This window comes from Gopherus flavomarginatus, chromosome 1 (genome assembly GCF_025201925.1).
Source record: "Gopherus flavomarginatus isolate rGopFla2 chromosome 1, rGopFla2.mat.asm, whole genome shotgun sequence".
Lineage (NCBI taxonomy): Eukaryota > Metazoa > Chordata > Testudines > Testudinidae > Gopherus > Gopherus flavomarginatus.
Window position 1 is genome coordinate 77,090,147 of NC_066617.1, and position 288,358 is coordinate 77,378,504.

At 41.8% G+C, this 288,358-nt stretch overlaps 1 protein-coding gene and 1 long non-coding RNA gene across 5 annotated transcripts; both read right to left on the bottom strand.

Annotated features, from left to right (window-relative positions):
• Positions 1 to 4,046: 4,046 nt before the first annotated feature.
• Positions 4,047 to 236,799, bottom strand: PPP1R12A (protein phosphatase 1 regulatory subunit 12A). 4 transcript variants are annotated; one of them, XM_050934665.1, is made up of 26 exons: positions 236,439 to 236,799; positions 161,627 to 161,757; positions 119,711 to 119,829; positions 104,462 to 104,621; positions 101,015 to 101,159; positions 93,244 to 93,318; positions 92,731 to 92,819; positions 92,435 to 92,592; positions 87,570 to 87,697; positions 82,217 to 82,432; positions 81,152 to 81,246; positions 64,201 to 64,323; positions 60,506 to 60,673; positions 59,890 to 60,066; positions 52,394 to 52,484; positions 50,011 to 50,202; positions 49,643 to 49,814; positions 48,322 to 48,440; positions 45,473 to 45,538; positions 27,666 to 27,682; positions 25,875 to 26,016; positions 24,537 to 24,641; positions 23,243 to 23,290; positions 13,738 to 13,768; positions 12,942 to 12,992; positions 6,398 to 6,496 (listed from the first exon to the last, which is right to left on the bottom strand). In XM_050934665.1, the coding sequence occupies exons 1-25, from the start codon at positions 236,673 to 236,675 to the stop codon at positions 12,961 to 12,963; spliced, it is 3,036 nt and encodes a 1,011-aa protein (XP_050790622.1). In that variant the 5' UTR covers positions 236,676 to 236,799; the 3' UTR covers positions 6,398 to 6,496; positions 12,942 to 12,960. The 4 variants fall into 4 exon arrangements, with proteins under 4 accessions (XP_050790613.1, XP_050790637.1, XP_050790631.1 ...); XM_050934656.1 differs by lacking the exon at positions 13,738 to 13,768 and having other exon boundaries at positions 4,047 to 6,496; XM_050934680.1 differs by lacking the exons at positions 13,738 to 13,768; positions 236,439 to 236,799 and adding an exon at positions 235,913 to 236,221 and having other exon boundaries at positions 4,047 to 6,496.
• On the bottom strand, positions 218,736 to 222,777 carry LOC127042741 (uncharacterized). Its single transcript, XR_007772042.1, has 2 exons — positions 220,277 to 222,777; positions 218,736 to 219,331 (listed from the first exon to the last, which is right to left on the bottom strand). It is a non-coding gene; the product is annotated as an uncharacterized LOC127042741 (long non-coding RNA).
• Positions 236,800 to 288,358: the final 51,559 nt, after the last annotated feature.

Genomic DNA, 288,358 nt, shown 5'->3' on the forward strand with positions numbered 1-288,358 from the left:
TGAGGCTCTGGCCCTGCTATAATTATCCATAGATAGAAACTTTAGACATCCAACAGGTGACTGCACTTAAAAAAGAAACAACCCTCAAATCATAGTTCTCTTTTTTTCTGAAGATTAGATACGGCAAGTATGTAATCCGTAATAGCAGCAAAAAGGGGAGGTGCTGACATAAGCAAGAATAGCAGATAATTTAATCAGCATGGCAGCAGTTTTGTGTGTGTGTGTGTGTGTGTAAGTGATTCATTAGGAATGTTTTTAAATCCTATCGTGTATGCACCTTTGGGGCTGCTGTACATGACTACTCTAAACTAAAACAGAAATCAGTCTAATTTTGAGCAGGATACAGCTGCAGCTGTTTGCTACCAAATACCAGCTACTGCTCAGGCAAGCAAGACAAATGCGAAAGACACCTGCTTAATAAAGCTGACTGGAAATTTTCCAGCAAAAACATTTTTGCATTAGAAAATGCCCATTTGTCAAAACCAAGATGTTTTGTGGAAACATGTAGATTTTGATGACTCTTTCAACAGAACATTAGAAGATTTTGAAACTCAGCTGGTTTCCTATCAATTTGACTACCCGGCTCTTCAGCTGCCCAGCTGAAGGACTGCCTTGGAGTTGGGGACTCCAGGCCTTCCAGACTCTTATGCTGGTTGGCTCCATGGGCTGCCTGACCTCCACAGCCTGGGAGCTAGCTCCCCTGAGACTTTGGCAGTTGCAGGGGTCAGGTAGCCCTAGAGTCCCTGACTCTAATGCAGGCAGCATGGTGGGGCTGCCCAGAAACCAGCAACACTGAAAGGCCAAGAAGCTGCTGACTGAAATTGACACAATGCTGATCAGTTTCAGGACTGCTCACTACTGAATTACAGCTATGAAACTGATCAGACTGGCCATTAGCAAATACAAAAGAACCACAGGAGCGAGTTTTGGTGTTTTAAAATGAAATATTGCAGGATTTAAGTTCCATGGAAAATTGAGTTTTTGGCCTTGTTCAGATATGGAAAAAATTTTCTTCCAAAAACACTATTATCAAACAAAAAAAAAAAAATCTGTTCCCTGGCCAATTCTAGTACTTAACAATAATACTTTCCCCTGCTATCTGTGGTTTTTGGCTTAAGATGAACAGAATCGCTCTCAAACTAGATGTTAAAATTCAGTATATGTGAGCACCCCCCCTTAAAAAACAAAGAACTACATAAAATAGGTGAATGTCACCCATCCCCCCAAAAGTAGTCTAGGTATTCTCATATGAAAATGTCCAATAAATGTCAGATGTAACTAAGAGTTCTACAGAAGTTCACTTTATTTAGTTTTTTTTTTTAAACAAGATAATTCTTGGGATTTTTTAAAAAATAGCAGGAGTATTCTACTAACTTCAAATTATAAAAATTATAGAAAAGTTTTATAGAATTTCAGTATAATTTAACTTAGAACTGAAAAATGTCTTTTTCTTAAGCCACACACAAAAGAAGCATTGCTAGATGTTCTGGAAGTAACATTCATGTCTCTCAAGAGATATTATGTACTGATGAGAAGAAACCCCAAAAAGGCAGTTGCAGACCTTGTGTTCTTAGAGTATTTTCCCCACTCTATTTAGTGGAGTCCCAGCCTTATACAACATTCCATAATACACACACTGAGTTTTGTATTGGCTGGGTACTTACATCTAGTCCAACAGTGAATTGCATCTTTATAGTTTGGTGCAACAGAAAAGCTGCCTTTCCTACGTATATAAGCTTAACTTCAAAGAGATGCAATTGGAAATTAAAATTGTTGAACAACTTCCAGTTTTGCAAGTGGATAAACAGGTAATAAAAGAACCAAGTTTACTATCTTCATGCTGCATCATGAAGTCAAGTATGTGGAAGCCCCAACTGAAAGAGAGGGAAATTATTCAATCCAGTAAAACTGTAAGTACCTTTTAACGTGCCCCCACCTTTTCATTCAGAAGTGAATAACCTCATCCTTCCTCAGAGCAAAGTGTCAGCTAAGTATGACAAAAACAACAAGATAAAATGTATGCCATTACTAATTTTAGGCCAGGGACACACAATACAGGGCAAGGAACTCCACGTTTGAGCTGGTTCTAGTTCTGATGGATGGGTTTGCTGCCTCTCCCTATACAGAGCAGGCATAGAGGTTTAGCATACTGGCCTGACAGATCTGAGGACACTGGCAGAAGCATCTCTATCAAGATTCTCAACTTCTAAGATGGTGTGACAGCTGCTCCCTGCCATTTCATTCCTCTCACAAAACTATGGAGATTTCCTATGTATGATTATGCTGATCGTGTTGGAAATTAAGTAGCGTCCACTCTATTGAATGAAAGCCTCTTGATCAAGGCTATGATAGAGACAGCAGCTCTCCCATTTGGTGGAGCCAGATTTCTGTAGTAGACATGCAGAAGACTTCTGTAGGAGCAAAGTGAAAAGGAAGATCCCACGCAGTTGGCACTCTCCTTCCTTACACCCAAAGGGAGATGTGGGATCAGTGGATCTACATTTGGAATTCCTGCTTGAGCGGAGACACCCTTGCTAGCCCTGATGGAGCTAGCATGCTAAAAGCAGAGTAGCTGGGGTGGATCAAGGGCTTCCCACCAAGTACATATCTGTGGGTCTCAGACAGGATCAGATGCAGGGCAACTAGCCCCTCCTCCACCTCCACTCTTTTTAGCACACTATCTCAACCAGAGGGAGCACAGCACAGTATGTCTCAAGCTTGAATGTACATCTCCAGCTTGAAAGGTAGACATACCCGAAGGTCAGTATCCTCTGTTCACAGACATGTGAATGGAGGGGTCAATTGATCTCCCTCCCCATGTTTAAAGTGGTGATTTGACCAAATACTTTTCCAATTTATAAACTGAAAACAAATAAACGCTTACCCCTTGTCTCCAAATAAGAGTACATTTGTTTTGCTTTAATCCAAAACACATTAGTGTCCCTTTTCTTTAAAAAGCAGCTGCTGCACAATGAGGCAGAATAGGTAATATGAAGACCCAGTAGGTCTGCAATGTGGATAGAATAGATCTGGCTTTACACTCTGGAGCACAAAGCAGAGTTTTGCAGGGAAGTATGCCAGCTCAGACCATGTCAATGTAGAGAAGCTCTCAGTGAGATAGGAATGGATGATTTTTTGATTTGATGTAGGTGAAAGAACTGGAAACAGAAGAGAAGGGTGCGCAAAGACAGAAGGGAAAACTAATGGTGGTTTAACTGAAAACTAACCTCAGTCTTTTCTGGATACGAGGAGGAAGTGGCAGAAGGCTGCATGGTGTGTGTGCAGTGGATATTGGGGAAAAGAACAAAGGATTGTTTGGGGAGGGGAACTAGAATCCAAGAGTTCCAACTTGCAGTCCTCTAGTTCTCTAGCCAAAAGCCAGAGTCAGGGATTGAACCAAGAAACTGACAGTCTCTTACATGCACAAACCTCCCTCCTGGCCCCTCAATTCCTATTGAGTGTTATTTATCTAATCTGTATCCTCATACATGGTCACTCCTTTTGAGACTCTGGTTCCGTCCTTGCTGGGTGTTATGGACACATGAATTGGTGCTGTGGATTGTATGTGCTATCCTACTCCTGCGCTGCTTTAAATCTCAAGCACCAGCTGTTTCCATGCATGTTCACTATTAACTCTGGCACAACTCTCCTCCGACCCTGGAACACGTCCATTGAAAATACAAGTTACTGTTTTGAATTCCTTTCTCCTCCATGTCACCCACTGCACCATCAAAATCTATAGGTAAGTTTAGTCAGTCAGGCACAAGCAGCAATGAAGTGCTCTTCCCATTCCAGTATCGCCAAATGAGCAAGCAGACCTCCAAAGCAGAATTATGTTTTAAGTTCTGTCATTTGCAGGTTGACATGTGCTGTTTGGTTTAAAGTTCAGCTTTGGGGGTTTGTCTATCTACAGTAAAGTTTAGTTAACAAAATGTTTATGGAGAAATGAATTGGTGCTACAGAATAATCAATTACATTCATGAGCTGCTCTAATAGATTCAGGATTGTATTTTACTGTGGTAATAGCACAAAAAACTGGTTCTCAATTAAGTTCTGCATACAGACAGGTTTATGTAAAATATATAAACATTTGTCCAAGTTGTTACATAATGCATAAATATGGCATTTTTACTGGTGCATTTACATATGTGCATGTACAATGATGTGCAAATAATCACAATTTGATTACAATCTTTGAAAAGCACTTGAACTTTGCATCCACGTAAAGCAATGAATGAAAAAAAATGCCCACTGAATAATTTAAATACCAAACTCATAACATGGTTTAAAATATTCTCAGTAAAACTTTCACACATTTAAAATAGTTTTTATTCATTTTATTTGTATATGTCAAAATACATTTTTTCCAAAAGAGTGGGTTTTGCAACTAGTTTCATGCAGATACAAGGTCTGCTCAGTACTACCAATAAAATCAATATAGCACAGTAGCCGTTCGGTTCTTAGATAAAGAATAAATAACCTAAATATAAAACACTAAAATATTAGAAACATGTATTTACTCATTCACTGGCACTCAAACTTTACCAAATATAATCCAGAATATGCCTAAGTGTCTCATAACAGAACTGAACATGTTGCATCCATTCAAACTGATCAATTCTCTGCCTTTTATGTTAGCATAAGACAACGATGGTTCCCTATATTCAGACCCATCTCTCATACAGATCAATTATAACAAACTATCTCAAAAACTATCCTTGTACCTTTAAAATCAAGAATCCTGAGCTTGGTAGTAAGAGCATAACCTTACATCTTCAAAAAACCAATCAACAGAAAGAACATGTTCCCCTTACCAAAAAACCAAAACCAAAACAAAAAACAAAAACAAAAAAACACACACAAAAAAGCCTCCCCACCCCAATAAAACAAAACCCCTCCCCAAGAAGTAGGCAGTAGAACACAATGACCTTTTTAAATGAAGGGGTACAAATTCACATTTAATATAGTATACAATAACCGAGAATACAATAGCTACTACAAGCTTTACAATGTACAATTGATTTTAATGGCTGAACTGTTCAGTGGTATCAGGCAATAGTCTATGTGCCAATAAGATGTCATCTTGTATAGTTTAGTGAAAATATAAAAGCTGTTTGTTTCTAACAAAAGCAATCTTCACTTAAGTACTTTTTTTTTTTTTTTAAAAAGGCCACTGAAATGTATAAAATGGTCTGAACATGATGGTGGTATCAACTCAGATGCCTTTTCACATGGCAATAACAGTGCATATAAACATTGTGAGTGTAATGGGTTAGGTTTTGCAAATGATTTAGTAACTTTACTTTGGTTAGCACAACAGTTTTGGACAGCACTCAGATAAATACAGGTATGTGAAATGTAGTGAAGCAGTTATATTTATGCAACTTTTATTATGGTGAACACTATCAAATGAAAAAATGGGAGTAACAAGGTAATAAAAGTATTTTATAGTTCAAACCTTTTGTCAAGACAGGGCTCTGTAGAATGTACAATGTGTAAATTCATTATACCATAAAAATTAATGAACTTTGTTAAATACACCATTCTGGAGTAGCCTAATTTGCATTAACAGACATTTGCAATAGGGAAGATATTCAAGCATGCCACGTGGTGGTCTGAAAATCAAAACAGTACACATTTATATATACAGCATCACTCAGTACCTGCTAAAATGAATGTGAAGATTACAGGATCTAACATGTTTCACTACAAACTTTTTTTTTAAAGTGACCAATAAAGGCAGAAAACAGGACTTGTAAAATAATTCTAGTTTCAATTGACTTTAAAGCATCTTGTATAGGAGATAAATGCATATTGCACAAACAGTGAAAGCAGATGTTCCACCAAACATCTCTGTTCCAGGTGGCTGGACAATACAACTCTAGTTAGCAACACAAAGATGTATTTTAAAGGGTTGTGTGGTCTCTGCAAATGATAAAGCTGTGAAAACACTGTACAAGAAAAAAAAACTGGTACAAGAATAATTAAAAGGGAAAACACAAATCCAAACTTAGATGTAAAGAAAAAACTGAGTATAGAAAAACTATGAACTGTGGCACAACATGAGTAATTGTCTTCTGTGAGAGCTGAAAGCTTTTGTTGATGCAAAAGTGTTTATGTACAACTAAGGCTTACTGGTTAAATATCTGAGGCATATCTGGCCTTGAACACTTTCCTTATATGCTGTAGCTGTAAACAAGATTTCTCAGTCATTTTATCTTCTCAGCAGCTGCACTTTAACATGAAACAATGATCCTGATAAAAAGAACACAGGTAAGAGGGCATTTGGCAGGATATCTGAAAATGACAGTCTCCAAAAAATCTTCCCAAGCTTCCAGTGACTGCCACATCATGGTCCACTGGAGTTGCTAGATATGTGCAATACCATTTTGCTGCTGTAGTAAACTTTTTATTTGGAAAGTTTGCTTATAACTCTGATCAAGGCCCCATTTTCATCTTTTAGCCTCTGGTTGTCTGCCTTCAAGTCTGGTAGCATCTATCAAAAATGGAAGCACAATGGTTATTTTGCTGTTATAACCTAAAACAAAGGCAACAAAACTAGACAAGGCAGTCATCAGAAATAGAACTCTCATTCACAGAAGTTGTTTTAGTTCTTTCAGTAATAAAGTGGTTTAGCGCACTTGGCCTTCTGGTATGAAACAATTAGGCTGGAATATAAATTGTCCTTTGCTAGCACCGGATGCAGTAAAATTCAGTAGCCGGAAAAAAAATGGCCTCATCCTGCTCTAGGTGCTTTTGTGCAAAGTAAATGTTGTTGAATTGTTTTAAAGGTTTTAATTACTTACAAGTGCACAACCAAAGTTTGTAAATTGATTGATTCTTACTATTCAAGAGGCCCATCTACACTAGCAGTCTGCATTATTTCATCAAGATTTAATATTAAAGCTAAGCATTTCTAGTACTGTTTGTTCCTGCACTGGTTCCAGCTTTCCGTAATACCCAGCCTGATCAACATAACATGCTTCAGCATGTCTACCTGTAGCACTACCTTCAACCTATGCTTCAGATCACCCATCCCAAATAGCAGACACCCAAGAAAACTACATTAAAAGAACATTAAGGTTGCAAAGTCAAACATTCAGAAGTTAGAAAATTCCAGAATTAAGGTTCCCTGGAAGGCTGGGAAATGCACAGGCACAGAGTTAGGAACCAACAATGGGGGAGGGAGTGTGGACAGGCACGGGGGGCAGGAGCTGGGAAGACAGTTGGACAGGATCAGAGGGGGAGCATGGGCTAGGATCACAAAGATCTATAACCACTACAGAGAACACTCCCCTACAGAAATTACTCTCCACATTCATCTGCTGTCAGAAAATATCTGTGAAGACTCTTGGGAAACTCTCCCCTCACCCGACACGAAAGATAACAGCCTATTTCTGCTAACAGCTACCTCAGCATCAGAGCTCTGTGCTTTGGATCTAAATGTCCAAACCCTGCTTATGACCCATTCAACACAATTCCAACATGATTTTTGTTTGTTTGTTTGTTTAAAAAAGGTTAGCAAATTGCACACACAACAACAACCCCATATGTTAAAAGAACACTAAGGCTGCAAAATCAAGCATTCAAAAGTTAGGCTGCCCACACAATGTAATTCTCTCCTGCCCCCAGTGTGTCTGTATTATGATACAGACTGACTACATTATCACATCCCCCCGAACCCCCCGCATAATACCTGCCTCTTCAGTGCACAGGACAGGCCTGCCCAGGGAATGAATCACGGTTGTGTAGTGAGTTACGGTGTCTCATTTGCACAAAAGTGAAGGTGCATGATGAGTGCAGCAGGACATTGCAGGAAGAGGAAAGATGGTCTCATCATGATTAAGGAACCTGAATGCCACCTGGAGAATTAGAGTTTCTCCTTGCCTCTGCCACAGCGTTCCTGTGTGAAGCTAAGCACTTTAAATCCAGACTTTTCACAGATGGCCACTAATTCTGTGTTCCTCATTTTATGGGTGTCCTAATTTTTGACCCTGGGGAGTGATGTGCACAAGTGCTCAGCACTCACAGCTGCAACTGAAGTCAATGGGAGCTGAGCTTCGATCATATAAACAGCTATAAAATGCTATGGACTTTGAAAAAAATCAAGCCCCGTGTGTCTCCACTCGGGCACTCAAAATTAGCAGGCACCTTACTATTTTGCCCTTAATCTCTCTGAGCTTCAGTTCCCCAGCTGTAAAACGGGAACAATACCTCTCATCTCAGGGGTGTGATTAATGTTTGTGAAGCACTCTCATGCTATGGTCAGAGAACCATAGAAACACTCATGAGGATATTAATAATTCTACCTTCAGATCAGGGTTTGAATGGTATGTGTTAAATCAGGCATAGGGCTGAACACTGAACAAAGGAGAAGATAAAACTTCATGGAATGAGGCAGGGGCTTTTGAGCACTTGACTTTGCAACGTTAACTCTTAATGTCTCTTTTTTTTAGTGCAATATTATCTCTAGTTTACTGTGGTGTATGTATTACGTGTATGGACGTATCTCTGCACCACGTAATATGGTTTGTTCTAATGTTTCTGTCCTATCGGGGGAAACAGTGTATAGTGAAATACAGATGAAATGGCCAAAGGCTACCATGCTCCTACCTTTTCTGAAACCTCAGTGCCTTCTGAGTGTCTGTGCTCGCGGAGGTAAGACACTTGGTTTTATTCTTCGTATATTTGTAAAAAGAAAATTATTTTGTTTTACATGGTATTGTGTTTGCCTGCTTCTTGTTTTGAAGCTAAACAGTTTTCTCTTTAGGATCTAGACAGCAGAAAAATGCAAGTTCAGGTGTGGACTGAGAACGTCTCTCTGACCTATCCATGAGGCTTAGTCAATTCCGCCTTGTCCCCAAATGTACTAGTCAGTCCTCAAGGCAAATTTTGGAGAGAGTGTGGTATGGCAGGCTGACCAGAAGTGCACCTGAAGGAGATAAGTACCATAGAGAGCTGAGAGTTACTAATGTGTATATGGGGCGGGGGGAGCTTAGTCTCTTTTCATAAATGTTTTTTTATTTTCTGTACAAATCTCTGGTGTGTGGGAGATGTGCCTCCAGCTCCAGAGTCCTGTGCCAACTCACTCCTTAATGAGGGAGCTACAGTTATGTATGTGAGTACACACGAGCTTTAGCTCTCCCCTCAACCCCCCTACCCCGCCCCCAGTGAATTTCCATCCAGATAAAAAAAAACACACTGCTCAAACATAGACTGTATTTAGATAAAGCCCTATTTAGTATGCAGTTACATAGTTGCCAAAAACTGTCCTTAATAGTTTTTATTCTGATGAAGCTATTTGTGCATTACTACTCAAGGCAGGAAGGAGTAATGGGCAGAGAATATATCAGCCAAATACTGAACGGGAGAGGCGACAACACCAGTGTTCTGTATCACTGCACTAGTAGATATAGGTATTATGGGATCGATCTGGGAGGACAAGCTGAAATAGATTAGCTGCAACTTTGTGCTGCTTATGTATATGAATGCTAAAATGGTTCAACGTGAACCAGCCGAAGCAGAACAACTGACAACATTTGCTTGCAGCTAGTGCAATCTTACTGGATTTAGACGTTCTGGCGACATGTCCACATACCACTTTCAATACAAAGGGGGTAGATCCTCAGCTGGTATAAGTAATGAAGCTCTGACAAGTTACACCAGCTGAGGATCTGCCCCCAAACAGTTGACTACCATTTCAGGTGCTTGAATAGGTGGTGTAAATGCCAAAATTCTCTAGTGTAGCTGAGCCTTTGGTTAACCCTTCACTATATATGCAAAGCTTCAATTCCAGTTTACTTCTCCCTGAAAATCAAGAGCATCTTTTTATGGTCTCTTAAATAAGCAAGACTATAACGTGCACTATTTATGTCTTGTTATATTATTGTGGGTAATTTTGAATAGGTCTAGTTGATGCAAAATGTCATTCAATAGTCACTAAGCACGTCTTTTAGTAGCCAAACCCAGATTTTTACAAAACCAAACTCACAAATGATAAACAGTTTTGCATAAACAAAGGTTTAAACAGACTGTGCTCATGAGTATGTGTGGCCTCCTACCCCAACCCCTCAATGGAAAATTCTGAGGCTTGAGGCATGTAGGCAGACCCCAAAGAAATGCATACGTCTCTCCTCTGGGAGGGATAGACAGAATGTGTGCGTGCAAAAATGAGGATGGTGTGAGAGCTATTAGCCATAAAAAAAATTCTATTTTTAAATATATTTTCATCTGGCCCAGATCCATAGGGCTCAGAGCTTCAGCCGTGCACAATTTTTCTATCAAGGACAAAGGGCTAGGGGGCTGAAAGATTTGGCATGTGGAGAAGGGGCAGGGGAATGGGTCAAATTTTGTTTTCTCAAAGGTGGCCACCAAATGGATTTTTCACAGATGTCCCCTGTAATTTAATTTCACACAGGTATAACGTGTAATCTTCAAAACCAGCACTCAGATTTCCTTTGGTTTACGGTTACAGATTTTTAAAACTATTCTAAATCTAGTTTGATAAAAAGAATATTAGCACAACTGAGCCAGATCTGAACTAAACAAAAGTATTTGAACAAATACATAATAAGCCTTGAAATTCAAATACATTCTTGAAGAAACAATGACTTTTTTGCATACCAAAACTCTACATACTGGAATGTAAAAACTAGAATAGCTGATGCAAACTATCAAGTCCATAATCCTGAAATCATTACTCAGATATTCACTAGTACAATTCTGATTTGAGTCAGTCTTATAAAAGTTAACTACAGTGGAGAGAGGAAGATCTCTACTGTCAATTTTAATATATTGGAAATCTTGAGGTCAATTTTCCAACTCTGCATCTTGTACAAAAGTCAAAACAAAGGAAACCTAATGCTAGTTCAAGTCCTGTATGAATAGCCATGACTTCTGGGGCACCACACCTATAAATAAACTACAATCAAAAATCTTGTACAAGTCAAGACAGACCTATTTCTTGAACTATCCTCTGATTTGTCTTTGAATGGAAAATGAGAAGATATGATGCTAGTAAGGATAATATCAAATCCTACCAATGTGTCTGTAAGAAGGAACAGTAGCTGGGACAACTGGACATCATGCATAAGCCACACTTCTGTAACCAAGCAATAAGTAAATCTTTGGACACACAAGCATTAATTGTAAAGTGCTGCCAAAGCACTAGCTAAAATTCAACACCTGCCAAGCTACTCAAAGGAGGAAAAATGAAGAAAGAAGAAATTACAAGTCCACAGAACGTAGTTGCCTACAGGACCCTGAGAGCTTTGCAACCACTCTGGTCAAGGCCCTATTCTCAGCCAGCAGTCGCTCATTTAAATGTCTCAAAGATTGAATCTGCAGGAATCATAAAGAAATAGGAGTGAAAACAAGAGAAAAGCAAGTATAGTATGTTTAAAAAAAACAGACGAGGAGAATTGAAAGAAAACTTAAATCAAAAGAGACAGTCATGTTAAAAGCAGATAACTAGCTGTGAAAGGAAAGGATCAAAAAGTGGCACATTCTTGAAATGTAATCTAAGAACAGCCAGTGATTAGTCACAGCTTTCCAGAACAATTCAGGATGCATTAACAATGAGAGTTATTCCAGGAATTCTTTACTTAAAATTCTAATTACATGGACTAAATTTCCTATTCAGCAATCTGCAAATAATCATGTGCTTAACACTACATGACACTTAAGTGGCACTACAGCAAACAATAGGATGAGAGTTAATCTTATAATTAAAAACATTAATGTGTGGCTGCAAATAAAGAACTTTATAAAACTGATAATATATTTGTAGTCTCTATTTCTCTTATCACTCCAGCCATCCTTAAGGATATACTTGTAGGTTAACACAATGTGAAAGTCTCTATCCTGCAATTCTCCATCATTAGAAGAATGATAATTTTTTCCCATGCTGTAGTTTGCTTTCTGTCCCAAATATTATTTTGTCCTCCATTACGGCACGCGTACTTGGCTCTAAATCTAATGGAGATAAAACAACATGGTTGTCTTTTGTATACTTCTCTGCTTCTCATCATCCATTATGTCAGCAAGAACTCATGTATGCCTTTAAAAGAACAGTATCTGGAAGTAAGAGCTGTTGCAGAGCAGCAGGGAGAGCTCAAAAATGTGTTTTAGAAGAAACCCTTTAGCAACAGAATAGTGAATACTGGCTGTCAATAGACTGGTGGTCTCTCTAAAATTATGGCATCCAAAGATGTTTTCTAGTTCACTGCATTCCAACTGCTTCCTTGGTATGATTCAATTTTATCATTGGTTTGGTTGGCTCACTTCTGGAGTTTTGTCCATGGATATAATGAAAAATGTATATATGGGCAGCTCCCTGGATTAACCTTGTTTAGCTCAAATCATATCACTCAGGACCTAAACTGGGTAAATGTTGGAGGGAGAAGAACTGTGCATTGAACCATATCATGACTTAAGAAAAGAAAACAAATCACAGAAATTAACTCTAAAACTACAAGGTTAAAGTCAAGGTTAAAGTCATATTTGTTAAAATATCTCATAGGCCAATCTTCTGTTTTGCACTACTGTAAGAAGTTAGTGAAAACCATAAAATACCATCTCAGCCTCTAAAAGTGATAAATTAAACCAAGGGGAAAAGTGTAAAAAAAAATTACTACCCTAGAAACCTTTGCCTTTTCTCCCTGGTTACCACCCTAAACTTGCAAATCCCAGCCACTTTCTTAAAAAAAATATATATATTTTAAAAATCACCCTTTGCTGTTATATCCTTTGCAAACAGAAAAGCAATGGAATTGGAGATTACTGCACAAGAGATTCTGTTGTGTTGGAAACTCAGGGAAATGATGTACTTGCCTATTTGCCAATGAGATTGCCAACAGCTGGAAAACTTCCACCTTACAAATAATGTTAACAACCAACGCACACTTTTACAGAATTAGTCACAAATGGTGTGAAACACTTACTTTGAGTTCCTCTTCCATTTCAGATATCCGTCTTTCCAGAGCTCTTCGTTCCTAGATCAAATGAGTGGCGTTAATGGTAAGCAATGCAAATTGCATTTTTAATAGTTCTTATAAATATGGTGAACATTGTGATACATGTCAAGTTTCAAAGACCAAACAACTAGAAGCACAGAGCATACAGGAGACTTGTGATGCCAGTGATGTGTAGAAAATTCGTTCACATTAAAATTTAAAAACTTAGATGGAAGAGAGATTAAGATATTCATTACTATTTTCAAAATACACCCCATCTCTTCCTGTACATTAATTTGGACAGGGTATAAGTTTATAAGTATGCCTTTGTTCAGATTTATTCCCTCAGGTAGACTTTTGAGATAATTTAACACACAAGAAAATGCAGAAAATAATCAGAAACAAACAAGTATATTAAAAGAAACAAAGCACAAAAAGCATAAGCTTTCATAGACAAGCAAATATAGCTGAAACATTTGTCTCCTCTCAGAATCTTCCCAAGACACTATTTTTTTTTTAAAAGTTCATTCCCATAATATATTTTAGATTAACAACGCAGGCAACAGACTTGATATCATGATTGCTTTCCTTGTGTAAGACAATGCAGTGGGTCTTATTTAAAAGCAGTTGCTGTATTCAGTATTTTACATTCCAATTTTTCAAAGAGTGAAAGGCAAAAGCTACAGATTACTGCAAAGTGTACATTTATATCTGCATACAATGGTGTTATGCAAAACAGCAAGCAGCATTAACTGAAGTGTGTAAAACTTTGGTTAGATCATACCGCCCAGTAGATACTGACTCTTGCCGGTCACCTTTCAGATACAAACCATTTGAATTTAGTTTAATCATAGTGAAGTTATTCCCCAGACATATTTCCCCATTTTAGCAAAATAACTTTAAAGGTTTAGCAAAGTAATCATTCACTGCAGTTGTTAGTATCCTTAGTTTATTCTACTTAATGATTTTGAGTTGAGAATTGTATTTTGACAAGATGATATTGACAGATAATAATAGGCATAGTTATCAGTACCAGTGAATTAACTGCAGTAAGCAAGTGAGTAACAAAAGCAAAATAACAAAGCCAAATAAAATAAATTCCAAGAAAGCAGTAAACTCAAGTCACCAAGAGTTACATCAGTTACTTATTATTAGTTTTTAAGGGTAGCATTTATTACCAGAGCTCTTAGAAACTAGCGGTCAATTAAATATAGTTCAGACTTCATTAAGTTTTTACAGTTCAAGCGAGGGTGGATTGATTCAAATCAAAAGCAATTTAAATAACCAATTTCAATCATGATTTAAATCAGCAAGCAGGAAACACTGATTTAAAATAATTTTAATTGTGTTTCCCAGTTGTACTTCATAATTTTTTTCTAAAGAAAGGTTGATTTTCATTGGTTGGTAACCAATTAAAATGTTGATTTACAACTAAATGTAGCCTTTACATTAGATTTGGTGCTTAATTTTGCTAACCAGGAGGCTATGCTATATCTTATACATTTAAGATTTACTTAAAACAGCTTATTTACGCTTATTCGCATTCTTAACATGTTTATGTTAGAAAATGGTTATTATCTAAAAGTTTATAAAAACATGTTTTGCATTTAAAACTGATTTATTAAACAAAGGAAGCGTTATACCTAATTAATTAACTGAACTGATTGTTTCTAGTCCTAATCAGAGTTTAATGTCAAAAGGGACTACCAGATCATGTAGTTCAGGGGTCCCCAACGCAGTACCCGTGGGTGCCATGGTGCGCCTGCGTCCTGCCCCCCGGGAGAGCACCTGCTGAAATGCTGCAGCAGCATTTTGGCGGGGATGCCTCTTGATGACGACGCTTGTCGCCGACAAGTGATGTCATCGAGAGGCATCACTCCCGAATTTCGGCAGAGACGTCTCTCGATGTCGCTTGTCGACGGCAAGCAACGTCGTCATCGAGAGGCGTCGCCGCCGAAAAGCCGCCGAAATTCGGTGGCATTTCGGTCGGTGCTCCACCACCGCAGTGGTGCTTTGGCTGGCACCTGCCAGCCACAAAGGTTGGGGACCACTGATGTAGTCTGACCTCCTGAATATCTGCTGCCACTGAGCACCCACATACTAAACTCAACCAAAATATTGCAGCCCACAGGAGACTAGACTATTGTGTGTCACAGGCAGAGAATAGAAGGGAGCGAGCTGCACCAGCGCCCGAGGTCCCGGAATTGCGGGGAAATAATTAAATAGTGTATAACCAGATAATCCTGGCAAATGACTCACACCAACATGTAGTGGAAGGCGAACCCCACAAGGACACAGCCACCTGACCTGGGGGAAAAAATCCTGCCTGATCCCACATATGGTGATCAGTTAGACCCTGAGCATGTGAACAAGAACGAGCCAACCAAACACCTGCATGAAAGAATGCTTGGGGCCACCTCAACACTAGCCCTCCTCATCCGGTGTCCATGGTCACCATGTCCTTCAAAATTTTAGAACTAGCAGATCTCATGCTCTCTCACCTAATTTGTATTCATAGTTTATAAGAGGAAATCAAGGTTTCCTGCTTTTTTAGCTCCCTATTGGTGTCTCAACTTGGAATGAACTAGTCATTGAACTGAACAAGTTGAATAAACTGAAATGAAAATATTCTCTCTGCACCTACAGAAGAGGCTACTGCTGTTATAGCTAGTTCAGCACTTCAACAAATTCTGGTTCCAGGTGTTTTGCCAGTGACTTCCGAGAGTTCAGTGGTATATTGGGGGGAGGGATAGTTTAGTGATTTGAACATCGGCCTACTAAACCCAGGGTTATGAGTTCAATCCTTGAGGGGGCCACTTAGGGATCTGGTGCAAAAAATCAGTACTTGGTCCTGCTAGTGAAGGCAGGGAGCTGGACTCGATGACCTTTCAAGGTCCCTTCCAGTTCTAGGAGATAGGTATATCTCCAATTATATAAAATGTAAATAACTTTCTTTAAAATTTGGCAAATATACTATTTAATACTATTCGGTATTTAAATGATTTTAATAGATTATAGTAAGTTTAGGCCTTCAAATAGATTGTTTATTTCAAATTTTAATTTTAAATAGGTTGATTTTTTAAAAAACCAGTTTTTAATTTGAATGAAACAATCCAATTTAAATAAAAAAGTATTTTTTAAAAAATATAATTGCTTTTTATCTACACTGGTCCAAGCTACACAAGAGGGGCTCTTAATTGGGCTGACCTAGTAAATTGTTTGTTATGCAAATAACAAAATTCTGATTAACAGAATCATAGAATATCAGGATTGGAAGGGGTCATCTAGTCCAACCCCACACAGACTTTTTGCTCCAGATCCCTAAATGGTCCCCCCAAGGATTGAACTCGTAACCTTGGGTTCAGCAGGCCGATGTTCAAACCACTGAGCTATCCAGAAAATGAAAGTTGTTTCTATGATACAGAAGCATCCCTAACAACAAGCTTCTTACTGTAGTGGGAGCGTATTTTAAAAAACAAAAACACAGTTACAGCTACATGTCACTATTTTCTCAAGGAGGAAAAAACAAACAAACAAACAAAAAAAACCCTGGATTCCCTGTACCAAAAAACTTACTGAAGTAACATTTAAACAGCAATTTCAGCAGCTTTTAGTAGTTAAAAGAAATACTGACAATTTATTAGTAGGACTGTCAAGTGATTAAAAAAAATTATTGCAATTAATCGCACTGTTAAATAATAGAATACCATTTATTTAAATATTTTTGGATGTCTTCTACATTTTCAAATATATTGATTTCAGTTACAACACAGAATACAAAGTTTACAGTGATCACTTTGTATTTATTTTTTATTACAAATATTTGCACTGTAAAAAAATATAGTATTTTTCAATTCACCTAATATAAGTACTGTAGTGCAACCTCTTTTTAATGAAAGTTGAATTTACAAATGTAGAATTATGTACAAAAAATAACTGCATTCAAAAATAAAAATTTAAAACTTTAGAACCTACAAGTCCAATCAGTCGTACTTCAGCCAATCGCTCACACAAACAAGTTTGGTTACAATTTGCAGGAGATAATGTTGCCCATGTCTTGTTTACAGTGTCACCTGAAAGTGAGAACAGGCGTTTGCATGGCACTGTTGTAGCCGGTATTGCAAGATATTTATGTGCCAGATGCACAAAAGATTCATATATCCCTTCATGTCAACTACCATTCCAGAAGACACGCATCCATGACGGGTTCTACTCTATAATGGTCCAAAGCAGAGTGGACCGACATATGTTCATTTCCATCATCTGAGTCAGATGTCACCAGCAGAAGGGTAAATTTTCTTTTTTGGTGGTTCAGGTTCCGTAGTTTCCACATCGGAATGTTGCTCTTTTAAGACATCTGAAAGCATTCTCCACATCTCGTCTCTCTGATTTTGGAAGGCACTTAAGATTCTTAAACCCTGGTCAAGTGCTGTATCTATCCTTAGAAATCTCACATTGGTATCTTCTTTGTTTTGTCAAATCTGCTGTGAAAGTGTTCTTAAAACAAATGTGCTGGATCATCATCTGAGACTGCTATGACATAAAATATATGCAGATAAAATAGAACAGGAGACATACAATTCTCCCCCAAGGAGATCAGTCACAAATTTAATGAACATATTTTTCTTTAATGAGCATGATCAGCATGAAGCATGTCCTCTGGAATGGTGGCTGAAGCATGAAGGGGCATATGAATGTTTAGCACATCTGGCACGTAAATACCTTGCAATGCTGGCTACAAAAGTGCCATGCAAATGCCTGTTCTCACTTTCAGGTAACATTATAAATAAGAAGCAGATGGCATTATCTCCCGTAAATGTAAACAAACTTGTTTGTCTTAGCAATTGGCTGAACAAGAAGTAGGACTGAGCGGACTTGTAGGTTCTAAAGTTTGTTTTGTTTTTGAGTGCAGTTATGTGACAAAAAAAACCACACGTGTAAGTTACACTTTCATGATAAAGAGATTGTACTACAATACTTGTATGAGGTGAACTGAAAAGTACTATTTCTTTTATTATTTTTACAGTGCAAATATTTGTAATAAAAACTAATATAAAGTGAGCCCTGTATACTTTGTATTCTGTGTTGTGATAGAAATCAATATATTTGATAATGTACAAAAACATCCAAAATATTTAATAAATTTCTATTGGAATTTTATTGTTTAACAGTGTGATTAATCACGATTAATTTTTTAAATCGCGCTTTTTTTTTGAGTTAATCATGTGAGTTAACTGCGATTAATCAACAGCCCTAGTTATTAGTCATCTTTTTCAGGAAGTTGTTCTTTTAAAAATTTCCTTGTCTGTTGGACTAATTTTAAGTTACAGGATTAAAGTCAAATCACGATTTGTGCATTCCATAAAAACAACAAAAACCTTTCCTCACTTCTCCATGAAGATTTAGTCCAGAGATGTATTGAAGTCTCTTAATGCTAAGACTACATTCTCTGTTTTATACCTGATCTTTAACCCTGGGTTTGTTTGCTTTCCAACTGCAATAATCTTCTGTTAATTACAGTGCATTAGTGCTGTTCAACTCTATTTAATCTAATAGTTTTATCTATGAAGTGTCCTCCCCGGGTGCCACTGAAAAAGTAAGTTTCCCTAAGAAACAAAAGGTCTGACTTAAAAAATAAGAAAATAGTGGTTATAATAAAACAAAACCATACTATTGTTCAGAAAAAGCCAGAACCATCAATCAAGGTCAACGCTGCATGCATTTTCCCCTTCCCCAAAGTGAATGACATATCTATTTACATAGTAATGTTTGGATCATGCAACGTATCAGTGCTCACACATTTCAATTAGAGTTTTGCTTTTATCTAATTCTCTAATCCTACCTAAAAGAAATCTCAGTCAGAGCACAAAAATTAGCTTTACTAATCCCTCACTATATGCTTGATTATCAATTATGAAGTTTCTGATTCAGCTAACTGCAATATGCAAATCCTGTATTCTGAATAAGGGCCATGGATACTTCTCCTGTCTACTCTCTATCCACATGCTAACACACACAGGCACCACAACTTCTGACACTCTCCCCAACCAGCTTCAAAGATTAAATACCATTAAATTTAAAAAAGAATTACTTTTAGCAGGAGAGGGCCAACGGGGATTGCCAAAATAATGAGATGTCTGGGGTTTTGTAAGGTGACAGACTATAGCCAAGCACTATCGAGGAATTAACAATAATCAGAATGCAGGTGTGAGAAGATGTACTTCAGTATAAAAATGAACAACCTGAGGATATTCTCTATTACATCAGCAGCAACCATATTCTGGGCTTATAAACACCTCAACCTTTCACCTCAAAGAGTTGGTTTACCCCAGTATACAGTTATTGCCTCCATACAAGAAGCATCTTTGGGTTATATGAATTACGTTCAATAACTAAGATAGAGATGTCCCCAATCCAAATCCACAGATCTGAGCAGCCCCACACTTTGGGGAGACTTCAGGATGATGTCTGAAGTCCTGATCAAGATCCAAATTTTGCCATTTTGGCTCCTCTATTCTGTGATGGTAAACTCCTCTCACTGTACTACTTGGAATGTCCAAAAGCATGCCTAAACCTACATTTCCAAGTTAAGGGCTATAAATGGAACCCTTAATCCTGTTCTGCCTAAATATTGCCGGGATCTCCTAGCAATGGTGAGACATGTGCCACCCATCCCAATCTTCATAGGACAGGCCCAGTTCGTACAACATTGTAACTAATCTCAAATAACTATGTTGACAATCAATCATCAGTTTATGGCACAGAAACCTATTCTTTTTAGGGCTGGCAGGGGTATCAGTCAGAATCAACTTCTAGAATATTTGTTAGGCTAGTACTATAAAACAGTTTTAATAAGTTTATTTATCATTAGTGAAGAAAGGTACATCTCATCTTGAAAATGGGTCATAGCCCAACCGATTCTATTAGCATTTCCTTATGGTCACACCTACCTTCTCTCAACCTTGCATCTTTTCCAGCCTCTCCCACTATTTCATTTTTTTCCGGTTCTGTTTTTATATGTATATATCCCCAAGTTTCAATTTTACGTAAAACGTGTCTTATACTTGGCAAAGTAGAACATGAGTTTTAGCTTACTGCTTCATTTATGTATAGGCTTGTGCTGCATGTGAAAAATTGTACCTTTAAAAATTCTCAAAATGATACACAAAAAATTCTACTAAGTAAAGGTGTCTAGTATATTTCTGGATAGCCGAACTTTATTTACTGCTAACAGTTAAAAAGTAATTGAAGTGGGATTTTTATTAATAAACTGAATTTTAGAGTATAACAATGTTATTTTGAAAGGGAAGCTAATTAGAGATAATTCTATCCTCACACCACTTTCTTCTTATTAAGAATATTTGAATGAAAAAAATAATCTTTGGTATTTCATTGGCTATTGCTGTTGATTCAGCTCTGAACTCATTCCTCTGTGACACTGCTGTTAGGAAAGAACTGATGTCACACACAATTACTACTTCAGCTCAGGAATAAATAATAAAGGTGGATTTTTCTTTAAACTGCTCTCAAAATGGTATCTGAGCACCAGATGAAATAACTAATATTTAAAGTACAGATGCTCCCGGGGTTATGCAAACCTGACTTATGCAAATCCGCACTTACAGAAAAAGTTCCTTCCGTAAGCTAGAAAGGTGGTGCGGTTTTGTTTTGTTTTGGTTTTGGTTTTTTGGAGGGGGAGGAGAGATGGTTGGGTATATGTTTCTGATTTACGCAAAATTTGAGTTACGCAAGGCATTTTGCAACGGAACGCTTGCCTAAGTTGGGGAGCGTCTGTAAAAGAAAGCAGTGAAATGGAAAAGGAGAAAATGTATAATCAAAGAAATTCTTTTTTAAAAAAATGTTCCTCATATATCAGAGTTAAGTTTGAGTTGGTAAAATAAAAAGAACATGACTCCACTCCTCGAGCCAACTAGGTTTCAACTACTCAGTAATGCTATTACAACCTTTATTCCTCCCTTGACCCGCTATGTGTTTTATGTAATAAATTTGGTACAAGAATAACACTTCTACAGTGAAACTGATTGGATAAAAAGTCTCCTCTGTGGAAAATAAACAGTTTCATAGGGTATGTCTACACTACCTGCCGGACTGGTGGGCAGTGATCGATCCAGCAGGGGTTGATTTATCGCGTCTAGATGTGATAAATCGACCCCTGAGTGCTCTCCCATCAACTTCTGTACTCCACCGCCGCAAGAGGGGCAGGCGGAGTTGATGGGGGAGCGGCAGCAGTCGACTCACCGCAGTGAAGACACCGCGGTGAGTAGGTCTAAATATGTCGACTTCAGCTACGTTATTCATGTAACTGAAGTTGCATAACTTAGATCCATCCCCCAGTGTAGACCAGGCCATAGTGTCACTAAGTCTCTTGATACAATGGCCTATTTTAGGAACTGAGAGCAAAGCAGGAATTTTGCTACGGAGACACAAGAGCATCATGCACTACACCTTTAAATAAATTGCAACGCATATTAAAAACAGGAACCATTATACCTATGATATACATAATTAAAAGTAATAAATTTCACTTGTGTGAGCACAGTGGCAAAGGAAATGCCCATTAAAGCAGGTGATTATCACTGCCCAGAGAAAAAAATGCGAGCTACCTTAGGGGGTCAAAAGAATTGAGGGACAGAAGGTGCAGAGAAACTGTTAGAGCTATCTGGAGAGGATGCAGGAATGAATGAATGCAACAGTAAGGAAAGCCGTGTTCATCTCTGCATATCAGGAGCCTTATTTTCCTTATGCATTGTTCATTCACTAAACTACCATAGTGGAATTTCAGTCAGTTAGTGCAGCTGAGCATTTCTGCACCTCCTTGGTTCCCTACCGTAACTAACGAGTTTTTATTTTATCATTGGTAAGATCTGTAGAACTAAAAGTGGCTTCTTAATCTGCAATAATTCCTGTTAAACTTCTAAATCCAGTACTCCTGTATACTATTAAAACAATCTATAGCTGCAGAGTTGGATTGGAGGTTTTTTGGTCTGGCTTTTGTTTAGGTGGCAGAGAGCAAAAGGCAAGTTTAAGGGATTCATATAATGTTTCAATATAAATAATTTACTTTAAGAATAACGAAACTAACACTACAAAAAATCCTCCTCTCACTACTCTTCTTTTTATACCTTAAAAACAAGCTTAAACAATTTAAATGAATTTGGCTTAAAAAAAAAAAAAAAGTGGCTCTTGAGAAGAGCCAAACTTTTGTTGAAAGGAAATTTTTACAGCTAAGTTACTAGCTTTGAAAAAACGAGTCTCTAATGGAAATGCAGACATAAAATTAAATGTTTGTGTCATATATAAACTTCAGTATGACCATAATTTTAAACCCCGTGTCTTACTGCTTACATATACATTTGTGTACAAATATACATATTATCTCTCACAGAATGTGAGTGATCTGTATTTTCAACAACCTCATCTTCAATCTGCCTTTAGGAGTACTAAAATTCCCAGTCTTTGCACAACTTCAAACAGATCCTCTCACCCAGTTTTAAAAAAAAAATCCCCCCATCAATTTTCCTCTTTTCCCCTCCCCCAAAGTGGTATCATCATTATTACTGATGATAAAAGGAGATTCCCATGAGACATCTCGTACTTGCTTTTCACCATGGAAAGTTCCAAGACATCAAATCCTAAGTAAATGAGGAGAAAGTTTTGAGGTTTTTTTTTTGTTTTTTTTTAAAATGAAGCTGTTGGAAGCTGCTTAGAAATATGGAATGTTAGACATAATTCCAGGGAAAACTGTTTAACAAGCAGAGTACAGAAGTGGAAGTCAATGGTGCAACTTACTACACCACCACCACATGTGTGGTTATATTACATATAATTAACTTATAGTACGGTATGCAGTGTTACTGAAGCCATGTTGGTTCCAGAATATTAGAGACACAAGGTGGGTGGGGTATTATCTTTTAATGAACCAACTTCTGTTGGTGAGAGACAGACTTTTGAGCCACACAGAGCCATTCTTCAGGTCTGGGAGAGATACTTTGAGCATCACAGTTGAATACAAGGTAGAACAGAGCTGTGACACACACACAGAGCTCACCCATCTTCTCTCTCTAATATAACTGACAATTTGAGGACAACTAATTAAAAGAAGTATTACTGCCTATAATGCCACCTTACATTTATTGCCACTTTGCATCCTACAAACCCAACATCTAAATCGTAAGAATCAGTTCAATAAAATATATCCACCCTAGGGTTGGAAAACACAACAAAACAAACTAAATAAAGAATCCACTAGATCTTTTGCAGAAACTTACCCTTTTTTCCATTTCCAAGAGTGACCTGTCAGCAAATCTCTCTTGTCTCTGAAATATAATGTTAATAATTACATTTGGGATTTAGAGTAGAAAAATATAAAATATAGGAGGCAAACAAAAAACCCACAATGTTTTGACTCTTTATGGTCTCAACATAGAAAAGTCAAAACATACAATTTTACATAGTATTTCATCTCATGCCCAAGAAACTCTTTAATACTTATATTCTGAGAGACAGTGTTGTAGTTAAGGTTCTAGAATGGTATAAAAGTGAACAGAGTTTGTTCCTGGCTCAGTCACAGATGTCCTCTATGACCTTGGACAAGTAATTTAATCTTTTTGCACCTTTTGGCAAAGTAAGTTAATACATCCTTACCATTAAGGGTGTTACATCAATGATTTCATTGATGTTTTTGAGATGCTTAGGGCTAGTCTATGCTGTTGCACTACATTGGCACAGCTGCTGTAGTGCTGAAGACACGCTATGCTACGGGAGAGCACCCTCCCGTTGGCTTATTTACTGCATCTCAATCAGAGGCGGAAGCTATGTTGCTAGGAGAGCGTCTCCTGCCAACATAATGCTGGTATGGACACCGCTTTAAGTCGATGCAACTTACATCGCTCGGGGAAGTAGGGGGGCACTTTTTCACACTCCTGTGTGATGTAAGTTGCATCGACTTAAGCAGTAGTGTAGACAAGCCCTTAGATACTACAGTGATGTATACTGGGTACAGTTATTTATTTATAAATTCTTTCTACAATAGTTTTTAAGAAGAAACCTACTATTAATCTACAGATGTGATATCACCATATGCCACACTGTTATTTGAGAGCTGTCATCTGCACCTATTTAGAGGTTGCCCTATCTGCTCTAACTGCAAGACAGGATATCTAATCAGCCAGTGACAGCATGGCAGTCTGTAACAACCTGCCATCAGGTTTATAAAACAATCAGTTCATAAGTTAATCATTGATACTTTGAACAAATGTAATTCAACAATGTAGAATCATTTTCTCTGTTTTTATGCCTTCCTCCCTGCAGAGAAATTACTTAGATATATGCCGGCAAGAATCATTGATTCCTTAACAATTAACACTTGCATTAGGCAACCAGACTCATATGGCCTTCCCTCATCTCCAGCAACAATGGCAGTTGCAGTACTTAGCCCCATTCTTTTAGAAAAAGAGAAGGTAAAGTCGACACCTGAGAAAAATGTCAATTCCATTTCCAGGATTTGCTGGTTTGTTACCCATTTTACCAGCTAGAGACTTTGCTTTGTGAGTGAATACAAACCTGAGTGGCCTTTTCCAACTGTAGTTTAAGATCCGTCAGCTCCATGTTGGTATCATGTAACTGCGCTTTCAGCTTTTCATTTTCAGTTAGAATCTGTTCATAAAGCTAAGAGAAAATTTAGACAGGTTTAAGAAATGTGCATCTCTTTTAGTTGCATTACTTAATGTACAAGGGGCTAAATTCTTCTAAAACTTGATTTAATTGTACAAAAAGAAATTTATATTCAGAGGTTCTATAGAACAGAACAGTACTTTTCTCTGTGTGTTCTGAACCAACTTAACAGAGAACTATATTCCCACTACTGAATGGCTCAAAAACACCTGCAGAAACAATATCATTTCAACTGATTTTTAGGGCATTTTCTTAAGAACATTACTAGCTTATCCCTTATTAAATTATACAGTACAATTTCACAAGGGTGACAAAAGCATTGTAAGTAGTATTACAAGAAAATTCTAGCTTCCACACGTAAAATGCTTAAATTCCCTGAAAGGAGAAACTTCTGTCTTTTATATTACAGACAAGAAGAAATGTATGATAATTTTACCTTATATTTCCATAATAAAGACAACAATTTGAAACATTTTCCTTCTGAAAAAAATCTCTCATTGACAATAAGTTGAACAGTTTCTCATTTCTTCACAAGTTTCTTCTAGTTTTCAACAAGACTTGATTTTATATTGTACTAGCAAGTGCACCAAATAAAAGTCTCCATTATAGATATCAAGCAATTCTAACAACACAAGGACCAAGGTAGTGGGTATGTGGTGTCATTAAAACAGCATTTGGCTCCTCTGGACTTTCCCCTTCTCTTGCAGAGGTGAATGCAAGGGCCAGAAGCTACTATATAGCCAGGGAGGTGGATACAATTCTTCCCCTTTGCCTCTGTGGAGTTCCGAGTTGAGTTACTTAAGGTATGCCCACACTTACTGGGGATCAGCACTGTGGCGACTGACACACCGGAGGTCGATTTAGTGGGTCTACTGAAGACCCACTAAATCACCTACTGATCACTCTCCCTCGACTCTGGTACTCCACTGGAACGAGAAGTGTAAGAGTCGATGGGAGAGTTTCTCCTGTCAACCCAGCATGATGTAGACACTACAGTAAATCGACCTAAGCTATGTCAACCTCAGCTATGTTATCCACATAGCTGGAGTTGCGTAACTTAGGTTGACTTACCCCAGTAGGCCTTAGGCTAAGGCAAGATTTGGGACTTAATGTGAGTAATATGATTACTTCAGGATAGAATTTATTGGGGGCGGGAGGGTGAGTGGGGGGGGAAAAAAGACTGCACATAATGGTTTATTTTAATATCAGAACTACTGGCCCAGATACCTTTTTAAAGTCAGTTGCATCTTCTTTTTCTAGCCTACTACAATATGGTTTTCGTTCTTCAAAGTAACTCTGTGACCCAGACCGCCCCAGCAGCGAATCATAACGGTCGCCTGATGATGTGCTGATTGATCCCGCATCATATCTTTAAAAGAAGAAAAGTTCATTATTTTCATAACATTGCTAACCTGGTGCAGTGTATCAAGCCTACATAGTTTATTCATATCATTATCTCCTATCCTCTCTCTAAGTGGTGGAAACAGTTTTTAAAGTTTTCTTTCTTCCACTCAACACTAAGATTTATTTCAAATGAAAAGAGGTTTTCTGACTGTCAAGTATGGCTTAGGGAATGCAAACATCAGCCTTCTATGTCAAAATTTCTTTTGAATTAAAATACATTCCTTCAAGACATTGTTGCATGATTCTGAAGACAACCTAGTCAAGATTTTTTAAAAGAAAAGAACTTTTCTTTGCCTATTCATCTTTTATAAGCATTGAATTATTTTTGGGGTTTTATTTTTAACCTCAAAGAGATCTGCCAAGTCGAGTCTGGTCTTCCCAGTTTTACTGGAGGACTTCAGGGAATTCTCAAGGATATTAATTGTGAGCTCAATTACCTTACCAGAAGCAGCACAGCTCCTTTAACAAAGGCTTCTTTTAGTCAATATTAGTTATTGAAGTAAAACAGATATTAATACACACAAAAAATCCTAACAGCTTTAAACAATCTGACCAAAAATCTGTTCCCCTTCCCATTGCGTATGGTTCAGCTGTTGTAACATCCTCATTTAACACAGAGGTTTCTAGCACAGACAAGACTCGACTTCTTAATTTTTTTTTTTAAAGTACATTGTTTTTATCTATTTATTTTTAAGAATTTTTTCAGGCCATTTATCATAAAGCTGTTACAATGAGTACACGCCCATTTTTTCCTTTACAGGTTTCTTTTAAGAGAGTCAACTGTAAATAAATACAAAAATCCTGAACTATGAAGTAATATTACTTCCTTAAGATTAAATCCTCCAAATGAATGAGTTAAGTGGCATTTTCAGCCTATTTGTAATGATCACTAACATTGCATTTCACGTCTACTGAATGCAGCCTACTTTGGTTCCCATTGAGCGTGAATGCTCCATATTCAGTATTAACTCACTGATCAAGAGCAATGGCACTAGCTTGCCAAAAGCCAAGTCATATTCGCATACATTCATTGTTAGTTAAGAAATGTTTTTGAACCTAAGTAACATCTAGAAATGCACATTATTGGGGGTGAGGAGTGCAGGATTTGTTTCTCTCTGACAGGTAAACATCTTGAGAAAACTTCAAGAAGCCTGATTTTCAGAGGAGGCAGCACTTTCTGAAAGTGAAGCCCCTTATAGTGTCTCAAACTGGGTATCCAAAAATTGAGACAGTTTATGAAAATCTTAGCTTTGTATTGTAAACTGCATGGGACACAGTCTGGATCAACTATGTTTTGCGAAGTACCTAGCATATTTTAGGTACAGTATAAATAAATACTTCAGCACAGAACCGAAACAACATTTTGGACATATCGTCAGGTCCCCTCTAATCTCCCACTTGCCTGAATGTGTAAAAAGTCAATCCTATGGCTTTATTGCTATATTCTATATAAAACATACTAAATCTTTACAGCATTAACATTTTTTCAGAGTTTAACCTAACCAACTATTGAGAGCAAAGTAGGATTTGAAAATTAAGAACTTAAAAAATAGAATACAAGTCAAAAAGGTTTCTGTTTTATAAATAAATGATTTGTTTAAATCAAACACATACCTTGAAAGACTATCACTCTGGAAAAGAGAAGAAAAAAACATTAGGACAAACTGGTATTTGTACATTCATTAAATGTAATATTCAACGTATCTGTGAACAAATGTAGCCTGGCAGAGTTGAGTTAAAGTGCAGGAGAAAGCTGAATGCTATTCAACCATTCATTATCTGAACACCATCTACAGCTTCATTTTGTTATGGCTATCAAAAAAGAGGAAACATGCTGGAATGTATTTGCCAGAAAAATGTTTTGCAAACAAGTTAGTACAAGCTCATAAGAAGGCTTAGGATTTTAGTATTATCTGAAACATTAGAATAGTTTTAGAAGTATGTAAATTCCTCAGTTTCTCTGCCATTTGGCAAAGTTGTTGAATAAGACACAAGGATTTTGTCCCCTCCAATCCTCTTCCTCCTACCCTTTTTTATTTTTTAACTGGAAAACAGCATTTTAAGAGCTCAATTGTCTGAGTTACTACATACCATCCTGAACAACATTCAGTGGCAAGCTAGAAAAATACTGGCATTACTGCTATTTAAACAGGATTAAACCGGGTGGGGAATCTGAACTTCTGCCCAACAATATGTAGCAAAATGAAACCTTTTGTACACAGCTACTCAATTTAAGATCATATACAAAAGAGTAATTTAACAGGTTTCCAAATTACAGAGGAGTTTGCAGACACAGGAAAGTCTCACATAACCAATAAACCAGGACAGACCCTGAAGCCTAGTTCCAGGACTCAGGGAGCTATAAAGGGTACCAAGGGTGGTGGGGGGTAGGGAGGAGAGGAGAGAAAAGCTTGGACTGCCAAGAATTCTGGGCTTCCCTTCTCCTTACAAGCACACGGCCTGGGAGCTGGTCCTTCTAGCTTTTATCTGCATTGGCCCCATTTGCAACAAACTACTCATACCCATATTATCTCTTAATATTAGAGTTCCAAATTCTATTTGTTATCCCAGCTGCATCTCCACAGTGCTGCGAGGAAAGCAAATAACTCATCTGACCCATATCTAATTTGGCCCAATAAGAAAAAATTCCTTGCTGATCCCAAAACCCAGGTGACCCACTGCATCCTGGAAACAGTCCCCTATCTAGAACTACAGGGCAGGAGCGGGGCAGCTGGAGATACAAGGGAGTCTTGAAGCCTAAGGGAAAAGTTTCAATTGTTTGGGGAGGAAAAGTCTTCTCCTACTCTTTCTCCCCAGTCTACCAACAGGATGCAAGAACCAAGGAAAAAGGAGTGGCATCTGGCATCTTTGGGAATGCACATTCTACCATCACCCCCGCAGGGCAGAGCATCCTTTTTTCTGATCCAGCTAATATCCCACCCGCTCACCCACAGTGGAGGGAGCATTTCTCAGGCATGCCCTCTTCTGCCTCCTCCTCACTTCTGGGGCAGTGCGTTCCGACCAAACATTGCCCTCCACCCCCCAACCAGGAAAGGATTGTTGTTGTTGCCGCCTTTATATTGTTTATGTTGTTTCCTTATTATTTTCTCCTCTTGCTCCCTTTCAGAGTTTTTCTGTCTCAACCAAAAATATTCTGCATATAATAAATACTTCTAGAAGATTGTATTAACCCTTTGGACACTGGCATTTTAGGACTAACAGGGAAATGGGAGCTCAGAAAGACGTATCTGCAGCATTCAGAAGGTTTTCAACGAGTTCTGCATAAAGTGAGTTTTGGTACATCCGACGAAGTGGGTATTCACCCATGAAAGCTCATGCGTTTTAGTCTAAAAGATGCCACAGGACTCTTTGCTGCTTTTACAGATCCAGACTAACATGGCTATTCCCTGATACTTTTGGTGAGAAGTTTCCAACACAGATATCTGTGAACATTGACATCACACATGAGACTGCTTGAATGCTGTAGCAAATTTTCAGTTGTCAGTCTGTGTTCCTAATGCATTCACAAAACTGAACAGTCTGGTGCCTAATTTTACCCATAAATTTTCCATTATTGTTTGTGCATTGTTAGTTACACTGCTTCATTTTTTCCTATCTATGCAAGTAACAATAATGCTTATCTCTAAACACCACTCACACTACTGGGGTCATATAAACAACAACACTAAAAGAAAAAAACAAACGCAGAATCCTATGAAAACATATATTGTGTTCACCACAGAACCCTTAGGACAACTATCAGTAAAGAAAATAAAATGAGAACATATGTGCACTAATCGTACCCTCGGTCACTGTTGTTACTGAGCAGTTTTTATAAAACTGCCACGCGCAGATGATTTGAAAGCTGAAAAACAAGACTGGAGTGCAGTATTAAATCACAGTCACTTGTGTCAATCTTTGGTGGCTGCCTAGGTGGAATTTAAACATCCAGTGACATTTGTTATCCTAATATTGGAAATGTCAAGCTTCCAAAAGTTACGACTCAGTACTCAAAAAATGACATTCTATTCTATTTTAATTCTTATACTTTACCTATTACTATAGTGTTGGCATAACCATCACTAGACTTCAGAAATAAATTACACTTGCATTTTGCCTGCCTGGAGATTTTTGAGCCTACGATGGCATGTGGCCCATCACCAACTGCCAGCAGCAAAAATCCCCAACTGCTGAAGACGGGACACTAGATGGAGAGGGCTCTGAGTTACTACAGATAATTCTTTCCCAGGTGTCTAGCTGGTAGGTCTTGCCCACATGCTCAGGGTCTAACTCAATGGTCTCCAAACTTTTTTGATCACGCAGCCCTATCAGTAAAAAATTTTGTAGCATGCACCCCCTGCCTCACTGAATGAAAACAAACAAACAAAAAAAAAAAAAGCCGCTCGGACTCCTGGTCTAACTGATCATCATACTTGGGGTTGGAAAGGAATTTCCCCCCAAGTCGGATTGGCTGACACCCTGGGGAGTTTTCAGTTTCCTCTGCAGCATGGGGCATGGGTCACTTGCAGGTTTAAACTAGTATAAATGGTGGATTCTCTGTAACTTGGAGTCTTTAAATCATGATTTGAGGACTTCAGTAACTCAGCCAGAGGTTAGGGGTCTATTTGAGGAGTTGGTAAGGTTCTGTGGCCTCAAGGAGATCAAAAGATGATCATGATGGTCCCCTTCTGACCTTAAAGTCTATGAATACACTTATATACAATTTGCATGTGAAAATACAAAAATAGAAAGGCAAGCCTCCCTCTAACTGCTGGGTGGTGATAGATCTGTCATTCCATCATAATTAAGGCTAAGATTTTGTCACTGTTATTTTTATGAAATATCACAGACAGGTCACAGGCAATAACCAAACATTCACAGAAGCCCCTGATCTGTCCCTGACTTTTATTAAAAATAACTGACAAAATGGGGAGGGAGGAGGGTCCAGCGTCCACATCCACAGTAGCTGAGAACACGGCGTCCCCACTGCTGCCAGCAGCATCTTAGAGCTGTGGGGGTGTCCCTGCCATCCAGGAGCTCTGGGCTACTCCTTCCCCACCCCTCGCTGGCTGACAGCTCCTGCCCCACAGCCCTGAAGCTGAAGCAGGATTCCATGACAAAATTTTAGCCTCTCATATAACCTTGGAGGTGGGAGATCTACATTTCCTTCCTTCTCTATGTGTCTTCCATATCTCCCTCTCATCAAAGCTTTTAGCACTCATAGAATATCAGGGTTGGAAGGGACCTCAGAAGGTCATCTAGTCCAACCCCCTGCTCAAAGCAGGACCAATCCCCAGACAGATTTTTACCCCAGTTCCCTAGATGGCCCCCACAAGGATTGAACTCACAACCCTGGGTTTAGCAGGCCAATGCTCAAACCACTGAGCTATCCCATTCTCCATGCCTGCTCTTGCCATCTTCTGTCCTCCACATTGACCCCTGCCCCTCACATAATCCATGCCCTCCAATATCACCTTGTTCCTGTTACCCTTTCTCACAGTCTGTCCTCCAGCATTCCCTTGAGCCCTCTTAATTATTTCCATCACAACCATCCTTGCATCTCCTGTTCCCTCACTGTCTCCTTCCTGTGCCATGCATAATGAGAATGAGAGCTGGTCAACTGAGATAACAGTAACCTCATTTCTATCTGCAAAAGCTTAGGGAAACACTGGTCATCTTAATGATGGCAACCTGGCTTCCACTGAAAGTAATGAAAGAGTGGCAACAGTTTGTGAAATGAAAACTTTTAAAATAACACCTAACATCAGACTTGCAATATTATCATGAGAGTTGGCAGTTCTGTGAGGCCTTTAATCTTTGTCAAGTGTCCTGGCCAACATTCCAGTTCTAGCAAATCAGGTTCTAACATTCCAATTTTTGAGCATTATTTTTGCTAAAAGGACAGCTATCCCAAAATAATAAGATGATGACATGGATTGCAATTCACAAGACCAAATTAAATTCTGAAGTATAATCTAATTAGTAAAAAGATACAGAACTAATTGCTGAAGACTACCTGAGCACAATGAAATAACACATCACTAAAGTAAATACCTCCCCTACAGCAAACAAGCAACAAACCATGTCATTCAGGCATGTCTGGAGGCAACAGTGTGAGCTATTTGGTGGTATTGCTCTGGAATGCACATTTGAAAATCAGTGATTATGGCAACTTAACTACTGAAGTAACTTCTAATAGTTAAATTATTTTGTCACTTTCCTGCTTGAAATCCATCCTAGTTGTGAAAAGATTTCATTGCAAGTGATATGATAAATGATCAATTTGGACAAAATTTTGCAATCTTTCCTTGGTTTGTATTCATGCAAACCAGATCTGATTCATCAGTGCAGAAAATGAATGTGCCTATTTTCAGTGAGCCCTGGCTTACAAGCAGCACTGCTTGGCTACCCCTCTCTCTCTTCCTACTCAGCATTCAAACCAACTTAAGATAAGGGTTCCTAGAACCTCACGCTATTGGTAATCAACCTATAGCATTTCTCTAGCACAATGCTACATCGATGGAATGCATTGATCTGGAAGACAATTCATCTTGAAATTGAGACTACAAAGGGATACCAATTCAGGACATGAGTATAGAGAGCAGTGAACAGTACTGGTATACTGTAATTAAATATAGGGCTTCAGTGAAAGACCTTTAGTTTTTCAGAACCATTTGCAGACAATTTTTTTCCAGTTTACTCAGCAATTTATCTTTATTTCTTGTGTGGGTCTAAGTTCATCTTCCTTATGAAAGCACAGATTTCCTATAAGTAGCAAGGTATTTTGAATTTATGTGCTGCACTGGGAAATCTTGGCTCTTGGCACAGAGCAGCTGAAGTAAAATTATATTACAATGACCTTCAAGTTATAAACTGTTACTGCTGTTTGACTTTTATTCTTTATAAAAAACATAGGGATGAATGATCAGCTAACTAGTGAAAATGCAGTTCTGTACAGGGAACATCAAAGCGTAGACTGAGGACTTATAAACAACTTTTCAAAGACCTCTGATGTTGAAAAATATTTAACTCGTTTGTCAGGTTCCTTACAGATTTCATGCCAGAAACCATTCTGTCTATTTCAACTTTCTTTGTGGCATCTGCAAGGCTTGTTCTTGACCTCTTCCCTTCAGTTTAAATTCTTGAGTTACCGCCAAGGCTGTCAGAGCTTTATAGCTCCATCTTCTATCTCTGGTCTGTAACTTCACTAGGCAATGAAAGCAACAGCAGCACCACTTAAGGGAGTAACAGAGAACTTCATTAGCTAAAATTATTTTTATTTCTGACCAACATGTAAAATAAGCAGCAAAATCAATAGATTATTCCAAAGTGTATTTAAATATTTTCAAAAACATGTTATGAATTTTTATTTGCCCCACAAACTGTATGGGTTATTGGGGCTGGTGGTCTGGGTATGCAGAAGTGAGAAAAAAAACAGTTTTTCCCATTTTAATCATCACAGTTAAGGGTGGGCAAGTAAATTTTGTGCTTGGGACAGTAAGTATTCCCAACAATTGTGCACAGGTGTCTTGGAGGCAGGAGTTTTTCAGTTTCTCTCTAAGAACCACACACAGCAGAGAGTTTACGATTATTCCATAGAATGCAGTATTTAGAACCATTTGAAAGGAAGCAGAGATTTCACTTCTTGTCATGTAATTTAAGAATAGACTGCATATTAATCAAAAGTCAGTATTCAAAATATTTTCTAAACTAAGTTCTTTAGAGATGGCCAAAAATTGTCACAAAATATTAAGTTACCAGTTTAAAATTTCAGATTCAAATGTGAGAAATTAATAAAACGGTTGTTATTTAACTGGAGGAACAAGAGACTTGAAGTCTGCTTAGCCTTACAATAGGACCGAATTGTAAAAGACTGTCAGAACTATAGGCCCACACCAGCACTGCAAATGCTGGGAACTGAGGTAAGAAAGAAGCAGCAGAATTTGCACAATATTTTGAAACACAAATATAAGATGTGAGGTTAATGTTTTGAACAAGATGCAAACTAAAAGAACTTTCACGAGTTCAAACCAATTACACCCCAAACCCAATGTATTCTCTGGTAAAATGGACCTGAATTCTGCAGAACTCTGGCTGCATCAGACACATCAGCTTCAATTATACTTGAAAATATAGGTTTTTAATAGCACTGTTATTTATTTTGATATTAAACCCATTTTCATGCTGTCCCCATATTTTCTGATGATATATCAGATGTTTGTAAAAACAAAGCATAACTGTAAACTGGACGTACAGCTGTTGAGAACTCACATTTTCAGAGCTATCATTTTAAGTGGTCCACAAACTCAGTAATACACAAAAATTTATAACTGGTTAATATTTTCAAGGTACAACCATAAAAGATAGGAACAGTTTTTAAAAAAATGAAAGACTGGACACTGGAGCCCATTTCTGTGACAGGCCATGGAATATGCAGCAAATTCTGTGGTTGCAGAATTACAGAATACATGAATGGCGCCCTATTTACTCCTTTGGCTTCTAGTCTAGCCATACAAAAAATGTTTGTTAATGGTAAGGTTGAGAAATCAAGCAAACATATGCCAGGAAATGAGAAGTAAGCTTCAAAATCAATCTGAACTCTGCCTCCAACTCTCATGCGTGTGACTTAAAATATCACCTTTGTCATATATAAATTATGAAAAATACAGTTTGTAGTAATACCAGCTAGAATTTCTTATACAACTCTACCTACAACTCAGTGCACAGCCACACAATTTATGTTTGAAGAAAATAGTTTAAATAACTTTAAAGTTATGAACATTCAAAGTTAAATGACACAGACCTAGAGACAGTTTTAAGACGCTCTAATGGCAAATGATGTCTCAGTGTGATAGCTTCATATGTTTAAAGCTTTACAACTACTGAAGTGATTTCTCAAATTTCACCTCTGTCTCAAATCTCAGTGTTATGTACAGAACAAATATGAACAAAATACATTCATTCATTTTTTCCCCCAAAGGTGTAAATGTAAGCTTTCTGAATAGAACGCAAAAAGCTTTTTCCATTCACCCACACCAGTTGTGCTTAAGATTTGGAAAACAATTCAGTTCCCAGGTAAGAAGCTACAGGGAAATTCCCAGCCTACAAGGCATTAAAGTGATCAAGCTATCAACAAATCTAAAAGAGAGTAATGAAGCGTGTTGCCGTTCTATACTGTAGTTTATGCTATGGTAAACATTTTCCTCCCTTCAGCAATGCAGTTCAATTTCCAACTAGTTCTCCTGCAACTCTGATGCTGGAATCTGTTTTTCTGGAGGAAGCACCTCATGCCTGCATCTGACAAGTAATATAGTTTCTAGACCGATTAGTTTTTTTTCCCCTTTCTTCTGGCTTGTTGTATCAAATACTCCTTATGCTTTCTTAAAAATTATTATTCCCACCCCTTGTCGGGATTCTCGTTACGCAGGTATCTGTTTCTCAACTTGCATACACTACCTGGCTACTGTATTGTGCACAATGCTGAAGTGGTTCAGCTGGAGGCAGACTCATCTGGAAAAGCAAGAACTTAGCCCACCACTTCTTTAACGGATAAGGAGCATGGTATTTAGCTAGTCCAATCCCATGTAAAACTTAGGTTCTGGAAAACATTTAGTACTGGTAGAGTGTGTAGCTTTATTTGAGAAGTTCATTCATGAAATCCCTCAAGTTAGCATCCATACAGCTTTGCATGCATCACTCTGTCCCCACCTCTCTAACCTATACGCTTTCATCAAGAGATTTAAAAAATATATTGGGTTGCCCCCACACAAAAGTTTATTAAAAAAGCACTTACATAATTTGGGGCTTGATTTACTATTGTATTGCTTTGGCTTTACATTCACATAAATCCTTCGAAATTACCATAATCATATATCAGACAACAATTCCACATAAAGAAATAAGGAAGAAGTGAGTAATGCCCAATATAGCAACATGAAAGAATAATTACAGATCTGGGGGCAACAAAGAATCTGCACTGGAGACTGATGAAGGAGAAACGAAATATGAACACACAATCCATTAGGCTTATAGAAAAGACACAAAAGCAGCAAAAGAGGACAGAATGAATCATTTAACCAAAGCGGTTGAGGAATGCGTAAAGACAGTTATACAAACACAACAGGAGGGAAAATATTAGAAAATTGGGAGACTAAACTAAGACAGTCTGATACACCAGTGTGTTACTTCAATGTTTTGGTCAACAGAAATGTATTCTCTTATGCCATATTATGGTATAGTTTAAGATGTAATAGTTTTTTTCACCCACACTCAAGTCAAGACTTTAATTTCAGAGACCTGTCTTGCCAATGTCACCACCACCAGGAACGCGACCTTCCATGACAAGTGGGAAAGGGAGCAGGAACCCAGCAGCTCAAAGGGCGGGCCGGTGAGCCTAGAGAGGACCAAGTTAAGATCCCATTGTGGGACAGGAGTCCGTACCTGCGGGAAGAGTCTCTCGAGCCCTCTCAAGAATCTGACCATGTCATGAGAAAACACTGTCTGTTCTTGGATCGGCGGGTGAAAAGTGGAGATGTCCACTAGATGTACTGTAATAGAAGAGTGTGCCAGGCCCTGGTTCCTCAAATGGAGCAGGTAGTCCAGGACAGCTTGTATGGAAGAATGCAAGGGAGAGAAGCCAAGCTCGGACACCCAGTGGGAAAACCTCCTCCACTTGGCCAGGTAAGTCAGCCTGGTTGAGGGCTTCCTACTCCCCAGGAGGACCTGTTGGACTCCTTCTATACAGGTCTGTTCCTCCGGGTTCAGACACACAGTATCCATGCCAAGAGGTGGAGGGACTTGAGGCTGGGGTTCTAGGAGCCAGCCGTGGTCCTGTGGCAGCAAGTCCAGGTGGTTGGGCAGGGGCCAGGGAGGGGCTGCTGACAAGCTCATAAGCATGCCGAACCAACGCTGGGTAGGCCATGCTGGGGCGATCACGACAACCTGCACTTTGTCTCTTCTTCTTTGCCAGCACCCTGCCAAAGAGTGGAATTGGAGGGAACGCGTACATCAGGCTCCCAGACCATGACAGGAGGAAGATATCTGAGAGGGAGCTCTTGCTCAGACCTTGCTGAGAGCAAAACCGGTGGCATTTCCTGTTCTGTCTGGTAGCGAAAAAGTCCACGGAGTTCCCCACCTTTGGAAGATCATGCAGGCTACCTCTGGATGAAGCGATCACTCATGGTGAGAAGTGGTAGTCACTGCTGAGCTGGTCTGCCAGGGTATTCTTGACACTGGAAAGTTGACAAGCTTCCAGGTGGATTTCGTGGCTGATGCAGAAGTCCATAGATGGAGTGCCTTCTGACAGAGCTGACGAGCACACTCCGCCTTGCCTGTTGATGTAGAATATCGAGGCTGTGTGGTCCATCAGGACTCATACCCTCTTGCCTGACAGGTAGGGCAGGAAAACTCTGCTCTGAGCAGTCCAATTGGCGTGCGTTTTGACGTTTGGTTGTAACCGCACCTCCTCCGGGGACCACGTTCCCCCATGTCTGGAGGTCGCCGATATGTGCACCCCAGCCAATGTCTGAGGCATCTAACACCAACTCAATGGAGTGAGGGGTTTGTCGAATGGAATCCGCTCCAGAACTGTCCTGCGGCTGGTCCACCATTGCAGCAAGGGAATGGTAATGATCTTTTCCAGAGGGTCTCTGGACTGGGACTAGATCGTTCCCACCCATTGTTGCAGGGGATTTGCATCTGATATCCGGCCATCCATGCCTCATGCTAATCGACTGGTAGTGGGACGTCGAACGGGACCAGCAGCTACTACGAGCCAGTTGCTGGGAGGATCATTCTGAGTAGGGTGACCTTCCTTTTGGACACCGGTGATGATGGCCCGGAGATCCGCGGTCTCTGGTGCCTGATCCATCCCAGGCCCCTGAAGATGGTTGGGGCTGATCCCAGAGTTCTTGCCAGGTGGTGAGTGCCTCAAAGGGTCTGCACCAATCTACCAGCAAGGTAAGCCTGGAGTCTGTCGATCAGTGCCTCCGATGAGGGAACTGAAGAAGGCTCTGCTGAGCCTGCCTCTCCTGTCCTGAGGCGTCGGCTGCGGGCGAGTGAATGTTAGCAGGATGTCCCTCTTATGGGGAATGGTACTGCTGAGGCAGGGAGGGGACACATGCATAGGTTTCAATGCAGGTTTTCCCCAATATCAGGGTACCACAGAAGCTGGTGAGGGCAGCACTGGGAGTGTCAGGACCTCCTGAGCTGCTTGAACAGCTTAGTGCTTCGACGGCACCTGAAGCTGGCTGGGGCCTACACCACTATCCGGAGTCGCAGGCAAGGCATGGGATGGGCTGTACCGCTCGACTTTAGATTTCCCAAGGGGGATGTTGAGCTGCCCAACATGAGTCTTGGCTTTCTCCTTGCCCTCTCCTTTCCCTTGCGGGAGGTAGGAGATCTTTCCCTCACAGTCTCTTTCAGCTTCTTAACCGGAGCCATGGAGGGAGACCGGTGCCAGCTCATGGATGGTGCCAGGGGAGCACTGCGCACGGAAGCCACGATGCGGAGTCAGACCACTGCTTCGGTGCTTGAGACAGTGTCGACTCCATTAAGAGTGCTTTCAAATGAATACCATGCTCCTTCCTCATCCTGGGTTTGAAGGATTTGCAGATGTGGCACATGTCACTGATGTGCCCCTTGCTTAAGCGCCTTAGGGGGCTGGTATGTGGGTTGCTGACAGGCATAGACCATTTGCAGCAATCTAAGGGCTTAAAGCCTGGGAACGGGGCATGCCCCGACCCCTGGCTGAATCCCGCTTGGGACTAAGGAAGAGTTTGAGAACTACTACTAAGGATAACTAAGAAAACTACTACGTACAACTATTTTACAGGATTTCTAAGTTTGCAAGAACAGAGAATGAATCAGTGCTAGCTGAAGCAGCAGATGTTCCAGCACCGTCACTGTGGCAAGAAGGAACTGAGGGTGGGGGTAGCTGGCGGCGCCCCTTATACCACGCCATGCGGGCACCATTCCAGAGGGCGCCAGAGCCAGTTCAGTCCAGATAATGCTGAGGAAAAAACTTCAGGCACCAGTTCATGTGGCGAGCACATACATCTAATATGGAACGGACATGAGCAAGCACTCAAGGAAAAAACGGTTACCCACCTTTTAGTAACTGTTGTTCTTCGAGATGTGTTGTTCATGTCCATTCAAAGTAGGTGTGCACGCGCCGCGTGCACGCCAGCCAGAAGATTTTCCCTTAGCAGCGTCTATAGGGTCAGCCCGGGTGCCCCCTGGAGTGGCGCCACCATGGTGCCCTATAAAGGGGCCCGCCGACCCTCTACCCCTCAGTTCCTTCTTGCCAGCACTCCGACAGAGAGGCAGGAGGGTGGGTGCTGGAATGGACATGAACAACACATCTCAAAGAACAAGTTACTAAAAGGTGGGTAACCATTTTTTCTTCTTCGAGTGGTTGTTCATGTCCATTTAAAGTAGGTGACTCACAAGCCTAACCTTAGGAGGTGGGGTCGGAGATCACTGTTAACTGGAGTACTACACGCTCGAAGGCTGTGTCATCCCTCGCCCGGTGCGTGATGGCATAGTGAGACGAGAACATGTAGATGGAGGACCACGTGGCCGCTCTACAAATTTCCTGAGTTGGAACCTGAGCCAGGAAAGCCACAGAGGAGGCCTGTGGCCTAGTGGAGTGGGCTGTGACCGGAGGGACAGGAGTCTTAGCTATACGGTAGCATTCCCGGATGCAGGTTGCGATCCACGAAGAGATTCGCCGAGAGGAGACCTTTCTGCCACTGCGACGAAGAGCTGGGTCGAGCGTCTGAACAGCTTGGTACGCTCTATGTAAAAAGCCAAGGCCCTGCGGACATCCAGAGAGTGTAACTTCTGCTCTTCGCTGGAGGAGTGTGGTTTCGGATGAAACACCGGGAGAAAGATACCTTGGCCCATGTGGAACTGCGAAATGACCTTCGGTAGGAAATCCGGATGAGGTCTAAGTTGGACCTTGTCTTTGTAGAAGACTGTGCACGGGGGCTCTGATGTTAACGCTCGAAGCTCTGACACCCGTCAGGCCGAGGTGATCGCCACCAGGAAGGATGTCTTATACGATAGGTACAGCAGGGAGCAAGAAGCCAGAGGCTCAAAGGGAGGCGCCTAGAGGACGGAGAGGACCAGATTCAGGTCCCAAGCAGGGGTCGGCTGACACACATGTGGGAAGAGCCTGTCCATACCCTTGAGGAAATGCCCAACTAGCAGATTCGCAAACACCGAGACACCCTCCTCTCCCGGATGAAAAACGGATATGGCCGCCAAGTGAACGCAAATGGAGGAAAGGGAGCGGTCCAGTTGTCTTAGGTGAAGCAAATAGTCAAGGACAGCGGGAATTGGTACACCCCGCTGACCCAACCATATGGAGAAGCGCTTCTATTTAGCCAGATAGGTGGCCCTGGTGGATGGTTTCCTGCTACCTAGCAGCACCTGCCTTACCTGCTGGGAGCACTGCAACTCCACCAGGTTCAGCCATGGAGCATACAGGCTGTGAGGTGAAGGGACTTGAGGTTCGGATGGTGGAGGGAGCCCCGGTCCTGCGTGATGAGGTCCGGGAGTACAGGGGAGCGTCAGGGGCACCTGAACTGACGTGCAGAAGTGACGTGTACCAATGCTGGCACGGCCACGCCGGAGCTATCAGGATTACCCTGGCGTGATCCCTGTGAATCGTTAAAAGCACCCTGTGTATCAGGGGGATCGGAAGGGAAGGCATAGAGCAGACCGTCCTCCCACGTATGTAGGAAGGCGTCCGACAGAGACCCCCGACTGTGGCCCAGGAGGGAGCAAAACCATCGGCACTTCCTGTTTTCCCTTGAAGCAAACAGGTCTAACTGGGGAAAGCCCCAGAGCTGGAAGATTGAGCGCACCACATCCCATCGGAGGGACCACTCGTGACCCTGGAACGAGCGGCTGAGGGTGTCCGCCAAACCGTTCTGCTCCCCTGGAAGACAGAACTCCGTCAGGTGAGTGGCATTGTGAACGCAGAAATCCCACAGCGCGATGGCTTCCCTGCAGAGGGGAGAGGAGCGTGCACTCCCGTTTGTTGATAGAAAAAACTTCCGCCGTGTTGTCCGAAAGGACTGAAACGTACCTGCCGGCCAGGTGAGACAGGTCAAAACACGTCAGGCGGACCGCTCTCAGCTCCCTGACATTGATATGCAACTCAAGGTCCTCCGGCGACCACAAGCCCTGCGTCTTGAGGCGTCCCAGGTGCGCTCCCCAACCTCGATTCGAGGCGTCCGTCACCAGGGAGAGGGAAGGTTGCGGGGTAGCAAAGGGGACACCCATGCAGACTTCCCGCAGGTCGAGCCACCACCATAGCGAGCTCAGCACCAAGCGGGGAACGGACACCACTGAGTCCAGGGGGTCCCTGACCAGGCAATAAACTGTAGCCAACCAGGACTGCAGCGGGCGAAGCCGGAGTCTAGCATGGCTGAAGCCCCGAGCACCTAGCGCTCTGGACAGCTCCAGCTGAATTTAAGCACTTTGCCAACAGCCTGAGGCAAACTCACGCTGGTAACCAGGGTGCGGTGTAGTCCGAGGATGAGCTCAGAAATTGCACGGAACCTCGACTCCGGCAGGTACGCTTTGGTGTGGGTGGAGTCCAGAACCGCTCCTATGAACTCTATTCATTGCGTTGGAGACAGGGTGGATTTGGCTTTGTTCAAGAGGAGGCCAAGATCGAGAAAGGTCTGCCTGATGAACACCACCTGGGTCTCTATCTGCTCCTTGGAGCGGCCCTTTATGAGCCAGTCATCCAGGTAGGGGAATACCTAGATGCCCCGACTGCGCAGGAAGGCGGCCACTACCGCCATGCACTTCATGAAGACCCTGGGAGCAGCCGACAGGCTGAACGGGAGCACCGTGAACTGCAGATGGATGTCGGCCACGATGAATCTGAGATACCGACGGTGCCGTGGAATTATGGCAATGTGGAAATAGGCGTCCTTTAAGTCAAGGGCGGCATACCAATCTCCTGGATCCAGGGAGGGGATGATCGAGGACAGGGAGACCATGCGGAACTTGAGTTTTCACACAAACTTGTTCAGCCGCCGCAAGTCTAGGATGGGTCTCAGGCCCCCTTTTGCCTTCGGTATTAGGAAATACCAGGAGTAGAAGCCTTTGCCCCTGAGCTCCTGCAGGACTTCCTCCACGCCCCTTCTTCCGTGAGGGACTTCACTTCTTGAATTAGAAGTTGCTCATAAGAAGGGTCCCTGAAGAGGGACAGGGAGGGGGGGGTTGGTGGGGCGGAAGGGAGGAGAACTGGATAGAATATCCCTTCTCTACCGTGCGGAGCACCCATTTGTTCGATGTAATTCGGGACCAGGCATGGTGGAAGTGGGACAAAAGTGACCCAAAGGTAAGGGTGGAAAGATCCAGAGTTTCTATCGGTAGGTCGTCCTTGACTGTACCATCAAATAGGGAGTCTAGGCCCAGATGGTGGTCTGGATTGGCTAGACGCCTGGCCGGAGGGGTGGCGCTCGTGACACCTCCTGACATTTCTGTCCCGCCTGCGCCCCAGCTCCTGGCAAGTCTGTGGCTGGTATGGGTGAAGGGCCACCTGCAGCCTAAATTGTCTGCGCTGGGTCGTGGGGTATGCAAGCCCAGCGAGCAAAGCGTGGCCCTCGAGTCCTTTAAGCTATGGAGATGTTTGTCCGTTTTCTCCGAAAACGGCAACTGCCCTTCGAAGGGGAGGTCTTGAATCGTCTGCCGGACCTCAGAGGGCAGGCCCAAGACCTGGAGCCAGGCTCCCCGCCGCATGACTAGGCCCGTGGCCAGGGTGCGCGAAGCTGAGTCCACCGCATCTAAGGCAGCCTGGAGGGAGGCTCGAGAGATCAGTTTGCCCTCCTCCACTAGGGCTGAAAACTCTGATCTCGAGTCCTGGGGAAGGAGCTCCGTGAACTTCGAGATGGCCGAACAGGTGTTGTGGCCATATTGGCTTACTATTGCCTGTTGATTGGCAATGCAGAGTTGGAGAACCCCCGTGGAGTACACCTTTCTACCAAAGAGCTCAAGGTCTTTTTGCGTCTCTGCTCTTCGGTGTTGAGCCTTGAAACCCCTGACCCTCCCGCTGGTTAGCCGCGTCTACCACCAGGGGGTCAGGTGGAGGGTGGGTGTACAGGTGTTTGTGCCCTTTAGAAGGGACGAAGTAGCGCTACTCCGTCCTCTTGGCAGTAGGGGTCAATGAGGCTGGTGTACGCCATAGGGTGCGGGACGTATCCACTATAGTCTTTAACAGCGGGAGGGCCACTCTGGATGGCCCTGAGGGGGCCAGAATGTCCACTACAGGGTCTGCGTCCACCTCGATCTCCTCCGCTTGGATTGCGAGGCTTTGAGCTGCTCGCCGAAGCAATTGTTGGAGAACTCGAGTGTCCTCTAGGGCCGGTGCTGCAGCCGTGCCCGAGATCGCCTCGTCTGGAGAGGAGAACAAGGAGATTACATGGAACAGCCCTTCCTACGGTGCATGCGGCACACAGCATTGAGGTTGCGGTGCCGGTTCCGAGTCTAAATGCGGCACCGCGGCCGGTACCAGGGTCGCCGGTGAGCGACTTGGTGTATCATGAGGTGCCGACGGAGCCCGAACTGGAGCCGCTGCCGGTGTCGCTGCCCGGTTAGGGGGTGCTGAACTTGACAATGGCACACCCCTGCCCGGCGACGGTGCCGGTGGCAGCTGCGCCAGGGCCACCGACGTCAAGGACACCGAAGCCAACCGTGACTGAGGGCCAAACGCCTGGCCTACCGACTGATGGTAGGTCCAGGGAGTCCAAAACAGCCACTGTGAGGGCGGCTGCCATTGTTGCTGCCACTGTGGGTAATGCTGGTGGCTCACCCCAGAAACCAATCTCCTGCTCCGCAACCGGCTGAAGTGATAGGAGTCTGCCTGAGTCTGAGGACCTGGGGGGAGCAGCGCCCGGTGCCAAAGGAAAGCGGTGCAAAGGCAGCAGGGAGCCTCTCCTCTGGTCTGGTGCCGTCTGCACAGCACGGTGCGGGGAGGGAGGCGACAGCATGGCCGGCTTGCCTCTAGAGTGTACTGGTGGACGGACCACAGTAGGCAACTCCCTACGATGTGGGGAGGCCAGTGCCGGGAGGCCTATTAGGTCTGAGGCCGCCTCGAATGCTTCCGGCGTCGACGGGGGGTGTATGTCCCCACTGAGATCCCGGGAGTTAGGCTGGTCCAGACTTGACTGCCCTCTCTGTGGTGCGGGAGTCGACAGAACCGCGGAGGGCTGTAGCCCAGCCTGTCCGCTTACACCCGCGGACGGCGTCGGCCTTGGATCCTGGTGGGGTGACCAATCCCTCATTGGCTTCTTTCTCTTGGAGGGCACTGGCGAAGGTGAGCAGTGTCACACTGAGGCCGACTTCCTATGACCCGACTTTGTCCGGTGCCGAGTTTTCGACGACTTGGGCTGGGCCCTAAGTCCTGATGTCGGTGGCGGGGCACTCCGCACCGAGGACGACATGCTGGGCCCCACCTCGGCCGGTTCTGGGTCCGCGGGTGGTCGCAGGGCCGCCTCCATCAGGAGGACTAAGTCTTTGAGCCCTGTCCTTCAGAGTGTGTGGGCGGAAGCCCCTACAGATAGAGCACCGGTCCTTTTGGTGACTCTCTCCGAGACACCTCAAACACGCAGAGCGTGGGTCACTCTTGGGCATGAATTTCCCGCAGTCCTTGCAGAGTCTGAACCCGGGGCACCTGGACATGCCCCAGCGAGTGATGAAGACTCTGGGGGGGGACCCCCCAACTACAAAAAACTATATACAAAGATCTATCTAACTAACTATAATATGACTGAATATATGGACTAAATAGTAAGGATAGGACACTGCCAACTTGCTGTGCAAGAGAAGTTCCAGCTAGCCATCACCGGTGGTAAGAAGGAACTGAGGGGTTGGAGGGTCGGCGGGGCCCCTTTATAGGACGTCGTGGTGGAGCCACTCCAGGGGGAGCCCGGGCCGACCCTACGGACGCTGCTAAGGGAAAATCTTCCGGCTGGCGTGCACGCAGCGCGCGCACATCTACTTTGAATGGACATGAACAACCACTCGAAGAAGAACTACTAAGAATTCCCTCAACTACCGGCCTAAGCATCAGTTAGAAACAATATCAACATTTACAACAAATTCTACTTATCTATACCTAGAATGCAAGAAAGGGGGAGGTAATACTCAGCAAACAACCACTATTAAAATATATTAAAAACTATCATTAAAGACTGTAGTTAATTTATAAGCTAGAAGACTTCATCTTTCACACAAAAAACGGCAAAGGAACTGGTACTGAAACATACCAACAAGCTATGATTCAAAAGATACCCCACCAGATGTGTTCTTATAACCGAATCTAACTGCAATGAAAGAAAATTAAAACATAAAATCTGTCTCAAGAGATCACAACTGAATTAAAAATACTCAACAATTACCTGAGTTTCTTTCTTATTTGTTCCTTCTTCTGAATCAGACTGGTGTTCCTGTTCATTTTCATCACTCTGGAGAAAATAATAGTAATAAAAATAGTAAACTTTTGAAATGCTATTGAGTTTTTAAAAATTTTATATTTCTATGGTCAAAATTCAAGACAGAGGGCTGGTCTACATTACTGCTTAAGTCAATGTAACTTACATTGCTTAGGGGTGTGAAAAAGACACCACTTTGAGTGACAAAAGTTACAGCAGCCTAAGCGCTGTCCATACCAGTGCTATGTTGGCGGGAAATGCTTTCCCGCCAAAACAGCTCCTGCCTCTTGCAGAGGTGGAGTAATTATGCCGATGGGAGAGTGCTCCCCTGTCGGCATACGTCTTCCCTAAATGTGCTACAATGATGCAGCTGCATCGGTACAGCTGTGCCAATATACTCTGTAGTGTAGATTTGTCGAGAGTTTATTTGAATTAAATCTATTTTGTATAAAAGCAACAGAAGCAAACACAAGGACAAAAATTTCTCCAAAAGTATCCCATAATATTCCTGGATGGCTTTGTTCTGTTTAACAAAACAAAATGGCAGTAACATTGAACAGGTAGATATTTTTAGTACTAGACTGCTATATAATGGAAGAAAGTTGGACTATACAGTTGGCATAAGGAAACGCTTTTACAATAGTGACATTTAAACACGTATTTTTAGAAGCAAAAAGGAAAAGGCAACCATCCTACCATTGGGAGTATAGGCCTTCTTGTTAATTTGCTCAGAATTCATTTATCTTAATTACTTTCAATTATAAATACACAGTAATTTGCAGAGTACGGGATAATGGATCTACTTCTCAAAAATTATGTATGTACATTAAGAGGAGGGAGGGAATTTTGTTCTAAATTGATCATCATTGCTTATGATTCTCAACTGTGAAACTAACCCTGTTAACATTATCTTGCATCAAAACACCTGGATATAAAAGATATCTATTCTTGCCCATTAGATATTTGTTGAACTACACTTGAAGGATCATGAATTTTTTTTTTTTATGGTGTAAGTATCTACTTTAAGTCAGAAGAGTTTTAAAAACATCACAAACAACTCTGGGACAATGGCTAAGGTCAGGGTTCTCTTCTCTGGACTATCTTAATAGGTTGGACAGAGAACTATTTGTTTTATATACCAGTTCTACAAGCTTCTTCAAAAGGAGTGAGGGGCCTTGTTTTAAAATCAAGGCAGGAAATCCAGGAGAGAATGGGCTTATCAGGCTCTTCTGAATTTTATCCTCAGTTTCTCCTCTCTCTTATTCTCATGCCATGTATGCAATTCAGAAGGCATATTATTATTATTATTTGTATTACAGTAACACTTGGTACCTCAACTCATTGTGCTAGACACTGTACAAATAGAGTAAGTGAAAGCAATTATTTGTTTTTTACCTACTGAGCCTACCCAGATTCCTAAGAGCACTTTATGTTAACCGTTTGACATGTTGAATATTGACCATTTATTCCAACGCTGTTTCTGAGCCAGTTTCTAAACTATGTCAATACTTTACCTCTTATACCATGACTTAGTTTTCTTAAATGCCTCTTGTGACAGACAGACTTTGTCAAGGCTTTTAAAAAGTACAAATGTGTTGTCGGCTGGTTTTCTTTAATCTATTATTTGCTCAGAGAATTCTAGTAGATTAAAGATAAATGATTTTGGTTAAAAAAAGCTGTTCTGGTTTGTCCCTATCATATCATGATCACCTATGTGTTTTAGAATTTTTCATTATAATAATTTGATATGCGTACTGCGTGGAAATGTTGTTATCCCTTCAAAATAAGGTGTTTTCTAAAGGAATGATCAATACACCCAATTTAGATGCGTTTAAATCTGAACCCAAGTTACTGCTGTTCTCATTGTTTACTTGCACTGTACAAGTGGACTCCATTATCTTGTAGACCTATACAGAACAACTATATCTGAGCACATCAGCAAAAGTCACTTCAGGTATGATAGGCTTATGGGTTTAGCAACTTGTGTGGCCACACTCATGCAAAAGGAATGACGACCTATACAGCGGTCATCTCATTCTATAAGGAATAACGTCCTATGTATCGGTCATCTCATTCTATGTATTACTAATCTAAACAGCCTGGGAAGAAATCCCAGATAATATAGACCTCAACAATCCATGCTACTTGAACATGCTAACATATTTTATATAGAGAAAAACATGTTACGAGCAAGAGTGCAATGATTTTTGGAAAAACCCACTAGTATGGGCACAGCTGAATCCATCTCATGATGATGTATTTCCTCTGTTTTCCAGAAAGAATCATATTAAATCATATAACTCAGTGGTTCTCAAACTTAGGCTACCCAAGGACCCCCATTTTTATTTAAAATTTTTCACAGACCCCAAGTTCCATGATCAGCCCCAAGGTCCTGCCCCCACTCCACTCTGCCCCCCCGAAACCCTCCCATCACCCCACCTCTTCCTGTTGCCGGTCAACCCCTACCCCTCCTCTTCCCCACCCCCTCCTCCAAGCATGTCCCATCCCTGCTCCTCCCCCTCCCTCCCAGCACCTACTTCACGCTGCTGAACAGCTGTTCCCCGCTGCTGAACAGCTGTTCCCCGGTGTGAAGGAGCTGCTGGGAGGGAAAGGACGAGGAGTTGAGAGAGGGAAGAGGAAAAGTTGATCAGCGGGGCCCGCGGACCCCCTGGAGTAACTGGGGGTCTGCGAACCCCAGTTTGAGAAGCACTGATAAAACTCTAAACTATTCCCTGTTATTTTAATGTGATAATTTTATATACATTCTGAATATATGTGAAATAGACATATGTTTGTTGTTTTAAGCGGTTTCTCACATCTTGAGTCCAAAAGGAAACTCCTGTAGATCTTCGTTTTTCTCTTGGTCGCCGCCTGTCTCTTATTGATTTTGACTGTGATTTATCTTCTTCCTTTTCTTCTTCTTTTTTCCGGCCTTCTGTTAATAACAACACTTTTTAAATATGACACAGAAATCGTGTGATCTTCTGTAATATATAACTTACATGTTAATCTGAGAGGTGCTGGAGCAAGAAGTTCAGTAGCCAGTTTTATAAATTATGTGGTAACACACATCTGCTCAGAACACAGTTGTGAAATATTATTGTAAATACAATTAAAGTGGTCTGGCAAGTATTTTGTATTTCCCAATCACACTCTGTAACATTCTACTTTAGCCACCTAACTAAAATATTTCAATATAATACTAAGACTTCTGACAACAATCTAAAGGGTAGTTCTAATATTCAAGCTTTAAAACTTCTGCCTACTTTATTATGGAGGCATCTGACTGAAGAGAAACGAGCATAAAAGAATACCAGGTCACACTTCCTCACAAATATTTTCTTCGTTATTGCATCAAGAATTCAGTGCAATTGACATATGTTCATTCATTTAAGCTTTCTTTGAAAAAAAAAAAAAACTCTCTGTTTTTGGACAATGTACTGAAATTTTCTGGATTTCATTAAGATTGTGGTATGGATTTCCTTCTTCCTTTAATTTAGTTTCAGTTCAGCATTGGCCTTACTGATAAACTTTCTCACTTTTGAGTTCTGATTTTCCACCTCTCACATGATTCCAGCAAAATAAGCATTATTCACTGTTGCACAAAAAAAATTTACTTCCTTTAATGTATTTTTATCTATTTATTTACTCTTCTATTAATACAACAAATCATTCAGCGCCAACAGGCACTGTAGTAAGCACTACACTATCTTATTGATTTCAGTGCTTCCAGTCCTCACGGTTTTAAAATGAATCTGTTAAAAGATGAACCAAGGATGAGATAGAAACAAAAGAAATAAAACATTCAAGGTGAAAACACCCCTCTGCTTTGATTTTGGTTTCCTTGAACAGCATTCTTTTTCCTCTTACCAAATAACAGAATTGCAACATAGTATTACGGAAATCTGACCCAAATTCAGGACCACTTCACAACAGAAGGAAATAAAGTATTATATATTGGGAGGCACCACTTGAAGACAGTTGCTTCAGAAGATAATGATCCTAGGGAGGAAGCAATGCTTAAAGTGGCGTTAAGAAATCCCTTACCTCATAACACATGCAGTTTAAGACCCTCAGTAGAGACAAAAGATCCTCTAATAAATAAGCAAAGAAAAAAGTCAAAACATATAGTCTTACCTCTCTCATTTTCTTTTGTTCCACTCCTGGGATAAACAGAAGTTATACCTATAAGGCTGTTTGGTCTGTTTACTTGACTTGAAGTAGAAAGAGAACTAGTGGAGGTGGAAAGCGAAGAGGATGATGAAGTAGTTGGAGTTGGAGTTGAAACTGGCCTATAGCGATGATAGGGCTGTTCAGCACAAAAAAGTTAATATTAATTTCCAAAGATTAAAAGAACACAGATAAAAATACCCATCATACAGGATATTAACATAAGATGTTTAAATAAGTAAAGAAAAATTATGCCTACTATAAATTTCAGTACCACCAAACAAAAATTAAGATTTATACCAATTACACCACTTAAAAGGAAAAGTCTGAGATACCTCCTCAAGAGTTCTGGAATATCTTTGTCTAAAGTCATCTTCTTTTGTTTCTGATTCCTTCTTGTCCTCCTGTTTTTCTTTGTCTTGTTTTTCCTTCTCCTCCTTTTCTTCATTCTCTTGTTCTCTGGTTCGTGTAGGACGACTTCTTCCTATAGTTTTTTCAGCTTCCTGAAGATCAGTCAGTGTCACACCCTGTGGAAAAAAACAGAAGCAAAAAGCAACATTTCAACAGGTGTCACTTACAGTTTTTACTATTACTGATGGCCAGTCTATAAACTCCTAAAATAGATTTAACATTTTTAACTCTGGAGTGTTTTTCTTTCATTTTGCAATTAACAAAACTTACTCTTCATTCTGTACCCTCAATACGTGCCTGCTAAACTGTAGATCAACAATGGTTGCTTCTGTGATATGATTTTCAATGGGACATTACACTTCTAAATCATGGTGGCACTTCTGAACATTCCACCCTAGATCTTTTCCACTGTATTATAGTATTTTAGGGAGAAAGTTTATGAAAATACAGCAGTATTCATGTGTTAGACTGCTGAATTTAAGAGGCCTTGAGCCTTCAGACATTCCACTGACTACAGCTAGAGTTGTGGGTACTCAGCACATGTGAAAAAATCATGCCTGCAGCACTTAATGCCCTTACATTTCCTCACAGTGGTTTCTGCTTACCAGAATAGGCTGACATTTATCCTTAAGAATTTTCACGTTACTTTGAAGATCAAATTATCTGAACTGTCTACTGCTATGGAAACAGAACATCTCAAGGAAATACTAGGTATTCTCTTCTTGAGTTTCAGCCAGTGTGATTTACTGAAATTCTGATGATGCCACCTGCGAGGTGGGACTAGGACTAGCATATGTGAGCTAGACCTATTGTGTCCAGCATTGATAGAGACTGTTAACATTTCCCTACAGAAGACATTGTGTCAGCTGTTCTTAAAGAAACTATTGTGTGGCCTCTTTTCTTGAAGCCAGTTCTTGAAAAAGATCATCTTGCTGTCAACTCACTCTCTCTCTTTTCCAGGGAAGGGCATGGACAGGCTTGTGGTAGGGTAGCTCTGATAGTTTCTTCAATTTACAGATTCTCTTGACTTTAGTCAATCTGATTATATGTTTTTAGATTAGAAAGTGCAATGATTATATTATTTGATTATTTCTTCCTAGCCCTGGATTAAGTTAAAGCAACCTTGCTGAATCATTTCAATCTGTCAGCAGACTCTTAACAGGTGGATGAAATCACTTTTTGGTGTTTCTGCCGCTATCTTTTTGAGTGGACTCAAATGGTAATTGTGGACAATTGCTCCTCTGCCTTTAGGGCATTCATGTGGGGGTACCAGAGATGTCTATTTTGTCTTCCTCTTTGTTTTTTGTGTATTTGAGGATACTGGAACAGTTAGTGAGAGGATGTGGGTTGCAACATATTCAATATACTGAGGACTCCCAGATCTCTCTCTTTCACATTTGGTATGGGCTAGTGCATTGGAACACGTGTACTAGGGGCTATATGATTTTTAGGGATTAGAGGAGTTGTAACTGGCTACCACTCAATCCAGATAAGATGATGATATGGTTTGCTGTTGGCTTGGGAGAAATAGCTGAAAGACTGTTTCAGTGCCCGAAATCAGAGTGCGCAACTATTACTTGTAAAAGACACACAAAACTACGGAGTGTTCTTAGATCTTGGGTTAGTCCTAGATGTTCAAAGAGCACTTCTCTCCCTCCCCCCTCTAATCTATATCTAGGCATACTAGCTTGAACCGTTTCTCTTTGATGTGGAACACATCACAGATCCAGGTCTGTCACTTCAATCAAGGGACCATTCAGAAAATGAAGCAAATATAATATGCCAGGCCTGCTTCTTAAATAGAGTTTCAAGCCTGGAGCACCTCACACTGTGTTTCAGACAATGTAATGGCTACCAGTAAGTTTCCTTGTGGAATTCAAAGTGTTGGTTTTAAAGGTCTAAATAGCTTGGGACCCAATTATCCAGGCATGTCATATTGTCATAGCTAAAAACAATAAAGATGTTCAACTGGAGCCATTTTGCTATATAACAGGAAAAGGCTTTCAGGAAGACACTCGTGGAGAAACCTCTGCTTGCTTCCCTCCAGTCTGCAGTCAGGATCTGTTAACCTTAAGGGCACACTGGAAGGCCCATCTTTTCTCCCAAACATTTTGAGAGGAAGAGGTTTAAATTTGGAGAGCTGGTGTTGTTTGCAGTGTGGAATATTTTATCTGCTCGTATGTACTGAGTTTACACTGGGGAGAACAGTCACTGTATTTGAAGTTTTACTGTGAAAATTATGAGGTTATTGCAGTGTTTGGCACCAATTTATTTGATCATAAATGAAAAAAGAACAAAAAACTGTACCTGTGTGGATCTTCTGGACTGTCTTGCTTGCCTGGATCTAGCTTTTCTTTGGGACTCAGACTCTTCATCCCGAACAGGAGTGAGGTATGATCTAAAGAATAAAATTAAAATAATATTCAATAACCACTAATTTTTGCACAATGCATTAAATGATAAATGGACATTTGCAATGTGACATGATTGAAAATCAATGCAATTATTAAAAAAACCAAAACTAAATTCTACATAATGTAACTCGATACATAAATCTGTCTTTGAAAATGCAAGAAATACAGAACTGTATTTTGAATAAATTTTAGCATAATTATAGCCAGTTAAGTGTTATATCAGAATTATGTCACCAAAATGCACTACTGATGTAGACAAATATCTTAACCAGTCAATTTTCTTATTTACAATAAACTCATTTTGCCATTTTCTCTCAACACCACTTTCTTACACTATTTTGGTATTCTACCAGTCTGCTAAAACAAGGGTGGAGTATCTCAGATATATATTCTGTGGGTATGAGTGACTATGAAGCTTTAACGTACATTTTATATGCCTAATGTAAAGAATATGGCTATTACAGGAAAGCCCTACTATGCCATCTATTGTCTCAGAGTATTAAAAAATCCCAGAGTACGTGACTGCTCAGTAAATGAATTTGGAAAACTTTTCAGAAACAAACCATATTTAGCACTGATTAGGTAGCATTGTTACCAAGCAAATTTATTTCATATACAAGTTAGCTATTCCCCTAACTTTAGTCTACTCTGAATATAGCTATAGGTTAGTGAAATATTGTCACTTTTTCAGTATTACAGGTTTGTAGTCATTTTATAAAAGCAAAGATCATACAAACATCTAGAACAACAGCCTCTAAATAACAGATTTTTAGCCATGTTGCCAAGCAAAACAAAACATTAAAATATAACACTTAGCCTCATGACTAATCAACCTCCCCAAAAGTCCATGGCAGTTAAAACTCCAAGTAGTCTTACAAAACATAAGATCTAAAACTAGCACTCCTCTCTAACTCTGGGGGAAAGAGAACAAAGTTTTCTGAATTATTTTCATGAGAGATTGTTTCATATATAAATTTGAGTGCTCTAGCCTAAAGCCATTAAATGAACGTCTGCTTTTGAGGCTTCAACTTTCTCAGATTTGAAGGGCAATCTTGAGCCCAGTGTAAAATGTGTCTATGTGACCAGGGTCTTGTGTGACTTTCACACCCTGCAAAGGAGGACAGGACAATTTGTACAGAAGCAGATCCTCAAATCCCACCCCTTCCTTCCCCTTAGCCTGTACATCTACAGCCCACTGTGTATTACCATACAGGGACCCCTGCACATAGAGGGGACCCAATTTATGGATGCTCCACAGCTACTTTACACTAGCTCTGATTGCATAAAAGAGTTCTAAAGCCATCACAAGTGCCCCAAAAGAATATCTCCTATGTACAGGGAGACTTCTCTGCAGGTATACACTACGCCAACCCCTGACCACATCCATCAGAAGCCCGCGGGGCAGGTGGCTTACTTGGGTGCTCTCACAACCCTGCTATTCCAGCTGCCTTAATAGCCCACAGAATCGGTTGGCTGTTCACCTCAAATTTGTCCAGGCAGCTCAGTACAAATTAATCCGGCCATCAAAGCTGCTCTCACTTGTGGTAGAGGCTGGGCAAAGCCTCCACAATCACAGCACAGGGGAGGTGACAAAATGTGAGAAGCCATTTTCTCCCTGAACTTTTTGAGTCCTCATGCTGAGCTACGTTCTGACACATGGATCAGCTGTGCTCAGGGTTTATGCTCCCTGCATCCCCCTCTCCCACAGGCATCTTCATACCTCCTTTGTGCAGCAGAACAGCATCGGTTCAACTACAAGTGAGGCCTCCTCAGCTGTGGACACAAGATTTGCCCCTTACTGAAATATCTATAAAACTATGATGATCCCATTAAAAATCTTAATGGAACTGCTGATTTTCTATTACAGGATAATAAATCAGTGCTAGACCTATTAATAATCAGTTCTTTGCTGCGTAACACATAGTTATTTAAAAGTATCAAGTATATTTTAGCATCTTTAGAGTAACAAAATTGGAAAAAAAGCTGATAAGCAGCCAAAAATGAAGGCCTTGAAACAAAGTTCTATTCACAAATTATATCTCCTGCATTCCAAGTTTGAGGACAACAAATTGTGCAGCCTTGAACCATTCTGAGTCCCAAAACTGGTCAGTTTATCTATCTTTCACAATGACGACTTACCTACTATCACATTTTCTGATGCTGTATACAAACCGGTTTGTTATGTTTTATTAGCTTTTTTGTAAAGAACATATTTGTTAATGTTGGAAACATTCCTTTACTTTTGGGAGACCGCTCGCTAGAAACATCAAGAACAGCTCTTTAAATTAATAAGATGATGGCCAATTTGAAAATACTAAAATTATTTAACAACGTTTTTGAGAAGATGTTCTATCTTTAAAAAAAAATAATTGCACAAACCAATATTGGATTATCACCCATGTTCTACCTCTACTTTACCAACAGACAGATTAAAAATGAAAAGACAAAATTGCCTTAATATATACAAACATAGCTATTTCTACAAGTGCCCTCCATCCCGCTATGTAACATCTATAAAATACTATCCATAAGAAAGTTCATTTCCCACCCTCCTCTCACCATCCATGTAGTATTTTTGGTAGCTCTTCTCTTTTGCTAGATAGCGAGGCCTAGTCTAGATTAGGAAAAAAGGTTTTTGTTTTTTAAAAGCTGGGCTAGCTAACATGTTTGAAAATATCACTTACCACCTAAACTTTGCCTTCATCAGGAAAACCACATATTTTTAGCTTATTAGGTAATAAACATGTTAAAATGCTAATGTAGAAGGGACCAACCTCTGCTGGCAGCCCTGGGGGTGGGGCCACTACTTTGCCACCTCTTCCCCACCCCCATCAGCACCCAGGAGGCTGTGGCCGCATGAAAATTCCCCGGGGTTTACCTTGGCTCGCTAACGCATGCTGAAACACAAACTGCCATGTCTACCCTAGGATTTTAAGATGTTAATTATCATTTTTAAACACACCCACACACGCATGCGTATGTTTTTTATATCACCTTAAAAATTGTCTTAGCTGGCCAGGCTCTACTCTGGGCTTCCTCTGATTAGATCAATGAGCTAACAAGATTTTAAAGGTGTTAAACTGCTTCTCCACCAGATGCTAAGTAGTGTTTCAAATTGTGGACTGGTTTACACTAGAAAATTTGATCAACCCAGCTACATTGCTCTGGTGTGTGAAAACTCCACAACCTTGAGCAATGTAATTAAGCCAACTTAAGTCTCTGCGTAGACAGTGCTAGGTCAATAGAAGAATTCTTTCGTTGACCTAGATACGATCTCTCGGAAAGGTGGACTACCTATGCCAACAGAAGAACCCTTCCCATAAGCATAGGTAGTGTCTATGCTGAAGTGCTACAGTGGCACAGCTACAGTTGTGCCTCTGTAGCATTTCAAGTGCAGTCAAGCCTCATGTTAGCAACCCTGAATTAGCGATGCACGAGTGCTAATGTTCATCGAATTATGCACCAGGACCCTCAAAGTCTTTTGCAGTCACTACTTCCCAAGACAGAGTACTCCATCCTGTAAGTATGGCCTACACTCTTTATTCTTAGATTTATGACTTTACTGAAATGCACAGTTTGCCTATGACCAGCTTACCAAGCAATCCAGATATCTCTGTACAAGTGACCTGTCCTTTTCATTATTTACCACTTCTCCAATCTGTCTCATCTGCAAACTTTATCAGTTATGATACTACGTTTTCTTTATTGATGAAAATGTTAAATAGTGTTGGGCTATGAATGGATCCTTGTGGAATCTCTCTAGAAAAACACCATTTGATTCCCCTTGTACAATTATATTTTGAGATTTAACAGTTAGCCTATTTTTAATTCATTTAATATGTGCCATGTTGATTTTGCATCTTTCTAATTTCTTAATCAAAACATCATGCGGTTCCAAGTAAAATGCCCTACAGAAGGCTAAGTGTACTATATCAACCAAATTTGTATTCTCATAAAAAGAGTGATATGGAGTTTGACTTCCATAAACCCACGTGGACAGGCATTAATTACATTACCATCCTCTAACTCTTTAAGTTCCATATCAGCCGTCCATTATTTAGCCTAGAAGAGATGTCAGACTGGCAGGCTTATAATTACTCAGGTTATCCTGTTTACTCTGTTATAATATCGGTAAAAGATTAGCTTTCTTCTGGTCCTCTGGAACTTCCCCAGTATTGCAAAAGTTACTGAAAGTCAACATTAACAGTCCAGAGAGCTCGCTGAACTACTCTTTTAGAACGCTTGGAAGCAAGTCATCCTATGTGCTGATTTAAAAATATCTAACTTTGCTAGCTTCTGTTTAACATCTTCCTAAGTTACTGTTGGAATGGAAAGTATTTCATCATGATATAAATACCGATCAAAAATATCTATTGAACATTTCTGACTTTTATTACTGACAATTCTACCATTTCCATCTAGTAAAGTATTACTTTAGGATTGTTTTTTTCCTAATATAACTGAATAACTCCTTACTGTCCTGAACTCTGCTAGCCATAAATTAATTTGTGTCCTTTTTGCTTTCCTTATCTATTTTCGAAAATTCCTTGTTTCCTGTTCACATTAATTGCTCCCAGCTTTTCCTTCCTTCCACTCTACTCACTCTCTCACACACATAAGATATCTTCTTTCAGATCTCATTTCCAAATTAGGTTAGTGTTATGTTGTGACTGTTTTTGTTTTGAAACAAGGGTAGCCTTCTTTCACAATTGTGGATTTTTGGTCATCTAGTAAAATGTTCTCAAACAACTGCCAGTTATCATTGACTTTTTCTGTTTAAATTATCTCTCAGCTGTTCTGACTCAACTGTTTTTAGATTTGTGAAATTGCTCTTTTAAGGCACCATGTACATATATATTACTGGTTTGGACCTGAATCTCTTTGCACATCACAAACAATCGAACTATCATCATTTTGCACCTTCGTTTAGTCACTTTGAATGTGGTTTAAACTAAACCAGAAAAAAGATACTCTTACACTTGATCAGGAGTGTTCAGATAGGGAGTTACACTGGTATAATTATACTGGTGTAACTTTCCAGGTAGATAAACCTCTAGTCTAGACAAAGCCTAGAGCCTACAATTACTATACTAGTATTTGTTACTGCTAATATACCTATAATGCGGAAAAGCTCCCATACCACTAGAATCCTTTTTATAGGCTTATAATTCTTTTTGCAAAAATGTGTGACAGATTAAAATTGCATACAGTTTTATCTGATAGAGTATTTTTGTCCCACTCTTCCCTACTTTGTTCCCAATTTTTTTTTTAAATTAGTTACAGATGAACACTTTCAGTACTTCAACTTGCCCCAAAATGCACGGTTTGTTTAGACACTAGAATGGCTTTGAATGGGTTTACTTTTCAAGTAAGATTTTGAAGACATTTTGTGTATTAATATGGACTAAGTCACTATATTTTTTTTAATATTTAGCAAGCTATGCACTACACATACAATCAACGCTTTTCATTTAAAAAAGTTTTACATTGCACCAAAATCTTTTGGCCAGTATATAATTAAAAATCAAGGAAATTCAGTCCACTTGCAGAAATCTAACAGTGGATATTGTGATCTTATGTAATATATGTGCAATACCTAGACACACTAGTAAGTAGTGAATGACAGAGTGACAACCTTAACTCTGAATTTCCTTGTTTTTTTCAGTCCGTAACAGACTTTCAGTGGTTACAGTAACAGTTTAAAATTCAAATGTTTCTAATAGGTTTTCTTCACTGGGAGTGATATTTCCACTAATTTTACATTGCTTGCATTTATTTATATCAATTTTATGTGACAGAGACTTTGCCTGCAGCAACCATGCTACTTTATGAAAAATACATATGCGAAGTAGTATTTACTACCAAAATGGCTCCTGAGCCACATCATTCCCCAGATGCCTCCAATGTCGAAGTGGGGAAAACAGATTAAAAAATGTCCCAAGTAAGTTTAAATCACAAAATTAGCATGTCTGTCATGTGGAATCTTTTGGTGTAGTAAACCAGAAGATTCTAGGTTTCTCCTACCAGTTTCCCACCTGTTGTGAATGTTAAACATCAATTACATTACATTTGCAACTAGAGAGCTTGATTTCTGAATTTCCCTAGACCTTTTATTTTCCAAAGAGAAAGTAGTATGTGATTACATATTGAAGATAAAGACTTAGGGCTTGTCTACACTACAGGTTAGACCAGTACACTTTATGTTGCTCACGGGTGTGAATAAACCATCCCCCGAGCAACATACGTTACACTAACCTAAGCACCAGTGTAGACAGTGCTATGTCAGTAGGAGAGCTTCTCCTGCCAAAATAGCTATTGTTTCTTGAAGAGGTGGTTTTATTATGCCAACAGGAGAACCCTCTCCTGTCAACAGCCAGCATCTTCACCAGATGTGCTACAGCAGTGCAACTACATGAGTGCGGCTGTAGTGCTTCTAGTGTAGACTAGCCCTCAAGGTATTTCTATGCAGCCTACAGCAACAAGCCTCCCAGCCCAGGTCAACAAACTTGGGCTCGCAAGCTCATGCTACCATGCTAAAAATACAAATGTAGACAGTGAAGCTTAGGATACAGCTTGGATTCTGAAACCTAGAGACGGGTGTGGACTTCAGAGCCCAAGCTGCAATTTTAAAGCACTGTCTAACACAGCTATTTTTAGCACAGTACTGCAAGCCCAACTTTGTTGATCTGGGCTGGTAGGCTCGATTCTGCGTGAGCTATTGAACCAAACATTCTTTGTGATGTCTATGTTCTGTATCTCTATGCGATCAGACATACACACTAACAACTGAAATAAATACTACACAATGCCGCCTTATTTCATTGTATGATTATTGAGACACTTCTATATTTATATTAGTAAGGGTAATTACTTACTACAAAGTTCATTGTGCTACTTTAACCACTTCAGTTGTCAACCAGTTTCTTCCCTCCCTACTCTCCCTTTAGAAATCTTTCCACAGTGTTAGTATAGGTATTTTTTGTTGTTTTTTTTTTTAGGTGAACCGTTTGAACAGAAATATAAACCTGCAAATAACCTATGTAGTAGTATCTGTGCTACCAAAAATCTACATTATAATTCAAGGGTAAAACAAAATAGAAGCAACATGAAAGAGCATAACTCACAATGTTATCTTTAGTTTAAGATATTTTGTGAAATTCTTTGGATGTTTCTCTCAAAACAGTTTTTGGAAGGTTAATGAAATCTATCATGTTGGTAGCTGTTTCAGTACAGTTAGTAAACAGACAAGTATTGCTTCAGTTAGTAAACAGACAAGTATTGCTTCACTCGCTGTACTAGCTGATTTACAATTAACTACTGCACTTTTTTAAAAATAAGAAAACGATCATTTTGTGTAACAGCACCATTACTCGCAGGACCTTTACACACCTCCGTCTCTCCCTGACCTCTGACGTTGAGGACACAGTGCCAGAAGTAGTTGTAGTCATGGTTGTGGTAGTAGCTGTAGCATTTACAACAGATGGCGCAACAGGAACGGTCACTGCTGTAGGAACATTGTCCTTTTCTTTCTCAGTACTATCCTCAGCCCACAAACGATTTGAGGTACTATCGCATCACAAGCAGCAACACAAAAAAAGAGAAAAGGAAATGCTAAACAATGAAAGCACTTTACTAAACAGCTGATAACATGTAAGTTGAGGGATGGATTTTTTTAAAAGAACAAATGGAGAAATGTCTCTGCTATGAAATATGAAGCTCACCTGGAGCCATTAAATTAGATAAATTCAAAGTTAAACAGTTGACACTTCTTGAACTTTATTATTCTTTACTCTTCTAGCACTCAATTTATTCTTTTACAGACATGCATAGCTGCCACTTAATAGCGAAAGCCATCCACAATTATTTTTGAGCCAAATTGTATATGCTTAAACAAATTTAACAGGAAAATGAAAAAATCCAGAGCCCCATGACCTACTAAACAAAAAAAGCATGCACATACATAAGCACACAGTCGATCTGACACAAACTGTGTTGATGCCCTTACCTGCTTTGTACACCTGCTGAAGTAGAACCCGTTGTAATCTTTGTAGTAGTGTTTGTGCTGGAAAGCAGGCTTTTCTGAAGACCAGCTGAAGAGGTAACTGTTGGTGCTGACGTAGTACTTGGAACATGAGAACTAATCAAGTCATCTTGTCTTCTACCAAAGGAGCCACTGAGGGGGAGAGGCATTTATATAGGATGTGTTTGTATCATTTATATTTGCATATAAAGACATCATAAAGCTACAAAGTGACTAATTAAAACATAAGACCTCATCTCACACACATTTCTGGGGCAAAAGAAACATTTTCAAATTGGATTTGCATTCCTATTTCCCTTGACTCAGCCCCTCTTTCAGTCTCCAATGCTGTAATCTGAGAGTCACCCTTAATCCTGGACTTTTCTTCTGCTACTCAGGCAGATTTGGAGACAGAATATCACCATCCTGTAGGCTCACATATATGTAGTTGTGTTTCAACTGCCTCTGCCAAAGTCCCCATCATTATCTTCATTGCCTCATTCTTCGACTATTGCGTCACTCATCTCAATGGATTCTCCAATATCCATACACACAGATGCCAGCAATATTCTCAGTTATTCATATCTGCTGCCTCTCTTTTCAAGCTCTCTGTGGATCTGCTCCATCGTAGCTCAGAAATATTATGCCACTTTATTTCTAACACTCCCCCTTTCATCTCGATATTTCAAGGTGTAGAGAGGAAAAGGAGGTTGGAGGAAAGAAAAGAACACAAAGGTTCCCACACAATGTCCCTGAACCTCTCATTCTGCATAGCAGAGTTGAAAGCACTGTGATCAGATATGCTTTTTCTGTGCCTGAACTTAGTAGCTCGATAGCCTCTCAGGCTCTATAGACTGTCACACTACTGCAAAACAGTAGTATGAGTACTGTCAGTTTGCCATCACTACTCTGGATTTTTTATTCTTCTACGGCTGTTAAATTTCCATACAAAGAAACCTATGATAAAAGAACATAAAAGTTGTACATTAAGAATGCAGGAATTACCAACTTAAAGTTGCATGCAGAATCTGAACTCTACCCCTTGTGCAGATGGAATACAATACAGCCTTCAGCTGCATGATCTCATGCCATTTCTCAAGCAATAGCAATATAGGTGTCACATTCTGATTTGTTTACTGGCCCCTTTGGGCTGCCTGAATTACACAAAAGGGGCCAGAAAGCAGCTGGAGCTGCCCATCTTAGAATGCTGCAAGTGTGGGGAGCTCTCAAATGGTACCAAGCTGGCACACTAAGCCCCCATTCAGTCCTGGTGTGGGAACCCTGTGGGATCACAGCAGGAAGGCAGAAGCTGGAGCAGCAACCAGGCTGTTTTAAATTATGTTGAGCCTCAAAGCAAGCAGACCCTCCCTGAGATTCAGTGAGCTGTAACCATAACCAGCTCCTTCAGAGAGCCCACTGCAGCTCTGAAACATGTCACTGCAGCTCTGTGCTGCAGAGAATCTAAGCCACATTACAGAAGCTTTTTCAACAACTTAAAATATACATGTGCAGCATCATGCTGTATTCTATGTTTGCCAGAGAATCAGTCTATTATTTCTATCCTTTCCCTTCAGCCCTTCTTCCACTGGAACATTTGCTCCATCTTTTATTTTTTTTTAAGCCAGTAACAGTATCAAAATATGCATACAATGAATTTAAGCAAGCACATAATATTATTGTAACCCTTATTCACCATCCCTACCCCCCAACTGTTTGCTACTCCAACTAGTTGTACTATGTTTAAAATTAAATTAACAGGAGTACTTGTACCTTAGAGTCTAACAAATTTGTTAGGCTCTAAGGTGCCACAAGTACTGCTGTTCTTTTCGTGGATACAGACTAACACGGCTGCTACTCTGAAACCTAAAATTAAATTGTAAGTGTTCTTGGGTGAGAAACTGTCTTTTTTACTCTCTAATGAGTTTACTATACTTTAGGCACTGGACAGATTAATGAATACTAGTACTAGTAATATATAGTTAGCCACTTTTAAATATACTACAGTTAACTGTAGTAGTGAACAAACTGAAAATTTGCTGGTGTAGCTGTAATAGGACACTTAAGTCTGAAGTTAAATAAGATTCACAGTTACCTGTCTTACCACTGAATTGCACCGAAGGAAGGCTGAGCTGCTACATTAATAAAGTATGCCTAAAAGAGATGGCAACTAAACATTTAAGTATTCAATGATGTACCAGACTGGGTAAAATTTTCAAGAGGAGGTCAAGTTTGGTTTTCAAAAGTGAATTAGGCTCCTTGGAGCCTAAGCCTCGCTGAAAGTCAATGACGCTTAAACGATTGTTGAAAACAGGACTTGGGATAACATTTTCAAAAGCATCTGTGATAATAAAAACAGTGCAAGTAAAAAAAGAATGAAAAGATATTAGAAAGTGCTACATGAATAGGTTAGATACAGAAAAAATTGATTGCATATGAGAAATAGCATTAAAACTATATAATAATGCATATACACAAAGGTTTCTCCTACAACCCTAACTTTGACATTTTCCAACTGCTAAGATTATGCAGCCTTTGTCTTAAATTCCATTTAAGAAAATTAAAGGTTTTTCTTTTCTTTTAAAGAAAAACCATGGAAGATATACTCTATAATATAGAACAATTCAGCAACAATACTGGAACCACTGATCTGCATCTTAGTGACAAAGAAAAAGGCTCTGAAGGAGTACACCTCACCATCTTTTGCACTATTAGCATGCTCCAACGTGCAGTAAGTTATCCATACATCCATAGGCAGCACAGCCTTTTTTAATTTATAAACTTCATAAGCTTATGGCCCAATCATACAAACACTTACCGACGTGAGTAACTTTACTCACATGAGTAGTCCCATCAGTGGAATTACTCAACTGAATAAAGTTATTCACGTGTATGTTTGCAGGACTTGGCCCTTTGCGAGAAAACTCTCTTCAATGTATACTGTAAATGCACAGAGAGTTGTTTCAATAGAGTCAAATTTCATTCCAGAGTAGGCGTATGTCTATATTCTATGAAGACTGCAGCCATGCCTAATTTTAAAATAGTTCCATCCCTAGGAATACTGGCACAAGAACTTTGTCCAAAAAATAAAATAAAATAAAATAAAATCACAATTTTTCTACCCCACTATCCTCAAACTTACAAGAAGAGGCTGAACCATTTTATTCAAATATTTAAAAAATAGTGACCTACTATTTGGAAAATTAGTTACCAAATCTGGGAAATTTCAAACCTAATTCCAGGTACCTAGGAAAGACTGAAAAAAAGGATGGCAGAATGGAAATAATGCAACTTTAAATATAGTGGTTACTGTTATTCCTACTTCACAAGCAGAACTCTAAGCTGGTTTGTAAAATCATATTTAGAAAAAATCATGGTTTGTGAAACAAGTCATTGTTTTTTTCTGGGGGGAGAAGGGTGTGTGTTTTAAAGAATCAATGTATACCACAAGGATTTTAACTTCTCTTCCTTTGGGAGTCTCTCTTGGCATTACTTTGGAATTAATTTTTGTTTTATGATTTAAAAAAAAAAAAGAGTGACATCTTTACGGTGGCAATGTTTAATTGAAAACTGTCCTTGTAGGGTAAAAAATGCATTAATCATTTAATAATTTTTCTTAAACACAAGCTAACAATTTGTTCACTTATTTTGCTGAAAGCAATACACATGGTCACAGCCCTTACCTTTTCTGATAACTTGTATTTAGTGATGTAGGTCCTTCATTCAAGGTGTTTTTCTTGACATCTTCCTCCCATTTTCTTCTTGTGTAAGAACCACTACTACGTATTGAGCTAGCAGATGAATCCCTGTAAAAAGATTGTATTTGTGCAAGGCTTGTATTAGTGATAGTTTTGTTTGTTTGTTTAAAGAGGATTGCAGAAGAGGAAAAATACAGGATTGGGACTTGAGAAAGTAAGAATACCTGTGCAGACAGCAATAAAATTACCCTTTAGTTAGCAAATTTCAAAGCTCCTATAGATAAACCATTATATCTAGACATGTTAATACTGATAGACATATAAAAGAAAACACGTGGATGAAAAGAGGCTATGGTAGAGAAGGGAAACCAGAAATATCAAATTAACAGTCATACTTTACATGTTGACATCATTGGTTTTTTCTTCTTATGACAGGGCCGAGAGTGTCCCACAATGCTACTGGGACACCATAATGCAGTCAAGGGAAAACTACTTACCTGTAATTTTGCTTCTTCAAAGCCAGTCTCCCAGGATTTCTCATTTTTTGGAGTATCTCTCCTAAGTTCAAAAGCTGTTTTGCCTTTTAGTCATTGGTAATGTGGGCAAGCGGGCGATATGGCCTACGATGTCCACCATCCAGTGAACTGCCATGTGACATTACCTATCACTACCTAAGTCCCTAGGAATTTCCAGCCAAATCTTGCAGTACATAGGAAGCACAAGCTCCCCCAAAACAAGTCAATTAGAAACCTGACCATGAAAATTAACAAATCAGTTTGTTTTTATGTTTAAAAACTTAAGAATTGAATAAAAGTCCAGGGAAAAGAAAAGAACTGACTGGTAAAAGGGCATCAGTAAGGTCTCATGTACTAGCTAGCCTTCACTTCCTCAGAGTCGAAAGCTCTTGAATTAAAGGAATTCCGCCCTGTCTTCTACTGGAAGCCTGAGACCTAAGAGTGAAAATCCTGTGCAAGAAGTTTCTTTACATTTTTTTTTTCCATTTTGATGGAGAGAAGGCAGTGATGCAAGTGTGGGCTATGATATCATGAACACAGTAAAAGGAATTGGCTGGAGGATAGGGGGTTTGAAAACTATGATTTATCACTTTGTACAGTGTAATTTTGGCATTCTCTCCAAAAAGAAAAGATACCCAATCAGAGATCCTTCTAAGCTGCTATATTCTCAAAACTGTTAAGACTTTTGCAGGGCAGTTTACAAGGATCTCTGGTTAATCTACTGATCTGTAAGGGTACCTCTACACTACCCGCCGGACCGGCGGGTAGCGATCGATCTATCTGGGATCAATTTATCATGTGTAGTGTAGACGTGATAAATCGATCCCCAATCGCTCTTCCGTCGACTACCGAACTCCTGTAGTGCGAGATGCAGAAGCAAAGTTGATCCAGTGCTGTGAGGACGCGAAGTAAGTAATTTTAATTCGATCTAAGATATGTCGACTTCAGCTACGCTAGTCTCGTAGCTGAAGTTGCATATCTTAGATCGATCCTCACTCAGTGTAGACCAGGCCTAAGAGACTAGATGAGCAACCAGTCTTCTCACTTCAATCCTCCACTCCAACAGGTCTACACCAGAACTTTTACTTTTCTCACTTCATGTATGATTTTCTAGACAAGAGCAAAGCTCACAGAGAGAGAGAGAAGTGAAAAAAGAGTCTAAGGCTTTAAACAGCTATTGTGTAAGATCTATTGGCTCCCATGGGTCTAACTGCAGGCAAGGAAATCCAACAAGTGTAAGTGTAAGTTCCTTCTTGCTGGCTACTCCGACAGAGGGGAGGGTGGGAATGGAATAGACATGAGCAACACATCTCGAAGAACAACAACAGTTACAGAAAGGTGAGTAACCGTTTTTTCTTCTTTGAGTGATTGCTCTTATCAATTCCAGTTAGATGACTCCCAAGCCTTACCTCGGAGGTGGGGTCAGAGTCAAGGAACCGCAGATTGGAGGATAGCTCTGCCAAAGGCTGCATCATCCCGAGAGTGCTGGACGATGGCATAGTGGAACATGAAGGTGTGAGCCGAGGCCCACATGGCAGCCCTGCATATTTCCTGGAGAAGAATGTGTGCCAGGAAGGCAGCTGATGATGCCTGAGCTCTCGCTGAGTGAGCCATAACAGCAGGCGGAGGGACATTTGCCAGATGATAGCAAGCATGAATGCACCCAGTGATCCACAAAGATATTCGTTGAGAGGAAACCGAGGCACCTTTCATCCACTCCACAAAGGCGACAAACAACTGGATTGTTTTACAAAAAGGCTTTGTTGGGTCTATATAGAAGGCGAGTGCCCTTCTAACGTCAAGAGAATGGAGACGTTGTTCATGAAGGTCAGCATGCGGTTTTGGGTAGAAAACCGGTAGGAAGATATCCTGGCTCACATAGAAGAGGGACACCATTTTTGGTAAGAAGGCTGGGGGAGGTCTTAGTTGAACTTTATCTTTATGAAAGGTGTTATAGGGTGGCTCACACATGAGAGCCCGTAGTTTGGACATTCGACGTGCAGAAGTGATGGCCACTAGGAAGGCAACCTTCCAGAAGAGATAGAGAAGCGAGCAGGACGCCAGAGACTTAAAAGGAGGGCCCAGAAGGCAAGAGAGGACCAAGTTAAAGGTTCCATGCAGGCACAGGTGGCTTCATTGGAGGACGGATTTTCTCCAGGCCTTTGAGGAAACGCCGCACGATTGGGTGTGCAAACATGAAGCGCCCGGCCGCGCCTGAGTGAAACATAGAGATGGAAGTGAGGTGGACCTTAAGGGATTCAAAGGCTATGTGCTGGTCCTTTAGGAACATCAAGTAGTCCAAGATGCATGGAATTGGAGCCTGAAGCGGGGGCACCTGCCGCTGAGCGCACCAGCTAGAAAATCTTTTCCACTTGGCTTCAGAGGTAAGCCTGGTTGACGGCTTGCAACTTTCGAGAAGCACCCGCCTTAACAAGTCTGAACAGGTGCGTTTAGCCTGGTTTAGCCACGGATCCTCAAGGCCGTGAAGTGCAGCGACTGAAGGATGGGGTGCAGAAGACGACTGTGGTTCTGAGAGATGAGGTCGGTGTTGAGAGGGAGACTCAGGGAAGCCTGGATTGACAGGTCCAGCAGGATCGGGTACCAACACTGACATGGCCAGGCAGGGACTACCAGAATGACATCTGCCTTGTCCCGGTGGACCTTGAGGAGCACCCTGTGTACCAATGGGAACGGAGGGAAGGCATAAAGCAACTGACTCGACCATGTGATCTGGAAGGCGTCTGCTATCGAGCCCGGACTGTAGCCCCGGAAGGAACAGAAGGCTGGGCACTTCCTGTTGGATCGCAAAGCGAACAAGTCAACTCGGGGAAACCCCCAGGTGTTGAAAATGGAATGAATGATATCCAGACTTATCAATCACCCATGAGTAAGAAAACGCCTGCTCCAGCTGTCCGCCAGAACGTTCTGGACACCTGGCAGGTACATGTGGGCTAAGCAGAAGTCCCACAGAAGGAGGGCTTCTTGGCAGAGTGGCAATGACCAGGCTCTGCCTTGCTTGTTCAGGTAGGACAGGGGTCTCAAACTCAAATGACCATGAGGGCCACATGAGGACTAGTGCATTGGCCCAAGGGCCGCATCACTGACACCCCCACTTGCTGCCCCTGGCCCTGCCCCCACTCCATCCCTTCCATGAGGCCCCACCCCTGCCCCTTCTCTTCTCCACCTCCTCCCCTGAGAGCATAGCTCCCTGCTCCTCCCCACTTCCTGCTGGAAAGTGCTAAAGCATGACCAACAGCTGTTTGGAGGCTTGGCGGTGAGAAGCGCCTGGAAGTAGGCAGAAAAAAAAAGAAGAGTAATCTAGTAGTATAGTATTAAAATATACTATGCTATTAAAAGTCAATTTATTAACTTTTTTATTAACTTCTTTAGCTGTAATGTGAAAAGTCAGCGCTAATTTTGACAGTCATTTCATTTTTGGCCACTTAGTTGGCAGCGTTTTGCATCAACCAGAGCATCAATATTAGGTTTGATATCCTGAGACAAAAGCAATTTCAGTGTTGCTTTCAAATGTTGATCAGTGAGCCTTGACCTTAACACAGATTTGTTAATCTTCATGGAAGAGAAAAACTGTTCACATATATATGTACTTCCAAACATTGCCATTATCCTTGCAGAAGCAGAGAACAACATGGGAAATCTTTTCGTGGAAGATACCTGCAGAATTCTGGAATTCCAACATCTGTATACTTCTGCTTCAAAACGGTGTGACACTGAAGCTCCACTAACTCCATCTGCATTTTCTCTGCAACATAGTCAGTTTCAACAGCAAATGGTGTGAAAAAAAGTTGAAAATGTGGTTCAAGTGCCTTGAAATCTTTAAACCACACATCGAACTGTTTGTGTAAGTTAGAAATGATCTCTACATATTCTTTCAAGGATTTGGGTTCAACTTTTCCTAAGGAATTCAGAGTCGAGAAATGAACCAAATTGCCAGCAGTCAGCTGTTTCCCTCATAAAGTAAGCTTGACTTTGAATAACTTAACACTGTCATACATCTGTGTTATCACCTGTTTTCTACCCTGAAGTTTCAAGTTCAGGGCATTCAGGTGATCAGTTACATCTGTTAGAAAAGCAAGGTTGCAGATAAAAGTGGAATCAGCAAGCTGTGAAACCTCCTTGTTTTTTGTTTTCATGAAGGAGTCAATCTCCTCTCTAAGTGCAAAAAAAAACCTTCAAAACATTTCACGACTCAGCCATCTAACCTGAGTGTGATACAGAAGTTCCCCATATTCGCTGTCCATACTTGCTAGAAAAGAAGTGAACTGTCTGTGATTCAGCCCTCGTGCATGTATAAAATTAAGGGTTTTAACTACTACATCTATAACTTCCTTCATTTGTAGACTTTTGCTACACAGAGCTTCTTGGTGCAAAATATGTATACCGGTGAAGCTAATTTCTGGTATATGGAGGCTGTTGAGTTTGGTCTTCAATAATCCAACACACCAATGTTTTCAAGGCACATTGATGGCGTACCGTCCATAGCCAAAGATACGAGTTTGTTCCATGTCAGCGCAGCTTTTTCAATGCACTCTTCCAGTCCTTGAAATATGTCATGTCCCGTTGTGGTACCCTTCAGTGGCATTAAGTCTAGCAATTCTTCAGTTATATTCAAATTGCAATCCACACCTCTAATGAACACAGCACACTGTGCAGTATCTGATACATCTGTACTCTCATCAACAGCAATTGAAAATGCTTCAAAGTCTTTTGCCATTTGAATCAATTGTTTTTGCACATTATCAGCTAAATCCGTTATCCTGCAGGCAACTGTACTGTCAGACAAGCTTATGCCTTCAAAAACTTTCTTCCTATCAGGACATAAAATTTCACTGGCCTTCAGAAGACATTCTTTCACGAATAAGCCTTCTGCAAAAGGTCACTATGTTTTAGCTATCATTTCACAAAACTTGCTCTTACCGAATCTTTGCTAGAATTGTTAATCCCCAAAAAGAAATTCCTTTGCTTGGCAAATGCTGCTTTAAGTTGCTGAACTTTTTCCTCTCGGATTTTTCCAGTGAATGCATCATATTTTTCACGGTGCATCGTGTGGTAGTGCCAAGACATGTTATACTCCTTGGGAACAGCAATCATTTGCTGAGAAATAAGGCGTTGAATTTTATCTTTTACCTTGGTGAAAAAATATAAATTCTCCCATTTGTCTTGAAAAACTCTTTTCTTCCATGAGTGTACTTTTTTTCGACAAAGTAATTTCCAAGCCGTTTTAATAAAATATATACACTCAATAAAGCCACCCCCCCCCCACTGCACTGGGCTGCATCACCACTCCACTCCTGCTCTGCCTCTTCCAGGGGTAGCAGGTTTGTAGAAATTTTGGTGGTGCTCAGAACCTGCCCTCTCACAAACTCTGCCCCCTACCTGCCTACGGCTCTGGGAGGAAGTTTGGGTGGGGGAGGGGGGTCTGGGGTGCAGACCCTGGGATGGAGATGGGGGGCTGGGTGCAGGCTCCGGGATGGAGTTTGGGGACAGGAGGGGTGCAGGGATGAGTGTTGTGGGGCTGGGGATGAGGGGTTTGGGGCATTGGAGAGGTTCGGGGTATTGGAGAGGCTCGGGGTATTGGAGGGGCTCAAGACTAGGATAGGGTAAAGGCAACCTGCCCTGGCCCTAGTGGAGGGGAGGGGGGCGGGGGCGGCACTAGGACTCTGCAGCAGCAGGTGATGCCGGAAGCCAGCAGAGCTGAGCAGAGTCAGCATGAGCTGCAAGCTCCTACCGGGGCAGTGAGGGGGCAAGCAAGCAGGGGCCAGAGGAGAGACCCGGCCCCAAACATTGAGGAGCAGTGTGCAGGGAGCTTAGCTGCCATATAAAATAACTCGGGGGGGGGGGGGGAAGGAGGGCAGCAGAGGGGCATTTGGCAGCGACAGGAAATAAGGGAGGGTGGGTGCCGGGAGCTTGGCAGGCTGCAGGGAAGAGCTCTGCGGGCGTATTTGAGACCCCTGAGGTAGAACATGGCCGTGGTATTGTCCGTTAGGACTGCTACGCAGTGGCCCCGCAAGTGGAGGAGAAAGGCTTGGCATGCAAGGCGAATCACCCTGAGCTCTTTGATGTTGATGTGCAATGACAGCTCGCTCTCGTGCCATAAGCCCTGCACTGTCAGGTTCCCGAGGTGGACCCCTCATCCCAGGGATGCATCTGTGACCCGGGTAAGGGTGGGTTGGGGAGATGTAACGGGACCCCGGCACCCACCATCCGAGGATCCAGCCACCATTGTAGGGAGTCGAGTGTGCACTTCGGAACCATGAGGACCATTTCTAGACTGTCGCGTCCAGGTTGGTAGGCTGAAGCCAACCATGTCTGCAGCGGCTTGAATCTTAGTCTGGCGTGCTGCACCACGTAGATACAGGACGCCATGTGACCCAGCAACCTGAGGCATTGCCATGCTGTGGTGGTGGGAAACTTGCAGAGGCTGGTAATTGTGCCTCCTATAGCCAGGCACCGTGCTTCCAGAAGAAAGGCCCTCACTTGGTTTGCATCCAGGACTATGTTTGAGTAGGTGCAAGGATGGAATTGCTGATATTTACCTATGATACCCAAGAGAGTGAAAAAGTCCGTGATTAGATGTACCCGAGACTGGACATGATGATGAGACTGGCCCTGCATAAGCCAGTTGTCAAGGTACGGGAAGATGTGCACGTGACGTAGGCGAAGAAAGGCTGCCACAACCACCATGCACTTGGTAAAGATGCGAGGGGCTGTGCACGAGCCAAACGGGAGGGCTGTGAACTGATAGTGCATCCTGCTCACCATCAAGCGGAGGAAATGTCTGTGAGGTGGAGTAATTGAAATGTGAAAGTATGCATCTTTCATATTGAGGGCAGCATACCAGTCTCCCGGATCCAGTGAGGAAAGGATAGTGGCTAAGGAACTTCAGGTTGATGATGTACTTGTTGAGCTCCCTGAGGACCAGAATAGGTCATAAGCCTCCCTTTGCCTTGGGGACAAGGAAATAGCGGGAATAGAAACTCTTGCCCCGAGCACCTGAGGAACTTCCTCCACTGCCCCTAGGACAAGGAGGGATTGAACCTCCTGGATGAGGAGTTGCTCGTGAGAAGGGTCCTTGAAGAGGGACGAGGAAGGAGGGTGAGAGGGCAGGATGGCATGGAAATGGATAGAATATCCCATCTGTACTGTGCGGAGGACCCAACGGTCCGACGTGATACGAGACCAGGCATGGTAGAAATGGGATAGGCAGTTCAGAAAGGGATAACTGTTCGGTGTAAGAGCTGGTATTCAGTCCTCTGGTGCACCTTCAAAATGGGCACTTAGGGCCCGGGGGTGGCTTGTACTGTCCTTGACCTTGCCCAGGGGGGGAAGGGGGGGCGCGAGACAGTCTACGTTGAGAATATCTACTACTTCGATGAGAAAAGTCCTGCCTTGGTCTAGGATGGAAGGGGCGTTGCTGGGTGGTCTGGGGTTTAAATGGCTTCCTTTGGTTAGTATGCATACTTAAGGATTTAATAGTATTCCTTGTGTCTTTTAATGCATGCAGGCAGGAATCAGTTTGTTCTGCAAACAAGCTCTGACCATCAAAGGAGAGGTCCTGGATAGTGTGATGAACCTCAGGCAAGAGGCCTGAAGACTGAAGCCAGGCGTTCCGCCACATGGCTATACCTGATGCCAAAGTGCATGCAGCCGCATCCACAGCATTGAGGGAACCTTGGAGGGAGGTCCGAGCAACCAATTTACCCTCCTCAGCAGTGGCCTCCTAGTTCCGTACAAGCCTCTGCTGGGAGAAGATCTTGAAATTTGAGGACTGCAGACCAAGAGTTAATTGTACCTACTGAAAATCGCTAGCTGATTAGCGATCTGCAGCGAGAGACCCCCAGTAGAATTGCCATTGGGACTGACAGTTGGGTGCTGGAGGATTTTGGCCGAGACTCCCCAGGCCCGACTGGGGAATATCCGAGAACCCTGAAGCTCTCTCCAACCTGCCAGAAGGGGACCAAGATAGCGATGGCCAAGGAGGAGCACAGTGCGCAAGTGAAGCAAAGGGGGCACCGAGTCCCTTGGGAGGTGCGGGTCATGCGGGGATTGGTGCCAGGAGGCTGATCGCGACCGCAACCGGTGACATGACGAAGAGCGGTGCCAGCCAGTAGAGCGCTGCCATGACAGCACCCGGCGCCGCAACCGGCGCCGCGATGAAGAGCGGTGCCCTGCGGGCTGGTGTCGTGGTGACAGTTGACACAGGAATTGAAGTTCCACACTGCGTCGGTCCAAACGGTGCTGTGAGGATGCCAATTGTGACCTGGATCTCGAGTGGGACCATGATCCAGCAGTGGATAGCGACCTCGAGCGGGAACAGCTCCGAGGATCGGGACTGTGAGACCAGCGCCGCGAGACTAACTGGTGCCATGAGTCAGACTGGTACCTGTGGCAGTGCCAGGACTCGGAACAGCGCCGGGACTCCGCATGGCGTGGAGATGCTGGTCTGAGGGCTGCCATTCCAAACATGGCCGGTTTACCCTTGGATGGTACTGGGACTCAGGTTGGGGCTGGTACTGGGGCTGGAGGCACCGGAACTGTCATTTTGATGAGCCCTCTGGTGACCTCGAAGGTATCCAGTGTGGAAGGTAATGTGATCTCTTCCATTTGCACTGTCCCTTGTGCAGGGCTGGGATGAGCAGATCAGGGCCTGGTGGCCTTGTCCTGCTTAGAGGCCTGGTTAGAGTCTTGGTCGGTCGGGACCGGAAAAGACGGTTACTCACCTTTGTAACTGTTGTTCTTCGAGATGTGTTGCTCATATCCATTCCAGTTAGGTGTGCGCGCGCTGCGTGCACGTTCGTCGGAGAAACTTTTACCCTAGCAACCCAGGCGGGTCGGCTGGGCGCCCCTTGGAGTGGCGCCGCTATGGCGCCCAATACATACCCCAGCCGACCCGGCCACCCTTCAGTTCCTTCTTGCCAACTACTCCGACAGTGGGGAAGGAGGGTGGGTTTGGAATGGATATGAGCAACACATCTCGAAGAACAACAGTTACAAAGGTGAGTAACCGTCTTTTCTTCTTCGAGTGATTGCTCATATCCATTCCAGTTAGGTGATTCCAGAGCCTTACCTAGGCGGTGGGGTCGGAGTGAGATGTGGCGGTATTTCAAAATGCGACGCCGAAGGCCGCATCATCTCTTGATTGTCTGACTATCGCATAGTGTGTGGTGAATGTGTGGACCGATGACCAGGTCGCTGCACGGCAAATCTCCTGGATAGGCACGTGCGCCAGGAAGGCTGCCGACGCCGCCTGAGCTCTCGTGGAATGTGCCGTGAGGTGGCTAGAGGGGACACGAGCTAGGTCGTAGCATGCGCGAATGCATGCAGTTACCCAGGAGGAAATCCTCTGAGAGGAGATTGGTTGACCCCTCATCCGTTCTGCGATCGCCACAAACAGCTGAGGGAACTTCCGGAATGGCTTTGTTCGCTCAATGTAGAAAGCGAGCGCTCTGCGTACATCTAAGGAGTGTAGCTGCTGCTCCCTCCGAGAAGAGTGTGGCTTCGGGACAAAGATGTCCTGGTTGGTATGGAAGGCAGAAACAACCTTAGGGAGGAACGCCGGGTGGGGTCGCAGGTGCACTTTGTCCTTATGGAAGACGGTGTAGGGTGGATCCACTGAGAGAGCTCTCAGCTCTGAGACCCGTCTGGCCGATGTAATGGCCACCAAGAAGGCCGTCTTCCATGACAGGTACGTGAGCGAGCAAGTCGCCAGTGGCTCGAATGGCGGGAGCATGAGCCTGTTCAGAACCAAGTTAAGGTCCCAGGTAGGAGCAGGGCGGCGTACGGGGGGGTAGAGACGCTCCAGGCCTTTAACAAATCTGGCGACTAAGGGGTGGGAGAATACGGAGCGGACACCCTCTCCTGGCCGAAAGGCGGATATGGCCGCTAAGTGTACCTTCAAGGAGGATGTCGCCAGGCCCTGCTGCTTAAGGTACCAGAGGTAGTCTAGGACCGTGAGAATCAGGGCCTGCGTAGGGTTCACCCCCTGAGTAGCGCACCAGCAAGAGAAGCGCTTCCACTTGGCCCTGTACGTTGAGCGAGTGGAAGGCTTCCTGCTGTTAAGGAGGATATGTTGGACTGGTGCGGAGCAGCTGAGCTCCGCCGTATTCAGCCATGCAGGAGCCACGCCGTGAGGTGTAGGGCCCGTAGGTCCGGGTGACAGAGCCTGCCGTGATCCTGCGTGATCAGGTCTGGGTGGAGAGGAAGGGGAATCGGAGGGTCCACAGATAGGTCCAGTAAGGCGGTGAACCAGTGCTGTCTGGGCCACGCAGGTGCGATTAGGATTAGATGGACTTTGTCCCTGCGTAGTTTCTACAGGACTTTGTGCACCAGAGGGAACGGAGGGAAGGCATACAGTAGGTGGCGGGTCCATGGCAGGAGAAAAGTGTCCGTGATCGACCCGGGAGAGAGACCCTGAAAGGAGCAGAACTCCTGGCACTTCCTGTTGGACTTGGTCGCGAAGAGGTCTATGCGGGGAAATCCCCACCTCTGGAAGATGGAATGGATGACATCCGGTCTGATCGACCATTCGTGGCACAGGAAGGACCGGCTGAGTCTGTCCACCAGCGTGTTCTTGACCCCTGGGAGGAAGGATGCCACCAGATCTATCGACTGGGCTATGCAGAAGTCCCAGAGTCGAATGGTTTCCTGACATAGGGGGGAACCCATTCGTCTCCCGTTTGTTGATATAATACATGGACGTTGTGTTGTCCGTGAGTACGGAAACACAATGGCCGTGTAGGCGTCATTGAAACGCCTGGCAGGCGAGGCGGACTGCCCTCAACACCAGGACATTTATGTGGAGTGACAGCTCTTGGGACGACCAGAGGCCCTGGGTGCGCAGGTGTCCTAGGTGGGCCCACCACCCCAGGGAAGATGCATCGGTTGTTAGAGTCATCGATGGTTGCTGTGGATGGAACGGCATCCCCGCGCATACCAGGGATGGAGTCAGCCACCAGTCGAGGGAGCGGAGAGGGTCGGGGGGGACCGTCACCAATACATCCAGGTGGTCCCTGCCCGGGCGGAATACGGAGTGAAGCCACGTTTGGAAGGGCCTCATTCGGAGCCTGGCATACTTTGTCACATAAGTGCATGCGGCCATATGCCCTAGTAGTGTGAGGCAGGTGCGGGCCGAGGTGATTGGGGAGGCCTGCAAGCTCCGAATGATCACAACGATCGCCTGGAAGCGAGGTTGAGGTAAGTAAGCCCTGGCTTGAGTAGAGTCCAGGGTCGCTCCTATGAAGTCTAACCTCTGTGTGGGGACCAGGCTGGATTTCTCGGCATTGAGAAGCAGGCCCAGCTGGGAGAAGAGGCTCGTAACGGCCTCGACATGCCGCCGCACCTGCGACTGGGAGGACCCTTTCAGGAGCCAGTCGTCGAGGTACGGAAAGACGTGGATTTTCCGCCGACAGAGGTGGGAGGCCACAACGGCCATGCACTTGGTAAAAACCCTCGGGGCAGTGGAGAGACCGAAGGGTAGGACTGCGAACTGGAAGTGCTGATGTCTGATAGTGAAGCGAAGCTACTTCCTGTGCAGTGGAAAGATGGCTATATGGAAGTACGCGTCCTTCATGTCGAGGGCGGCATACCAGTCTCCAGGATCCAGGGATGGGATAATGGTTCCCAGGGAGATCATGCGGAACTTCAACTTCAGCATCCATTTGTTGAGGCCCCGCAGGTCTAGGATGGGTCTGAGACCTCCCTTGGACTTGGGGATCAGGAAATATCGGGAGTAGAACCCTTTGCCTCTCTCGCCTAGAGGTACTTCCTCTATAGCTCCCGCCGTGAGGAGGGAACGAACCTCCTGCAGGAGGGTTTGCTCGTGAGAGGGGTCCCTGAAGAGGGACCGGGAAGGGGGTGAGGAAGCAAATTGCAGATGGTATCCGTGCTTCACTGTGCGTAGCACCCAACGGTCTGAAGTTAACCGGGACCACGCCGGGAGGAAGTGGGAGAGGCGGTTGGAGAAGGTAGGGGAAGGATCCTGTCGTGCGTCTGGTATGCTGTCCCCGGGCGCACCTTCAAAAGCTGGGACTTGGAGCCCGGTGGTGCCTTGGAAGGCCCTTGGCTTTGGCCTCCCTGGGAGCCGGATTGGCGCCTGCGGCCCCCCCGGCCACACCATCTATTGAGGTCCTGCCTCTGACGGGGTGGGAAGTATGAGTGTCGTGCTTGGGGCCTGAAGGGTCTACGCTGGTTGGAAGGTGTATGCATCCCCAGCGAGCGTATTATGACTCGATTGTCCTTCAGGTTTTGTAATTTGGAGTCCGTCTTGTCCGAGAACAACCCTTTCCCGTCAAAGGGTAGGTCCTGGACTGTATATTGGAGTTCCAGAGGTAGTGTGGAGGCTTGAAGTCATGAAATGCGCCTCATGGTTATACCGGAAGCCAGGGTTCTGGCTGCTGAGTCAGCCGCGTCGAGGGAGGCCTGGAGGGAGGTCCTGGCCACCTTCTTACCCTCCTCCAGGAACGCATTAAACTCCGGGCGGGAGTCCTGGGGTAGCAGTTCGGAGAACTTACCCACCTCCGCCCATATATTATAGTTATAACGTCCCAGTAGGGCTTGCTGGTTGGCCACATGGAGTTGCAAGGCCCCAGCCAAATACACCTTGCGCCCCATGAGGTCCATTCACCTAGCTTCCTTAGCCTTAGGGGCCGGAGCCTGTTGGCCGTGCCGTTCCCTGTTGTTAACAGACTGGACAACTAGGGAGGAAGGAGGAGGGTGGACATATAGGTACTCGTACTCCCGAGAGGGTACCATGTATTTCCTTTCCACTCCCTTAGCTGTCGGCGGGATGGAGGCTGGTGACTGCCACAGGTTATTGGCGGTAGACTGGATAGTCTTTATGAATGGGAGGGCTACCCGGGTAGGTGCATCTGCCGAGAGGATGCTCACTACCGGGTCCTCAACCTCTGGGACCTCCTCCACTGGTAGGTTGATATTGAGGGCTACTCTACGGAGGAGGAGGTCCTGGTGGGCCCTGAGGTCTATTGGTAGGGGTCCTGACGCTGAAGACCCAGCCACTGCCTCATCTGGCGAGGAGGAGGAGGAGGATACTCCGGGGATGAGGGCATCCTGCGCGGTCTCCTGTTCCTGGCCTGGTTCCTGCTCCAGTTGACCCAGGGAGTCTGGAGGCGGCTGTTTGTCCGACTCAACCACAGGGGGGCGGGAAACAGTGGCCTCTGGCGCCCGATGTTCTGAGGCGGTGGAACGTGTCTGGGGCACGGGGGCACCCTGGGCCTGATGATATGGCCCAGGGTGTCCAAAAACCCCACTGTTGGGCACCCACGTCCTGCGGGTGGGGGTCCTGGAACACTCCCAGCGGTACTTCGGGGTCCTGGTCCCGTTCGTAATAGCTACCCACCTGGGTGGATGCTGACGTGTCTCTAGATGGCCAAGGTGGAGCGGCGAAAGTCGGTGCCGAGGTACCGACAGATCTTACACCTCTGGGCAGTGGTGACCGGTGCCAGTATTGGCGGTGCTGAGAGCGAGATCGGGACCTGCGACTGGCTCGGTGCCGGGAGGTCGACCGGGATCCCGAGTGCCTCTGTCTTGATCTGCTCCTGGAGGTACGGCGCCCGCCGCGGTGCCGTGAGCTGGAGCGGTGCCTGGTTGACGCTCGGGACGTCGACCAGTGCCGGGAGCCTGACCGGTGCCGAGAGCGTGAGCGGTACCGAGGTGATCGGTGCCGGGAGCCTGAACGGTGCCAGGGTGACCGGTGCCGGGAGCCCAACCGGTGCCGGGAGTCTGATCGGTGCCGAGGCGATCGGTGCCAGGAGTATGACCGGTGCCGGGAGCGAGATAGACGTCGAGAGCATGAGCGGCGCCTCGATGTAGAGCGTCCGCGGGACCGCGATCTGGAGCGGTGCCAGTCCGCCACACTGACCGAAGCTGGTCTGGTCAGGGTCGGTTTGCCCAAGGAGTGTAGTACCCGCACCGGCAGTGCCGGGGGTAAGGGCAACGGTGCCTCGGTGATCGCAATTAGGTCCCTCGCTGCGGTGAATGTCTCCGGAGTAGAGGGCGAGGTAGGCTCTACCACGGTGTGCACCGGGGAGCTGTCGGGTGCCGGACTCGACGGCCCTCGCTGGGTCAGAGTCAACGGTACTGGCTTAGACGGTGCCGCAGCAGGTATCGGTGCCGGGCGATCCGCCTTTTGCGCAGTCTCTGACTGGGAGGCAGTTGGTGGCGGGATGATCTGCGCCCTCGCCGCCTTCGGCCTCGGGGAGAGGGAGCGGCTCGGAGTCGGTTTCGGTGCCGGCTTCTTGGTGGTAGCACTCGGTGCCGTGGCGGAGCCCTTGCTTACCGGCTGACTTGCGCTCGGTGCCGAGGGCGGAGGTGTCAGGGCCGCTTCCATAAGGAGCTGTCTCAATCTAATGTCACACTCCTTCTTGGTTCTCGGCTTGAAGGACTTACAGATTGAGCACTTGGCCGATAAGTGCGACTCCCCGAGGCACTTCAAGCAGGAATCATGGGGGTCTCCAACTGGCATGGGCTTGTGACAAGCTGAGCACTGCTTGAAGCCCGATGAGCCGGGCATGAGCTCCGGCTCCCGGTGCGGGGAAGGGGGGGGTGTCCCCGATCCCCTCAAACTACAACTAATAACTACACTAATAAACTCTAGATAATTGACTAACTAATAACTATATATATATATATATATATATATATATATATATATATATATATATATATATACACACACACACACACACCACAATGAGCTATAACTACTATATACAACGATAGCGAAATGAGCTGCTAGGGAGTGTGGAGGTCAGCGAAGCCGCGCTCCACAGTTCCAACGACCGACACGGGCGGTAAGAAGGAACTGAAGGGTGGCCGGGTCGGCTGGGGTATATATTGGGCGCCATAGCGGCGCCACTCCAGGAGGCGCCCAGCCGACCCGCCTGGGTTGCTAGGGTAAAAGTTTCTCCGACGAACGTGCACGCGGCGCGCGCACACCTAACTGGAATGGATATGAGCAATCACTCGAAGAAGAACAACTGCTTCGGCCCTAACAGGGGGTCCTTCCAAGGCTTGCTTCTTCCCAGCAACCCGGGAATGGGAGCAGTGCCAAGGCAGGCGTTTTTGGGGCCCAGGAGATTGCCTGTCCTGAGATGAGCGCATGATCTTCTGCGGTGCCGAAGACGGTACCGCAGGAGGGGCACTCTGCACTCCAACAGGAATCATGGGGGTTGTCTGTAGGCATGGGCTTGTTGCAAGAGCTGCAAGGCTTGAAGACCTGGGATGGCATGCCCCAGAGTCCTGTAGGGCAGTCATTGAGGGGACTGCCCTCAACCACTAAACTATGCTTAATACTATAGGAAACACTTAACACTAACTAACAACAATTAAATCGACAATCTAGATAAGAGAAGCTGGGGATAAGTGGAGCACTTGAGACAAGAGACCACTGTTCCAACAACCATCATGGGCAGTAAGAAAAACTGAAGGTTGGGGTGGGGAGCGAGGTCGGGCCGGTAGGGTCTTATATGGAATGCCATATTGGCACCACTCCAGCGGGCTCCCCAGCCGGCCCGAAGGGTAGCTGCTAGGGAAAAAGTTTCTAACATCTGTGCACGCGGCGCGTGCACACACCTAACTGGAATTGATACGAGCAATCACTCAAAGAACAACTTTTCATGCATACCAGCAGGTTCTCCACGGACCAATTAATATACCACGTTAGTGCACTTTAGACACCACTGCCGTTAGTATACCCAACCATGCAGACAAAGCCACCATGTAACTCCACATAAAACCAGAACTCTGTTCTTAGAGAACCAGATGCTATTCATCTTAAGGTGACTAGCAGAGTATCTACACCAGCAAAAACTAGTAATCCTATTTCAGCAGCTGTCAGTAACCACACAACTACAGCATGTTAAGATGCTAGTGTGGACATGGATCAGCCAGTTTTATGATGTCATGAAAACGTACTGCAAATTGATGGTTAAAATGCACACCTAAGCCTTACCTATAATAGCAAATTACTTAATTCTTTTTACCAGTGCAGTGACAGTGTATTAGTTGCCAAAATACAGGTGTTAATTTTGCTTGTGTAGACAAGACCTAGGGATTACAACCATTTAGTGCTTTCCCCACATATCCCTGCCCACTGTTCCTGTAAAAAGGAAATATATTGCAATTTATAAATATTCTGTTCTGAGACAACAAGACAGCAGTTGTCTTGTGACTGCAATATATTGCCTAGCTACAAGAATCAAAGTAACAGAAATAGTTCGGATTGAAGGGTTACTGTAATATATATGTGCACCATCCAAAATAGCTTTTACCATTAGTTTCAACTCAACTTTTCTTTTGGAGGGCCAGAGGCTAGTTTCCAAAAGATTCAGATATCAAATAATTGTGTGTATAGTTAAAAAGCAAGTTATAGCTTCAAGAGTTACCTGTTTTCTTTCTCATCAACGTCAGATGTACTGGCCAGTCGTCTTGGTATTGTAGGTGCAACATATGCAAGTCTAGTTCCTTTATTATCCTTTTCCTTTAAGACAGAAAATGTTTTAGAAGTCAAGAATAGCTTTATATGATAGTCATAAGTTATATTAAAAGCTATTCAAATGTCCCTAGTTGCACTCCTGTCAAAGTTACAAAATTATCTATGCCAATTCCAACTCTATTTAATATTCTAAGTTAATTTGCACGATTAGCATCAGGCAGACGTTAAGAGCAACAAGCATCGTACTGGGAACGGCAAACTCTTCAAAGGTGCCAACTATCTTAATTTTATGTCCTTTTGTTTTTCTATTAATGTGTCTCCAAAGGTTCAGTTTAAAATAACAGCCAATTCTAACTACCGTTTAAAGTGTTTTAGTGTTTTCCTAAAATCCGCAAACATATTTAATCACATGCACAAAGACATTAGAACTTGAAAAAAGGAATTACATTACTTTGTAATACGCAAAAGCATGAAGTATTTTTGCTCAAATATCTATGTCAAATTAGTAACATTTTAATTAATGCTTAATTTAGAAAGATAAAAGATTAATCTTTGTCCACACAACATGTGAATCAACGGGTATAAGGAGCCTTTTTGGTCCTCATCCCCAGCACTCTGCAGCAAGGAACAGGAACTATCGCAATCTTTGCACTCCCTTCACTGCACAAGACTTTGCATGACTAGTGGTGCAAGTCTTTCCAAAGGTGGCAAGGCCCTGCACATACTCTCTTGCACCAGCTAATGAAGCTGCTCTGTGTGGAGAGAGAGAGGCCTGCAGCATTTTTCAAAAGGTGGCACAACAGCTGCACTTCTTCTAGGGCAGCTCTACTGCCTATCAAGAGCACGATGCCACAATTTAACAGCTGACATTCAGTACAATTTTGTAAGAGCATTATGTACTCAGATAGCGACATTGTAGTGGAGTTTATATGACATTCACTGTAAATTATAACTAATATTTATACTAAGTTAACTGGCCAGAATTTAAAATGTTTTATATTCTGAAAATGATTACCTTTTCTTTGTTGTCTAATGAAGAAGAGAGTCTTGGACTTGAAGCCGAACGCATAACACCTGTAGAGTCCTTTTCTTTCTGAGCTTCTTTGGAAGCTGTAATCTCTGCAAGTGCCCCATAGCTGCCAGTCTTTCGAAGACCTAACCTCCAAGAGGCAGGAGATTCATCTTTTCTCTCTTCCTCTTTGGGAGAAACCTTGGTTGTTGAAGTTGGAAACTTTAAACAAAGACATCATTAAGTTAAATGTCATTAACTTACACTAACTCTGCTATTTCATGCTTCTTTGGGATATTTCAAAATACTTAGCTACTTCCAGTTACAATACTGGATTTTTTTTGGTGGAGGAAGGGGTAACCAATACACATTCATTTCCTGGGTAGGTTAATGACATAAGAAACAAACAGATCACAAAGGAAAACAGCTTTTCTAAAAGTTAGCTAGAAAACCCTCTCCACTTCATAATACACACTGTGATAAAGAGATGCAAACAAAAATTTACACACAATTGAAAACCATGCAACTCTGGTATCAACACTTTGATTAAAAATGTTACTTTGCAACCTGAAACAAATCCTGTGCACACCAAAGCCTCACCATAGACTTTTCACCCTTATTGGGCACAAGAACAATGCCAGTTTTGCGCAAGCCCTGCCTCCATGATGCAGGATGTACTGACTCCGCCACAGGCATGATAGGAGGAATGAAATCATACTAAAGCCAATTAAGACAAGACACAAAGATGAAGAGTGAAAGAATGGAAATAGAGAAAAAGGAGCTTTTTGTTTTAAATCCACACACTTGATTCCTTATTCATGTACACTTCTCTTCTTTGAAGCACAAAATATCTAAAAGCAACAAGACATTTCTAATACTTTGGTAAAAAGTTCCTATTAAATACACTAGATCATGTTGTGAAATGATATATGTTGATACAAAAATGCATTTAGTTGCCACATACAAAAGGCAATGAAGCTTTCATATACATCAAAGATAATTATAACATTCGGATATTCTACGTTTTGAGAAAGTTTATCTGCTGTACTTTTCACACGGTAGACCCAAACATAAAAAACTTGCCATATATAATGGTATTGAATAAGCTAAATGACCAATGTATTCCAGTTTTTAATCTTTTGTTCAATATACACTGTCAACTTGAAGTTATATTTAAAATGTTCTCCCTTTTATGTTACAAAAATACTTTAGACACCTGAAATCCAAGAATTCTGCGGAAGATGGCGGTCACACCGCTCAGACAGTTGTGTAATCACTTGGGACAATTTTAACAGAAACTAGAAGTCAGAGAAACTGGAATGGTTACCAGACAAAGAAAGACTGGATATGTCCAAGGAGGCGGCGGCTTGGGATGATTGAAAGCTTGGAGCGGCCAGAGTGCAGAGGTGTTGGGATGGGGTATGAAGGCTGGACAAAGAGCAAATCAATCAAATCGCCACATTATAAACAACGCGCACATATCACTGGATGGACTGAAAAAAATCCATCTAACAGTAGCCTATCCAATCCACTGGTTGGTAAAATTCACATTAACTGTTTGTTCTTACAGCAGTTGAGAATAGCTATGAAACTAGCAATTACTATTGGTCACTGGGTGGTATCCTCTTCACCTACTGAAAAGCCTATACTTCACTGTGCCTGATCCTTCCTTCTTATTCAATACTGACCCATTTTTTGCTCTTTGCATTTCTCTACATTTCAGAGATCAAAAGTGCCATGTCTTTCCAACCCTACAGGGCACACAAATAATGTACAACTCTATTCATCAGCCAGCAGCACATACTTTGCAAAATATGTGCCATCATCTCATTGAATCTAGCCTTTCATCAACTAAAGGCATAAGATACCCGAAGGCTGTTAATGATCATGGGTCCCTGACTGCAGAACAAGAAAGAGGATTAAGCAAGAGTGACTTGGCATCTGAGTGTGACCTTTCATTGATACCTCTGGTCAGGATATATATATATATACACACACATACATATATATACACACATACATATATATATTATATATATACACATATACATATACATATACACACACATACATACACACATATCCAAAGATGCTCTCATCTCCACACAGTATATTGGCCATTATCATTAGCGACCTACAACTATTTTTAACTCTAGTGTATTTTTTATTTCCGTTCTCCCTCCCTCATAACAGAAAAGTGTACTATACTGTACGTGTTGCTATGAATGAAGATGATACAAGCAGTTTATGGGGTCTTCAGAAATAAAACTAGACTAGTTTTGAGAGACCAAACTCACAGAGGCTCCGAAAGATTAACAACCCAGAGAAATTGGCTTCTCCTCCCATACTGTGGAGGGCCCTCTTGCAACTACCATGAGCCTGATGTGCAGAAGTTTCCTAACCTACACACGCCATGGCGCTCAATGGTGTCTTCCTGAGAAGCACTGCAGAATAAGGATTTAAAAGTGGGGGCAGAAATGGTGTATCCACTAGTAACTTCCCCATCAATGCAGCCAGTGTACAAACAGTGCAGAGGCTAGAGCTATAGCAGCCTGAGGGTAGAATTCTTCCTTTGTTTAAGTCCTGGAAAAGCTCTCCAGCACATGACCCAACTACATTGGGGTCAGGATTGGGGCCACAGCAGTTTATACTTCCTGTTTCAGGCTTCTCTTTTCAACTCCTATGGATTAAAGCTAGTGGAATCCTTCCAAGCACTCCCTTGAGACTAATCCAGTCAAGACTGCTTTTATCTTTTCTTGAAGAGCACAAGACACCCTGGAAACGAGCCTGAAAATAAGAGTCTCCTCTTATGGGAGGGCGGGGGGAAGAGAGACAGACAGACACAGCTTTGGAGTTTAACACACTCAAATACCAGTCATATGCAGGGACAGATTCTTCAGAAATCGATCTTTAGGTGAACTTCTCTAGTTTTGCTAGTGAGAAAAATGGTGTCAAACACTAGTCCAGACAGCCACACAAACTGAACACAGGCCAGAGGAGGTCAATTCCATATGGCACAAAAACCCTTGATACAGTCACATTGAAAATATCATCCTTCAGATAATTAAGGCAAATGATCATACTTAAATTCCTTTTCAAGGCTCTCTTCTATCATGCCTATTGTTAATCTAGCTGACCTACGCTAATATGCATACAACAAAACAAGTATATTGTTAAATTTAACCTTTTTGCTAGCTGTGACCAAGTCATTGGTCACTCTACCAGTAGTTTCACCCTTTCTCCTCTAAAATCTATCTTGTTATATGCCTGTCTTTAGATTGTGAGCTTGCAGCAAGGGCAGTACATTCTTTTCTGTCTGGAAAATGTCTGGCACACTGAACATGCTCTTATGAACTACTAATGCTAACGCTAGATGCCATCCTCAGCTTCACAGGAAACCTAGCATTTGTGCTAAAATTATGGGTACCTAACTACTGATGTTTAAGACAATCTTGCTCTTTAAACCTAATACAGGATTTCAGGTAAGTTACAACAGCCTTACATATTACTTCCAAATATGAAAACCGAATTAAGCAAAGAGCTGGCCAGGTTAGCCTGCTGATGTATAATACAGAAACATGATTGTAGACTGACAAATGAACACCTTGGAATGTTCTATTTTGTTTAAAATTCACTTAAGAATTTAAAACAGAAAATTCTCCAAGTTAGTGCTGCTGTCTATTCTTCTACCAGGACAGGGCCCCAAGGAGAGAGATGGGATTCTCTATCCTTGTTTCAACACACATTTAAAAAAAGATCAGAAAAACTTTTAAAATAAAATGTTGAAAGTCATATCCCTACCATTTCAACGCAGAGTTCTTACCTGTACTTGTTTTTAAAATTAATGAATAAATAACATCAATTCTTATGTTTATCGCTTCCAAAGGACCAATGACAGGGAACCACATATACATATATATCGGAGGACAAAGTTCTGACCAGCTCATATTGCTGCAAATATAATTTTACACAAGTTCTGAGAGAGCAGGGAAAGGTTTGGGTCCTTTGTGGACCATCACATTATATTTTAAAAGTTTATGAGATGTCTCCTCTACTGCTTGAGCCATTTTCACAGAACTCTTTCCCAGAGTTCAAATGTTCAACACATCCTTTCTGCTTTATAAATCTGTTATTTTTGTAACTGATGGGGTTTGGTATAAACATAACCAAGATTGGCCAAGATTGAAAATGTAGTTATTTAAAAAGTTGCTTCACCATTTCAAAACATTGTGACTAGAAAAAGAAATATCCTTCATTTTATTTCAAACTCTTCTGTATTTGTCTGATATTGGCAACCTCAGATTTGCAAAGAGGAGGAAGAAGCAGCAGAGATATTTTGAGGCTTTCATTTCTGCTGCATGACTTTTAGAACCGATGAACATGGTGGAACTGGTATAGAAAACACAAGAGAAGCTGAAGAACCAAGCACAGAGCAGTCATTAAGATTTAAAATACTACATGGGAGTCCTCCCTCAACTATGGAGCAGTACTGACAGGAGACTGACAGCTGCATGACAGAGGACCTGAGCAGATTTCTTCTCTCAAGTCCCTCCTCCAACAAGTCTCAAAATGCAGCTTGTACATCTAAAACAAAGAGTTATTTTCAAACACAATTTCCATTCTACTCATCTATCCAGGTTTATGAGTAGCTTAACTGATTCCAACAGGCAACACCTTGGATCTATCAACAATGAACACACATGGTCCCAATATGTATATACATTAAACAGTAAGTTACATTATTTGAAAAAGGTGTTTTCAGTTAGATATATGAACATCAGTTTAAAATTCCTGTCTTCTATTGATTTATGATCATGTGTTAGTTTTTTATTAAAATTGCTACTTGTTATTTCCTGTGTTTCAGAAGAGTCCAAGTGTTCAGGAACACAAGTACTTCCTTTTCTACACAACTATATATGTGGTACATTAAGTTACATTCCTGAGGTTCTTGTTTACAGTCTGCTTTGTTTAGATTTAAACAGAACAAGTCCCTCTACTCTCCATAAAAAGTAGAGTGGGTTTATAAATAAAGATGTTTAACAGAGGTGCTTTTTCTTGGACAATATTTTTTTGTTAACTACCACCATTCTTCAGGTATGTAACATACATGTAGAAGTCTTAGTAAAACATGATGAAACTCAATTTTAAAAATACTTAAAGCTGTACATTTTATAAAAATTGAAAGCAAATATTCTAAAGAAGATAATACTCCAATATTCGTGGTGTATTATCTAAAACTCATTTGGTCAAGCCAATTCACATTTTTACACTGGAATGAACACATAGTATTAGTGTTCTATTGTTTAAGAATAAATTCTATCTAGAAACACATACATAAAGAAATTTTGTTTTGTTTTACCTTCTTAATGGGTGATGTAGGTGTCACTTGACCAGTGGTTATGGAAGATGCTGTCACAGCTACAGAAGCTGGTTGCGCACTGATGTTATTTGCATTATTAGTTACAGATGCCAAAGGTTTAGTTTTGTCTGCAAATAAAACATTTAAGATACGTCATTTGTAAATTTCTTGATTTCATATTTTATAGAAATCACATTTCTTCAGAATAGGTTAAAACCTAGTTAAACCTTCTCAAGTAACATACTGTTAGTCATCTAATTTTCTATCTAGTCTTCAATGTTTACTCCTACCCCTACCCATTTTAATTGTCTCTTGGTCAAAAACAACAAGTCCTTTTCCCATAGTCATTAGGCATACAGCACTCCTATTCACATTAGTCAGAATTACATGCTCTTAAGGGTTGCAGCTTCAGGCCCTAGTTATTTGCTGATGCCTCTCAAAACAATTAAGCTCTCAGAAGCAGCTCTCAGGAAAAAAAAAATCAGCCTACTTAGTTTTGGACAGTGTGGGTAACGTAATCCTTGTTAGGTCTGGACTGCTTGCCTTTGGAAGGATTTTAACTGTTTATTCCTAGACTACAACATTCTTCTCTATCTGTATTAACAAAGGCCTCAATTCAGCAACATACTCATCTATGTGTTTAACTTTAAGCCTCTAATTAGTCCCATTGGGACAACTTGCGCTTAAAGTTACACATGTGCTTAAGTACCTTGTACTGAATAATATACTGCAATTCAGCTAATAAACACAGATTCTGATCCAAAACTGATTCAGAGTTTTCAAAGATAATACAAGACTATTTACATAGTGCAATGAATGAACAGTGCACTACAGTAAAACGGGTCCTTGCTTTAAAGAGGTCATAGTCTAAAGACAAAACAGGTATAATACAGTACAGCATAAAACCCAATGGAAAGATATTAATGTGTGGTTCTGCTGTGAAAAGTAACTAATTAAATAATTGGCACCTCCTTACTCCAACAATCTGCTCCCTATACAAATTCAATCATATATGTTATTCACTAAGTTTAAACTACTTTTAACTTATATAAGCACAGAAGAGCCAAAATAGACCTGGGAGAGCAATTAATCAATGAATAAAATTGTTAGTTTAAGGTCCAGCTGTAGAATTTTTATTGCTGGTGAAGCATGTGGCAAAGTACCTGGCTTGGCGTCAGGTCAAATTTGCAAGCCTGGCACTTAGTAAAAAACACATTTTAACTGGCAAAGTGAGCATATGTACAGGTTGGAGGGGTCTTGATGTACATGATATGGTGTGTATTTCATAAAAAGCTCCTTGCACACACAGGGAAAACATAAAAAGGGCAAAAACTCTGTATTCACTTGACAAAAAGATCAATTAGACAAGAATATGGATTGTCCATGTGAACTGACAGAAGTATGGAGACAGATATAGGTGCAGTAGTTAAAGAGAGATTTATAAGTGAGGAGTACAGTCTTGAATCTAATGTGGAAAAAGAGAAGTAGCAGCATAATAATTCAAGTATGTGGGAGGAGGGGCTAGACGGGAAGGAAAAGATAGAACATGACAACTTTTGAAATGATCTGAGGGAATGGCAGGCCAGCCAATAAAACTATACATTAATTATATGAGTTAGTGTACATGCTAAATTCAAAAATCAGGAGTCGAGCTACCCCAAAAATCATGAAACTTAAAAAATGAATAAACAGTAGGTTTTTATTTACCCTCTGGTTGGTTAGCCTTCAGATCATGAGTTCACATATTTAAGCTTTTCTACACCCCAAGTCATTACAGATGGAAACTTATCTTTAAAATAAAAGGCGGGGGGGGGGGGGGAAGATTCTCACATAATCAATAGCCTCCAGGAGCTGAGGTTTTACAAAAATACACCAACTATCACATCACTTGTGATAAAAGTCACAGGAGTCTGCAACACAACATTTGTGGGGAAAAGTGCTTTACATTATTCAATTGGAATCATCATCAAATTTCTGAGAATTTTCACTGTAAAGCTACATTAAGAGGAATAATGGGAAAAAAGGGAAAGTGCAGTTGAAATTTAGAGATGCAGCTCTTCAGGGAAAAGCCTAACTTCTCCTGCTTGCCAAATAAAGTATGATAAAAGCCTTGTTTATATTAAAGAAAGTCCAAAGTTTACATGAAAATTAATTCTTGTGTCACAGTCAAATTTTCCTGGCACAAAACCATCTACTAGTAATCAAGAGAAAACAGTTAGAAAAGTCATGGAGTTCAGGAAACATTAGAGCTAGCTCAGTGACTGAGGCACCACTGCATGATGTATCAAAGGTGACTTAAGTTTAACAAACCTCAACCTCTCTAGATGAGGGATGCAAGAATATCAAAGTGCTGTTTGACTCTCTAAGTCTGAGAGTGATTTTGCAGTATATCATTAAACATGTATAGGAGATGGTGGTCTAATTAAAATATAAAAGCTATGAAAATCTAGTAAGAATTTAGTTCTGGAGCTTATCTCATCCCACAATTTCATTTATGGAAAATATTTGTAGCATTTTTATTGGTCCAGTGCTGAAATGTAGCTCAGGTAGATGAACTATATGAAGGCAGAATATTTTAACAGGAGCAGAGATGGTTGACAAGGATATTTTCATTATTTAAAAATGTTCAAGTCACTATGTCCAAGAGATAGTTTTATTGACGGTATATGAGTGTCATTGCACTATAATGCTAATAGATTTAACAAGGATTTAACAAAATTATGACAAAACAACTTAAACTGAGCATTAAACTGATGCAAACATCTTCTCTGATTTAGAAGAATTTTCTTCTTCACTGTAGGAATGTCAATCTGATGAAGTGTCACAATCTGCCACAACCTGCTAACAGAATTTTCAAAGGTGAGGTAGCAAAGGCCTGATGCAGAACAGCAACTTGACAGAGAAGGGAGCTATATAAAGTGTCCTTAAAAAAGAAAGGTTCTTTCTGAGGGTAATCAGGGGAAGCCTGTATGAGAACCATAGAGGGTAAGGGGGAGCCTAAAAAAATGCAGACAGTTTATCTCACATGGGGGTGCCTACTGTGGGCCTTTTGTAGTTCACCAGAGACCCAGTTCATGAAGTGGCAAATCAAACCAGATAGGAGAAAAAGGCTTTACTGTTCTTCAAGTTTTTTTGGTTCCAATGAAAATTTATTAAATTAATCAAATCTTTCAATTTACATAATCTACAGTATTCTTGAAAATTAGGATTAAAATGGTAATAGTCTAAAAACAGAAAACTAAGTAGTGCAACTATATATTAAGCATCTCTCTAGATATTCTGATGCATACCTCTAAATTAGGTACAAAATAATTTAACTCTGCAAATTTCTTTCCAAATACTATGGGATTTCTTGTTCCATTAGTCATTTGTTCTTTAGAATATAATGTACTTACAACTACAGCTGTGTCAAACATCTCTGTTGTTTTACATATTACAAGCATTGCTGTATTAGTAATAGCTGTCTATGACTGCCTAACATATTTTACAACCATACAGAACACAAGTTTAAGCAATGTATTTACACATTCACCTAACACTACATGCGAGCATAAAACCCAGCCCCAGATATACGTGGAGGCCCAGGTGATAATTTAAGTACCACTGCTTCCGTACGGTGACACAGAAAAGCTCCTCATTTAATCTGCCTGCAGGGGGAAAGGGGCAGTTGGGAAAGCAGCTGGTAACTCCTCTGAAAGTGTTTGATCACCCACATAGACCAACCAACTTCTCCTCTAACCAACTTCTCCTCTCCCCAACTCAATGGGTAGTGCCTAGAGCAGCCACATGCAGATGGGTAGGCAGTTATCCAAACAGGCAACAGCAGCATTGTTTTTCCAACTATCAACATACCTAGACAGAGACACAGGAGAGGAAGGTTGTAAGGAGATAAGAGCTACTATGCAATTTGGTGGTGGCATGAGAAGAGGTGGGAAATTTTGATAGACATTTGGGGTGGACCGGGTTTAGGAAGAAGATGCTAGAAAACTGTGTGCCTCCCAATTCTCCCCAATCCGCCTCCCCGATACATACTATATTTGTGTGTTAGACTCTTTTAAACACTGTTACTGACCTGTGTACACGTACACATACACAGGTGCACAAAATGCTGCACACTTGCTCCAGTCTAGGAGTGTACAGAGAATTGTGAACATCCAACTCATATTTTTAAACAAGACTGCTGTAGTGCCAGTTTCTCTACAAATGAATCTAAGCTCTTTTGAGGTACTATTAATCCTGAGCTGAAGTTGCATGAGAAGCAGATGTTGAGCTACTACCAAAAATAATACTTTTAAAACCATATTTATTCCAGTATATAATAATCAATCCAAAACACAGGTCTCTAATTTGTCAATATCTGAGCCAGAATTTGTCAGAGTCTGTTTCAAGATGACAGAACACATGAAGATGTTTTCTTTTCCAATGCTTCATAACGTAAGGCATTAAGATGGTGAGCAAAGAACTCTACCCATAGAGGTCTTATTTCTGTCTTTTCCTTTGTCTCCTCCCTGTTCCAAATCTGTTACCTTGTATTATTCTCAGATTATCTCATTAAAAATACTGATTATAAATAGCTAATCAAATTACTGAATTAAAAGTTTCAATTCCAATCACTGCCATAAATACAAGAATATAGCTCATTGCAAAAGTCTTCATATGAATTACATTTTGTATTTATAAATGGAGATTTAAACTTGTTTAAAAACTTAAAATTTATTGAAATTAGAAAGTGGCCATCAGTAAATGAAATGAAAACTGGAATCAAGAAGCTACAATGATTAATTCGTATCATCATATAAGCTCAGTATAATGAGTTTAACTGAAGCAACATCCTAAACCAAAGATAACTCTCCAAAATTATTTACCTGTTTCAGCTTCAGATTCTGAGTCCTCTTCCTCATCCTCTTCACTAGAGCAACTGGATTCATCCTTCTTTCCCTCTTCTTCCTCATCTGCTTTCTCTTGCTCCAGAGACTCAATACTAGATGCATTCTTTTCTTGCTCAATAATCAAAGTTTCTTTACTGGAACCAAAAACATTAATTTCAAATGAAAAATATAGACTATCTAATCTTAACTTCAGTAAAACCAACCAGCCAAGTAAATACTTAGTGTTTGTGAAGTTATTTTCCTCACCAGGAACATCTTAATGATTTACTTACTTTTTAAATGGCTTTTGTGACTGATTATTATCCATGTTGGCTGTAGATTCAATTAAGGGAGATTTCTTTTCCCGTTTTTCACTATGAAGCTTAAAGAGAGATAAAATGATGCAATTAAAATGATAGAATGGTATAAATTACACATATTTAATAAAAGTGTTATTAAAAGATACCATCTTCTGCAGAATATAAGAAATCATCTATTTACAACACATATAACTTAACACCCTCTAACAAGCATATGCCAAATAACAGTATATAGCATTTGCCTTGGGTAGTTAAATACAGTGAAAGTTTTGCCTAAAAAACATCACTTTTCCTTTCAAGATTTTCAGATCAATTTCACTGACCAAATAGAACATGAAAGAGTGGCACAGAAGGACAGTTAAGCACCTCAAGTCAAACCCGAAGGTTAATTCCATATACTAATATGAATTAGTTATAGCTTGCATATAAACACACATGCACCATAATACATACATACATATACAGAGAGATCTCTAAAAAGCCTACCAGATTTTGCTTCTTTTGTAATTCTTCTAAATATCCTAGAATATCTTCATCTGCTACATCAAACGCTGTCTGACCCTGGTGTGGAAGGGGAAAATGTAATACATCATAATTATAAAGAAGGATTTAAAAAATAGATGATATCTAAACTAGTCACAAGATCATGTAATAAGACACACAACTGTAAGTATGAGCTAGATGTCATGACAAAATTGGTAGCATTCCACCTGTCTAGCAGAGATTCAGCAGAATTTTGCAAATCCACTTCTACCTGAAGCTGAAATGAGCAGGAAAATATATATGCTCAGAAAAGCATTTCTCCACAGGAAAAAAGATTTTATTGTAGTAGAATTTTAAATTCCATAATGCCATGGACCCAGTTTAAAAAAAAAAGTGTTTGAAAGACACTTATCTTACTCTGAGCCTCAATGAGTTTTAAACAGCTAAGAGAGTCATCCTAATAGCTGCTTGTTATATGGTGCTCAGAGAAGCTTGGGAGTGAGTAGGATGATCAGCTCAGATCAGTAATATATGGGGAATGGATGACAATTTCATTTAGCTGGAGACATCTGCAACGTTCTATTTCTCCTAGGTCCATGGATCAGAACAAAGTTAATTTTTTTTTTTAACTTGCACCATGTAAACAGATAAAAGGAGTGCAGGTAACACTGCCTATAATTAAGGTTGCCTGACACTTTCCCTTATAAGAACCAGTTTTCAGTTGCCTATGAGTTTACCAACTTTAACCATTTCGACTGAAATTTACTGTAAGTGTCTACCTTGAGCTGAATATTTTTGAAGAATTTCAGCATTTAACTGCTCGGCTATTTCTTCAAACAAGATTAAGGGAAAACATGTTGTTTAGCCATCTTAACAAGTTTCTTACAAACTGTTTAATTGAGAAACTAGTGCATAAATGCTTTGGAGCAAGGACTTGACATTTGACATGAGGATCACCTAGGTTTCAAGGATGTGCTGTCCTCATAAAAATTCACCCAAATTTGGCCACGCTCTGAGCCTCTGAAAAACTCAGTTCACACATGCTCAGAAGACAATTTTTTGAAATTGGCAGCTACATTCTCTGAAGATTCTGTCTAATGAGCAGGTTTTCAGTCCAGGGCCATGGGGCTGAGAATTTCCCTACAATAGCTCCTTCTGGTATCCTTCATTCTGATGTTTCCTAACTTTTGAGTGCTTGACTTTGCAACTTTAACATTCTTTAACGTATTTATGTAATATTATTAACAATGTTATCTGAATTATCAGGTTACTTTATTTTACTGTATTTGGTAAACTGTTTCCCCAATCTTCCCCAAGGCTGGCTGAAAAGATGCTAAGAGGGAAAGGATTTTTTTTTCTATTCATAATATAAAAAGCTCCTTTTAGTTTAAAATGAATAATTTTTCTTAAAATAGTTACTGTAAGTCTTTAATATTAACCGATAAGGGGGATTTTGGTAAAAATAATCTTACACCTAAATTTCTTAATCTTAAATGTTCTCTCATATCTGATGGTGTCCTTTTGAATTAATGGTTTTTAAACTACAGTAATATACTTTAGAGGTATTATGGATTAATGATGCTCCTTTAGTTTCATGCTTGACAACCATCAAGGCATATCATTAGATTGTAAGACACCCCCTTAGTCACTGTATATAAACTTGCAGGGGCACCTTTTTATTAAGGGCATAGCTCAAGGTAATATTTACATCAAGTGCATCATTTTTAAATGTTTAGGTAATAAGCAATTTTAATAAAAATACAAGATCTATGAAGCATTTTTTTCTCTCCAGATAATCTGTATGTCAAACTGGGACATGTTCTGACTCATCTAGTCTAAAAAAAACAGTTGAAATGAACACCTGTCAGTCAGTTGTTGCTCACTGCAGAAAAGGAATTTTTCCAGAGAAAAATTGACCAAACATAGTAATGATGCCTTGATCAGCTCTGCCAGGAGTCCCTCTGGTACAAATTTCCAGAATGCCAAAAGCTCATTCTTTAGAAAGACATTCTTTGTGTCAGTAATGTGCTGCAAGTCAATCAAAGCCAGCTCTGCTTACGCTCTATGTAACTGCAGAGCTAGAGTCTTTTAGATGTAAAACAGACTATTTAATATTGTGAACAGCTCGAGATCCTGCCATCCTATAGTGAAATAAACAGTTGTTCCAGTATGAATAGTAGTAGTTGAGGAAACTTATTCTGATTTTGCAACAGCTATTTTTTCAAATGAAAACCCATTCACCCTCTCTAACCTAAAACCAAAACATTACTATTAGAGTTTCTCCCTACTTACTGTGACTTTAGTAGGTCATAACTCTGTTTCAATATTGCCAGCTGTAAAATAGTGATAGTAATACTTACCTACTTCATCGCAATGTTGTATGCAATTTTATGTTGAAAACTACTATATCAAATAAACAACACTCAACTAGCCAGTGCTAACTGCTAAGATCTAAAACAGGCCACTACTGTCACTGATTACAGCGGATTCAGAGACTGAAGGAGGTTTACTTTTGCCCACCCACTTGTCTACCCAGTGCAACAAAAAGATCCTAAAATCTGATTTGCTGGGAGTTGAGTTCTGATATTTTAAATATACACAATTAACTTCCCTTCAAATCAAAAGCTTTGTTAGCTTTTAAATAAAGTTTCTTCTCTCTGAAGTGACTATGATAGGGTGACGAGATGTCCCAATATTATAGGGACAGTCCTGATATTTAGGGCTTTGTCTTATATAGATGCCAATTACCCGCCCCCCTGTCCCAATTTTTCACCCTTGCTATCTGGTCACCCTAGACTATAAATAAATAACCATTTCTGACTCAACAAATCTGTTTCCTATATGTATTAAAATATTCCCATAACTTTAATGACTATAGAAAGCTTTTACTACTGCTTTTCCTTCCAGTTAGCCTTGAAGAACTAATACAGCTGGGGGGGAGGGGGGGGCAGCAGAGAGAGACAGACAGACAGCGTGAGCTTGTGCCTCAACAATCTTTTTTACAAAAAGGACCAATTTATGCAAATACCTGAAATAGCTGCTCAGGTGCTGTGGAGCATATTAATTTAGCTGGCACAATACTGATCATTTATAAAGAAGAAATAAAGTCTGAACTTGCAGTGTGCACTGCAGGAAAAAAGGGTCTTTTTTACTTGTAAACTGAACACAGACATGTAACAGAGAAACTGCCATACCAGATCAGACCACTGTTCCACCTAGTCCAGCATCCTGCCTTTGACAGTGACCAGCACCAGCTGCTTCAGAGAAAGTGCAAGAACCACAGAAGTAAGGATAATCTGCCCCTAGAGAAAATTTCTGTCTAAACCTCAACAGTTAGAGGCTGTCATATCCTCTGAGGCCTGGAGATTGTTCTCTCTTCCAACATTATCATTTTTAATATTTGTTCTTATAACTCTGGATATTCTTATCCAAAGAGGCATCAAATCATTTTTTTTAATATTGTTACCCCAAATATCAGGTGACAGTGTTCACAGGCTAACTGTACATTAACAACAGGAAATGGTTTCAGTTTTAAATTTGATCTTGTTGTTGTTTCATTGAATGGCTTGTTCTTGAATTATGAGAAAAAGACTAGCAGTACCCTTATCGTCTGAATATCATTATTATTGTTATTTCAGGTACATTTACAATGTATCTCCTGTTGTTAATCTCTTTTCTAAGATCAGAGAGTCCCAATCTCTACACAGAAAAACCATCATCTAACCAAAAATCTAACCATTCTTATCACCCATCTTTTCAAAGACAACCAGAACTGAATACAATATTCCACAGGAGGGCATACCACTGATTTATAACAGCAATATTTTCTTTGTTCTCCAGCTGATTCCGTATACATGTTAATATTTTGTTTGCTTTTCTGATGCTGCTGATAGCCCTGTATTCTTTTTTTTTCACATTAGTTTTTAAGGATCAGAAATAATAAACTGTTTGATTGTCCATCCCAACCAAGAGAATATGTAAATATATTCAGTTTTAAAACTCACAGTCTGATTCCTATAGAATATGCATTCACACAAACAGTTTATGAACAAATAGATAAATATGCAGATTTAACCCTGTCTTCACTAAGTAAGTCTGTTGGTTGGTTGGAATGCCGCCATCTTGCAATGTCTTGAATCCACACAAAACAAACATTGCAACTACTGGATGAAACAGTTAGTTGCAGTAAATGAGATTCCATCTTCAGATCTAGCTAAACTGGTGGTGACTTCAACAATTCACTTTCTCCAGCCCACAGGAATAGCTGAAAGGCACCAATGCACACTGGTCCCATTATGCAGTGATTTGTATTTGGAAATTTTTATTTGAAACCAAAGGTCTGTTTCCAACAACAGTGCTGTGAAACTACATGAAGTCCCAGATGCACTCGTAGAAATCACAGTAAGCTGGGCAGATACAGCAAAACTACGTCAAAAACAGTATAGTTGTAGATGCACTTAAGTATGGCAAGGGTAAGGACAACGACTAAGTCCTTCAAGCAAACAATGTCTGACCAACTGTTTCCTCCTTGCTTGGCATAAACACATCCTGTTTGTTCTGGACAAATGATCCAAATTATGTTTTGGCACAAAGATCAGCAATGAAAAAACTAGCAGTGTTGGCATTTAAAAATGATCATAACAGCTTCAGATTTAACAGCTCATTAAGATAAAGGAGAGGAGTTCATACTTGTCTTTATTGTTTCAATCAGACTGGTAGCCAGATAAAGATAACCATGCACCCACTCATATTGCAAAGGCTATTTTAAGCAAACCCAGGACTGGAAAGGGTTCTCTCTTTGATATAGCTTAGATGTGTGCTGCACAATGGTAAGCCAGGCAACATGTGGTCCCCTATGCTTCCTACAACCCAGTTATGATCTTTCCATTTCTGTGGAATCTTTTGAGTGTGTGCCTGCGGCCTCCAAGCAGTGTCAGTTTACAGACAAAAAGCTTGAAATAGTCACTTTCAGAGGTGTAAACTGCCCCATTTATCTCAATGACATGAACTCTGAAACTGAACCATTTTTATATTAGAACTGTAAACACACTTCCTGCTGATCATTTTAGTAAAAGTATCCAGCACAGCTAAATATCAAACTTTAAAGATGCAGAAGACCTATTAGTTTGTGTGTACAATCCATGTCCCCCAACTGCTCCGTAATGGCAAGAATGGATTCTATGTGGCTCCAATGAGAAGGGAAAGGGGAGTGCATCTAAACAGAATATCTAGTATATTCAGTAGAGACTGACTAGAGAAGTTTGTGGGAGTTCATTCTGCAGCTTACTCATTTCAGCAGCTGACAAATAATTTCAGATTCTCAAAAACGTTCAGCATACCACGTGGATTTAGGGGTGTGTGTGTAAGAAATGTAGGGTATCGTCTCAACCTGCAGCCACAAGCCTCTCTATGGAAAAACTTCAATGAAAAGACCTTCTCCATCTTTTAAAAAGAAGTGTCCAAGGAGGGAAAAAAGTGACTACCGACACTGAATGAAACAAGACAACGTCAAGAATCATCTTAACAGGTCAGAGATTTTTAGGGGCGAAAAACCTGTTCATACTGTCTGCAAACACTTTTTTCACTGGATCCTGATAAAGCTTAGATCAAATTCAGCTACGTTTAATTGACTCATCTCTGTTTTGTGAAGGAAATTTAAAGCTTGCCACATGGAAATTTAAAGCTTGACAAGTGCCCATAAGTAACAAAGCCACAAGTATTTGTGAAAATCTCTATGGATGTTCTTACACAAAGCTATTCTATCAGAGTGTGTTAAGAGTAACAGGTCACAATCTGATTGACCACTTCAAAGATAAAAGCAGAATGCCAGAAAGTTGATTTCAGAGAAGTAGCTGTATAACTTTCTGTTGATGTACTCTCTCACCTGGAACCATCATCTGGGGGCTCTACACTTGTAGCACTCTACAAATAGAATATTTTAGCGATAATGGAAAACTTTTATGTACATTTATATGCACAGTAAGGCCAACGTTTTCAAGCCTGTCTGCCTAATGTAAAACACTTAAGTAAATGTTATATTTTTAAGAACTATTGATATAGGCTTATTTTCCTTAGGTAAAATGACTTTGCAATAAAAGTATTGGTTGAAATGCCTTCAATCTACACACAGCTGGGTACCTAAACAAAAGTGTCTTGGTTCTCAGGAGCTGCTCAGCACTCACAACTCAGATTAATTTCAATTGAGTTGTGAGTACTCAGCATCTCTTAAAGCCAAGCCACTGACTGGGGATTTTGCAAAGTTACAGATGGAATAGCTCAGCTGCACAAGTAAACCTGTGTCTCCAGTCACCACTGCTCAGCTTCTCTTGTCTGCCTCTCCTCTATCCTTTCTTGCCTCAGTTTGACTGAGGATATCCAAGTTTTCTCTGGGACAGTTCTCCAGAATAACGACCACCACCTGCACCTCCAGGCCACAAAAAAGTATAAGGACCCACTCGGTAAATGAACTAAGTATCGGGGCAGATTTAAGAACAAAGATTAAATAGAGCTCAGTTAAACCAATTTCTGACTTTCTGATGCAACTAAAATACGTTGTCTAAGTACAGTGTTATCTTCTGGTTTTCAGTGGTTCTGTGTGCATTAATACAGAAGCAGAAAGTTGTTTAAAAGGCAAGTTCATCTTTTTTAATGTTTTGATCCTCTAAGTCTAACCTAAACTTCTAGGCATAATGTCTGATTTTCAAGATAAACTACAATATTACCCTTAAGTGGTTTCCTCATTATATAAATTATAGATATTTAGAAACTTATTTCCAGTTTTAAGTTTTTACGCCCAAAAATGTCCTTATTTAAAAAAAAACACACACACATTTAAGAAGGGCTTGGTGAATGAATCCCCATACACCTTAAAAGGTGTGCAGGAAAATTCACATGCACTACAGGCACTGAAGAGAAGAAGTGGTTCAGTGTCCAGGTGAAACAAGAGAAGCAACCAGAGCCTCAGCCCCTATTGGCCTGCAATAACAATTTCAGTCCTTGTGAAGCTTATAAACATCATAGGAATGTTTGGATTTTGGTGTAAGCAGGTCCACTGCAGAGTTAAGGAAGCCCACAGCTTCTAAGCTCTGCCCAACGGAAGAGCTGAGAACCTGCAGCAAGAAAACACGAAGCTACACAATGATACATCATTTTGTAAGCCCAAAGCTGTCTGCTATGTTTCCCAAGTACACAAAAGCAGCAGATAGTGTTAACACTTCAGTGCACATAATACAAGAAGAAATTGCTTTTAATAGTTAATTTTGCCATCCCGCAGCTCAATGCTAGTCAAAGACACCAGCATTCACCTAGGTGAAACATATTAAAGCCAATCTGGGGTTCAAGCAAAGCTGCCGAGTTATGATGAGCCAAAAAGTTAAGAAAATATCCCAGAAGTAAGAAACTGAGTAACATTAGAAATAAAAAATTGAAAGGTCTTATTTTATTTAACCCTAAACATTCAGAAAAATTCTACCACAGCATAAGTTCTCACTAGCTTTATTTCACAATTAATTTTCAAAGAAAAATAGCAAAGCATAGGGGCAATTGTTGAAAACTCAGTACAAAGTTGAGTTAGCCATCTACATGTCAATTTAGAAAACAAAAAATTTAAAACAAAATCTGAACACACAAACATGCTGGTTCTCACAAAACATGCGTTACAGAAAGTGCCATGTGCAGGAAAGGCACATTATTACTACTGTCCTTACCCTGGCTTCTAAAGTCACTTTAGAGACCAGAACTTTGCATCTCGACAAGGATTACATAAAAATCCTACCACTTTGTTGACAGTCTCCGTATCACACAGGTTTTCCACTAAAATGCGACATGCTTCTTCTTTACCCCAGTGAGCAGCAGCATGAAGTGGTGTCCAGCCATCATAATCTTTAATATTTACATCATAGCCAGCCTGTATTAAAAGCCTAAAGAAATTAGAAGAATTAGCTAGTATACCACTGAGAGTAATAATTAAAACTGCCACTAAATGATAAATTATTTTAAATGGTTTTAATTGTTCTTGCTTCATTTCACTTCTCTCACACAGGGGTAACAGTAAATCTATGTTAGAAGGAACACTCAATTAAAAAAAAAATGCTTCCCAAGAAATATTTTCAATCTTAACATGATTCCCAGGATTACTACAACAAAAATTCAGAAGTTTATTTTTCCAGTCTGTTTTGTCCACACGCATTTAACATTTTATGTATCATCAGACAGTTCTCCCTCTTTGTGAGAGTCTTTTATACAGGAACAGGGGACAGATACTTTTTTTTTTTTTTTTTTAATTAGGACAATATGACTGTAAAAGCTCAAAAATTATCAGACACCTGGTTTCATGTAAACTACCTGAATTTTTTTTTTAATTTATTTTTGGAGCTGATGTCATCCCTTTAAGATCACAAATGGCTAGCACTGCAGCAGAATAGTGTTTAGATGTATCAGTAAAGCTCTTCTTTGAGCATGTGAGACCCCTCAAATCAACAACATCTCTTCAGCTTAAGTTCAGCATTACTGATTTCATAGGTCAAGAACCAGAAACAATCAGCCAATACTTCCTAGAATGATTCCTTAGGAATATGAGTGTGTGAGTCTGTGTGTGAGCAAGTGCAAGAGAGATTGATCATATACATCACAAGATTAATGAATGTGTCAAGTGTTCTAACAGTAGCACCTTCCAACAACTCAACTTTTAAATGGATTGATGCAGAGACACAGTCTAGCTGTTGAAGACCCATTCATTTGTACTCACGAGGAAGGGTACAAAGGTATCAAACCTGCAAAAAGTAGTTACCATATTTGGAGAAAAAGAAAAATAATTCTTTATCCAACTAGTAATTTCCATACATAATGACTCTTAAAAAACAAGGCTGGCAAACACTATTTGGCTGCAGATACCAAGACACTAATGGAACAAAAACTACTTCCTACTGAAAGTATATTAAAAGAATATTATGTGATAAATGTTGCTTTAGGAAAAAACCCTAACAATCCATGCAGGAGGTGTAGGATGGGGGAGAATATTTAGTTGCAAAGTACTCTGAGTTAATAATTTAGCTAGCTTACTTAAATGCCATGTAATCTTAACAAGAGTATTTGGCAGATATACACTGAGTCTGCATACTCAATATATACATTTTTATCAATCAGAAGATCAACTGTACATGTGTAGAGATATCTTAATCTATTTCATGGCTTCAAAATTATGCACATATCATAGAATCTTCTTACTGAGAAGAAGTCTAATATAAGGGCCTGTCTACATGGAGAAACTGGCACAGTTACAATAGTGTAATTACGGCACTGCTCTGGAATGAAAAGGGACTTTCAGTATAGTTTATATTGCTCTGCTATACAAAAAAAATCAGTTTTATTTCAGAATGGATAGTCCCCATGGGGAGTTAACAGCATAGATATCACAATATTGTTATACTGCTATAGTTTCCTATGTAGACAAGGCTTTACAATATCAGAAGTAGTGAAGTTTATTCATTGAGGGATACTCATTGACATTCACTTTAAGGTACCTTACTGCTCTGCCAGTGCAGGAGCAGTAAAGTACATTTATACTCACTTTAAAGCCACTTTACACAGCCAGAGTGGTGCATAAGCCACCTTAGAGAAAATCCGGGCCTAAGTGTTTTAATTAAAATTAAAGAGAAGGGATTTCACTTAATTTCAAAATAGGTATGTGAGGGGTAGACAGGTCAAAGGTACAAAATGTAAACAGCTAGGTTCTTGGAGAGTATTTCATGTATTTCAAAACGAGAAACTTACAGAATACATATTGTAGTCTCAATGGATAACAGAAATTTTAAATGTAAGGTAGTCAACTAGTAACTTTAAGAAAAACAAACTCCATAGCCCTGTGAATACACAATTCACCTTGGGGCATAAATCAGATTTTCAAGCACCCTAAAGACAGGGACTTGCATTAGGGATTCACTATCTGTCAAATTTTAATTATATTAACATAAAATCTCAAATTCTAACTAATTTTGTCATTCACATTTCTAGTTAAAAAATATTGATAAGGCATGTGAACAGACTGCTTTCCTTCTGATAACAAAAAAAGGATTTTTTTTACACTTGAACCTGTTTTTTTTTATCCTCTAGGGCTGTACAATATTTATTTAATTCCATATATTTTCAAATTTTCTAAAACTACAGTCCCAAATAAGATCTGTATATTTCTGAACACAAGTTTTGGCCCCAAATACAAGTTTGATAATCAAATTGAAAACTAGCATTTACAATGAAAAAAACAAAGAACCTGTGTTACAGCACGTTGCTTTAGTGTTGTGTTATTAAACAGTGACCAATTAATTAGAGCTGGGATGCCCAACTTCCAGCCCATGGGCTATACACGGCCTGTCAGAGCATTTCATAAGGCCCCTCACCTGCTTCAACACAATATACTATCAGCGGATTCGTTAGTGTATTGTTGTTACATTTACATCATTTTAATTTAGACAAGTGTGTAAATAGGCAATACTGTATATAAAAACAACCCATCTAAATATACACAAAACAAGATGAACTTAAAATATAAATACATTCAGGTGACTTTAAATCTTATTAAAATATGCAGAATCTGTTTGGCCCACACAAATGTGCTTAGGTTTATGTGGCCATCCTGTATAATAAAGGCTGGGCACCACTGAATTAGAGGATAAGAGAAATCTGAAGGTTTGCAGGAAAAAAATTGAGTTATTTAGATAATATATCTTTTAAAGCCTTCCGTAAGTAATCCTTCAAGTTTTGGGATAAAATTGCTCATTTTCTTCTCTCAAACCTGGATAGCTTTAGTCTGGACTACTTTTACCGCACAAAAACAGCACAGTAAATGATGGTTTTAAACCAGGTATATCACCCCAAAGATAACAACTAGCATTAAAGAAAGGTATCCTTTCTCCTTAATATGTAAAGTTAAAATATACTTCAGAAATATGGATATTTTTGCCATAGTGATATTGAGGATTCAAATTCAGTATGTACAATACTGACAAGTTTTGAATAACTTTAAGTAATGTCATGACACTGTTTAAAGTTTCAACATTAATTGAAAACAGGAAACATAACTGTGAGAAATAGGTAATTCTAAAGATCACAAGGTTTCCAGATGCAATCCAAAAAGTTTCAATAATATTAATGCCAAGTTATTTTACACTAACATCTGGACAAGCTTGGAGACATGGAAAATCTACCATTTAGAAATAATACTTACTTTAAAACTTCTGTATACCCTTTAGCAGCCGCTACATGAAGTGCTGTACCACCAGATTTTGCATGCCTGACATCATTTATACGGCCACTGTTAAGCCATTGTCTTGCATCTCTAAGCATTATCCGTTCTTCTTCTTTTCGAGCTGCCTCTATATCAACCCCTAATTGAAAAAAAGAGAACAGTTTCATTTCAAACATAAGCTCATCATTAACTGATTATTCCTGAACATTCCTTGCATGTGGCAATAAAAACACTGGCTAAACAATATCATTAATGTATTGGGACAAACATTAAATGGATCTTTTAAAATAAACCCTGAGAAAGTATGGGCACATCCATTTTGTATGCACAAATGCACGCTTTTACACACAAATCCTCTAGGATCATTTTCAGAGACTTTCTAAAAACTGGCCTTTTAATTTTAAACTTTTGTGGTAAAGACAATACTGCTACTACAATGGTCATTATTAAATAAAAAAAGATTGATTACTTTTTGTCAAGCTTTCATACATCTCAAATAATGTAATGTTATTTCCTAAATAATGCAGCTTGTGATAAATGTTGAAAAAACAAGGTGAAGGGGTGGCAAAAGGGTTCCGATTGTGTGTGCAAAGACATAAGCAATGGCTGCTGAAAATTGTGTTTCCCGCAATTAAGACATTTTTTAGAGTTATTGCTGTTTTCCAAAGAATCTTTTGTAAAAAGTAGTTTCTAGCTTCTCTTTGTGAACTAATGATTTTCACCCTGGTAATCTAGCCTTGGAAAAAAGCTTGCAGCATAAATAGCAACAGTATATCATGAACTTTTACCTCAGAATTCTCAGGCCTGGGAATGGGTAGAGGGGTGTCGATGTAAAATATGCAACTTCAGTTACGGGAATAGTGCAGCTGAAGTCAGCATATCTTATTTAGACTTATCTACCGTCCTCAGGGTGAGGGATCGACTGCCGCGGCTCCCCTGTCGACTCCGCTTCCGCCTCTCGCCCTGGTGGTGTTCCAGAGTCGACGGGAGCACGTTCGGGGATCGATTTATTGCATCTAGATGAGACATGATAAATCGATCCCCGATAGATCAATCGCTACCCGCTGATCCGGCAGGTAGTGTGCATGTACCCTCAGAATACATGTTTTACCATATATATAGCATCTCTCATAGAAAACAATTTGTGGTACTTTATAAGGAAGGGCAGAATAGAAACAGCACTGAAAGTTCAAAGCAGCAATTTAAGTAGAGTGTTTAAAGTCTATAAAGTTGATAAAAGGATACTGAACCGTTAAAGTGGGAATGCACCAATCTCTTCTACAGTGTCAAAGCACTTTACAAAGGAGGTTAGTATAATACTCCCCCATGTGAGTAGGAAGTACACAGCAGAAGCATTTTAATTGACTAGCTACAGTAAGGAGAGTATAGAAAACTATAATTAACAGAGAACAGGAAAGAGATGGGGGCTGTAGCTACGCAAGAGTCTGCTATTTATGCTGAATGGGAGAACTGGAATAGCGGAGAGCAATACACAGGGAAAAACAGCTCTAAGAAGCGTGGTTATCAAAAGCTCAAATCAAAATTGGTTGACCTGTAATAGAGAACTTGGGCTGTTTGAGCTAAAACAGTACACAATAATGAAAAACAGAAAAAGAATACTACTCCACATATAAATCCAAGCTGCATAGGGATTTTTGTAATGTAACTACCCAAATAATAATTTGGCTAGGACACTAAAGTTAAACATCTGTTTTTGCAAAAATCACCACATGGCTTTTAATGAGCACAAGTGGACAAAGTGGTAATTTGTTTTATGATAGTATATATGGCAACATGCTGTTTTCTTCTCTGTAACATCAAGTTAATTTTCTATACCTCCTTCTCTAATAATCTACAATGTGTTTCAAAAGCATTTCAGCAATAGTTTTCTCTTTCCCCTCATTCTGCAGTGAAGTTATGCTAAATTTGATATTTCCGTGGTAACGAATATGGAAATCAAGTTTTAACTTAATTGCAGAGTCATGTAGAAAGAGATACTGGGTTGAAAAAGATTTCTCATTCAAACAAGAATCTATGATGACAATATTAAGAGTATTTTTATTAATACTTTATAAAAGTTTAATAAATTACAGATGTTGCTGACAGGAATAGTGTGTGTTATAAATGATTATAAACACATCAGTAGAAGGTATTATAGATAATTTATAAGCAGCCTACTGCACTTTTGGACATAATTAATTGACTAAAACGCCAAAGATTTATTAATCCTTTACGAAAGAATGCTAAACAAAGTCTGGTCAAAACCACAACAACACATGACTCTAGAGGTTCACAGAAAACCTACTTAGCCAGGAGGCTAAAATTTACAAGCTATGTGTACATACTAGAGACAGTGCCAGGGTGTGAAGTTTAGAATGTCTCCAAAGGAAATAAAGGACATCTTGTATACACCACCAGACCCAAGGTGGACTGATTTAAAACAAAACAATTTAAATCACCAAAATGAAACATTGGTTTCAGTCAATTTTAACTGTATTTTGCATTTGTACTTTTTAGTTATTGTCCTTAAAAAGGCTAATTCTCACTGGTCGGAAACCATTAACACATGCTGATTTGCAACTAAATATATTTTATGGTATTTCCTTTTGCTAACCAAGAGGATACACTACACATACAGCACTGCTGCTGCATGAATTACCACCAGAGAATTCTGCACACATGCAGTGGTGCAGAATTCATGCCCCAGACCCCCTCCAATTTCTTTGCTCCTCTGCAGAAAAATGACTTTCTGACAGGGATGCAATGGGAAGCTGCAAGAGCAGTCAACACTCCCTAGCTGTGCAGGTACAACGTTTCAGGCACCCAGAGCAGACAGTGGAGAAGTAAATCACCATGGGGCTGGAGACACCTCAGACAGTGGCTACCTACCCTGAGTCAGGATCAGCTGCTACTTCCAGCTGGGCTGGAGGCAGGAGAGGACAGGACCTTCCTCTTCCCCTAAAAGGAGCCCACCGCCAGAAACCTCCCCCAGCTGCAGGAAGCTCAGCAGCCTCTCCTGCTTCCTGCCCCCATCACTCCTCAGCTCTGGGGGGATGGGTCACTGTACACAGAGCTGCTCCCCCATCCACCCAACCCCTATGCATCTGGACCTCCGATGCCAAGACATCTCTGCCAAGCCTCACCTGGTACATTCAGAACCCCCCTAGCCCTCCATACCCGAACCTCACCACACTGAACTTCAACTCCCGCATCTAGAGCCCCTTGCACTGAGACCCCCACCCCACTGAGCTCCCTGTATTCAACCCTCACACCCTGATGCACCACCCCCTGCACCCCCACATCCAGACCTCCATGTTACTGACCATCAACTACCTGCACCCAGACTGCCACAGCAAGACCCACTTCCCCAGCACCCAGATCCCTCTGCTGAGCCCCAACAACCTTGACTTGGAAGCCCCTGCAGAGACCCATTGACCCTGTACCTGGAATCCTCCACCTAGACCCCACACTGAGCTGCCTGCACCAGATTGTCCCACACAGAATTCCTCTCACCCAACACCTGGGTCCTTCCCCTGCCCCCACCCCCCTCACTTGGATCCTGCCTGGGTGAGCCTACCTGACCCACACCTGGTGCACCTGGTACAGAGAGGCATGGTCCCAGGATGTTTCTGGGGCAGGCCGAGGCCTTGTACTATGTCAGGGTCAGGTGCAGCCTCTCCACTGAGTCCGTGTCCTGCGGGGTGAGGGGGCTGCAGCGTGATCTTCCACCTTCGTGCAGTCAGTGGCCTGTGCTCCCCACTGCCATGCTGGAGCTTCGGCATTAGATTTACTGACAAATAAAACTTGCAGAATTTTAAAATATTATGCGTAAAATTTTTTATGCCCTCAGGAGTAATCAATGCAGCTGCACTGTTGCAGCACGCCACATGAAGATGCTCTACATCACAGGAAAGAGCTCTCCTGTCATAATAAAACCACCTCCACAAGCAACAGAAGCGATGTCACTAGGAGAAGCTGGCCACACCGGCGTTTATGTCGATGTAACTTACGTTGCTCAGGGGGTGGCTTACTCACACCTCTTAGTGACAGCCTCTGCACTGGCAGAATTTATATGTCTATACTACATCTTATCTGTACACATTTATTTAAGCAATTATATAATTTAACTTTTTACTAAATTAAAATTTTTACTTGTGATTTGCGGCAAGCTCTCTTTGGATGGCAATTCAAATTCAATTTCAAATGCACAAACAGCATTGTAATCTTTTTATTAAATAAAGCTACTTTAAGTGCTGGATACTTAAGAAAAAAGTTTATCAAAACATGTTTTACATTTAAAACTAATGGATTTATTAAATAAATGAAGTAGTATCTGCAGTTAGTGAACTGAACTGATTGTTTCTGGTCACCATGTCCTTCAAGATTTTAGAACTAGTTCATCTACCAGAAAAGACTACTGCTTTAAAAAGCTGGTCTAGTATTGCAGCCAACTCTAGTTCCAAATGCCTAAGAAAAGACTTGTAGGACCTTCTTTAAAACTCGGCAGCAAACATGTATTTCTTAATATTATTAAAATCATTTAAATTAAACACACGAAAATAGATTATAAATAAGTTTAGGTCTTAACATAGCTTGCCAATTTCAAATTGAATGTAAAAATAATTTTTAAAAAATACAACAAACTCAATATAAATGAAAAAATCTATTTTTATTTATTTGCAAATCATTTCTTTTTATCCGCCTCACCCAAACTGTTAAAATCTTCTGGTTCTCCTCCACCTGCAGCAGCAGCTTTATCTAGGTAGCACTTGGTGAATACTGAGCTTCTCCTCTCACACCCCATCCCCATGAAGAGGTTCCCCATATTCACTTCTCTTCCTGGTAGGAAGAGCCGAAGTTGCTCAGTTATCTTCTCTCCCAACGTAAGGGTGAGGTGTAATCCTTGCACAGCTCCTTGCTCTACCCAAAACACATAGGTGCTTTGCTCACTGCCTAACTCTTCTTAGGGTATGTCTACACTACGGGATTATTCTGATTTTACATAAACCCGTTTTGTAAAACAGATTGTATAAAGTCGAGTGCATGCGGCCACACTAAGCACATTAATTCGGTGGTGGGCGTCCATGTACCGAGGCTAGCGTCGATTTCTGGAGCATTGCACTCTGGGTAGCTATCCCGAAGCTATCCCATAGTTCCCGCAGCGTCCCCCGCCCATTGGAATTCTGGGTTCAGATCCCAATGCATGATGGTGCAAAAACAGTGTCGCAGGTGATTCTGGGTAAATGTCGTCACTCATTCCTTCCTCCCTGAAAGCAACGGCAGACAACCATTTAGCGCCCTTTTTCCCTGGATTGCGCCAGCAAACGCCATAGCATGGCAACCATGGAGCCCGTTTTGCCTTTTGTCACTGTCACCGTATGTGTACTGGATGCCGCTGACAGAGGCGGTACTGCAGCGATACACAGCAGCATTCATTTGCCTTTGCAAGATAGCAGAGACGGTTATCAGTTGTTCTGTTCCGTCTGCCATGCCATTGTAAATTGGCAATGAGATGACGGTAATCAGTCATTCTGTACCGTCTGCTGCTGTAATGGGTGCTCCTGGCTGAGGTCGGTCGGGGGCGCAAAGACAAAAATGGGAATGACCCCCCAGGTCAATCTCTCCTTTATGTTTTATCTAAAAATAGAGAGTCAGTCCTGTCTAGAATATGGGGTAAGTATACTAGAGTACCAGAGAACCGGAGAGCACAGCCGCTCCGTGTCAGATCCCACAGAAATGATGAGCTGCATGCCATTCTAGGGGGTACCCCTGCAACAACCCCACCTGTTACTTCCCTCTTCCCCCAACCCTTCTGGGCTACCGTTGCAGGGTCTCCTCATTTGTGTGATGAAGTAATAAAGAATGCAGAAATAAGAAACACTGACTTTTTAGTGAGGTAAAACGAGAGGGAGGCAGCCTCCAGCTGCTATGATAGTCCAGGCAGGACATTAAATGGTGGAGAGGAGAGGAGCCCAGCATCCCGCTGCTATGATTGTCCAGGCAGGACAGAATCTTTTCTTTAGACATGAAAGGAAGGGGCTGACGGAGCTCAGCCCCCAGTTGCTATGATGAAGACAGTTACCAGCCGTTCTGTACCATCTACTGGGAATGACCGGGAGTCATTCCTATTTTTACCCAGGTGCCTCCAGCCGACCTCACCTGAGACCAGCCAGGAGCACTCACAGGCTGATGATGACGATGGATAGCAGTCATAGTGTACCATCTGCCACCGGGGAGGGGAGGGGAGAGGGTGCTGCTGTTCAGTGCCGCAGCATTGCGTCTACCAGCAGCATGCAGTAGACATAGGGTGACATATAAAAAAGTCAAGAAACGAATTTTTTCCCTTTTCTTTCACGGTGGGGGGGGGGGGGAAGGAGGCGTAAATTGATGAGCTATATCCTGAACCACCCCGGACAATGTGTTGGACCCTACAGGCATTTGGAGCTCAGCCAAGAATGCAAATACTTTTCGGGGACTGTGGGATAGCTAAAGTCCTCAGTCCCCCCTCTCTCCCTCCATGAGTGTTCATTTGATTCTTTGGCTTTCCGTTACGCTTGTCACGCAGCACTATGCTGAGTCCCTGCTGTGGCCTCTGTCTGGAGATTTTTTCCAAATGCTTTGGCATTTCGTCTTCTGGTACAGAGCTCTGATAGAACAGATTTGCCTCCCCATACAGCGATCAGATCCAGTATCTCCCGCACAGTCCATGGTGGAGCTCTTTTTGGATTTGGGACTGCATCGCCACCCGTGCTGATCAGAGCTCCAAGCTGGGCAAACAGGAAATGAAATTCAGAAGTTCGCGGGGCTTTTCCTGTCTACCTGGCCAGTGCATCCGAGTTCAGATTGCTGTCCAGAGTGGTCACAACGGTGCACTGTGGGATACCACCCGGAGGCCATACTAACCCTAATCCGATATGGTAATACTGATTTCAGCGCTACTCCTCTCGTCGGGGAGGAGTACAGAAACCGGTTTAAAGAGCTCTTTATAGCGATATAAAGGGCCTTGTTGTGTGGACGGGTGCAGCGTTAAATCGATTTAATGCCGCTAAAATCAGCATAAACGCGTAATGTAGACCAGGCCTGAGTTTAAGCCATTTGTTTGCTGCCTCTGCTTTCCACATTTATGTCTATTGTTTTCATTCAAATTTCCTTCCTTTGCCTTCACAGCATCTTTCATTGAAAAGTTATCGTAATGTTTTTTCCAGGATAGCACCTCGTCTTTCTTGCCATTTTTCTTGCTTCTTCAACACTTTCGGTATGTTTCTCATTTTGTTTTGCCCCAGACTGATCTTGATCAATTTCAATATCTGGGTGGGGCAGAGCCAGGGTCTCCCAGTTAGGTGCACTAAGCAGGTAAATTCCAGAGTACCTGGATCGTGGGTGGGGGCTTAATGGAACATTCTGAATACTGCTCTTCAATTTTTGCCAAAGTTGGGGCATGGAGGCAAAGATTCAGAAAGGAAAAGAGGAAGAGAGGAGGGACAATGACTGGAGTTGGTGAATCTAGAAACAAAGGGATTATGGGGAAGAAGGGTAGGGACAATGGTACAAAATAACCAATCAGCAGAAATTTAAAATATCTGAGTTTTAAGCTGTAAAATGCATAGTGTGATGGTATCACTGGACTGTGTAGGGGTTGTGAATGTGTGCTGCTATACCCAGTTCATACTGGGCCAAGTATCTATATTCTCAAGGCAGATTCCACCCTGGGAGCTCCTGCAATGCCTCTTAGAGCCTATGTGGCTGAGGAATAGGCTCATGAACATCAGCTCTGGAGCCCGTAAAATTCTGGATAATTCAAAGTAAATAAGATATCTGAGGGGTTCAGATACCACAGTGATAGATTTACATACCAATTTACATATTGATTTAAAATACCTGCAAGAAAGATGCTTTCACAATTCTCCCTTCACTAAACCATTAAATATATTATCTGTTTTTACTGAGTGTTCACTATTAACTCCAAGTCTGAAAGAAAGTCAAACACAAAAAAAATATTTGTAGCTTGTAATAGTCTGTGTGTAAAGTGCTTGGCAATCTTCTGGAGGAGGGGCACAATATTATTATATTATTGACCTAAGCTTCCTGTTCTTGCCTTACAATTATTAGACTAGTAAAATTTAATCTCTGTACAGATTTATAGTCATGTGAACACTAACATGACTAGTCCTGTGGGACAGGCACCACCCTCTGTGAGTTCACTCCCTGAACCAACCCTTCCCTAAAACCCCTCCTCTGCATCGGGCCAGGAGAAATGTACGTTTGCCTTGGCCAGGGCCCAGTGATGGACTAATCCAGCCCTGGACGTGACAGTTCATTTGGAACCTTCCCATGACCCAAAAGAGGTCAGGACCCACTGTTTGGAAACTGACCAAAAGCAGTTAAGGCAAAAGCCTCTTTCATGACAGACGCTGAAAGTAGTGACATTTGGAAAAGTGTCAATACCACCATTAGTTCCATTGTAAAGACTGAAAATAATACAGATACTTAATGCACTACATGACACTGTAACATTTATGAAGCTTGAGTTGACTTCAAAAGTGAGAGGTTTTCCCATTGGTTCTGAAAAGAATTTAAAAAGTAGTACCCTCATTAAAATATGAGGAGTGCTCACTGATGCAACACATTTTATTTATTTACATTATTTAAACTGATTATAGTAAATTTAAGATTTAACACGTCAATTTCAAATTTAATTTTTAACAGTTAAAAGAAATGTATTTAATTCAAATAAAAAATTTAAATAAAAACAATTTTTTTTTAAATTATTAATTTGTATTCACTTTGCCTTCAGGGTATGATACAATACACACATTTTTTGCATAACTCTTAATCCATGTGCTTGGTTTTCCATCTTTTTTATTTTACTCGACCATTTGGTTGTTGAATATTCTTTTGGCAGCAACAGTTGTAATCCTTTTAACATTACCTATGGTGGGTAGCTTATGTTTGTCTGATTCCTTATTTTGGAACTAGGAATTACTTTTAAAACCTTAAAGAACAGTGCCAATATCTGGTGAGTTTTACTTTGTTTTGTTTACAAAGAAGAACACATATACAAATAATTTACCCTCCTATCTGGAAAAGATTTGCCTAACTAAGCTTCTGTTTACATTACACTTTTTTTCCTGGTGATATTATTGCCGGCATGGTACTTAAGTTTAATTATTCACTGCACACTTGCCCCTTTTACAACTAGGTGCCAAAGTCTTTATCTTGCTAACAATTACCCACAAGGTAAACTTTTTGTACTGAGTAGTCCATATATAAAGTGAGTTCACCTCTGTGTAAAGTTACTCATTTGTGTTTGCTAGATAGGAGCCCAAGACCTCTTCCAATCAATGAAAACAGAAGGGTCCCAATGACAGTGAGGGAGGAACTTCATAATTTAAAAAAAAAAAAAAAAAAAGAAAAAAAAGGAAAAGAAAAAGAAAAAACGCCTCATAAAGGCCTGTATTTGTACTTCTCAAGGTTAGTCTTACATACATGGAGATTAAAGTGACTTCATATTAAACATGGACTGTTGGTACACCTAACAAACTTTTGTACCTCACATGAGAGTAATGGCTACAGACGACTGAAGACTGCAAGCTTTCAACATTATTTATGATATAAGTGGAACAAACAGGACAGAGCAAATTTACATAATCAAATTTCCACTGTCAAACACAAGAAAAGCATGAGAATTAGAAAAAGATGTGCCAATTTATTTAAAACATCTTGTGTTACAATTGGCACCAAAATGGGAGATGAACTTTTCACATCCTAGAGCAGGAAGAAGATATACTTAGAGATACTTCAAATACATATCCCCAGTATTTGTAAAGAAAGTAAAATGTAAACATGTTTTAGATTACCTTAAATGGAATTTCCTCTTTGCTTTTGTTTTCAAAACTCAATATTGAGGGCAGAGGAGGTAAAACAAAACCAAACCCACTGCTTCTCAGACACGTAATACACTTTCTCCAAGTGGCCTATAGATGGTGATGTGGTACCTCTCAGCTCAACAATATTTGACAATTTATAAATGCTTGTAAACTTTACCTCAGGCAGGCTAACAATTCAAAAACTGTTAATACAAAAGGACAGATTTATAAATTATTGGCTAAATGCTCTAAACTTTTTTCAGAAAAAAGTTGTATGTAGTAATTTTTTTAAGTAGATACAAAATATGCTGCTCAGCAAGCATTTTATGAAAACAATATTGAAATGCTGAATCACTGTTTCAGAGCACACTAGCAATATAAACACGTTTATGGGTACACTATGCAAAAAAATCAACCCACTTTTTATTTCATGTAATAAATGTTTCTGTATATAAGCACAGTAGTCATATGTATTTGTATGCATATAAATAAAGTTGAGTCAAACACAGCATTTAACTGATCCACACCTATAATTATTATTTACATTGAAAGATAACTATACACCCTCTGTCAAATAGAGATGATGATCTCACCATTGTATATTGCACAATCATGGTGGTAATAGGGCACCTTTGACCACCTACCTTATCTGGCCTCTGTCCATCAATTCATCTCCACAACACTGATATTCCAAAACTCATGGGCAGCTTCAAGCAGCATGATTCTTTTTATTTTAACTGCAGCTAATTGAAGCTGCTCACGAGTTCCTGAATGTTAGAGTAAATGCTGTGGAGATGAATTGGTGGGCAGAGACCAGATGAGGTAGGTGGTCAAAGATGCCCTATTACCATCACGATTCTGCAATATATAATAGTGAGATCATCTCTATTTGACAGAGGGGTGTATAGTTATTTTTCAATGTAAATAATAATTATAGGTATGTATATATTCTATGCATTTCTTCTCTCCAACAAATTATGGATGTTTTGCCTCACACAGTTACTCCTGCCCAAGGTCCCAGCAATAGGTAAGATCTGGTCCTGGTCAGTGTCAGCTATTCCCGTATGAGAATGTCATAGCCACAGTTCAGAGGAACTGCACCTGTATTGCCCCTCTGTGGTCCAGCAGAGTACCAAAGTTTTAGGTTTCTGGTTCCTAAGTTATCACTTCTCTTCAGCGGAGAATCATGCCTATTTCCCTCTAGAATGTGGTTTTCTAGGTTGCACAGTTCCCTGACTGCATGGAGAGTTTTCCCAGCAAGTAAGTATCAGAGGAGTAGCCGTGTTAGTCTGGATCTGTAAAAGCAGCAAAGAGTCCTGCAGCACCTTATAGACTAACAGACTTATTGGAGCATGAGCTTTCATCGTTGGATGCATGTAGTGGAAAGTAAGACTGTCTAAAGCAGGCTTGCTTTGTAAAGAAAATTAAGGAAACAAAATTATCCCATTCTTTTTCAAATTCATGTACAATGACACTCACAATGGGATCTGTAAATAAAGTAAATTAATTTGGCTATCAAAATCTCCTTTGTTAAAATATACTTGGGGTAGAGGTGGATTTTTAGCTTTAAATGCTAGAAGGAATACATTTCCTCAGTCACATTTTTAAATTCTTCTTTTGGTTCTGGGCTCAAATTTTAGTTTTTTGAGGGGATTAGTCTTGTTGGCTAAGTAACAGAAAAGTTTACTTAGAATTACTCAAATTTTTCTTGGGTGGTTCTAATTTAACATACTTGAAATCAACTCAGATTTCCACTGATACGGCAACAGTAGTGCGACCATCCTATAATCTGTCATGTACATATGAAACATACTTCCATCCTACAATTTACCTTTGTGAATTTAGTGCCTCTCTGTAAAGTCCCTTTTTGTGTAAGATGTATGCTGTGTTTTGATCAAAGTCCCTAGCACAATTTCAATATACCTACAGGAATTGAAAGCAAATGAAGATACACAAAATAGTAGTCTGGGGAAACCTGATTAGTTACATGACGCAAACTCTTTTCTGGTCTGCCGCTCATTCTGCTGTGGTTCACTGCAGACAGGAGCATGGAGTCTTGCCCAAGTAGCTGGGAAAAAGGAGGATGTGCCAACCTGTTAAATGTATTAGACACTCAAGAGTCAATTAAGGCAGGAATCAAGAATCAAGACCCTTGGCTAGGAAGAAGCCCATATATCCACCAAATCTGGATCCAAGGGAATAATTCCGAGAAAAATGAAGTCTGTAATGTAGTACTTAAAGTGTGCCAGTTGCAGATCCAGGAAAAACACCAGTTCACATCCAGAAGTTTCCTTACCACCATAAGGATTAGAAACTTTGGTTGTGTTTTTTTCTTCTTTTTAAAATTAGAGTTTAAATTCTGAAGAAAGTGATAAGGCAATCAGAAATCCCAGAAACACAGGAACTAAATGTCCCTTAATTGTGTATGAAAATGTCCCTTAATTGTGTATGAAAAGAATTAAAACACTTCTGGGATAGAAATGAATAATTACACCATAACATTCAAAAGCAATGACAGTAGCAAAAACTAGTAATCTCTCTTACGTTCTGTTTAATATACAAAATCTAGATGAAGAACTAATATTCTTGGTCTCCAACAAAAAGAGATGTTTAAAAGTTATGTTTACTATAGCATGACAGTGCCATGCCATCAGTTTTGCTATTACTAGCATGGGTCTCCAAGAGCTAACTTCATGCATTCGAACAAAAAGCCTTGTCCCACCATATAAAAGCTAGTGGAGGGATGATTTATCAAATAGCACTGGGGGTTATGTCAATGACAAGAGAAGCCTGGTTTTATTCTACAATTTAATAAATAATATTATAAGGTATATCTGCCTCAGCACAGGGTGGAGAGAGGGAGGAGACACAGAATCGGACTAGATGTCGCTAGAGGTACCTTCCAGCCCTGTATTTCTATTTTTTTTTTTAAAATATTTTTTAAATTAGATATGTGTTATGTTTCCTTGCTCAGCTCAGGGTGAGGGACCATCAAAAGTTAAGGCATGTGGATGGGGAGATTCTCCCGGAATGAAGGTTTACACAGAAGGGCATCCATCGTGGGCCGAGCTCATTCGAGGCACACCAAAGCTACCCACATCTGTTACTGCTGCCAGGAGCTAGTGAATGGATCAACTATACATTTTTAATAGGAAGAGTCTGACATTGGGTTCTCTCTATGGCAGTCCAATTTCATATTTTGTGTTAAAATACAAACAAACTATCCTCACTGTTCCACACATACACACCCAGCAGTAGCCATTATTTGCTGATACCCTAAGGGATCAATAAATGTATACGCTTCCCTATCTTGTAAATCTGGATGCCTCAGAAAACTTTCAATACGTTTCATATCTAAGATAAAGTGTAAATGTTTTGTGTTTATGAATACAGTATGCATATTGAAATTTTCACTAATCTATGTTATTACAAGTTATTAAATTATAAAATTAGTATCAAACTAACTATAACGTTAATGAGAACTAATATTTATGACATGAAGCTGAGCACTGTAAAGTATGTAGCAGATATGTATAAGAGAGCTTGTATAAGAAACTCCAAAAGATAAAATAAGAAATCATTTTATTTTAATTGTGGTATTTTCCAAATTGAGTGATTATTCACATTTCAGTGTAGTATTAAGGACAACTAGGATTGCATTTGAGTGAAGTCAAATTTATCAGAAAACAGCTTCACAAAAAAGTTATGAAGAGGCATAAACTGAAGACAACACAATTCACATCTCCCGCAAGCCTTTCTTTTTTATAAACTGTGTTCTACCAAATTAAGTGAAAAAGATAGGGGTTTTGTACAACATGCCAGCAAACTATCAATTTACTTTGGTGTCCCTTTACATGCTAACCAGAGTCTAAATCCTATAGTTAACATTTAGTTACTATAAAATGTTTGATCCAAGATTCTAGAAATATAATTACATACTAGTACCTAGATGACATCATCTTTTCGATGTCATATCCTATTGATCAGTAAATGACAGTACCTGGTTTGGACAATAGGCAGATTCAACCATAACCATTTAATCCTGATAGAACTTGGGTCACTGCATAGTTTACTGTTACTTGAGATTACTTAGATAACACCTTGAAGCTAAAGGTGTATAATCTCCCCTATGTAGGCACATATAATTCAGTGTTATGGAGAACTGTACACTAACATGAGAGGAAGTACCCTTTAAACACAAAAAGGAAGAAACTGCCCATGACTGTTTGGAGCAGGGAGGGGAAGGGAGAGACTGTGTATGTGTCCCCAGTCTGATTTTGTGGGGAAAATGTGTATTTCAGCCTCCATTTTGAGTGTCCCCTTGATTACATACTTCATCTTAACTGTCAGGTTAGACTGCATCATTCTTCATGTTTTGGGGGGCGGAGGGGGGGAGACCTGGCACCTAGGTATCTGATCCTTAGAGAGTCATCGACTATTGAATAGCCTTACCCTAGTGGGACAAGGGAGGTTACCAAACAGTCATTAACTTAACAACCCTCTGCCAGCAATTCCGCTCCAGGGCTGGCACATGGAAAATCCTAGCATAAGAAGAGAAACAGGAAAAAGATGTCATAACCAGCTTTTAAAAAGGGACAGGCTCTCTAGCAAAAAGACACCTTCCAGAATGAGAAAGCTAAGCAGGAGGAGTGAGAGAGCAGAAATAGCACTGACCACCTGAAGGACACTGACCATAATCCAGAAGACTCTCAGCAGTGGTGAGACCACTGGAGGGAGGAGTCTGCATTCAGGTGTGTGTTAGTTTTTCATATATCAATAAACTTCTAGGCCTTTTCTATGAATAAAATGTTTGTGTTTAAGAAGACCCTTTCCAAAAAGTTTGTGTGTTCTTTATGTTAACTATAACAATTGTCCCCAAAAAGAGTTAAATGGTAAACTGGCATGCCCATGCTGGTGGACCTGTGGGGAGAACATGTGTAGGTATACTGGGAAGACTAGAGAGGTTGAGCACTGGGGTCTTGGGACCTACAGCAGCTGGGTAACAGGGCCCATATGCCAAAAAATGGTATCAGAATGGAAGTCTATGCCCCAGGACTGTGCCTGAGAGGTCAGAACAAGAAACAATGTCTGGACACTGCTCAAAGCCAGTTGGACACTCAGAAGCCTATGGGATAAAAAGACTGGATCCAGTACAGCAGCCTGTATTGGCTCCACAAGCAGAAACTTAGACAGGGCTGTAACAATGCCTTGGACGTAATTTTTATCAGTATACGTGGTTTGCTGTAATTCTTTTACATATAAAAATCACTAAAGATGACTTCCAAATATTTTTTTAAAATACATTCCTATAAAGTATACTTAGGTTTAAAAGATAATACTAGACTTCCACATTCAACATTACCTTGTCTATTTACTTCATTTTGAAGCAGCTCTTCCATTGCCTCTTCCTCAGCAATATCTAATGGAGTGTCTCCTTCACTATTCACAGCTCCTACATGTGCTCCTTGGCTAATTAAATATCTGCAAAAGAAGGAGGGGGGGAAAAAGAGTTGGAAGCTAAACAAAACATAAGGTGAGCATCAGGTTAATAAAGTTGGGTACAGTGAAAAAGTAACAAAAGCTGCTAGAACCTGGGACCACACACTGCAACTAAATATTTTAAATTACACACACACACACACACACATATATACACAGTAAGAATAAGACCATAGGTTTACCGACAAGTGTTAGCTATTTAGGGCAGCATTTCAGATAAGATGCATCTTAGTATATGGTGTCAATCTCTGTAGTTAGCCACTGAAAACATTCTGTCATATACTGATAGATCTCTTCAGGGCTTGGGGGCACAAAAAGAGACAGTCGAATGGTAAATGAAAGGTTTCCCTGAAAAACGTAGCGGCCTGAGAATCTATATTTACAGGATTTAAGTTTTCAAATTAAGAAAGTTGACACTCTCAGTACTTATGATTGCAAAGATAGCATCTGGAAGGTTGATATATTATTCTTTGCAGATTTGGGAAGAACACCACCACCAGTGCCTTCAATTCTGCTCCTAACTTAGCCAAGCAGCAGAAAAGTTAACCAGACTGCTCAGTTTCATTCTCCCTAATCAGAATTCTTTAAGCAGTGGTGAAACTTAGGGAACATCTACACTACAGAATCATTCAGATTTTACATAAACTGGTTCTGTAAAACAGATTGTATAAAGTTGAGTGCACGCGGCCAAACAAAGCACAATAATTCGGTGGTGTGCGTCCATGTACTGAGGCTAGTGTCGATTTCTGGAGCTTTGCACTCTGGGTAGTTATCCTGCAGCTATCCCGTAGCTATCCCATAGTTCCCGCAGTCGCCCCCCACCCATTGGAATTCTGGGTTGAGATCCCAATGCATGATGGTGCAAAAACAGTGTCGCAGGTGATTCTGGGTAAATGTCGTCACTCATTACTTCCTCTGCAAAAGCAATGGCAGACAATCATTTCGCGCCCTTTTTCCCTGGATTGCCCTGCGAGACGCCATAGCATGGCAACAACGGAGCCCATTTTGCCTTTTGTCACTGTATGTATACTAGATGCTGCTGACAGAGGCAGTACTGCAGTGCTACACAGCAGCATTCATTTGCCTTTTCAAGGTAGCAGAGACTGTTACCATGCCTATTGTACCGTCTGCCATGCCATTGTAAAATTGGCGATGGGATGATGGTTATCAGTCCTTCTGTACTGTCTGCTGCTGTAATGGGTGCTCCTGGCTGGCCTTCGCTGAGGTCGGCCGGGGGCGCAAAGACAAAAATGGGAATGACCCCCTGGGTCATTCCCTCCTTTATGTTTTATCTAAAAATAGAGTCAGTCCTGCCTAGAATATGGGGCAAGTGTACTAGAGAACCAGTGTACCAGAGAACCGGAGAGCACAGCCTTTCCGTGTCAGATCCCACAGAAATGATGAGCTGCATGCCATTCTAGGGGGTGTCCCTGCAACAACCCCATCCGTTGCTTCCCTCCTCCAAATCCCTCCTGGGCTATCATTGCAGTGTCCCCCCCATTTGTGTGATGAAGTAATAAAGAATGCAGGAATGAGAAACACTGACTTTTTTGTAAGATTAAATAAGGAGGAGGCAGCCTCCAGGTGCTATGATAGTCCAGGCAGTACAGAATCTTTTCTTTAGACATGAGGGGGGGGCTGATGGAGCTCAGCCCCCAGTTGCTATGATGAAGACGGTTACCAGCCGTTCTGTACCATCTGCTGGGAATGACCGGGAGTCATTCCTATTTTATCCCAGGTGCCTCCAGCCGACCTCACCAAGGCCAGCCCGAAGCACTCACAGGATGATGAGGGCGGCTATCAGTCATTTTGTACTGTACCATCTGCCACCGGGGAGGGGAGCGGAGGGGAGGGGGAGGATGCTGCTTTTCAGTGGCGCAGCACCGTGTCTACCAGCAGCATGCAGTAGACATATGGTGACATTGATAAAAAAGTCAAGAAACTATTTTTTTCCCTTTTCTTTCACAGGGGGAGGGGGGTAAATTGATGAGATATACCCTGAACCACCCCGGACAATGTGTTTGACCCTACAGGCATTAGGAGCTCAGCCAAGAATGCAAATGCTTTTCAGAGACTGCGGGGACTGTGGGAAAGCTGGAGTCCTCAGTGCCCCCTCCCTCCCTCCATGAGCGTCCATTTGATTCTTTGGCTTTCCGTTATGCTTCTCACGCAGCACTGTGTTGAGTCCCTGCTGTGGCCTCTCTCTATCATAGCCTGGAGATCTTTTCAAATGCTCTGTCATTTCATCTTCTGTAACGGAGCTATGATAGAACAGATTTGTCTCCCCATACAGTGATCAGATCCAGTATCTCCCGTACAGTCCATGCTGGAGCTCTTTTTGGATTTGGGACTGCATTACCACCTGTGCTGATCACAGCTCCACGTTGGCCAAACAGGAAATGAAATTCAAAAGTTTGTGGGACTTTTCCTGTCTACCTCGCCAGTGCATCAGAGTTCAGATTGCTTTCCAGAGCGGTCACAATGGTGCACTGTGGGATACCGCCAGGAGGCCAATACCATCAATTTGCGGCCACACTAACCCTAATCTGACATGGCAATATCAATTTCAGTGCTACTCCTCTCGTTTGGGAGAAGTACAGAAACCGGTTTAAAGAGCCCTTTATATCGATAAAAAGGGCCTCGTTGTGTGGCCGGGTGCAGGGTTAAACAGGTTTAATGCTGCTAAATTTGGTTTAAACGTGTAATGTAGACCAGGCCTCAATCACCTCAATTTCACAGTGCAGGTGCTGATGGGGAAAGCTAAGAACAACAAAAGAAGGAAGGGAGGACAGCTATTGAAGGCCTCTTTTCTACTCCCTTCACCTTTCAGCTGCCAAGAGGATGCTGCAGGCCTGCCCCCTTGCAGCAACCACAAAGCTCTGGCAGCAGCAAAAATATTCCGTTTCCATTACAACACCTAGAGGGAGAGAGGTTTCAAATTTAGAGATATACTAGCCAAAGTTGCATATTAGAGATGCCACTCCCCCAAGCAAGGTACAGATTCACATACAGGCAAAAATCCAAGCAATTTCCTGTGCAGCAGCACACGTTGAAGTTACTGTGCATTTCACCAGAAGGCTGACCCCAGTTCTTGCTAGCAGGGCCCTTTACATCATCATCATTAGATATATATGCGCATGCACACCCACCCACCTACGCCTAGGTAGGTTGAGCATTCCAGCAGTTTGGTGTCTAATCAGAGAATGTCAGGGTTGGAAGGGAACTCAGGAGGTCATTTAATCCACCCCTCTGCTCAAAGCAGGACCAATACCCAGACAGATTTCTGCCCCAGATCCCTAAATGGCCCCCTCAAGGATTGAACTCACAACCCTGGGTTTAGCAGGCCAATCCTCAAACCACTGTGCTATCCCAATATGTTTCAATATGTAAAATGTTTTATTTTAAATCTAGGGTAGGCACTGAGACCTGGAGTCAACAGTCCAGATCAGGAGGAATTTATTTCTGGTTCTGGAATATCAGATATATAGGTTCCAACAAGGAGACATAAGAAAGACATTTTAACAGTTAGAACTCGATTAACTCCCTCATCTCTATTAAACTATAAGTCTATGAAGTCTTTGGAACCTAGCAGCCCAATGTATATTCTACTGTTGTCAAAGCACCCAATCGATAGTGACTGAAGCATCAGCACCACTCTACATTGCAACCTTACAAATTTCTGACCATGAGGTTACCACTTCTCTTATGGATTTACTTTGTTATAGTAGTACGCAGAGGTCCAAATCAGCACCCCCTTGTACTAGGCACTGTACACACAAAGACGGTTCTTGCCTCAAAGAGTTTACAATTTAAGAATGAGTCACAAATCTCTTCAGCATAAGCCTTCCATATATTACACATGCACATTTCCTTTGGTGATAGATATAGATAGATATAATGTGCTTTCTTAAGCAGTACCTTGTTTCCTATCATATTACATATACGAAATATATAACCTATGGGGACTGCAGATGCTCAGCCATTTTTATTTAGGGTCCTGAATACAGGTTGTGAAACAATTTTAGGCACCAACATTTTTTAAAAATGGGCTATTAGCAAGACCTGCATATAAATGGGCAATACTCATCCAAGGTGGTCTCTGATCTAATTGCTAACTTTTCCAGGAAATATCTTAGTGAATTTACATCCTGACTACTTTTGGCTGAAGTGTCCTACCCATCCTTTAAGGCTCATGCTCCTTACCAGAGCATGCACCACTACCACACATGCCTGTACATTGTTCTTTTTGCCATTTTATCCAGACTGTGACAATGTAAGATACTGCAACAACTGAAATTGAGTGTATAGCTAATGAAAGCAAGTCTACGCACAAGAGAAAAAAATAGCCTTCAAGGTTTCATCCTCTCTCTCTAAGGACATGTAAACAATCCCTCTCCAGTTTTTGAGGATTGCTCTTCAGAGGAGAAGTCTATCCACCAGTATTAAAATCCCACTGATTGAAGTGTTAGCATCCTATGATTTCTTTTCCACTTTCCTTAATTTTTGCCTTTGTCAAGTGATGCAACATACCATCTTCTTATCCATGGTTATAAAGATTACTATTACCTTTATGGATACTCATGATACACAAGGGAGATTTTTACTAGAAACAGCATATCTCCACTGAAAGTCACAGAACTTATTTGCTAGAGACAGTTGGGAAAGCAATGGGATGAACAGCTATTGTAGGCAGCAGCCAATCAATTGCTTGTGTCTATTGCTAAGAACGGTTTAAAACATTTCTCATTTGACTCTACTGCCATGTAACACTGATGGATTCGAGATGCAGGACTGATTTTGCTCATCCTGCTTTGATGCTAGTGTCTGAAGTTCCTTAGAACTGTTTCAGAGATGTGTATAGTTTGAATAATAGAATTTATTAAACACTTTGGTTTAGGTCAAATGTGTAGAAGTTACAGATCTGGAAATTCAATAGATACAGTTGACCACAACCATTTGGAGTTGTGGGTAATGAATAAATCTGAAAATCAGGCACTTAATTAGGTATTTCCATTGGACATTCTTGACTGCTAAATGTATTGAACAGAATTTCTCTCTTCCCTCTTCAAGGAAAGGATGTGCTTTGTCTTTTGATTTCTCTACATAAGTAGTGTAAAAAAGGACTTTGTTCACTTGCCTAAATAAAAAGCAGTGCTCCTTGCTAAAATGTCTGGAGGATGGAATTGTTAACCACACCTCCCAAAAAGGGGTGGAATCAAAATCCAGAGTCTATATAGAGAAGATACTGACAGGAAAAAGCAGGACTGGCTTGTTTGGCGGTGGTTCCAATTTCGTCAATTTGCACACATGAATGGGAGATCTGTTACACATTACAATCAAGGCAAGACAATACATGATAAATGCACTTAATATTGACAACTGTTTAATTTGATTTAGGAAAATAATTCATAGTACAAGTATATGTTTGCAGTGTTGTTGAAGCTATGTTGGTCCCAGGATCTGAAAGAAACAAGGTAGGTGAAGTCATGTCTTTTAATGGACCAACTTCTGTTGGTGGAAGGGACAAGCTATCGAGCTTCAGAGAGCTCTTCCTGAGGTCTGAAGACAGTAACCACAGTGTCTAAGCTGGTGGGGATGGACCAGGAAGCATGGGTTCACACTTTGCAGGATATCACTTAAAATGAAGTGGGCATTAAGGTTAGCAGGTAGTAGGCCATCACAAATTGTTGTAATGAACCATAAAACCAATGTGTCTGTTAAGTCCATGGTTTTTCATGTCCACCAGAGTCATGACTAAGTTCCCACTAATTTAAGTTGACTTTTGAAGGTACTGTGAAGTGTTTTTGGACGACAAGGATTGCGAGATCCAGTGTGGAATGACTGCTTTATGAAAAATGTTCGCCCACAGGTGATATGGCATTTTTTTTTTTTTAACAATTTTATGTGAATTCATTCAAAAGCATAATAATTGATTTCACCCACGTAGGTGTTGCTCAGTCATCTGATGCACACCACGTGTTGTTGATAAGCAGTAAGACCCATGGATCTTGAAAGGTTGTGTGTAGTTTGGGGGGGGGGAGAGGAGGGGGTTAGAGGAAGTGATCATTGTAGCAGTGGTGCCATGTCCACAGATATTTTCACAAAGTGATCACTCCATATCTCAGCTTTTAGTCCTCATCCTCAAGAGTGTCAGCACAACACTTAAAAAGATGAGCCCGAGAACTTAGACACATTAGTATTATGACTTATTTCAAAAAGTTGTAACACTTTACTGCCAACTAATACTTAAGTGCCCACTTCATTTTAAGTGGTCTCCTACAGCTTGTGAAAAACTCTTATACTTAATCTGTCCCTCCTTAAATGTAGCTTAGACACTCTGGTTACCTTCTCCAGACCTGAAAAAAAGCTCTGTGAAGCTAGAAAGCTTGTCCCTTGCACCAAAGGAAGTTGGCCCAATAAGATATTACCTCATCTACCTTGTTTCAGTACATACTATATACAAAAATATTTTGTAAAAATAAAGTATTACTATAAGAACACCTATAAGCATTTTTTGCTCTAACATCTTCTCTGAGAAGTGTGGAAATCACTATTCTGTAAATTATGACGTGTAAAATAGTGAGACTTGCTTTAATAATAATGGCACAATTGAAAGTTTGCATTTCTGTGCAAATTATTTGTCACAAATGCAATGGTATGTGCTGAAAAGTGCATTCTACTTGTGAAAGGTACTGGAGTAGAAGCTCTAGAAAGTACTCCACAAATCTATACCATACTATAAATATGCAGAAGTTCTCACTTCCAACTTATTTTCCAATCTTAAAAAAATGCTGTGAGGATTAGATCACAGGATTAGATAGAAATGACATCTAGAATCATACGGGTAGGGTCTGGCAGCTTATAAAAAAGTCAAAGATAGCACATGCCAAGTCACTTTCTTATGTTACTTCCAAAAGTTCAAAAGTTGCTGGAAAGGAAGGAAGGGAAGAGAGAGATTTAACCATAAGTAGGTACACAAATTTTAACTTACTTTTATTCTTTTTAATCTAGTTAATCCAACATTGTGAAAGTATTTGGGGAAAGGAAACCACCATTGTACAGTTCCAATAAAATAACAGGAACCTTTGATACCATGTCCAAGCAGTTTCTTTTCAGCAAGGCAAGTTCTAAGGCAGTGGAAAAATAAACATTCAATATACAGTGGAATCAAACTATTACAAGCAAGTCTTTTCAGATTTTTAAACTCCTTCAAAACTTTTTGACAAAGTACTCAAAACAAGTTAATTTTTTTAATCTCCAAATTTATCATGGAATTGGACAAACTGGCTATGCACTGCACTGTATTTCATTCTTTTAAAGTGTTATTAAGCCGAGTACCCTCTACAGATATAAAGGATACATTTTGGGAGATCTGCACATTCCATTAGAGATTTCTCTACAGATGCATGTTTTAAAAAAGTAAAAGAGAAACAGCAGTCCGGTCACTGCCAAGGCTATCTTTGGACCAAGAGTTTTCAAGTTTGGATACTTCAGGTTTGAAAAAATCATTCTTAAATGCACAACTATGTGGACTCAAAATTGTGAGTGCTAAGAATTGCAGGTGCAATACTGTGGGTACAGGGAAAAGCATGCCCTCCCCCCTCTCAAAAAATCAGACTCTCTCTTGTCCAGATGTTTCTGAGCACTACTGTAACCTGACCTTAGATTATGTATTAGTTATACTGATTACTTAAGAATCCCCAGTTATCACTTTGAGGATTGACAGGTTCTTGCCCAAAGATCAGGCCCAGTATTATTTTAATTATTATATAGTTGGGAACCCTGATGTGCACAGTTGCAACACTTACAATGTAGGAAATCTTGTATTTACAAATATAGTTAATACATTTAGCACAGTCACAAACACCCCAACTTAGTAAAACAGATAGAGAGATACTACAGAATGTACATCTACACACCCATATACTCAAACCATCCATTGTAGAACAACTTGAAATGTTACCCATAATCTCTCATCACTATCAGCTTCCCCATCACCACCAGCAGCTATCATTTTGGCAACTCCCAAGGGCTACATCTCTCTCTGCTACTGCCCCATAAGCTGGGATGCTACTTTTATAATATGTTACACAGATGCCGTTATGTTTGATGCATATTCAGTAGGGGATTTTTCCCTTTTCCTTATTTGTATTTCTTCACCTCACTAACGCTGGAATGTCTTTTTCCTATAAGTTAGTAAATCAATTATCTCAATTTATTATATTTGTCAATCCATTACTATGGCCCTTTTGTGATTAGATATCACATTTGTTATTTCGGTCTTAACTGATTATTTTGGATATTTCCAAGTTCTAAATTGTGGTGTACCTGTTAAGTTTAAAAGGGGATGAACTTAGGATGTGCCAACTTGCTTTAATGCATCCTCTAAAAGGTCACAGTCATACCTGGACCTTATGCTCTGGCTCCATTTATTTAGCTGAAAGGTCCAAGACACATGTATGCTAACTTGCTGAAGCTAATGTCTTACCGGATACAGGCTTGTAGGTTTCTTGCAGTACTGCTGAATATAATGCAAAGCAGTAAATATAAATGAAGGCACGCTAGCCCACTGGGCTTCAGTAGCAGTGAATATAATAAAGCAAACTAGGCCACTGGGCTATACTACATGGCTTGGCCGATACTGGAGAAAGAAGTTTGCCTTGAAATCCCATTCTTCTGAGGAGTCCCATTCTTCTGTTTGTGGCCTATATATTTTAGGAACTCTCCTCTGTATATATCTCTCAACAGCTCTTAAATGTAGAATTTAGACTAAAGTTTGCAGGTCCTATCTTGAAAAATAAGAGAGCAACTCTCTTCATACATTACTATTTAGAAACCCTGACACAGTTTCACCCATTTATGGGAAATGCATAAAAAAACCTTTCCTAATAAAAACATGGAATTTCAATAATTCAGAGTTAAAGATTAATTCTCTTGTAAGATAATGTCAAATTTTGTCTACTCTAAGTCCCGGTTTCAACACGTCTGAAACCAATATTTTATCTCAGGGCTTGACTTAAAAGCTCTGCCTCTAGATCTTCAGGTGATGCAGCAAAAACTATTGTAAAACTCTATTAATATTAAGCTAATCTCTACAGTATAGTGGGACATGGTTTGTGACCAGAGAGGGAGGGGGCTTCCTTTGAAACACAGATAACAGAAATAGGGAATTAAAGGGTTTAGAGAGAGACTGCTTCAGAATCTGGCACAATGCTCAAGCTCTAATCTACTTTAGGCATAAAGAACTACTTTGTTGTACAGGACTTCTGGACATCATGATTTAAGATTTAATCAATATTACTTAAAAGGATGGCAGTAGAAAGATGGGCATGTATCTTCATTGTGGCTCTGCTAGAATACTTAGTTTCTGGAACCAGGTTTGCAAGGTCATTAGGGAGATAACTGGATGGTTGATACTGCTGGATCTGATATTCATTAGGATGGAGACAGAAAGTGTCACCAAGTGGGAAAAGTGGCCAGACAAATTGTTCTTAAATTCAGAAAAGACCTCTCCTAGAAGTCTGGACCAAGATTTAACAAGTGAAAAATAAGAGGACTGCCATATGCAATAGTCAGCGTTCTGTAACTATACTGAAGTCCAAGTTGAGGATGCCTCCTGGAAGGTCTCTAGTTATACAAACCCATGAGCATCCCTCAGGATGTAAATTTAGGATATACACTTTTGTTTGGTTATTTAAGTAGTCTGTAGGGCCAGTGTGTCATTTTCAGCCAGTTATAGGCGATGTTATTTTTGAACCAAGTTTCTTTATGAAGTCATCAAGTCTATGTGACAAGCTTAATACTGAAAACTGTATTATTCCAGTGCAGGAAGTCTTTTTAAATAAGGGTAACATACTTTTCTAAGCATACTCAAGAAGAGATTCACCAATTTACCACAAAGAGAAATATATAAGGAAGTGTTAGAAACTCCACAAGAAATCTGAGCTCAACATCAATTTTGTGGAAAAAATTACTGGGAGCCTATATGAAGTTAAGACTGGAAAATCTATCTTCATGACAGCTGTGACGTCAGTTACTGGCAGAGGAACTAAGGAAGTATTGTGTGCTGCTTAGTTTTCAGGATTTAAGAGTAAATTATGGTTTCAAATCTGTGTCTATATACCACTAACTATGTTTTTAAACAGCTTTTAGAATCATACAAGTTCTATGGTTTTGTTTAGATAAAACCTCTAAAGTCACCTTTAAAGTATACTTTGCAAATCCCTTCATTTATTAACACAGGACACCAAGGGGAATTCTGCTAAAATATCTGTGTACACAGTTAAGTTTCTTTTTATCACATTTAAAAAACTGAGTTTGAGAGAGCTTAATATTAAGAGGTCAGAGTATTCTAAAACATTATAATAGCTTATCAAATGACCCTTTTACTGTTCACTTTCCCTAGGGTTCATAATTTTAGAAAAAGACAGAAGTCACCACAACAGGATTTTAATGAACATAAAACTAATATTCAATGGGAATTCTGCCATTGATTAAACTGGAAAAAGGACTGACCCCAGAAAAATCTTACGCCTAAATTAAAGGGAAAAGCTATTAGGAATTCAGGAAGGCAGGCAAATCAGCAACTAAGTGAAAAGAATCAAGAAACATAGTATACACTTCTTAAATTAAAGTTAATATTTGTACTCTTATGTAATACTTTTCATTCACAAATCTCAAAGCACTGAAGTATTAAATAAAAGACCTAGTATTTTCATACTTATCCACAATATTTTTAAAAATTACGCTCACTTTTAAAAAGTGAATATTTTATATCAGCTGTGATACAGCATGGCCAGAGGGCAGCAGGAGAGTGGTAGCAGGGAGCCTTACTCCCTGCAAGGGGAGGAAGGTTTGTTATAGATTAACTAGAGCACCTGAAGCCAATTAGAGCACCAGCAGTCAGTCATGTGATAAAAACCCCTGCTTCAGTCAGACAGTGTAGGAGTTGGAGCAGAGAACAGTAATGAAGAGACACAAAAGGAAAGTTTGGAGAAGTGCTGCGGTGGGCTGAGAAATCCAAAAGAAACCCGAGGTAAAGGGCACCTGGCTTGGGTAAAAGGAGGGCAAGAAGCCCCTTCCCAAGCTGAAGGGCAGGAGAGGGAAGTAGCCCAGGGGAAGGAACCGCTAGTTCAAGTGGTTCACCACAAACCTCAGGGCCCCTGGGTTGGGACCTGGAGAAGAGGGCGGGCCCAGGTCCCTCCCTCTCCACTCCCCTCCTCAAGGACACTAGTGGGGTAATTAAAATACCAGTTCAGAGGCAAGCAATGGTGCCCTGAAACCTTCCCCAAAGAAGAGAAAGCGCGAGACCCAGCATAACAGTACCAGCAATTTCCACACAACACAGACAATACAGTACCAAATTCTATCCTGGTATGCACCTTTTTACTTTTGAGTCAATGGACTTTCACAGGTTTAAAGCAAAGAATTTAGTCCCCTGGGCAGCAAAGAATCAAAAACAACCTCACCTCACCCCTCAAAAATAACGAAGCCAAAAAAGATGTACCATATTAATCTAATCTCAAAGTACTCTAAGCAATTTTTTCTAAATAACCTTTACTCTAAGGTTATCATTATATTTTATAGCACTGAAAGCCAAGAAATAAACATAACCTTCCCCCCTCCACCTCCCCAGAAACAGATTTTTAGGCTTCTTTTAAGAAGGTTTCTCTGAAGTCAGTTTCAAAATAGCAATCCAATTACTTTTACCCGTAATATCAAATCAATAAATTTGAAACTTAATTTTTAATTCATGCCAATAATGAAATAACAGGTATATTCCATAACAATGAAGTCACTACACATCACAAATCTATTTCATTCTAAACATATATCTGTGAATGTTACAATATATTCTTTAGGTCTGCAGAAATAAAATCAGATTTTATTTTTTTTTAAACTGTATTGATGTGGGAGGGGTTTGCCTCCCCCACCCCCCCTTAACTACATTTCACAATACAGGAAAATGAATGAGGATTATGCAGTAAGTTGCTCAATACCACCTAGTCTTTTAAAGAAATCCTTCATACAGACGAAAATCTCTATGAAACCTTACTTCCAGTATAGCTTGTCTGCAGTGTAAATACACTGTTTCAGAGAGTAAGACAGCTTCCACCAGCCTCACCTATGTGAATCAGGAAAGTGATTAATAGATCTAATGCAGAATGGCAAAATTCCATTAGCCTGGGAAAAGTAAAATTGACAGGTCCTGAGCTGCTGCTGGGCAACGTGAAGACAACTTTGAGGGAGCACTACCTGCTCTCCTTAAGTTCTGTAGCAGAATCTGCCTATTATAGGAGTTGTAGCTAAAACTCCTTTGCTTCAGGCTTCCCTCCCTTCTGTGGGGGGAGGTAGAATAGCAGAAACCCACACCTCTTACAGCAGTTAGAGAACGGGATTAGCGAGGAAAAACCCAGAAAACAATGCAGAAAAAGATATATTATGATCTATTTACAGGAAAGAAAAAAGAAAATAAAGCCAGATAACATCATGATGGGTATGGTGTAAGAATCCAAATAGAATAGAAATAGGAAGCAAAAGGAAGTGATTTTTATGCTGTATTTGATTTTAATTATTATAAATTATAGTACACAAACCATGCCCAATGGTTTTATTCTTTTACAGTGCATGGATTAGGGATGTGGAACAGCTTCCAGATAAGGAGAGATTAAAAAGACAGACTGTTCATCTTAGAAAAGAGACAGTTAAAGGGGATACAACAGAGGTCTATCAAATCATGAATGGTTATGGAGAGAGTGAATACGAAGTGTCATTTACCCTTTCACATAGCACAAGAGCCAGAGGTCACCCAATGAAGTTAAAAGGCAGCAAGTTAAAACAAACATAAGGAAGGATTTCACCTAACACACAGTCAACCTGTGGAACTCATTGCCAGGGATGTTAAGACCAAAAGCATAACTGGGTTTAAAAAAGAATTAGGTAAGTTCATGGAAGATAGCTCCATCAATGTCTATTAGCCAAGTTGGTGAGGGACAAAACTTGATGCTCTTCCAGATGCTAGAACCTGGAACTGGACAACAGGATGGATCACAACACTTAACCTGTTTTGTTCATTCTCTCTGAAGCATCTGGCACGGTCCACTGCCATAAGACAATATACTGGGCTAGACAGACCATTGGTCTGACCCAGTATGGCCATTCTCATGTTCTTAGCTATGGCTTTAACATAGTATGGTAGCACAGGTATTTTTCACCATGTCTAGGTTGGTATCTTTTATATGCTAGGGATTTAAAACACACACAAGTGTTCTGCTTCTCTCCCCCAAATGAACAACAGTTACAAGAAAAAGGGAGGTATTAGTCCTCACTGAGAATGGATGAACAAGATAAAGATGGAGTTTCTAGACCAGTCTATTTTTGAGGTAGGACATTGTCCAAAAGTGCTAGAAAACTAAGAAATGAAATGACTTTTTTTTTTTTGTTTTTTTTACAAATCTCACACAACTAAACAAGTCTCACACATTCAAACTCCAACTCTGACTAGAGAGCAGCAAAAGTTTCAGATGGATCACATTGCATCCACCAAATCCCAAAGTCTAAACCCAAAGTTGACATTGATATTGTCAATATCAAACTGAAAAAAAATATAGCTATTTATTTAGGAACTTGTAACAAGTTTACAGGTCATTGCCACAAACATCAGAAATAAAACATTAATCATTACAACACTGAACATATCTTTTTGTTTAGAGAAACGTTATGCAGTAATATAATGACCAGGTCTCTATATTTAGCAGGGTGTTTCCATATTACAGTATGAGACTTTTACACTACCCAGGACATATCAAACTCATGATCATTTAGATGAATGCGGCAGTTCACACTACGGAGCTACGTCGGCATATTTCACTCATCTAATACACCCTTCAAATCTTCTCCTGAAAATACATTCTTTCAAGAGAAATCCTAGCCCTCTGCTCAACCAATTATTTATTAAGTAACAACATATGGAACCACCACATTGCGTGCCAAACAATTCCTTTTAATCTCAAATTTGTCATCCTTCTACCAATATCGCATTCCCACTCAGTCTATATTTTCTAAGGGCCTATATACACAGCAAGCACAACTATGTTTTTGCAACATCACATAGAAATTATCATGGGTCAGCCTATGGTGTCTATACACAGCACATTAACTGTATTTATATAGGTTTTGGGGGAATCTGAGCAGCTCTCTTTACCACTTCAGCAACGAACTGGAAGGCTAAACACAACAGTAAATATGCTTTGGAGTGTCCTACTGAGCTGGGAGCTGACAAGAAGGGAGACTGGCTACACAGAATACATGGACATGGCAAGACGGTCCAGTATATATCGCAAAAGTGTGCCAAATCCATTACAGGAAGAAAACCACAAGACAGCTTGAGAGAGATGAAAAATGAGACACACTTAACATCCAGTGCTGCCAAATGAATATTAACCATGTGGGGTTTGGAAAATGACCATGTTTGTAACCAGCCATGTCACTATCTACATTACAATTTTTAACTGAGTTTGTAACGAAACACAAAGCCTTTCAGAGAAGGGACTTTGTCATTGTCCTCATCTCTGCATCACCTAGTACACACTGCAGTTGCTATAATTTAAGTGCTCTAAACTGTGGAAAACAGTGTTTTGCTTCACATTCAGATTACACAAGGATCAGCACTAGAACTTTAGCAAAAGTAGTAAAGCTTCAATTTTGAATGAACTGATGGGGCCCTCGGGAGTGACAGCATGGCATACTTACCAAGTACTGGGTCAATATAACCCTGGTTGCTGGTGTGTCTGGAACTGCCCTCCAGTTTCAGTGATACCTAGGAAATAGGAGTCAATCGATGGCAACAGACAGTTGAGAATCATCACCAAGGGATCTGAAGTGTGGTGTTCCTCAAGGATCTATCCCATTTCCAATGCTGCAGTGTTTCTAAAAAGGCTTCTTTCTGCAGTCATTTGGTAACGATGGCCTCAATCTGCTAATGATATATGACCATATATCTTTTGCCAGGCATACGCTATAGTTTGTTCTCTGCTATAGAGGAATATTTAAGTAACTCTGCAAATGGGAGGTCTGTGCCAATGACACTTATTAAAATAGTTCTCTACCTGCTAAAACAAGAAAGGTACTCCCTACCCATTTCACACCTCAAAACAATTACATGTAAACAGGTAGTTTTGCAACACTGATGTTCAAACCCATTTTTTCAGACCAAAAAGGAAGGAGTCAGAAGTTCTCCACTTAAAATACCAGTCCCTGGACAAACATCTAGGCACTTAGCTAGACCAACTTATCAATTGTCAGGTAAAAACAAAAGGAGAAAGATAGTATCAAACAAGCACAGGAAAAATCAAATGTTCTCAACCAGGGGTCCGAGGCCCCCTAGGGGGCTGCAAGCAGGTTTCAGGGGAGGGGGGTGGGGGCGCAGAGGAAGGGGGCTGCAAGCAGTGCCAGCTAGGGCACAGGGCAGAAAGCCAAAGCCCAGATGCATGGGATTGAAGCCCATGCCCTGATCCCCGCCATCCAAGGCTGAAGCTGAAGCCTGAGCAATGTAGCTTTGAGGGGAACCCTGTGGCATCAGGCCACAGGTAACTGACCTGTTTGCTACTCCCTAATGCAGGGGTGTGCAAACTTTTTAGCCCAAGGGCCACATTGGGGTGCGAGACTGTACGGAGGGCCGGGTAGAGAAGGCTGTGCCTCCCAAACAGCCTGGCTCCCACCCCCTAACTGACCCCTCCCACTTTCCACCTCCTGCCTATCCAACACACACACCCTGCTCCTTGTCCCCTGACCGCCCCCTCCTGGGAACCCATCCCCTATACAATCCCTCCTGCTCCCTGTCCCCTAACTGCCCCGACCCCTATCCACACCCCACCTCCTGACAGGCCCCTCAGATCCCACCCCCTACCCCCTATCCCGTCCCCCCGAACCTCTGCCCCATCCTACTGCCCTCTGCCTGCTCCCCAGGACTCCCTGCCCCATATCCAAGCCCCCAGCCCCCTTACCATGTCGCTCAGAGCAGCATGTCTGGAGCCACGCCTCCTGGCCATAGCTAGACACACTGCTGCACTACCCTGCATAAGCGGGCAGCCCCGCCACGCAGAGCACTGGTGGCACAGCAAACTGAGGTTGTGGGGGAGGAGGGACATCAGGGGACAAGGGTTAGCCACCCGGCCAGGAGCTCAGGGGGCAGGCAGGGGCTGTAGTTTGCCCACCTCCGCCCTAATGCCTGGCCTGGCTTTTATATGCAGAAAAAATGTTGATGTGGCACAGGTGGGCCGTGGAGTTTTTACAGCATGTTGGAGGGGCCTCAGAAACAGAAGGGTTGAGAACCCCTGCTTTAGAGATCAGTGCTTTGATCTGAACTTGAAAACCTAACAACGTAGGTAAGGCAAGCTAATGTACTCTTTAGAGAACAAGTGGCAGCTCCAATGCAATTTCCAAGTGATATTGAGATGCAGTCTCAAACAGAGTGCATTGCTGTAATCCAATCTGGAGGGCATGAAGACATGGATAACAACATGAAATCTGCTGTCAAACACTGGCCACTGCTATTACCTGTACTTCCTGAAGCGACCAGCGGCCCAAGACCTGAAAATTACTGGAGTAACAAAAGTATGCCAGATCCCCTCAAAGGAATAGTTACCATCTCTGCCCGTTCATGCTATTTCCTCTACTCTATCAACAGTATCTCATCTGTGTGCTTCCACCAGTTAGTTCTCAGGCAAGTCTCAATCACACCTACACATTGGAAAAGTTTATCAACTGCACACGCAGAGATTAATGAAAGACAATTCAGCACCATCAGCAAACTAATCTGATTAGTGTACTATCTTTTCTAGGAGATTCATGTTCATATAAGAAGAAGTTGTAACAGTATCCTGCAGTACCATAAAGACCTCAGGACAGATGAACTGTCAACCAATGCTAACCTCTGGATCATATCAGAAAAAGAATGGAGCTTCTCACATATAACTCAGTTTTATCTTTGTGAGGATCTTCAAGAATGAAAGGTGAGGGTGGTCAAAAATAGTAAACAGATATTAGATAATAAAGAATCTGCAGCATCACTTGATAATTTTTAACCAAAAGTAGACCAACCAATTAAACTAGTGTACTGTTTTCTTTACCATGCCTAAACCTAAAATATGTCTCCATGGTCAATGAATCTAGACATTTCAGGTTGCCTCAGCACCTTTTTTTTTATAACCTTCCCTCAGAATAAAAGAGGGAGGTTAGAAATGGGGTAATCAGTTACACTGTCCACTTTGAACATGAGTCTCCAAAGCATCCAGTGACATCTTCATGACCAAGTCCCAAAGTCAATATTCCATCCTCAATGATGACAAGAACAGTTGAAAGAACAGAAGTACCTGTGGCACCTTACAGACTAACAAATTTATTTCAGCATGAGCTTTCGTGGGCTAAAACCCACTTCATCGGATGCATGCAGTGGAAAATGAGTTTTAGCCCACAAAAGCTTATGCGCAAACAAATTTGTTTGTCTCTAAGGTGCCACAAGTACTCCTGTTCTTTTTGCAGATACAGACCAACACGGCTGCTACTCTGACACCTAAGAACAGCTGAGAAGTCAATCACCCGATCCTTGAAATACTATCCTTCCTTGGCTGTAAAATTTCCCCTCTTCTGCTTCTTTCTACTTTCTGACACTCTCCTTCAATGCCTGTGTCAGGAGTTCCCTCATTCTCTGGGGAGATACCACAAGGGTCCAATCATGTCTATTTTCTCTTTAAAAAACAAAACACACACAGTTTCTCTGATGATCATTGCTTTCAGTGTTTCAAAAAACATCTTAAATTCTGATTACTCTGATTTACCTTGAAACTTCTCACTCCATTCAATCCCATATCTCAGCCTTGGAGATATCAGCACTCTAACATCAATCTGAACTTGACAAAACTGAACTTCTGATCATCCTCTGAAGCCTTCTCCACACTCCCAATTCTGTTACTAACACCACCTTTTCCCTTGTAACTCAGGCCTGTAACTGGGATCCAGACTGTGAAGGATGTGAGGGGAGCTGCCTGTAATATTTTATATATATGTTCCATCTAGCTGTTACTGTGCTGTTTGCTATATTACAATAAAGGGTTACTTCAAACAGGGTTTAATTGTACTTAACCAGGAAAGCAGTTTCTAGCTTCAGACAGCCCAATTACCAATACTTAAATGACAATGCAGAAAACCAACTACTTTGAAGTCTACCCTGGACTGTCTGGAGAGCAGGCTAAAACCAGTTTAACCAGACTAAAGAGGCAGAAAAGATGACAAAGAACTTGACAGGTTTTATGAAGGGATGCATTCCTGAAAGACAAGAGACAAAGAAAGGGGCAAAGACTGCTGCTAGGAATCAGAAAACCTTGGGCCCCACAGATGGCATGTCTTGGGTAAGCTAGGCCTACCTAGACTTTAGGTAAAGAAAAACGTGTGTATAGACCTTTTATTGCATTAAAAATCCTTCTCTCGTTAAGCTTTGTTCCTACAGATGTGATTAAACAATATTTAGCTTTGAAAAGGCTGCTTGGGTCACTATATTCACTACTGATCACAGCTCCTAAAAGAAGGCTCACAGGAGCCAAACAGTTAATACTCAAGAGTGCTGTAGCCTGCAGACCTGGTCTAAAGGGTAGAAGAATCACAGGATCCTCCACAGCACTGGTTCTCAACCACGAGTATGCATACCCCTGGGAGTACACAGAGGTCTTCCAGCAAGTACATCCACTCATCTAGATATTTGCCTATTTTACAACAGGCAACATAAAAAGCACTAGCAAAATCAGTACAAACTAAAATTTCATACAATTACTTGTTTATTCCCCTCTATATACTATACACTGAAATGTAAGTACAAGATTTATATTCCACTTGATTTATTTTATAATTATAAGGTAAAAATGAGAAAGTAAGTGCTTTTTCAATAATAGCATGCTGTGACACTTTTGTATTTTCAGGTCTGATTTTGTAAGCAAGTAGTTTTTAAGAGAGGTGAAACTTGGCGGTAACAAGATAAATTAGACTTGTGAAAGGGGTACAGCAGTTCTGAAAGGTTGAGAGCTATTGCTCCACTGGACAGGTGAAAGCAAGAAGCTTAACAGAGAGGTGTAGGGTTGAGCGCTAGACTCATCCAAAAATAACTGGTTAACTGACTGGTCAAACATAGGTCAAAAGCAAAAATGGTCAAATATTTTAAAGCACTAATTTATTAGAACAGTAACAGCAGCAACAAAAAAGGAGTAAGAATTTATGATGGCCAAAAGGTTTAGCCTTAGATACATGTTTATGCCTAATTCCAAAAATAAGTTACTTGAGTTATTTTAACTTGGAAAAATAGAAAACACAGTTGAGAGAGAAGGGGGGAAGTTATGAAGGGAATTTTTGTTGAGAAGGAAGGAGTAGGTGATTATTTACATGGGCATTTAATGTAAGCTGTTTGCTTTGCTGAGGATGCACCATACAGATTTGTTGTCGGGCATGTTTAACAGTTGTGATACTTCTAAGGGAGAAGCTTAATGACTATGCATCTTTCCTTTGTGTTGGGTCAGGAGGTTTAATAACTGTGGACCCTCCTCTCCTTCCCCCACAGTTAATTTCTACGTATTTGTCTAGTCAGTTTAGATTGTAAGCTCGTAGGGCCGAGACCATGCCTTAACTTGTTTAATGTGCTTTCTAAACGCCATGTACAATTGATGGGTTGGTATACAAATAAAAATATATCAGCAGATATAAGTATGTTCTAGAAGATCCAGCAAATCAAGATGCTCAACTTTCAATTAGTTCACCTTTTTCACAACAGGTGACAACAGCATAGAAGTAGGCTTGCTAACAGACAGTAACATAATGTAATCAAAAACGTAAACCAACACTCTTTTTTGCACCACACATCTAGGCTGATGTAATCTTGACTTTCTGTCCAGATTGTCAAAATTCATCCATGTCCCTAATTACTGCAACCTCCTCTTCTCTGGTCTCCCCAGTACCCATGTCACCAGACCCTCTCATCCACACAAAGCATAGCTGTTGAGATCCTCTTCCTTCCCAGTAACTCTGACCAAATCTCTGATTACCTCCACTGGCTCCTGCTATTTTAATTTACTTGTCCTCTTCAAATAACTTTCATAACTTTAAAAGCAGCAAAGAATCCTGTGGCACCTTATAGACTAACAGACGTTTTGGAGCATGAGCTTTCGTGGGTGAATACCCACTTCCTCAGATGCATGTAATGGAAATATCCAGGGGCAGGTATATATATGTGTGCTAGCAAGCAAGCTAGAGATAACGAGGTCCGTTCAATCAGGGAGGATGGGGCCCTGTTCTAGCAGTTGAGGTGTGAAAACCAAGAGAGGAGAAACTGGTTCTGTAATTGGCAAGCCATTCACAGTCTTTGTTCAATCCTGAGCTGATGGTGTCAAATTTGCAGATGAACTGAAGCTCAGCAGTTTCTCTTTGAAGTCTGGTCCTGAAGTTTTTTTGCTGCAGGATGGCCACCTTAAGGTCTGCTATAGTGTGGCCAGGACAACACTGAACAGTGCACTGATACACGGGTGCCCTCCCACCAACAGCACAAGAAAAAGAACTCCACATGGACTCCTCCTGAGGGTCGAAATGACAGCCTGGACCTATACATTGAATGCTTCCGCCGGCGTGCACAGGCAGAAATCGTGGAACAACAACATCGCTTGCCTCACAACCTAAGTCGTGCAGAACGCAATGCCATCCACAGCCTCAGAAACCACCCTGACATTATCATCAAAGAGGCTGATAAAGGAGGTGCCGTTGTCATCATGAACAGGTCTGACTATCAAAAGGAGGCAGCCAGACAACTCTCCAATACCAAATTCTACAGGCCACTTCCCTCAGATCCCACTGAGGAATACACTAAGAAACTACAGCATCTACTCAGGACACTCCCTACACTAACACCAGAAGAAATCAACACACCCCTAGAGCCCCGACCAGGGTTATTCTATCTACTACCCAAGATCCACAAACCCGGAATTCCTGGACGCCCCATCATCTCGGGCATTGGCACTCTCACTGAAGGACTATCTGGATATATGGACTCTCTGCTCAGACCCTATGCCACCAGCACTCCCAGCTATCTCCGCGACACCACTGATTTCCTGAGGAAACTACAATGCATTGGTGACCTCCCAGAAAACACCATCCTAGCCACCATGGATGTAGAGGCTCTCTACACAAACATCCCACACACAGATGGAATACAAGCTGTCAGGAACACTATCCCTGATGATGCCACAGCACAACTGGCTGCTGAGCTCTGTGCCTTTATACTTACACACAACTATTTCAAATTTGATGACAATATATATCTCCAGATCAGTGGCACTGCTATGGGCACCCGCATGGCCTCACAATATGCCAATATCTTCATGCCCAACTTGGAACAACGCTTCCTCAGCTCTCGTCCACTCACACCCCTTCTCTATCTACGCTACATTGATGACATCTTCATCATCTGGACCCATGGGAAGGAGACTCTGGAAAAATTCCACCATGATTTCAACAGCTTCCACCCCACCATCAACCTCAGCCTGGACCAATCTACACGGGAGGTCCACTTTCTTGACACCACGGTGCAAATAAGTGATGGTCACATTAACACCACCCTATATCGAAAACCCACCGACCGCTATGCCTACCTTCATGCCTCCAGCTTCCATCCCGGGCACATCACACGATCCATTGTCTACAGCCAAGCACTGAGGTACAACCGCATCTGCTCTAACCCCTCAGACAGAGACCAACACCTACAAAATCTCCACCAAGCATTCTCAAAACTACAATACCCGCACGAGGAAATAAGGAAACAGATCAACAGAGCCAGACGTATACCCAGAAGCCTCCTACTGCAAGACAAACCCAAGAGAGAAACCAACAGGACTCCACTGGCCATCACATACAGCCCCCAGCTAAAACCCCTCCAACGCATCATCAAGGATCTACAACCCATCCTGGACAATGATCCCACACTTTCACAGGCCTTGGGTGGCAGGCCAATCCTTGCCCACAGACAACCTGCCAACCTGAAACATATTCTCACCAGTAACTGCACACCACACCATAATAACTCTTGCTCAGGAACCAATCCATGCAACAAACCTCGATGCCAACTCTGCCCACATATCTACACCAGCGACACCATCACAGGACCTAACCAGATCAGCCACACCATCACTGGTTCATTCACCTGCACATCCACCAATGTAATATATGCCATCATATGCCAGCAATGCCCCTCTGCTATGTACATCGGCCAAACTGGACAGTCTCTACGGAAAAGGATAAATGGACACAAATCAGACATTAGGAATGGCAATATACAAAAACCTGTAGGAGAGCACTTCAACCTCCCTGGCCACACTATAGCAGACCTTAAGGTGGCCATCCTGCAGCAAAAAAACTTCAGGACCAGACTTCAAAGAGAAACTGCTGAGCTTCAGTTCATCTGCAAATTTGACACCATCAGCTCAGGATTGAACAAAGACTGTGAATGGCTTGCCAATTACAGAACCAGTTTCTCCTCTCTTGGTTTTCACACCTCAACTGCTAGAACAGGGCCCCATCCTCCCTGATTGAACTGACCTCGTTATCTCTAGCTTGCTTGCTAGCACACATATATATACCTGCCCCTGGATATTTCCATTACATGCATCTGAGGAAGTGGGTATTCACCCACGAAAGCTCACGCTCCAAAACGTCTGTTAGTCTATAAGGTGCCACAGGATTCTTTGCTGCTTTTACAGATCCAGACTAACACGGCTACCCTCTGATACTTTCATAACTTTAACTCTACTTCTTAAATTTTGTCTAAGTATGCCTGCCTTCACACACGACCAAAATTGCCAGCCTCGGCTACCTATTTGTCCACTTCTCCCACAATCACTGCCCAACAGTACGTAAGAAAGCTTAAGGAACAGCTGACATTCAGTTTAAGAGATTGGCACATATTTACAAATATGATATTATTCCTGTCCTCCATGCTTCACCTATTGTATATCATCTTTAGACTACGTTCCTCAGACTAGTATTGTGCCCGTGAGCACTAAAAAAAACTTCACATACACAATGAGAGACCAATCTTAATAGGTCCTTTGCATGTAGCTATAATACAAGTTAGTTTTAGGTAGTTTGTAGAATCAACACTATATTTTACCTTCTCCACCTAGTCATTCTTCCTTCTTTTTCTTGTGCATCAAAATCTTTCAAATGTAACTGTTAAATGGAATGTTAACCTAATTAATGGTTTTATTGTGTTGTGTTATTTTTGGAAATGGCTTTCAGGGCGGCATACATATCTTCTACTTTGGTGGGTACAGGAGAATGCTTAAGTATTATTAAAATTAATGTTCTAGCCTTTGAATTCTTGAAAACAAGCATTTTAATTCAAATCAACTACACGCTGACAATTATGCATGGTACAAGATCAGACCATGAGAAAGTCTATTTTTAGCAAACTAATTTTTGCAGCTCAAGAGAAGCTACTGCCATTTCATGAAGTTTATTTTACATCAGTCTAAGTACTATATATAAAGCTCAGAAAAACACATAGTATAAACATTTTAAAATTGCTACTATTAAATGCCATCTCCTGCTATTTTCCTCCTCTTTGCTAGACTGCAATTTAAGATGCATAAGAAGGAAGAATTTGCTAGTTGCAAAAAAAAAATAAAAATTCTAGGGTACCATATATACGCTTTCATAAGCTGAATATTTTTGGTAAAAAAATAATGCATCAAAGAGCGGGGGTCAGCTTATAAACAGGTCTACACCAAAATTTGATGATTAATTTTATATCATTCTAATTCTTTAATCAAAATGTCATGCAGTATGAAGCAAAACACCTTACAGAAATCCAAGAACACTACATCAACATTATCTTTAATCAAATAAATTAGTCTGACAGGATCTACTTTCTATAAACCCATGATGATTGGCATTATTAAACACCCTCCTTTAATTTTTTATTAATTTAGTCCCATATCAGCTGCTCCATTATCAATATATTAGAAAGTGGTGCTAGACGCAAAGAAGAATGGAATAGATGCCTATCAATTTTGTGTTCAAGCTTGTGTTCTCACAGTAAGAAGGTTAGAAAGACACTGTGCTAGTCTCTCTGTATAGATGTGCATTTTAAGAAACTCAAATCTGCAGTTCTATTAACAAACAAGTACATAACATCCACTTGAAGAATTCAAGACTATCAAGTGGGAAGAACTAGCAATATGTAAATAAATAAAATACACGCTTTTGTTTTTTAAAAGATTTTTAATCTAACCTGGTTTACACTCTGTCAAGCAAAGGAACAGTGAAGTAGCAATCCAAGAGAATCAAGTTACAATGGGCTTAGCAAAATTTAGAGGGAGTAAAAATCATACACACTATCCCCGCCCCACCCAGAAAAAAAAGACAGCTGTGTAAAAGTCTAAAATTTCATAATACAAAACCCACGAATGAGAACCATTTCACACTGAGAGAGGTTGGCTGAAAGCCCCAGCAGACTTTTGTTGAAGCAGGTGGCCACAACGGCTTCTAACCTCACCTCCCCATCACGATTTTGCAGAGCCACACATTTGAATGGTTTAGTGCTTCCCCATCCCCAGTGATAAATGAGGTATGGCTTGGCAATCAGGAAATAATTATTATTTTTTACACTTAGGGTAACCTTGAGGAGAAGGAGGAGACAATTTTTACAGAAAAAAATTGTAGAAGTCGTTGGTATATTTATGGAGGAACTTTTTATTAAAAAAACTCGTGTGTCAACTCAATTAGAATGCTTGTATGTTGCATCCTCTCTCTTTATGCTTCATGTTCATCCCTATTGTAAGCTTGTGTTGTTTTTAGATTCCAAACTTATAAGAGGAGACAAAGCACCACATGGGACATTCTAGTGTTACAACAACATAAGTGATAAGTTCTAAAATAATCTAAGGACAGCCAATTTTGATTTAGGCCTGGTCTACACTACGAAGTTACATTTACATAAGCCACCTTGTGTCACCCTCATTATGCATGTGTCTACACTTCAATTTGTCCCCGGTACAGTTAGGCAAGGGGGGCAATGAAGAGCTGTCTACATACACAGTGATGTCCCTTGAAACCTCCTGAGAGATCTCTATGAAACTTTCATGGAAATACTCTGCAATCCTCTCCCGAAGCCTTCTAGAGATGGCAGCCTTATTTCTTCCTCTGCAATAGGATACTTTCCCACACCAGTCAGCAAAAACTTCAGCAGACAACATTGCAGTACATAGGCTAGCAGCATACAAGCCTGGGCAGCTTCGGGACATAAGAAGCAGCTCTGTTTTCCGTGCCTTTGTTACTCTCAGGAGTGAGATACCAGCTAAAATCACCACCACCTGTGCAAAATGGTCCCAGCGCCATTGACCCAAACTCATACTTTCCTGTCACCAAGCAATTCCCTCACCCCTGGCAGGCCATACACACCATGGCTAGTGCTTTGAGTGTCACCAAGTACATGCATGCCGAAGCAGAAATGTCAATAAGCATGACTTGTTTAAAACTTTAGGAAAGCAAGGGAAGGGACTTCTGAATCTTAGCTTTCACTTTTTCCACTCTGACTGTACTGATAATGGTACTTCTGCATTTTATCTCCAGCTATTGCAGCCTTGAGGGATTCCCCGTCCCAACCCACATATCTCCAGATCAGAAAATGAGGAGAAAGGACTTGGGATAACACGTTCAGGTAGATCTTAAAAGCCAGTGCTTCATTAGATTGTGAGCACAGGGATTGGAGGGTGAACACTGAAGAGAAGCCCACAAGTCCCAGCAGGAAAAGGAGAGGGAAACACATCAGGACGTAATGGGCCTTCTCTAGGAGCAAACACAGATTCTGCACACTCTTGTGGACCTAAAAGTTGAACAATCATGGTCCTGTCTCATTTTAAAGTGGCATGGGGAACTCCATTAGTCCACCTCCCAACCCCCTCAACATTGCACGTGTTAGCAGGGGCTACATTCCTACTCCTACCATTCCACTCTGTGTGATATTCAGAACAACCACATCTTCTCATACAGAATCTGTGGTTTTCACAGCAGTGTATATGTTGGTAAAATACTCGTGGATGTTCTTTCCCCTTAAGTTCTGTTCCATTAAGTTTTTATGTATTTGCTTTTAAATTGCACAGATTTTTCAGTGCACTGGTTTTGCTACTGAATAAAATTCTAGTTGGAAAATAATTCATCTTTTACAACATATGCAGCAGAATGTCTAATAATTCTGAAAGCATCTACTTACTTGTCACTGTACAGTGTGACAACTCAGGATCAGTGACAAACAATATTCATAAATGTACAGCAAGCATCGCAAAATTAGCAAATGCACTGACAGCATTATATTAATAAATACATACCAAACACCACACAATTCCTAACAGGCTCCAAAACAGCATGGCCAGTTACAGCACAGTTGACTGTGGTTCACTATTAAAATGTTCTTTCAAAGCCCCGCTGAGCTCTTCCAATAGCCCTTGTATCTGGCTGTTCAAACTCAGCAAGCAGACAGACACTGCACCTCTGACCTGATGGCAACTTCTTCTCCTTTACTTTACAGACATTATGCAGGACACAACAGGCAGCTATAACACTGCAATTTTTTTTTTCTTTGAGACCCAATCTTGTGAGTAAACACCACCTATGTCCCTTCAATCTACCAAAAGCATGTTCAATCATCATTCTGCATCTGCTGAACCATTAGTTGAATGTTTTCTTGGTGCTATTGAGGTGGCTAATGTGTGGCTTCATGAGCCAAGGGAGAAAGGATTAGGCTAGGTTCCTGGGGATCACTACTGGCATTGCAACATCGCCAGTGGTAATCTGCCAGTACCTTTCTGAAAAGTTTGGTGTTCTTAAAGATGTGAGTGTCATGCACCTTCCCTGACCAGCCAACACTGATATTGGTAAAGCATCTCTGGTGATCCATCAATGCTTGCATAACCATAGAAAAGTAGCCCTTTCTGTTGATGTACTCTGTGGTAAAGTGGTCTGGTGCCAAAATGGGATTTGCATGCCATCTCTCTCCAATATAGCTTGGGAACTGCACTGCTGCAAATTCATCCAGCACATTGCCAACAGTCACAGTCAAGCATAGCAGAAGATGATTACGAATCAGAGGGTAGCCGTGTTAGTCTGGATCTGTAAAAGCAGCAAAGAATCCTGTGGCACCTTATAGACTAACAGACGTTTTGGAGCATGAGCTTTCGTGCATGCATCTGAGGAAGTGGGTATTCACCCACGAAAGCTCATGCTCCAAAACGTCTGTTAGTCTATAAGGTGCCACAGGATTCTTTGCTGCTTTTAGAAGATGATTAATGGCCCTGCACATCTGCATGACAACACCCCCTCCCCCACCAGTGGGTTTTCCACTAACCAGCAGTAATCTGACATCGCAAGTTTCAACAGTGTGAATGCCACTCACTTCTCCACAGTCGATGCAGCTCTCATTTTGTTGTGCCTGCACTGGAATGAGCTCAGCACACAGACCTAGGAATGTGCTTTTATGCATCTGACATTTCTGCAGCAACTACTCATCATCCCAAGCCTGCATTATGATGGAATTCCACCAGTCAGTGCAAATTTCTTGGACCCAGAAACAGTGCTGCATCTGCAGCTGCTCCATGAATGCCACCAACAACCTTGAACTGGTTCTCACTATGTCCCACAGCAAATCTGTCCTCCAAGAAATCATGTTCCTGCTGATTCCGTTCTTCTTATTGCTCTGCAATACTGGAGGATTGTACATCCTGTGCTTGCAATACTTATGAGAACAGTGGAGGGTTGTGCAGCTCCAGGCTTCTGTCAGAGATGACTGACAGCGAGAAGGGCCATAGGTTCATGGGATTTTTTTTAAATGGTGTGAAAATTATAGTATATAAATGACATTATGAGATGGAGATAGCTGCATGCTGGGAAGTTGACCTATTGCTCCCAGTCACCCTGAATAACTAGTTTCTGCCCCACTATGCATTGCCAAAACTTCCCAAAAGATGGTGCGGTGGATGGTGGCAGGTTGCATACTAGGATATCTACCCATAGCACACCACCCTGTGCATCAACACAAGCACTCCTGGTGAGTATGCGAAGTGCCAGTGCAAGGTGCCAAGTACGCAAAGCACACAGTAGATTTAGTAGTTACAATGGCTTTATGTTGATGTAACTTGCATTGAAGTCAGTAGTGAAGACATGGTCTTAGAGAGTGACAGATGCTTGTTTGAAGACCTAATTAAAGTTGTATAGTACTTACTAGTAATTAAATATCAGAAATACCTACCAGCACTCAAGCAGCTAAACATTTGAACAAAGATGTGTGTGTACATTAGCCATAATGAGTAGCATTTACCGGCAAATCTGAAGAATTTTCATTTAAAAACGCCCACAAATACTATGAACATTTCAGCTTAATTCATGATGCAGCCATACATCCACTTGTAAGCAGCAATTTTAAAATATACAGCTATGTAATGAAATGCCCTGTCATCTGAGCCAATCTAAACAATTTAAGTCTTCAAAAGCTCCAAGTAAAAAGAACAGCCATACTGGGTGACACCAAAGGTCCATCATCTAGCCCAGTATCCTGTCTTCCAACAGTGACCAATGCCAGATGCCCAGAGGGAATGAACAAAACAGGTAATCAAGTGATCCATCCCATCGCTCATTCCCACCTTCTAGCAAACAGAGCCTAGGGACACCATCCCTGCTCATCCTGGCTAAAAGCCAATGATGGGTCTATCTACCATGAATTTATCTAGTGTTTTTTTTTTTTTTTTTTTTTTTTTTTTTTTACCGTTACAGTCTTGGCCTTCACAACAACCTCTGACAAAGAGTTCCACTGGTTGACTGTGTGCTGTGTGGAGAAATGCTTCCTTTTGTTTTAAATCTGCTGCCTATTAATTTCATTTGGTGGCCTGTAGTTCTTGTGTTATGAGGAGTAAGTAACACTTCCTTATTTACACTTTCTCCACACCACTCATGATTTTATAGACCTCAATCATATCCCCCCTTAACTGACTCTTTTCCAAGCTGAAAAGTCCCAGTCTTACTAATCTCTTCTCATACGGAAGACGATCCATATCCCTAATCCATTTTTGTTGCCCTTTTCTGAACCTTTTCCAATTCCAATATATCTTTTTGGAGATGGGGTGACAAAATCTGCACACAGTATTCAAGATGTAGGAGTACCATGGATTTATATAGAGGAAATATGATATTTTCTGCCTTATTATCTATCCCATCCTTAAGGATTCCCAAAATTCTGTTTGCTGCAGTGTGTGTGGATGTTTTCAGAGAACTATCCACAATGACTCAAAGAACTCTTTCTTGAGTGGTAACAGCTAATTTAGACTCCATAATTTTATGTTTAAAATGATTATGTTTTCCAATTTGCGTTACTTTGCATTTATCAACACTGAATTTCATCTGCCATTTTGTTGCCCAGTCACCTAGTTTTTAGAGATCCTTTTGTAGCTCTTCGCAGTCTGCCTGGGACTTAATCAGCTTGAGTAGTTTTGTATCATCTGCAAATTTTGCCACCTGTTTACTCCTTTTTCCAGATCATTTATGAATATGTTGAATAGGACTAGTCTCAGTACAGACCCCTGGGAGACACCACTATTTACTTCTCTCCATTCTGAAAACTGACCATTTATTCCTACTCTTTGTTTCCTATCTTTTAGCCAGTTACCAGTCCATGAAAGGACCTTCCCTCTTATCCCATGACAGCTAACTTTGCGTAAGAGCCTTTGGTGAGGGATCTTGTCAAAGGCTTTCTGAAAATCTAAGTACATTATATCCACTGGATTAATAACCCCATCACCACATGCTTGTTGACCTCTTGAAAGAATTCTAGTAGATTGGTGAGTCATGATTTCTCTTTACAAAAAACATGTTGACCTTTCCCCACCAAATTATGTTAATCTATGTGTTTGAGCATTTTGTTCTTTACTATAGTTTCAATCAGTTTGCCCAGTACTGAAGTCAGGCTTACCAGTCTGTAGTTGCCTGGATCACCTCTGGAGCCCTTTTTAAAAATTGGCATCACATTAGCTATCCTCCAGTTATTTGGTACAGAAGCTAATTTAAATGATAGGTTACAGACTACACTTTGTAGTTCTGAAATTTCACATTTGAGTTCCTTCAGAACTCTTGGGTGAATACTGTCTGGTGCTGGTGACTTATTACTGTTTAGTTTATCAATTTGTTCCAAAACCTCCTCTAATGACACCTCAATTTGGGACAGTTCCTCAGATTTGTCACCCTAAGAAGAACGGCTCAGGTCAAATCCTCAGCCGTGAAGACGATGCAAAGAATTCATTTAGTTTCTCTGCAATGGCCCTATCATCCTTGACTGCTCTGTTAGCATCTCGAATGCCCAATGGTTGTTTAGCAGGCTTCCTGCTTCTGAAGTACTTAAAAATATTTTGCTATTACTTTGAGTCTTTGGCTAGCTGTTCTTCAAATTCTTCTTTGGACTTCCTAATTATATTTTTACACTTCATTTGCCATTGTTTATGCTCCTTTCTATTTTCCTCATTAGAATTTAACCTGGCATTAACACGGCAAACATTATATGGATTAAAACTGGCTAACTGATAAGTCTCAAAATGTAACTGTAAGTGGGGTATTATCACTGAGCAGGTGTGTTTCCAGTTGGGTCCTGCAGGTATCAATTCTTGGCCCTACACTAACATTTTTTCAATGACCTGGAAGAAAACAAAGCTATTACTGATAAAGTTTGCAAATGAGACAAAAATTGGGGGAGCGTTAAATAATGAGGAGGACAAGTCACTGATATAGGGCAATCTGGATCATTTGGTAAACTAGGTGCAAATCAATGTGTGTTTTAATATAGCTAAATGTATATATCATTGAAGAAGAGTGCAGCCCTTATTTATAGAATGGAGGACGCTAACCTGGGAAGCAGTTACTCTGAAAAAAGGTTTGGGGGTCATAATAGATAATCAGCCGAAGGTAAGCTCTAGTGTGACGCTGTGACCAAAGTTCTAATGTGATCCTGGGATGCATACTACAGAGAAATCTCAAGTAGGAGTGGAGAGGTTATTTTATCCCTGTATTTACCCTATCTGAAAACGCAGTTAGAATACTGTGCCTAGTTCTGGTGCCTAAAATTCAAGAAGGATGTTGATAAACTCGAGAGGATTCAGAGAAGAGCCACATAAATTATGAAAGGATTAGAAAACCTGTTTTAGAGTAACAGACTTAAGAAACTCAATCTATTTAGCTTAATTAAGAGAAGGTTATGGGATGACATGTTCCCAAGGATCATGGTGGAGTCTCCATCACTGAATTTTTAAATCAAGATTGGATTTTTTCTAAAACATATGAGCTATGAATTATTTTGGGGGATTTCAGCGGCCTGTGTTATACAGGAGGTCAGACTAGATTATCACAATAGTCTCTTCTGGCCTTGGAATCTATGAATACCTTATTTGTACTTCAGTGCATTCTCATATGGTGTTTTCTGTAACAGGGATTGCAAGCAGGCAAGAGAAGATGCTCCTCCTGCAGCTCTGGGGCCTTATGCCCCTCTCTGTCACTCCAAAGCCCAAAAGAGATGTAAGTGACAGAAGGAAATAAATCAGAAGGAACCAACAATATTTTTCAGGTAGGAAGTTGCTGGCCCAGTCATAGGTGGGGAGAAGAAGGGAGTGGCTGAATTATTTTTGTTACCTCCTTCCCTCTTGTTAAAAACGTGTTGCCCAACAGTTTCTCTCTTTCTCCCACTCCCTCCCCCTGTTCAAAAACAGATCCTGAGCAGCTTCTCTTTCCCTTCCTGATCTCTCAACTGCAACATCTGAGAGTCACTGAGCAGCAGTAGCCACCACTGCCATCCTCTAAAAGGGAAGGTAGACATTAACTGGGCCATTAGGAGGGAGGTAGTCAACCCAATGAGGGTTTAGAATAGAGAGTTCCTGCATTAATTGTGTGTGCGTAAGGGAGTGAGATTTTCCTGAATCATTGCATGGGGTGGGAGGCTGGCATTAACTTTGGCAGGATACACTGCATTCATTGAAGGTGTGGTGTCCTGAAGACTCTGTTGGAATGGCAAGCTATTTCTTTAATGCGGGGGGGGGGGGGAGGGGGGGGGCACGGCAGCAAGGGTTTTGGTCCTGCTTGCAGGGAAGGGGGCTCTGTAGCGAGGCATGCGATCTGGGAGCAACACTTACACCTCTACCTCGATATAATGCTGTCTTCGGGAGCCAAAAAAATGTTACCGTGTTACAGGGGAAACCGCATTATACTGAACTTGCCCTGATCCGCCAGAGTGCGCAGTCGTGTCCCCCCCCTCGGAGCACTGCTTTACTGTGTTATATCCAAATTCGTGTTATATCAGGTCGCGTTATATCGGAGTAGAGGTGTAGTGTGTAGAAAGCCAGCTTAGAGTAAGGTGGGGAGAGCTGTTCTTCTTGGTTTTAAGGAGAAGCCTGCTCTGTTTCTCTGTTTTGGGGTTCTTTGAAGTAATCGTTCTGAATTTTAAGAACAAAAGTAGAATTATGTCTAACTTTCCAGCAAGAATATCTTTTTATCTAACTCCTGTGTATATATCATGAACATAAGAACTGTTTTTTGGAAGTGGATCAGAAAAACTATGAGGGGACTGCATTAACTGAACTTTGTGGCATAAAACCATAAACCACCTTCCCTCCTTGAGTCCACATCAGAAGGCTGAGCAAGGACTTTTCTTCAGACACTACCCCACACAACAATCCCCATCCCTTTGGGCTCCAAATAAGCAAAAGGTAGAATACACATGCTCTACTGAGCGTCACAGCCTAAGCAACAGATAACAGGTTAATGTATAAAATCTGTTTTTAATCTGTTACAGATTTTGCGGAAGAGAAGGGCGACAAGGTTCGAAAATTTAGATTCACAAAATGAGAAGACGCCCTTAACAAGCAGATTTTATACTTAAGACCATTATAAAACAGTCACATGTTCCTCATTATGGACACTTCCTGTGCCACACACGGGCAGGTTTAACCTTTGAGAAGCATGCACTATTTCCACTTCATTCCAGAGGTCTGTACCGGACAGATTTTCCTACAACACAAGACTGCAAGGACTGGTGAACGTTTGAACAATCATTTGAAAATGTACTGTATTATGGAGGCTCAGTAAGAGAGCTCAGACTTCTGCTTGGCAGGGGAATTTTCCCTGCCAGTTAAAAAGCCTAAAAACAAATAAACTTATTAAAAGCTGTGTGTGTGTGTACACACACATACACATATATATATACACACACACACCCAGTACAAAAAGCAGGGAAATGAACAGTTATGTACTGTGAGGTGGCATAAAATATCTATACCTCCAGCTACAGACTCACAACTTACCACAAGCACTATTGTACATTGTAAGCTTTAACTCTGTCCTATAGCGATAATGTCAGCTTTCCAGCATCCCACTTAACGAAATTACCCATACAAACACAGAGAAACTCGGACTGGGAAACAGTAGTTAGGCAAGAAGAATGGGACTGGACAGAGGAGCTGAGGTAGCAAAGAGACAGCACTGGGATAGAGAAAGATTGGAGGAGAAGGGACAGAAGGGTCTCTGACCACAAGAACACACCCTCTGCCAGACCCTGGATTGGAATCCAAGATTCATGATTCTCACCATCCCTCTACCGTAACTATACATGAAGCCCATTGGCAACATGCCTCATCCCCCTCTAATGCTGCTCCACATAGCAGTAGTAGAGGTTTTCATCCTTTATCAGTTATTTCCCTGAACTCAAATGGCAGTGGTCTGTGCAGTACACCTGAAGGTTCCAACCCTCTTGGATGACCATATGGATGTCACTACAATGCCATATGATGGAATCTGTTTCTTTAATTTTTTTTTAAACCTAGAAAATTAATACATATACAACCATATGTTAAAAAACGGCAAAAATCAAGTAGGCAACCTTAATGTTTAATGTACTTTTGTGTGTATAATTTATATATTATGTATTTGGCATTAGATGTCCCCTACAACTCAGAGCAGCAATACTTGGAGGGAAAGTTCCCTTTTTTATCTTGCTTCAAGCTCTGGATTATCATCAAGGTAAGAAACTTGAGAAAATTAAAAGTAAAATTTAGTACAACATTTTTCCTCCCAATGACCCTGACTTTGTTTATAAATCTTAACTTATTGCAAAGTACATCATTTTAAAAAAAAGAAACTGTAACCCCTTGTAAGTCTGAAAGGAAGCCTCTATGGATCCCTTACAACAGTAGCAGGGGATGCAAGAGCAGATTACTTGGCTGCAGAAGTGTTTCAGCAGCTGCAGGGTGGGCAGCACAAAAATCCAACACTCTGCTTTCTCAGTCTTTTTTCAATGAGAGCAGAACAGTCACCAGAATACACCGCCACCAGCCTTTCGATGCAAAAAGCAAGCAAGGAAGGAGCAGGAGTCACTCCACACCAAAAACACAATCTTCACATTATAAAGGAAATGCTAGAAAGAAGATGAATGCTTGAATTCATACGCTTCTCTTGATGTATGTTTGGAAAAGTCTTCACGACCTTTAGAAAAATATAGTGGCTTTTCTTTATAGCCTCGTAAATCCATGACAATCTATACTACTATATGAACTTTAATGAAAAGAAGCCTGAAGTGTCGGGAAAACAAAAAACTTTAGTGATATTTACCACCTTAGGTTACTTACCACCTTGTATAGTAACTGGAGTTCTTCAGGAGGTGTGGTCCCTACCTGTATTCCACTGGAGATGTGCATGCACTGCATGTGCCTGAGCCTGGAAGATTTTTGCCAGCAGCATCCGTTGGTTTGTCCCTGCACTCTTCTCCTCCTCATGCTTTGAGCCAAGGGCATAAGATAGTCTCTCCAGTCACCTTTCACTGCAAATAACCCTATGATAAGGCTCTGCAGAAAAGAGGAAGGATGATGGGTAGTGGAATATAGATAGGGACCACACATCTCTAAGAACTCCAGTTACCGTACAAGGAAAGTAACCATCCTCTCTTTTTCAAGTCATGGTACCTATGTGTATTCTACTTGAGGTGACTTATCAACAGTATTTATTGAGAAGGAGAATGGAAGAAACTTTACTGTACCACAGATTGGAGGACTACTCTTCTGAGAGATGCTTCTGCTGTAGACACTTGTACTGGGAGCATAATGTCTCACAAAGGTATGGAAAGAGCTGCACTGCAGACCTCTGAGAAAGGGAGGTCTTGAAGCAAGGCTACTAATGTAGCCTGGGCTCTATTTGAGTGGGCCCTCACATCCTGAGGAGCTCACAACAAAGCAGGATGCAGCATGAAATCCATTTGGACAGACTCTGTATGGAGATGAAGTTATCTCCCATGCATTCAGCAAAGGAAACAAGCGCCTGGGAGAGTTTCTGAAGAATTTCATCCTTTGTAGATAGAAGACAGTAAAGCTTCTTATCCTCTCGGATTCCTGGAACTTCACTCAAAAGACAGTAATTGGATGATCTGTGTAGTGGGGCAGCTACCCCACGCCTGAAGAACAGGGGTTAAAAGCAGCCCTGGAGAGGGCTGCAGCTGGGAAAAGCTAGGCTGATTGGGGAAGCAGCCACAGCTGGCCCTATAAAAAGGCCGTGAGCCAGGAGCTGGAAGAGGGAGAAGCCTTGGAGGGAGAAAGACCTGGCTGCCCAGGGAGCTCTAGCCTGGCAACAACTCAGGCTGCAGGCCTTGGGGAAAAGGTCAAAACAGGTACTGGGGCTGCAGAGGGTTTAGGGAGAGGCAGCTGGTCCAAACCCCTTGCCAATGATGAATGGTCTTTACAGACTGCAGTCTTCCCCAGTGAATGGGGGCTATATGACTGGCAGTAGCAAGGTGGGTTGAGAGGGTTGGGGGTTCCCCTGGGAGGGAGACCCAGAGCATGGTGGGGTACTGCTGAGGCAGAACCCCGAGGTAAAGGGCACTGGGGTCCCAGAGATGACTTTAGAAGTCAATTTAGGGTATAATCTCCAGGAGAGTTTATCCTTATGAAAGACTATAGAGAGAGGGTCAGTCATAAGGACACCCAACGCACTCTTCTAGCATAGGTGACTGCAATCAGAAATGCAACTTTCATAAAGAAATGTATTAAACAACAGGAGACTACAGGTTAGAATGGGGTATTCATCTGTGTTGACAGGACGAGACTGAGGTCCTATAAATGGGTAGATTCAGCACTGAAGGAAAGGTCTGGATCAGTCCTTTCAGAAATCTCACTATAATATGAGCAAAGACAGTCCCCTGGAGGGTGAAAAGTGCTAACATTGCCAAGTGGGCTCACCAGGAACTGATGGATAGCCCTGTCATTTTTAGAGAACACATAACAGTAGGGATGTCAGACATTTTCAGGGGAATCTAATGATGCTGGCATCAGGTATGGAAATCTTTTCCATTTTGCTATGTAGCATTTTCTCATGGAATCTTTCCTACTCTTGCTAAGGATGGATTGTATCACCTCTGAACATGACTTTTCTAGGTCTGTCAGCCATCCAACACCACATTTTTTGATAGAGGGATGCTGGGCTGGGGTGTCTGATCTTGCCTTTCTCCTAAGTTAGTAGGTCTGGGAAGAGGGGAATATGGATACATGGATGTGAGGAGTTCTGAAAAATACTCAGGAATCAGAAGTGCTTGGGCTACTGGGGAGCAATGAAGATAACCAATGCTCCAGCTTGTTTAATCTTCCTCAGGACTCAAGATAAGATGAAGACGGGTGGTAAATTGCACATCAGCTCTGGAGTTGTGGCCCTAAACTGCTCTGGAGCAGGTGGTCAGCCACTTCTTGTTCTCCTGAGATGCAAAGAGATCCCACAATAGAAATCTCCACTTCCAACAGCTGTCTGTGGCACCACGTTGCATAACTCGCACTCGCAGTCTTTGGAGAACTTTCTGCTAAGGCTGTCTGCCAATGTGTTATGCATTCCTAGAAAGTCTGCAGTGGAAGGGGGCAACGTGGTGGCGAATGCAACACTTCTGTAGATTGACCACTTCTATGAAAACAAGGGTGGACTCTGCTCCCCCTACTTTGTTTGTTGATATAGTACGCCTGTCACATTGTCTGAAATGACCCAGATATGAGGGACCCAACTAAAGAAGAGGAATTGTTTGCAGGATTGGTGCACTGCACACAACTTCAGAAGGTTTATATGCAAGATTCTTGGTGGGGGGGGAGAGGATCCAAGTACCCTGTGCCATATGTTCATGGAGGTGGGCTAATAACCCTATGATAAGGCTCTGTACTTCCTAATAGGATTTTACTGTGAGCAGTCATCTAAGTAGGAGAACCCTGAGAACATAGATGAGCTGCCACTACAAGTAACACCTTTGTACATACTCTTGGTGCTGTTGAGAAATGAAGGGGAACACTCTGTATTGGTAATGACCTGGGCCCATGATAAATCTCTGGAATATCCTATGTGCGGGAGGAATGTCTATTTGAAAATAAGTCTCAAATTGAGAGCTATGAACCAGATGCCCTTGTTTAGTGAGGAGATTACTGAAGCCCTCGCTAAACATCTACCATCTGAACCACAGATGAAGATGTTCAGTTGAGATCTAGTATGGGCCTTTGGCCTCCTTCCCTTTAGGGGCTGAGGAAATATCTTGGGTAAACTACTCTTCTCCTATGCTGAAGAGGTACCAGGTTCTATGGCTCCCACACAGAACAGGGAGTCTACTTCTTGCCTGAGCATCCACTAATGAGAGGGGTTCCTGAACAGGGAAGCGAAGGGGAAGAGAGGGCAACTCTATCAGATAACCCAGTGGTGGGCAGCATATGGCCCATCACGGTAAGCTGATTGTGGGCTGCAAGACATTCTGCAGACGTCCCTGTGGCCTGCCGCCTCCCGCAGCTCCCATTGGCAGGAAATGGCAAATCGTGGCCACTGGGAGCTGTGAGGGGCCATAACTGGGGACAGTCAATGTCCACAAAGTGTCTCATGGCCTGCAATCAGTTTACTCTGATGGACGGCAGGCAGCCCGGGGCCACATGCTGCCCACCACTGATATAATCAGTGGTGATTGTTTCCAGAACCCATCTATCTGTTATTATATGGTACTAAGCCTGGGAAAAATTAGCTAGGCAGCCAGCAAATGGAGTATAAGAATCCTGAACATATAACTGTGGCAGGTGGACTAAATTAAAGCTCTCAAAAGTCCTGTCAAAAGGTTTTCTTGGTGGGAGGCTGAGGCGGGAAGTAGAATGAAGGGATGACATTGTTTACATTTTACTTCATCCTCTAGCATTTCTTAGGCAGTTTATATGCCCACCCTCTGATTGTAGAATGGTTGGGAGCTGGCTGTCACTTGTAGGGTTTAGACTCTGTGTATTTCCTGTATGGTTGATACTCAGCAAGTGAAGGATTGTTCGACTTTTTCAGGGAATGTAATGATTCCTTTTTTTGCCCTCAAAAGCCAGATCATGATGGACTGAATTTCTCTGGAAAATCTGGAGCCACACAGCCAGAATCATGAAGTTCCCCTCAAGTGGGAGACTGTATCCACTGAGGCCTGGAGGGCCAAGATAGCTAGCAATTTATCTTTATTAGTAATTGATTGGAACTGAAATCTATCTTCTTGAATGAGTGTTGTTGGTGAACTCAAATAACTCACTGCAATTAATAAAATCATCATTCAACATCAATGCTTGGTAATTTGCTATGCGGAACTGCAAGCTCACTGAAGTGAAGTTCTTCCTTACAAAGAGGTCTAAATTTGTGGCCTCCTTATCAGCGGGTGCAGATCTCGGATGGTGTTGCTTCTTCCTTTTGGTTACAGCTTGCCTCAGAATAGGGTGCAAGAATAAGTATGCTGTCCCCTTAGATGGCACAAAATATTTTTGCTCCTTCTCTTTGGATTGGGAGCACAACTGACTGGACAGGCCAGTTCTAAGATGGCCTCATTAACTGGCAGCATATCCAGCCCTTCACGCTGGAGAACGGACAGGCCTTCTGTCCTTTGGTGGCACTAGTAGTGCTGGCTTCAGACAGGCCACATCCTTTGGTACCAACAGTTCCTCTCTCAGTATCGGTATAGTCTGAGTAGGAGACATCTTCTGGCTTCTTACCCTCACCAGTACCATATTCCTTGGCAGCTCATGATGCTCCTATACTAGGGCACAGAATCTTGCCTGACTTATAGGGCCTGGAGGGGAATTTCTCACATTTTTTGTGAGATCAGTTTCTCTTACCCTCCTCATGTCTGTTTCAAAGAGTCATTAGCGGAGTCTTTAGCCCTGTTCTGGTTATCCTCAGATACTACCATGCTTGGAGAGGCACTTCTTAGTACCTCTACCTGAGTAAAAAAGGTCTGATGTGCCAGGATTGGACTCAGGCTTCATTGCATGGTCCATTAGGAATCTTCTAAGGCTGAACTCACAAGTTCAACAGGTTTGGCGAGGGAAGAACTGATAGATATTGCACTTGCAGGGAGTATGAGTTTTTCCTAGGCAACAGAGGAACATGCAGTGGTCATCGCTGACCACCTCTTCCCTCACTCAATTTGGAGCATGTGGAGAATAATTTAGGTGCAAATCAACAGACATTGCCAGGAAAATCTTCCTGCCTGAGACACAATGAAATCATGCACAACTCAAGTGGAATACATGTACATCACTCAAAGAACAACAAACTTTCTGGATCCAGTCATGAAGAGGAAACTGTATCCAACCTGAGATTCTGCAAGAAAGTTTGCATTCTGTCACAGGAGCAGATGAGAAATCTATACCCAGTGCCCCATATATATATATATATATATATAGTGGGAAACAGGACAAAACTCCAAATTGTGCAGCAATTCTCTTGTTCCCTTCAAACCACACAATTTTAGTTCACAGCTGAAAACACCTGTTAATGTAAATTGTGTCTATTTGAGAATGCACTCCCTCCCTCTCCTGTTGTCCACAGCTCAGCTCCACTAGTCTCAATAGTTGTGATATGGCCCACTGAGTCCTGCTCAGGACTTTTTCCCTTCCACTATATGTGGAAATGCTTGTAATCAGCTTCAGCAGCTCATCTTCACAGTCTTTGGGCCTTAGCTGTGCAGTTATCCAAGCAGCCCATCTGGCAATCCTGCTGCATCCTCTGCTCCCTGTCTGCAAGTTGGATTCCCAAACTCCTACTCACTGGTCCCATGGAAAAAATGCAGGGAGAATGTACCATAATCCAATAACCTCCTCTTTGTGGGGAGAGCTAGAGACCACTGAAGACAAGTCCTAGCAAGGCAGGAAGAGAAGATAAAATGTCTGATGCTTGGCTTCTGCAAAATGGTACATTTCACAGAGAACTACTCAAGAGCTGAAGGAGCATGTTTTTTCATTGGTATGGGAAACAACACTCTTTCCTTTGAGCTTGGAGTCTGCTTGCCAACAGCAAATTGTAATGTTCAATCAAAATTTTTATTTTAGCACCCTTTCTTGGGAAGAAAGCAGGGGGCTTTACCGCTTTTAATGCCCTAGAAATGGTATGACACCAGAAAACTTCCCTATTGACTTAAATAACTATCACATTGTGAGATGGTATATATTTTCAAAACATACTCAAAATACGTGAAACCATTACAAATACTTACACAATATCTAAAGGCAGAACACAAATTACAGAGACTGTGCAGCCATCAGCCACAATATGTCCCATCTTTTTCAAAAGGATGAAAACAGTCTCTTCTCTCTCTAAAAAACCCTTTAAATTCTTGGCTGTAAAACTGGTACACAAGACAGGTTTCAGATTTTTTCACTCATCTTTTATCCATGTACCCACTAGGTTCATTATAAATGCTTCCCAATCTTTCATGGGCCAGGATGGCAATTACCCTACCCCCTGAACTTACAATTTCAGTCCTTTGTCATAGGAATTACTAGGGTAGCTATATATTCAAAAAAAAAAACAGCCTACTTTCCTCCAAGTCTAATGCTGGATTAGACAGTACCCTCAATACTGCAGAACTAATGGAATTTACCTTAACCCAAAGAGACAAGCAACAGACACAGCGGCCTTTTTATGGCAAGAACAGCATGGTGGCCAACACTTGGAAATCTACATGGAGAGGTATATGTTATTCTGACCCATCAAAGCAAGTTTATTACAAACAGATCGTTCCTTCCAGTGGAGACAATGATTTCATAGATAACCAAATTTCTCCAGTTGCTATCATGTCATCTTCAGAAGCACTCAGCAGCCTTTTTGAAGAAAAAGAAGCCTCTTCCTGGACTCTGTGGGTGTCTGACTAATTATGTCGATAACTGACCCTTAACGCTGATCCTAATAGTCTGTTCTAATTTAGAAGAACCAGGAGAGAAAGTTACACAATCACACGACTGAAAAATTAAAGCATCAAAATTGCAAATACAACCAAGAATGGGTCCTGTTATGAACTGGTACTAACCTTGGGCATGGCTTAAACCTGCTTATAGGATACAAATAAAAAAAAATTAAGTCCCAACTGTACTACAGGGAAAAGAGCTCTGAAACTGTCACTTGACTGTTGAGACTTATGTGGAGGGGTCCTATGAAAACTGGCTGGATAAGGCGCATAAAAAGGAAAATAAGCTACTTTAAGATGTCCAATAGGTATGTACGTAAAAGAATAGACAGCTAAAAGAATAATATATGAAATGTCTCAGATAGCTCCACAACAAAGTAAAAAAAGTTTATGAATGCCATCTGCTCCTGACAGTCTATCAGCAAAACAGTAATATATATACACAAACGTTTTTAATATAGGAGAAAGAATCCTTACTCTGCTATATCAAGATATCCACAGGATGAAGCCGCATGTAGAGGTATCCAACCTTCGTTATCTGGTTGATTAATGTTTGCTCCATTTTCCACCAGAAATTTCACCATATCTACGTTATCATCTATGCAAGCCTAGAAGGAAAGAAACATTAAAAAATTCACATTAAAGTCTTGCTTCAAATTAATTTTTTTCTGGGAAAAACCTTCAGAAAAAAGAACACTGAAGTTTTAGTTCTTTATCATCAAAAAGAAAAAATTCCCAAACAAATAACCAAACAAAAACAGGAAAAACTGCGCCAAAAAACTAACACAAATATCTATCAAGTCCTCAAATGGATTTGTTCTACCTGAGGCCTAATTTTTTTTCCTAAATAAGTCCCTACTTGAATCACGGGATGTTCTTCAAATAATTGCGCCAAAGTTGCACAGAAGACATGGAAAACCAATATTGTAATGGACCTTTACTAACAGCAGTAATTTGAAAACGCTGGACTAGACCTATTTGTTAAAGAAAAAATTGCTGGAACAATATACACACTCTGCTATGAGGCTACCCTCTACGTTATGCAGTCTAATTTAAAAAAAAAACAAAAAAACAAAAAAAAACCAGATACTTTGCTACAGCTATATTACAGTCATTAAAAAAAGTGACTGGTACAATATAAAATTCAGAAGACTAAAAGTGTTAACCAACTAATGTAGAAATCAAGTCCAGTCACATTTGTCTTTTACATTTTTACAGGCACTGAATATTAGTGCAGTACACAACTAATTGTATACTCAAAATGTATGCAAAATTTTGGACTGTGGCAAGTAAGCTAATTAAAATCAAAATTGCAGTGGAGATCTAATATTGAGGGATCTGCAACATTGCAAATTAAGTAGGGTCTTTCCTATAAAGCTTCGTTTACAACTATAACTATGCTGGGGAACCTAGTTACAACATGGCTCCATTTAATATTGCATATGGGACCCAATCTGTTCCTCAAGCTATGCTACATACTCAAGTAAATTAACTCGTGTTGGTACTTTAGCACTGTTTAGAAAACCAGTTAAGGTTCTATCTATATCATAAAATGATATTCTTTTAACTGGGACGGAGGACTACAGTTTTAACAACTGGGGCCCCACTATGGTTTTGGTTTTTGGCTATAGTGCAGATTGGGCATATAAGTACAGAATGAGAAGTAATATTGCATTTCTACAATTTCATGAAGTTTCCACTGCAAATGACATTCCATGCTACCTTTTTATTCTTTAAACTACTATGGGGTGGACAAACTTTTTGGCCCGCAGGCAAAATCTGGGTATAGAAATTGCATGGCGGGCCATAAATTCTCATGAAATTGGGGTTGGGGTGCGGGGGGGGGGGGTGAAGGGTCTGGCTGGGAGTGTGGACTCCAGGGTAGGGCCAGAAATGAGTAATTCAGGGTGCTGGAGGGGGCTCCAGGATGGAGGTGGGATGCAGGGGGAGGAATCCGGCTGGGGCTGTGGGTTCTGGGGTGGGGCTGGGGATGAGGGCTTTGGTGTGTAGGGAGGTGCTCCCAGCTGGGACCGAGGGGTTCGGAGGGTGGGAGAGGGATCAGGGCTGGGGCAAGGGATTGGGGGGGGGGGAGTGGGTGCATGCTCTGGGCAGCATTTGCCTCAAGCTGCTCCAGAAGCAGCGGCATGTCCACCCTCTGGCTCCTACACGGAAGTGCAGCCAGGCGGCTCTGCTGCATGCTGCTCCATCCGCAGGAGCCACCTCCTGCAGCTCCCACTGGCTGTGGTTCCCAGCCAATGGGAGCTGCAGGGGCGGCACTTGGGGCTGGGGTAGCATACGGAGCGGAGCCCCCTGGCTGCCTCTACGTGTAGGAGCCAGAGGGGGAACATGCTACTGTTTCCAGGAGCCATGCAGAGCAGCTCTCGACCCTGCTCCCTGGCTGGAGCATCAGAACAGGGCAAGCCCCAGACCCCGCTTCCCAGCGGGAGCTCAAGGGCCAGATTAAAACAGCTGGTGGACCGAATATGGCACATAGTTTGCCCACCCCTGAGCTACTATATACCTTTTGGCTGTCTATGAATTTGTGCCTTTAAAAGACACATGTCTGAGTATCAATTTCAGTGTACTGCAAGAAATAATCCACATGTTTTCTAGAGACACAGCCCTAGAGTATTCTGCTTGTTATATAGCTGCATGAATTACCACATATTCACCTTTGTTGGTGCTGCATAAATATACAAGAACAGACGTTTTCTAGTTCCTCAACTTGACCACCTGCCGTTCTGCTTTCCTCCTGTTAGAGTATTTTTCCTCAGAAGGGGGTATACAATAGGTTTCCCTGCCAACTTCCATACTGCTGCCCTTAAAAGGGCAGAGCAGGATGCAGAGAGAAGGTCCTTTTTGATTTAGGACAGTAAGGACTCAGACACATGCACAGGACCTTTCCTCAGAGTTTAACCTACTAAACTATGCCACAATATGCTTCCCCCCAACTCCAACAAGCCAAGAGATTGAAAGAAGCACTTCTACTGAAGAGGTCCTAAACACCTCAGAAGTATTATTCTTCAGATACAACACAAATAAAGTGACCATTTATAATATACTTTCACTTTGATATAATTTTCTACAAATTTGTCATACTACTACTGAAAGTTAATGATTTAATATTACTCCAAAAATCCTTTCTACCTTCTTTGTAAAGGGAAGATCATATTATCATTCAAAGAAAAGGAAATTAAATGCAGTAAGTTGTTAATGTAACTACGTTAATATTTCACTGAAGAATAAAAACAAAAGTTGAGTATAAACAGTCAAGTTAACCTGGCTACAATGCATATATGCGATATTTTCTATTCCTGTTTTTCTGTTTAAAAATTCATAGACTAATGCGAATCACCAAGTACAAGGAGTATACTGTACAGCAGGGGTAGTCAACATGTGGACCGGAGGCCAAATCCGGATCACCAGATGGTTTTGAACTGACACCAAAATCTTGTATTTACTTTTTTTATTATTACCATCATCATCATCATCTTCTCTGGAGTCTGGAACTTGACTAGACCTTCCCCAAGAAATTTGGGCTTTGACAAAAAAAACTGATTACGCCAGGATAAATAATGTGGTTAAATTAATGTTAGCTTTGGAACTTAATCTTTGCATTTCCTGACTGGTTTTAACTATGCAGCTTTCAATGTTGCAATAATTGAGTATTGCACTTAATAGATGTGGCAACCTCTCTTTCAAAAGCATTATCTGGAAGAAGAAGAAAAAAAGGAGGGTATTTAAAGTGTATTCATTCTGCATCGCAAAATATACAGCCCTTTTTTTGTGGCACTAGTTATCCACAGCACAATCCTCTTCTACATTTTAAAGTATACATAAGAGGAAACTGCCAACACATAACCCATAAAAATATTGTTGCTAAGAATCAAAAGCTTACACATGCAGCACATTTAAAGACATATGACTAACTGGCTTAAAATATTTGACCAAATTTGGTCAGTTTATTGTGCCATATATGGCAAGAATCAGGATAGCTTAAATATACTTTGAAAGTCTTATCAGAGATTATTTTTCTTAGCTTCGCAGGAATGTGTAACCAGCATGATTATCTATAATAAGAGACTGGATGAAGACACTTGTCATTTACTTCTCAGGTGCAGATGGGATTAAGATGATTTTACTGCCTATTATGGTTCTTAACTGATTCAAGAAACTGGTTCTTCAAAACACAAACAACTGGTTAAGTCTGAAGAAACTGAACAACTGTTAAAACAAAGATGTGCTGATTTTCTTACTTATTTTAAAGAACAAGCTGAATAGACCAAGAAACTGACGGCTGTAAGTTCTGATAGTTGTACACTTGAGTACTGTACAGATTTCAGCCTTTTTTTTTGGTGGGGGTAGGGGTATTTTCATAAACAAGACGTGTTCTTTATAGGAGCTCCTTTGTACAATGAATATTAAAGCAGGATTAGAAGTGTGCTATAGTTACTGTAAGTCTACAGGAAAAGAAAAAGCACAGGCAGTTGATCAGGCAAAACAACTTGAGATTTTTTTAAAAAAACTTACAATTTTAAAGGCTTTATAGAAATGCTTACTGCACACAGATTGTAAGAATCTACATGGACATGTATAAAAATATAAATGTGCTTACATGTACATATCAAATCTGAACATGCTAGACTGAGTTTCTTCAAAGAAAGCTGGAAACAGTTTGTATAGGTTTTTCCCTAAACTTGAAAAAAAATGGATTTATTGATTTCAGCAGCACCTCAGATGATTTGACCGAGTATTCTCTATACTGTTTCTGCCACTTTCACTAGAAAACAAAACTTGGTTATTAGCAAGGGCTTACAAATTTAGTAAAATTAATTTTTATCTTTTCCTCTTTTTTATTTCTCCTTCCTCTATCGTAGGGAATCTTATCATCCTAATCACTTTTTAAAAGTGATTGTTATAACTGAAAGTCAGCATTACTTCTACGGTTAGCCACCGAAGTTTTAGTCCAAAAAGGAAAGCTTTGCATAGTTGTAAGTTGAACTGAAAAACGCAGCTTCAGAACAGATTGTTCTTCTCAACCTTAACATGCAATAGCCTGAAAGCTTTAATAAAGGAAAGAAACATATGTAACATAAGATTATAGGATGCACAGTAGAAAATACCATCCACCATTACTACAGTGCAAAATAAATATGTCAGGCAGAAGCGAACCAGAGCAAAATCAGGTAATACAATGGCTGGTTATATTTTCTGGTAATGGACATAGGGACATAATCCTGAAGAGCAATAAAGCGGAATGTATTTAAGAAGGAAAAAAAGTTGTGTTCCACTCCCACCATTAATCTTAACTCTAGGACTGATGAGGTCAACACATAGCACCAGCAATCCTGTTCCCATGTAAATTCCAAGACAGACCTGTGTTTTGGAAAATAACGGTCTACACTAAAAAGAGTGAAGAAATGTTTAAAAAATTTCAAAACAGTACCCTGACTATCCTTAAGTGAATGTGGTCCAGTCTGCACACAGTCCTGCTAGTCATGTTAGATTCAAGATTCTTAAAGTTATTCAAAATAGCTTCATACTCCAGTAACACAGATAAGTGTAAGATAACTGCCTCTTGTAAAAGGAGACCAGGGCATTTGGGAAGAACCGACTGAAGAGTATGATGAAGAATAACTAACCTATTTCTAGGTAAAATAGTTCTATCTCTCAGGTGTTTATAAAGGTTACTATCCCTGAAGTACTTAAGCTCTCTTGGCGGAATTCTGTTCATAAGCACCCCTAAAAATACAAAAAACTCAGAACAGTTAAGCCAGTTCTCAACCAGAGGTACGCATACCCCTGAGGGGACACAGAGGTCTTCCCAAGGGGTACATCAGCTTATTTAAATATTTCATTTAACTATTTGAGTTAAAACAACTAACAAAAACAAACCTGATTTTAAAAAACTTGAATGTTGAACTAAAATCAAAAATTCATATACTTGTTTTGTTAAGATATTATATGTTTGCTGTTGAAGAATAAAATCCAGAATACATAATGATGTTGTTTTAGTTCAGGGGTCCGCAACCTGCGGCACGTGTGCCAAAGATGGCACGGGAGCTGTTTTTTAATGGCATGCTGCTACCTGCCAAGGTCCTGGACCCCTCAGCCCCTCTGCCCTCTCCTGCGGAGGCAGAAGCTTGATCTGGCCAGCAGCCAAGCTCCCACCTCCGCCGCTTTTTCTCCCAACATGGTGCTTTCCTGCCCCTCCTCCTCTCCTGGGAGCACCCCCATGAGCCGAGCACTCCAAGCCTCTGCTCTGACCCCTGAACCCCCCCACCACACCCATCCTCTCCCCGACCCCTGAACCCCCCACACCCAGCCCTCTCCCTGACCCCTGCACTCCCCCCACACACACCCAGCCCTCTGCCCTGACCCCTACACCGCCACAACCCCAGCCCTGACTTCTGCACCCCCACACGTACCCAGCCATCCCACACCCTGACTCTTGCAGCCTCTCATATCCCCACCCCAACCCTGAGCACTAAACAGGAGTTTCTGCACACACAAACCCACATTCCCAGCTGCACCCCCTGATCTGGGGTCCCGACCGCCGGCCCCGCTCAGTCCACTGCCAGTCTGGGGTCCCAACTGCTGGCCTCTTACCAGCTGGGATCCCGCAGTCCCCGCTTAGTCCACTGCCAAACTAGGTGAACAGAACCCCAGGCCGGCAGCAGGCTGAGTGGGCCAGCGGCATAAGGTCAGCATTTTAATTTAATTTTAAATTAAGCTTCTTAAACATTTTGAATACCTTGTTTACTTTACATACAACAATAGTTTAGTTATATAATATAGACAGAGCGAGACCTTCTAAAAACGTTAAAATGTATTGCCAGCACACAAAACCTTAAGTTAAAGTGAATAAGTGAAGATTCAGCACACCACTTCTGAAAGGTTGTCGACCCCTGTTATAGTTAACTAAAACAATTTAAATATCTTGTCTGGTGATGTCCTCCTCCTAATACAGCATGGCAAGAAAATCTGCCAAATATTAATGATTAACCTGTTGAACTGAAGATAGCTCACCTCCCAATGACTTCATAAATATGTTTCAATTACCTTTGGTAAATGAAATAACCAAAAACAATCATTCATTCTCTGATATAGCTGTGAAACTAATCTGAAAAGTTTTCAAAATAAATTACTTTAGAAATGTATAGTGTGTACCTTCTAAAAACAAAACCTCCCTCTCTCTGAGTTGTGAAGAAGATGCATTAAGGTTATAACAACCAACAAGAATGCACTTTTATGTAGAAAACCATGGTTAAATTGAATCTTCTTGAGTAGTGACTTAAATCAATTTAAATGATAATTTAAAATCAATTTGATTTAAATCAAATCCACCCTGCTGTCAAGTTCTAACTAGAGGGTTATATACTTCATTGCTTATCTGAGCTGAGCTAGCATATGGTAGGAGGGGCAGGAGCACAGTCTACCCCGAACCTATCGCAATTGTATAGGATATTACAATTTAGGTTTAGCGGCATTGTTAAGTCATCCAAGTTGCTTCCCAACCACTTTGTTGCTTTAGCAGTTTCACATCAATAACCACTTCCCCTTGACAGTGCCCACTGTGTGCCACAGGCTGAGGAGCCTGAGTAGTAGTAGCAATGTGACATAAAAGGCAATTGAGCCAAATCCTCCAAGAAACCTTAAACATTGCTCATCTCTCCTCAGGGCAGCGTCCATTTGGAGCTGCAAGCAGAGGACTGCCTACAGCCTATATCAGTGCTGTTCAGATTAACAAAAATAGTTTTGACTGGGCAAAGGTAAATCTTGCCTGAATCAAGCACCTCTCACTCTGTCAAACCACCTCAGTCCTGAACTGCAGTTTCATTTGCTGACTTATTTCAATCAATTGAATTGAAGTATACAAATTAACTGCAGAAAGAGGGAATGATGACTGAAAGTTATCTACAATGTCAAAATGCTCCTCTACCTGAAGGACCAAATTGGCAATGTGTGGATATCAGGCTTCTCGAGTGTTCCGGTTTCTAATTGTTACCAAACTCAGTAGTGTTATTTCCACTGATACCTAGAACATTCCCTCAAATTTTGCAATTGATCAGCCAGGGTCTTCTAAATTTATTAGATTACACACAAACAGAAATGCCACAGAGTTGAGTGTTAGGCTTCACTTGGCTTGGCCAGTAAATCTCTTCTAAACATATTTACTATATTCAGAGGCTATTAATTTGACCAAATCCACCACTATTTTCCACATACCAAGAGTCCCAAATTCCTCCTCTATTTGTCAAAGCCTTCACTCTCTTCCCAGCAACTTCCACAATGCAGGTATGTTTTCATTACTTCTGTAGCACACTGAAAGTAGTATTTATAAGCAGCTTATCATTTTAGTCACTGAGACAAATATAGAGCCTCACAATGATATCCAAACAGTATAACTTTGCAGAGATGGACTGTACTTTGAGATCCTGAAGGAAGACCTGAGTGCAGATTTCAAGTTAAGTGATACTCTGGATTATTTAAAAAAAACAAAAAACAAAAACAAAAACCCTCTTAGAGACCATTTCAGAGTTGTCTCATCTTGCACCCTCATTCCTTCCAGAGTGGTTGAAATCTGCTCCAATCTGGAAAAATATCGTAAAGATTTGATTAAATGAAACACACAGTTTACTTCGCATCATAAATATCTACGCCTTAAACCAGGGGTCAGCAACCTCTGGCACATGGCCCATCAGGGTAATCTGGTGGCAGGCCACAAGACGTTATGTTTATGTTGACTGTCCGCAGCCCCGGCCCCCTGCAGCTCCCAGTGGCTGCAGTTTGTCATTCCCAGCCAATAGGAGCTGCGGGTAGTGGCAGCCAGCACTTCCCTTTGCACACCATCTGAGGGTTGAGAAGGTGTTCTGGCACCTTCACCTTCAAGCTATTGCACCCCAGGCAGTAGGCAGATGGGAGCCACAGCTTGCAAGGGTCTGAGCCTCAGTTTGGCATGCTGGACCACACAAGTGCAGGCTGCCATGTGGCCCAGGAGACTCAGGCATCCCCATGCAGTAGTAATCAGCTTTCGCCTGAGATCTTGAATAATATTTGACATGGCTTGGAATCAGGTTTCTGGTAAAAACATCACTGCCTGTATCAAGTCAAGCACCGCTCCGATGATCACTATTCTTTGGGTCGGTGATAAGGTTGATTTGTTCACGTTGAGAACGGAGGACCAGTCTTTCGAAAGTGAATCTGACTAAACAGACCTGAGATTCCACCTGCTCCCTGGTGCACCCCCTGAGCAGCCAGTTGTCTAGGTAGGAGTATACACCTCCACCTGCATCCTCCAGAGGAAGGCTACTACGACCGACATGCACTTGGTGAACACTTGGGAAGCTGCTAATAGACCAAATGGGAGGACTGTGAACTAATAATGTTTGTGGTCGACCACAAACCATAGGAATTGTCTGTGCTCAGGCCGAATGGCTATGTGAAATTATGCATCTTTCATGTTGATGGTGGCGTGCCAGTCTCCCAGAACCAAGAGAAGGGATAATTGTGCTCAGGGAAACCAAACTTAAAACTTCACCATGAATTCGCTGAGTCCTTGCAAGTTTAGAAGGGGTCTGAGACCGTCAAACCCCTCGCCCTCACCTTTGCCTTGGGGATTAGGAAATAGTGGGAATAGAATCCCTTGCCCCTTAGCTCCCAAGGAATCTCCTCCACAACTCCTATGGTGAGGAGCGCCTGCACCTCTGGATAAGGAGTTCCTTGTGAGAAGGGTCCCTGAAGACGGACGAATGTTTGGTTGGGCCGTGGCCCTGTCCAGAAGGGGAACTGGGCGTTTTACACCTGCTGTTCCTATAAAAATCCTGCCTTAGCCAAGGAAGATATGGGAGCTGCTGCTGTAGTTGGGGCAGGTAGCCGAGTCTAACGAAATCGGCAAAGAGGTCTGCGCCACAGCCTTCCCTTCATCAATAATGGTCGAGAACTCTACTCTGGTGGAATCAGCTTCTTAAACTTCAACACGGAGTCCCATGAGTTGAGGTTATATCTACTGAGGACAGTTTGCTGGTTAGTTATCCTCGGCTGTAGGCCACCAGTTGTATAAACCTTTCTGCTGAAAAGGTCCATCCTTTTCAAGACTGTTGATTTAGGGGCCCACCCCTAGTGCCCGTCTCTCTTTCTCATTAACCGCTAACCCTGCTAGAGAGCATGGTTGCGTGTGAGGAACAGATACTTATATCCCTTAGAGAGGATGAAGTACTTGCGCTCAGCACCCCTGGCAGTAGGTGGGACTGAAGCAGGGGTCTGCCACACAGTCTTAATATTGCTCTGGATCATTTTTATTAGTGGCAGAGCTACACGGGATGGTCCTTTTGGTGCAAAGATGTTGACCATGGGGTCCTTGGGTTCAACCACTTCCTCTGCCTGTAACCCCATACTGAGGACAATCCTCCAGAGAAGGTCCTGGTGGGCCCTGCGGTCAACTGGAGGAGGGCCTGAGGTTGAAGCTCCTGCCACCACCTCTTCCGGGGACGAAGACAAAGAGGCCAGAGGCAGAATGGGGTCCTCCTAGCCCTCCAGCTCCCTGACCTCCCCCAGGGTCAGAGTCTGGGGCCTCTGTGGTGACCATAGGCAGCATGCTGGTAGCGTGGCCTTGCAATGAGTCTTGGAGTCACCTCAGCTGTGACCTGGGTCAGTGATGGGGCTTGTGCCAAAGTCGCCTCAGATCCCCGGAGCATAGGCTGATCCTTATCTGGCTGTAGTGGTCACTGCTCAGAGGCCACCAAGTGGGAGCCCCTGGAAAAAGATCCCTGGGCCTGATGGTAGGCTCAAGATGTCCAAAATGGCCATTGTGCCAGAGGCTGCCACTGGGGGTGCCATGCTGTTGGTGTCCCTCCGTCGCCTGTCAGCTCTGTCTCGGCTGCAACGGGAATAGAAGGAAATACCGTCCAAGTCCGATGAGACACAGTGAAGCTGAAGGGTACCAATAAGGGGTTGAGCTGATAATGCGAGGGACCGGTGGAGGGAATCCAGTGTCAGGGATCAGTGATGGTCCTCTTTGAGCTGAGGATCAGTGTCGCTCCATCCTCGGTGTCAGGGAAAGGGAGTGACGTCCCACTGGTGTTGGGGAACCCCACACGGAATCCGGAGAGCAGTACCTTGACGATAGCGATTTGGAGTGGTGCCAAGGCGAACGGTACCAGGCAGGAGAGAGTGACTGCCACATCATGGTTGGCTTGTCTCTAGACAGCGCCAGTCGCTGTGGCACCGGATGCTTATCTAACTGCTGGGGGCTGAGGAGTTGTCATGGCAATTAAACCTCTGGCGGCTTCAAAAGTGTCCGGGGTGAGTAACTCCTCCACCTTGCATTGCGCATCCAGGGAGTCGCTGGGCACCGGACTCAATGGTCCCCTCGGGGGAATCAATGTCAACAGCGCCAACTCTTGCTGCTTGGGCGCCGGGTACTCTTTCAAGGAATGCACCAATGCAGCGCCTGCTGGTCCTGCTGCTTTCGGCACTCTGGCTGGCTTTTCTATGTCGCTTGTATGAGACCAGTGAACGTGAGCGGTGCTGGGTTGTCTCCTCAGCATGCAATGCCAAAGAGCGCCAGTGCCGAGAGTCTGTTATACTACAGTCCTTTCTCAGCACCATGTCACGTACCGATGCCAGGGAACTTCACATGGACATGCTTGGTGCTGGGTCCTGGTGGTCCACAGCAGACTGGGGACAGAAAGCGAATTTCATGAACAGTTGCTTCAGTCAGAAATCTCTCTCCTTTTTTGGCTTGGGGTGGAAAGCTCTGCAGATCTTGCACCTTTCTGTCTGGTGGACCTCCCCCAGAAACTTCAGACACAAGTCGGGGGGAGGTGTGTCGCTCGTTGGCATAGGCTTACTGCAGGTTCTGCAGGGTTTAAAGCCTGGGGCTCACGGCATGCCCCAGTGCCCAACAGGGTGGGGAGCTAGGGATTGGGGAAACCCCACTCCCAAACCTTACTATATATACACATTATCTAGTAATGATAACTATAACTATAACTAAACTAACTATGAAAGGATGCTGAGGGAAGAACTTGCTAGGCAAGCGATCACAGTCCCGCAAAACAATCACTGGCAGCAAAAAAAGAACCAAGGAGGCGCGGGGTTCTATATCCAGAGCCATGAAGGTGCCACTCCTGAGGACTTCACAGCCTACCCGAAGGGAGCTGCTAAGGGAAATCTTTCCAACGACTATGCATGCGGCGCGCACACGTACCTGACTGGAATTAACATGAACAAGCACTCGAATAAGAACAGTATTTTCCAACAGAAAAACAAGGTCAGAAAAACGTGCCCACAGCTCTAGTGCAACCTCCAAGTAATTTGTTCTGGTGACAAGTTACAAGTTGGCTTAAATAGCAATTTTGTGCCTACAGTCTTTATTTCACAGAATTGATCTTGATAAATCTTTAAATAGAATAGATGTATGTTTTAATTCTACAAAAATTCATAATATTAAAATTTTAGACAACTGACTGAGCAGTTCTAAAATGAAACCTACCCAGCAGGTTGACAAGGAAAATCAAACAATCCACACTAATCAACTAGTATGACTTAAACATCTGCAAAATATTTTCCTGATCCTCTAGCAGGCCAAGAGTAATAAAAACAGATACAATTAAGATAAGACTGCCTCACTGTCTACAGCATTTACTTTTACAGTGGTTCATTCAAAATGAAGTGTGTGTTGACTATTTAAGGAAACTTTTTCAAATACACTGTACAGTTGTATTTTAGGATGGGGAATGACTGCTGTAAGTTTTCAGACTGTTACCAGATAATATTAGCAGCGCAAGTTCTTTTGCTGATGTGGATTTCTGTGAGATAGGGCAAATCTCTTATGCAATAAAGAAACTACATCTATTTTAAAGTAAAGCTCACCCTTTCTAATTCTCATTTTGCCAATCCAGAAATAAAGTTTTTTGAAAAAATACCCAGTCCCCTGAAAAATTTAAGGACAGTCATAGGATGGCAACGCAAAAAATAATCACTTCAATAAAACAGTACATTAACTAGTATGCTATAAACTATTTTTTATTTTAGCATATTAATTTTTGATGCAATAGCCTTGTTTGTTTTTGCATGTGCGCTAGTTTGCAAAATGTTGCCATATACAGTGGGCCTCTCACATTGTAAAATAACAAAGATTGAATGTACATTATACAGTATAACCAATTCTAAAACAAACTTCAGGTGCTATGATCTCCATCTCTCCGTCCAGAGAATAAACTTGATTTAAAATTCGATTTAAAATTCCAGGAGACTTGTTTTTTTAACTCAATAGTTGAAATATAAGTGTCATATTAAACAAATGTCAGATTAATAAGTATTGACAAGAATGTTTCCTTGCTTCTATTACCAGCTACCTTCTACTCTTGAAATTCATGACAAGCATTTCTTCTTGTCTAAAAGTAAGTAAAGAACCCAAGCTTTTAAAAAACTTTGGGCCAAATTTGAAATGGGAGTGCATTTAAGAAACAACAGAAAAACAGGTGTACACACTTTCCTTTCCACAGCATTACTGAGTGGTACCTACAGCTGATGTAATCTTTCATGTTTGTTCAAGTCTTATGGAGAAGGCATGCAGAGCTGATCAGTACAAAGCACTTACTGGTTATCACTAGTTATACCGCAATTAGTTTAATAAATTGGTAGACAACACCCACAAACCTCTCTAAAGAGGTTTCCCTTCTTGCACCATATCTGTAGTTACAAACAATGCATCATTATGTAAAATTTAATTCATAATCATCTTCTAAAGCTAAGGAGAGATACAGGCAAACTGACATTAAATATCTGAATTTCTTTTGTATAGCAACTTGAAAAGCAACATTAAAGGTTGATGGCCATATTTGTCATGCACTCTATGGCTTCTGGTGGCATGGAATGAATCAAGGCTGTCTCTCTGGAGAAGGTCAGCTGCTCACTAGATGTGCCATGGTTTGAAAGCGTCAAGTGCTTCTGCACGATCAATGCCATCAACCTATCGAAAGTCTCACAGTCTGAAAAGCAACTCAAGCTACAATCTCAATATTGGAACGAAATTGTTAAGTGAATAATGCTACAGACAGTTTATAGGGAGAAAAAAATCAAAATTAAAGATATTTGATGTCAAAAGGCTACATTAAATAGAACATGAAAGAATTTTAAAAGTCAAGATATTCCAAATCATTGTTCCATATTTTTATTTATATATATTCATTCATATATATTCCCAACTATACCTTTGCCCTACTGACATGCAGCATTAGGAAGTAATTTTCATGTATTAAAGTTTTAGATTTGCAGTACGTAGCATTATTGTTAAGATTGCAACTTAATTTCTACATGTGCGCAATGTGATAAGATGCCATGACATAACTTGAATATTAGAGATAGATTTAGTGTTTGTCAGGCTTTTTTTTTACTGCAATCTCACATGTAAATTAAGTATGTAGATTTACCACGATTTTAATCTGAGGTGTAGATATTTTGCCAGAAGTGTGCATGTTTCAGTCTTGTTACAAGCTTATATAGGGTAAAATTCTCTGTTCCTTGCACACCACATCCACTGAAGTCAATAAGTGGGCAAGGAAAGCAGGATCAGGTCCCTAGTATGACTCAAAACCTTGTTGTTTCTTCTCTTATTAAAAAAAATTAAAAACAATGTGTATTATGTATAAGTCAACCCAAAGTTACCCAAAATATGTAAGACAAAAGAAGTTTGCAAGTGTGTTGCAAAGGCTCCCACAAAGTTTAGATTTCCCCACTTTTAACACTTTCAAGTGTATCAGAAATTTTTTACTAGATGAAATCATCATACTAAAAGTTTTCAGATAATAAGTGTAACAGTCATTCACTTTGGGCCAAAAAAACCCTTGGAAGAAATCTAAAAGATGTGATGTTAACAGGGTTAGCCCCCACAAAATGATTTAATCCACCACAGAAAGGAAATAAATCATTTACAAAAATCAGCATTCCTAGATTGAAAAGACAGATATGGGAAAAACACCCAATTACAAGCAAGGTGTTTTAGACTAGGATGTACAAGACCATTAAATTACCTATTCTTCCTTGTCTCAAGCCTGGGATCTACCCTTAAAAATTTAGGTTGACATAACTACTTTGCTCAGGGATGTGAAAAATCCCCACCTCTGAGAAATGTATCTATGTTGACCTAAGCCCCAGTGCAGATGCAGGTAGGCCAATGGAAGAATGCTTCCACTGACCTAGCTACTGCCTCTTGGAGAGGTGATGTTCCCTTTAGCAACAAAAACAATCCCCCTTCCATCACTGTAGGATGCATCTACACTATGGGGTTATGCCAGCATAGCTACAGTGCTGTAACTACACTGCTATAGTCCCCATTGTTTAGACAATGTCTCAGTAACTTGAGCTAAGTATGTTGGAAGCAAGGATGCTACTAAGCAGCCCCCACCAGGGCTCTCAATAGAGCAGCTCACCCTCAAACTTGTGAAATTAATCCCCTTAGGAGTATTGTGTTTGTAGATTTTGCAGGAGCCTCAGCATTATTTCATATTAAAACAAGACCTGTACGTTCTGAGAGAGTAAAGTAAGCAGTTTTATCATCTAAAACAAGGCACTCAGGGATAACTTGGTCACAATGCCAGCGTGGCCTAGGAACTTGAGTTCAGTGTAAGACATGCATACCAGAGATTGTGGCCAAATCAATGTATGGTTCTGACAGCATACTAAAACATACTAATTGAAATCCATGGATTGCTTTGTTCCCAAAGACTTTTGTGTATATGTAGATTAGATATGACAAGTTTTGGTTCTAGTTTTAAACTTTCCTGAAAACTGTTATCCTGTCTTAGCACCCATTCTACCAATGTTAAACCACATTCCAATATTTAGGCATTGTCATCTCAGAGGTAGCTTCACTGTCATTCTGGCCTGTGTCCTAGTAGCGGCGAAGATGGGTCATATACTAAGCTCAGTACAGATGTACAACAGTCCACATAGTTCACCTTAAATGTGTAGGGATATGATCGACATACAGGATGGATTACTAGATTGTGACTGGTTAAACAGAGAAATTTAATTTTATTGAAAAACTATAAAAAAGTGATTAAACAGTGAAATCTAGTGACATAAGAAACCATGTCTTGACTCTCAGAGCTATTATATTAATTGGTCCACAAGCACTGATTAGTTTTCATGATAAAATAAGGATGCCCAAGCCACAACCTTTTAAATTTTGAAGTGAGAAGCTTGAGTTGACATAAAAATGTGCTCAGGCCCAGGTCTAACCTCAGGATAGGCTAAGTAAACTACTCCATCAGAAGTTAGCCATATTTAATTCATTCAATTTTTTGGTACACATACACACACAGCGACACTTTTGGGAGAGCTACAGTCAACAAAACAGGTTCACAAACCAAAGATGCTCATCTGTCACAAACCACAGATGCTGGTATCCTGAAGCATACACACTGCTGACTTATGAATCTTAAACCACATTAATCATTCATCTACAGAACACAGTGATAGCTGCAGAAAGAAGTCACCATAGAGTACCAAGTATTAATAAAGTGTCTGCATAGATCAGGGGTATAATTTTCTGACACTTGTCAAGATTCTTGTCAATTCTTTTCCAATCTCAGCCCCTCTGCCTATCACCTCCAAACAGGTTGAAAGCTCTTCTGCAAGGAATCCTGCACTTTCCTTGAAGTACAGGATAGAAACAAGGCAAAATTGACTACAATTGTCAGATCACTTTGTAACATGCAGGGAGCATATAGTAGTCCCTAGTCACCGGTAGGAGAATCTCTTGTCCCAGTAGGTAGTGACATTTGCAACCCTCTCCAGCAACTCTCCCTAGCCAACAGAAGGAGCAAGTCTCTCACTGTGATGGGAGAAATATCTCCATAAGGTAAAATCAGGAAGTAGGGGAAGTGCGTGATTCTAAAATAAGCCCCACGTGCATATCACCTAGATACAACTGAATAGCCCCCTATAAATACCCAACATAGAAAAGTGTGCTCACCAGATGCCAACACACTGCTCTTACCTATAGAAATTTATTCAAGAACAAGAAAGAATCAAGTGTACAAAAAACATTAGGGATAAAGAAAAATCAACAAACACTGCTTTTGGAAAATGCATATCTAGGTATGTCCACCATCACCACCACACCACCTAAGTATCCACCAAATAGATTGAGATAAATTTATCCTGAACGCCCCATTGGGGTAGAGAAGTAAAGGCAGAGTTCTAGTGACTGGTCTAAAGTCTGTCATAGATTGTGGAACCAAGAAGTGAAGCCATATCTCCCAATCTCAGGCCAGTTCCTCGCCATAGTATCACTTTTCTCTAGAGTTGTACCACAACAATTAATTCTGGAATTTGAAGCAACAGCAGAATGTTGAAGAGTCTAGAGTCATATTGATGCTTGTTGTTTCACATGTGTCCTGAGGACAGACTAGATAGAATAGTCAGGAAAACTTTAAAGTAATAACAAAGGGAGAGGGTAAAAAGAGATGACACGAGCACTCATTTAGCACAGAATCAAGATATTGAGAACAAAAATTAATAAAGAAACCACAGGACATGAGAAGTTATTTAATTGTCTATAGGCCAATGCTAGGAGGCTGGGTAACAAACAAGAGGAATTGGAATTCCTCATCATGATTCTAACTTTAATCTAGCTACTATTACTGAAACCTGGTGGGATGATTCCCATGACTGGAATGTCAAAATCAACAGTTATAACCTATTTAGGAAGGACGGATAGGGCAAAAGACGTAGAAGAGTGGCACTCTGTCAAAAATGGCAGGTTCCAAGTCACTGATAACTTGCAAGAAAATTATCTGGAATGCTTACGGATCAGCTAAAGTACAAGATGAGTATCAGTGAGTGTCAGTTACAGATCACAAAAATCTCACTAGGGAACAGCATAACCACCAGCTCCTTAACCATCTCTCTGTAACATATAGGGGGAAAAGCTGTATCATGTGAAACATCAACTGGAGTCAAGTATCAGAGGGGTAGCCATATTAGTCTGGATCCGTAAAAAGCGACAAAGTCCTGTGGAGCATTGACAAAGTGTGTATTCACCCACGGAAGCTTATGGTCCAATACTTCTGTTAGTCTATAAGGTGCCACAGGTCACTCTGTCACTTCAACTGGAGTGATGTCTGCTGCAGGTCTCATGCTGTCAGTACTAAAACATTCCTTGGAATTTCAAATTATAGATGATAAATTTCCCAACTCAAAAATCCAACAACGGGAAATTCTATATTAGACTGATCTTGACACACAAAGCGGAACTGATCACCTAGCTGGTAGCTTAGGTACAACTGATCGTGACTTGATCACATTTACAATGCGCAAACAGAATAAAGTCCAAACTAGTAATATATATGTGTAGTGCTTTAAAAAGGCCAATTTCACAAACCTGGAAGAAAGAATTTAATAAAGACATGAATGATAATTAGGAATTGTTTAAGAACTATTTAGACACCCAGAAGTCCACTACTGAGGAAGATGATCATATTGGAAAAACAAACAAACAAACAATCTAGTTTACAGAGGAAGTGAAGGCAACAATAAAAAATTTAAATAAATATAAACAAAATGGAAAGGGGAATATTATATGCGACAGACCCAAACCAGTGGGGTACAGGAGTCTGATAGAGGGCAAATATACTGGTCACTGGATGAGTAGTTTTCTGTTCCCTGAGTGACCAGAGCAGGGGCTGCATTAGAGTAATCAGGAACCTGCTAGAACCAATTAAGGCAGACAGGCTGATCAGAACACCTGCAGCCAATCAAGGCAGGCTAATCAGGGCACCTGGGTTTAAAAAGGAGCTCACTCCAGTCAGGCGAGGGAGAGCCAGAGGAGAGGAAGTACGTGTGAGGAGCTGGGAGCAAGAGGGCAAGGAGCTGAGAGTGACAGGGTGTGCTGCTGGAGGACTAAGTAGCATAAACGTTATCAGATACCAGGAGGAAGATCCTGTGGTGAGGATAAAGGTGGTGTTTGGAGTAGCCCAGGGAGTTGTAGCTGTCATGCAGCTGTTACAGGAGATACTATAGACAGCTGCAATCCACAGGGCCCTGGGCTGGAACCCGGAGTAGAAGGTGGGCCCGGGTTCCCCCCAAACCTCCCAACTCCTGATCAGACACAGGAGGAGTTGACTCAGACTGTGTGGAAGATCACTGAGGTGAGCAAATCTGCCAATAAGCGCAGGACCCACCAAGGTAGAGGAGGAACTTTGTCACATATATTATGAATATAAGTCAGAAGTTAAGAATTGCAGAAAACTGATCAGGGAAGCAAAGGGACACAAGGAAAAAAGATCTAAAACCAGTAAAGATAAAGACAATAAGGAGCTAAGTATATTAGGAACAAAAAGAATCCAAACAATGGTATTGGACCATTACAAGATGGAAGTTCACAGAATTATCAATAATAATGCAGTATTTGGGAAAAACAGATGCAGTTACATGACGATGTTGATTATACTCTTTCCATTCCACAAGTGTCTCAGGAGGATCTAAGCAGATCCATGTCCAAGAATTTTAAAAACTGGCTGAAGAGCAGATCATTAATGTTAATTTTCAACAAGTATTGAAACACTGGGGAAATTCTAGAAAACTGGAAATAAGCTAATGTTGTGTCAGTATTTAAAAAGGGTAAAACGGGAAGATTTGGTAATTATAGGTCTATCAGTTTGACACGAACCTTGGTGAGATAATAGTGTGGCTGATATGGGACTCAAAGAATAATATGATTAATGCCACAGGACATGGGTTTATGGAAAACAGATCCTGTCAAACTAACAACACTTTTTTCTTGTGATTAAAAGTTTGGTTGATAAAAGGTAATATTGCTGATGTGTCACACTTGGACCACGGTAAGGTGCTGACTTTGTACTGCATGACATTCTGATTAAAAAGCCAGAATGATAAAATTAATATGGCACAAATTAAATGGCTTAAAAGCTGGGTAACTGATAGGTCTCAAAATGTAATTGTAAATGGGGAATCACCATTGAGAAAGTATTTTTCTAGTGGGGTCTTGCAGGGATCAGTTGTTGGCCCTACACGCTAATGCTTTGTTTTTTTTATCATCCAGAAGAAAATCACTGATACCATTTGCAGATGAAAAAGTAAGGGAGTGATTAATAATGGAGAGGACAGGACACTAATACAGAAAGATCTGGATTGCATGGGCATAAGCAAACAGTGTGCATTCTAATAAAGCTAAATGTAAATATATACATCAGGAACAATTAATATAGGCCATACATACAGGACAGGGGACTATCTTAGGAAGCAGTAACTCTGAAAAAGATTTTTTGGTCACAGCAGATAATCAGCTAACCGTGAGCTCCTGTGCAATACTGTGGCCAAAAGGGCTAATATAATCCTTGGCTGCATAAACTGGGGAATCTCAAGTAGGAATACAGAGGTTATTTTACATCTGTGTTTGACATGAATGCAACTGCTGCTGGAATACTGTGTCCACAATTCAAGAAGCATGTTGATAAACTGGAGAGGGGTCAGCGAAGAACCACGAGAATGATTAATGGATAGAAAACCTGCATTACAGTGATAGACACAAAGAGCTAAATCTACTTAATGTAACAAAGAGAAGGTTGCGGGGTGATTTCATTACAGTCTATAATTATCTACCCAGGGAAGAAATATTTAATAATGGACTCTTCAAACTAGTTGGCAAAGGCGTAATATGATCCAATAGCTTAAAGTTGAAGTTGGACAAAGTCATATTGGAAATAAGGCTTATATTTTTGACAGTGAAAGCAATTAAACATTCAAAAGATCACAGTGAATTCTGCATCATTAGAAATTTTTAAATCTAGATTGCATGTTTTGCTAAGAGATGTGCTCTAGAAATTATTTTGGGGATGTTCTATGACTTGTGTTACATAGGAGACTAGATGATCACAATGGTCCTTTCTGGCCTATGCATCTTCCATTTCTACTTTTCCAATCTACCACCAATTTAGAGAATTGTTTCTCACAGATACAAACGGATAGCTTTTTACTTATGCTGTAGAACAAAGAAAAATTATGGAGAGGAATTATATAGCTGATCTGAATTCTAATTTAAATATAGCTCCTTGCTTAAACAAGAAGTGTAGTGCAACAGGACGTAAATTCCTGCAAAGCTTAAGATCGGTCACTTGGAAAGGGTTGTTTGTTTTTTTTAAAATCACTGTAATTACATATAAGATGCCCCTTTTCAGAATAGGGCTCCAAATGCAATACATTATACATCTTTAATAAAGGCAAATCTTTACGTAAATGTTTTTAGACCAAGTTTCAGAGATTTTCAATGAATGAAAACATGAAAGAAATTAAGTTTATTAAACACTTAAGCAATTCTTATGTACTAGTTTGGATAAGATTGTATGGAACTTGGCTAAAAAGCAACATTATTTTAGCCATCCTTTAATCACCTCAAAAATGTTTTAGTATGAAATAGAATGTGAAAAAAAAAACAAAAGAAAAAGAAACAGTAGTTCTTCAGTTTACAATGAAGTAACCAAAGTAATCTAGCCAATGAGAAAATGGTAGAGCTTACCCAGGATAATCGAGCATTCTCATTCCTCAAATACATAGTTTATTACCAAACTAAGGATCATTTGCAGTTTGTGAAACTGTCCATTCAAGTGTATTATTTCCATAGATATGATATGTGGTAAGAAGGAGATAAGGAAAGGGGAAAGATATTTTAATCTTGTAGTTGTGAAATTCTGTCTGCTGCCACCCATCTCCTTAGATTTGACTTTTTCAACTACAGTCCTCCCTTTATGGAAAATATAATTCAGTACTGTCAGTAAATTACAGGATGGATTGGTTTAAATTTTAAGATTTAAAATTTAAATCATGATTTAAATCAGCAAGCAGGAAACATTGATTTAAATCAATCAATTTTAACCTTGTTTTCCATTTGTACTTTAAAGTTGTTTTCCTAAAGGTTCATTCTCATTAGCTGGCAGCCATCGAAATCTGAAACTAAATACAGCCTTCAAACTAAATTTGGTACTCTCTGTCAAGAAGAATGATACCTTATTTCTATAGAAATTAACTTAAGCAATTATATAATCTAACATACATTTTATTCAGATTCTTAATTTTTACATATTTATATTATGTTAGAAAAATAATGAATGAAGCATTTCTTACTCTTTTTAAACACACTCATGATTTTGCATCACGCTTCCTTTGGATGGAAGTTGGAATTTGATTAAAAATGTACAAAAACATTTACAAATTTGTTTTACACTAGTTAAATAAAATTACCTTTAGTGCCCTGGATATGTAAGGGAAAAAAGCACCATAATGTGTTTTATATTTAAAAACAGATATATTAAAAAAAAGTATAAGAACCTGAAGAAGAGCCCTGTGTAGCTTGAAAGCTTCTCTATTTAGCCAACATAAATTGATCCAATAAGAGACTGCGTCACTCATCTTGTCTCTTAAAGAAAGGTGGTTTAGCTCTCTTTAAAATTTCAGCAGGCAAACAAGTATTACTTGATTTTTTTAATTAAAATTATTTTAAAGTTATAGTAAATTTAGGCCTTAACCCAGGTTATCATGGTTTAAATTTTTTAATTTTTTTTAAAATAAACCTATTTAATTCAAATAATTTTTTATTTTTATTTTTTTAAAAATCATTGATTTTTATTTACTCTGCTTATTTACTTAAGGCATCTTATAAGAACAGGCTGCCAACTGCATGGTGATTTTCTAGTGACTCATCATAGCCTAAGCCAAAATGTACTGTGTCTGAACACTAAGTACTGTTTCTCAGCATCTGGCTGTGTTATGATCAGTACTGAAATTCTCAGTAAAGGCACATCAGAGCATTTGGGGAAAAGATTATATTTCTATTAAAAATTGTGCTCTTCATAAATAAGAAATTATTTTCTCCCAAAATTTATAACACAAGCTGATCCAAATATATCAGTGCTTTATAATATACGAGCTACATAAATCTTACATACTAGCAGTTATTAGCTACAGGATTCCAATCTCCCTCCTTCCCTTCACAACCTCCTCAGGCAAAAGACTGCGTAATATCGTAAAAAAATGTAGTTTAATGACAGTTACGGATGCAACAAGACAAACCTCCAATCCAGCAAAAGTCTTAACACCATGGAAATAAGAATTTATGGGGATGTCTACAGCATGCAGTGCCACTTGATTAGTGCCACTGCAAGATTCCATAAGGCATTCACTTCCTTCCCAATAGATACCAAAAAGCAATGTATCTTTGCCAACTTCAAAGCCACAATCCAACACAAAGCTTTAACTGGTTAACTTACATTCCTGTACCAAATAAAACAGCACATCCGATTATCATGTTGTCCATACATAGGTAGCAATATCATATCTTAAAATCATAAATGTAACATCAGCAATATTGCATTCAGTCCTGAGCCTGAGGAAGGTAGACTGCCTATTGCATCAGCATCTGTTGGAGGAGGAAGAGAATGCCTTATATAGCAGCACAGTGAGCTACTGCCAACACTGCAGGAGGTATAAAAGGTGGCAACAAATGAAGATTTTTTCCCTCTTAAATTCTTATTTCTATGCTTTCAGGGTTTGTAGAGAGCATCTCATTGCAGACATCCTGAGAGAACCCCGCCCCTCCTGCTTAATTCAGAGGAGGAAACAATATTAACACAAGAATCTCAGCTAATTACAAGGGACATGGTACTACATGAGGATGAGATAGCCTAAGGTTGCCATTACTTAAATTAGAGAGACCTTTACAGGTCAAGAAAAAAGCTTTTGAATTGCATCCAAAAATAAAATGGGAGTCAGCACAGACCACGCAGTACAGGTGTCACTCAGATGCTGAACCAAGAAATAGCCACACTGGCAATTTCAGCTAGCACACAAACTACCTTCAAGAGTAACTCCTCAAAGAATATACTGCAGCTACCCAGCAGTGACAGAATAAATAAATAATGGCGGAGAGGCTTAAATTAGAAAGGAGCAGTAGCTATTACTTATGCTTACACAAATAGAGGTGCCTACCCAAGATTCTAGATGTCTGTCATAAGTTATTAAAAAAAAAAAAAGCCCTTAATTTCCCACACAATATTAACTCCCTTCCAGCCCATAAATATGATTACCCTCAGAAGTCCACCTGTCTGTAGCAGTCCATGTACATAGATGTGTTTTATAACACCTAGAAAATCCACTTTTGGCTACAGCTGCAACTTGATCCTCTTTATCCCTGGCTGTATTCAACAAGATATCCAGATTGTTCAATTTATTAAGCAAATCCCAACTAGTGGGAACAGATTATCAACTCTTCTATATATTTCCTTCTAGCCAGTCAGGATCATCTGTTTCCCCTTCTTCAGCCAACTTTCATCTAGATCAGAGTCTTCAGTTGACACTGGAAAATGCCAAGACAGTCTCCTAGACAAGTCTGATGAGAGAGAGCGAGAGGGAGCGCAGAACCTTCACCCACTCCTGTTGGGATCCACCAGCCAACTATGCACACTGACAAGAGAACCTTGAAGCCCTGTGCGAGAGTATCTGCCAATCCCCACTAACACCGGAATCTTTTTTGGGATGGAAGGGGGAAGGATGGGGTTGTGCCTTAAGCCTTGTCTAAACAGCCAAGTTTTCCTTTCTGCCATAACTATACCAATATAACTATACTGAAACAGTGTGGCCATACTACTTTGTCTATGCCGCCTTAAGCTACTTTCCATGTGAATCACTTCATCCACAGAGCTCTGCGCTTTTTCAAAATAACTGCAAAGCATTCCATCGTGCAATGTCCTGCTACTAGTCCCTACGCATTCTAAGATTTCTTCTCACGGCACATTGTGGGATACCTATGGAAATATTGGAATTATGGGACTTGGGCTGAAAATAATAAACTCCCATGATTGCTTTCAAAGTATTCAGTAGTTCATCAGGTTCAAAATGGCACTGGATCATTAAAACTGCTGCCAAGCAGCATGGAAGGAACACTGAGTGATGTGATTCTGAATCATTAATACGAACAGGACTCTCCAAATATACTGGCAGTCACACATCCAGATGGCTTTGGATGAGCTGGATGCCAGCTACAAGCACAGCCACTACAATGGTGCATAGATACTGCTATAAGAAGGTGGTGGTAATGGTGGTGATAAAGGAGGATGAAGTTGAGCAGCTACTTCTACAGAAACACAAATTCTCACTGATGGGGGGGGGGGGGGAAGAGACTGATAATTAACATTAGTGAAACCTAGTGGGAAGATCTGCATGTCTGGGAACCGTTTAGGAAGAGAAGAGGTGGCATTCTACATGAAAAGACACTGTTAACTGTTTGGTAGTACAGGATCTTGAATACATATGGATCCAATGTACTACCCTGATTTGATTCTCTGAAGATCTCATGCAGCCAGTAGTAAATCAGAGAGTTTCTAAAAATTACACGTAATTTCCCCACTACAAAAAGATACTGCATCCACCACAAGGAAGGTAGAAGTGGTCCATATGAGGGCTGGATGCTTCTGAGAAAGCTCTGCCTTGTGTTATAGTTGCTTGCTGTGTTTTAAACAACATCTGAGAGCCAGGGACAGAGCCTCACTGTGTGCTGGGAGGCTCAGGTAGAGAGACTAGAGGTACTTTATAAACAGCCTCTGCAAAATGCCCCAACTGATTAGGGAATCATTGTGCTCCTACTCCAACATCAGAATATAGTGGAGGAAAATTAAGGTAAGGTAACCAAGGAAATAAATGAAGTGAATATAGTTTGTGTAATGATTTTATTAGGAATGGATTTTATTAGCGGGAGCTGTTCCTCAGTAAAAAAATTTTTAAATGGACTTGTAATTCATTTAAGCAGGTTATTAATTGCATGTGCATTGCTGCAGGCTGCTATAATTTGGATATGTGAGCTTGCCAAAAGCAGGATTCACAAAGGGCAATACCTGGATGTGTACCAGCATTTAAAATGAGGAGGTGACCTTCTGTCAAGATGACCCTGGAGTAGGAGGACACAAAGAGGCCAGTCCAGGTGTAAAGTAATGCAGAATGAGACAGCAGTGGTAGGACTCCCTGAAACAGTACAATTAATTCAAGACAGGATACATCCACACAAACCACATACTGGTATGTCACTTCCAAAGTGGATTAAAGGGCAATAGAATGCCAGATTAAAACCACTTATGTGGTCACAAAGGAGTTTGTGCCAGAAAAACTAAAGTTATTTTAAAAGAAACTTTCCAATTTAGAAAGGCTTCAGGGAGACAAGAAAGGAGTTTCAAGCTGTGTCAACAAAACCTAGTGGTCAATAGTAACAAAGGCCTCTGAAACAGCATGGGAAATTCCTATTTGTCCTTTTCCATCACTAAGAGATCACTTTAGATCAAATAGACCAATGCTGTATTCGTACTATAAACACGTCTAAAGACGAACTAGATGGGGTCCAAGAAATCTGTCGAACTCGGGAAATGCTAAAAGTCATTTTACCACAACCCTCCTCAGAAAAAGGGTAAATAAATGGTGGTAATTGGGCAAAATCATCCATGTCAAAACACATCTAAAGCTGACCTGTTGGGTGACCTTGGGCAAGTCATTCCCTGTCCCCCGCCTCCCTATGTCTCAGTTTTCCCATCTATAAAATGGGGACAGTGATACTGATTTTCTTTTAAAGCAATTTGAGTTCTACAGATTAAATATGTTAACAGCTAGATATTCTTTTATTTTAAAGCAATGGCTATTTCAGAGAAGCTGGAAGCCTGTCCTCTGTCTACTCCTGGGGGAATTCTGCGCCAATGCACACATGCAGAATTCACGTCCCATGCAAAAAAATTTTCTCTGCAAAAAATACATTCTGCCAGAGAAGCACTGCAGTTATGCCTTTTGCCCACCTGGAGCTGCTGTGGCACCAGAACAGAGAGGAGCCAGCTGCATTTCTCACAGTGCCTTGCTTGCAGGGCCAGATTAGTAGGCATGGGACATGGGGGGAGGCAGACAGAGCAAAGCACATGGGGCGACAAAGACTGGGGTTCAGAAGGACTAGCAAGGAGCACACAGACTGGGGCAGGAGCTGAATGGAAATGCAAGGAAGCATTGGGTCAGGGTGCTGAGCAGGGGTGCAGGGCCACATGGTGATGCGAGCAGATGTGCCTGACTGAATGAGACAGACCAGGGATCAGCCAGAATCTTCATGAGGGAGGCTCCTCAACTTCCAAATAGTCCCCCCTGCACTCTCCCCCCCAAAAAAATACCTGTTACATACTTCTCCCACCCACACCCAACAGCTCTCCAGGTTGACTCCCAGGTTCCTTCCCTCTTTCCCATTACTTCCCCCTCTCTCATCTCCTCTGTTACCTCTGACTCCTCAAAGCCTTTGCACTGCTTCAGAGGGTGCAGGAAATATGTTTTATATTGTAGTTTAAATTAATTTTATTGGAGCATAAGCTTTCGTGGGTGAATACTCACTTCGTCAGAAGCATGCGTCTGATGAAGTGGGTATTCGCCCACGAAAGCTTATGCTCCAATACATCTGTTAGTCTTAAGGTGCCATAGGACTCTGTTGCTTTTTACAGGTCTAGACTAACACAGCTACCCCTCTGCTACTTTAAATTAATTATTACTCAAGTTCTGTATTAATATGCCTAGTAAGGAATCTATTGGTCAAAAAACATTACATAATCTTTTTTGTCTGTATTGGTACAGTCATACTTGCTGACAGGTATTCTGAAATTCAATTATTTTGGTAATTTAACTGGTGTGATTATATTGTGTTATTTTGATAAATAAAATACATAGAAATTTATTTTGGGGGGGCACAGAATTCCACCAGGAATCTCTCTCACAAGGATGTGAGTGAAATACTTCACTGAATTTATAAACATTTCAAAAGTGCTTATCTGCCAACTGAATCCTATGACCCAGAGGGACAGTGACAAATTGTAGGTTGGAGCCCTAAGTAGCACACATCAGGCTTGTACTGAGTTTAATAATTCTTTTACTTGAAGGGTAGAAACCTTGTTTATCTGTCTCAGACAGGATTAGGCTAGATTATGATGCATCACACTAAAGACTTAAAATCCTCCAAAGAAAAACCTCAATATATTCTTGAGCAGCGACAGCAGGTGGTGGTGTTCAGGTCTTGGTCCATTCCCTTGGATCAAAGTTCCTCTCTATAGAGAGCTCTCCTTCCTTTGAGTCATGTAAGAATTGAGCTCTGCAAAGGGACATTCAGACAAATTCTAAAATTCTCTCCCAGGTGGAAACATGGAGAATGCAGAGCCAGCCAACCAAACATTTCCTTGCTGCTCCCTTCCATCAAACTCAGATGGGCAAGGGCAGTTGCAATTGCTAGGACACCTCTCTCCCTGGGATGTCCACAGACCTGTCCAAGGAGCCCCCAAAAAAATGTTTAAAAAAAAAACTACTCCCTTTTCCTTGGTCTCTTAAACGGCTGAATTTAAGAGCCATGGAGTGTACAGGTCCAGCTAGGGAAAGCACAGCAACTCATGGTCCCCTCACCTCAGGTGATGGATCTCAGCCTGTTCTCCCTTCCCCCAGAGAAGGAAGGAAGACTTCACTTGATCTCTCTGCTCTCTGAAGGGAAAAAGGCCCAGCTGGCAGGAAGGGCATGCAAGGCCTGCCACAGTTCATACCCTCTCTATCTAAGGAGTACTGCCTTATTTTCCTCCTCTGAGGAAACCATCTTGAGCCACCAAATAGCAAATTGAAATGTCTAATCCTGCAAAGGTAGAAGAGAGACTGGTAGTGAGAAAGAATGCTAGCTGAGGAGAGCTGTCAAACTCTTATCAGTCAACTGTTTGAGCCACATGATTATGCAAAAGAGAAGCAATTCAGATTCTGGAATCTGGGAGCCCCTACAAGCAGCAAAATTTCTTCACTATAACTTGAAGATACTAGAGGTAAATGGGTGTAAGATCCAAATCATCTGTAAAAAGATAGTAGTGCATATCCTTCCTGCACAAGAGGACTTATGAAGTATTATGAACTAACATGTTTTCTGCCAATGCTTAACCTTTTAGATAGTATTCTAAACAAAGCACCAAAGCTCCAGCAGTGTCCATTTACAACTGATCTCTTGAGAAGGTGTGTGTGAAGGGAGGATTGGTGGGGGACAACAGGAACTGTAACAACCTCTAGCCACTATAAGATAATTTTTATGCTCTTCCTGAGTACCATTTGCAAATTCAGTAAGTGAAAACAACCCCCTGATATTAGCCCCTTTTAGAGTTTTCTTATTAAAATAACCTTCCATATAAGAGCTATTTAATACAATAGGTCAAATGCACAGAGAAAGTACTGTCTTGTAATGGAAATTCAAAGTTGTTGACTTCTGCAGCCTAAACTTTGTTTAAAATACCTACAGGATCAGCCAGTAATTTATACCATGCATGGTTGAAGGCATACCAGCCTATATTGTAGCTTAAGACCATTCTGCAGCAATGTTATATAATCAATGTGCTACAATGCTTTATTAAAATAATATTAAATCTCTGGCTAGTAAGTACTGCCACAAAAGAAATTTCTTCCACTAAATATACAGGCTTCTGCTGCATTTTAAATTTTAGTAATTTAGCTACTGTGCTACTGAAGAGGCCAAGAGAAAGGGTATTACAGACAAAGTTAAAGCCAGCAGAGTTGTTTTCTTTGTGTGTGTGGGTTTTTTTTTTTTTTTTTTGGATGGCTGCCTTCCTTTCACTGAAATGCTACAAAGCAAGTTGACCATATAAGGCTCTGGGATTCCCACAGAAAACGCTTAGACAAATCAGATCTATGCATTGACTTTAGTTTACATAATGCATAGTTAATACAACACAGGGGTACTTGAAGCATATTTTCAGAAGCTATTTAGAAATTCAGAGACTTTCAAGGACAGTAATGTTAGCTTTGCCTGGCTTTAACTAATTTTATAATTATATAGGTGACTGTTATTTATACAAAGTCCTCACACTTCCAGAGCTCATACCATCTAACAAAAAGCAATCCTTTCAAATATAAAACAAGAGTACAAGTGGGGAGGGTCTACTTATAAAACAAACAAAAAAAATGGAAGGAAGACAATACAGGTCTAATAGTAATTGACAGAGCAAAGTTATGATGAACACTCAATGGTATTTTTTTGTCTAATGTGATAACTTCAGACCACCACAAACAATCAATTCTGAAATTTCAGAGGATGTGTTGGGCACCAATGGTGCACAACCCTATCGATTTTGATGCAAACTGGAACATTGGAAAAGCCTGATTCACAGGAAAATTGGGGCCCTTAGACAGCCCAGTGCTGCAGACAGAGCAATGTCTCTGCCGCCCCCAGCCACTGCCCACCCATACCATAGGCAGCAGTTTAACTTGCTGTGTGGGGAGACCGCCTACAACCTGTACTCTAACAAATAAGAGCCTTACAGGGTGGGCCTTGTAGTGGGAAGAAATTGAGGATTTAGAAAGGGAGGGGGGAAACAGTCATAACCAGAGATACGAGAGGGTGGTGGGCAAAGCAGGGATGTGGAGGGAACTGGGTGATGAAGGCACCCATGATGGCAGAGACCACTAAGGAGGGGAAACTGAATGGAAGGATGAGTAGGCATGGAAACATGGACCTGGAAGGAAGGGACCACAGAGACCCTGCCATGAGTGGAGATAATGCTGGACCCTGATATGGGGAAATGGGGGTGTGGGTGTGCCACACAGCCTCTGCCACAGTGGTATGAGGGGAAACACACAAAACCCCTGGACTGAGGGAAGGGGTTGGGGGAGCAGAAAGGGGTCTTTCTGAAAGAGCGGAACATGGGGAGCTTGGGCAGGAGGAGGGAGAGAATGGAAAAATGCAAGATGCCCAAGTGTATGCAATGCACTCAGCCTACAAATGCATGTGTTCTCCTTAGTTCTACAGTCCCCTAGGAAAAATTAAAAGGTTTCTAAGAAACGGGGAAGGGAGGAACAGGAAGCTGATATGAACTCCATTTGGAGGAGTACACTTGTCATATGCTACCAGGATTCACTATCTGGGAACTATCCCTAATCTGTGATTCCCCGCCCCGACCCCATGCCTTCTTTCCCTCACTTGACAGGGGTCACAACCATCTCTTTTATATGTGTATTTCAGTGAGCCATGCCTTTATCACATCAAGACAATGACTGCAATGCATTCTATAGCCCTGACTACACTTGACTTATTTTTCTAAGACTTTCAAGGATCTGAGTACTAGTATAGGGCTCCATATGGCCACTGTTGTAAATTAATGGACCACTTAAAGCATGTTTGACCAGAGTTAGAAAACAGAGTTATTAAAATGCCAGTAAGTTAGTCTACAGTAAAACTCTCACCACTGCTGCTGCTACTAGTGGGATTTTTAAAAAATAAAGTGTAATGCAACCCATACAGAGCTACTCCCTATAAAAAACTTCACTGTTACTGAAACAGGCTGTGCTCTTAAATAGTTCATACAAAGAACATCCACCATCTGCAATCTCTAGTCTGAAACCGTTTCCAGTTGGTTCCTTGGTGAAATGTAAAAAAGTTAAAGCTAATATCTGGTTTCCTCAGAGACCATTTCCCTCCTCCCCATTAAAGCAACCAATGTAATGCTCAGGCATTTGTGATCAGTTGAGTGCTTGAGATATCCTCCTACAAGAGGATAACAATAGGCAGGCGTTTCCAGGAAATAGTTATTTGCTTTGAGATCTAGTCCCCCTAGTGGTGCAAAATATCTTTTAGGGCTTATCTACATGGTGCAGCAAAGCACTCCAGAACACTGTGATTTATGAAGCATTCCATCAGGATCTACAAGGGGCAGTTAGAACCCAAATCATTAGAGCACTTTACAAATCACATCCCACTAGATCACTGAGCCACACCATGTAAATAAACCCTTAGATTACTCTGCAAGGCTTACTTATTCTCCCAGGTCTTCCTGAGGGCTGGGAGAGAAAAGCTGACAACTGATATGGTGCAAGGGCTTTGTGGATTTCAATTTAAATGAACTGTATTTCTGAGAAAAGGAAGTACTAGAGATAGCTGTGGTCACCTGTTCAGTGGAAGTCAGACTGCTATCAGTTTGTTTCACATCTGGGCAAACATACTTTTAATTAGCACTATCACAGGCAGAATTTTAACTATTAACCCCCCCACACACACATCCCACAATCAATTACCAGTGCCTTCAGCTATTCATCCTGAACAGCTGCTGTTTCTGGGACACATGTGTGCACATCCAAGTTGCTTGCTGAAGTATCTTAGAGTTGGATAAAAATGTTTCCTTAGTTGCTGATCCATTCACCCATTTCAGGGCATCTAAAAAATTTGAGGTAGTGACTACACCGGACCATCAAGTACACAATGCATCCTTGACACCAGACTTGCACCTTCTTCACTCATTTTCTACAAAATGCAATCAAATTTCTAACATACAAAAACATTGCAACTTTAAACTACTGACCTAGAGAATTCTATATTGCAATGCTTAAGATGAGATTTCTGGACAACACGTATTGCTTCATTATCACATCTCTATGATGTCAACATTCTGAAAATTAGAGGAATCTTGGAGACAAACCACTGAAGTTTAGTTAAGTCTAGGTATTTCTCACTTTAGTGACTTAATAAAAAAACTGAGGGAAGGAACTAAACGCAAGACACGAGAGGCACTTAAGTTATTCCAATGCCTAAACAGTTTCTATATTTGACAGCTCCATCAGCCACAGTTAAGGTAATGATCAAGTGGCAAAAGGTCAGGATTTGTTTAAGGAAGGAACATACTTGGAACCCTATTGAATGTCCTTCTAATAGTAACGGTCATGTTGATTTAGACCAAGAATCCTACCTTCCACAGTGATCACCGCCAAGTGCTTCAGTAGAAGGTACAGGAAATTCCATCATGAAATAATATACCCAACATGAAACTTTAATAGCTGATAGTGGCTAACTTATGTCTTGAAGCATGAAAATTTAATACTCCCTTCTGTATTTTTTTTTTCTTACAGAAGAGGGGATTTTTTCTTCCCTATTTGAGTATATATTTTAACTGTGATAGGTTTTATAAACTCCATATATTGCCAAGACAGGTTGAGGATTTAGTATTCTGTCTTGGGGACAGGGAACAAAATGAGCACCACTCCAACACCTGGCAGAACTGTAAATCTTGGAAGGATAGTCTTCTACATTTAATTTATTAGGAAAGAACAAGTGATAAGGGAGAGAAGCAGGCTTCCAGAAAGCTGGTTGATCTTTTAGGTCTCAAAGGAGCTGACTCCTATGAGTCTGAAACCCATATCCAGCCAGTAAGACAAAGGACTTCCTTAGCTCCCACAGGCTTTTTTAGTTTAAGAGATTAAAAAGGTAGTATATCACTATGTCTACACTAGACTTTTACAGTGTTCTTTTACATACTTATGGCCCTCTTTACACAGCCATTGCACAAGCTTGCCTCAAAAAATCAATTTAGTAAACCTAAGAGCCTCACAAGGGTTTGTTTTAAGCTCTTCATACCAGGCTCATTACAAGGGAGCAGTAGCAATTTCTGCAGTTAAACAGAAAGCTCTCTTCCAATTTAAGAGTCAATTTTTCCAAGTGCTCTGAAATCCACATCACACCCAGATAGTCTTGAAAACTGCTGTGTTAAGCTGAATGACAGAATACAATTAATGGTTCAAGTTTTGGGTCAGTTAGCTGACACCCACCCAACCCTATGACTTTTTTAAAATGTGCATCTGTCCTTACAACCTTTTTGCCCACTGTAAAGCAGTATTCACATATAACCCACATCTGTGGACAACCTCAGAGCTCACCCAGTCTCCAGCACCAAAATTCATCTTCAAAACCTAATAATTCAAAAATTAAGACTCATTCAGGATCAATAGGGAAGCTCATATGCTTATTGAGCAAGAAAAACTAGCATGCATGCAGGAAATCCCTTGGGCCTATGGTCTACACAATGTTGCACCAGTTTAACTCAGGTTCAATTTTAAATTGGAAGAAGCCTGCCTTACACTGGTTTACTTTGGGTATAAGAAAAGTTTTGTAAATGAGTTCTAACAGTTCATGTATTAGGGACCCAATCTTGTGAGGTCCCAAGAGCTTCTGTATAGATTAACCTAAATAATCTTGCTATCTACCCAATAGGATTCAGTGCTCAGTCTAGAAGATACCATCAGAGAAGCTTAGTTTTGCAGTTTTCAAACTATGGATTTGTGTTTCCAAAGACAACATGCTTGTTAACAGCAAAAAAATGTTGTTTTTAAATAAATAAATACACAGAGGTGAGAAATAACAGACTTCAACCCTAATGTCCCTCTGCAAATTTGTGTATAGAGTCAATCTCTGATCTCTCTCTAAAAGTGCAAAGTTTCAAAAAGTTCAATGAATAGAAGATTGTTGGGAGCAGAACAGATCTGGACAAGGAGAAGAAGTCTGGAGATAAACGTGAGAAGGAAGGGACAGGCAGTAGAAACAAAAGTGAAACTGTTTGACCAGCATATTCCAGAAGTCTTGAGGTCTTTCTGAGTGGAGCCTTCATTGATTTGAGATCTACCATACCATTCTCTCACTAGAAAGGAAAACCTATAATGGCCGCAGGCCATAAGAAAGACCCAGTTTGGGAATATTTTAATGAAGTTCCTCTACCTGTGGGTAAGGGTAAGACAGGCATGCATGCAAATACAAACAGTGCAACAAAAAATGCAAGGGGGGAGGGATAGCTCAGTGGTTTGTGCATTGGCCTGCTAAACCCAGGGTTGTAAGTTCAATCCTTCAGGGGGCCAATTGGGGACTGGTCCTGCTTTGAGCAGGGGGTTAGACTAGATGATCTGCTGAGGTCCCTTCCAACCCTAATAATCTATGATTCTATGATAAGGCCTGATTGCCCAAATGAAACATCATGAGAAGTGTTCCTTCTCAGGAGGAAGCTGGGTTGAAGATGATGAAAGGAACATGTCTGAACATGCAGGATCTTCAGGTTGGTAAACTTTTTTATTTCATACTTCTTTCTTAAAGGGCTGCCTGTCTTCCCTCTGCACTATTCTTAAATTCTTATGGTTGAACAAAAAAATATATAGTTATTACTCTATGGTACTATCATTTTAGATGCAGTTCTGAAAAAAAAAATACCTTTAAAGTAATACTGAGTGTCAGTGAATGCAAAAAGAGTAATACTAAATGAGCAGTATGGTAATAATTAAATAACTGCATTGATTTATTTTGTTTAGGAGAATCCGTACTCAACATACAGGATTCTGAAGACTATTTACCTTCAAGATCACCATCATTTTCTATAGTTTCAGAGTTATCTGCCAATTATAGTGTTTTAATCACATCATGTATATCACATAGCCACAGTATATCACCTGTAGCAAAAAGAAAAAACAAACTCCATCATCCAGAAACAACCACAGATAAATGTGTGATAAGAACCAGCAGAGTACAAAAAGAGTTAATATATGAAAAAATTGCCTGGTTTGTTTATGCAACAAACTCTCTTTTCCGTATGATTGAGAATCCACACTTCATTAACATGTTCAGTCATTAAGACCAGGATACAATCCATACAACAGAGCAGACGTCTCAGGCAAATTGCTGGATAAAGCGTATGAAAGAGAAATTGAGCAGTGTGCAAAAGGTCTGGAGGTTAAAATTATTAATCCGAGTCTTGACGGGACTCAGTAGTGGACTATTTTGAGCACTATATCAAGAACTGGCCTAATCTAATGACAGTTTGTGAACAAAATTTTGAAAAAATAGATGGCACTGTCACAGCCAAAAGTTCTCAACATTGGGCTTAACAACCAACAAGAATGCACCTTTTATGTAGAAATCCATAATTAAATCAAGTCTTCCTGATTAGTGATTTAAATCACATCCACACTGTGAAAGACCCTCCTGTGAGGTTGCACTAGGCACAAAGATTGACTGAGTCTGTGCTAGGAACAGGCATGTATATTGCATGCCACAGGCAAACAGAAGTACCCTGAGGAATGAGAACAGGTGTAACTGGTGCATGGCACAGGCAAACAAAAAACTAGAGTGAGGACATGTTCAATACATAAATCATACAGTAGAGAGAGACTGGGAGTAGAAGAGGAACACAGACTACACCAACTGAGATGAGATCAATAGGGCAGTTTGTACTGGTCAGAGCTACTGTTTCTGTCTAGAGTCATCTCCATGGAGTATTCATTCAGCAGAAAACAGCCCACTATGATGGATAGGTCATTTTACATCTAAACTTCCCATGTTGTACATGGGAGTTTAGGGCTTCTACCCTCTACACCAGGGATGGGCAACTGGTGGCCTGGAGGATGATCTAAGCAGGCTGGATGAATTTTATTCAGCCTGTCCACAGACAGCTAATGAAAATATTCTGGGGACAGGGGCTGAACAGCAGTGTATCCATGGGTGGACCACAGCCCACCCAATTAGCTCTCAGGCCCAGTTAAAATTTGAGCATCACATAGTGTTTAAAGTGAGGACAGTTACCAGGGGAGAAGGGGGTACAGACAGGAATGGAACCGGGGACTTGGAGCAGGATCACACGCATCATCAGTCCAACTAGGGTTGCCAACTTTCTGATTGCAGAAAGGGAGTCTGCCTTAGCCCCACTGTGCTGCTGACCAGACTTTTAAGAGCCCAGTCAGCAGTGCTGACCAGAGCCACCAGGATCCCTTTTCAACCAGGCGTTCCAGTTAAAATCCAAATGCCTGGCAACTCTAGGTCCAACCACGTCTTCTTCACTCACATAGCAGAAGGACTTTGCCCTACGCCACCTGGCTCTGCTTATTGCCTTCCCTTTGGCTTCCAACATGCACAGCCAAACTGATTATAGCTAGCCCAACCTACCTTGGCCCTGGGTAGGCATTAACCAGAGCTGGGTGGTGTAATGGCAAAGCTCTTCCTTGCTGGCATGATGGAGGGGAAGGCTAGGCCAAATCTGAGTGGCACTGCAACCTGATTCATGCGTTCCTGCTGCTCCACCACAGAAAGACTGATACGTGGGGAGCCCAGGCACCAGGCTCCCCACTGGCAAAGGCTCCAGCTCCAACCTACACCACCCAGCTCTGGTTACCTCCTCCATATTGGTGAAACTGTACCCTGCTCTCATCACCCCATGCTGGAGGGCCATGGCCAGAATCAGATTAGCTCTCAGCTCCCAAACAATAAGCCAATGGGCAGGCAATAACTGGAGCTGGGTGGCATGGCACAGACTTGGAAGGGGAAGCAGAGCTGAACTGAGTAAAGCAGTATGAGGCAGCAGCAGCTTTACTAAAAGACTGTATGACTCTGTGACCTGGCTCAACCTTAATGATGTATGACTCACCAAAGGGTAGTTTGGAGTTTGTGGCCTACCACCTTAAAGTTGCTCATCCTTGTTCTATACTTCTGATGACAGCTTAGCAAGTTTGGGGCTCTCTTCCTTTTGTTGCCTCCAGCTGGTACACAAACTCCTCACAGTTCCATGGCTACCAATTTGCCTCTTTTCCAGAGGCCACAACGATGGCAGATCTGTAGCAGCATGGCAGTGAGTGACCAGGAAGTCCTTCTATGCCAGTCATGTCACCTCACCATTGCAAAAGGATGGTGGAAGGGAATTAAGTGCAAGTTAAGTAAAAACAAGCCTGTTCACCACTGTTTCATGCCCTTCCACAACACAGAGAGTGGCTAAACCCAAGCCTCTGTAGACAGGGAAATATACATATGTAAGGTAACATCTCCCCACTTTTGAGTGCAACCTATGCCTGCAAAACTATAGGACTGTGCCCTTCCCAAGGGTTAGGAGAGCAATGATCAGTGTTACGGGAACTTTTAAGGTCTCACCTTGATTAGTAAAAAGAGGATTTTAGGTATGGCCTAGCAGATACAACTAGCTAAATCCAACCATTATTTTTTAGTCAAGAAATTCTATAGTTTCTCACCACTTTCATCCGGTCTTGAGGAATCCCTCTGAGATGTCATCTTTGGCTACTCTTTATTACACTTTGCACCACAAAATGGTGTGACACACCACACTGCTAGTACTCACCAGTACAACAGTACGCAGAGGACAGGCATCATGTCCATGCCATTGTGACTATGTTAATGCCAGTGCAGAAGTTGAATTCTGGTGGATACCAAGAATATGCAAGGGGTTGTTCTGATGGGTGAAATGCTTGTTTTCTTTTCTTACTGACAGCCCTGGTGGAACATCAGCTTCAGAAGGCAAGAGTAAAACACACTAACCACCTGCAAGCACATCCCATACTGAGGGATGGAGCAATTGTCCGATTAGGAGCAACATGCTGAGCACAGATCTCGTCTATGTTCAGAATGCCTACTGCCATCTCCACATGGGCAGAGTTAAGGTTGTGGGGGAGACTACATTTCCTAGCTATTAGTCTTAAATTTAGCCACTTTTTTGAAAAGAGATGAGACAGTACCAAGTAACCTTATGTCTGTATTAGCACAATACTACTAAATATAAAGATAGCTTATGTCCAATTTAAAGTAAAGTAGATATAAGCCTGGTGTAAAAAGATTTAAGCATAAACAGAGGTTTGCACTGCTTTAGCCAATTGATTTTTAGTTAAAACTGGTTCAACTTGTGTACTTCGACAAGGACTCAGTCATTGATTCAGGCTGTGTGCAAATGAAAGATAACATTTAATTAGTTTAAAACTGTTTATAATTGGAAGGGCTGGCCATGAGGACTAAAAGACTAAGTGAGAATTATGGTTCTGCTGAATCTGAATTTGCTATACAGGTCACATAAAGCAGTCCAGATCCAGACCATAAGGCCCAAGTTTGACATCAGTGGCCTACATATAGTTTAATACTTTTCCCTATCGTTTTGAAATTGATCCTAGCCCATACTCAAAATGAACAATTGTACTTTGTGTAGAGCCCTAGTTCTGAATCAGGGGTCCAGAGCCCCCGGGGGGGGGGGGCCTCAAGCAGGTTTCGTGGGGGGGAGAGGGGGGGAGAGTCCATGCAGGGCCAGCATTAGTCTCGCTGGGGCACAGGGCAGAAAGCCGAAACCCCACCGCATGAGGCTGAAGCTCAGGTTCCTGAGCTCCGTCACCCAGGGCTGAAGTTGAAGCCTGAGCAGTGTAGCTTTGTGGGGGCCTCTTTGGCATGGGGCTTTTATATGCAGAAACACAGTTGTGGCATAGGTGGGCTATGGAGTTTTTATAGCATGTTGGGGAGTGGGGCCTCAGAAAGAAAAAGGTTAAGAATCTCTGGTGTAGAGGGCCAGAAGCTTCCTACACACAATCCAAATTCTTGGTCTCAGATATATACAGTGAGGGCCCCCACCCATCCCAAAACACACACACTCTATGTAGACGTGTATGTTATCCATTTTTACTTTGCTTTTTATTTCTGGTGGCCTGATGTCCACTTGTCCTTGTGTCAGTTTGTGATCTGTGGCATCTTAAATAGGAGCTCGAAAAAGGCTTCAGTCATTTTAATCCCCACCTAGACTAGTTCCTGTACAAATACTGATCACTCCTGGATTCTTCGCGTTTCTTTGCCTAACAGCCATACCCTGGATGAGAAGACATTAGCCAGAATGTGTGTTTATTTAAAGAGTCATATATTTAAGGCATGGGGGGGTTACCATTCTAGATTAGTGTTATTTCATGGTTCTTTAACAAATATACTTAGAGAGCACCTACCTACAGAGAGTTAGTAAAGCACATGTGAGCAACGAAAGCTGAGGCACATGGGAAAGGGGGGAGAGGGAAGAGTGAGTTCCCATTCCTCAGTTTAAGATCATGATTAGTGTGCTCTAACAAAGACAGGGTTTTTAAAAGATGTATCCTAATAATTTTTAAAATGCTCCTCACATTGCAATAGAGGTGTCATAAACAGATAGTTAAGGGTTAATGTCTCTTTTACCTGTAAAGGGTTAAGAAGCTCAGTAAACCTGGCTGACACCTGACCAGAGGACCAATGGGGGGATAAGATACTTTCAGATCTTGGCGGAGGGAAGTCTTTGTTTGTGCTCTTTGTTTTAGGGGTTGTTCGCTCTTGGGACTAAAAGGGACCAGACGTCAATCCAGGCTCTCCAAATCTTTCTGAATCAGTCTCTCATGTTTCAAACTTGTAAGTAACAGCCAGGCAAGGCGTGTTAGTCTTATTCTTGTTTTCTCAACTTGTAAATGTTCCTTTTTTGCTGAGAGGATTTTATCTCTGTTTGCTGTAACTTTGAACCTAAGGCTAGAGGGGGTTCCTCTGGGCTATATGAATCTGATTACCTTGTGAAGTATTTTCCATCCCGATTTTACAGATATGATTTTTACTTTTCTTTCTTTAATTAAAAGCTTTCTTTTTAAGAACCTGATTGATTTTTCCTTGTTTTAAGATCCAAGGGGATTGGATCTGGACTCACCAGGGATTGGTGGGGGGAAATGAGGGGGGATGGTTAATTTCTCCTTGTGTTAAGATCCAAGGGGTTTGGATCTGTGTTCACCAGGGAATTGCTGAAGTCCCTCAAGGCAACCCAGGGAGGGGAAAGTTTTGGGGGGACAGAAAGTGCTCCAGACACTGAAATTCTGATGGTGGCAGTGTACCAGATCTAAACTAGTAATTAAGCTTAGAAGTGTCCATGCAGGTCCCCACATTTGTACCCTAAAGTTCAGAGTGGGGAAGGAACCTTGACAGGAGGTCAGTAATCCTATCTCACAAGACAATTCCTGGTATTACAATCTCCACATGGATTGGCTACCAGAAAAGTGTTGATAATCTAAATATGGCTATGGTTTAAATTCTAAACCATGAGAAATTTTAGTTGTTTAGTTACAGTTCACTTTTGTTCACACAAGCACAAAACAAGGACAACCTAGAAAGCACAGACCAGCTGGAATTTTATAGGCAGTCAAGGAAAACAAAGAACCTTAAACAAAATATTTTAAAATGTAGAAAAGAAACCTATGGAAAAACAGAATCCTCACAAATAGTTTACTAGTCTTGGCCACAATTCAGAGAAACATCCCTATATATGCTCTCCTGAAGTCATGGCCCCGCTTGGAACAACCACCCCCGCCACACACACACCTGAGACTCCTGATCAGGACACCAAAGGCAGAAAAGTCTACAAGTGGAATTGATTGTTTTGTTTTCAACGTAAGCGGAAGCAAAGTTAGTGCTTTCCATAAGCTAACCAAAAATATTTTAAATATAGTTTTATGCAAGGTGTTATGCATCTAAGTTTGTCATGTGAATACGTAACAGGGTACTGTGCAAAAAAAAAACCCGCAAGATTTTGTATGTGGGAAGATAACTTGATTTATTCTGAAGTCTTAAACTGAAGATTTGGAATTTACAGTCAAATTTTATCACAAGTTACAGTTCTGTCACACACCAAGACACTAGTGTATTCTTTAGTTATTCTATCCCAACTTTCGTTTACTCATTCATTTACATTAAAACACATAGCTCATCTACGTATCTTAAACTACTGAAATTTGAAGACTAAGGGCTTGTCTACATGGTGATTTAGTGCATGCAAGTCAGAGTCAATCTACAATGCACTAGCTGGCCACATGCACCCTAGTACCGTACACTAAAAGTTCCGTAGTGTACTCTGAATTACGAATGTGTCAAAGTGCACTATGGAACTTTTAGTGTGTAGTAGCAGGGTCCACATGGTGACAGTGCACTGTGAATTGACACCCTGGCTCACATGCACTAAACCGTTATGTAGACAAGATAAGATTATTAGTCACAGTCCCTTCTGTGTGTATTAATGTTGTCAGAAGCCTCTCCCCCATGCCAAAATATAGCCAGAAACCAGAGAAATAATGGCATTTAGAGAGCTTGTTAGTGTCAGATAAATCTTTTTTCTGCAAGTGGCAATGTTCCACAACACAACAGGACATCTATTCTAAAAGTGACTTTGTTGCTCATTAGATAATCTTTTGGACATTAGGAAAAACTTCCTAACTGTCAGAGTGGTTAAGCACTAGAATAAATTGCCTAGGAAGATTGTGGAATCTCTATCATTGGGGATTTTTAAGAGCAGGTTGGACAAACACCTGTCAGGGATGGTCTAGGTACTTAGTCCTGCTATGAATGCAGAGCACTGCACTAGCTGGCCTCTCAAGGTCCCTTCCAATTCTATGATTCTATAATTTGATTTCCCATTTAAATTTTAAAAGGAGCTTTGAAAATAAAGTTATAAATTCTCAAAGTACTTATAAAAGCATAAAGCCCATCACTTGGCAAAATTGGCAAGAACCACAACTTTATACTGTTTAAAATTATGCAGTGCCAAGATACAATGTGCTCAGGTGTTTGTCTGGGGAGGAAGCCAATAGAATGGAATTGTCTTCAGCCAACATGCATGAGAACAAGTCATAAAATGCTTAATTTTCATATCCATGTTAAGGATAAGATTGTTTAACTGTCTTTCTGCTAGCTTCTACTCTTGCCTTGTATTGAATAAGTTTTTCCATTACTAGAGACAGGTTTGTTTTTATTGGATGCCTTCACTCCAAGTATGTTTAGAATGTCTACGTTTTACAGGACCATGGTTACAATGAGATTAAAAACTGCTTTTCTTTTAATACTTTTCAATTTTTTGTTTCAGCAAAAAAGTTATGGCCTTCTGTTTATCCTATAAACACCTATTTTTCCAAAAAAGATACCAATTTAAATGATAGTTTTGTTTGCCACAAAATTATATGCAATGATAGTCACTTTACATTCCTATACATTTTAATTCAGAGGTAAATAATCAATGCATTATAGCCACGGTTCTTTAAATAGGGATCATTATCTACTGGATTTATAGGACAAATGAAAACTAGAGAGGCTGTATAGATCTTAAATAGTTTCCTTTCTACTGTGCTCTGTTACAAATAAAACTTAATTGAACAGTAAGACTTTTCCAATTTTCTTCTTTTAATGTTTTTTGGCTGAAGCCCTGAGCCACCATGTCCCTGCCCCCGTAACCCCTGGAGTTTTCACAGCATATTGGGAAGCCTCAGAAAGAAAAAGGTGAGACCGATAAAAACAGGGGGTTATTGGGTTAATTCACTGATGTACTAATTCATCTTCCAGAAACAATTCACTGCTTGCAGTGGTTTACAGCAGACATGTTTTTGTTAGTCTATTTAATCCAATATTTTGCTCAAAAATTTAAGTCAGTCTGTAAGCACAATTTTACATTTCATAGGTTCTCACAAGTTTTTTCTACAAAGATTCAACTGATCAAACTGTTGGACAGCAGAAATGCTAGCAAATGTCACAGTACTCCACAATTTATATATTGTAATATTTATAAGGTGCCTATCAATTTCTGGGGGTCTGTACAGAGAAGTTTAGATGATCCTATAAAAAGTCAGCCAATTACCTGTTGGAGGAAAGTTAGAGTTAGGAAAATAATTGCAATTGTATCTATGATTGTATTCCTCTCTCTTCAACTGCTGCACGGTTTTCTTTTGGAAGCTCTGCTGAGTAGGAACCACATCCTCATAAGTTTGTATAGCAACTAGCATAATGGGGGCACCATTCATATTGGGACATCTGGTGCTATTGTAATAGATGACAGACCTTCTGTACGATAGGATAAAGCAGAAAAGTTACTGAACACCTCATCTTTTCTTTTCTAGGGATAGAAACTCATGCTATTCAAGTGGCTTACCTAGATATAATTTTTGCAAGGAGAGGGAGGAGGAAGAAAGAAGGGAGCAGAGAACAAGCCAAAAAAAAAAAAGAAAACACTGAAGAAATGCAAGCAATGCCTTGTGAAAGAGGCACCTGCTCTAAAGGGATCCTAAGCTCTGATGGAACATAGGCCCTCCAAGACATTAGACACCCACAGCTGTGGATTTCTTCAAGTGCATCAAAAAAGGGTTTCCTCCTATGTTAATAAGCTCTGCCACAGGACAGCAGAGATAAAATAACTTTAAGGGGTGGGGAGAAAAGAAAAAATAAAAAAGGCTGAATAGAGAAGCCTTCCCTTTTAAGCACCTGTACTCATGAGCACAATTCCTGGAAGAATTGTTCAGGGAATCCCTTAAAATTTCCACATCCAGGGAAACGCCTAATCTGCAGAAAGTTCCTACATTGAGTATGCACCTACTCTTGCAAACTATTCTTTACATTGTTAAAAAATCCATTTGAGTTCCCTTCCGAGGCACCTACTCACACCCACAGACATAGCTACATGTCCCCCAGTGTAGAACAGGATATTAAACTGACTTGTGGCAACTGGAGGGAAATGTCTTTGCTGCGTAACACACTGGGCCTTAATATCAAGCGCTCATGGGGCTCAGAAGCTGCCCTTTGAACACCCTGGCATGATGGACATTCTGCAGCAATTTTAATTTAACATTTGTTTAAAAACAAAGCCAAAATAAAAGTGTTGCAAACATAACATTGATTCTTTGCAAAGAAACTGAGGAACACTGCCAACCAAATTCTCTCATTGTAGGGATTCCCAGAGTTCCATACAGGCCCATTTCAACTGGGTTCCCTCCACCTTCATTCCTACTGCTATTCTCCCTCATTTGCCCTATCCAGGAATCAATGTCTGCCACATGCTGCTTCTTGGAAAGGAGAGAATTTGAAATGACCCTGGTGGCTTGTGGCTAGCTTTGCCCAGAAAAGGGATGAGTCTCAGACAGGCAAGCGAGTTATTGAAACTAGCTAGTCTGTTCTTCCCAGATAGATTTCTAAAGATATGCCCATTCTCATACATTTCTCAGGAACTATTAGTGAAGATTTGTCAGCGTTTAACCAACCCAACCAGCTCATGTTCAGCCTGGAAAGATGGGGCTTGTAGCAGCTCAAGGAAAAACCACAAGCTTTAGAAAACCCAGGATAATACTGATGAACAAGAGATGCTGAGTGTGCTCTGGGCAAGATGAAGAAAGAAAAGTTCCTCTGCAGTTCACTTATATCCTTTTATGGACAGATCAGGAGTATGAGATACAAATCCAATCAACTCTCCTTTGTAACCTGGAGAACAAAGAGACCAGCCAGGTCCTGACAGGACAGGAAGAAGGAAAACAGTGTCAGGCACCTCTCTGCAGCAAAAATGGTGGCTTCCATGGCCAAAAATGCAGAATTCTGTTTTAGGAACAACCAAAAGTCAGTAGTTTTTAAAACATGGAGCATACAGGCCTTACGTCAGCCTCAACTACAACAGAACTTTATGCATTCCCCGCAATCACCATGACACTCAAAGGTTACTAAGGCAAAGGCCAAAAAAAAAAAAAAAAAAAAAAAAACCCCACAGAGATTTTGCTGACACTGAGCCCTGAAGTTTTACTTCTCCTCTGGTCCAGCAGGTGTCTGAGCCCTTCACTGAGAATAAATTGCCTCTAGTCCCCAGCTGTTACTTTATGAACTCTAGGAACACACAGTTGGCTCTAGCCCATGAAACAGACATTTGCAAAGCATCACACCAGGTGTCCCTTCAAGACCAAAGTCATAAAGATCCTACAGTTACAGTTAAAATTATTAAATATGTTTCTCCAGTGATTCCAGAAGAGTCAACATGTCTCTTCAAACCATCCAATTCATGGGGATGACAAACTGTGTGTGAGCTCTTAGAGTTAATACAAATTCAGAACTGATTGGGAAAGCATGTGTTACATGGTACTTCTCAGATAGTGCAGCCATGCAGTGCTGGTGCCAGTAACAACCTGCTGGTATGGCTAAGAACACAAGAACGGCAATACTGGGTCAAACCAACAGTCCATCTAGCCCAGTACCCTGTCTTCCAACAGTGGTCAATGACAGGTGCCCCAGAGGGAATAAACAGAACAGGTAATCATCAAGAGATCCATTCCCTGTCTCCCATTCCCAGCTTCTGGCAAACAGAGGCTAGGGACATCACCCCTGCACATCCTGGCTAATAGCCATTGATGGACCTATCCTCCATCAATTTATCTAGTTCTTTTTTGAACCCTGTTATAGTCTTGGCCTTCACAACATCCTCTGGCAAAGAGTTTCACAGGTTGATTGTGCACTGTGTGAAGAAATACTTCCTTTTGTTTTACTCATTGTTTTTTCAGTACTTAGTCTTGTATAAAAAACTGACTAAACCTGTTTTTGCTAAAAACATGCTAATGCACAGCTGGCCAACAATGTTCATGGGCTCCTAAAACTGACAACTAAATTTGCTTGTCCTGTATTCACAACTTTACTTACACAATTTTTCCACAACTTGATGCAATGAACTGCCACAACTTTCTTTGCAAGCTAGCAGATTTGAGATAGATATCTGCATTATCATCAGGTGTGTCTGCTAGAAGAGGAAGAAGGAACTCAAGACTGTACTATCAGTCATCTTTCATTCTCTTCCTGTTGTGTACTCAACCTATGACTACAATGGTGATCAACACAATAGCTTATTTATGAAAAGCAGGTGGGTGAGGAGGCTGATGCTGCACAACAAAAAAAAAATTGGGGGGGAGGGAGGAGGTACAGAAATCTGGCTTTGGTTCAAGTCCTGGGTAAAAGTGAACTAGAAGAGATAGGTTAGCTGAGCAGGCAACTGGCAGACACTTCTGAATAGCATCTCTCTGAGTTCATGTTCCACTGTGATGCAAGAACTGGAGTTATTGAAGTGGAACAACTTTTAGCAAGTACGTGAGAGAACCCACCACTGTTTTTTCATTCATGGAAATCAATGCAGGGTGGGAGAACTTAATGGATATGCCGTTGCACTTCTGGCCAGTATCTCTTCTCCATGCCTTTCCCGTGATATCCAAACACTGTGAAAAATACAAGAAGAGACCAATGGCTTCACCATTCTGGTCCAGAGGCCTTAGGCACTTGGAATGGCAAGTTCCTATCAGTCCAGGTGATTTGAGGGGAAGAGACTTTTCTTCAAGTCAGCTGTCAAGCTTGTTTCATTCTAATACTTAACTTTAACAAAGACTTTCACCAGGATATTAAAGATGCAATGTTGCTGCCCTGCAACTAAGGTATAAGCACATACATTAAAATGTGCTGAGAGATGTCTAGCAGGTTCTCCAGCAAAACAAGACTTGGGTATGTCTAATGCAGTGGTTTTCAACCGTTTTCATTTGCGGACCTCTAAAAATATTTCACATGGATATGCAGACGCCTTTGGAAATCACAGTCTGTGGACCGCAAGGGTCCACAGACCACATGTCAAAAACCACAGGTCTAATGTAAATTATCAAGCAAAGGGAATATTTTTGGAAAAACTAAATTTCTAGGTCTTCATACATCACAGAGAAGCAAAAGGTGATACCATCTTTTTTAATCTTTTGTAAATCAGAATGTAGATTCTCCTAAAGCTGGAAAATAACTGGGATATTTTCCCAAAAAGAGGAGCTAAGTCTCCTGTGGCTGTCAGGGCTGGGCCTGCCTCTTGGAGCTGCAGCGAGACAAACTTAATGGCGGGCCTGGATAAATGCAGAAATACTTGCGTAATGAGTATTTCAAAAGCCAGACTAGCTTACTGATTCACTTGGGTGAAGGGGTGGCATTTTTTAAGACCACTCAGAAGCTATATCTGCAAAAAATAGGTCTGCTCTGCTTATTGAGTAGTAAGGAGCATATTCTACTACATCTCCAACTACAGTGACTTCCTGCTCAGGCTTCCAGGTTCAGCCCAAATAGTTCTTCATAAGCAAAGAGGATCTTCGAGAGATCATACTCCATCTATCTATCTAAGGCTACTTCCATGCGTAAAGTCAATGGTCAAGCTACAAAACTCCATGGACTAGCCATTGCTGTTTCATAAGTAATCACAGCCCATTGGGATGGAAGCTGAAAGTGACTGCTGCTGTGTCCTTTCTCCCTCCACCCCACATCCCCTTTCTTTGAAAAGGTTCCAGCTCCTTCAATGTATGGTGAAAGGAGTTAAGCACTCTTTACAGATTTAGAACAGAAAGATCTCATATTAAGCTCTTGTACCCAGCATCTGTGGATACCAGTTGATGAGCAATATGACAGAGCAAAAAAGTTGCAACAAAATGTCGGTAAGTCATTGTACTCTATGGAGGACACTTCTTTTCTCATCCTTTGTCTTGAATACTGCTATATCCAGGAGCTCCTGGAACAGTCTACAGTCTCTCACAATGTGGCTCAGGTCATGAAAAACATGTTCGAGCTGAATAACCTGATGGTAAGTGCTACCTTGCAATAGCATTACTTGTCAAGCTAAAAAAGAAGCCTAGAGACAAAGACAGCAAAGGATAACGTGTGAAACATGACTTGGGGTCCTCAGTTTTAATTAGACCACCTCAGATTATCTGTTCAAAGAGAACAGCAAAGGAAAAGTAGTCAGAGGATTCTTAAGTCTTCAGTTGTGTCAATTTCAGCACACTGCAATACATTTCACTCACTAACACAGAGGGGGAAAACTTTTTGGCCTGAGAGCAGCATCGGGTTTTGGAAATTGTATGGAGGACTGGGTAAGGGAGGGTGGTCATGGCCCAACCTTCACCTGCCCCCTCCAGGAGTCCTACCCCATCCTCCCCCGTTCCCTGAGAGCCTCCACCCCGGGACCCCTGACTCATCCACCCCCGCCCCAGTCCCTGTCTCCTGACCACTCCCAGAACCCCTGCCACCCCATCCAACCTCTCCTCTCATTCCTGACGCTCTCCCCTCCCCAGGGACCCCTGCCCCATCCAATCACCCCTTCTCTCTGTCCTTTGATTGCCCCCAGAACCCCTGCTCCTGACTGCCCCCCACCAGCCCATCCACCCCTCCCCTCATTCCTGACGGCCCCCTCAAGACTCCTGCCCCATCCAACCACCCCTTCTCTCTGTCCCCTGACTGTTTCTTCCTTCCTGACTACCCGTCGAGGATCCCTGCCCCATCCAACCACCCCTTCTCCCTGTTCCGACTGCTACCGCAACCCCTGTCCCTGAAAGCCCCCCCATCGCCCCATCCAACCCCTCCTCTCATTCCTGACTGCCCCCTCAGAACCCCTGCCCCCATTCAACCCCCCTATTCCCTGGCCTCTGACCACTCTGAACCCTATTCACACACCGCGGCCATCCCTCGAACTCCCCTGCCCTCTATCCACCCTCTCCCCCCACTCAGCATGCTGGCTGGAGCATCAATGGCTGGTTGAAGCTACAGCCATGTCATAGCCACTGCACAGCACAGAGCACCAGGTCAAGACGGACTCTGCAGCTGCGCTGTCCCAGGAACTCTCTGTCCAGAGCACTGCGCTGGCGGTGGAGGAAGCTGAGGCTGCGTGGGAGGGAGAACAACAGGGGAGGGGCGGGGGCTAGCCTCCTGAGCCAGGAGCTCAGGGGCCGGGCAGGAGGGTCCCACAGGCCAGATGTGGCCCACCTCTGCACTAACTGGTGGGTAATTCAGGCAGGACCTTGTCTTATGAATGAATTATTTACCAAACTGGTGATTGTGACATCTATTTTAGGTAGCAAATTAAATTTTTAACTGAGGGCCTAAGAACTGACAAAGCAATTCTGAAAGCCTTTTGATTTTGTTTGCCTTCCCATTTTTACTATCGCTTCTCCCCCACCACCACCACATGCATCCCCTCTCTTACTCCAAAGACATAAGAGATGCACATCTTTCTCTAATCCCACTTATTCTCAAATTACTCCTTTCCAATGGGCTAAGCACAATTATTACCTTACTCTGGCTGTATGGTATATGTAAACTAGAAGAAAACAGATTATCCGTCACTCGGTATCCTCTTCTAAGCTGGCTTTGGCTTTGTTTATTGTGGGACTAAAATGTCATGGAAAAACTTGCTTAGATGCTTACAATTTCTTCCCTGAGACTATTGCTTTTTGTGATTTAAAGAAGCTGACAGCACAGTATTCAGCTCAACTACTTTCAAACTATGTTTTATAACAATGAACCCAAGTTTAAGTCCTGTCATCTGAGTCAAAGGTCATTGGGACCTTTGGCTGATATGTTCAAGACCTGGAACAATTCTAGGTTAAATGTCTTTAGAAATCAACTCTTAACAGTCTGTGACCAATAAACCTGAGTGAATCCAATACCAAGCCAGTGAGAACACAGTTCAACTGGGATGTCCAGAGTTCAGCAAGGATGTTGATCCTGTACTCCACAATTATACTAAACTAAAAAAAAAATTAACATTTGCTTGGCTTTACAGGAACAGATTCTTCTATTCTTCATACTCAATCACCTGTCTAAAGTAGGGAGCTGAAATGGATGTTCCAGAGGCATAATTTATGCCTTCACATTTTAAGTTCTGTGCTAGGAACTAAAGAGCCATGAAATGCTGGCAGCTGTCAAAATTTTCATTAGACAAAAGGTAGGTGATGTAATATATTTTATCAACTTCTGTCGGTGAAAGAAGCTTTTGAGCTAAACACAGCTCTTTTTCAGGTTCAGGAAAGGTACTCAGTGTCACAGCTTATTTGTTGTGGGAACAAGGTGGAACAGATTGTTGAGCATAAGTAGTTAACAGTCTAAGGCCATGTCTACATCTAAAGTTTTGCAGCGCTGGTTGTTACAGCTGTATTAGTACAGCTGTATAGGGCCAGCGCTGCAGAGTGGCCACACTTACAGCAACCAGCGCTGCAAGTGGTGTTAGATGTGGCCACACTGCAGCGCTGTTGGGCGGCTTCAAGGGGGGTTCCGGGAACGCGAGAGCAAACCGGGAAAGGAGACCCGCTTCGCCGCGGTTTGCTCTCTCGTTCCCGGAGCCACCCAGCAAACCGCAGGGAAGGAGACCTGCTTGCTCTGGGAACGAGAGAGCAAACCGGGAAAGGAGACCCGCTTCGCCGCGGTTTGCTCTCTCGTTCCCGGAGCCACCCAGCAAACCGCAGGGAAGGAGACCTGCTTGCTCTGGGCTCCGGGAACGAGAGAGCAAACCGGGAAAGGAGACCCGCTTCGCCGCGGTTTGCTCTCGCGTTCCCGGGGCCACCCAGCAAACCGCAGGGAAGGAGACCTGCTTGCTCTGGGCTCCGGGAACGAGAGAGCAAACCGGGAAAGGAGACCCGCTTCGCCGCGGTTTGCTCTCTCGTTCCTGGAGCCACCCAGCAAACCGCAGGGAAGGAGACCTGCTTGCTCGGGGCTCCGGGAACGAGAGAGCAAACCGGGAAAGGAGACCCGCTTCGCCGCGGTTTGCTCTCGCGTTCCCGGAGCCACCCAGCAAACCGCAGGGAAGGAGACCTGCTTGCTCTGGGCTCCGGGAACGAGAGAGCAAACCGGGAAAGGAGACCAGCTTGATTACCAGAGGCTTCCTCCTTCCACGGAGGTCAAGAAAAGCGCTGGTAAGTGTCTACATTGGATTACCAGCGCTGGATCACCAGCGCTGGATCCTCTACACCCGAGACAAAACGGGAGTACGGCCAGCGCTGCAAACAGGGAGTTGCAGCGCTGGTGGTGCCCTGCAGATGTGTACACCTTCAAAGTTGCAGCGCTGTAACTCCCTCACCAGCGCTGCAACTTTCTGATGTAGACAAGCCCTAAGAAGAGACCATTCAAGGTGAAGTGGCCCATTAATGCCTCTGCAGCTCCAAGAGGCAGGCCAAAAGAGGGGGCTAGTGGGTTATAGATTATTGTAATAAGCCATGAATCCAGTGTCTTTATTAAGACCATGAATTTTAGCATCTAGCAAAGTTATGAGTTTAAAGTTCCAGGCTCACCTTTGGATGGTGTTATTCAGGTTTCCTTTGAGGACAAGGACTGAGAGGTCAGATACAGACTGATTATTTTGTGATAAGTGTTTGCCCACAGCTAATATTGCATTTGTGTATTATTTTTCTGTGAGAGTTCATTTGAGAACACAGTGATTGTCTGGTTTCACCCACATAGTTGTTATTGGGGCATTTAAGGCACTGTATGCGACAAACCCCATATTATGATAGGCATGTGTAGGAGCCACGGATCTAGGAAGGTGTGTTGTTGGGGAGCACTGATCATCGTAGCACTGTAAATAGGTCTGCAGGTTGTGTATCTTATGGCTGAGTCTTGTGCCGTTTGGAGCTGGTGAGCCCTGGTCTGTGGAGAACTTGCATCTGATAAGCTTGGCAAGGTGCGGGGGTAAGGGGGAGTGTTTGAAGGCAAGAAGAAGGGGTTCAGGAAAGATATCTTTCAGGATGTGGTTCCCATGGAATATGACTTGTAATTGTTTCACGGTTCCAGTGTGGGTGGCAGATTTTCTTGAGTCATTGGCTGAATGGAGGCATAAACGAAACAAAACAAAAAAAATTCCGAACTTCTACAGCAGTTAAAAGAGATCTCTCTCTAGTAGTTAGAAGTATAGCATGGTTCACTGGTTATGGTGATTTACTAGGATTCATGAGGTCTAGGTTCTACTACCAGCTTTGCCACTGATCTGTAGTGTCTCCTCGGCAAAGTCATTTCATTTCTATGTGCCTCTTTCCTTCCTCCACCCCATACTATTCGTCTGTCTTGTCTATTTATAGCGTAGTTCTTCCACGTAGGGACAGTCTCTTGCTATGTGGGTACACTGTACAATGGGGTCCTGATTTTCTACTGTAATATAAAATAAGTCACAACAATTATGCAAACACTCTGATTTAGAGCTATACTTTCTACTTGGATGTGGGGCTTTTCAACCAGGTTTACTAGGAACCAAGTGGATATACCCAAGAGCAGAATTTAGGCCTCTTGTTTATTCCTGACATTACATAAAGTATAAAAAAAGCTTAAATTTGGTACAAAAAAAGTATAAATTTTGTAAGAGTTAAGATTTTAACATCAGCTATCAATATTTACATACATTTTAAAATTACTATACAATATTTGTAACAAGTTCTTCTGGGGTCTGAGGAGTCCACACCATTAGTTCCTACAGAATTTAATCTCCCATCTCCACCCACACCCTACTTACTTATATTGAAAATTTTAGGCTGTAAAACACATACTGCAGTAGTGCTTTTGGTGGCTTATTTAGGAAAGTCTTTGAAATCCTTAGCATGTCTACAACAAAAAAAAAAAAACTCTAGACAACTAGGTAACATCATCTCTTTCTGAAGAGAGTTTCTGCAGAACTGTACCTTAATCAGGATGTCCCCCAGAATCTTCCTTTTGCCTTAGCTCCCACCCACCACATTTTTGATGAGTACTAGGTATTTCATAAGATTTTCAAGCACTGACATGACAAGCCACCTGTTCTCGAGAAAGGTGCCCCACTCTTCATAGCAGCAATTCAATTTTTAAGATACTTCAGTTATTGTACCTTATGACTCTGGTATTTTGTATTAAGTCATTTAAATGAAAAAAGCTTTGCTGTACACTTCTGAAATTGAGACTTTACTGATGTTCCTCCGTTTCACACTCCCCTCCAAAACAGTAAGCCCAACTGTGGCTTTTCTCATCCCAGAGAATCTGCTCATGGCCAGACTCCAGCGTGCTCATATGTGGGTGGCTTTCTGCTGCAAGATAGATGCCAGCTCCAGACAGAAAATCAAAAGTGATTTTTAATCACCCAGAGGCATCTTATCCACTCAGTCCAAAGAGCCATAATATTGTTCCATTAATGGGCAGATCTTGACCTACAGTTTGCCCTGCTTAAAGTTCAGTACATCAAATGAGGACAAAGTTCTACATGTACCTGAAAACAAGACCCTAGGTATTATCTCAGTACTGCTACCATTCCTGCCCTGCTGTGAAGAAGAAAAATCCTGAAGCTGGAGAATATAGCAGCCTGCTGTAACAAGCCATTTTACCTAATGGCTATGGCTGGATTATGTTCTCCCCTAGAAAGAAAGTCCATAATCCTAGGTAGAAAGAGGAAGGCTTTGGAAAAAAAAAAAAAAAACAATCCAAAAAACAACCCTCTCCTGGCTGCAGGCTGCTACCAAGTATTGCTGTATCACTGCCAGAGTGCATCCACATTTAGCAACCATGGCGAGAGAATAGCTTTTCTGCCAACTCAACTGTGTGGACACAAAATGAACCCATCAGCCAGTTAAAATAACTGGCTAATGAGAAAAGTTAAGATTGTGTCCTGGTTATTTTTAGTAAAAGTCATGGACAGGTCATGGGCAATAAACAAAAATTCATGGAAGCCATGACCTGTCTGACTTTTGCTGCTGCAGCTCCATGGTTTCCCTCACCATCGTGATGGCTGGGAGCTGCAGGGTGACCTTATTTCCCAAAGAGAAAATGGGACACCCCCAGCTGCTCGCCCAAGGAGCCCCCCACCCATGCAAGGCTGTCGCCCATTGCTGGAACCCTGGAGGGCCCGCTAAAGAGTCTGTCACCTGTCGCTGGAACCTTGCAGGGGAGGGCCTTTGCAGAGAATGTCACAGAGATCTCTGCAAAAAGAACAGGAGTACTTGTGGCACCTTAGAGGCTAACAAATTTATTTCAGCATGAGCTTTCGTGATATTTATCTCCTGTCTGTGTGTTCCATTCTATGCATCCGAAGAAGTGAGCTGCAGCTCACGAAAGCTTATGCTGAAATAAATTTGTTAGTCTCTAAGGTGCCACAAGTACTCCTGTTCTTTTTGCGGATACAGACTAACACAGCTGCTACTCTGAAACCTGTCATTATACAGAGGTCTCTGGAAGTCACAGATTCCGTGACTTCCATGACCACTGTGACAAACAACCTTACTAATGAGTAATAAAAATATAGATCTAGGTACAGTATGAATGGGATGGATGTAGGCTGACATATGATAATGAGGAGTGATATCTTGATGTCGCATATTTACTCAATGATGTGGTTATCACCTTTGCATAAAGACTGTTTGGACTTCAAAACTAGCTGCCAAACCAAATACTCAACTTATCTTAAAAGACAAAATGCATTCCTGTTCTCTACATAGCACATCTCTTCATTAACAAATATTCAGTAATCAGAATTCTGATGGCCAGTTTCTTGATGCATGGAGTAGACTACAGCTTGTCCTTCCAAACTAACCTGGCTTTTTAATACAGGTTAGTAAAGTCATTTGAAGTTGTAGATTTTTCTAAAGAAACAGAAATGATATAGATCTTCACAAGATGCTTGGTTTTTTAATGTTTTGGTTTTTTTGGTCGTAATAGTAAAGATTTTAGAGGGTTGTTCTGCTAGAAGCTATTACTGCATGCTGTCCTGACCAAAAAGTGTGCTGTGCTGCCACAAAATTGACTGCTGCAAATAATGCTTAAAATCAGTGTTAAGATATCTACTGTCCAACGGATATTTGAAAGATTCAGCCACTTGAGACCTTCTGACAACACTCTAATGAGAAGGCAAGAGAACAGAATACATCTGACTTGCAGGCCAATAAGGCATTTTCTTCCCCCCTGAACCTCTGAAACAAAAAGGTGGAGGATTACTACACTAGCACAGTTTAAAATTTTGCCCTTTAAGGGGTCAGGGCAAAAGTGTGCAGAAAAAGTTTAGACTCATTTAATGGGCTTTAGAAATCAAGTCTTTGCTGAAAGTTAGAAGATTTATTATTTAATTAAGGACGTTTCAAGCTATTCAAATAAAAAGTCCAATTACAGAAATCAAGAGCAATGTTGTAGGACGTACTTCAGACTTGCAATGTTTTACTCGCCTAGAGTAATTTGAGGGGTAAGATTTAGGATGAAACCTTGACTCATTTAAAGTCAATGGACAAGACTTCCATTGATTTCAGACTTCACTGGAGCCAAGATTTCACCCTCCTTCCCCTCATTTAAAAAAAAAGGGGACAAACTGCATGTAGGATATTATTTTAAGGATTTTGGAAGACTTGCATTTACGGATCCATTCCTGGGTTATCCTGCCATATTTTTGTCATTATTATAATTACAGCTTGTGACACCTCAAGCGTCTGAATCTTATTCATAAACTTGGCAAACTAAAAGTTTGTTTTTTTAAAAAAAGGCTTTCATTTTTAACTTATAGATATGACAGAAACTGTGACTCCCACACCTTTATGAATTATGGCCAAACTCCTACTACAAATACATTAATGCTTTCATGCAAGTGTTTTCGCCATTAGGAGATGGGGAACAAGCAGAGTTAACGTATATCTACAGAAGGAGGAATAGAACCCAGATTCCCTCACTCCTAGTACTGCACTTTAGCCACAAATCTAGCCTTCCCTGTCTGTAACTCGCCTTATAATAAGATAATTTCCTGCAGTGCAATTGTCATTATGATCACAGCTTGATAACAGTTATCTCCCTTTCAGAGGAACAGCAGAGTAATTAAAATATTCTCGGTACTTTCACGGCTCTAAGGGTATGTCTACACTACGGGATTATACCAATTTTACAGAAACCGATTTTTAAAACACATTGTATAAAGTCGAGTACACGCGGCCACACTAAGCACATTAATTCGGAGGTGTGCGTCCATGTACCGAGTCTGGCGTCAATTTCCGGAGCATTGCACTGTGGGTAGCTATCCCATAGTTCATAGCCGCCAGGCAAGAAGGCGGCGGCTACGGCACAGCGGCGACGAGAGTGATGAGGACAAGGACACAGAATTCTCTCAAACCGCGGGCCCCTGCGCTTTGGAGATCCTGCTGGTAATGGGGCAGGTTCTAGCCACTGAACGCCGATTTTGGGCCCAGGAAACAAGCACAGATTGGTGGGACCACATAGTTGTGCGGGTTTGGGACGATTCCCAGTGGCTGCAAAACTTTCACATGCATAAGGGAATTTTCATGGAACTGTGTGACTTTCTTTCCTCTGCTCTGAACACCAGAATACCAAGATGAGAGCAGCCCTCACAGCTGAGAAGCGAGTGGCAATAGCCCTTTGAAAGCTTGCAACGCTAGACAGCTACCGGTCAGTTGGGAATTATTTGGAGTGAGCAAATCTACTGTGGGGGCTGCTGTGATGCAAGCAGCCAAAGCAATCGTTAAGTTGCTGCTACGAAAGGTAGTGACTCTGGGAAATGTGCAGGTCATAGTGGATGGCTTTGCTGCAATGGGATTCCCTAACTGTGTGGGGGGTGGGGGGGGGGCGATAGATGGAACCCATATCCCTATCTTGGCACCGGAGCACCAGGGCACCCAGTGCATAAACCACAAGGGGTACTTTTCAACGGTGCTGCAAGCACTGGTGGATCACAAGGGACGTTTCACCAACATCCACGTGGGATGGCCGGGAAGGGTTCATGACGCTCGCGTCTTCAGGAACACTACTCTGTTTCAACGGCTGCAGCAAGGGAATTACTTCCCAGACCAGAAAACAACAGCTGGGGAGGCTGAAATGCCTATAGTTATCCTGGGTGAGCCAGCCTACCCCTTGATACCATGGCTCATGAAGCCATACAAAGGCAGCCTGGACAGTAGTCAGGAGTTGTTCAACTACAGGCTGAGCAAATGCAGAATGGTGGCAGAATGTGCATTTGGCCGTTTAAAGGCATGCTGGCGCACATTACTGACTCACTCAGACCTCAGCCAAACCAATGTCCCCATTGTTATTGCTGCTTGCTGTGTGCTCCACAATCTCTGAGAGAGTAAGAGGGAGACCTTTATGGCGGGGTGGGAGGCTGAGGCAAATCACCTGGCCGCTGATTACACGCAGCCAGACACCAGGGCGATTAGAAGAGCACAACACGAAGCGGTGCGCATCAGAGAAGCTTTGAAAATGAGTTTCATCATGGGCCAGGGTATGGTGTGACTGCTGTGTTTGTTTCCCCTTGATGAACCCTCCCTCCCCGTGATTGACTCATTCCCTGTAAACAACCCACCCTCCCTCTTAGATTACAGCTTGCTTAAGGAAATAAAGTCACTATCATTTAAAAATCATGTATTCTTTATTAATTCATTATAAAAAGAGGGAGAGAACTGACAAGGTAGCCCGGGTGTGGTTTGGGAGGAGGATAGGAGGGCAGGAAAAGGCCACTAAAAAAATTTCAAAGTAATGACAGCCTTTTGGTTGGGCTGTCCATGAGGGTGGAGTGGGCAGGTGCACGGAGCCTCTCCCCATGCGTTCCTACACATCTGAGTGAGGAGGATATGGGGTTATACAGGGGCTGCAATGGCACTCTGTGATCCTGCTGCTGTTCTTGAAGCTCCACCAGAAGCCGGAGGATGTCAGTTTGATCACGCAGCAGCCCCAGAGTTGCATCCCGCCACCGCTGATCTTCCTGCCTACACCTCTGATCTTCCTGCTGCCACCTCATCTCGAGCATCCCTCCCGTCCTCACGTTCACTGGTATCTTTCCTGTAATTTGATACCACGTCCTTCCGCTCATACAGATGAGCTCTTTCATTGCAGGTCACTTCCATCATTTCCGAGAACATTTCATGTCATGTCTTTTTTTTTCCCCCACCGCCTTATCTGAGATAGCCTTCGGGACGGAGTAAGGAGGCTTGAAAAATTTGCAGCTGCATGAGAGAGGGGAAAAAAGGGAGAGAAGTATTTAAAAAGTTACATTTTACAGAACAACACTTATACTCTTTCACGGTGAACAACACTATTCACCTTACATAGGTCACATTTTGCATCTTAATATTGAGTGCCTGCGGCTCTGGTGCTACAGATCTCACAGACACAGGTCCGGGCAGCAGAATTCAGCTTGCATGCGGCCACGGTAAGCCATTGTCTTCTGCAGCCTTCATATATCCAGCGCCCTTCTTTAACAAATAGCAAGCAAAGCCTGTGCAGTGCTGCTTCTTTCCTGTTAACTTGCAGCAGCAGAAACCATCCCCTCCATCCAATTATCTGGGATGATCGCTTTATCCCTCCTCCCACCACGTGGCTGGTATCATGGAAGATTCCCTGCTACCCAAACGCGAAAAAGCTCAGTGCCAATCACCCGCCCCCCTTCCCCCTGTTTAGCTACCTGCAAGGATGGATTTCTTTTAAACAATAGGCAAACAGCCCAGCAGGAATGGCCCCGGTCCCCTTAATTAAATTCCGGAATTTCAACCAGGTTACCATGAACAATATCACTCTCCTGAGGATAACACAGCGAGATAAAGAACGGATCTTGCTTCAATGCCAGTAAACACCAGGACCATACGCAGCTAGGCTTTGTCATGCAATGATACCAGATTACTTGCTACATGCATGGCGTGGTCAAGTGTCCTACCATGGAGAACAGAATAAGGCTGCCCTGCCCAAAAACCTTCTGCAAAGGCTTTTGGATTACCTCCAGGAAAGCTTTATGGAGATGTCCCTGGAGGATTTCCGCTCCATCCCCAGACATGTGAACAGACTTTTCCAGTAACTGTACTGGCCGCGAATGCATCCCAAGTCCTCAGGGCAAATTAATCATTAAAAAACGCTTGCTTTTAAACCATGTTTTATATCTACAAAAATACACTCACCAGAGATCCCTTCCATGGCTTCATTGTGTGGGATAGTGGCTTGGGAGGCTGGGAGGGTAATTCCGTCTGGGTGAGAAAAAGCTCCCGGCTATTGGGGAGAACGGAGTGCTGTGTGCTCTCTGCAAGCTCATCCTCCTCTTCCTCCTCCTCCTCCTCATCTTCCCCATCCGCAGAATCCTCAGCCATGGCTGAGATTACCACCCCCACCTCGGAATCCACGGACAGGGGTGGGGTAGTGGTGGCGGACCCCCTAGAATTGCATGCAGCTCAGCGTAGAAGCGGCATGTTTTCGGCCCTGCCCTGGACCTTCTGTTTGCTTCTTTGATTTTCTGGTAGGCTTGTCTGAGCTCCTTAACTTTCACACGGCACTGTACTGAGTCCCTGGTGTGGCCTCTCTGCATCATGGCCTTGGAAAATTTTTCAAATGTTTTTTCATTTCATCTTTTGGAACAGAGTTCTGTTAGCACAGAATCCTCTCCACATACAGCAATCAGATCCAGTACCTCCCGTGCGGTCCATGCTGGAGTTCTTTCGATTCTCAGGAGACTGCATTGTTACCTGTGCTGATGAGCTCTGCGTGGTCACCTGTGCTGGTGAGCTCTCCACGCTGGCCAAACAAGAAATGAAATTCAAAAGTTCACGGGGCTTTTCCTGTCTACCTGGCCAGTGCATCCGAGTTCAGATGGCTTTCCGGAGCGGTCATAATGGTGCACTGTGGGATACCGCCGGAGGCCAATACCGTCAATTTGCAGCCACACTAACCCTAATCTGACATGGCAATACCAATTTCAGCGCTACTCCTCTCATCGGGGAGGAGTACAGAAACTGGTTTAAAGAGCCCTTTATATCGATATAAAGGGCCTCGTTGTGTGGACGGGTGCAGGGCTAAATCGGTTTAACACTGCTAAATTCGGTTTAAACGTGTAGTGTAGACCAGGCCTAAGATGCATGGGTAGAAGTTGTTGGAAGTTTCACTTTTGCTGTTCAGAGTGCTGAGAACAAAATTTTATCTGCATCTTTACAGTAGGCATGGTCTTGGGGTGGGGGGAGAAATAATGAAACAAGTAGACCAAATTACTCATTTTCTGCAAAAGAAAAAGCTACAAGTAGCAGTAGTATAGGCCTATTAGGAAAGTTCTGAGCAACAGTAGTAAAGCTAGATCATGGGTGGAGGGCTGGATGATGAAAAGGGGAGAAACAAAGACGAGCTTGGTCACTTCTCATTGCCTCACATTCAATCCTCCCCCCGCCTCCAATCAAGAAAGGTAAAACTATTTCTCCTCCATAGCTGAAGAGCTGGGAAAACTAGAGAAGAAAAAGTTGTATTTGGCACCAAGGTACTACTATTCTGGGACATGTGCGGGGAAGAAGGGGGAGAATGGGGAGTTCCTAAGAGTGTCTTCACAGCAGGTTCACATCCACGGCTGGTCCATGCCAGCGGACTTGGGCTCAGGCTGCATGGATGTTTCACTGCTATATAGATGGTTCTGGGACCCTCCCACTTCACAGGGTCCTAGAGCCCAGGCTCCAACCCGAGCCCAGAAGCCTACACAGCAATGAAGCAGCCCCGGAACCTGAGGATCTTGAATCAGCTGGCATGGGCCAGCCATAAGTTTTTCTCTACTATGTAGACATATCCTTTGATGCTTTTACAAATTACCTGCAATGATTGAACTAGTTCTGTGCCAAGTGAAAAGTGGAAAGCTTTGTCTGACAAATTCTGAGAGCCTAAAGTTATTGATTTCTGCAGAATTTAAGAGCCTTTAGATGGGCTAGCTTTCTAGTCCCTCTCCTTAATCTTCTAAATTATCTGAACACAAACCAATGCTGTGTTATCCTTCTGAGTCAGCAAGCAGCTCCAATGGCTCAGCTGCATCAAATGGTATTCCCCAATACCACCATCTTGAAATTAAGATTAGGAGTTGTAAAACTAGTCATTCAGAACTCCATGCAGCAGAGAAATAGTCAAGAATTATTAGTTCCAGGATACTGTCACAAAAAGCTATAAGCAAAGACAATCACTAGAGACAATCAAGGAATAAGCATACTCCACAAAAGGTTCCAAACAGCAAAGCAACAGAAAGCTCCTTTTTTGCAACAGTTATTGGGAAAACATAATTTGAAATTTAACACATACTGGCCAGAGGATAGTATAAAGAACTGAGACCCCATGCAAGAGCCATTGACTACACCAAGGTCAGCAACCTTTCAGAAGTAGTGTGCCAAGTCTTCATTTATTCACTCTACTTTAAGGTTTTGCATGCCAGTAACACATTTTAATGTTTTTAGAAGGTCTCTTTCTATACGTCTAAAATATATAACTAAACTATTTTTGTATGTAAAGTAAATAAGGTTTTAAAAATGTTAAGCAGCTTCATTTAAAATTAAACTAAAATGCAGAGCCCCCCGGACCGGTGGCCAGGACCTGGGCAGTGTGAGTGCCACTGAAAATCAGCTCGCATGCCACCTTTGGCACGCGTGCCATAGGTTGCCTACCCCTGGACTATACCCTGCTACTTTATTTACAAGCAAGCTGGGGGTTATCAAGGACTAGGCTTCTCAGAAAGGCACTGCTTCTGGACCCCAACTAAAGCTCCCTTTTACCTAAATTTGCCCCCTTCCACCTCCTCCCCCCCCCAGTAGCTAGTCTAGTAAGTTAAGACTTATGTATTTATTGCATAGTACTATATACTAACAGAAGTTGGGGGGGGGGGACTTGTAAGATTATTATCCTCCCACTGCAGCCACAGAAAGTGTTTCATTTCAAACACTTCCAAGACCAAAATATTTTGCAATACCAAAGTCAAAAATAAACTTCCCTAGTGAGGAGTCCTGTGTTCCAATTATCCAGCAAGCAAAGGGACATACAGGGGTTAACAAGAAGACCCATCCTGGTCTATTTTTTGTACTGGCCTCCAGCTAGGAGATACCAATAATTACGGTTGCCCAATTGTCTAATCACACAAACCTAAACACCCTTGCCCCAACACAGCCCATGAAGCCCCGCCCCTTCTCCAGGGCCATGCCCCTGCTCACTCCATCCCCTCTCTCCATCGCTCACTCTCCCACACCCTCACTCACTTTCACTGGACTGGGAAAGGGGGTTGGGGTGCAGGAGGGGAGGTGGGCTCTGGGCTGAGGCTGAGGGGTTTGGAGTGTGGGAGGGGGCTGCAAGCTGGGCCTGGGGCAGGGGGTTGGGGTGCAGGACGAGGTGTGGGGTCCGGGCTCTGAGAGGGAGTTTGGGTGCAGGACGAGGTGTGGGGTCCGGGCTCTGAGAGGGAGTTTGGGTGCAGGAGGGGGCTCAGGACTGAGGTGCAAGAGGGGGTGAGGAGTACAGGCTTCAGCTGGGCAGCACTTACCTCGGATCCTGGCCAATGGGAGCTGAAGAGTCAGCTCTTGCGGTCAGGGCAGTGTGCAGAGGCCACCTGGCTGCCCCTATGCCTAGGGGCTAGAGGAACATGCCAGTCGCTTCCGGGAAACGTGGAGTGCCAGGGCAGGCAGGGAGCCTGCCTTAGCCTTGCTGCGTCCCCGACCAGACTTTGGCCTATTAAAATCTCCTGGATTGCCTTTAATAGTCACTGAGAGACTGAGGCAGATTCTGGGAGGGTTGACAACCCTAATAAAGATTCAAATGTGTGCAGTTCTAGTAGGTTTTTTTAAAGAACTGCTTTGAACCAAGAGGTAATTTTTCATCTTCAGTGCTACATGCAAGATCTTGTTTTTACGTAATCCAGGAGTTCAGAATTGTTCACCTTAGTTGAGAAAAGGTGCTAAAATTTGAAATAGACTAGGGGTGTGAATGACATGGCATGCCGCAAATAGCATAAAAGGAGCAATTATTTGCTGTTTTAATTCATATACTAAGTGAAATTAAGTATTGGAGGGTTAGCGTAGAGAGAAAATAGTCACACCGCACCTCTGTTTAATTAAATGTCTCTTCCCAAACTAACAGTAGAAAATAAATACTAATACTAGACCTCCTATGTCTTAGTCAAGTGACCAGAACACCAGTAAGACTCTCTTACTGTATCTTCCTACAGTCACATAAAAATACATTTCCCTTAATACGCAAGTTAGGTCTCCATTACATAAAGTGACATGCTGGTATCAGTATTAGATACCCCTTTTCTACACATGCACTTTGGCTATATACAGACAAGTGCCAAGTATTTGGTTAGATAATCTAAAAAGATGATACAAAGAGCACAAGCAGCAGTACATGTCTAATAAGGGGACTGCATACAGAAATTCACAGACAGCCACGGTATTAGTGCAGCACACCCTCTCTGCAATGCTATTCTTGAGAGCCAAGAAACTGACATTACACAAAGATTATCCTTACAAACAGAAAGTGTTAAGCTGTCTTTCATGGAGTTGGAGACAAATCACATGCTCTATTCAAACTAGCTTTAATCACTTAGGGCCCTTATAATAAAGTGCACAACAAGTTTCACAGGTCAGACAAAGTGAGAATGTACATTTTCTAATATTGTGCAGTTTTATATAACTTGTGTTTTCAATTCCATCTGATACTGACTGAGGAGGCCTCTAGGCATAATTAATACAATTACAAACTTTACTCTTTACCTGGACTAAAACCCAAGCGAAGGATGGCACAAGAGAGTCTTCTACTTATCCTCGGCTGAGCCTTTTATGGAGGACAGACACCATCAAGTCATAAAGCCCCAGTACAGACTGATTTTTAGACCAAAACAATTTACGTGTGAAGTCAACTGTAGATTACTAACACTCATTTGAAAATGTGTTAATGTAGACGTAAAGTTTAATTAAATGCTGAGGCTTTTTAACTGGCTCTTCTGGTAAGGTCTCAAGTTTTACAAAAATGCTGAAGACAAGATACATAAAGTTAAGGTCTTGGTCCTGGAAACACTAATGCAGTTATGTAAAGTAGTTCACAATAATAGAATAGTCTGATTCCAGTGGCCATTCATGTGAGTAAAGCTAACCGTGTGAACGTTTACAACATTGTAAGGTTGTATTTATTAAAACTTTAGTGGCACAAAATCTCATTTCAAAACAAGACTGAAAGTTTAGACTTTCAGTACATTAACAAAATTATCAAGCTTATTTTTTGTAAATACACAGGCCAAAGTTTTCAAAACAAGGATCCTAAACCTACATTTAAGCACCTATGGGTATGATTTAAAAAAAAAAACCAAAAAAACTACATGATTTAGAAGCACAAGGCCAATGAAAACTACAAACTTATGAAAAAAAAAACTTAGCCTAGTCAAAGAATTTCAGCTTTTCATAAGTCCAACAGGTTCACAAATTCCAACGTCAGAAGGGAAAATTGTGATCATCTAGTCTAACCTCCTGTACAACAGGTCATAGAATTTACACAAAATAATTCCTAGAACTGATCTTTTAGAAAACAGCCAATCTTGATTTAAAAGTATCTAAAGATAAAGAATCGACCATAATTAAATTATTAAATTGTTCCAATGGTAAATTACTCTTAAAAATGTGTGCCTTATTTCCAGTCTGAATTTACCTAGCTTGAACTTCCAGTCATTTGATCATGTTATAGCTTTGCCTACTACACTGAAGAGCCTCTTACCAAATATTTGTTCCAAGCAGCTCCTTATAGACTGATCAAAGTACTCCTTTAAACTTCTCTTTGTTCAGATAAATACTGGTAGATCCAAGGAACTCAAGCTATGAAGCACATTTTCCATTATTTTAATCATTCTTGTTGCTCTTCTCTGAACCATCCCTCTCCAGTTTATTGACATGCTTCTTCAATTGTGGACATCAGAACTGGACACAATCTGTCAACAACAGTGCCAAATACAGTGATAAAATAACCTCTCTATCTTACTCAAGACTCCACGGTTTATGCAGCCAAGGGTTACATTAACCCTTTGGCCACAGCACTGTGCTGGGAGCTCATGCCAAATCTTTTTCATAGTCACCACTTCTCAGGATTGTGTTCACCATCCTGGAACTATTGCTCCTAGACGTATATCCAGTTAGCCGTATTATGGATGGACATTTTTATTAAAAAAGTCATGTGCCAAATAAATTAGTCTGCTTGGATGCTGCATTCCTTCTCTCTACCTTTCATGTTTGTCCCTATGGTAAGCTTGGGTTTTTAAATGGTCTCCTCTTACAAATTTGGAATGCACTACCTAGAACATTCTACATTTACACACATAAGTATTAGTACTAAAATAATTTGTGGCCAGCCAATTTTGATTGAGAGTGACAAAATTTTGTCTGAAGACAAAATTTTGTCTGAAGACAAATAGAGCTGCACAGTTCTTATTAGCTATTAAAAGTCAAAAGCACTAACTAGCATTTTTGTGGAGAAAAGCCAGAGTCGCCCTAAGCAGGTGCAATGTCAAACTGGGCCTTTCTGTGATTATTTTGTCTGTAGTACCTCAGCCTATTTATTAAAATCCCTGTATTTATCAAAGATCAATTACATTTATTTTATGATTTAAATGCCCCCATTAGCCTTATATTCATAAAACACTCTAAGAAGGTGTATGACAGCAATGGAGAAACTGTTATGCCAACTGAACGCCACCACTTATATTTGAAAACATTTCTAAAACTCTGCATCAGTAAATTTGAAGTGGAAGACAAGATGAACTGTTTCATACAGTAGTTAGTGATGCCTCAAAATCTATTAACATACCACTTTGTAGGTGGTAGTTCGACAAAAACTTACTATACCTAATTTAAAACCTATGTTTAAAACTCCAGAGACCACTCATGACTAACCATTTTGTTTGTTGTAAATACATGATAATCTGTGCCTTACTGACATATCACAATGCACTTTTAACAGACCACTAGAAAGGTGACAGCTGAGGAATGCCTCCATTCCTATGCCAAGATTTCCATTGACTCATTTCAGGAATGCACACAGCAAGCCTGACAGCTTGGAATGTCTCCACCCATCTGATAGCATCTGAACATGCATTGCTTACAACTAGCCGTACAGACTTTCAGCTCTATACCAATTAGCCAGATCAACAAAGAAAACTAGTAAAAACAACACCTTTTACATGCAATATGAAATTTTGCACTACTCAATGCATGCCAAGTAGTGAATACTTAATTGTGACGCACGTAATGGCTAAAATCTTAGTTTTTAATCTCAGAAGGGAAATTTAACTGAAGAGACAATTAAGGGGCAAATGCGCGTTCTTATGTAATTCATCCTTTGAAGGATCTGGTCAGAACAATAAAATATAGTCAGGTAAATGTTACTGAATGTTGTGTTCTCTTTTGCAGTCCTCAAATCACTTATTAGTAAGCATAACCTATTAACTGGAATAGACAATATAAAGCTCACCAAAAAAAACCCAACCATTCCAAAGCTTACATTATATCCAGTTATGCCCGTAAGTGTGTACACAGAAGACATGGGCACAGATCCTCAGCTTAAGGATGATCTTTTGAAGTCATGGCTCCAACAGCAATCATCATCTGAGGATGTGCCACCGCCTGCCAAGAGCTCACAATACAATCTGAATTATTATACCATTTCAGTAAATAGAAGTGAAATAGTTACAAGTTATGTTCAAAAGCTACAGTGACACCTAGGCTTAGGCTACTCTACACCTAAAAATTAGGTGGACTTAGCTACACTGCTCAGGGGTATGAAAAATTTCACACCCTGTGCACCGTAATTAGATTGACCTAACTCTCATTGTAGGCACAGCTAGTGTGACAGAAGAATTCTTCCACCGACCTACCTGCTGCCTCAAGAGTATGGATTTACTAGAGCAGGGGTTCTGGACCCTTCAGGGGACTGCAAGGTTATTACATGGGGGGGAAGCTGCCAGCATCCACCCCAAGCCCTGCTTTGCCTCCAGCACTTATAATGGTGTTAAATATATTAAAAATTGTTTTTCATTTATAAGGAAGGGGGCACACTCAGAGGCTTGGCATGTAAAAGGGGTTACCAGTACAAAAGTGAACCACTGTACTAGAGTGATGGGGAAAAAAAACCTTCTGTCAGAGTAGCAAGTGTCTATACCTGCAGGTCTCAACCTATTTACCACTGTTGGCCGCATATGCAGGTCCCTAGAGTTATGTAAGCCGCATCCGCAGAATATATACCTGTATTGCTCTGAGGATGTCACATGAGCCACAGCCATGTGCTGATTAGACCATAAGTGGCCCATGGGCCGCAGGCTGAGAACCACTTTTAACTCCAGCACTGCAGCGGTAGCACAAGTAGCATAGTCATCTGCCTAGATCAGCAATTAACTTCCTCAATCTGAATATGTTCAGATGTAGTGGTTCCCAAACAACCTATTGTTATGAGTGCTTTATGTAACATTCCTTTTACTACACAATAGTAGATTACAAAAGAAAAATTAAAAATCAATCAAATGTACCATATGTTAGAACACACACGGCATTTAATCTATACGTTTCATTGTGCCAATGATGTCTGTAAACACATCAATGTACTGAATCAAGAATACTTAATTCCAGGGTAAAGTTTACAACTAGAAGACAGAGTCATTGAACAGCAACTTATTTTACAAAATAAAATTATATTGGCTGTAGTTATTGCCTATATTTTGAATTAGTTATGAAACTTATGAGGTGATCTGATAAAGCTATTATTCAAATGCTATATTACAGGTATTACAAATAAGTTTGAGATGTTTCTACTCATGTCATTACCAGTAGTTTTTAAGATGGGAGTTTCCCAACACTTTGTCTCAGCCTAAATGCTAGAATTCAGTTCAGTTATTATAGTGTCCTCTTCCAAATGCACAACTAAGCAGGGACAACGTCATGCCTTTACACACAAATTAAAAAAAAGAGGTTGGGTTCAAATGTGGTATATAGTTAATCCTCAGAACGCACAAGTCTGTTAAGCCAAGTTTGGAAAGGTATAATATTTACAATTATTGCACTCTACAAAAATTTGTATGCAGTCACATGCTTAGTAGAAAATACGGTTTTTCTTATACGTAGGCTAAGTACTATAGATGCCCTAAGTTATCATGTAGTATGAAGGGGCACATGATGTGCCCAATACTTCATATACTTTAATTTCTGTCCTCTCTAAAGAAGTAGTTGTGGTGGAGAAAGAGACAGACAAGCCTTTATTAATTCAATATTAAGGTTGCAAAATTAAGCACAGAAGTCAGGAAATTAAGACTTCTCTTAAAATAGTTATTAGCTTGGTCACACTGAAGTGTTATGCTATTCAATTCCCACTTCCTGGAAATGAACAGGTTTTACAGAATCTACGGCCAACAGAAGTGTTTGCACCCATTTCTTTGCATTATAATTAACTTTTTTTTTAAACAAACATGTTTCCCAGTCTGAAGTCAGACAGTGCAACATTAAGAACATAGAAGTGAAACTGATTTCCCCACTTCTGTTGCCAGACTGACACACACACAAAAGGAAAAAAGCAGAACAATGACCAATAAAGGATTTTTTAAAAATCCTCACCTCTGAGGATACAGGGTTATCAGAAACAAGAAGGATTTCCCCCCACATGCAATGAGATGGAAGGTGTCAGTTTCACAGTAAGCCAAGTACAAATTCTGATGTATGGATTTCAAGATTTTTGTGCTAATCTTTTATATCTAATGTAAAACTAATTGTTTCTGCAAATGGGGCAAGACTCTGTTCTCCAGTAAGACCAACACCACTGAAGTCGCAGCTCAGGGAGTGAGGGTTGGGTGCTAAGGTAGCTTTGAGCCATTTTTGCATCATCCTGATCCCAAATTGCTCTGCAGCTTCTATTTAATGTAGATGGCTATAGGGGCTTAGATTACAGCAATCTGCCCCTGGCTACCAGGCTGCCATGCTGTATGTTGTGTCCCCTTGCCTGTGGTACACTTCCTATCCCAGGACTTGCAAGCGGGTCCTCAGAAGACAGTATTCCAGCTATCTTCCTCTGTCTTTAAGCCAGTGGACTCCATCCACAGCTCAATCACTGGTTTTTAAGCACCCTTTTATACCACTCCAGCCCTTTAATCAGGTGTAAAGGCACTAGAGGGGGATATGGCTATTACCCAAAATATTTAATGGCAATCAGTACTAAAGTCCATGTCAGCGTGAGTGATCAAGCATACATTTTTGCCATAAATACGCAATTACTGCATCTCTTTGAAAGACAGGGGAGGCAGTTAACTTATTTCAAAGTAAACTCAAAGCAACTACCTCGGAGATTGGTAAATATTAAGATAATTAACAGCATACATGGCATGTAGTGCCATCTCCAAGCTTGCCCTTTGTCAACCAAAAACAGATCACTGTTGTCATAAACAGATAGCTAAGGGTTAATGTCTCTTTCACCTGAAGCACCTGACCAGAGGACCAATCAGGAAACCGGATTTTTTCAACTCTGGGTGGAGGGAATTGTGTGTCTGAGGTCTTTTGTCTGTCTGCCTGCTTTCTCTGAGCTTTGGAGAAGCAGTTTCTACTTTCTAGTCTTCTGTTTCTAAGTGTAAGGACAAAGAGATCAGATAGTAAGTTATATGGTTTCTTTTCTTTGGTATTTGCATGAATATAAGTGCTGGAGTGCTTTGATTTGTATTCTTTTTGAATAAGGCTGTTTATTCAATATTCTTTTAAGCAATTGACCCTGTGTTGTGTCACCTTAATACAGAGAGACCATTTGTATGTATTTTTCTTTCTTTTTTATATAAAGCTTTCTTTTAAGACCTGTTGGAGTTTTTCCTTACTTCAGGGAAATTGAGTCTGTACTCACCAGGGAATTGGTGGGAGGAAGAAATCAGGGGGGGAGATCTGTGTGTGTTGGATTTGCTAGCCTGATTTTGCATTCCCTCTGGGGAATAGGAAAGTACTTTTTGTTTCCAGGATTGGGAACAGAGAGGGGGAGTCACTCTGTTTGGATTCACAGAGCTTGTGTCTGTATCTCTCCAGGAGCACCTGGAGGGGGGAAGGGAAAAAGGATTATTTCCCTCTGTTTTGAGACTCAAGGGATTTGGGTCTTGGGGTCCCCAGGGAAGGTTTTTCAGGGGGACCAGAGTGCCCCAAAACACTCTAATTTTTTGGGTGGTGGCAGCAGGTACCAGGTCCAAGCTGGTAACTAAGCTTGGAGGTTTTCATGCTAACCCCCATATTTTGGACGCTAAGGTCCAAATCTGGGACTAAGGTTATGATAACTGTACAGTTCTATAATGAATTATCTGTGGTTATAGTGTTGTTGGCCGCTGCTGAGCCAGTGCTGAACAATATCAAGACAACAGCAATAAGATATTCTTAAAATCAGTTCCCCCACGCTCCACATGAAAACTATGTTTTAGCTACAAAGTGAGTGAGGTAACACTTTTATTGGACCAACTTCTGTTGGTGAGAGAGACAAGCATTCGAGCTACACAGAACTCTTCTTCAGACTAAACAGCAGATTTTGTTAGGAAGAAGAGTTTAAGAGATAATAAGGCAATGAAATCAGTCTGTACCATAATATCAAGTGTTCAGTTCAAATGGCTAATGTTATATTTCCACATCAGCTTGATCACCAGTTATGCAGCAAAATGGTGTCAATACTTCCCCATAGCTCACAGGTGTAGAAAGACAAATGACTGTTCACAAGGCACGCCAATATCTTAGGGATGAGCCTATAGATTAAAAACCTACCACTAATGAGAACTACAAAACTAAAGTCTTTGCTTCAAGATGTGACTATACATACTATGCAATTTAGAGCTCTGGTCAACAAGTTTTAAAATAATTTGGCAGTCTCCTTTTACAATCAATCATTCCATAAAACCCTGTGCACATGAAGACACTTTTATACCCAATATAAACAAAAACCATGTTTGCATGTGGCTTGTGTCAGTAAGTCTGTTCTCAGAGTTGGCCTGTATTAAGAATTTCTAATTTTACTTTTCTTTTTTTTTTTTTTTGGTAAGTGACAATGTGGATGCTCTAACAGACCAGCCACACACAGGCAATTTCTCTCTCCCCTCAACCCCTCCCCCCCAAAAATTAAATGCTAGTAAGTAGAACATGACATCACATCTAACCTCCTGATTCTATTCTTCTCTTAAGTCCCTGCTGAATTACCTGGAAGGACACATCACAAGAAAAGAGTTTCAAAGACTCCCTACAATCCCTGTGTTACATCTATGCACATAACTGTTATGCAGAAAAAATGCATTATTCAGAGCCTCTGCTTTTTACAACTTCCACTGAGTTAATGGAACATTTGGATTAGGAAGCCTCAACCCAAAAAACATGGAACCCAACTATGCACAACCCTGTCAAAGGCACAAAATAAGAATCAAATTCGAAGACGTTAAAATCAGAAGGGACCATTATGATAATCTATTCTAACCTAGACTACAAAAATAAGTATTTTTCTTCACTGAATTGCAAATAGCAAGCTTAAATACTACTTGGAATATAGGTGGTAAATGTGACAAAACGTAGTTTAAGATGTTGCATCCCTTTAAAAAAAGAAGTGCACTTAACATGCACCATGCCTACTTCTGCACAGCAAAATATAAAATGAAATTAACAATTAGTGTCAAATCACTGTAGAACTAAAATGTGTAGGCAGTATGGGGGAGAGAGGCACTTATACTTTCCATCTCAGAAATAAGTGTCTGCAGTACACATTGGCCTTGAGAATGCATACTGAATAAGAAGCACACTAAGAATTTGTTTGGTTATACAGGAAGAGGGACAAAAACTCCACTAAATTCACCCTACAAATTTTATTACTCCACTCAAATAGCTTTTGAGCCTTAATATTGGAACAGATTGGCTATTGAATGGCCCAGTGGTTTGGCTGGTAGCACAACTTGTTGCCACAATGGAAACCGAGGGTACATCTACACTGAAGCTGGAGGAATAATTTCCATTTTGGGTAGACACGTATGCATTAACGTTGATCCAGCTAGTATGCTATAAAAAGCAGGTTAGCCACTGTGGCAGCAGCAATCTACCTGCCTAAGTACTTACCTAGAGACTCCAACTGGATTGTTCTCAGTCAGCTAGCTTGCGCTGTACAGCTACATTGTTATTTTTAGCTCACTAGTTTAATAAAAGTTAGCGCGCATCCATCCTCCTGAGCTGGAAATTACACTTCCAGCTGCAGTGAAACTCAGGGGTGGCTCTATGTATTTTGCTGCCCCAAGCACGGCAGTCAGGCAGCTTTTGGTAGCATGCCTGCGGGAGGTTCACCGGTCTTGTGTCTTTGGCATACCCGCCGCCGAACTGCCACCGTAGCCGCGGGACCAGCGCACCTCTCGCAGGCAGGCCGCGGAAGGCAGCCTGACTGCCGCCCTCACAGCGACCGACAGGCCACCACCCTTGGTGAAACTGAACCTACCCCATGTGTTCAGGGGTAAACGTGTTGAGGAACTGCCACCAACCACCAGGGCTTCAAAGGAAAGTGCTGCTTACCCCTTTTTCCTTATACTGCCTTGTAGTTACATGAAAATATTACAAAAACGTAGTTTATGCTCCTGCTCTAGTGCACTAAAACCTAACTCAAGGTGGGCCGCTCAAGACAGGAGAATGCAGCTGATGTGGAAAAAATAGATGAGAACAGGGGGAAGAAAGAGGTCCAAAAATGGGGATAAATCACTTCATTTTAGATATCATGACGGTATTCTTGTTTCACATGGATGAGCAGGTCTAAATTGATTGACATAGTGCTTAAAAATTATGGTAACCATGGAAAATCTTGTGTAGAAATAGGGCTTTCAACATTACCAACACTGGTGAAGTCACAGTGGCATTAGCAAAGTGCTAAACTTTTGAGAAGTTTCCCTAAGGTATACACGGCCTTACTTCATACCACAGCAACTCTCATTTAGTGTAGACCCATCTATTGTAAATATGGTGTCCAGCATTTTCTATTTTGTCTCAAATGCATGAACACCACAGAAGTTTGGCTACACTAAAGACTGTGTGTCAATTAAAGGGATACTGCAACCAATACATTCCGTGAAGGGGTTGGGAGATTATACAATCATTTACTAATCATTTTAAGAAAACTATCAATTCATAGTTAAATTTCTCAATTTGCTTTTCAACTAGATGTTTGTTGACAGAAGCCTCTCAAAGTCATTTTTAGTTATACCATATAGCAGTGACACAAGAGTAACAACAGAAGTTTAAAGTAAAAAAAGAAAAATCTGCACCTGTCTTGATCTCCCACTATCTGCAGTTAGCTTGCAAATTAAGGAGGGGCAAAAGTCTGACAGTGGGGAAACAAGGATGACAATAATAAGTGCTAAAAATGTTGCACTACAGTATCAAAGTTGTCAAGGAGACTCCTCTTCACCTGCTTTTTAAAAAGTCTTCTCAAAAAAGCCCAAAACTAGAAACCTTAGTCTTAATTTGTTGTTCTGCCAATAATTATAAAAAAACAACACTTCATCCTTTTGTTCCCACTATTAAAAGTTCTATACATTCTGGATCTGAAAGAACCTGTTTACATATTAACATCTAACCAAATAAGATATGACTTCTGACTAGTAAGACATTTCTTCAGCGTACAAGTATCCAGATTGATTAAACGAAGCTACAGTATACTAGTTTGCCAAACAACACAACCTACACTGAAATTAAGGAGTTTGCCAGAATGTTATTAACACACAAAATTGCTGATTACCCCATAAATTGTCATGTTCACTCTTTGTTATTTTTTTGCCAGCAGGAAGCATACCAATTTCTATCAAGGCTAATAATTCAGTGAAAGGGCAGGTGACAACTTTTGTACAGGAAACAGTGAAGCTGTTATATATCTTACATTACATTAAGAGTTAAAAGCATAAAATCCAGTTCGATCCATTTATTGTTAGTTATTACAATAAATAATGGGGCATTCCTCATACTTATTTCAGTATCAAGAGGTTTACTGCACACTAAAGTCATCAGTTTGCCTTTAGAAAGAGAATATTGTCACTACGCTGCTCTGAATTCCCTCACTGCGCTATTTTGGAAAGATTTTTACCTGATCAAACTAGAGCTCATAATTACTAAGTCTTTCTGGAACTACTGAGGTACAATTATCAAAACAAAAAATTCATCTGTCAAAGAGATTATTCTTGCTTTTCTGAATTTAGTTCAGTGTATGTGATATGCTGCTATGGTTTTTGGTCTGTTGCAGAAACGAAAACTATTCAGTCAAACCCACATTATCTCTGGATTGCCACTGCCTTTCCTTATTTGGCTAACATTTTCAGATTCCAATCAGATTGCTATAAAACTTTAACATGCACAAAGCATCCATTTTGAGAAAACTTCAGGGCCACTTTCCTTGCCGTTCCATTCCCCCAACCCTAAACGAAAGTTAGATCTTAGTTCAAAAACTATGAACAAGGCAATCCCTTCTTACAGCCTCTCACCGCAGGAAAAATACACTGTAAAAACACTGCTAACCTAAGAGTAGGGCTTTCACACTGCGGCAAAAACCATCAATAAAGAAAGAAGCCTGTCTCCTATTGACACACGTTTCTATATTAAGAACAAAACACTTGTTCCCCCTAGAAACCAGAGAAAAATAAATGATTCGCTTTCACAAAAAGCAGATTTAATCCCCTAAAGTGCAAAGAAATTGGAGGTGTCGGTGCTGCAGGAAATCGCTCCCGATATTAACAGCAAAAGTGGGAGTGACCCCGTTTCTCATCCCACCATCCCTACCTGCCAACACCACCCCCTTTCCGGGATCTGCCCTTCACCTCCCCCAACTCCGGGGAGCCATCTCTCCTTCCTGGACACACAGCAGGCAGGGCCCCGGCGGACCCCGCTTTCTCAGGGACACCCTCAATGCCAGCCACAACCAGGGGGTCCCACCGACACCGTCCCGGAGGAAGGAAGGCATAGAGGACCCCGGAACACCCCAGCCAGGGGAGGAAAGGGCTTAGCCTCCGCCCCAGCCAGTGGAATAGAGCCGATCCCAGAGATTTGGGAAAACGAGGAAGAGCAGCCTCCGTAGGGCCGATCCATCTGCCCGGGGCGACACTCCCGGGACAGACCCCGCTCCGGAGAGCTGGAGCCAGACTTGGCAGCACCTCCCCACGCCCACAGCCAGGCCCCGATCACCGAGCCCGCCAGAGCCCCTCCCGCCCCCATCCCCAGCAGGGCCAGCCAGAGACCCTCCCGCCCCCGCGCGGCCAGGCCCAGCCCCGGTGCCCCGCGCTCAGGCCGAGCTAGGCCCCGCACGGACCTGGTGCAGTGCGGTGAGCCCGTCCACATTGGCGTAGTTGATGTCGGCGCCCCGCTCCAGCAGCCGCAGCACCTCGTCCGTGTCCCCGCTGGAGCAGGCGGCTAGGAAGACGGCGCCGTCATCGAACTTCACTTTGGTCTTTTTGCGCTTGACCACGGGCGGCTCCAGGTCCGTCTCGGAGCCGAGCCAGCGCTTCAGCTGCTCGTTCCGCTTCTGTTTGGCGTCCGCCATCTTCATGCCCCGCTCCTGCCTGGCCCTAGCGCTCCGAACTGAGGATGGTCTCTATCCACCACTATCCCATAGAGCACCGCGGCCGACCCGGCCACCGCCACCGCGCCGCACTCGCTCACCCGCCTACAGGGAAAGAGCCGGAGAAGGGGCGCGGAGGCCGGCGATTTTAACATAATCTCGCGAGATTCCTGAGGAAAGGGAGACATCAGAGGGCGGGGCTGCGAAAGACTGGAGCGTGAGATCAGACCGGAGCAGAAGGAGTGGGCGGGGACATGGGCGCGGCGCTGAGCGGGCGGGGGGGAGCTGGAGGAGGCTGGGCAGGGATGGAGCGGCAGCCGGAGAGTGGGGAGCATCGGAGGGGCACAAGGACCCAGAGGGGGAGCGCGCCTAAGCGGCAGGCTGCTGGGCGGGGTGGCCGCAGAGCAGGGGCCCGTTGAGTCGCGCGCGGGGTGAGGTGAGCAGTTCAGCGGGAAGGTCACGCCGGAGCAGGGAGGGGGCGGGCGCGCAGGGCCCCGCCCTTCCTCAGTCGATATCCCCCGTCTGCTCGCTGCGCCTGGCCCGGCGGCTGAGAGAGGCCGCCTGGGGTGCGCCTGCGGAAACGGGAGTCGTGACAACGAGGAGTAGCGGCTGTCATCGGTCCGTCCCTGGGGCCGCATTTCAGCAAGTGCCTGCCTGGGCAGGCCCTGGGCTCCTGCAAAGCCCCAGGGGAAGCTTCGCTCATGTTATGCAAATTTTGCCTCAGTTTCCCTCTTTGAACGAAGTGGCGATAATACACCTTTCCCGGGGGGGCGGGGTTTGAATAACTACTCCCGATAAAGCACACTGAGGTGCGAAGCAGTACGTCTGCCTTATTTATATCAGCCTAGCTCTGGTGTCTACCTCCCTTGAGGGAAGATGCGGGTTTAAATTTACTGGAGAAGAGTTTGAATTTGTATTAAGAAGAATCAAAATATGGTCTGAGACGATCACAAAACCTCTAACTCTTCAAATTCTGCAAGGTTACCGTTTCTTTCCTCGTTAGAAGGATTCCTTTTCTTTACTGCAGCCATTCCAACAGCCTGATGCCAACTGATGTGTGCCAGCAGCATTTGACAAGAGGTGGTTACATTAAGGTTACCCACCTGTAAGATTAGTTTCTCAGTATATTTTGGGCTAAATTTCCATATGCAGACACCTTTGCTGTATCAACCAAATTTGCTCACATAGCCACGGTGCCTACAAAACCTTTATGCAAGATTTGCAGGCATAGTGGGTGGATGTGAACATATTCAAGAGACATAGTTTGGGCAACTGCATTAAGACGTCTTTTCAAATGTCAGCAGTGGAGCATGAACACAATTTGCAGATTAAACATCCCCATTGACCATATGCATAAATGTCCATAGACACTTATTGGGCACCTGCAATTAAAAGTGTGACCCTTTGTGGATAACTTTTATAGTACCTTTAATCCTCAAAGCACTTTAGAATCAGTCTTCATAGTGATTTTTACTAACATGAGTAACCCTATTTTCTCTGTCAGAGTCATGATTGAATTCCCCTGTGTGGACATTCACCAACCTACTGGGTTTGGATCTGAATGCTGGATCTGTGTGCCTCTAAACTTTTTTGCATTTGGGCAGGCTTCAGCCAGTCTTGGCCTCTGGGGCAATGATTCTGTGGAATAGGATGCCATGGTCCAGCTGCCCTAGGTCCCAAGACCAATGCAGAACCCCCCAAATATCCCCAATAGCTTAAGAACATTCTTCCTGAGCTCCATCCTCAAAGATACACTGGTTTATAGTTTGAAGCAAGTAACAAACAGACTTTGTAGGGCAGGGGTCGGCGGCCTTTCAGAAGTGGTGGGCCGAGTCTTCCTTTATTCCCTCTAATTTAAGGTTTTGCATGCCAGTAATACATTTTAACATTTTTAAAGGTCTCTTTCTATAAGTCTATAATATATAACTAAACTATTATTGTATGTAAAGTAAAAAAGGTTTTTAAAATGTTTAAGAAGCTTCATTTAAAATGCAGAGCCCCCCGGACTGGTGGCCAGGACCCAGGCAGCGTGTATGCCACTGAAAATCAGCTCACGTGCCACAGGTTGCCTACCCCTATTGTAGAGGAATTCCTAAACCACTTTACTCATAGGCCATGTCTACACTTACAGTTTTGCAGCGCTGGTAGTTACAGCTGTGTTAGTACAGCTGTATAGGGCCAGCGCTGCAGAGTGGCCACACTTACAGCAACCAGCGCTGCAGTGTGGCCACATTTACAGCACTTGCTGCGCTGTTGGGAGTGGTGCATTGTGGGCAGCTATCCCACAGAGCACTTCGTCCCATTTCAGCGCTGTGGCTTGTGGGAAGGGGAAGGAAGTGAGAGTGTCTTTCCGCTTCCTGTTCCAACGCCCCGTGGTGCTTTGCTACACATTCCAAGCAGTTTGGCAGCATTGTGATTCTACAGCGCTTTTTCTGCGATTTTTGTTATAAATGGAGCCTGAGCAGCTGACAACCTTATTGATGAATGTTGCCAGCACATCACGCATGGCAGTGGAGCTATTCCTTCAGCTGCAAAGTGAGAGTGACAGTAGTGACAGTGAGGAGTCAGACGATGATATTGAATCGCCTCATTGTGAAGACAGTAAATTGCTTGTGGCAGTAACAGATGTGCTCAGCTCCGTGGACCAGCGCGTTTCGGCTCGGGAAACCAGCACTCAGTGGTGGGATCACATCGTCCTGCAATTCTGGGATGACGAGCAGTGGCTGCAGAACTTTCGGATGAGAAAAGCCACTTTCATGGCACTGTGTGCTGAGCTCGCCCCTACCCTGCGGCGCAGGGACACGAGATTGAGAGCTGCCCTGCCAGTGGAGAAGCGGGTGGCTATTGCAATCTGGAAGCTGGCAACTCCAGACTGCTTCAGATCGGTGGCGAACCAGTTTGGAGTGGGAAAGTCTACCCTTGGAATGGTGCTGATGCAATTTTGCACAGCCATTAATCGCACCATGCTAAGAAGAACCGTGACTCTTGGGAACGTGCAGGACATTGTGGATGGCTTTGCAGAAATGGGGTTCCCTAACTGTGGAGGGGCAATAGATGGGATGCATATTCCTATTCTGTCACCACCCCACCTGGCATCAGAGTACGTTAATCGCAAGGGGTATTTCTCCATGGTTCTGCAAGCGCTTGTGGATCACCGTGGGCGTTTCACTGACATTTACTCAGGATGGCCTGGAAAGGTGCACGATGCACGCATCTTTAGGAACAGTTCCCTGTTCAGGATGCTGAGGGCCGGGACTTTTTTCCCAGACTGCAAGATCACAGTAGGGGACGTCGAAATGCCCACTGTGATCCTTGGAGACCCCGCTTACCCCTTAATGCCCTGGCTCATGAAACCATATACAGGGAAGCTTGACAGGAGCAAGGACCGGTTCAACTACAGGCTGAGCCGGTGCAGAATGACTGTGGAGTGTGCTTTTGGCCGTTTGAAAGCACGCTGGCGCTGTCTTTATGGGAAGCTAGATTTGGTGGAAAGCAGCATCACCGCTGTTATATCCGCGTGCTGTACCCTCCATAATATTTGTGAAGGGAAGGGTGAAAGATTCAATGAGGAATGGACCTCCGAGGTTCGACGCCTAGAGGATGAGTTTGCTCACCAGAGAGCAGGGCTAATAGGGAGGCCTAGGAAAGGGCTTCAAGGATTAGGGATGCTTTAAGGGAGCAATTTGATGCTGAGAGCCAACAGTAATGTTTGATGCATTTGATGTGCTTTGCTTTACCTTGGTGTATAATATTTACCACTTCCAGCAATAATATAACGTAGTGAAAAAGAAAAAAAAACCTTTATTCAACAGACAGTACATAACAGGCAAGGGGGTTGGGGTGGTGGACTGTACATTCACAGGTTTGAATATGTCCTATTTTGATCACTATTCAATGTCTGCTGCACTTCAGGATTACTATGCTGCAGAATAATGGGGCTGGAGTGAACAGGGTAAGAATTATAGTTATCAGGGCTGGTAGGTGATCGTACAGGTGTTGGGGGCAGCTGGGGATAATAAGGAACTTGCTGCTGGAGAAAGTTGTTTTGTGGAAATACTGGGGCACAAGGAAGAGGGCTTTGGGAGGGCTGTGGGTTACCACGGTACATATTTGTCTGCATGGCTACAAGAGACTCGAAAGACTCAGTTTGGCGAGCCAGGAGGCTTATCATCTGCTTTGTGGTTTTTTTGGCAGTCAATTCCTTTCTCCTGCTTTCTGTTTGCCTCCATTCATGTACACTCTTTCTCCATTCATGTACACTCTCTCTCCATTCATACGTCTTCTCTCTCCATTCCTGTGTCTTCCTACTTTCTCTGTTGTAGTGGCTCATAACAGATTTGATCAATTCCTCTTTTGATTTTCTAGGATTCCGTCTCAAGTTCTGCAACCTACGTGAGGCCGGTGATCCGGCTGCAGTAGTCAAGGTCACTAGAAAAAAGAGAGATAGAACCATGTAATACACAGAGGCTACATTGTTTATTATCACACGTTGAAGGACTTTTTAGACTTTTGGTAGCATCCTTCTCACATACCTCACATAACACAGAGAGGGCAGGCAAGCTAAGTCATGGCGAGCAATGGGGTGAGTGGTTTTGCCCCGATTTCCCCTTGGGAGTGGGAATTGACCAATGGGTCACTGGGGTTTATCAGCAATGGGTACAGGAGGTAGCTGGTGTCTTGAAGAGGGGACAGTAGTGAACAGGAAGGTGGTGAGCTGCTCGGCGGGGGGGGGTGTTCTTTGGTCCGTGTTCACGCCGTCCTGCTGGTGAGGGGGGGGGGAGCACCGCGGTGCTGGATGCCTGCTTGGAGGAGGGGTGGGGAACACAGGAGCACACCGCGGTGCTGGATGCCTGCTTGGAGGGGGGGTGGGGAACACAGGAGCACACCGCGGTGCTGGATGCCTGCTTGGAGGGGGGGGTGGGGAACACCGGAGCGCACCGCGGTGCTGGATGCCTGCTTGGAGTTAGCCTGACCGGGACAGGGACCATGGTGGCTCTCCCGATCAACTTGAGAAAGCAACTTGCAAACGCTCTTGCTGCAACTTTTCAAGAGATTACCGAGGCAGATTACAGAGACGTGATAGAGCAAATCAATGGGCTATTCCACGTTTAGGCATGCATGCAGGCAGCCATAACCAAAACCCTCCTCTCCCAAAACATAAAAATCTACTTACCCCGAGCACGATCCTCAGCTTTTTCCTCACCATCAAGTTCCAGCTGCTGTGACTGGCTAGCCTCCTCCTGGCTTGAGAAGAGCTGGCTGCATGTGTACTGGGACTCCAGGGTGTCTCCCTCCACGCCAGTAGCCTCACTGTCGCCATCCTCTACAACCTCCCCCACTTCTCCCTGCTCTGAACTCTCCATCGTGCTCCTAGGATTGGCAGTGGGGTCACACCTAAGTATGGCATCCAGCTCCTGGTAAAAATGGCAGGTCGTGGGGGCAGCTCCTGAGCGGCAATTTCCCTCACGAGCTTTGCAGTAAGCACTCCTCAGCTCTTTAATTTTGACCCTGCAGTGCAACGCGTCCCGTTCATGGCCCCTTCTCATCAAGGACTGTGATATCTGCCCATAGGTATCATAATTTCTCCTTCTGGAGCGCAGCTGTGCTTGCACAGCCTCCTCTCCCCAAACACTTATGAGGTCCTGCAGCTCTGCATTGGTCCATGCTGGGGCTTGTTTGGTGCGTGGAGGCATGGTCGCTGAGTGATTGATTGCTTAATTGCACTCCACACCTGGCTGAGCAAACAGGAAGGGGATTTTTAAAATTCCCGGGGCATTTAAAGGAGGGGTTAGGTGAGCCCAGGGCAGTGGAGTTTGCATGATTACCAGAGAGGCTGCTAAGGTATGCTGGGATACCTGCTTATGCCACGGAGGTCAATAAAAACGCTGGTGGGTGTCTACACTTGCTGACCAGCGCTGGATCCTCTACACCCGAGGCTCAACCAGGTGTACAGCCAGCGCTGCAAACAGGGAGTTGCAGTGCTGGCCGTGCTGTGCAAGTGTGTACACATCCTAAGTTGCAGGCATGTAACCCCCTCACCAGCGCTGCAAGTCTGTAGTGTAGACAAGGCCACAGACAAATCACAAGATACACAGAGTTCTTGGCAAGATAAACACCTGTTTACAATTCCCTGGCTCAGAGTCTTCACCACTGCCAAGCATTCTTCTTTGGGTTTTGATCAGTGCTTTCAGGGCTCCCAGGTCCCCTCTCCTGGAATTCACTCCTCTAGTTCAGCTTTGTCTTCCTGATCAGGGAGTATCCTTTGACTCCTGCAGCAAGTTCCCGTTAGCTGATTCATGTCTGGTGCTCAAAAGGTTCCCCAACTCAGAGTATGTCCCTTTTTGTTTCCTGAATCACTCAGAGTCTGTGTTTTTAAAAAGGTATTCTAACACCTTGTTTCTTTGCTTCTTCGGGTTTTCCATTGTGCCAACACCACACCCTGCAGATAACCTGCATCCATTTCATTGTTCTAGGTTGCTTCCAACCTGAATGGAAGACCATTGAGGTTAATGATTCCTTGTTGTTCCTGTTCACCTGTATAGGCTTGGTTGGGAGCGACATGACATAAACCGTGTGAGCAAATAGCTGATTTGCTATACACTCAGGCATTCAATGGTACAGCAGTTTCATAAAACCATACATTTTACACAGACATTTCGCAAACTATCATGCATTCTATAGTAATTGTTTGGAAGCATCGACTCAATTCTGCAAGGTGCTGACTGCCCTAGCTCAATCCAGCAAAGCTCTAAAGCGCATGCTTCATTTAAGCACGCTAGTAGTCCTATCATTCATCTAAATCAGTCCCATCATCTCTGAGACTACTCACATGTTAAGTGCTTTTCGAGATCAGGCCAGAGTGCTTAATACTTGTAGATTCAGGCCCTAAATGCCCTGACCACTGAAATGCATTCTACTCTACGAGCTGTTAACAGATATGTTCTCACTGCAAAGTTAGCTTGGGCCTCCAGCCCCCTCTAATTCACACATGCACACACCTTGCCTTTCACAGAATTTAGTGGAGCTTTCAACCTGAGCTAACTGACACAGCTGTGGGTGTAGGTTAGAGCCCAGATTCTGCTTTCACTTGGGCCAATAACTTCACAGTGAGGATGCATGCTAAATCACTCTAGTGCTGATAATCCTTAGATTCCAAGGACAGGCAAGTTTTCCCACAGTTCATGGGGGAAAATGGTACTCAGCTTACTGCAGGACAAAGAATCAAGGAACATGCTCCCAGAAGTCCTAGCAAAACACCCTGGGGACTGGAGCAGCAGTGAGTATATGAACTTGAATGTGGTTTTGCAGTGTGGCTGTCCACACTCAGGCTAGGCAAACCTGGGTGCTCAGACCTGGGAACCAGGCTAACTTTGCAGCAAAGACATTCTGTGAGTTAAGATTGTGGTACCCCTGCTCATCTACCCCTGCACTAGCTTTCATCAAGCTAACGTGAATATAAATAATAGTGTAGCCACAGCAGTACAGGTAGCAGAGCTATGGCTGTGCTGTGCCATGCCGTGCCAAGTATAAACCCACCTGAAATCAGTGAGTATGCACTCAACCACTCCTGCAACCACGGTTTCACTGCTGTTTATACTTGTGCTAGCTTAATGAGAGCTAACACAAGTATGTGTACATGAGTGGGGGATCACACCTCTAGGTCATGGTTTAGATGTAGCCTCACAGTGTACAGCAAAACTACACAACATTTTAGAACAAGAATTTAATAATAAACTATAGTATTTTGTATCTTCAAAGTGCTTCACACATATCAATATCTAAATCTGAATTTTGCCAGGATACCAGGGTTAACACAAAAAGGTGCCATGGTCTATGTCATAGGCACCAATGCTGTGGGTGCTCCAGCAAGCACTCATGGATAAAAATTAGCAGGTGTTTAGCACCCACCAGCAGCTAAGCTCCCCTCTTCCGTCCCCCCACAGTGCCTCCCACCCACCAACAGCCCCGATGATGAATTCCTCCCATCACCTCCTGCCCACCGTCAATTGGCTGTTCAGGAGACACTTGGAGGGAGGGGGAGGAGCAGGGACATGGGAGGAAGAGGCAGAGTGAGAGTGGGAGGGGGCAGAGACAGGACCTTGGGGAAACGGGTAGAGTGGGCTGGGGGCAGGAAGAATTGGGGTGGGGTGATTATGATCTTGTTTTTGTATCTCATACAAAACAGTAACTTTAGCAGCAACATGCCCTTAGCCCAATGGGCTTTTTTCTCTTCTGTCATGTCAGTTTGATGGTATAGAGTGGAGATCAGATGCTAGGCTGAGGGATTGGTTCAGTACTCACTCACGTGGAGATATACCATTTCCTGAAGCATCAATAATTGCTACAGCAATTGTGTGCTCTTTTGTAATCTGCCACACAAGCACAGCTGGTGAAATTCAACTCCATGCAGAGGATCAACACAAGGCCTATGCATCACTTAAGTCCTACCTTGAGAGTTCTGTTCACCCTTTGAAAAGGAATTTTACCTTGACAGGTCCTATCTCTATTTAGCTTGTGTAAACCAACAAGATCACAGAATAAGGTGGGGTAATTTAATAACTGCAGGGCATAAATATATATATGTAAATCCCCAAGGTTATCAAACATGAGCAGTGATTATAAGTGTCTCAATTTATGAGTGCCCAATTTAGCACCCACCAGCAGCCCAGCTTCTCCCATCACCTCCCTGGAACCTGGTTAAAGGAACCTAGGTTTTGGAGGGTAGAGGAGGAGCATTTTCTGAAAACCAGGCCACATTGAGGTGTCTGAAGTTGAGCATTCAAAATTATTAGTTATTCTTGAAAATCTTTGTGTGTGTCTATATGCACAATACAATTAGGGAGAGGCCAAAGACAGTTTATGTGTTGATATATAGATTGGATTAAGCATATAATTGTGTGTGATCACAGCAATACTACAAAGAGACTAGAAAATATAAAGTAGGTGACATCAATAGCAGGCATGTGAGATAATAGGGAATTAAGAGTTAATAAAACAAATTGTTTAGTGACAGTTAAACTTGTACCAAGATACATCTCACCAACCCAGAATCTTACAAATATGAAACAAGGGAAAAGTGTCCAGTATTCATTGCCACCTTCACATCTCCCACACACTATCAATAACACACACACAATCTTCAATAGATAGTGAAAAGCAATACATACCCCAATATGCACTCTCATGCAAAGTTTTAATAATGGCCTCATAATCTGTTATATTAACAGAATGGCACATTGGACTATCACACAGTCCATTAATTTGGAAAATTATTCTTCCTTAACATTGTTAAGGTTGCTGTAAAGACCATGTGTGAAAACAAGAGTTGTATAATATAAATGAAAACCAGTGACTTGCAGGAACAGTTAATAACACATTTAATAATTGTTAAGGAAGAGAAAAAATGAACTTTTGGCAGGAAAACTTGTGATTGGCAGCAGAATGCTTCATTTGGAAATACTCCCAAATCAAACCATTTTAAGAGGACATCTAAATAGAAAACAATTAGATAGCAGTAGCCCCCTATTCTTACATTCTACTGTCAGCAGGCCTGATCCTGCAAATGTGCAGATGAACAACTTTACAGACAAGTCATGTAATTGAACTCAATTGAACTATTGATGTATAAAGTTAATCATATAAGTATTTGCATGACTGGTGCTTATGCTTGTATAGTATGCTTTTAGTTTGTGTAAAGACAGGCATCAATTATTTTTTTAACCTTATCAAATGGAATATAAATGATTTATCAATGTGTTTGATTTTGTTAAAAACTCTTTTTGCAATTCTAGGGCTTTGTTAGAAGCCAATTAAATGCAGGTGCATGGCCAGGTCGTGGGCTACCAAACAACAAGAAAGGAGTTGAGAGTCAGCTGGGTCAGGCTACCAGGAGATCAGAACCACAAATCAGTAACTGGAGGCAGGCTGTGTCAGGGTACCAGGAGGTCAGAGACTAAGTGGAGATCAGAAAACAAGAGCAGGACGCAAAAGGCACACAGTCTGAAACAAGAGAAATCCCAGTTGTTCAGACAGCTTCCTGGTCTTGCTGCTGGCTAAAGTATGCCTAATGGGCCAATTGTCTGCTCTGGGATTCCACCAATAGGATCTTGGGGTGGAGCCTCAGACTAGAACTGGACTTCATGGGTCTTGAGTAAGCAGTTGTCAATAGGCTGCTAAGTGGAGGGTTGGAGCATGGCAACTCCTGCAGACCTGGGTTCAAGGCCTGTAGGTTATGACAACAGGCTTCCATATTACAGATGAGGCTTTTGCATCAGCCAAAATATTCCACCTGTATGCTTTTTGGGTTGTGGAAACACTTCTTTCCCCAAGCTTCTCAGGGAAGGGATTGTCTTTGTTTACATTTTGACCAGCACTTGGCATATTGTTATAAAATCAAATAATGGAGATATCCTATCTCCTAGAACTAGAAGGGACCCTGAAAGGTCATTGAGTCCAGCCCCCTGTTTTCACTAGCAGGACCAGTACTGATTTTTGCCCCAGATCCCTAAGTTGCCCCCTTGAGGATTGAACTCATAACTCTGGGTTTAGTAGGCCAATACTCAAACCACTGAGCCATCCTCCCCCCCTTGTTGGTGAGAAGGTGCTTAACAAATAATATAATCAGTAGCTGCCTTAGTGGGTATCTGGAAGCTTCAGCATAGTACTCCTCTCTATGGCTGTGGCAATCGTTCTCCTCCCCGTGCCTTTTCTACCTCTTGGGTAATGGGCTCATTAGCCTGTTGGACTCTCCTCAGCCCATCCCAGTACACCCATTAGGCACAGGTTTCAGAGTGGCAGCCATGTTAGTCTGTATCTGCAAAAAAGAACAGGAGTACTTGTGGCACCTTAAAAACTAACATATTTATTTGAGTATAAGCTTTCGTGGGCTACAGCCTACTTCTTCGTGTGCATAGAATGGAACATATAGTGAGAAGATATATATACACATACAGAGAACATGAAAAGGTGGGAGTTGTCTTACCAACTCTGAGAGGCCAATTAAGTAAGAGAAAAAACTTTTGAAGTGATAATCAAGATAGCCCAGTACAGACAGTTTGATAAGAAGTGTGAGAATACTTACATGGGGAGATAGATTCAATATTTGTAATGGCTCAGCCATTCCCAGTCTCTATTCAAGCCTAAATTGATTGTATCTAATTTGCATATCAATTCGAGTTCAGCAGTTCCTTGTTGGAGTCTGTTTTTGAAGCTTTTCTGTTGCAAAATTGCCACCCTCAGGTCTGTTACTGAGTGACCAGACAGGTTAAAGTGTTCTCCTACTGGTTTTTGAATGTTATGATTCCTGATGTCAGATTTGTGTCCATTTATTCTTTTGCGTAGGCACAGTTGTTTCCAATAGGGCTACTTCAGAGCAGCTACTTGTAGTTGCAGTGATCAGAGTGCTGCATCATTACATGTTTCCTAGTCTCTAATCCCACGGAAAATGGTATGCTCAAGTGGATTTCAGTAATATGATGCATCCATCATGTGCTGATTTTTGTTTGTTTGTTTTACAATCATATTGCCTTATTTTTTAAAATGTCCCCAACTCTCATTGTTTTGGGAGGGGGGACAATCCATAAACTGCAATGGAAACTAATAAACTTCCCATACTGGGGAAAGAGGGAAATATTATACACAAAGTGCTGTCTAAGGTATAAGGCAAATAAACTGAAAAAAAAAAAAAAAGACCTTTTTTCCTATAATATCTTTAAGTTGTTAAGTACTCTTAGGGGCTTCCTGGTAATAGCATGAGTATAACATTTTCAGACAGAACTGTGATATCTGAGTTGACTGTCCATTAGAAACACAGGATCCACAATAACCCACATTGCTTGAGGTGGAGGTTACTTTTTAATGCTATGTAATGCTGAGTTATTAAAATCAACTCATACAATAATAACAGAGGCACATATTTATAAATTATCCACCTCTGAATCAAAGAAGCAACAGCATATTCTCTCAATTTAATATGTGAGCTCTACACAGATTGCCATTTTGATATTCCTGGATGGGAATACAAACTAATATTTAAAATTGATTCACACAGAGGCTCTCTGGCATGCCTTTATTCATGCCCATCTGTTAAAATGGCATTTAGCCTACTCACAGTTCCAACTAATAATAGCTGTTCTGATGAACAAAATGTGACATCACATGTTTGATTTGCAGTGTTCTTGAAGCTGCGTTGGTCCCAGGAAATGTGAGGCTCTATGCTTCATTGTAAAATGGACATTGTGTGCCCATTTTGTTTTCTTTGAAGCCAGTGAACATTTTGCAATGACTTCAGTAAGAGCAGAACAAAACAATATATCACTGACAAAGTGCCAATATTTGTATTCGATTTCTCTGCAATCCTGTAAATTCTGCATGTGGAGAAGGATAGGTGTAGGAATCTTGTTAGCCAATGTCTTATAGTGTTCAGATTGCTTGATCACTATCTCTTTTTGGGTGGAGTTCTTAGGCTCTCTTATGAATTATCTTTGCCATTTCATGTCTTCCAAACCTGCAGGGAATCTAAGGACTTACAGTTGCTTTTATCCTTTTCTGGTCAGAATTTCTTCAGTGTGCTTTTGTGTTCCTTTTTTACTCTTTCTGAATCTTGAGTCAACAAATGCACTATTGAACTAGCAAAACAACATTTAGATGCTGGGGGCAGGGAGAGCGTAAGGGGAGAGTGAAAATGTTCCCTGGTAATGTGTGCAAGATGTTCCCTGTGTGCTGCATTCATATTGCAGCTGAGACAAAACACTTCCCTGGCTGCAGGAGATCACCTTGCACAAAAGGGAATGAAAGCCAGCTCCTGTTCCAGTTATTCCTTTCATAATATGAATGTAAGAATAGTAAAGGGTCACTGATAGGCTCAACATTTAAATATCTTCTAGCCTTCCCCTACTACTAAGCATATTTATTTGTTTAAATATATTTCTTGGTACATAAAAAAGTCATCTTTCTTTCAAATCAAAGTTAACATCTAACTAAGTTAAAATCTCAGTAAGGCATTGACCTGAGCAACTGGTTTGGTTTGGATTCAGGGCATCCATGAGCCTGCCATGCTATTCACTCAGCCGGCAAGCTCAGTTTTAATGAGTCATCTGAACATAAAACATAACCACACACTTATAATACGTGCACACCTTGCCCATGTACCAACCTAGATGACCAACAAAACAAAAAAAAAAAGAATAATAATGTTTCCCCTTTGGCCTGAGCTCTCAGCTGCGCTTGAGACCCCTTTTAATCTGTCTCTAGTACATACCCTCTGGTGACCAGTTTTACTAATTTATCTCTTTCTAGGTACCATGTAGTCCTACCACTCCTACAATGAGTGTCAGGGCCACATCCCCCCTGTTTAGCAACTGTTATAACATGACAGGCCCAATAGTGTATGGCATCTGTAAGTCCTTTTCTTCCAGGAGCCTGTGGCTAGTGGCTGATTAAAGTGACTCAAAAACAGCTTCTGCAAAACAGTTACTATTTATTCACCCAAAAACACATAAACAGAGAAAAGGGATAAAACTATGAAAATCCTATAATCTTGGGTCTTACCTAAGCATGAGTCTTTCCTTGCAAGTTTTAGGTAAGTTTCATTCAGCCAAGACATCCCTACTTCTGGCGTGGGAGAGAGACAGCACCTGTCAGACTTACCTCCAGCCACTGCTGTCTGCTCACCTTCTTCCTCCAGTGCAGGGACCTTTAACAGTTTAGTGTCCCTTTGATATTAGGCCTAGGCCTGGGCCTGGGCAAAATAGACCAGCTAATCTAGCTGGATCCAGACAGATGGGTATTTCCGAATTAATAGGTCCTTTGCTTTTCCTTTATGGTCCCTATTCTCATTGGAGTTACCTTATCTCTGACACTTTTTCATTTCCTGTTTGTTTTCCCCTATAAACCTCCTTAGATATAACTCTATGCAGATAGGCAGAGTAATATCAAGGAGGTAAACTGAGGTACAAACAATATTTATACAAAATAATACAGATAACTCCCTCATTCTCTGCAGGTGTCATCAAAACAAATCCACATAACACATATTCGGTGCAGGGAATACAGTAGCAGCATGAAGAAACCCATGAGCCCACAAAAACTCTAATATTAGTGAGTTCACAAAAATCTATGAGCCCACAAAAACCCTAATACTAGTGCTACAGTGTGCTTAATTAAAATATATTATTTAAAATTATATTAGTGTTCTTTTAATTATTTAATTGGGACTTTGACTTATTGAGTAGAGCAGATGACTAGAGAGTAGGAGGCCTACGTACTATTTCTGGCTCTTTCAATGAATCTCTTTTTGTAACCTTGGACAAATCGTTTTAAAACTTTTAAATGTGCACTGCTGAGCTCAACTTAGATACCAACATCAAGACCTGAGTTTGGATCTTTGATCTTAGTGTTTAATATCTTTTAATTTCCTCTCACTGCTTTAAAGCTGAAATTTTAAAAGACTGTGGAGTTTGAACATATATAAACATCAATTTTACTTTTCATTTTAGACAATGCATAACTCCAGTAAGCAGAAAGGAAACAATTCCACCAAATTCTGCTTCCTCTTAATCATGTGGAGTAGTAGTACCTTACTCCTTGAGTAGTCTAATTGAGGGACTATGGGTGGAGGAAAGTACTACTAATCATAAATGTAGCAGAGTCTGACTCCTGATTTGTGCCTATGGTGGTTTCATTCTTACACTGTTTCTTTTAACAACTTCTAACAACAGTGTAAAACAGTTAACTTTACATGAAATAAATGTCAAACCCATCCTGCTCCTGTTGACATTAGCAAGAATTCTGCTACTGACTTCAGTTTGAGTAGGATTGGTCTAATAAATGGACAAATACAAGATGACTAGAAGTTTACAATGAAATAAAATGTGTTGCCACATTTTTAAAGTGACTTCAACTGAGATTGATGGAGATTTTCTTGAAAGTGAAGATGCTTCTGTATTTAAACCATTTGTCAACATGCTGTTCAACAAGAAAGGCAATCTTATCTGAGTAAGGACATTTAAATGGCTTGATACATAAAATTCATGTGCATGTATCTCTTTTGCAATACAAGTAAATCTACCAACTATAAAAAGGAGCAAAATCTTTCTTACGTATTTCAACTCTTACATATTTCTTGCCAATGTATTTAAAGTTCTATGTTAATTTTGTGTTTTCTTCTAATTTATGGGCAAATTGTGGCTTGCCCAATATGCCTGTGAAATGGAGTAAGGGGACATAGCGTGCTCTGTTATTCCCTTATGTGGGTTATGTGACAAGCGTAGAGTAGCCTCTCTGAGATTGATACTTCTCATTCCATTCAGGTGTGGGTGGGCAGGTTTGGGAAATGACAGAGCCTTGCCTCTGCCTGGGCCAGCACACAGACCATCACAGCTAAACTAGTGTGAAAGGGGACATAATCTGATACTGGAATAAACCAGTAACAGATTACTTTCCCTTGGAGCAAAGGGGGAACCAGAGAGAATTGTTGCTTTCAAGGATTTGTCTTCATGTGGAGTTATACAACAGTCACAATTCCCTCTTCGGTTTACTCCTGGGGCAGTATAGCTACTCAGTGCCCCTGACTCAGAGAAGACTGTAAAATTACAATCTAGCCCTAAATTATCAGAAATGAGAGGATTGCTGTATCTCTGCATGAACTAGGTAAGAAACAAAAACAGATGAAGTGGCACTTCAATCCATATCAGAATCAAATAGTTATTCAGTGGCTTTACAAACAGCATCATCTTAAATGTTAATGAGATTCTTACATTCTGTCTTCAACTTTCCTGTTATTCAGTGTTCTGAAAAGATTTTTCTTTCTGGCAAGCTTGCAGCTTACCTAAACACTAGAGTCTCTAATTAAATTGCTTTAATCATACTGAAATATATGACAATAATTATTTCTTGACGTGTTTATAGTTTCTTGGGCCAATAAGAACTCTTTGAAAGCCCCTTTAACATTGACAGTGAGCATTACATTATATGGAATGGCCTAAAATACCATTTTGAAGACTTTCTTCTGGGAAAAAAAAAAGCAAATGTCAAAAATTCATACATTAAAGGTGACCTAATGCAGCTCTACCCTGTGCAGTTTTCTGTGCTCCATCCTGGAGTTTATCCTTGCTTTCACACAGACATCAGGCAGTCTCTTCAGACCGGAGGTTCTCAAACTGTGGTCCACTGACCACCAGTGGTCCACAAGCTCCATTCAGGTGATCCGCGGATAGTTCCCTCTAAAGTACGCGCCTGGGCAGCTGTACACAACAGATGAAGGGCCACCCACCTAGTTAGTGGAGTTGTGCAGGCTACACTAATTAGGTGCCTGGACCCTGGAGAAGACGCACACGTAAGGTGAGGTGATGGCTTTGAGGGGGAATAAGGGGTAGGTGAGAAGGGGCAGTGGGTTGAGAAGAGGGGGTGGACGGAATTTGGGACGTGCAGAGCTGTGGTAGCCAGAGAAGGTGATGACTTTCCCCAGCTCCAGGGCTGCGGCTGCCAGAGAGAGATGGCCCTCCTTCCCCCGGTGGCTGCAGTGGCAGGGGAGAGACCCCCTCTCCTTCCCAGCCCCAGCTCTGTGGTTGCCACAATGGAGGAGAGGGGGCAGATCCATCTCATTAGAAAGGTAAGACTACGGATATTAAAATGAGTTGTGTGCTTTTATTTGTAGAACAAAAAAAGTTTATTATTATTATGATGTTTGTTTTTTTATATAGTGCTTTTATCCAAAACACTTTACAATAGTTAGCTAACGGTACAAACAACATTTGGAAAGATCATTAAGTGATCTGCTGAGACCCTCAGCAATTTTCAAGTGGTCCATGAAAAAAAAAGTTGGAGAACCACTGCTCTAGACATAAAGCAACAATTCCCTGCAATCACATACTGTACATAATAATTTACAAGTCTCATTTCTGTACATTGGCAATAGAAGCATAGAACAAAGAGGCATTTTAGTAATATTTTGTATTCCAGGCATTCACAATAATGTTTAATGATGATTACCTCTTTGTCTTAAAGCATAATAATTGGATAGATAATGCATGTATAGATCATTTAGGTGCTCACACTTTGCTTTAGAAGCTATGAATACACTAACATACATATTAGAAACATTTAGGGCCACATATTAGAACCCTTACTCATGTGAGCACTTACACATGGAGTCCCACTGAAATCCATTGAAGTTGATCATCAGTAAGTGCTTTCTAACATAAGAAAAGGTTCCAAAATCTGTTTCTTAATTATATGTTAACTTATTACTTGGATTTGTAAAATAATCAATTTACAGCCATATTATTTTTGGTTCAGATAAAATATAAGGGACCGGGTCCAGCATCCCCTACTTCTCCAACATTCCCATTGATTTGCAGTTTAGCTTAGTAAGGCCTGAAGAATCAGGCCTCAAAATAGAAATTAACACAAACAAAGTTAGTATATAGAGAGAATAAAGCTAAATATAACATAAAGACTGCCATTTGTCTATACAGTATTAAACAAGCCCCATACCATAATCAAAACAAAGTTAAACAAAAATATCCAGTTACCTAGAAACAAAATTACAAATGTCTGTGTCTCCATGACATGACCAAAATCATTTATGGCCCGATTCTGCTATCCTTGCTCTCTCTGAGTAGTGTTCACAGGTAATCAGTGGGACAAGAAGTGATTTAAGACACTATTCTCTGTGAATAAGGGTGGCAGAATCTGGTAATTGATTAGGTAAATCAAATTATTAAGTGTGAGAATCTGTATATTTTAAAATAAATATAATATAAGTATCTCTGTCCTTAAGGCTGCCATAAAAATATATATCTTATTGAACCTGTTGACATGTAGAAGGTACACATTCAGGACCAGATCAACAGCTGCTGTAAACTGCTAACCTGCATTGACTGAGAATCTGGACAGCAAAGTTTAGTGTCTTGGGCAGGGCCAGCTCCAAGTTTTTTGCCACACCAAACAAAAAAATTTTCCTGTGCCCCTTGGGCCCACCTCAACTCCACCCCTTCCTCACCCCATTCCAACCCCTTCCCCAAATCCCTGGCCTCACCTCCTCCCCAGACACACTGTATTTCCCCTTCCACCCCTCCCTCCCAGGCAAGAGCGCTTAGCGGAGGAGGCGGAGGTGAACTGGGGTGGGGGAGCAGTTCCTCTGCCCCCCCCAGGGTTACTTCCTGTGGCCCTCCCCGTGCCTCTCACCACTGCAGCTCACCTCCAGTCTGCCAGCTCACCTGAATGCACCGCCGCCGCTCCGCTTCTCCCACTTCCCTCCCAGACTTGCTGCAAAACAGCTGATTCGCGCAGCAAACCTGGGAGGGAGAGGGGAGAAGCGGAGCGGTGGCGCGCTCGGGGGAGCAGGCAGCAGTGGAGCGGAGGTGAGCTGGGGGGGGAGCAGTTCCTCTCCCCCGCCAGGGTTACTTCCTGCGGCCCTCCCCACTTCCCCCATTGCCACAGCTCACCTCCACTCAGGGCCCACTCCCAGCTTTTTGTGCCCCAAGCAAAAAAAAAAGGAGCCAGAGTGCTGCTCCTTGGAAAGTGCCACCCCAAACACATGCTTGGAGCACTGGTGCCTAGAGCCAGCCCTGGTCTTGGGCTTTGATTCTGGTCTCAGATATGGGGAGTAAATTCTGAGTGAGTTTAGAGTAACTCTTTCAAAATCAGTGGAGCTATTTTGAATTTATGCTAGTATAACTAAGACCACATTATGATCTATGTTATCAAAGACTGGAGGAGGGATGAGAGTCCCCTGATTTTGCACTTTATCTTCAGAAATATAACTGGAGGTTCGACTCAGCAAAAAATTATGTAAGAGTTGGGTTGCAAGTCTATCTTTAGCTCACTAGTTTCTATTTCTCACTGAGATGTAAAAAGATAGAATTTCTTTGCCTCAGGTAAATGGGATGATGAACATGGATAATGTAAATAACTTTTAGATACATTTAGTATAGATCCCATTGGCTTGGCTCCTTTGGCTCTCTTGATAAAGCTGCTTTCTGTGGACCATGAAAGGACCCATTCATGTCTTGACTGTGAAAATACATAGGATATACACATGGCCCGTCTCTGGATAGGGTTTAAGACTCTGATCCCCAGTTGGCAGATGTAAGGAGCCACATTCATTGACTTAAATGAAGTTGCACCCTCAATTAATCTAGTCAAAGAAGTCTGTGAATTCTTTGGCACTACATAATTTTAATATATTAGTCTGAGGTGCAATCATGTGAGTGGTCCTATTAGAAACAATGGGCCTCTTAAGTGCTCACCACTGTGAGTAAGAGATCCACAATCTGGCCCTAAATTAGGGTTTGGGGGGTTGCAAGAGGGTAACTAAGGGTGGAATGTGGCTTTAGTGTTTTTTTTCTGTATCTACAGGGCAGAAGATGGTACAGAAGATAGGGGGGCAATGTGTTGGACATGTGGGTCACAGTCATCATTAAAGGGTTACAGCCTGCCTTAGGATGGTGTGAAGCTTAAAATAATGGCTGTGAAGAGGCTAGCACATGGCCAGTGCTATATAGATGATCATTCTAACTGGGGGGAGAATAGTAATACCTCTGCAGCACTCGGTGTCCTAGTGGAACAAATCAGAGTAGAGTGGGATGTGTGGGTATATTTCCTGATGTATCTGCTTGCAGCTGTAGGACTGTGCAGCTTGCATAAACATGAAGGAAAGTTGTACTCCTTCCAACATACCTTTTAATATTATGCCTATTCCTGGCTTTCGGCAGTGCAGCTCCTCATCCACATAGCATAGATTTGGCCCTACAAGCCATAAGTGAACTCTAACCGAGCTTCTCAAGAGCAGATGATTTTGCATAACATATTAGTGCAAAATGGGGTAGGTTAAATAAAGGGTATTAGCTTTAGTATTAAATTGTCTGCATTTTCTGGTTTTTATCATAACCTCAAACACTGCATTCCCAGTGTCATACATATGATTGTAAAATGCATCAATAATATATATTTTTTATCTGCTCACAGTGAGCATTATTATCCAAAAAAGAACAAAGCCATATTTTCAGATTATTTTCATCTTTATAGCATATTAAATAAGTAGATTAAAAAAGTCACATCACGTCCTACGTTATGTTGTGTTAGTATCCAAAGCAAATCTCAGTTTCCAGTGCCTTGTCTCTTTCAAATGGCTTTGTCATAGCCTAGTAAACAGATTACAATCATACATTAGTCCTGCTGTTGCTGGAAGGTCTGGCAGATGTCCTGCTTTTTTCCAACAAGTGTCCCTTTTGCTTTTTTTTTCCTAAGTACTTTTACAAAGGAGACAAGCTAAAACACTTCAGGAATATTTTAGACACTTGTGATTGTTTGTTATGGGATGGAATAAACCATGCTACAATGGGAGTCAAATGTAATCACTCCGACTCATGCAATTCCAGTGAAGACAATCAGGTTGCACAGCTAGAACGGAAGGTATGATGTGGCTCTCTGAAGTGTACTGATTTTTGATACTACATTGTAAGAGCCTAGTCCTGCAAGATCTCTGTTGATCAAAATCCCAGTAACTTAAAATTGTCTGGTTTCAGAATAGCAGCCATGTTAATCTCTATCTGCAAAAAGAACAGGAGTACTTGTGGCACCTTAGAGACTAACAAATTTATTTGAGCAAAAGCTTTCGTGGGCTACAGCCCACTTCATCGGCTGCATGCAGTGGAAAATACAGTAGGAAGATATATACACAGAGAACATGAAACAAGGGGTGTTACCATACACACTCTCATTGTTTCATGTTTTATATATATATATATATATATATATATATATATATATATATATAAAAAACACCCCTTGTTTCATGTTCTCTGTGTATATATCTTCCTACTGTATTTTCCACTGCATGCAGCCGATGAAGTGGGCGGTAGCCCACGAAAGCTTATGCTCAAATAAATTTGTTAGTCTCTAAGGTGCCACAAGTACTTCTGTTGTTTTTTAAAATTGTTTGTTATAATAATACATTTGATTTACCTAATTCATCATTTCTTATTTGTAAAATGTCATTCTGTACAAAGAACATTCTTTTTAAAAATATTAAATCACCATTGTTTTCTTTGCAACCATTAAAAATTGTTTATGTTGGGTCTGATTCACTGGTGCCCCATGTGTTTGTGTAGTCGTTTCAACATGTGCAAAGTGGTAGTGTCAACTATGCATTTTGTACTCTCTTTTTACTGGTATAAGTGGCTGCAAAAAGCTCATGGTAACAGTGAACCAGGGCCACTGAGTAGTATCTCACTCTGCAAGTAGTCCTCCGGATTTCTATGAAACTACTTGCAGAGAAAAGAATTATTAATATGTGTAAAGATGGCAGAATCCATACCAAATGCTTACTTGAGGCTGCATTTACACTACAAAGTTTAGGCAATGTTAGTTATGTAGGCATATAGCCACCGACTTTTGTGTATCCTTCAGTCTTGTACATACTTGGCTTCTTGTGTCTGCATGGCATACTCACCATAAGTGGTTGCGTCAACAGAAAATGTGATGCTCCATGGGTAGGTGTCACAAGGTGCCCATGCTGTCATCTGGCATGATGCCTCTTGGGATGTTTTTGCAGTGCTTTGTGAAATATTAGCAATTTTCCCAGGGATTTCTGGGAAATAGGGTCAAGTTCCCACAATGCCACTTTCTCCATCCCATAATGCTCGATCTGTTTCATAATTTTTGCTTTTACTTTTAAAATTCCTACAGGACCATGTGTGCCTTTTGGTTTCTGCCACCTTTCTGGCAGAATTCTAATGACTGTTTCTAATACAGGAAGCATGATTCTCCTGTATTTCAGAACATAAGAATGGCCATGTTGGCTCACACCAGTAGTCCATCTAGCCCAATATCCTGTCTTTCAATAGTGGCTGGGGCCAGGTGCTTCAGAGGGAATGAAGTGAACAGGCAAGTATCAAGTGATCCATCCCCTGTCATCCAGTTCCAGCTTCTGGCAGTCAGAGGTTTGTATACCCAGAGCATGGGGTTGCTCCCACGATCATCTTGGCTAATAGTCATTGCTGACCTATCCTCCATGAAATTATCTAATTCTTTTATGAACCCAATTATACTTTTGGCCTTCACAACATCCACTGGCAACAAGTTCCGCAGCTGACTGCATTGTGTGAAGAAGTACTTCTTTATATTTGTTTTAAGCCTTTTGCCTGTTGATTTTATTAGGTGATCCCTGGTTCTTGTGTTATGTGAAAGGGTAAATAACACTTCCTTCTTAACTTTCTGCATTACATTCATAATGTCATAGACCTCTATTATATCCCTCCTTAGTCAACTCTTTTCAAAGCTGAACAGTCCCACGCTTTTTAATCTCTCCTCATATGCAAGCTCTTCCAACCCCCAATCATTTTTGTTGCCCTGCTCGGTACTTTTTCCAGTTCTAATATATCCTTTTTGAGATGAGGTGACCAGACCTGCATGCAGTATTCAAGATGTGGGCATACCATGGATTTGTATAGAGGCAACATGATATTTTCTGTTTTATTATCTGTCTCTTTCCTAATTGTTCTTTACTTTCTGTTAGCTCTTTTGAATGCCACCACACATGGAGCAGATGTTTTCAGATAATTGTCCACAAAAACTCCAAAAGCTCTTTCTTGAGTGATCATAGCTAATTTAGACCCCTAATTTTGTATATACAGTCGGGAGTATGTCTTCGAGTGTGCATTATTTTGCACTTATTAACATGGAATATCGTTTTCTTTCCATCACCCAGGTTTGTGAGATTCCTTTGTAACTCTTTGCAGTCTGCTTTGGATTTAACTATTTTAAGGAATTTTGTATCATCTACAAACTTTGCCACCTCACTGTTTATCCCTTTTTCCAGATCATTTATGAATACCAGCTCCTGTATAGATCCTTGGGAGACCCCACTATTCCCCTTTTCTCTGTGAAAACTAACCATTTATTCCTACCCTTTGCCTCCTATATTTGCACCAGTTGCTGACCCATGAGAGGTCCTTCCCTCTTATCCTATGACTGCTTACTTTGCTTTAGAGACTTTGGTAAGGACCTTGTCAAAGGCTTTCTGAAAGTCCTAGTACACTATATTCACTGCATCACCCTTGTCCACATGTTTGTTGACATCTTCAAAGAATTCCACTAGATTGTTGAGGTATGATTTCCATTTACAAAAGCCTTTTGACTCTTCCCGAACATATTTTGTTTATCTGTGTGTCTGGTAATTCTGTTCTTTACTACAGTTTCCTCCAGTTTGCCTGGTACTGAAATTAGGCTTATGAGCCTGTGATTGCCAGGATTGCCTCTGGAGCCTTTTTTAAAAAATTGGCATTTCATTAGCTATCTGGTACAGAGACTGATTTAAGCGATAGGTTACATACCACAATTAGTAGTTCTGCAATTTCATGTTTGAGTTTCTTTAGAACTCCTACGTGAATATCATCTGGTTCTGGTAACTTATTACTGTTTAGTTTATCCATTTGTACCTCTATTGACATCTCAGTCTGGGACAGTTCCTCAGATCTATAATCTAAACAGAGTGGCTCAGGTGTGGGTATCTCCTTAACATCCTCTGCAGTGAAGACCGATGCAAAGAATTCATTTAGCTTCTCTGCAATAACTGTGTTTTCCTTGAGTGCTCCTTTAGCATCTTGCTCATCCGGTGTCCCCATGGATTGTTTGGCAGGGCTTCCTGCCTCTGATGTACTTAAAACAATTTATTGTTTACTTTTTGTGTCTTTTGCTAGTTTCTCTTCATATTCTTTTTTGGCCTACCTAATGATATGTTTACCCTTGAATTGCCAGAGTTTATGCTCTTTTTATTTTCCTCAGTAGAATTGGACTTCCAATTTTTGAAGGATGTCTTTTTGTCTCTAACCATCTCTTTTACTCTGTTGTTAAGCCACGGTGGCACTTTTTTGGTCCTCTTATTGTTTTTTTTGTTTTTGTTCTTTAATTTGAGGTATACATTTAGTATGAGCCTCTATTATGGTGTTTTTAAAACATTTTCATGCAGGGATTTCACTTTTGTGGCTGCTACTTTTAATTTCCATTTAACTAGCCTCCTCATTTTTGTGTAGTTCTTTTTTTTTTTTTTAAGTTAAATGCTACTGTTGTTGGTTTCTTGAGTATTCCCCTCCCCCCCACCACACACACAAGGATTTGCAGAACTTGAAAGAGTACTACTGCAACCAGGTGTGTGAAGAGAAAGAAAAGGAAATATTCAATGATGATGACTGGATGCTTTACTGACACAGCGAATAAAAATGCCAGGTTGCTGCTGGCATTCATGCAGCAGCTTGACATAGTGGATTGCCACTTCTGGATCTGAGAAATGAGCATTGATTGGGGTAATGCAGCTTTTAGATGATGAGCAGTGATTGAAGAACTTTTGGATGCAAAAGACCACATTCCTGGATCTGTTTGCTGAGATCAGCGAGCTCTCCAGCCCAAGGACTCATAGACTCTAGGACTGGAAGGGACCTCGAGAGGTCATCGAGTCCAGTCCCCTGCCCTCATGGCAGGACCAAATACTGTCTAGACCATCCCTAATAGACATTTATCTAACCTACTCTTAAATATCTCCAGAGATGGAGATTCCACAGCTTCCCTAGGCAATCTATTCCAGTGTTTAACTACCCTGACAGTTAGGAACTTTTTCCTAATGTTCAACCTAAATCTCCCTTGCTGCAGTTTAAGCCCATTGCTTCTTGTTCTATCATTGTAGGCTAAGGTGAACAAGTTTTCTCCCTCCTCCTGATGACACCCTTTTAGATACCTGAAAACTGCTATCATGTCCCCTCTCAGTCTTCTCTTTTCCAAACTAAACAAACCCAATTCCTTCAGCCTTCCTTCATAGGTCATGTTCTCAAGACCTTTAATCATTCTTGTTGCTCTTCTCTGGACCCTCTCCAATTTCTCCACATCTTTCTTGAAATGCGGTGCCCAGAACTGGACACAATACTCCAGTTGAGGCCTAACCAGCGCAGAGTAAAGCGGAAGAATGACTTCTTGTGTCTTGTTTACAACACACCTGTTAATGCATCCCAGAATCACGTTTGCTTTTTTTGCAACAGTATCACACTGTTGACTCATATTAAGCTTGCGGTCTACTATGACCCCTAGATCTCTTTCTGCCATACTCCTTCCTAGACAGTCTCTTCCCATTCTGTATGTGTGAAACTGATTGTTCCTTCCTAGGTGGAGCACTTTGCATTTATCTTTATTGAACTTCATCCTGTTTACCTCAGACCATTTCTCCAATTTGTCCAGATCATTTTGAATTTTGACCCTGTCCTCCAAAGCAGTTGCAATCCCTCCCAGTTTGGTATCGTCTGCAAACTTAATAAGCGTACTTTCTATGCCAACATCTAAATAGTTGATGAAGATATTGAACAGAACCGGTCCCAAAACAGACCCCTGCAGAACCCCACTTGTTATACCTTTCCAGGACACCGAATGAGAGCTGCATTGACAGGCCTTTGTTCCTTATAAACATTTTTTACCTTTTCTTTGCCCAAAACCTCATTTCTTCCCACCTCTACCCCATTTTTAAATGGCATCCATCTCACCTGTGTGTTTGAAGAACAAAGACATTGATTCTTGATTGCTCACTTTACTTGTAAAATTTTACAAAACAAAATTTAAAAATTACACCACTACCTTGATATAATGCCACCCAATATAACACGAATTTGGATATAACACGGTAAATCAAGGCTCTGGGGGGGCGGGGCTGCACACCCCAGTGGGTCAAAGTAAGTTCAGTATAACACAGTTTCACCTATAACGCGCTAAGATTTTTTGTTTCCCAAGGACAGCATTATATCAAGGTAGAGGTGTACTATGGTTACTCTGAATTACACAGCCCACATCAGATCAGTGTCCTGTGCTCAGACAGAGGTAGAAGAAAGAGGTAGATGTGGTATCTGCTCTTCCGTTCTTCAGCTTGTTGGGGGTATCACTAAGTCCAGTTTCTCTGAGTGGCAAGATAGACTGGAAAGCCAAAGGGGACTGTGTGACTACATGGTAAGACTGTTATAGTGCTGTAGGAGTTCATACTTACTACTGGGTTGGTGAAATCTAGTTCTAGAGTGTACAACCAGTTTGGGATCTCTGCCCTGCTTCTTGATAGTCTGTCTTGAGGTTGGCACTAATGGTCATCATCTGCGCTAGCATGGCATGACTGGCTTGACTCTGACGGAGTTTCAAACAGCTCCTGGCTCACTGCATCATTTGCATTTCCTTCTAGTTCACCTCATTGCACACTGCCAGGGCCTCTGCATCAGGCTTCCATGAAGTGTCTACACACATGCGGGGTGCAGGTAGCATCTATGCCAAATATAGCATGCAGTTCATTGTATAAGCAGCAGGCCTCCCTCTCCCTCTGATACAGCTGCTGAAATTCTTTATTTTCACACAGTACAGCTGCTCATCTTTGCTGTGTCCCAGGTTCAATGTCCCCTGTGCAATCTGCACAGAGATGTCTGTGCAAGCAAAGCTAAGAAGCAGACGAAGATATTCAGTCTCTTTTCCCCATAGGCTGAGGAGATCCATGACTTCTTTCCTGCTCCTGACAGGAGTGTGTCTAGTAGCTCTCCACATATGTGAAGCTGGCATGGTTGTATGCTCACCATGGTGAGCCAATAGGTATGCTCACCAAGGTAGGAAATCAGGAAAAGGCATTTCAAAAACATGCTAGGAGTATTAAGGTGTGGGAGCTTCCAGTGTCTATGTCCACAGAGCAGTGGAGTTCAAAATTGTGATTGGCGCGATCACTGTTGTAGGGACAGGGACATTATGGGACAGCTGCTGGAAAACTTGAGGGTCCTCACAGATACTGCAGTGTCTACACTTGCACTGCATCACCGAGAGTAGGTTGACTGTGTCTCCCATTCAGGAAAGTGGTGTTACTGTGTCACTGTAACAGGGATGTACTTTGCAAATGTTTACATCTAAATATGTTTCCTACCAAAGTTAGGTCAACCTAAGTTAACTAGTTTTGACTTAACTTAGTAGTGTAGACCAGGGCTGAGAGAGCAGATTTGACAGAAATGCAAATAGGCTGTAAGTACTGAGTTTTTGCGCATAATTATAACCACAGCTCTTGGAATTCCACAGCATTCACCGTACTTCACAAATTCTTTGATTTATTTTTAGGAATCTGATTCTCTTTGGTATACTCAGGACTCAATAGCACCCAAAACATATTTCCAGTGCTATAAGCATGCATTATTCACTTTTTGAGACAGTTCTTTCTCTCCCAGAAATCAATGGCAAAATGCTCCATTAGCACCTCTGAGCACAGGATTAGGCCCACTGCTTTTAATTCAAGTACACATCAAAAATATTACTGCATTTCTGTATGATAAACGCTAGCATACTGAAATTTCAGGCCTGCCAAGACATTTCTTACAGAGGAAAGCAAACACTGTCAAAAATTTGTCACTGTATTTTGTCTGACCCTCACCTATATTTTGTGGGCACAGTGTGATCTTCAGTATCTTACTGTAGACATGCAGACTCACCCCTGCGGCGCCTCTTGCTGGTGCCTTCTGGGAATTAGCTCTTTTTCCAGGCAGGAGCACCCTCTGCAGGTCAGTGATCCACCTGTCCTGTGGCCGTGTCCCTCCCTGGACCCAGTGCCCTTTTACCTGGGGTGTTGTCCCTTGGCAGTAACCCCTTTTAGCTTCAGGGTCTCCCCCTCTCAGGGGAACCCCCACCCACTATCCTCACCTCACCTCAGTATATGACTACTGCCAGTCATTGTCTAGCCTCTGTGCCTTGGGGCAGACTGCAGTATCAGCCTACTCATCACTGGCAAGGTTAGGTTTGGACCTGCTGCCTTGGCCTACCCCAGGGCTGCCCTCTGCAACCTCCAATACCTGTTGGCCTTATGCTAGGCCACAGCCTGGGGCTTTTCAGGCTGGAGCTCCCCACCTCCTCTGCTTTTCCCTAGCCCTGCTCTACTCAGGTACCCTATCTCTAGTGCCTTGTAGCCAGGCCCATCTTCCTCTGTAAACAGAGAGAGACTGACTGGGTTTCTGGCTCCCAGCCTCTTATAGGGGCCAGTTGGGCCTGATTGGGGCATAGTCCCAGCTGAGCCTACTTTCCCCAATCAGCCCAGGCTTCTTGCCTCAGCCACAGCCCTCTCCTGGGCTGTTTTAAGCCTTTCAGGGCAGGAGCAAGGGACCACCCTGCTACACTTACATTATGTGGCTAAGTAAGAAGAGTTCACTTTTTTATTTCAAGACCAAAAGACTGGTTCTTGTGTTTTTAAAGCTAAGAAGACATTAAAGAAGTCATTACAAATATGTTGTTCATATTGATCCAAGGAATTATGTTTAATTCAGTAAATTCCAAATAAGTCACTCTTCATCCTCTTATATTTTTGGTGTTTGGAAACAATTTGCTACTAACCCAAATGCACAAACTTTTAGCTCTGACAACAAGAGCTTTTAAATTCCCCAATCCACTTTAAACAGATTCTTCTGGCTCAGTACAGAGACATCTGGCAGCAAAAGTAAGTGTTAAGTGCTACAGTGAAAGAATAACTTAAAGGGATGATTTAAACTGGTTATTACAATTACTTGACCTACACATTTGTAAATTAATTTAATTCAGATAATAGCAACAATAACAAGACATAGCACATGTGGAGTCTTCATATCATTTTAAAAATATGAACTTAAAACTAACAAGTCCCTTTGCATGTGTCTATACTGAACTGGGAGTGTGCTTCCCAGCCATGTAGACAGACATATGTTAGCTCTGCTTTATCTGGTCTGCTAAAAATAGGAGTGTGGATGTTGCAGCACCAGCGGTAGCTCAAACTAGTAACAAGCTCTGATACAGGGTGGGCTTGTACTTCGGTGGCTAGCCTGCCACCCATACTGCAATATTTAGATTGCTATGTTTAGTGTCCTAGCTTGAGCAGAGCTAGCGCATGTTTGTACATGGGGTGGGAGGCATGGTCCCAGCTGCAGTGTACGCATACCCTTATATTCCCAGGGAAGGGCCCAGGAAAGTCAGATTAGAAAGTATACAGTATTCACTTAATTTGTTGTACTCACTTAGACAGACTCCTGCCAAAGAACAATCAAGACAAAACAAAAGCTATAATAAAATAAGAGCTAATCTTGAAATCATTTTAAATAGCAGTATGGGGCACATAAAATCCAAGAGGCCACGTAAACCAGCTGGGAACCAAGACGACCTATCCTGGAAAAGTTCAGCATAGTGCATAAGGAAGAGGGAGGAACTACATTTGCTTTATGGGTGAAAATAATGCAACTGCTTGGAAGACTGGGGAAATCCTGTAAATTAACTCTTTGGCCCCACACCTACCTTAAATGACCCAATACATAACCCTGACCTCCTCTCTACAGGTGGGGCTGCAGTATCTGTGTTAGGACTTACAATCTTAAAGTTTAAGTGACTCTGGCAGCAGAGAAAGACCTTTTGGGCAAGTGGTTCCTGGTGTTTTGTTTTACAACTGAAGTCCAAATTGCATATGTGTGAGGTAGAGATGCTTGATCATTGGAGAGACTGATGTGTTTTTTCTCCCCAGGCAATTGGCAAGGTGGTATCTTTAGTGCAAGAGGGTCTTTTCACCTCTCCAAAAATGAGCTTCATTTCTGAGCTGTCAGTCAAGGAGAGGCCATTGTGTCATGCAGACCCTATCAGACAGTTTGCCAAGGGAAGAGACCACCACTGTAGGAAGCCTGGGGAGGCAATGAACATGATACTGGTGTTATCTCCATGAACTCAATTATCATATGGCAGCACTAGGTGCAGTCTGAGGGGGAAAGCTTAACTCCATTTAAGTCAAAGGCAAAACCTCACTGACTTCAGTGAAGTCAGGGTTTAACCTTGATTGAGTCTCTGCTCCGGGAAGGGCTAGGCCTTGGGTCACTCTGTAAATTGCATGTGTTGCTCTCTCATGAGACAGGATGGATTCATCAACCTGTCAGATTAACAATCAGCTTCAGAGCTCAGAGACACCTTTAGGCCCTGAATCGAGGATAGAGTTGCACTCAGGAGGGCCATAGTGGATTCTCTAATACTGCAAAGGAAGACAAGTCCTGCAATAACCAAATCATAGCAAAGTGGGGATTATGTCTGCAATGTCAGTTGCAGGATTAATAGTGATATGAGGAATCAGTTTTGTTCTCAAGTGGGTCACTTTTGCATGTTACCAGTACAAAAAATGGAGCTATTGTTAAGAGCCTAATCTTACTCCCTTTGAAATAAATTAAATGCCCAAAAATTTCATTAACACAGAGTAAATGTAGCCAAGTGGTGCCTCATAATCTTCCAGAATATTGAGTTCATCTGTACTCAAACCAAGGGAAACCAGGAAATGAAGAGTTAAGGCATCAGAAACTTACATTTCTGAGCGCCAGGAAATAGAGAGTTAAGGTACGTGCCATCCCCACAATGCAATCTTCACTCTATCCTAGTGGTTCTCAAACTCTAACAACCTGTGCACCTCTTTCACTAAAATGTCAAGTCTTGAAAACCCCCTAGTAAAAATGATATTTCCAGGGATTTTCTCATTTATCTGAATAGAAATTATAAAAGCAGTGATCCTGGAAATATAAATTTTGGTTTTGTGACATGCTTATTACACACTATTTATTATTATTATTTATCATTACAGTATTTTTATTACATTATGAAAACAGCAACACTCTTCCAAAATCTCACTTTCATAGCTTGTATCACTTTGAATAAGCCTGATCTAAAACAAGGCTCCTATGTTTCATCAAGGAGCATCAGATGTGAAACAGCATGAAGGTATTTAAGAAGCCAACTCAAAGAGTTCTTCCTACACAAGCATTCAAGTCTTGAGCAGTCCAGACAAACAACACACGTTACAACAAACCTTAAACTTGTTCTTCATAATAATTTTAAAAACAATATTATCTGTCTATTTAATTTTAAAAACAGCAAAAAATATCCACCTCCCTTTCCATTTCTTACAAGGAGTCTTGAAATTTCAATCTCCTCAATGTAATACATATACTTGCTTTGATCTTCTTAGCTCTTGGAAGTCCAGTGCTGCCCGCAATTCCTAGGACAGCTCTATCCGCCATTAGGGAATCTGTTCCCGAGAACCCCCTGTAACATTTTGTGAACCCCCAGGGGTTCATGAACCCCAGTTTGGGAATCACTGCTCTAGGCTCTGGGGCAGCCAATGGCCTTTGGGAATGGTTCAGTAAGGGCAGTGCCATAAATACACAGAGAATGACTAAGGCCTTGGCTACACTGGTGCTTTACAGCACTGCAACTTTCTCGCTCAGGGGTATGAAAAAACAGCCCCCTGAGCGCAGCAAGTTACAGCGCTGTAAAGCGCCAGTGTAAACAGTGCCCCAGTGCTGGGAGCACGGCTCCCAGTGCTGCAAGCTAATCCCCACGATGAGGTGGAGTTCGTGCAGCGGTGGGAGAGCTCTCTCCCAACGCTGGCGCCGCGACCACACTCGCACTTCAAAGCGCTGCCGCGGGAGCACTCCTGCAGGAGTGCTTTGGAATTTCGAGTGTAGCCAAGCCCTAAGAAAATAGGCCATTGTTTGTGTTGTGTTTCACCAATTTGAATTGCAACATTTATCTGCATGCACTCCAGCTGCGTTAGATGGAGCTGTATTGAATAATAGAGGGACTAGTTGGAGCAGGTTGTCACAATGGCAGCTGTGATGTGAAGAGAGGTGCATGTGCCTGGAAGGATCAAGTATACCTCATTTCAGCATTGAGTTCAGTATGTTGTGTCAGTAGCAGTGCCTAGAGAACTTCTTGTCATAGGGTGGCGTACATGACTATGGTCTACAGGGCTTAGTGAGGAGTAAATGAAGGAAATGGTTCAGAGAGACTCCTCAGGACAAAGGATGGTAACATTTGCATGTCTGGGATGGCTGGTGTGGCGTAGTCTCAGTGTTTGAGTGTAGGTAACTGCTGTGAGCTGTGCATTCCCAAAAACTGAGTTTTTCATTAGCAAAGAGAAGGTGTTAGATTGTGATGTTTTGGGGCTCAACCAGACCAGTAAGGGGTTCTGTCATCCCTTGCCCTATAACCTTGGGTGCCTTTATGCTGTGCAGCTTTGGTTCAGAGCCAGTAGCCTCCCCACGAGCACAAGGTCTCACCTTGGCTTTCACTAGCCTAGTTACTGCAACAGTTCCAGTCCTGAGTCTCCCTAAATTTGTCCTCCCCATATTCTTAAGTACCAAACACTCAGACTGTTCCCTTCTGGTTTGTCACCCCAAAAGGTATGAACCAGCCCCCCCAGAAACAAACTTACTCTGGCACACACACTACACAGTTTGCAAACCAGAAAATTACTTGGCATAAAAACAAACAAAAGGTTTATTTAATAGAGAAATCCAATTCTGAGATGAAATTATAAGGGAGAGCAAACACATATAAGTTACAAAGAAAATAAACAAAGATGCAACCTCAGACTTTACAATTTCAAATGAGAGAAACTCCTTTTTCTAATACAAGTTACCTTTTGCCTCTAAACTTGCTGTACAGGGGATCCAGTGTTTCATGGACAGCTCTTGCCAATGACTGTCCCTCAGGTTTTGGCTGAAGACCTAATTTTCAAGCCTCATTTTTAAAGAGGCTTTTTCCTTCTCTCTCCTGGCATAGTAACTCGTAGTTATTCAGGGTGTAGCCAGGATTGCTCAACATCTTCCCATTAACACTAGTACCCATCATTTTCCTGCATTGTACAATATTAGGTGCTTAGAACTAGTCTCGTGCAGCTGGCAAGGCATCCCCTCCCTTCCTGTTTGCACCTTTCCCCACTCCTTGGGAGGTAGCATGGGGAGGGTGGAGTTCGTTCCCCTGATCAGAGAGCAGTGGAGGGAAAGGGAGCCCTGAAGCCCACTCCTTTGGACTGGTGGACTAATGAGGTAGAGGAATTGGAGGAAGTTGTAGGGGAAGGTTTAGAGCAGGGGCGGGCAAACTTTTTGGCCTGAGGGCCACATCGGGTTTCAGAAATTGTATGGAGGGTCAGTTAGGAGAGGCTGTGCCTCCCCAAACACGCAGGTGTGGCCCAACTCCTACCCCCTTACCACCCGCCAAACTCTCCCGCCCCCCTATCCAACTCTCCTCCCCTGTTCCCTTACCACACTGCCTGGAGCACCAGTGGCTGGCGGCACAGCAGCAACAGGACAGGCAACCGCGCTGCTGGACTGGAGCCAACTATGCACTGCACAGCGCAGAGCACTGAGTCAGGCTGGACTCTGGAGCTGTGCTGCCCCAGGAGCTCACTGCTCAGAGCATTGCCCCTGTGGCGCAGTGAGCCGAGACTGCGGGGGAGGGAGAACAGCGAGGGGGGAGCCAGGGGCTAGCCTCCTGGGCAGGAGCTCAGGGGCCGGGAAGAATGGTCCCATGGGCCGGATGTGGCCTGAGGGCCGTAGTTTGCCCACCTCTGGCCTAGAAGCTCCACTTCCTTTCCCTCTTAGTATGTCAGTGGAGGTGAGGTGCCCAACTTTCCCATCTTATGAGTCTGTTGTCAGTACTTTTGAGCTCCTAGAGAGCAAATATCTCTTTCTGTGGACAATTCCTTATTTGCTGAGGGGTCATTGAAAAACTACTCTTTTGAAAACCTAGTTCTTCATCAAATTGCTAGTCATCAGACTGGGTTTTCAAAAACATTGTTTGAATAATCCCTTAAACTAAGGCCTGTTTTATGCTTAAAACTTAGGTTGTCATATTACGGTATTCAGGGGTGCCGCAGCTAGACTGACCTAACCATGGGTGGTGTCCCAGCTAGGTTGACAGAATAATGCTTGTCATTTGGGAAGGTGGAGTTCCTGCAGCAACAAAAAACCCTTTTGTCACTGTAGTCTGAAGTTATGTCAGCACAGATATGGCACTGTAGAGTTCGTACCATAGATATGGCCTAAGAAGCTTCATTGCCTAGGCAGGTGCTGGCTCCTTAGGGTGTGCTCTGGCATAGCTATGAAGGGGCAAAGGTTGGCAAAGGTACGGAGGCCCCACCCTGCACCCTCCCAACTCCCACACTGCTCCAACATCCACCAGTTCCCTCTTCACTGCTCTGGCCTTCCCACTCCCTATATTGCCTAGCTCTGCACCAAAAAAAGTTATTAGAATCTGAAAAATGTATGAGCAGTTCATTAGGAGGTTGTGTATCAAGAATCCCTTGACCAGGTGACTCAGTGACGTGCTTTCCTTTGATGACATTCAGTCCTGTTGTTCAGGAGCACGACTGCATTATTCTAGGTGTTTATTAGAGTATTTTGTTTTACCTCTCTTTAATTAATGATAATTTCCTTGACAGTAAAATCAGAGTCTGCATGTGGATTTTAGAGCACTTTAAAATATTGCTCCTAAACCAGAAATTGTAGTCTCAGGGCAACACTCCCACATGGAGCCTGAAAGAAGAGACCAAGTGACAATCACAATACACATTCTCTGAAAACTGGTACGCTCAAGTCCCCAGTGCATGCTTATAAGTCAGGTTCACTTGAGCCACTCAGCTTCTGTGACAGCAGACTGCCTGCAAACTTTCTGGCTGCGGTAGAGACCTAGTCTTGTTGCAAATGCACATTTCACTCTCTTTGGACCAGCAGTTTGGGTTGACCCATGCTGGACTAGTAAACTTGACCCTTAATAACTTTTTCAGTATTGCTTCCCTAAAGGAGTAATGGGTGCTATGCACTAACTGAGATAAACCCTGAGTGACTGAGGTAAGTTTGGGGAGGATTACAATTTTAGTTTGAGCCCCAGCTGTGTGCAAAAAAAAGTAAAAATAGGGTGATTTTGTAAATGCATAATTTTTAAGTGTGTGGGTATATCTTTGTAAACCTTTCTTCAAATGAATTCACCTTTGGACCACTAACCCACCCCCCACCCCCATGAGGCTCAGGAAATTTCAAGACAATCTGAGACAGCCTTTTAAATAGTGACTCTCAACCTTAGCTATAGCAGAATGACATCTCTGCTGTAACATTAACTCTCCATTGACTTCAAAGGGAGCAAGATCAGGCCATAAATAGTTGTCTTGAAGAATACAGAAACTGTTGAAAAGTACCTAAATGTATCATTTACAAGGAGCAGTGAAAATATATTCGTAATTACCTATAACCTTTGGGGAACATTAAAATACCAAAATATTTTATAATATTTGTTCTGAAACTAAGCAAAGTTCATTCCTTTTGACTAACACCAAAAATGCCTATTTTCTAGAGAGCTGTTGACTGCAGAAGCAAATACGGCAGCCATTATGCACTCAGCATTGGTCGCACATTACTTTAATACTTGTTTTGCTGAGAAAGTGAATGCTTCCCAAGACACCAGAGGTTATTCCTCTATTCTTTTCAAAATATACCATGGAATCTTTAACTTCCAGAGACCTTGGGTCAACAGCTCATTTAAGGGATGAAACCACTAATTGTGTATCCTCCTCTCTTCTCTGCAGCACCAGGGAATATAAAATCAAGTTCTGCTAAGAGATTTAAACTCATGACCTTTCAGCCCAGAGGCAAGAAGTCTACCAACTGAATCACACTGATCCTTCACATTATGTATCATGGTTGTTGGTGGGTTTATTTTACCAGCTAACATTCTTTCATTCTTTAGAGTGCAGTAAGGTGAGCTTCAAAAACACTGAGATGCACTAATTAGTCCAATCCTCTATGGGCTAGATCCCCCCCCTTTTTTGTATCAGGATATTAGCTGATTTGAAGGGCTAATCACTTTTAAGAACCACTGAAATAACCATATATAATCAATGCCAAGAAGTCTTTATTGTAACAAGTATAGTAGCAAAATAAATGGTTGCTATTACACACAACTTGCACCATAAACTAGAAATAGTTTTTCTTCTTTTGCTGCCTTCTCCACCCCCCAACCAGTTCAAATGAAGCTTTATTAAAGTAATGACAAACTTATAGAAATGCAGGTGTACTGCTTAATCATGCTGGCTGGGTGACTAAAGGCACCTGTCTTCCACATTACATCAAGGGCACCAGAGATTTTTGGCATAACATATGTTGTTATACCAGTCACCTTGGTAATTACTGCTATAGTTAAGGTTGTGAACAGTTTTCATTCCTAACCCTTTGTTTTAATCAGGTACTCATATTTTTCCAGAATATTTACATGTTTGGGCTGAAATCTTCCACACTTGGCCTTTTGCGAAATTTTGAGAAAAATTCCTGGATCTGTCTTGATATAATAAGTGTGAGAAAAAATAAATTTTCCCCTTAAACAAATTATAACCAGTTCTTTTTTTGCCCCAGGTGGAAAATGCAAAAACAAAAAACTGCAAACTTGGAATGTAAATAGACCGTAGCAAGCAGCATGTGTTTTGATAGACTTGAAAAAAAAATTAGTGTAAAAAACAAATTTAGGAATGTTTGAAAATGTGAGATTGAACATCCACAGCAGAAAACCCTGTTAAGCTATTAGCTTTGAATTTAGGGGCAACTGCTCACTGCAGAGCACAGTCTGAGTAAACTGGAGGTATCAGCGTGGGGATGCAATAATCCCTCAAAGCCATAGGTAGCTGTTCAATAGACATTGTTACACTCTCAGGACTGGGGAGGTAAAAAAAAAAAAGTCAAAATTGTTTTTTTGACAAACTGGAAATCTTTGTGGAAAAAAATGTTGAAATTTTCAAATTTCTGTAAAAATATACTGAAAGGTTTAGCATTTTGGCAAAAGCTGAAAGCTATCCAAGATAAATATTGTTTTAATCAAAAATAATTTCCTGACCAGCTCCTCTTGTCCCTTAATCACTGCTGCATACTGCGTACACAGGGGAGAATGATTTGTAGCTCAACCATAGTCCTGGAACTAGCTACCTCACACCGACCCTGTTCCCAACACCCAACTCCACAGCACTATCAGTGGAGCTATGTTTCATGGTTGATCAGGCTGTGGTTCCCAATGGGAAGTCTTTTTGTCCACTTTCTGGTTGTCAGAGAGAAGCTGTTTGGTCACATGGTGCTGGTTCCTCCTCTTTGTTCCACCTGCAAAATTGCATTAAAAGACAGTTAAAAATACATTAAATTCTCTCCTCATATTCATTTCCTTGGTATGCAAATAAAAGGATTGCTACAGAGCACTGCAGTAATGGGAAGGTGTCTGGCTCACACTATAGCGTGCTTGTCTCTCTCCTATGTATCTGACTTAGAGAGCCAGTGTGCAGCCTTCCTCTCTGGACTACAAGTGGAGCTGAGATCCCTTCTGCACATCCACTCCACCTGTGACCCACTTTCCCCAAGGGTACTTGCATGGGCCCTTTACCACCAGGTAAAGCCAATGAGGGGGAGAGAAGCACATTGGGGAAGCTATGTTCTTATATAAAGAGATAGCCTGTAATAAGTTAAAATGTTATGAAAAGGTTTTTATGGAAGTTGCTATGCCAGACTCTAGTCTCCCTGGGATGAGTGTAAATCAAGAGTAGCCCTGTTAAAGTTCAGGGAACTTCTCTGGATTTATGCTGGTGGAATGGACAGCAGTATCTGCCCCACTTTTTAAAAATTACATTTCTAACAAATATGTATGCACCAAGATATTGCACCACAAAAATGAAATGGAAATCAAATAATAAAATATTCCTACAGCCCTTCCTTCATGAGCGTGCACAGAAACTTGTTACATATGCAACAAAATGTGCTCTTTAGGTTCTGCCATCATGTTCGTTATATTGTAGACTGTTCCTGAGCAAGGTCTGGCCTACAGTTACTCATTAGAATGATTTGTTTATAAAAGTGGCATTTAAATATTTAAATGTACCAGGTCCTGTATGTTTAATTTCATTGTTTAACTGTCAAATAGTTTCCCAACTATGTAGGCGCTGGCACAAAGTGGTGGGTTGCACAGTATTTATGTGCTGCGGCTTTCCAGAGCATTTCAGCACTTGCCAGGCACTTCAATTATGTGTTATTCTTTTGTTGCTGTTGAAGATGTACGTCAAAATACATAGGATACCAGCAAACCGTCCTTTTATGGAACACAACAACAAAGAAGAACCCCCCTCTCCGAAATATATGCAGTACTTGGTTTCTAGGAATCACAGCTCTTACAGACAGTAACTAGGAATATGGTTTCAATGCACTATGTAGTGAATCAGGCATATAGTATATGTATTCTACAGATAATAAGAGTTGCATATCCACAGTTTCTCTGCATCTTGCTTCAAATGTTCTCTGAGGAATCTAAATATTAATAGGTTTCAGAGTAGCAGCCATGTTAGTCTGTATCCGCAAAAAGAACAGGAGTACTTGTGGCACCTTAGAGATTAACAGATTTATTTCAGCATAAGCTTTCGTGGGCTACAGCTCCCTATGCATCCGAAGAAGTGAGCTGTAGCCCACGAAAGCTTATGCTGAAATAAATTTGTTAGTCTCTAAGGTGACACAAGTACTCCTAAGTATTAATGTTCATCAGTTCACTGCTACTGTATAAGATATGGAGTAGGCTACAGCAAAAATTCAAAGTTGGTGCCCCAGCTGTCTCTCCATCAGACACACTAATAAATGTTTATAGCAGTGGCTCCCAAACTTTATTGGTTCATGTACCACCTTCTTAAAAAATTGCAGTGACAGGAATGGATGAAATGTCAAGCTTATGTACCCCAGTTTGGGAACCCCAGCTTTAGAGCACTACATTCCTTTCTACACAACAGGCACTCTCAGAAAAGGAATGTCATGGTCTGATAAAGTTTCTGACCATGTTGATGTCCAGTATAAATGCACAGACTATTAAAAGATGGTTACTCACCTTTGTAACTGTTGTTCTTTGAGATGTGTTGCTCATATTGATTCCAATTAGGTGTGTGCGCGCCACGTGCACGTTTGTCGGAAGATTTTTACCCTAGCAACACTCGGTGGGTCGGCTGGGTCACCCCCTGGAGTGGCGCCATTATGGCGCCAGATATATACCCCTGCTGACCCAATGGCCCTTCAGTTCCTTCTTGCCAGCTACTCCAACAGAGGGGAAGGAGGGCAGGTTTGGAATGGATATGAGCAACACATCTCGAAGAATAACAGTCTTTTCTTCTTCGAATGCTTGCTCATATCGATTCCAATTAGGTGATTTCCAAGCCTTACCAAGGTGGTGGAGTCGGAGTGAGATGTTGCAGAATGCAAAACTGCTGAGCCAAATTCTGCATCATCTCTGGACTGTTGAACCAATGTGTAATGTGAGGCAAAGGTATGAACTGATGACCAGGTAGCCGCCCGACATATTTCCTGGATGGGAACATTGGCCAGGAAGGCGGCAGATGAAGCTTGAGCCCGAGTAGAATGGGCCGTGAGGTGGCTAGCCGGAACGTGAGCCAAATCATAGCATGTACAGATGCAGGATGTTACCCAAGATGAAATTTGTTGGGATGAGACTGGTAGGCCTTTCATCTGGTCTGCCACAGCTACAAAGAGCTAAGGTGACCTTCGGAAGGGTTTTGTTCTTTCGATATAAAAGGCAAGAGCCCTGCGAACATCTAGGGTGTGCAGCTGTTGTTCCCGACATGATGGGTGCGGCTTTGGGAAAAAGACCGGGAGGAAGATGTCTTGATTGACATGAAAGGCGGACACCACCTTAGGGAGGAAGGAGGGGTGTGGTCGCAGCTGTACCTTGTCCTTATGGACTACCGTATACGGGGGGTCCGCTGTCAAGGCCTGAAGCTCAGATACTTGTCTTGCCAAAGTAATAGCGACAAGGAGGGCTGTCTTCCAGGAAAGGTACAGCAGTGAGCAGGTGGCCAGTGGTACAAAAGGAGCGCCCATAAGCTTGGCTAGCACCAGGTTGAGATCCCAAGTAGGGGTTGGGCATCTGACTTGAGGGTACAAATGTTCCAATCCCTTGAGGAACCTTGAAACTATGGGGTGAGAGAAGATTGATCAGCCATTTTCCCCTGGGTGGAAGGTGGAGATGGTTGCCGGATGCACCTTTATGGAAGAGACCGCTAGGCCCTGTTCTTTCAGGGACCAGAGGTAGTCCAGGACAGTAGGAATGGACACCTGCCTGGGGACTGAGTTACGTTGAGTACACCAGCAGGAGAAATGCTTCCACTTGGCCAGATATGTCATCCTAGTGGAAGGCTTCCTACTGCCCAAGAGCACCTGTTGGACTGAGGCAGAGCAACGCAACTCAGACTGGCTCAACCACGCAACAACCATGCTGTGAGATGAAGAGACTGAAGGTTCGGATGGTGAAACCTGCCAAAGTCCTGTGTTATGAGATCCAGCCAGAGTGGCAGGGGAATCAGGTCTGCCACTGAGAGGTCAAACAACATGGTGTATCAGTGCTGCCTCGGCCACGCTGGAGCAATCAGGATCAGGTGGGTGCTGTCCCTGCAGAGCTTGAGTAGGACTGTGGACAAGCAGAAACGGTGGGAAGGCAGAGTAGGTGCCTCTTCCACGGGATCAGGAATGCATCTGAGAGGGAGCCCGGGGAGCGTCCCTAGAAGGAGCAGAACACCTGGCATTGCCTGTACTCTCAGGAAGCAAAGAGGTTTATGTGGGGAAACCATCACTTCTGGAAAACAGAATGGATGACGTCCGGACGAATCAACCATTTGTGAGACAGGAAGGATCTGCTGAGGTGATCCGCCAGAGTGTTCTGGACTCCTGGGAGAAAAGACGCTACCAAATCAATTGAGTGGGCTATGCAAAAGTCCCAGAGGTGCAAGGCTTCTTGACAAAGGAGGGAGGAGCGTGCTCCGCCCTGCTTGTTTATGTAAAACATGGTCGTTGTGTTGTCCATGAACACTGATACACAACGGCTTTGGAGATGGTCTCGAAACACCTAGCATGCTAGACAGACTGCTCTCAGCTCACGCACATTGATGTGTAAGGCCAGCTCTTGAGGCGACCAGAGGCCTTGAGTGCGAAGGACCTCGAAGTGGGCACCCCAACCCAGAGATGACATGTCTGTGGTTAGGGCCATCGAGGGTTGCAGTGGGTGGAATGGCATCCCTGCACAGACTAGAGTGGGGTTTAGCCACCAGGTTAGGGAGCCCAGAACCTTCCGGGGAATAGTGAGCACTGAGTCCAGGGTGTCTCTGTGTGGTTTGTATATTGAAGCAAGCCACGTTTGAAAGGGATGGAGGCGTAGCCTCGCGTGCTTGGTCACGAAGGTGCAGGAGGCCACGTGACCTACTAGGCTGAGGCAGGTGTGCACCGACGTTGTCGGGAAGGTTTGAAGACCTCAAAAAATAGAAGCCATTGCTTGAAAACACGACTGCAGGAGGAAGGCTCTGGCCAGATTGGAGTCCAGAACCGCTCCAATGAAGTCTATTCTCTGTGTGGGTGTCAGAGTAGACTTCTCTGTGTTGATCATCAGGCCTAGGCTCCCAAAGGCCTTTGACGATGTGCAGGTGCTGCGACACTTGTAACTGGGAAGTCCCTCGAATGAGCCAATCGTTGAGATACAGGTAGACGTGTACCCGACGACGCCAGTGGGAGGCGGCGACTACAGCCATGCATTTTGTGAACACACGCGGAGCCTCAGAAAGGCCAAACGGACGTACAGTGAACTGAAAGTGTTGATGGTTGACCACAAAACGGAAGTACTGTCTGTGTGGTGGGTAAATTGCGATGTGGAAATACGCGTCCTTCATATCGAGGGCAGCATACCAGTCTCCCGGATCCAGGGACAGGATAATGTCCCCAGGGTTACCATGAGGAACTTCAGCTTTATCATGAACTTGTTGAGTTCTCGCAGGTCTAGGATCGGTCGTAGACCTCCCTTTGCCTTGGGGATTAGGAAGTAGTGGGAATAAAACCCCTTTCCCCTCATGTCTTTTGGCACCTCCTCTATGGCTTCCATGACTAGGAGCGACTGGACCTCTTGTAAGAGGAATTGCTCGTGAGAGGGATCCCTGAAGAGGGACGGGGAGGGAGAGTGCTGCAGGACTAAGTGTCGACTCCATGAGGAGCTGTTTCAGTCGAAAGTCCCACTCCTTCTTCGTCCTTGGTTTAAACGACTTGCAGATGCAGCACTTATCGGTAAGGTGGGATTCCCCTAGGCACTTGAGGCAGGAGTCGTGGGGATCCCCTATTGGCATCGGCTTTTGGCACGCCGAGCATGGTTTGAATCCCGGTGCCTTGGGCATGGGCTGTACCGGGGTGGAGGAAAAGGGCTAATCCCTGATCCCCCCTTAAACTATATACACTAACTAACTAATACTAACTATAACTACAAGAACTCGAACTACACACACAATAAACAGCAAAGAACTACAAGTAGCTAGGGACGTGGAGATCAGCAAAGCCGTGCTCACACTTCCAATGACCGTCACGGGCGGTAAGAAGGAACTGATGGGCCGTTGGATCGGCAGGGGTATATATCCGGCGCCATAACGGTGCCACTCCAGGGGGTGACCCAGCGGACCCACCGAGTGTTGCTAGGGTAAAAATCTTCCAATGAACGTGCACACGGCGTGCGCACACCTAATTGGAATCAATATGAGCAAGCACTCAAAGAAGGACCAACTATTATAAAAATGGAGAAAAATAGATCTGTGTACTTATTGCTAAGCACTGAGATCATAATAAAGCAATGTCACATGTGCTTATGATATTTAGAGAGAATGAAAATACTTCTTTATAAAGAAATCATTAAGCTGGAGGATAGTGAGGGTAGGGCCAAAGGTATGGGAGTTAAGGGGGAAAACAACACATGATAGGAGACGCAGAAAGGGATGAAGAGATGGACGAAAGTCATAGGGTAAAATGCTAAAAGGCATTGAGGATAGGCGTCTACTTGAAAACTCCCACCCAGCAGTAGAGGTTTGGGATGGTTTCCCCTATTTTGGTTGTCTCTAAAACCCTGTGAGAGACTGGTCTGCAGGCCTTCTCCCACAGAAGCTGTAGTAGAAGGGTGTGGGATAAGGATGTGGTGTGCATATGTGATGTGCATATTTATGTGAGAGTCTCACCTGACCTGGGATGGCCTCTAGGCACAGCTCACCTTCCTTCAATACAGATGGCTCTTGCTTCTCAGAGAAATAAACTCAGAGACTTTAATGCCAGAAGGGACCATCATGATCATCTAGTCTGACCTCCTGCACATTGTAGAACCTTACTCACCTACTCTGGGGATAGACCCATAACCTCTAGCTGAGTTACTGAAGTCAGAGGGACTGTGCTTTGGATGGCTGCTGGTCAGAATACAGATGCACACTGACTTGGCTTTTGCAGTGTTTCGGTGTGCTTATTTTTCATATTTTTGGTTAATAAAGAGGGAGAATATTTTGGAAACCACTCCGTTAGAAACATGTTCTTAAAAAGGTACCTACAATGATGCTGTAATTCCATCTCTGAGGTTCTCATAGTTTATGTCAGTGCCAGAGCCCCTAGATGGAATTGAAACCTTCTTATGTAGAGTTCACATAAGGACAAGTCCTGCTTTCCCTTCCTTCCCAGAGACACCCTGATTGCAGTAGAACTGATGCAGTTTGCTGCACAGCTTTGCAAAACCTCCCTGGACACAAGCACAGAGTTGGGTAGTGTCAGGGCTTGCCTACACACAACTTGTGGTTTAGCTAAATTGATATAAGCCATATTTCAATTGCTTTAACAGTGCCCATGGAGGATTCAGCATAGGTTTAATTAGATTCATTAAAAAACCCACTATAGTGAAACTGGGGTGCAAGTTTGTGTGTAGACAGCCCCCCCATCCCCAGTGTCAAAACCCAACACTGTGCATGTGTGCAAGAAGAATCTTAGCAAAGCTGTGCAGACAGGCATCTCCCCACTCATCATTTTCAACAGTGTGGACACTCTTACATTGATTTAAACCTGGCTTATAGTTATTACATTGATTAATATTTATTGTCACACTGATGCAGTAATGCGATTAGGACATAATGTCTTTCATACATGTAATTATCAACAATCTTCTACAGATTCCATTTGTAACTAATACACCTTGTGATCCAGCATTAAGCCTCTTTTCTCTCAGAGGGGAAAAAATCAGAGGAAAAACGAAAGATAAAAGACAACGGAAACATAAGATAACAAAAAATTGCACTCTTCTCTCCTGAGGTTAGTAATGATTGTTGCATTAATATAAATGTCTTTTTTCTTGAAAAATTAATAAAGAAATGCTTTAAAAACCCCAAACTCTGTGGCAGCTCCCTGGATCTTTTAAAGAATTGTCCCTTGAAACATTTTTTTCAAATGCTGGCAATTCTGATTTAGGTTATATTGCCCAGACCTGCAGTCAATACAATACAAGCTGTATTGAAAACAATGACACCTCTACCCTGATATAACGCTGTCCTTGGGAGCCAAAAAATCTTACCGTGTTATAGGTGAAACCGCATTATATTGAACTTGCTTTAATCCACGGAGTGCGCAGCCCTGCCCCCCCCGGAGCACTGCTTTACCGTGTTATATCCAAATTGGTGTTATATTGGGGTAGAGGTGTAATAAAATTTGTGCTTATTAGTAACTGTGACTTCATTTAGACACCTGGCCCTCAAATACCTTTATATTCACTTGAAAGAGGGAATATATTTTGCTTTCCGTAATATCATGTACTATCCTAGTGCTTTAAAAATGATTGGAAACCAAATCAAAAGAAGTAAGTTGTCTGGCAACAAAGAAACAAACATTTCACTGCAGCAGTCAGAGGCAGAAAACACTGAATGCAAGAAGTGCAGGGAAAGTGAAAAGCAAGAAAGAGAAGAGAAGGATTCTGACAACAGGGATGCCAAGGAGAGGCTGATTAAAGTATTGGCGCATCAAACCGACACTCTCCAGACTCTCGTAACACTGCAGACTAAGCAGATGCCGGCCCGCCCTCCCCTTCAGCACATTCAGAACTCTCCCATGAACTCTGCAAACTCCCCTTGCACATTCCTTTCTACCTTCTGGCACTTGGTGCTTTCCTCTACACTCCATTCCCTCGCAGACAGCTTTTCAAATGAAAGCTGGACTTATACTTAGCTTTGAAAATCTGTCACCACCTGGTACCTTCTCCCCCACCAACAGTGTGTGTGTATGTACGTGTATGTGTCTGTGTGGCCTATTTGTCAATAAAAGCAAACATTTTTGAATCATAAGCACTTCGTTTAGTTGCAAGGTATGATACTACATGGCATCTGCAAATCAACAGGCACTTTATTTAGTTCCTTTTATTGAATCGTAGCCTTAACAATCACAACGCTTCCTAGCCTACCAAATGTAATTTACCATTGCAGTCCCAATCATAGCAACAAACATTACTGTTTTTCCTCTTCAAAGTATGGTCTCAAGGCATCTCTGATTCTTACAGCTCATGTTGCTCCCCTCTAATAGCCCTGGTGTCCGGCTGCTCAAAATCAGCAGCCAGGTGTGCCTTGGCAGTCCACCCTTGAGTAATCCGTTTGCCCTTCCCTTCACAAATATTATGCAGCGTAAAACACGTGGCTATAACCGTGGGTATATTTTCCTCTTTTGGATCTAACCTGCCATATAGACATCGCCAGTGCGCCTTTAATTGGCCAAACACACATTCAACTATCATTTTACACCTACTCAGCCTGTCATTGAACCGCTCCCTACTGCTGTCTAGGTTTCCCATCTACAGCTTCATGAGCCATGGCATTAAGGGGTACGCTGGTTCTCCCAGGATCACAGTGGGCATTTTGCCTTTCCCTATGGTGATCTTCTGGTCTGGAAAGAAAGCCCCTGCTTACAGCTTTCTGTACAGGCCAGTGTTCTAAAGATACATGTGTCATGCACCTTTCTAGACCACACCGCATTAATGCCAGTGAAATACCCATGGTGATCCACAAGCATCTGCAAAACAATGGAGAAGTACCCCTTGAATTGATGTATTCGGTTGCAAGGTAGTCTGGCACGGGCACCATTTAGGTAGGGCAGAGGGGGACTGAACCCTGCCAAGTTTCGTACAGTGACACTGCTTGCCTCTCTGCCTCCTCCCCTCACCAGCTGGGAGCGAAAGAACAACACAGGCTGCTTGCACAGCTTACTTCTCTACCCCCATGCCCCAGCCAGAAGCAATGTGGCTCGCTGTTCTCCCACCCCTCCCCTCCCCGGGCTGGCTATTCTTTGCTCAGCCTATAGGAATGCAGAGGTGTATCTGGCAGAGCCAATAGTAGGGATGGGAGCTTCTACAGCACTTTTTTCAAATTCATTTTCCTGAAACAGACAGCCTGTCTGAAACATACTTAGGGAAAGGAAGCTCGGGGCTTAAGTCAGAAGATGCTTGCTGCAGATTTCATCATGATCTGCCATTCACCTTCACATGTTGACATGTTACAAAGGCACAAGCAAGCCCCTTGTGAAACCAGTAAACACAGAGCTACTCAGGAGTGGGAGAGGGCCCCAGACACATTCAGAGAATAATTATTCCCACAGACAGCCCAGCTTTGAAAGTTTCAGGCTGCAAGAACAGTGCTGAAGTATGACTACCTGGGATCTTTCCCTGCTGTCAAGAAACAGCTGTTATAACCTTTGGGTGGGCTAGAGTTCACTTCATTTCCTGTCTCCGGTGCCTTAAAAAAATACCCAACTGCCACAGAAAGTAGCTGGAGACCCAGAGTTCAGTCTCTAAGGATTTTCAGCAAGGATTGCACAGGGTCAATCTTCCCACATTCCTAAAAGGAACTAAAGAAATGAATTTAATTAAATAACTTTATAAAATCATATGATAAAGAAACAATCTAATTTTTATATCATGACATGGCTATTTTATAATCCACAGACACTAAATAAAGAAAACAAACAAATTAAAATCTGAACAGTTCAGTCCACACAGAAATACAGTGAGAAGAAACTGCAAGTTCCCAAGTGCTTAGGTTTTGTTCACCTAAGTCTCAGTTAGAGTCTTTGATCACCAAATCTGTACAGACTGCTGACTCTAAAACAACATCTTCCCTCCACTTGCTTGTAGGAATCTTCAGTTGGAATCCATGCAGACTCTTCCTCTGCTGAAATCACTGCTAGCCAGTCAGCTAACAGATTAACCAACCACTCTGTTAAGTGTATAGATTTAAAGAAAACCCTGTTACAAGAAAATACAAAACTGAGAATAGCAAAATAGACATGACTTTCCCCATTACTACAGTTAAAGAAAAGTTGGTGAATTAGACTAGTTGAGGTAATTTAACAAGAACAGTTTGGCTAAAATCAAAACATTCAAAACACACAATTGAAACAGAAGTTATTTTTCCCACCCAATTCTCCTTTCTATAACTAGCATTTCCCATGCTTTCCTGTTAGAGGGTAACATTATCACTAGCCTGCTGCAAAATGCTTCGGAGTTAGGGACAACAGCCTGCTTTCTGCTCCTAAGCTCAGCTTCTCTCAACTCACACAGGACACATGGCCTTCTGCAAAGTAGCTGCCCTCACTGCTTGCCCTCATGAAGTCTGACCCCAGCAACAGGGTACCTCCTGGAGCAGACCCAAAGCTACCACGCCCAATTCCAGAAGCTTCTGAATGTGGAGTGCTAAATCTGCCTAGCAACAATGACCCAGACACAACTCACTCTTACCTCCCTGCAACAGGTCTCTTAAAGAGATATCTTCCTATTAGACACATGGATTACACTGTCACATCACAAATATTGTTTGAATTACACTTAAAACTTTCCATTAATGGCAATACCCCAGTGTGGTCATTTATTCTACAATTTGGTGTCATTTATCTGTGAGAGTCTTTCATTTGCCTATAATGGGTTTTGGGTCAAGTTACCAGGTGGGTCCATATAGGGTATTACACACAAATGCTGAGTCCTCTGTGAATGCCTTGATCATACCAAATCTCCCCAGGGTTGCATTTTTCTAGGATTGTTTCCTCAGAACACCTTTTGAGGAGCTGCTGCTCCTTTACATGTGCAGATACAAGCAACTGCTGCCCTTAAGCAGCCATTTTATAGCTGAGTGTCTGCTGTGCTTTATCTCCTTCTCTTCCAACTGGTAAGGAATCTCAGCTCCTGTTTACTTACTCTTTAGTATTTCTGAGGCTGGCAGAGTCTCACAAAATTGAGTACCATGCGTGAATTTCATTGAAGTGATGTTTAGTGTCTCAAATCCTTCCAACTTAATCCTTTGTATTTATCATAACTATTTGTATAAACCCTTCAGTGCACAAACCCAAACCAATCTGAACAATTAGTAATCCAAAATTTATTATAGATCCAAGCTGCTAACATCCTTCATTTAATTACACTCTCTATATATGTTTATCTGTATGTGTATATATATCTCCTCATTATATGTTCCATTCTATGCATCTGAAGAAGTGGGCTGTAGCCCACGAAAGCTTACGCTCAAATACATTTGTTAGTCTCTAAGGTGCCACAAGTACTCCTGTTCTTTTTGTGGATACAGATTAACATGGCTGCTGCTCTGAACTCTATATATTGACTTTTGAAGAGATTTTTTTTTTAAAGTTTGGTACCTCAGCTACTTTTGAGCCATCATTAATTTAATCCCCCCCTTTATTTGTTAATTAATGCATATACTTTCTCTCTAACACTACTTTCCCCCTTGACAAACTTTTAAATGTTCATCTTAACCCCTGTATTTTAGCATCAGTTCATTTATGCTAATAGTGAAAGATCAAGTTACAACACAATCAGAAAATTTCTTTCCTGATAAATTAGAAAGATCTCCAAAAATATCATGCCCAAGAATAACCTAGAGATCATGCAGCCACTGTGATGGCCCTGTATATGATGGAAACCACTTTAAGCCAGGGAGTGCTGCACCCCCAGCACCCCTAGTTCCAGCATCTATAACTTATTAAAAAAAAAAAACTATTATAAAACCATAAACTACAAAAAAGGTTCCAAACCCCTTTTTTTTTGTTTTTTTAAAGACTACGTATCTGATTGAAAATAGTTCTTAGACCAAGATTACTGGGCAGTGTTTGAAACCAAATACTGGAGCACTGGGTCATTGAACGTGAAATAAATTAAAAGTTGAACTGATTTTTTTCATTGTCTACACCTGGAGAAAGTAAAGCACAGCCAGGCTGCAAGAGCAGTGCTCCAGAATAGAAAAACCTGTAATCTTTCCCTGCTATGAAGAAACAAGCATGAGCTGCCACCACCACCACAACAAATATTGTTTAAATTACACTTAAAACTTCCTATTTTGTCCAACTCTCTAATTTTGTAGTGAATTGCAATACCCCAATGTGGCCATTTATTCTGCCATTTAATCCCACTTGTCTATGGGAGTCTTTCCTTTGCCAACAATGGGCTTTGGGTCAGGCCCATATGCTGTGACACAGAAACACCGATTCCTCTGTGAATGCCTGGATTTTACCAAATCTGCCCAGAGTGGGGTTGCACTTTTCTAGGACCTTTTTCTCAGATACCTTTTGAGGAGCTGCTGCCCCTTGTCTGCTACCCTCAAACAGCCATTTTGCAGCTTTCTGCTGTATCTCCTCTTCCAGCTGGAAAAATATTCGTATCTCTTGTTGTACTTACTCTTTAACATTGCTGAGGGTGGCAGAGTCTCACAGACTTGAGTAAGATCAGTGAATTTCATGGATGTGATGTTTACTTTATCAAATCCTTACAGTAACACACCAGAAACCTCCTTCTCACTTAATCCTTTGTATTTATCATAACTATTTGTATAAACTCTTCAGTGAACATAAACTTAAGCCAATCTGAACAATTTTTAAGATTCAGCTGCCAAAATTTGTTTGTTATAGATCTACGTTGCTAACATCCATAATTTAATTATACTCTAGATAGTGATTCTTTTTAAAGGTTTAGACCCTAGTGTTAATAAAAAAATGTTTTAATAAATAGATAGGGCTATTTTGGGGCTAGTTTTGAAGTGACAGTGCAGTATTGATTCAGTAGAAAATAGCCCCGGGAATCACGGTTAAAGTTGCTCCCCCCTATCAAAATCTGAAATGGTGCCCCTGTGGTCCAGCACCAGAATTGGAATGTGTGCACCATCTATTGCTCCTCTACAGTTAGGGAAACCCGTTTCTGCAAAACCATCCACAATTTCATGCATGTTGCCAAGAGTCACGGTCTTTTACAGCAGGATGCGATTAATGGCCTTGCACACTTGCATTAATGCAGCCCCAACAGTCAACTTCCCCACCCAAACTGTTTGGCGATCAACTGGTAGCAGTCTGGAGTTGCCAGCTTCCACACTGCGATTGCCACGCGCTTCCCCACTGAGAAAGCAGCTCTCGTTTGGGTGTCCTTGTGCTGCAGGGCTGGGGCCAGATTAGCAAACAGTTCCAGGAAAGTCATTTTCTTCACCCAAAAGTTCTGCAGCCACTGCTTGTCATCCCAGACTTGCATCATGATGCAATCCCACCACTCTGTGCTACTTTCCCGAGCCCAAAAAGTGACGTTTCACTGTGCTCAGCCCCTCCATGAATGCCAACAGCAATCTAATGTTACTGCTTTCCATGTTGGACATCACGTCAGGCAGCTGTGCCTGCCATTGCCTTTGTAACTTCAGGAATAACTCCACTGCCACTCGTGATGTGCTACTGAGAGCTAGCAGAGGAGTGGAGAGCAGTGCGGGATCCATTCCTTCATATAGATATGGCAGGGAAAGCAGAAAACAAGGGACTTTGAAAAATGCCACAAACTGAAGATGGAAGCATATGGAATGCTGAGATAGAAAGCAGTGCATCATGGGGCATTGAGCTCAGACCCATGATGTGCCACGATCCCCTCCACATTCCCACAAGTCCTAGTGGCAGAAGGGGAGAGCTGTACTGTGGGATAGCTACCACAGTGTACTGCTCTCATTGGCGATGCAAGTGCCACAAGTGCGAACACGCTACGCCACCAATGGAAGAAAACGTGAACACACAACAGCAGTTTTCTTTAAGCGCTTTTTAAAAACATCGACAAAGCTCTTGGTGAAAAAACTGCCAGTGTAGACATGCCCTTACAATGCTATGTTTTGCTCTATATATCAAGAAGTTAGTTGATCTGCAAGCTGGCAAGGTGTAACTAAGCAGCCTTTGGCGGGACACTACTGAGAGTATCAATTCAGGACAAATTGCTTAGAGCAGGGCAGTCGCAGCCCAAGGCTGGGGTTCCTCCATTACTAAGGCACACCAAACCAGCCAGAGAGGGCTTCGGTTTCACCCCACTGGCTAACCGGAAGTCATACAAGCAATTTCCTCAGACATTCCAGTTTCCCAGTATCACCACCAGTGCTACTCCTTAAGGGAATGAATAGTTATGAAAACCAATACCCCAGTAAAAGAAAAGAGGTTCTCCCAATTCCAAAGGACCGAGCCCCAAACCCAGGTCAATAGATCAGTTAGATCTTAACTACAAATCACGCTGTTGGCAATCCTTTAGAATCTAAAATTGAAACGTTTATTTATAAAAAGAAAGAATATAGATGAGTTAAAATTGGTTAAATGGGATTAATTACATACAGTAATGACAAAGTTCTTGTTTCAGGCTCGTAGCAGTCACGGAATAAACTGCTGGCTTAAGTAAGTCTCTGGAGTAGATCCACTGCTTGGATGGGTCATTCAGTCCATTATTCAGAGCTTCAGTTTGTAGCAAAGTTCCTCCAGAGGTAAGAAGCAGGATTGAAGACAAGATAGAGAAGATGCAGCTGCCTTTTATAGTCTCTTGCCATGCGGCCTGATCTTTCTTTGTTTCAAACACAAGCTGCCCAGAACCTGGCTTGAAAGCCTTAGAAAGGCATGTCCCTCCATGTCGTGTTGAGACATAAGATGTATCTGCCTTCTCTTAACTGGTCAATTGTATAGCTTATG

Bases quoted from the DNA above. Each gene is read 5' to 3' on its own strand.
- PPP1R12A (XM_050934656.1), bottom strand. From the start codon at position 236,675: ATGAAGATGGCGGACGCCAAACAGAAGCGGAACGAGCAGCTGAAGCGC. The intron at 12,993-23,242 runs GTAAGTTTCTGC...CATTTGATCTAG, and splicing joins TCTTGGAAATGGAAAAAAGG to GAACGAAGAGCTCTGGAAAG. The intron at 6,497-12,941 runs GTAAGTGTTTCA...CATTTTTGATAG, and splicing joins AAATGGAAGAGGAACTCAAA to ATGCTACCAGACTTGAAGGC.